The 241,189-nt window shown below is 44.1% G+C and overlaps 6 protein-coding genes across 18 annotated transcripts in view; 3 read left to right on the top strand and 3 right to left on the bottom strand.

Moving 5' to 3' along the window:
- Window positions 1–3,587: 3,587 nt before the first annotated feature.
- On the top strand, window positions 3,588–6,978 carry S100B (S100 calcium binding protein B). The gene is made up of 3 exons (XM_062603005.1): window positions 3,588–3,843; window positions 5,055–5,207; window positions 6,077–6,978. Exons 2-3 carry the CDS (start codon window positions 5,070–5,072, stop codon window positions 6,215–6,217), a joined length of 279 nt encoding a protein of 92 aa, XP_062458989.1. The 5' UTR covers window positions 3,588–3,843; window positions 5,055–5,069; the 3' UTR covers window positions 6,218–6,978.
- Window positions 6,979–13,386: 6,408 nt separating this feature from the next.
- On the bottom strand, window positions 13,387–113,040 carry DIP2A (disco interacting protein 2 homolog A). 6 transcript variants are annotated; one of them, XM_062602938.1, is made up of 39 exons: window positions 112,883–113,040; window positions 82,306–82,377; window positions 75,966–76,085; window positions 64,429–64,548; window positions 58,526–58,771; window positions 53,436–53,564; window positions 52,526–52,645; window positions 50,403–50,600; window positions 48,596–48,687; window positions 48,246–48,356; window positions 47,360–47,483; window positions 46,993–47,102; window positions 46,480–46,582; window positions 45,960–46,024; window positions 45,586–45,679; window positions 45,021–45,140; window positions 43,506–43,620; window positions 42,303–42,442; window positions 34,913–35,049; window positions 33,283–33,363; window positions 32,958–33,085; window positions 30,801–30,915; window positions 29,493–29,694; window positions 28,839–28,948; window positions 28,626–28,706; window positions 26,661–26,784; window positions 25,840–25,961; window positions 25,408–25,519; window positions 25,085–25,194; window positions 24,461–24,591; window positions 23,475–23,643; window positions 22,340–22,510; window positions 20,832–20,954; window positions 19,699–19,760; window positions 17,772–17,829; window positions 17,246–17,320; window positions 16,654–16,828; window positions 15,351–15,474; window positions 13,387–14,369 (listed from the first exon to the last, which is right to left on the bottom strand). In XM_062602938.1, the coding sequence occupies exons 1-39, from the start codon at window positions 112,977–112,979 to the stop codon at window positions 14,117–14,119; spliced, it is 4,839 nt and encodes a 1,612-aa protein (XP_062458922.1). In that variant the 5' UTR covers window positions 112,980–113,040; the 3' UTR covers window positions 13,387–14,116. The 6 variants fall into 6 exon arrangements, 5 of the variants coding, with proteins under 5 accessions (XP_062458922.1, XP_062458923.1, XP_062458949.1 ...); XM_062602939.1 differs by having other exon boundaries at window positions 20,832–20,861; XM_062602965.1 differs by lacking the exon at window positions 112,883–113,040 and adding an exon at window positions 112,477–112,727.
- Window positions 113,041–114,262: 1,222 nt separating this feature from the next.
- Window positions 114,263–203,269, bottom strand: PCNT (pericentrin). 6 transcript variants are annotated; one of them, XM_062602861.1, is made up of 52 exons: window positions 203,142–203,269; window positions 194,641–195,138; window positions 190,612–190,776; window positions 187,023–189,473; window positions 186,851–186,943; window positions 186,484–186,660; window positions 185,095–185,350; window positions 184,106–184,164; window positions 183,760–183,934; window positions 181,896–182,032; window positions 181,277–181,388; window positions 179,947–179,979; window positions 179,051–179,315; window positions 178,702–178,789; window positions 177,469–177,685; window positions 175,912–176,150; window positions 172,739–173,214; window positions 170,901–171,477; window positions 169,394–169,627; window positions 167,301–167,465; window positions 164,649–164,795; window positions 162,408–162,559; window positions 161,404–161,618; window positions 160,729–160,955; window positions 158,859–159,021; window positions 157,585–157,728; window positions 154,596–154,634; window positions 150,411–150,640; window positions 149,858–149,977; window positions 149,362–149,382; window positions 147,650–147,877; window positions 145,141–145,311; window positions 143,668–143,820; window positions 142,986–143,162; window positions 141,657–142,778; window positions 139,775–140,296; window positions 138,837–138,939; window positions 138,250–138,404; window positions 135,126–135,323; window positions 133,836–134,009; window positions 133,255–133,450; window positions 132,141–132,354; window positions 131,429–131,579; window positions 128,837–129,553; window positions 127,857–128,131; window positions 127,035–127,137; window positions 123,911–124,075; window positions 121,810–122,048; window positions 119,815–119,903; window positions 118,614–118,761; window positions 116,512–116,639; window positions 114,263–114,669 (listed from the first exon to the last, which is right to left on the bottom strand). In XM_062602861.1, exons 1-52 carry the CDS (start codon window positions 203,193–203,195, stop codon window positions 114,629–114,631), a joined length of 13,398 nt encoding a protein of 4,465 aa, XP_062458845.1. In that variant the 5' UTR covers window positions 203,196–203,269; the 3' UTR covers window positions 114,263–114,628. The 6 variants fall into 6 exon arrangements, with proteins under 6 accessions (XP_062458845.1, XP_062458862.1, XP_062458870.1 ...); XM_062602878.1 differs by lacking the exon at window positions 154,596–154,634 and having other exon boundaries at window positions 138,837–138,942; XM_062602886.1 differs by lacking the exon at window positions 154,596–154,634 and having other exon boundaries at window positions 138,837–138,942; window positions 160,729–160,940.
- A 674-nt stretch (window positions 203,270–203,943) lies between these two features.
- Window positions 203,944–217,097, top strand: CUNH21orf58 (chromosome unknown C21orf58 homolog). Of its 3 annotated transcripts, none has more exons than XM_062602844.1 (9): window positions 203,944–204,049; window positions 208,194–208,265; window positions 208,805–208,862; window positions 210,317–210,384; window positions 210,910–211,050; window positions 212,042–212,159; window positions 213,590–213,729; window positions 214,955–215,124; window positions 216,680–217,096. In XM_062602844.1, exons 2-9 carry the CDS (start codon window positions 208,206–208,208, stop codon window positions 216,693–216,695), a joined length of 771 nt encoding a protein of 256 aa, XP_062458828.1. In that variant the 5' UTR covers window positions 203,944–204,049; window positions 208,194–208,205; the 3' UTR covers window positions 216,696–217,096. The 3 variants fall into 3 exon arrangements, with proteins under 3 accessions (XP_062458828.1, XP_062458821.1, XP_062458833.1); XM_062602837.1 differs by having other exon boundaries at window positions 204,005–204,049; window positions 208,109–208,265; XM_062602849.1 differs by lacking the exons at window positions 203,944–204,049; window positions 214,955–215,124 and having other exon boundaries at window positions 207,707–208,265; window positions 216,680–217,097.
- Window positions 217,098–218,675: 1,578 nt separating this feature from the next.
- KMO (kynurenine 3-monooxygenase) lies at window positions 218,676–227,518 on the top strand. The gene is made up of 15 exons (XM_062602929.1): window positions 218,676–218,844; window positions 220,006–220,075; window positions 221,071–221,168; window positions 221,538–221,627; window positions 221,854–221,902; window positions 222,465–222,552; window positions 223,824–223,989; window positions 224,416–224,487; window positions 224,937–225,058; window positions 225,868–226,015; window positions 226,472–226,529; window positions 226,611–226,693; window positions 226,914–227,015; window positions 227,100–227,159; window positions 227,308–227,518. The coding sequence occupies exons 1-15, from the start codon at window positions 218,791–218,793 to the stop codon at window positions 227,473–227,475; spliced, it is 1,428 nt and encodes a 475-aa protein (XP_062458913.1). The 5' UTR covers window positions 218,676–218,790; the 3' UTR covers window positions 227,476–227,518.
- A 1,319-nt stretch (window positions 227,519–228,837) lies between these two features.
- Window positions 228,838–241,189, bottom strand: part of ITGB2 (integrin subunit beta 2) — a 12,642-nt gene continuing 290 nt past the window's right edge. Inside the window, exons 2-16 of the mRNA XM_062602917.1 lie at window positions 236,625–236,691; window positions 235,945–236,033; window positions 235,502–235,685; window positions 234,620–234,790; window positions 234,189–234,430; window positions 233,785–233,940; window positions 233,494–233,589; window positions 233,266–233,355; window positions 232,803–232,940; window positions 232,418–232,602; window positions 231,435–231,679; window positions 230,822–231,041; window positions 230,466–230,671; window positions 230,216–230,382; window positions 228,838–229,955 (exon numbers count right to left, since the gene is read on the bottom strand). Coding sequence (XP_062458901.1) covers window positions 229,890–229,955; window positions 230,216–230,382; window positions 230,466–230,671; window positions 230,822–231,041; window positions 231,435–231,679; window positions 232,418–232,602; window positions 232,803–232,940; window positions 233,266–233,355; window positions 233,494–233,589; window positions 233,785–233,940; window positions 234,189–234,430; window positions 234,620–234,790; window positions 235,502–235,685; window positions 235,945–236,033; window positions 236,625–236,688 — 2,319 coding nt within the window. The 5' untranslated portion in view covers window positions 236,689–236,691 and the 3' untranslated portion in view covers window positions 228,838–229,889. The remainder of the gene's footprint in view (window positions 229,956–230,215; window positions 230,383–230,465; window positions 230,672–230,821; window positions 231,042–231,434; window positions 231,680–232,417; window positions 232,603–232,802; window positions 232,941–233,265; window positions 233,356–233,493; window positions 233,590–233,784; window positions 233,941–234,188; window positions 234,431–234,619; window positions 234,791–235,501; window positions 235,686–235,944; window positions 236,034–236,624; window positions 236,692–241,189) is intronic.

The following is a 241,189-nucleotide window of genomic DNA, read 5'->3' as shown; positions in this document are numbered from 1 at the left end:
GTCCCTCTGGGGCAGGGCACTAAATTGGGCCTATCACCTCCCTCCAATACCTGCAACAAGCACCAGCCCAATTCCCAGAGAGAATCTGGGAATAGAGACCCACTAGAGCAGGTTGCTCCAAGCCCCTATGTCCAACCTGGCCTTGAACACTGCCAGGGATGGGGCAGCCACAGCTTCTCTGGGCACCCTGTGCCAGCACCTCAGCACCCTCACAGGGAAGAGCTTCTGCCTTATCCCCAACCTGAACTTCCCCTGTTTCAGTTTGAACCCATCACCCCTTGTCCTGTCACTGCAGTCCCTGATGAAGAGTCCCTCTCCACCATCTCTGTAGGCCCCCTTCAGACACTGGAAGCTGCTCTGAGGTCTCCACACAGCTTCCCTTCTCCAGGTACTCCAGCCCCGTACATGTGTGCTGGTGTTTCTGCTTCTGTGCTTCATTCGATGAAGCCCATAGCTCCTGTCTGGCTGATGTGTTTGGGGGTTCAGAAACAGACACAGTGCCCATGGCACAGAGCTGGGGAACCCGCTCTCTGCAAGGCTGCTCTGTGTGCTGGGACTGCAAGCACAGCCCTGCGGAGGCACAAGCACTTTTCCCCCCTCCCACCCAAATTCCTCTGCTTTTCTCCCAGTTCAATGACTGCCAGCCTTTGTCTCGTGGTCTGGCAGAGCCTGGTGCCACACACACCAGAGAGACAAAGAAATAAGTGGCTTTTCTCCCTGAGCCTGCCATGAAGAGCCCACATTGTGTCTTACTGGGGAGAGGGAGGCAGGCAGAGAGCTGGAGTGTTTTGCTCAGCCTTGGACTCTAAAACCCTCTGTTTCTTTAAACACATCGTCCCAAAGCTCTGGCAAGGAAGCAGTGACCCTGAGGGAAGGAGCCCCAGGGTTACACTGTCCTAGTCAAAGATCAGGACCATGAATTCTAAAACAGAATCATAGAATCCCAGCCTGGTTTGGGTTGGAAGGGACCTTAAAGCTCATCCAGTTCCAACCCCTGCCACAGGCAGGGACACCTTCCGCTAGAGCAGGGTGCTCCAAGCCCCTGTGTCCAACCTGGCCTTGAACACTTATGAATAATAGAAGCAGCTGTCTGGGAAGCACTAAAAGCAAAACCATCTCTTAGCCCCACACCTGTGCCCAGACTTCCTGGACTTTCACAGGCTGGATCTGGAACAATCCAGGCCAAGAGATCAGTGTTTGCTAGGATGTGAGCCTGGAGAAAGGTCAGGGAAGTTGCCCAGAGCTGGTCATTACCAGAGGCAGGAAAGGACCAAGGTTTCTGGTGTTCACACCAGATCTTGCTGCTCCTTCCCACCCTATCAGCCAGTGCAGCAGCTCATTCCAGATCATTCCGTGTAAAATATACAAGTCAGAATTGGGATGCAATGGACAGGAAGAATAAGAAGGAAAGAGAATTTCAAGACTGTTCAGGCTTTGATCTGCCAAATGCTAAATTTTCTGTTCCCTTCTGGGAAAAGGTCAGTTTCAAGAATGAAATCAGGAAATGGTTTAACAAGGCTGAGCCAGGACCTTGTCTCTGAGCAGAAATGGTGTGTTTGAATGCATTCCATGGCTAATAACTGAGAGAAGAGATCTGCAAATCAAACTGCTATCATCAGAGAGAAATACCGTTTCATAGAGTCATAAAATAGTTTGGGTTGGCTTTCCCCAAACCAGTGTTTAAAGCTGTTACAAAAGCTTCCAAGAGCCAATGTAAGGAAACGATCAATGTGGACAGGTCTCTTGCACATTGGTACGTGGACATGGGTTAGTGGTGGACTTGGCAGTCCTGAGGTAAAGGTTGGACTTGAGGATCTTAAAGGTCTTTTCCAACCTGACTGATTCTATGAGTCTAACCTGTCTTCTTGGTAATAGTGGTGACCTGTTCCAAGTCACCCTGAGTCTGAAATTCATCACAGACATAGAATCACAGAATCATAGAATCGTTATGGTTGGAAAGGACCTTAAGATCATCAAGTTCCAACCCCCCTGCTGTGGGCAGGGACACCTCACACTAAACCATCTCACCCAAGGCTCTGTCCAACCTGGCCTTGAACACCACCAGGGATGGAGCATTCACAACTTCCTTGGGCAACCCATTCCAGTGCCTCAACATCCTTACAGTAAAGAACTTCTTCCTTATATCCAATTTAAACTTCCCCTGTTTAAGTTTGGACCCATTATCCCATGTCCCGTCACTACAATCCCTCCCCAGCATCCCTTATAGTCCCCCTTCAGATACTGTAAGGCTGCTATGAGGTCTCCACACAGCCTTCTCTTCTCCAGGCTGAACAGCCCCAACTCTTTCAGCCTATCTTCATATGGGAGGTGCTCCAGTCCCCTGATCATCCTCGTGGCCCTTCTCTGGACTTGTTCCAACAGTTCCATGTCCTTTTTATGTTGAGGACACCAGAACTGCACACAATACTCCAGGTGAGGTCTCACGAGAGCAGAGCAGAGGGGCAGGATCATCTCATTCAACCTGCAAAAACAGTTACTGATCCCGCACTGCAGTGAGAAAGGCTTAAATGGAAGCACACCACATCAGTAACAGCAAACAGTTCAGCTGTGGCTCAGCTTGGGAAACAGCTCGGCTAGGCAATGAAACACAGTGAAAACCTGCTTTCCTCAGCGAGTTCTCTGTGTTTATCAACCACTCCATTGTACTGTGCCACCAGGAGCAGCCTGGCTGAAAGGCTCTTTCTGCTGCTCTTGCTGCTTGTCTCCTGCTCCCCTCCAGATCCCAATTCCCTGCTGGGCTGCCCACTGGCTCCCACAGAGCATCACAGAATCAACCAGGCTGGAAAAGCCCTTTAAGCTCATCCAGTCCAACCATTCCCCACCACTGCCAAGGCCACCACTAACCCATGGCACTGAGGGTCTCCTCTGCATGGTGTGTGAACCTGCCATCCAGTCTGTGCACCAGCCTGCAGGGGAGTCTGTGGTGGAAATGGACACTCACAGCTCTTGGGTTTCAATACAAGGGCATTTAATGCCTGCGGTGGCTGCCTGGACTGGCAGAGGACTTCTCAGCAACCCCACATTTGTGGCTGTGACATGGACAACATGGTGCATGCAAGGAGGAGGTTCCTGGTTCCCTCCATGCCCCAGCATGTGTCTCAGCCACTGGCCAGGTGACAGCCCCATAACCCAAACCCACTTGATGTGGCTTTTTGTGAGGGCATGGACAGGGACACCCCAGAACCTGGCACTTTCCTCACATCAGGGAGGAGGTGTGGCTGCTGCCAGCTCTGTCCTTGCAGCCTAGTACAATCACAATTCCCCCCCAAAGCATCCCACTGAACCCAGATGCCGGGTGGCAGAGAAGACACAGTCAGACCCATCTCAGAGCTGCACAGCAAAGCTACAAGAGGCTGCAGGCACAAGCTGCCCTGATGGATGTTGCCATCACAAGCAAAGGAAAACCTCTGCCCCAGAGGACACCACAGCCCTGGGACCCTATCCACAGGGACAGGGTGCTCCATCCTTTGCATGCTCCTGTCCTTGGCTGTGGGGCACTGAGGGGAAGGTGCTGGTGCCCCCAGCACAGCCGTGGCTCTCAGTTCACTGCCTTCACTGTGGCGGGAACAGCAGCACAAGCTGCTCTCCTGCTGACTGCCCAGTTATTTTGGCTCCTCACAACGGTGGCTTTCTCCTGAGCAGCTCCCACACTGGCAGCCGTGGGCTGGCAGCGAGTCAATGCATCCCTGTGTGCATCCTTGTGCCGGGCTGGCTCCGGATGCCCCCGCCCTCCGCTGCCATTGGCACTGCAGGCAATAAGAAGGCAGCGAGTCCCCTGGACGTGCTGCATTGCTGTGTCACAGCCCCGGCGCCAGCAAGGAGGTGAGAGGGGCTGCGGGGGGCCGGGGCACCGGGATCTGGGGGTCTTGCTGCCACGGGAGGGGTGGTGTGGGGGCACCACTGCAGCTCTGCCACTGCAGCAAGGAGCTGAAACCCTCCTCAGCCTTGCCGAGAGGAAGCAGCAGGGCATGAGCATGCAAAGGGCCGTTAGGATGCATGCCTGAAGGGCTTTAGGAGTATTTCCTACCTGACTGGGGACTGTCTGAATGATTGGGCACTGCCTGTGACACAGAGAACGTGTCAGCTTGGGACACATGCCACAGGATGACAAGTGCTTTCAGCATCCAGCCTTGTCAAGGTGAAATGGGAGCCGGGCTGCAGGGCAGGAGACTTTTATCCGTGGGGTATGAATTAGCTGACTGCCAGACTAAGACTTGCTCCCCTCCCAGCATCAGTGCATTCTACAGCTTTTGGGAAGCTGGTTTTGTATCTCTCCCTTTTAGATGAGAGTCTGTTTGTGAAACCTGCAGGAAACGCTGCAATCCCAATGGTTAACATTCCCAAGAGTCTCCACATCAAGGGAGGAGGGGAGTTGGAGGAGATGTGCTTAGTTTGACCTGCTGGCACTCATCAAAACCAGCTCCTGGCTGGGTTCCCCTGACTGCTCTGCAGGCATGAGAGGCAGAGGTGAACATGCCTGTGACAGAGGGGACAGCAGAGCCTTTCTGAAGCTCCATGTGCAGACATGAAACCCCTGCCTGCCCCTCTCCCAGGCAAGGAGAACAAAGCAATGGGTTAAACAGCAGGAGCCAAAGAAGACATGAAGTGACACATGCCATCTGCTATATAAAGAAAATGCAGGTCTGCACATAAAGAAAATGCAGGAGCATCTTGCTGGAAGGCACCAGGGCTTTGCAGCCTCTCCTCGTTTGCTCTCCTTCACTCTGACCATGCAGACACCCAAGGTGTCAAACTCACACCAGTCCCAGGGGATATGTCCATTCCTGGTGTCCTATACTGGGCACTCCTCCTGTTGTGGCTCCCCATCCCTCCTGGAGGCAGAGACAAGGTTTCTCAGGATCTTGCTCCCTGAAGTGAGTGCTGCCAGTGGAGTTTTTCCGCAGCGTGGTTTGAGTTTGGGGTCCAGTGCTGACCATGCATGGGGGAAGCCCTGGGGCAGTCACACTTGCAATGGGAAGGACATTTCTGGGGCTGTCCCAGGCTAACGGACTCATTGCTCCCTCTGACCCCAGAGCCACACTGCCACCATGTCTGAGCTGGAGAAGGCCATGATCGCCATCATCGATGCCTTCCACCAGTACTCGGGGAAGGAGGGAGACAAACACAAGCTGAAGAAGTCAGAACTGAAGGAGCTCATTAACAATGAGTTGAGCCATTTCCTTGGTGTAAGTATTGCACCCCATTCAACTGAGCAGCTCCCAGGCTCTGCTAACCCCATCTCCCATGGGAAACAAGTGCAGGGGAAGGGGAAGCTGGCGCAGCAGTGCACTGAACACTTTGCTCCTCTCACAGGAGCAGTAAGTGGCAGAACAAGGGCAACAGCCTGCACTGGGGGCTCCGGTTTGGGTTGGATAATAGGGAAATCAGGCTGAGAGAGCTGGGCTGGTTCAGCCTGGACAAGAGAAGGCTCCTCAAGGGGAGACCTTAGAGCAGCTCCAGCGCCTAAAGGGGCTGCAGGAAACCTGGAGAGGGGCTTTGGACAAGGGCCTGTAGGGACAGGACAAGGGGAATGGCTTTAACCTGCCAGAACAGGGGAGACTGAGATGAGCTCTTAGGCAGAAGCTCTTCCCTGTGAGGGTGCTGAGGTGCTGGCACAGGGTGCCCAGAGAAGCTGTGGCTGCCCCATCCCTGGCAGTGTTCAAGGCCAGGTTGGACACAGGGGCTTGGAGCAACCTGCTCTAGTGGAAGGTGTCCCTGCCTGTGGCAGGGGCTGGAAACAGATGAGCGTTAAGGCCCCTCCCAACACAAACCAGTCTGGGATTCTATTGTTCTGTGAAATTTCCTTCCCTGGGAAGGGCGGACAGCCCTGAGGGGCTCAAGATGTCCTTTCCCAGTGGAAGCTGTGGCTGTGATTCCTGCTCCAGATGATGGTGCAGCACAGGGTGGTACCCAGCACAGGTGGGGAACCATCAGCTATTAGGGGTGTTTCTGAGCAGAGATGCAGCCATGAGAGCATTTGAGAAACTGGGACATGGCACTTTCTGGGCCTCGCTCTGATCCCCCCAGCTTTGGCTGCCTCTTTCTATCCCTTCAGGAGATCAAAGACCAGGAGACTGTGGACAAAGTCATGGAAGCACTGGACAGTGATGGGGATGCAGAATGCGACTTCCAGGAGTTTGTAGCCTTCATTGCGATGGTCACTGCCGCTTGCCACGAGTTCTTTGAGCATGAATGAACTGGTGGGAGACAGGTGAGCGACTCCCGCTCATGCCGCAGAGGAGCAGAGCAGCATCGTTCCGCTGGGAAAATGACTGGGGCTCCTTGGAGTCAAGCTTGTGCTAGACTTAAGCAGCTTATTAAGTTCTATGGCTCTGTGAAAAAGAACCCCCTACATGGCTCAGGAGAGTGCCCACCTGGCTGGATGTGGTGTGAGAATGCCTTGTCTCCAGCTCCTTCCATGCTGCTGTATGCCAGGGATGTGCACGGGGCTGGACGATGCTGTGATCCAAGCTTGCTTGCAAAGGGAAAAGGGGAATTCAGGGGCTGAAGCAGGAGGTGATGCAGAGGGGCTGGTTACAGAAGCCTCGTTCTGGCCTGAGTAGAAAGGCTCCTGTTGATTCTCATGGGCTCTGACTGCCCTGTGCATGGTACTAACACAAACAGCACAGCCCATCCCTGTCATGGGGCTCAGCAGAGCCCACACACTTCTTGGTAAACTGAGACACCCTTGGCTTGAAAGGCAAAGCATAACTACCTAACAGCCCAGGCTCTTCTCTTGCCAATGAATCCTCCTGCTTTTAGCAGCCTGCAGTCTGAAAGTGAAAGTGTACGAGGCTCCTGCCTTAGGGACAGCTGCTGGTCTTGGAAGTGCCTTGGTAAGGTCTCCAGGCTCAGTCAGAAGGCATGAGGGGATCTACCCAATATGACCACAGCGCTTTAACACAGACCAGAGCCTCCAGTGTGTGGAAATGGTGAGAATAAATTGTTGGTTTGGTCGCTGGTGAAAAGCGTGTCTTTTTGTCCCATGCAGCTCCTCAGTTGCCTGCACTGTCACAGGAGCAGGCTGGAGTATGCAGCCTCAAGCACTGCTGCAGCTCATGCCCCTGGGTTGCTTGTTGGGCATGGACCCTTCAACTCTTCCCTGGCATCACTCTGGCTGTCCAGACTGGCAGATGTACGTGCAAGGCCAAAAGAGCACAATGCACCTCCATGGGGCTGCTGCTGTTGAGGATGTGTACACTGCTGACAAAGGTCATGCAGGGGCTTGCACTGGTGAACCTTTGCAAGGCCAAAACTAAAGACAATTCCCCTGAAGCCTTGTCCAGTGCACTTGCTGTGCAGTTTAGCAATTGCTCTGAGTTAGGCATTCATGGCTAGCAGCATCTATAGTGACAAATCCACAACAAAGATGCCCAGAGATGTTTTTTCTACCTCATTACACATTTCATTACGATTTCATGCACAAAGTGACATGTCTTTGCACAGGGACCATCTTGCTATTCTCATCTGCCTCCCCCAAGCTGTGAAAGTAGACACTTGGGCAGACATGTACACAAGAAAGACAACATCTTGTACTGCATCTGCAATTAAAACCCAGCTATGCCATCCCAGGGAATTGTCCATTTGCTGAGAACTTGTTTAGCATCCGAGTTACTTCCACCACATTTTTAACATCCTCATCTTGATCAGCTGTTTCCAACATTTCCAAAGACCTGAAGCAGTGTGGGAGGACAATGAATGGGGAGGCTGCCTGTCCCAGTGTCCCCAGGGTTAGGCAGGGTTCATGGGACCCTCTCTTAAGCCTGAACCTGAGTTCAGCAGAGGGGTCAGATGCTTCTACACAAGGTTCTGCTGGTGAGGCTGCCTGGAAGGTCTCCAAGTCCCACTTGCCTTCTGTCTCACCTCACCAGCAGTGCTCCCACGGTGAGGAATCCTTCCCCAAGACTGAGCCTTTTCAGCAGCTCTGCACAGCTGTGCAGCAGCATGGCTTGAAGCCTGCAGAGCCAGGGAGACACGGAGCAGGCTGTCCTTCCCTTGTGAGCAATGACACGTAGGAGCAGGGAATGACACAGCACAGGTATGCATGTTTCTGGTACCCCCACTTCTGGGAACTCACAGAGTCTTTACCTGGCACAGGAGAATCACAGAATCGACCAGGTTGGAAAACACCTTTAAGATCATCAAGTCCAACCTGTACCCCAGCACTGCCAAGGCCACCACAAAACCATGTCCCTAAGGCCCTTGTCTACACAGTTGGGAACACTTCCAGGGACAGTTAAAATGCCTGACCACCCTTTGGGAAAGGAATTGCTCCTAATATTCAATCTAAACACCCAGAACTTGTGCCTCTTGTCAGGTGTGGGAGGAACACCCGCCCTGACAAGGACTGGACAAAGACAGGACAAAAGCCCACAGAAACTTCCCACCACAGACAGAATCCCAGGAAAACACCCCATGCAGCTCTTGTCATACCCACATGGTGGTAGTCAGCTGTTCAGACCCCTCAAAAACCCACACTGTGTCCTGACTGTACTGGGAGTGCTGATCATTGCTGTGAGCACACCTGAAAAGCATTCTTCATCCTGTTACCTGTCAACAGAAGCGCATCCAGGATGAATCATTCATGGAATGACAGTGAGACAGATAACGGATCTCCAGTACAAAACATGCCTTTTCCACAAATCATCTGCAAAGTAACGGTGGATTTTTACAGACCCCAGGAAGGAACATTCCCAACCTTGCTGGATGGAGTAAAACAATGGCACAAACAAAGCACTTCACGTTTCCCACACCTTGAGAGCTTCACGCTGTTACGGCACCGAGACATGATCCTGCATCCCAGCACTGCAGTGACATGGAAGCACCTTCCTGCTCCCTCTGTATGTTACACTGAAAAACGTGCTTCCTAAGGAAGTGGCAGTGAATGATCCACAGACTGAAGTTGTTCCCCCAACAGATATTAAATCAGAAGGATGTATTGCACTGTACTGCAACATTCGGGGCATTAGAACGCATTTGCAGGTTTTCCATTGTGAAGTACTCTCAACACTGGATTTTATGGTACAAAGTCCAAAATCATCTGCACCCCCAACAGTGTGGACTGCAAGGGGAAGGCAGCTGACAGAGCAAGGAAGTAGAAGAGCAAAATGGGAAGTTTTTTAACCAAACCAAACCACCTCCAAAATGATTCAGCAGCAACCTGATATAAACCTGATCTTTAAAAACTATACACCTTGATAAACTATAAACCTGATCTTTAAAAGGCCACTTTTATATTTGCTTGCCACTGAAATCTTGATTCTGCATGTGGGCACACCACATTCCAAGTACAGACAGAACCACCACGGCACTGTTACCTGGGTTTGGCAGAGAAAAATGCCAGAAGTAAAGACAAATCACTACTGTGCAAGCATATTTTAAGGAATGCTAGAAAATTAGCAAGTGTTTTTCATTTTCATAAGCAAACTTTTATGTTTAGGTGAGAACAGGATTAAAAAGGGACTGAAGGAAAAGACAGTGGTGTATATTATTTTAATAACATGTATTGAAATAAAAAGATAGAACTCTGCTTATATATGGCACTGGCATAACTGAATTGGAAGTGAGCCCCAGTGTGCCTAGTCCCTCCTAAACAACACAACTGGTCACCAAACAGGATTTAAAGACTACAACAAAACTTTACATTAGAATTTGTCATGAAAAGAAACTGCCTTAGAAACATCTGAAATACCTGACCATGGAAATATCTAGAGCATATTCACCAGCTGAATAGAAACACCAGTTCAACAAAAAGAGTTAAACCTTAGTATACCCAGCATCAAGTAAATCTTGAAGTGCAAAAGGTTAAGAGCATTATCTAATGCAGTTGTGTTAGCTGTAAATCAGTTCTTAGATGTAACCTAGTTCTGTCACCTAGTGACATGGTTTCTGGTAATACTTTGTACGTGCAAGCGTTCAGAAAATTCAGTTTCTGGCCTTAAAATGGAGTTGTAAATATGCTCTAGAAACCAAAACCAGAAGCCTCTCAAACAGATCCTTAAAGCGCATACAACATGTTTTCACACAGTGGCAGGGAAACAGCATTAAAATAATCAGGGACTTGATACAGAGAACTGGGGAGATGGAACAGAAAATTAGGAATGTGCACTTCAAATGAACTCACTGCTTCCTTTTTTCCTGCTGCTTCCTAGGTAACAACAAGCAATACATAAAGGCGTAAAGTAGCCTCACAGTAGTGCTGATGCTGTACGGAGCTTATAAATGTCAGTACGAAGTGCTGGCTCACAAGAACACTGGCTGCAGTAACAGCAGTTCTAGTAATGTCTGCAAAGTCACTTAGCACTCGATGGAGTCCAATCTCACACCCCAGAGTATATCTGAAGCGTGATGCTTGGACAGCAACCCTTTTGTGGCATCTTGCCTCATTCCTTCAGCATGGTGACAGTGAAGGCCTCAGAATTCCCTTGTTGCTACATTTTACGCTCCTGAAAGATCAGGTATAAATAAGTAAATAAACAAATTCTTGCACCTTTGTTACACGCTGACATTTCAGATGTCAAACTCATTCAATCTAAGATGAATGACAGATTTTTGGCACCTTTCTTCATTAGTTTTGAGAAAGGTGAGTGAAGTTACTCTGGCAGTAAAACCTAGAACGCTTTAAAAGCACTTCACAGACAGCATTATCTTTATGCTAGAGTACAATGCCTTGTTGTAATTAAGAGTGAGAAACCTGAAAAGGCTCAAAGATGCCATCTTCTCACCATGTACAGTGCTTTTAAAAACAAAACACATTCTGCAAGACAAATTCACGTTTGTTTCCTAACCCCACTGTTGGTACAAATCTGTTTTCTGTGCCACTTCCCTTGCCTCTTCCAAAACCTTTGCCTTCATTTAATAGATTACAACTTTATTTATTTCTGCACGCAGAGCAGCATTCCCCATTCAATCTGAGTTAAAGCAGGTGCTTTGGTCAGGAACCCCTGGAAGTCTGTGTCAGAAAATGCTGCTGACACCAAAGAAAACCACTGGGGCCTGTGAGCAGGGGGTAACCACAGAGGGCTCTGTACAGCACAGTGACTGCAGGGACCCTCAGCAGATTCCCATGCATGTGCTGCGCCCCACAGATGCTGAACCTCACATCACATTTGGAAACACGGTCTCATGCAGCACATCCTTCTCTTTCGGTAAGAACTAAACCAGACGCTACTTCCTGTGAACCATGTTGTGGAGGACCAAGAACAGTTCTTGTTTCAGTGACTTTTACACCCTTTCCACCTCCTGCTGCTGCTTCGGGTCAGCCTGGTGAGCCTGCTCAGCACCGTCACCTTGCTGCTGCTGTTTCTGCTCCTGCTCTTCATTACCACCCAGTGCTTTTGCCTTGGTGGCTACGGCCCTGGGTCTACCAGGCCCCTCCTCATCCTGCTGCCGCTTTTCACAGCGCCTTTCAAAGGCAGAAACCCCGGCAGACGCGCGGCTGCAAAGCGAGCATTGGTACGGCCGCTCCCCGCTGTGCGCCCTCATGTGGAGCCGCAGGTACGCGGCCCCGCAAAGGCCCTGCCGCAGAGCGAGCAGCGCTGAGGCTCCCGCGCCCCGCGCGTCTTCCCGTGCCGCTTGAAAGCCTTCCCGCAGGCGGAGCGCACGGAGCTCCTCTCGCCCGACTCCGGGAGCGGAGGGAGGTGCAGGGCGAGGTGCGATGAGGCGATGAACGCCTTGCCGCAGAGCGCGCAGCAGTGCGCGCGCTTGTGGAGAACCAGTCCCGAGGGGAGGGCGAACGCTGTGGCGCACCGCGGGCAGCGGTACGGCTTCTCCTCGCTGTGCACACGGCGGTGCTTGGCCAGCGCGCCCGCCTGCGCGAATTCCTCCCCGCACTGCTCGCACCCGTGGGGCCGCTCCGCGAGAGCCCAAGCCCGGCCCCATACGGAAGCGGCGGCGCACGGTGGTGACGGCAGGAAGCGGGGTGGAGCGGCCGTCATTTTGTGGTGCGCCTCCTGTCCCTCCGGAGGTGCGTGACAGCGGAGGCGAGGCGGAGCCGTGTCCCTGCCGGCTCCTCCGGTGCCGTCTTCCCTTTGTGCTGCCCGGCTCAGCGCTGGCTTTGCTGTGTGAAGTAAGTGCGGCCTTGCTGAGGGGAGGGATGTTTCCCCCCCTTCGGTGTGTGGCAGTTGCCAGTTGAGGGGAGGACCCCCCCACAGGGCAGTGCCGTGCCCCAACGCATGGCGATATATACTCAGAACAGAGTAAACTCGGGAACATCCAGGCTTTGAGGATGTGCAATTGCTTTAATTGTAATGAAATTCTGCAGCAAAAAAGGCTCTTCAGGCATTAAACCTCTCCAAAACACTGGTGAAAACTGCACTACGGAGGAGCTGCGGTTTTGATCTAACAGCATTTCGGCACTCAGCAAGCCAGACTGTTTTGAACTGTTTAATGTGCTTTCTGCGTTAGGTTTAGTTTACAAGGCAACTCGTCTCACTGCCAGCTATAGCTCAATACAAAAATCTCACAATGCTTTATGTGCTAAAAAACCACACTATTAAAATGGGGTTAGGTAGTTCTTTCCTTTCACCAGCTGTTCTGTCACAAGCAGTGTCCCACAGCCCACTGTTAGAGGTTGCTGTTATTTAATAAGTTACTCAAGTTCTGTACATAATTACAGTCAGAGTATGCAGCTGTATGATACACCACAGCCAGACACCACAAGGGCAAAGGACTACTGTAGATGGAAGCTTTTTGTTGAAGATTTTACAGTTTACATTTGACAAAGAGTCAATTTGATACCCTCGTACTGGGAGAGTGACATCCATCTTCCTTAGGCACTGATCCAGGCAGAACTGCCTTGCAGAATAACCTGGCTCTTCTGCCAAACTCATGCATTATATATATATATGTATATATATATAAAAGAAATTATGTAGCTCTTCAACAACTCTATAAAAATAATTATTTGTTAGTCTTGTCTTACCTTCAAATACAGGAAGTATTTGAATCACTTCACATTCTCTTTCTGAATTAGGTGCGCTGCAATATTAGATCAGGCAGAAACTTCATAACTCTCATCAGCTGAGTGTGAGCCAACCAACTGGATACTGCAGCTTGAACAAGACAGTCTGAAAACCAAGGCATTTTGTACCACAGCAGATCAAGCTAACTAACACTGAGTATAGTTTCCATGGTGGGGAAAAAACCCCAGTAAAAGCACTATAATAAATTTTAACATAGGATATTCAGGGAAAACATATAAGACCATGCTTCATAAACATTTCTATGAAACATTCAGAGATTGTTGGCTTTGGAATGAGTTTTCAAATACTTGTTTTTATGCAGGGCAGAACACAGCTAATGCTATGAAAACAAGCAACTTGAAGTTACAACAGTAAGAGCAGTGAAGGCTCCTGCATCGAGTGGTTAAAAGTGGATATTAATTTATATTTTATTACAAAGTTTATAGCATTACAGAGTCCAGCATGGCACAATAAGTAACGTTTTTACAGCTGCAGTATTTGTTTTCGCTTGGTACAAAAAAAGCTGAACAGCAGCATAATTGCTGTTATACTGAATCTGGGATTGGACTGAATTTCTTCTGAATGGGGGCAACTCAGTGATTTCAAATAAAAAGGCTGCATTTTTAAAATTGCAAATATGTGCAAAATTCCTTTCATTACAGTAGAGAATATGGCAGAGATGTGTGCAGTCTTGAAAGTGACGCCTGAACCCAGATACTGCCAATATATTGCAAACAATCACATGGAGGGTGAACTCCAAACGGGTACTCACGACTCAGTACTGTTTCCAGGAGTTGTCCTCACAGCTGGTGTTTTCTCCCCACCCTGCTTTATGTCCTTTTATGCAGTGCATCAAGTACTGACATTCAGAATTAGTGTAGAAAAACCACTGGTCCATCACAGTTCTCACAAGCTTCCTTCAGGAATTCAGTAAACTCTCCATCCTAAGTCAGCTGCAACTGTTACAATGGATTTATGAAAGCAAATGCAATCTGAGAGATGAACGTCTGTGAAGAGGAGCATCTCCATTTCCCTTTCAACAGCTTTTAAAACCACAGAAAATGGGTTCCAATGTTACTATTTGGAAAGTCCCTTTATTTTGGTGTGTTAGCCTTGCTGTGATTTTTCTCTTTTCACATGTTGTAGGCAACATAAATAGGATCCAACTGGTCAGCTAAAAACCCGTCTCTCAAGTGCATCCGTTGTTTCTCACCACGGGAATTGATAGGAATAACACCGGGGTCCACAATGACTACAACACCTACTATAAGATAATGCTCTTCCAGAACCACGTTTGTTACCAGAGCAACCAGGTCCAACGCTTCTTGTTCTGAGCCTTCCAACTCCACAACCACCACAAGCAAGTTGGTCCATGTAAACACAGCACTGTTGGCATGATACAGATAGAAGTGGTGAGAAAAAAACAACACTCAAATGAAGCTAGTTATCAGAGAGGGACTCACTGGAAAGACATTTTGTAAGTACTTGAACAATATAAGAAATGAGAACACGTGATAGAATATTAATGTGAAAATATTAATAAGTCAGGAAGTATGAAAACTGTAAGTTCTTGGAATATTCTGCCACCGTTTGTTTTAATTGTCCATGTACAAAATATAAGTAGGTCCTTTTCTCTTACATGTCCACAGTCGTGTATTTAAAAGTCCTTTGCACTTGCTTGAAGGGACCTTAAAGCCCATCCAGGTCCAACCCCCTGCCATGGGCAGGGACACCTTCCACTAGAGCAGGGTGCTCCAAGCCACTTTGTCCAACCTGGCCTTGAACACTGCCAGGGATGGGGCAGCCACAGCTTCTCTGGGCACCCTGTGCCAGCACCCCAGCACCCTCACAGTAAAGAGCTTCTGCCTAAGAACTCATCTCGGTCTCCCCTCTGGCAGGTTAAAGCCATTCCCCTTGTCCTGTCCCTAAAGACCCTTGTCCAAAGCCCCTCTCCAGGTTTCTTGTAGCTCCTTTAGGCACTGGGAGCTGCTCTAAGGTCTCCCCTTAAGGAGCCTTCTCTTGTCCAGGCTGAAATCCTGAAGATGTGTTTACCACATCCAAGCATGTACATTCTGACAGAGTCAGGGAAGTCAAGGCTGTCCTGCCCTGTTCCCATCCTGCCATTCCTGTCTTTCAGACTATGAAGATCAAACTCTCATAAAGGTGTGGGTTTTATTTTGTTTTTAGCATTGGAGGCAGGGTCAAGAGGGACATAATATTTCAGTTACTCTCACTGCAGTAGTTTCTATGCAAACTTTTAATGAGTTCACTCTACAGCAAGCTCTCAGTCTAAGCTCTGTTCCATGAAGCTTAGTTTCTGCTGCTTTAGAATAAAAGAATACAGAAAAGTAATACTGAGGCTCTTACCATTCTGCAATGCTTTTATGTGCTCTTATTACAGAGGTCTCTATATCAATGGGATGGTACCTCATTCCTCTGAGCTCCAGTGTTTCATCCAAAGAGCCTACCACATAGAGGGCATCGTGCCTCTCTGCAACATAGCACAGACATTAGAAACACCATCAGATCTACAGAACAAACACGGTCATTTGTATGTACTTATTCCTGATGTTCTAAGGTGCTTCCTAGAAGAAAGAGTCTGTAATACACAGCAAGCTCTACCATTTGGAGAGAAGAGAATTAAGAGGGCACGTAGGACTTCTGCCTATTGACTCCAAGCAAGTGAATTCAGGCTAAAAAGAATTTCTGGGTAATCTAATTCTGTCCCTTTTCTCATGTAATCTCAAGTCATAAATCCATTCAAGATACACTGTTAAAGCATCTTTTTGTCCCACTCTTCTTCCCAGAGAACTTCTCTCCTCTAATCAACAAGAACACTTTCCAATTTCCAGAGGTAACTTTTATTTTTCTTTTCGAAACCAGTTTACACCCACTGTTCTCATACCAGCAACAGTCAGCTTCTGAAGTTCCCCACAGTTAATTCAGTGAGAACAGCCTATCTCCTCAGACTTAGCTTTGCTAGGTTAAATAAGCAAAGCTCTCCTAAGGCCATGCTCTCCTCATTGCCATGTCCATCCAGTAACTCTGCTCAGTTCAACTTTGGGTTTTCTGGCACCTGTTTTATAATTCTGTCCAAGCATGTAACTTGAGACAAAAAGCAGACTTGTGTTTCCTGCATACTTGGCTGTGATATTTCACCATATATAGTCTCTCAAATGCTGACAAACTCAAGGACAACTGGGATTGTTCCACAGGGATAAACATCTCTGTATGAGTTTTCAGAAAGCTCCAAGGCACAAAACCTTGCTATAGTAATATGCTGCCTTCTCACCTCTCTTCCTTTGTGAATGCCTGCTCACAGATTCCAATTTCTCAACTACCAGCTTTCTCAAGAACAGGGGGCCCTTTCACTTTGAACAGTGGCAGAAACACAATTCCACCAAAGCATCCTGTGCAGAGCTGTGCCCTGCAGGTTAAGTCGTTACCCTAGAAAATGAGAGGGGAGGAAAGCTCAGAACCCCTTGGTCGAGTGTTTTATCATGCTCTACCAGCTCTGACAGGTAGCGAGTAATGAACGATTCCTGTTACATCCAGCACAGGATCTGGTGGAAGTCAGGATAAACTTGCAGGACAGCTTTCTCTTTGCTAGCTCAGCTACCCCAAGTAGTTTCCAACACATGCCTCTACAAGCATATTGGGTTTCTCTCACCTCCACTAGCATCAGTAAGTTCTGTTCTGCGCAGAAAGCCAAGGTACCCAGTCCGAGCCCATATGGTCTGAGTGTCTCCAAAACTCAAGCGAGCAGTAAAGTGATCAGCGTGCAGTGCCTCTTCTCCATACACTGTGTAGTAACCAGTAGCATTGTGTGGGCTACTCACCCATATCTAGGAGATAAAAACCGAAACAAGCAACAAACCAAAAGGGAATAATTCCCATAGAAACACTGGTTATTTTGCCAGACCCAGGCAGCAGCATTTCTAGATTTACAAGATCTGTTCCACTGACAATTTTGTTTCTCCTAAAATGCCAGGAGTAGTTTTATTAAAATAAGTCATTAACTTCTGCCTCACAGAAAATGACCAGGAAAAAGGACTAAAAAAGAGTTTTATATACATATATATGCATAGTTTGGCAGGGGAGGGAGGAAACCACGCAGACGTACATATAAGCATGTAAACTGTTCCAGCTCTCTGCGGAGTTCATTCACTTGCCACATTAAGGTGATTAAGAGGTAGGCATTCATCTGATATGATTTATCTATATATTAAATCACTACAAGTACAGCAGCATCAAAGCTTTACCTCTCCTAAATGCGAGTCTCCCAGAGGTCCCTTGGTTTCCGTGTGTGCTATGATGACCTTGACCCCTGGAAGAATCTGGAATAAGAAGCAAATGGAAGTTAACAGAACTTGAATTCATCAAAAGAAAAGTTAATGCAGAGCCACAGAAGTCAAAAATCTGTGCAGTCTTCTCTTTCTGCTCTTCTCTGTACCATAGCTATCAATCGTATCTTCCTACCAAGTTGCTCAATTTTTTCAAGTCCAAGAACTATTTTGCAGCTTTAGACTTGAAGTTTGTTTCACACCTGAAAAATGTCTTCCACATGAAGGCCTCTGATATTTTCAGTTTTAGCAACATATCCTATTGCTTCACTTCCTGCACCCGGCTTCATTTTAATAGCTGTTCATTTTGCACTCTCTCTAATGACTCTCCTAGACATACTGTGATTAACGAAGCTTGTTGCACAGATTTTGTACTGAGGTCCAGCTGAAGCAGCTCACTATCCAGGTACTGGTCATGAGGAGGAAGGATGCTCCAAAGTCTCACCTTCCCAGACTCCATAAGTGGCAGACTGTGTGGAGAACCTCTCTCTACCAAACGCACCCTGAAAAAATAAGAGAATACATTTGTACAAGGATTTAGGAACTTAAATAGATGTGTTCAAGTATTATCCTATCCTTAGCTGCACTGACCAAACCAAAATTTGCTCAGTTATTCACAATGCAGTAACTTAAAAGAGTTCTAGCTGTCTTCAAGATTTCTCTGTTAGCATTCCCACAGACCACGTTTCTTTAACGAAGCAGAAAGAGCTCTTTGGAGAGATGAGTAACTGTTTCCAACAGAGCTTGATGGTTGCAGTTCCACCAGCATTTTACATTCACCTTCTTTGTTGGACTTTGTGGCACCTCTGCTTGCCACACTGACCCATGGCAGAGAGGCAGCAGGAATTACAGTAAGTGAAGAGCAAGCAGCCTAAACAGAATTAAGTGACACCATGCAGCACATCAGCAGCATAACTTACGAAGACAGCACATTTGCAGAAGGAACAAGAATTGAGTGCAGTAGGAGAGGCATACAAGAGAGGCAGCTCCTATACATCATGTCATATTAGACTATTCCTACACCTATAGGCTTGAGCTAACACAGTGGCAGCTTTGAGGCTACAGCTGAACTTGGTGTGAAAAGGAATATATACCATGCAAGTCATAGTGATACATTCAAGAAGGAGAAAATGACTGTAGTTTACATTGATCTGTTCAGATGCCAAGCAGGGTCATGCTAAACGTGGTGAAGAGCTTGTCTTCGAAAAGCTAAGATTTAAGCTTGCAAAAATTAGAGATGAGTTAGTCACAAAAGCTCCCAGTTAACAAAAGCCCCTAATTTAACATTATCAATTTAAAAGAAAATAAAGCAAATGCTTTATTTAATTTATCAAGACACAAGTCTTGATATTGTGCTTCCTAAGTACAGAAACAAATACATATGTACATGCACCCTGCTAAACTTACAGTCTTACTCTAACCTTGGTGCTGCCAGCACTTGTGTTAACTGAGAGACGAGTTAATATGAAAATTATGACTACAGAATTACAACTGATAGAATGATGTATCCGTGGCAAGTTTCCAAGTGACATGTGTGTACACATGTGCGTGTGTGTGTGTTTTGATATGCTGTAATACAGGCCTGACATCAATTTATTGGGTCTGGGAAGGCTGAGGGGATTGAGTTGCTTTTGTCTGAAGGGAAGAGTCAAAAAACCACCAACCCACAAATGAAACCAAACAACTAAGGGAGATTCTAATTTACTTTTACCACTACCTTAAGGACCATTAGAGAGAACATGGAGCCAGACTTCTTGGACTTGCTCACTATAAGGAGAAGAGGCCAGTGACATAATATGCAGAATAGGAAGTGCCACCAAGGAAGACTTCCCCCGAGTGGGGTGTCAGTCTCATAACACACACACACACACACACACACACACACACACCCCCACACAGAAGGAGCATCTCTATTCTTGGAGATGTTCTGAACTGCTTCTGGACCTCAGTAACCTCATAAAGTCTTGAAGATGGTCCTGCTCTGAGCAGGAGGTTGCTTGAGGGGTATCAGAGATTCTGCCTACTCCAGATGTTACTCTGTTTCTGTGACTAACCACCTGGCTGGCAAAGTCACCTTTTGCTAAGCATATGACCAGGTAAGAAACAGCTAATGGGTCTAGATTATATGGGACTGATGAACAGGCAGCAAGTTAAGAGAGGTTCTAGAGAGGAACAGCAGAACAAGTGATGGAGGAGTAGATGCTGGACCAATTCCAGCACAGAGCTGTCATCCTCTAGAATGAGGTTCCTTGTATATGGTGATGAGAGATTAGCTGCTGCTGAGAGCATTTCAGCAAACCAAGGCAATGAGGCTGAACTTTCTGCTCTACAGGAGGAGCATTAAATAGTTAATGCTTTAACATAATCGGTACCTGTCATGTCGAAGTGCTCTCATATCTACGTAGACTGTTGTTGGGTCTGGTCCTGCTGTTCCCTAAGAATAAGAAGGAAGAAACAAATTCAGGAGAAGCCAGAAAAATCCTGTTCTCGTTCTCACAGCCACATAAATTCACAAATTCCTCTTCCTTTTTTACTGACACTTAAAGTGCTGCCCTAATCTATCAGTAGTGTAGTAAAACAGCCCCCCTTACTAGAGGGACTGCCATAAAGCTTTGATGTTTGATGGAATCAGTAAATGAATGCACCAGGTGAAGTACATATTTATACTGTTAAGTCTTAATTTGGTAAGCACTTCCTGTAGAAACAGCAAGTGCAAAGCATGTAAGCATAAACCTATGAGGGCCTTAATCCCTGTCCCAAAGCTCAACCGTTAGGCTTTGTAACAGCTTTATTAACTTGTAAGAAAATGTTTACTTAACATTTAACAACATTTATCTAAAACGTAACTCCAACCAACCCGTATTTTGACAGGGCTCCTGTCAGTAACAGCCTGGGCACAGGCAAAGCTTTATTGCAGTCCCAGAAGAAACCTTCTGACTAGCTCTGGTGAGAAGTTTCCAATTTCCCACCATGAGAATGGGGGACTTTATTTACTCCCCAGCAGAACTGAATCTCAAGAGAGCCAGCAACTACTGTGAAATGCATATTAAAGCTACAAAAATAGGCAAAGCTTTGGTGACTGTCCCCCCCTTCCCCCCAGTGCATTTCTCATTACAGAAATACTTCAAATGAGGCCACTTTGCCATCAGCTCAAGACTGTGCTGCTGGAGAATGTCTTTATGATATTCCCTTGTACGTTCACAGCACTGCTGAGGCTCAGTGACACTGATGGCCACACAAATTAACAGTATGAGCTTTATCTCTAGGAATATACCATTCAGTAACTTTAATCATTGCTATAGCTCCCTTTCCGGCTCATTTGAGAAACAGGTTTTGTACTTTAGCTACAAGTGCTCTTTGTGAGTAAAACTGAACTTCTTTAGAAGAAAAAAATCTCACTATCTATTCCAGATGACAACTCTCAAATGACATACATTCATTACAGAGTAATACTGCTGAACCAGACTGACTTTAGGACATTACAAGCACACATGCATCACTATACCTGTTCAGCCAGCTTGCCCAGCCTGTTTGGCTGACAGCAGGACCACAAACAGAAGTAACAGAGGCCATCAAAGTGTGTGAAACAGAGAGAAAGGGGAAAAAAGAAAATACAAACAAAGAGGCACTGGAAACGTAAGATACACACAGTCAGACAGAAAACAAAACTCATACTGTTATAGAGTGAACAGAAAGTTTCTATTTCACATTATTTTTAAGTGTTTCACTGGGAAATATGGAAGTCCCAATTAATAAACAAGAAGAGTTTTAAGGCAGATAATGAGATGCCTATCGCCTTATCCATACTGCATTTGTATCTAAAGGCTGCTTGCAGCTTCTGAAACGCCTTCTCAGTAAAACAGTCCAGTAAGGCTGGAAAACATTATGCATTTATTTGCATGCTAACTTGTATCAAACACCCATCCAGTTTGGCTGTTCATCTATAGCCATCTAAGTTCTGTGATTTAAAAAGTCAAATACGGGTATCACTTTGGAAGAATGGGGAAAAGAGGTTTAAAAATCCCCCAAGACACTAAGAAAGGGCTAAGGAATGGAGAACAGAGATGAAAAAGGTATAAAATGAAGGGGAAGCTTCAGTCTTCACAGTTTTCTTGCAGTACTTTTCACATTGCCATTTAACATCCTGCAGAAAAACTGTTGGGGTTTCCCCCCAGTCTGTGCAGTCTGAACAGCAACTATGCAAACCTGGCTTTTAGAATCCCCATTTAGGCAGCCAATTCAGAAAGCTGTTCTTTTGCACTTGGCATCTGAAATGCCTTATTGAATGAATTTAATGAATTTTATCTATATCCTTCCTATTTTTCCATCTATCGATTCATAAAATTGCTCTGGCCACATTTCTTTATAACCATCTCTCTAGGGGTTGTTAAAAACCTTTTCTCCTTTAATATGTGTGACAGAAACCACAGAAACTATGATCTCCAGTCTGTGAAGTGGGACTGTTTATACTTTATGGGCATATTCTCCCCCTCAAAGCTTCCAATTTATACCTTTAATTGTAAAAAGAAGTCTAACTCTCACGAGGTGAGACAAATGTATTTGCATGTTGCTGATACTACTGTTGAGATCTTTAGAAGTAAAAAACCTGCCATCCTTATCAATTTTCATGGGATTTATTTAAGGAACTCTTCCTTCCATTTAATTCAACATATACATAAGCTGTTTTTCAAACAGACAAAATCCGAATGACACAAAAGCTGAAATAGCATTGCTTGAAATATTTCATGTATTTGTGAACAGGAAGCTCCTGCAGAGTAGGAAGGAAACAAGTTTCTTAATACTGGTCCTCTTTATTAGAAAGGGAAATCAATTGGTCCATTAGTACAGAACAGTGAAATTATCATAATACGCATCTCCAAAGCTTATTTACTTGGTGATGAAGCAAGCAAGCAATGGAACTCTAGCTCATTACAAAAGGACTTACATGAATGAACATGATTTCCTATAAAGTTCCCAGAGATTCTGTATAAGGAATAAAGAGTTTAATCTCACCTGTAAGCAAATTGCCACGTTGACCCTGCACCCAAACGTAGTGCTCACTGCACGAGCAGAGAGGCCCAGGTCTTTGAATAACTTGGAGAAAGACTGTGTTAATGTAATCCTCGGTCTCTCCTCTGCAACCACCATGCACGTTCGCACACAGGACAGGTTAACTCCTTTCATCTGAGAGGTTGGGTGAAGAAAACAACCTCTTAAGTTTGAAGTCAACAATTCTAGAACTAAGCCATTTCAATTCACAGAACAGAGGGACTTCCAAAACACTGGAATAAGTGACATGAACTGGTTAAACACTATACACACAGCCCGCGCTCAGTTTGGCTCCATCGACCCAGGACAACCTTCTAAAACTGTCCCAAGCAGCTTTGTGGCAGGGTTTTTTTTCTGCACAAAAACTAGTTGCATGGTGTAGCTGCAACCCAGCCACTCATCATTCTGGGCTGAAAACCCCACAAAGTGTCATTGTTTCACAGGGCTGGGCCCACAGGGGACCTGCTCACCCCAGTTCAGATGCAAGCAGTGTCTGAGACATTAGAAGCTCTCATCAGCATGAATGTGAACCTGTAGCAACTGGTTGCGGGCCAAGATTCCCTTCAATGAGAACAGAGGGACAGAGTTTGCTGTCTATACTGAGAATAAGTACAATGAAGCCACTTTCTTGTGCACAACAAGCTGCCAGACATTCCCAGTGGAAGTCCTGAGCAGCTTAGTTACTACAGCCGTGGGAACACTCCTGCCACTGAGACAGAGGCAGCTCCTCAAGGAAATACAGTTTCAGTTAAGAGATATCCCTCAAAAATAAATGGATCAACTATCAATTACTGCTACTATCAATTACTGTGTAATTGTTGCCGCTAGGAAGATAACAGCCATTTCACAACTCAATACCCAGCAAGCAGCACAGAGGTGGCACAAATAAGTATAGTTGAAAACAGAAGAACTTCTCTTCTTCCCCACCAGAAACCTGAGAGCTGAAAATTCCAGCAGTCTCAGTGTTTTCCAAAAAGCAAGTCATAATTAAAGGCTTCATAAAACACTTATGGTCCCATCTTCTGCAGGCTAAAATGAAAGATTTCAGAAAGATACATGTATTTAGATGTCATTATGTTGAAAAATGAAGTCCACTCACCCGGAGTATATCAGTCTGTGTTCCAAGCCCTTTGGTGCACATCTCCATCACAGAGTAAGAGCAGAACGTGACGCGCACTTTATACTGACTGACAGCAGACAACCAGACGGACACGTTGCTCTCCAGTTCCAGAGGAGGGACTAGAATAGACTGATGACCCGAATAGACACTAGGAAGAGGAAGAAATAGAAAGATGAAAACTTCAAGCCAGCATACAAAAAGCCAAAAGTTACATAAAGTCATAATGAAGCAAATACAGGAAAACTGAGAACATGGAATCTATCTGAACTTCACAGAGTGGTTTGGGTTGGAAGGGACCTTAAAGCCCATCCAGTTCCAGCCCCTGCCACGGGCAGGGACACCTTCCACTAGAGCAGCTTGCTCCAAGCCCCTGTGTCCAACCTGGCCTTGAACACTGCCACGGATGAGGCAGCCACAGCGTCTCTGAGCACCCTGTGCCAGCGCCTCAGCACCCTCACAGGGAAAGCTTCGGCCTAAGAGCTCATCTCCATCTCCCCTGTTCTGGCAGGTTAAAGCCATTCCCCTTGTCCTGTCCCTACAGGCCCTTGTCCAAAGCCCCTCTCCAGGTTTCCTGCAGCCCCTTTAGGCACTGGAGCTGCTCTAAGGTCTCCGCTTAGATTCCCTTGGATAAGAATTTGAAATAAATCTGCAACAGTCAGCACCTTGGGGGTATTGTACAAAGATACAGTTTACTCTCAAAAGACTTTAAAAGGATTTATTTAATCAATGTGAAAAAGACAGTGAAGTCCTTTTTTTTCTTGGATTTGGTATCTGCTTAATTCCACTTGCAAACCCCAAGTTACTCAAGTAACTTACATGAATTTTGTTACCCCAAAATGTACTTTATGAAGTACCTACAAAAAGGTTAATTTGGGTTTCTCTGACAGTTTCAGCCATTGACTGTTCCCTGGGATTCTAGAGAAGGCTTGGAATGCATGGGAGAGCCTATGATCCAAAGGACGTACCTGCACAAACACCACAGAGCAAATCCCAAGCCACAGTAAGGGTCAAGACAGATGGCAATCTGACGTGAAGGGTACAGCTCACATTGTAGCTTTATAGAGCGACATAAGGCACTTGTAGCTGCATGTGACATCTGCAGGACAAAAAGAGGTGCTCTCAGGGGCTTTAAACCAAAAGGGTATCACATGAAATACAGAAATGTTTGCTGTTAGAAGACATGGCAACATGTAGTGGTTTGTTTTTTTTTTTTAAGCACCTTTAAAACACAAGAAAGGGATATAAGCCCAAAAGTTCACAGGTACTTTTCATGCTAGTGACCAATGACATCTATCATGACACTGAATGATGCTAAACAACATCTCACATCTCTACTATAAATTGCAAATGAAAACATTCATGAACTTAATGACAAACACACTCCATCAGTCCCCTTGGTGATTCTTCACACGAGCCAGTAAAGGCTGAATGTCTCCAAGAAGTGCATCAGTAAGTGTTGATGTCATGCCTCTGAACACTAGGATGCTGCGCTTACGTTTCTGTATTTCTTCTCTGGCAGGAGGAATGAATGCAGAATATACCTGCATATAAGGAAATGAAGTAGAATAATCTCTCTCTTGTTACTCTACCTTTACTCCTGCTAATATACCAGTAGTAGACACGCTGAAGTCCAAGTACGCCAACATATCTGGAGACGCAGGTCTGAAAATACCAGCCAGCTTCTTTTTAGGCATATCATCTATTTAAAACACAGAAAAAGAAGAGTACCCTAGTATTATTTTGCAAAATACAGGACAAAAATTTATCTTGACAGCATTACCACCAGATGCTTGCTATGGTTTCTGGACAGATATTTTGATGCAATGTTAGATACATCCATTCAGTTAGGAAGTTATGGTGTAACAAAAGAAAGAAATCAGTCTTCTGACTGATTTTGGCAAACATTCTGTACCTGTATCCAAAATAGTGGGCCACGTCTTAATATCTACAGCTGCTGCAGCTTCCTTGGACTTCAGCAGTTTCATTATCGCTTGTGTGGTCAGTATACAGGCAGACTTACTGACCTGTAAAAGACACAGCATCAAAACCATGTATAAAACTAACGAATGAATGCTAATGTAATTTCATATCCATCCAGATGAGAGAACCAGTAAGGTGAATAGATGAAAAATCCCCATTGGAAATGAAGCAAAATCACAATCACAACAACAGACAGAACATTTTAAATGAGTTGTAAAAAAGGTATTCACTGAGTCAGTCATAGCATACTGATTATTTCTTTTCCTGCCTTATTTTATACGGACTATGGCAAAGCAATTTATCAGGCTGCATCAACCATCCTGCACCTACCAAAAGCACTAGAAGGGGGATGCCTTATACATACCTCTACAATCATTTTGACAGTGGGCAGAGTGGTAGCAAGGTTCTGTGGATGAGGTGGGCGAACGGTGATAGGTATACAGCCAGCATATAAGCAGCCATAGAAAGTTGCTATTAAGTCTACTCCTGTAAAGGATATTTGTAACATTAAAGCCATTCTTATGAGAACAAAAGGCCAAACTCTTTCTCCAAAATCAAACACACCCAGTTTCTTTTACTAAGAGGTAAGGATTTGTCACAAAGGTCTCTTCAAATCAACAGGGTGTTCTTAGCCACCCCCCATTCTATAAGGTTAAAAGATTTTGCATTTGAGAGTTAGCAAAAATGATTCAAACCCTACAAACTTTAAATAGGGACATGTTTTCATGGACGGGTAGGATAAAATAACAAAGTACTGTGGGTTATGAAAATGACATTTGTTTTTCACAGTTATCACTCTGGAATATGCAGTCATCCTACTTTTATGAGGTAATACTCTTTTTTCCTGAGGTGCACTCCTAAATACATATCAGTAATACAAGTTTGAGGTCCAGATTCCACTTCTAGAGACAGCCACTCAGGAAAGATAGGTGTCCACACATCTAGATCTCTCATCTGTCTTTTAACGGATATATGCACAGTTTTATTCCATTCTCTGAGGTTGAAATGTTTGGTAAATGTAGAAGCAGCAACTTAATAATAAAATGACAAAGTCTCTTCCTCGAAACACTAAGTCACTGCCGTATAGCACTGTACTAAATGGGTGCCTGAATGCTCCACCTGGGCAAGACTTATTCCTTTCCTTGTGGTATCTGACTTTGACTTTTGCTGTCTGTATTCCCTTACCTGGAGGATAAACCAGGGCCACATGGTCACCTACATTCAGTCGTCCTTTCTCCAGCAGTGCGACTGCCACCCTTTCTGCTCTCTTGTGTAGCTGTATGCATGATGCACTGCTGGCTACAGTGCCCTGCACAGAAAAGGAGCAACATCAGGGAACTACTCACTTTCAAACTGTTCTCCACAAAGTACATGCTGCAGATGTAATGTTTCATTGTCCTTAGTTTAGCAGCACACTTTTGAAGACTCTGTCTAGGTGTTTTGGAAACCAAGCTGCTGGTAACAGGAACTTTAGAACACTACTGAATCTTACACATGCTGTTTTGAACATCAGACAGGAAACTGGATTCTGAATGTATTTGGTACCACAAAAAGAGTATCTTACAAATACTTGAAAAGCCACAGTCCAAGGGAAATAGTAGTAAAATATTAGCAGCATTAGTATTAGCAGCAGCAGAAGCACTGCATCAGCTCTGCCTCACCCTGCTCAGCCACACCTCCACACTGCTTTTGCGTCAGCAGTCTCAAAAGTGCAAAGGGAACTCTGCTGATGTCTTTGATATAGACACTGTTTTGAAGGCTCAGAGAGGCAACCTGAGCTGTGGTTGCTCTGCACGGGCACTTCTTAAAGTGTATTTCCCCCACCTGTGCATCTGGAAAGATGCACCTGAAGAATAAATATTCTGAAAGAAGGATAAACCAATTCTGGGTCTTTCAGCAATACTGAGGCAGTTTCTTCTGCTAAAGCAGCCCCATGAGAAAAAGTGAGAACTTTGAACCATGTCTTAAATCATTTTGCCTGTCTAAATGAGACTCCCAAGGCAAATCTTTTACTTCCTAAGGACCTTCTGAAAGCACATTCCCTATCTCACATGTCTGCAGTACAGCACAGCCCAAGGTAGACCCAATTTGTCACTGGGATGTTACTGTCACTGGAAGGGTAGCTACTGAGTAAAGGCTCAACCAAAACCAAATGTCCAGCTTTCCCCTTCTTTCTTTCCAGAAGGCAATAAAGAAAGTGCCAGAATAGCAGTAGAAGAATCTAAAAGATTTGGGTTTTCTCAATAACACAGCAGGAGTATTTCTCAAGCCCAGGGAGGCGTAAATACTGAGGCACGTACACAAGTGCAGGTTGTTTCATAGAATCATAGAATAGTTAGGGTTGGAAAGGACCTTAAGATCATCTAGTTCCACTCCCCTGCCATGGGCAGGGACACCTCACACTAAACCATCTCACCCAAGGCTTCGTCCAACCTGGCCTTGAACGCTGCCAGGGATGGAGCATTCACAACCTCCCTGGGCAACCCATTCCAGTGCCTCACTACCCTTACAGTAAAGAACTTCTTCCTTATATCCAATGTAAACTTCTCCTGTTTAAGTTTGAACCTGTTACCCCTTGTCCTGTCACTACAATCCCTAATGAAAAGTCCCTCCCCAGCATCCCTATAGCCCCCCTTCAGATACTGGAAGGATGCTAGGAGGTCTCCACGCATGTTTCAGACCCCTTTACAAAGTGCTGGATGCGCAAGACAAGTGAATTCTCCAGAACTACCAAAATTCACATGCAGAGCAGAGTGGCTATGAGTAAAAATGAGTATTTAGCTGAGAAACATGACTGTTGCCTTGTGATATGTCGTAAGGGTTCATATAGACCTTGAGTAAAGGTCCAGCTCTGACTTCCACTTACCCTTGTGCTCAGGGATGAAGGCAGAATTGTGGCTTCCATTAACAGGACAAAAGTTGTGTTGCAGCAGGAAATGCAATTAGTGTGATGTTTTAAGCTATGCAGAATCCATACTGAAATTCCAGAGGTGGAAAAATTCTGCTGCTTGCTAACTAGACATTTTTTGTCTGCTTCCTCAAAATAACTTGGGAGCATTTTAGAAAAAGAATTCTCACTGGAATTTCCTTAGAATCCAAACACTCTTTTGCTGATCTCCATCTCCAGGTATGACCTAAAGTGCATCTCACCTTGGAATTCAACAAAAGGAAGAGGGGATGATCTGGAGTCGTCTGAGCTCGCCACTGAAGAACATCTGCTAAATACAGGAACTGCAAGAGGAAGAAAGGAGACACTGATTCACTCACAATGCACCATGCTTAGTTTCAGTGGGATACCACAGCTGCTCTTGTTTCATTCTGAATAAGCCAATTCAAATACTTAGTAAGATCAGGACGTGTTACCTTTCTTGCCTGGTCATTATCCTCCAACTGGGTAACATCTCTCCCAGAGGCTTGCGCAATTCTCTTTCCAGCAACAAGGTTTCCTACTATCATTGAAGCAGGACCAACATCTGTATTTTTAAAACCAGTGCAAAATGAGGAAAAAGAAGTGTAAGGAACATGTAATAATCTATAACTCAGCCTGGAGAATACTGTATATGTAACATACAACTGAAAAGATGAAAACCTAAACCCAAGGATCATATTGCACAGCAAATGAAGAGGACAGTACGCTAAAAATGACTCCATTATCAGTATGGTACATTAAAAATCAGTCTATTACTGATTCAGCAAACTGAGGTCTGTCCGTACTTGAGTTTTATTACATGAGTTACTACCCTTTGCAAGATGGCCCATACAGGAGCAATTTATAACGTAGCTACAGAAGCATAAAATGGATTTGTGCTGGATGACCTTGCATTCACTGGGAATCAGGGCAGACTATAATGTAATGCCCACTCTGAGGTCTGGCATGCTCTGACAACACCCCAAGCTCTGCCAAGTCAGGCAGCTTAAAGCCATCCAACATGCACAGCACCGAGCGGCCTCTAGACCCCTCTCCATGCATCCCCCTAGAGACAGAAAGAGAACTAGGGAACAAGCTCCTTTCCTCACCTGGTTGTTTCTGCCGAGGCTTAGGCAGGTTAGTGACACAAGTGTGTGGACACATCAAGACATTACAAGGGTGCAGAGCACCCTCTAAAAAGCGTTGCTTGGTTTCTGAAATATGAATTCCTCCAAGTGGAGCCTTTGGCAAAGTGTTGGCTGGCACCAAGGCAAGACAGTAGACGCCCACTTGGTGAATGCTATCAACTGCCTTGATAGAAAGAAAGAAAGATGTTCCACGTTATGAACTGGATGTAGCTAGAGCAAGAATTTGAATTCAAGTCATTTAATAACATTAAGGTTTTTACTTGCACCACAATTTGCAAATAAAGGGTCCAATTCTGCACTCACTGAACTCATAGAAGTTGTGCCATGACTTCAATGGGAGCAGGAGCAGACCCAGGACTTTGCTTGTGCACTGTATCAAGGGGATGCCACCTGCACATCAGGGATTAGGAAAGTCTCTTAAAAGTGGGCAAAAAGTGCAGAGTTCTTAAAAAGCCAAAATGATATCACATCAAATTTAGCATGTATGGTACAACCACAGAAGCGCAGTAGAACATAAACCCACGAAAACAGGGAGGGAAAACATTTCGCTGCCTAAAACGTCAGTGTCTGGTTTAGCTGTGACACTTCTAAAAAGAGAAATAAAATACTTTTTCCCATGAAAAACAGCTTTTCTATTACCAGATATCCCCTCTGAAAAGACTGCAGAGACAAAATTAGAAACCATTATTACACAGCTGTCTTAGTCTTAAGAGAAATCCTCCCTTAAGATGTTCTCTCCTGCCTTCCTTTAGTTGTCCCTTTACCAGCATCTTCTTCCAGAACTGCCCTCTTGCTTTTTACTTAATGAGAACCAATGGATTAATTCTCAGTTCCTCAAATGCAATTCCCCTCTTAGCCTCCCCACAGAAACACAATAAAGTTACCACGGGAAGAGAATTTTTAATGCTTACTGTTGGAGATCTGGAATAAGGATATTAGTGACATAACAGGATTTCAGAGTCTGATACCTGGTGCTAAGTGTGTACTTAAACATTTTCAGGCTTAACTCTCCAGCCAGTATGAAATCAGCAGAGATATGGAGAATTTGAACAAAGAAAAACTATCATCCCAGTAGTATGAAGTTTAAAACCATGCTGAAATAAAGTCTGGTGACTGTTAACCCTTGAATACTAATCCGAAGTCAATTTATTACAGCTCTCTGTAGTTACACTGATAGGTTTTCCTTATGGAAAAAAAGGTGCTCTTAATATTCTCATTTCATACATCAGCCTTATTCACTTGTAAAGAGAGGAAGGACAGACTGACTACCTGTAGAACCCTGCTCATCCACTGAAAACTATCCTCCTCCGACGCGTCAGGGCGCTGCTCTGCCACAAGCACTATTCGATCATCATGCAAAACGGTGACAGAGAACACTGCTATCCTAAAATACAAAGGACAGAAGAATGATAGGATGCAACATCTGAGGAACACAGCAGGGTTTATTAGAATGTGGAAACGACTGCAACCTTTAATTGTCCTGCTTCACCACATACAGGCATTAGATATGCCAGATCATCACAAAATCACAGATAAACTGAGAGCAAATGTAGGTTCATTATTGTAATTTATTCCTATTGGGGGTCAAGAGAATTTGCAGTCACCAAATAGCACATGTTTAATACAGACAGGTTCCATATGCGCAGGGTCTCTACAAACCTTCCCTATGTAACTCCCATCATGGCTGCTGAACTTGCTGTACCTACATTTGATGTCCTTTCTGAAAGACAACTATGCCAAATTACTGACCAGCACGTCTAGTAATGCTTGCACTGAAAAAGACTTCCGCCCATCTGTGAATTACATTAGTTTTAGGCTTACATCTTCTAGGATAAAATATTAGTAATGCCTCAACCAGGTATGTGCCATTAGTTTTGTGAAAGTTGAATTGCAAAAGTGATGCAAAGATAAAGAAAGCTCAACTTTCACAGAATGGTTTGGGTTGGAAGGGATCTTTAAATCTCATGAAGTCCAACCCTACTCCTGCAATGAGCAGGGAGATCAGGTTGCTCAGAGCCCCATCCAACCTGACCATGACTGTTTCCAGGGCTACAGCATCAACCCCTATGTAACCTGCCCCAGTGTTTCACCACCCTTGTTGAAAAACTTTATTCATTGTATCTAGTCTAAACCTCCCCTCTCCTAGTTTAAAACCATGAACCCTTGTCCTGTTGCTACAGGCTGTATTAAAATGTCTGTCACTGTCTTTCTTGCAAGGCCCCTCTAGGTAAGGCCAAAATAATGTCTCCCCTTAAGGGGCCTTCTCTTCTCCAGGCTGAACCAGCCCAGCTCTCTCAGCCTGGCTCCAGAGCAGAGCTGCTCCGGCCCTCGCAGCATCTCCGTGGCCTCCTCTGGACTCACTCCAACAGCTCCATGTCCCTCTTGTGCTGTTGCCCCAGAGCTGGATCAGGAGTGCAGGGGGGGGTCTCCCCAAAGCACAGCAGAGGGGGAGAATCCCCTCCCTGAGCTGCTGCTCAAGCTCTGGGGGTGCAGCCCAGCACATGGCGGGGGGGTTCTGGGCTCAAGCTCTCATTGAAGCTGGACCATGGGGAGCTTCTCATCAGCGAACAACCCCAAGTCCTTTTCCTCAGGGCTGCTCTCAATCATTTCATCCCCCAGCCTGTATTAAATACTGGGGATTGCACAAATTCAGGTGCAGGACCTTGCCCTTGGCCTTGTTGAACATCATGAGATTCACACTGGCCCACTTCTTGAGCTTGTCCAGGTGCCCCTGGATGGTGCCCCATCCCACAGGTCAACCATTCAGCTTGATATCACCTGCAAACGTGTTGAGGGAGCACTTAACCCTACTGTCTGTGTTGTTGATGAAGATATTAAACAGTACTGGTCCCAGTATGGACCCCTGAGGGCACCACTCATCACTAACCTCCATGTGGACACTGAGCCCCTGAAGAGCAATAATGCTGGTGACACAACACATACTATCTTTGAGGTCCTGCAGCACCCTCAACACTTTAAGAGTTTATCCTTTAGAACACGCTGCGAAGCTCTTCCCTAGGCCAGTCTGTATGGAAGGCCCAAGTGGCCAAAGGGTAGTTGTGTTTTACATTTGGCATACAACCATCATTTGACTATCTTAAAAGAAGCTTTGAAAGAAGTTTTAAACAGACACTTAATGATCTATGTTTAATACTAAGTGAAATTAATTTCAAATCTATTATACATGAAGCATTGTATATATTGTATGTATACACTGAGGCTGTCAATATTTATCTTACACATTAGGAGGGACAGCCAAATTCTTACCTGGCATGTCACAACCTAGGGCCATCTTTCCTAAAAATACCCATGTAAAAATGCACAAGCAGAGCTCCTGCGTACACTATGCTACTTATTGATCATTTGCAGGTGAAAAAAGCAACAACAAAGTCCAATGAGCAGTGGTGAAGGTTTTAACCCACTTACCTTCCCCGATATACAAACTTCATGGGTTCGACAGCCAGTGCTGTGGCTACCACATCATCTGCGTTGTGCCTGCGGCCACTAACTGTCATTAGGCCGTCCAATTTTCCTACCACAAACACCAGATAGTCCTGAAAAGAAGACAGGGTTAGAAATAGAGGGGGAAAATCTCCAGACTCTGGGTGATACATGCTTGACTATAGCCAAAAATCATTCTCAAGATCCCAAGGTCACTGCCCTGACACAGAATGCTGATGAATTCAGGGGCATCGCTTAAGAGCTGGGAGTCGGGACAAAGCAGAGGCCCAGATGGCTCAGTCACACTTACAGGACCCACAAAGCCAAGCAATCCTGTCCTTGTGAAGGGTTGGTCTGAAACAGGCACTCCGGCTGCCGTCACTGGGATGGCCTGAAAGGACATGGAAGTATTGAGACACTCAGTCCTGGCAAGAAAAGTGAAGCTAAAATGCTTTCTGCTTCCGTTTCACTGCAGCTCTACATTCAGCTGAGAAATTACCCGATGACAACAGTTACTATCATGTCAAGTACCAACACCACACAGGGTTTTGGATAATGAAGAGCACACCTCTTCCAAACTCTGTGGTAGAATTCTTTATCTCTCAGCCATTTCGCCTTTGTAACAAGAGCTCACACTGCTTTTGAACTGGGATTTATAGTATACACTCAGACAGCACTTTATCAGGAAGTCCTTCTGTTGCTTGAGGTATGTACCCATGCACATCACCCCAACTGTGACGAACACTTTGCTATCAGAACCTTGAGAAAGTTCATTTAGCTGCAGTGATGGGGCTGCCTACAGCAGAGAACCAGAGCAAAGCATTAATCTCATCAGGTGGTTTCTTTGCCTTCCTCCCACCCCCCAGCTCTTCCATTCCATTAGGTTTCTTGCTGTCTCTCACTAGCACAGTGATGAAAGCTAAAGCTGTTTGAAGTGTTGAGGCTTGGCAAGCTGACAGAGCGAGCTTTTTTGTAGGAGAGGATGATGGTGAGGATTACTTTCATCTCTCTGGTAGAACTCCATATGTCAGCTGAGTCTTCCAACTGCTGTCCACTGTAACACTGTGTGTGTGTGTGCGACTCTTAAAGGACTTTCACTCCTTTCTTGCCAGAGAAGGGAAAACATGAAATTGGGATACCAGTGTGAGGAAAATCTGGGCAGAAAGATTGCTTTTGCTGTGATGAACTACAAGACTCAGGACTGATAGGCTACCATCCTTACTGTATCTTCATCCATGTATCTAGGAACGTAATTTCATATATCCAACAGCAAACCGCTTGGTGTCCTAAGCATTACAGCAAACCAACACTAAAGTTCATTTTGAAAAGCACACACAATTTGCAATACACAAAGGAAGCTTTTCTAGATGCACTTTGATTGCATGAAGCAGCTTGCATTTGCAACTTCTGACTTTATGTCCCAAGCTGTGCACCAACAGCTTTGAAATGTCTTCAGGTAACTTTACACAAGGCTGATGTGTTAATCCAGAACTAAGATGAATTAAAATGATAACACAGGCACAACACTGGACTGCAGAATACAGAGGCAGCTCACTGACTGCTCATTCTACTTTGTAGTTTTGGTTGTAATCACAGAATCCCAGTCTGGATCCCCAGGGCTGGAAGGCACATTAAGGCTTGCCCAGTCCCAATGCCCTGTCACGGACACCTTCCACTGGAGCAGGGTGCTCCAAGCCCCTGTGTCCAACCTGGCCTTGAACACTGCCAGGGATGGGGCAGCCACAGCTTCTCTGGGCACCCTGTGCCAGAGCCTCAGCACCCTCACAGGGAAGAGCTTCTGCCTAAGAGCTCATCTCAGTCTCCCCTGTTCTGGCAGGTTAAAGCCATTCCCCTTGGCCTGTCCCTACAGGCCCTTGTCCAAATTCCCTAAGAGACAGAATATAACAATAAAACTTGACATTACAAAGAGAAATACCAACCTCAAAAACATTCTTGGTGATTCCGAGGAGGCCGAAATACGCCATCCCAGTTGCACCTGAATTCACACATATTTCTCCAACCTCGTCAGCTTTGCACAGGTAAGGAGTCCCATCTACCTTCACAACACACACGTTTGCTAAAGGGAGAGAAAGAACACAGTCACAGCATCGGTATGCTTCAGCAGCTGACACAGACATTGCTTTGCCACTGACGGGCAGCTCAAGATTGTAATATCATTTATCTATCAGCTACAGCAAACACATGGCATGCAAGAGAGTTCCATCTTTTTGAGAGCCTGTGTAATGTGCTCTCCAAGATTACAGATCCAAGTTTGCCAATGCAATTTGTTTTTGCTACAGTGCTTCACAGTGTACCCATCACTGCAACCAAATCCAAAACCATAGCAATTTCTTTTCAAAAAGGTTTGATCAAGTACAAGCATACATGGGAGTAAAGATGAAAAATAAGAAGATACCTATCCTCAGTTTGATGCCCTTCTTTAATGCATTAAAAGAACTGCATTTCATAAAGGTGCTATTATCATTACCAATTTTCTCTTCCTACACTGAAATACTCTTGTTTCTGATCAAGGATATACACACTTGTAAAACAAACATCACACTGAGCTTTGGTCTGTCCACTGCTTATATCTGACTTCTGAAATCACTGTTTCCTCAGATGTTTCTCTGGCTAAGTAGAGCCCTTGCTTAAGCAGTCTGGATTTATCCTGTTGTAGTCCGAAAGGGAAGAAGAAGGAGGTGGAGGGATAAGGCACAAGGGACTCTGTAATTCTGTAACGCTTAAGCAGTGATGCAGAGAGAAGGGAAAGCACAATTTGTAGACATACACAAATGCTACATCCTGAACTCATTCACAAACATGGGAAACCTAACCTACAGTCCCCAGATGCTGCTCCATCCATGAAGCCCAAGGACTATCCTATCACCCTGATCAAGTCAAATAACCCAAAACAAACCAAGAAACTTACCAGTAACCAATGTATGGTACAGGCAGTGTACACGTACAATCTAACAGAAGGCAGAGTTCTGCCCTGCCATGTGATACTGCAAAGTGGAACCTGTACTCTTGCTTCTCCTTCTTTTCCTGCTTCATGTGTGACATACAAGAGAGTGCATCTACCACCATTTCAGTCTCTCTCAACAGCATTGCATCTGAAAAAGAATTAGAAAGAAGGGAAAAGCAGATGGGACGGGAATGTACATGTGGACTACACGTCACAAAGAACACTGATTACTGGTAAGTAAAGCTTGCTTTCTTCAAATGAGTCCACATGTACATTCTTATAGATGATGGCTCTCAGCAGTTAGCCCTGCCATGAGATTTCTGGCAGAGGATGAGAACCCTACTGTGCAAACAAATGACTGCACTGATGCCCTACTGAAGACTGGATTCAGCTTTGGAATGTTTCAGGACCAGCACAGCAGGAAGGCAAGAAGAATGCCAGAAGCCTGCACCAGCAGAAGGTGCCTGATGAGTGTTAGAAAGTGCTCTCTTGTTCCTCTCTCACATTTTCCTAGTGGATCCGTATGCAACTGATATCCATTTGGATTGTTACTGTGTGCTAACAGCGGAACTGCACGATCTTCTTGAGGTCAGCAAGTCTTCCTAAAAAGCCTGGGTCCATGAGCATAAAAACAAGAGGGACTTCTCTGCACTCCAGCCTTGAGTTTTCACTTCTGTTCTAGAAGCATGAAGCCTTAAGAAAAATACTAAAAGACCAGGATAAAATGCCTCTATCCCACCACTGCTGAAGGGTTTCTGGAGAAACCTCATCTCTGAAGAAAACAGCATATGGGGGTGTCCAATGCGAGGACCTGAATCCTTCCTGGGAAGGGCAACAGGCATAGAGCAAGCCAAATTCCTAGATTAGGATGAACAAGAATATAGACCCTAAAAGTGGTCACACAAGCATCCAAAGCACAACATTTAAATTGGAAGAAAATGTCCCATCACAAGTGAACTCATTGCCACAGATCTCCAAGAGAAGAAGGTAAGCAGTGGCAAGATGTTGTGCCATCACGTGAAGACAGAAACACACTGATGATGACTGTGATAAATTCTAATGACTGAGTGGGAACAAGGTACTGCTACCTCACATTCACAATCTCGGGAAAAAGACTGAAAGCTTCACACAGTTGTTCTGTAACAGCACCTTTCATAAATCAGGTACTTGAGATGAAGGAACCAGATTCCTCTGCAGGGAAAATGCGTTGTGGTAACTACCAGAATCTGGGCAGATATTTTCTGAGACACAGACAGAGGAAACAGTAACACCCAAGAGACCCACAGATGGAAGACACAGTAAGGATCCTGCCACTTGAGAAATGCCAACCATTCTCCTTGAACTTCTGGGAAAGGTACTGAGTACAGTCACAGTCCAGAACTTGAAACTGTAGATGCAGAAGTTCATTGGCAGAAGCCCAAGATCTGGCACTAACCCAGAGTTTTTGCTTGAGTGTAAGAAAGCGGCTGCCTCAGCACTCTTCCTATGAGGCAGGCTTTGTATGATTGGGAGCTATAGGGATACAGATCTTCTGGATTAGAGAGGGTAACTCTTTTGCCAAAGAAAGAATTTGAGAAGGATCCCTCTAAAACAACGGAAACACTTTGTTGGGAAGTTTCAGGGAGGTAAACTTAACTGAATACCCATAGCATCCATATTCAGGTCCAAGCATAAGGTATAATAAGCTTTCAAGATGACACAACAGTTGCATCCCAGGTGATGTGAAAGTTGGAGGCACACAGCAGGCAGAAGAGAGGCTTGGTACTCTCCCTTCCATCTTTACCAGTGCAATATGAAAACTATGAACAAATGATTGTTTTGAGCCAAATACTGCTTCTTAGCAACATCAGTCCTAGACAGAAACAATGCAAAACAGTCCAAGGTAGTCAACAGGAGAGGCAAAACATCAACACTTCAGGAGCTGCAGAGAAGGTTCCACAGGAATGCATACTAGCTTCTCTCTTAAGAATTCCCATGCTATCTCTGATGGGAAGGTTTCTTCATGGATGCTTGCATGTCCTTGTGATTGGCATTCATGGTAGATGATGAAAGTGAACAGCCAAGGCAACTGAAGAGAATCTGGCATCAAGAGCAGCTTATGGGTTAAACACCAGTGACACAGGACATGACCCTGGTGCTGAGGGGTCTGTTGAACAAGATCCCCTAAGCAGGTGGGCTCAGTGTCTCAGAACAAATAGCAAGATGTGAAGAAAAGGAGGGCAGAAGTGGACACTTTATTCATGACCTTTTCATCAGCTGGCACCTCAAGGTATCTTCTGGTATGCCAGGGATCTTCAAGGGTAAGGAGATCAACCCATTCGGCTTGACTGAGCGAACCTCAGCATGACAACTACTTCTTGGCTAGGAGACTTCTTTCACAGCAAAGAAGGCTCCAAATGAACCAAACTGTTTGATCAATGTTTGACCAAATGAACACAAGCTTACGTGTCGTAAGACGATTGAGAGACTGGGGTACGCAGTCACTTCAGTGTATTCAGTGAGGATAAGAAGATGCAACAAAGCCTTCAGGAATGGCATCTGACTCAAATTAGGCTTTTGGTGAAAGCACAGCAATGTAAGGAAAGGAAAAAATACAAACCCAAAACCAGATAAAGAGCACGACTCATTAGTCAGCAGAGTAATTCAAGAGGGCAACTAACAGGAAAGGAAATGGTGGTATGTTCTCTCCTGTATGCCAAACACCAAGTGAGAATGGACAGAGCACATCCTCCATAATACTACACAGGAAAAACCACAAATCTTACTAGGTAAGGCACAAGTATAGCCACTGTTAGAATGTACATGCAGACTCATTTGGAAATAAGTCAGTAGTTTCCTTAAGTCATTCATTTCATTTGGCACACATCTCCAAATGACTGCTGGCCTTTTTACTTTCTTCCTACTCTGGAAACTTGGAACAATTTTCTTTTAAGAGACACTCAGGATAAAGGATCATCCTCTAGAAAGAATTCTACTGCATTGCCTTCTGACTTAAGGAACATACAGAGAAATTTCTGCTAAAAATATATCTTCAGACCTGGAATTTGCATCATTTGGTCAAATTGAAGCTAATTTGCCCCAGACATTGATAGCCCAATGCTGATTAGAGCTTTAAAAGAGTTAATTCGTTAAATTGCCCAACTATGCTTAACCTACAAGAAGTTTTGCCACTTGCTACTGTATTTTAAAATAGCCATAGTGATCATTTATAAGTCTTATCACTCTGAGGCACTAAATGGATATTCATTTAACTGTTCTCCCCTCACACAATCAGACAAGTCACTTGATGTTTCTTACTGATGTAGAAAGTCACGCTGTGTTGCAAATTGTCTGTCAATGGCATCCTAAACCTGAAGGAGAGATTAGATTTGCCAGACAATGCTCCAAGGCATTTCACAAGGACAGGGATATGGTTTTCATTAACAACTTACATAGAAGAGGAAGGTAAATTACTTATCCACAAACATACAGGTAGTCTTCCGACATCATAAGCAGACTTGAACCCATCACTGAGCAAATGCACTACAGACGATTAACCAAGTGGCTTTACAGTTCTAATGGTTGAATATGAAGAGCAACTTAAGCTGCAACACAAGCATAAGCTGCTTTGTACCTTAGTGCAGTCAAGCACCCTCTGCCCAGAGCACAAGCCTACCGCAAAGCCAGGAGGATCTCCATGTGATAAACTGATCCAGAGAAAGATTTCCTTTGATCCTGCATCAGATATCACTTTTCTGAACTCTGGAAAACTGGACCAAAATCAAGGTCAACCTCAGTCAGTTCACCAAAGGATCCACGACTAACTGAAGGGCATGCAAGCTTTTTCTCTCCACGTCCCTGTGATTAACCCATAATCTAAGTAGAAGAGTCCAGCTGAATTTCAGTGGGTTTTAAAGGACACCAGTAGTGAGAACAGGCAAACCAGACAGCAGTAGCAGTAGAATACCGTCTGTATTCTAGTCCAAGTGGAAAAACAATCATTTTGTTGAGACACAGAAGCCACTTGCAGCTTCTCGGACTTTGCAGACAAGCTTAACAACCTGAATTTGACCATTCAGATGAACCATTAAGTGAGATTAGCTCACCAGACTCTTCCCCCCCCCCCCCCCCCCGGCATTTGCTCATGTTTTCACATTAAGACCATACAACAACACACAGACACTAACCTCAGTGCCTGTATTGACACTGGCCTGCCTTTACAGCCTTACTTCCTCAAGTGTTAAGCTGGAGTTATTTACTGAATGTGAATATAAGTTCGTTAAGAAACTGAACCACCAACCTTGCTGGCTGCAAAGTACTTCTGGGAGCAAGGAGGAAAACGAAACAAGACCAGTGCCACTTGCTACATGATGGCTCAGATTTTTATCAGCAGATGGAGAAGTGTCTGCCTCCTCTTACTCAAAATGAGGCCCTTGCTGTACAGCGAAGAGGCGGTTGCTGAAATAGCACCAAATGGAATCCCAGACTGGTTTGTGTTGGAAGAGACATTAAAGCTCATCCGGTTCCAACCCCCTGCCACGGGCAGGGACACCTTCCACTAGAGCAGGTTGCTCCAAGCCCCTGTGTCCAACCTGGCCTTGAACACTGCCACGGATGGGGCAGCCACAGCTTCTCTGGGCACCCTGTGCCAGCGCCTCAGCGCCCTCACAGTAAAGAACTTTTCCTTACATCTAACCTGAACTTCCTGTTTCAGTTTGAACCCATCATCCCTTGCCCCTTCACTACAGTCCCTGAAGAAGAGGTGGCTCTCCTCTTCTCTGTACCTTGAGTAAATGCTCTGCAAAGAGGAAGGCTTTGGAACCACAGCTCAGCAAGAAATTAAATTCATAATGGGACCACTAACAGCAGAGCCACAGGTGCCAAGGAACTAGAATGAATCAGGTTCTTTGGTCACTACACAGTAAACCTGAAAGAGTAAGGAGAATTCAAATAAACCTCATCCTCTCCAAGCACACCCAGACCAGGTCAGGACAGGGCCTGAAGCCAATGGTACCCTCAGACAGATAGTGCCAAGGCACATTACACTACCGACCTAAATGCTGCCATCTTCACTTCTGGAGTAGACGGCACTAAGTGGTCTTTCAGGACACACAGCCGAGTCCTTGTCCACAGTGTTAGGTCTGGCTTGGCACCCTAACTGTATTCATCTTCCTTAGAGTGCTTTCCTCTCCTCTCCAAGTAATTCATGACTCAGGAGCATAGCCTCAAAAGAGAACAACAGGGAAGAGACAAAGCCTCTCCTTAAATCCACTCAATGGGCTGGGGAACAATACCCGTATCTACCTACTTTAAGAAGCACAGCGTTGCAAACAGATGTCATTAAGAAACTGAGGTTAATCCAGGACTGACCAGTTTGCTGGGATATGCAGACTAGGGTCCTCAGAATGGCTGAGGTTGGAAGGGACCTCCCGAAGTCATCTGGTCCAACCCCTCAACTCAAGCAAGGCTACCTAGAGCCAGTTGCCTAGGACCATGTCCAGACAGCTTTTTAATAGCTCCAAGAATGAAGGCTCCACAAGCTCCCATCAGGGCCCATGTACATGTGCACTTTGCCTAAGTATTCCTCAGCGTCATCTCTTCTACCAAGAGTACGTCTTCCTTGCTGAGGGTTTGTCTGGTTTGAAGAAAAGGAAGCTGAAGGAGGACTTTCTTTGCTCTCTGCAGCTTCCTGAGGAGTGGAAGTGAAGAGGGAGGTGCTGATCTCCCTGTTATCCAGTGATAAGACATGTGGGAAGGGTTCAAAGCTGTGTCAGGGGAGGTTTAAATTGGACATTAGGCAGCATTTCTTTACTGAGAGGGTGGTCAAATGCCCCAGGTCACTCCGGAGACCAAGAGAGGTGGTCAATGCCCCAAGCCTGTCAGTATTTAAGAGGCATTTGGACAATAACATGCTTTAACTTTTGGTCAGCCCTGAACTGGTCAGGAAGGTGGGCTAGATGATCTTTGTACGTCCCTTCCAACTGGGATATTCTGTTCTGTTGCCTTCTAACATGTGGACTATCACTCCTGGATGAAAGACAGAATATTTCTTAATACAGTTTGTGTTTTGTTTTATTCTGTTGTATCTGTTATTCAGTCAGCACTAATGCTAACAAGTGAATACTAAACCAGTTCTGCACACCAGCCAAAAGCATCTGCCTGTACCAAAACCTACAGTCATTCAAATTTACTGTGGATTAATCTCTACTGAAAACACTGAATAATCTAATTGAGACAGTATTTACTTGCCATGTGTTTAGGTAATGTGTCAAAATGTTAAGTCATACCACCTTAAAGGTATTTATCATTTGACATTCTGCTTTATTTCATAAGAGTAAAATAACTGATGTGGAATATGCTTAAACCTACATGAAATACTCTCCTACCTCCAGGCATAATCTGACCAACATCCTGTACAGTTAACACTGACAACTTCTCTTCTGTATCCACTCTTATCACGCCAAAACTCAGACAATTCATAGATAACACTGCTTTTCCTGGAGGAGGCCCACCCAGTTCTGGAGGTCTGCAAAGCAGAAAGTCAAATCAGATATGAAGCAACAGACCGATGGCAATATGGTCATCACAAACATTGTGCGGAGGTTAAGAGAAGTAATAGTTTCTCATTTTAAACAAATAAGTGTTCAAGATTGGTAATACATTTTAATTAGATGAAAAAAGACCTAGAACAAACACCATGTAGCTTCCTCTCACTCAAAAATGTTACAGAGAGGATTTAGTTCTACTATGGGCAAAGAAGTGCCAAGAATAAGCATTCAAAGGATAAATTTTCTAAACCCCATGGAAAATGAGGAAGTGTTTGGAGGACTCGGCACTTCTTACACTGAGCAGAATTGATCGAACACCAACACCTCCATTCTGTGTAACTGTTCAACTTTCAGGATGTAGCAGAGCAAAAGATTCCAGATGCTAATGCAAAAACCAGTTCTTGAAGTGCACTTATTAATACTTGGGAAATGTCACTTCTCCCACCAGAGAAAGAACTCTCCAAAATCTCAAAGTTTTCTTGAAATTGATTTTCCAAAAAAGTACATTTTGATCAAACCCACTTTCAATAAATGCCAGTATATTCCATCCACACAGCTGCTAATAATCAGAGTACTGCCTTTTTTCAGAGCATCTCTTGCTACCTCCAGAATTCTAATGGTATTTTTCAGACCACTTATAAGTATTTCCTTCTTTCTTTAGCCCTCTGTTTAAAAGCCATTGTATATAAGCAATTACTTGAAGATTCAGCATCTTCTTCCTGCCAATAAATAACAGTCTGGTTTTTGGGGGCATTTTGTAAAGGTCCTCCAGCAACAACGAGCACGAGACCTCACTTTCTTACGCTGTTAAAAACCCCAACCTTATGGCTGACTACCTTTAGAAAATCTTAGACTTTTTAAAGAAAACAAACAAAAATCCCCCATCCTTCAATGCAGGAGATACCTGTGAGCCTCAAACTTCTCTCTGAGCCTTTGGGCATCGCTGTGTGGGTGATGATCTTTACTGACTCTCCTTTTAAAACCAGATATATTTCAGTAGTCAAGAAATGCTTAAGTTTCCTTCTCAGAAAAGAGAATTACCTGCGAATAGCAACAGTCAGTGCCTCTGAAGAACTAGCACAGGGACAGATAACTTCTGGTCTCAAACCTCGGGACTGAAATACATTCAGGAATGCATCACATGAAGATATTGACCCTAAAAAGAACAATCACACAGTTGGAAACATTTTGCAAGGCCCGGAAAGGGTGAGCTGCAGAACTTCAAAGCTTGTGCTCAGCCAAACAAATATGGTTGCATCCATCCACAAAACCAACATACTTGCCTAAAAGACATTCCAGCCTATTACTAGATGTTAGATTTGGAGGAAAACCACCCAGTGGTTAACAACTAATTCACTGCATGACATTCAAAACTGCCTCCTCTCTTTCTCTGGCAGCACTTTGGGACACTTAACATCATGGGAAGTTCTTCAGTGATCAGAATATTTTGTCACTAACAGCAACTGTATCTGTTGGCTTCCTATATAGCTCCTCTAGAAGCAACCAGTGTTTCTTATAGATGTCACAGAGCCAAAGCATTTAGAAGTTAACATCAGATACTTATGACGTATCTTCAGTTCAGTTCAGAACTTTACTTGGCCTTTAGGACTCAGCCCAAAATGCAAGAGAACACGGCATCACCTACAGCTTTTTATTTTACAGTTGTGGAATTGCAGCACATAATGCAAAGCAGCAAACTTCACCGATTATTCTACATCCTAGGTGTAATTTCAGGTCAATTTATCTAAGAGTACAGCACTAATAAAAAGATGAAGTTAAAAAAAAATGAATCTACACAGCTGAATATAGCTAAGAAGTGCAAGCAACAAGGAAATAGCAGTGGTATCATAAGCATATATATAGCATTTTACTATAGACTGAACTGCCTAACTTTAAGCATCAGCTCTGAAACAGTGTTTACAACAAATAACATCTTAGTTTCAGGTTTTCATCTTCTGCCAGCAGGATTTGTAGACCTCTCATTATGCAACTGCAAGGAATCTGAAACACTTGGTTTTCTGGTGTATGAGAACAGCAAAATCAAGCAACTAAGGTATATTCTTACCACCTCCTGGTTGCTTCCTCTCGTTACTGTAAACCACCACCATATGAGTGACAGAGAAAGGCAAGAACCTACCACATACTCTAGTTAATATTGTCTTGGTTTTGAGTTAAGGCTGTGACTGCTTCCATTTTTATGTCCTTGCACATGGCTGAGACAAGCCCTAGGGGCATGTACAGAATCACACACTGCAACTCAAAAGATTTTATGTCTACATGCAATACATAAGCAACTACTACTGAAAATGCCATTATGATTTACTTGAAAATTGAAAAGCTTCTTTCAAAATCATGTTGCCAACTATTCATTATGGAAAGAATAATCCTTCAGAATATTTTCTATGGAAGTTCTGTTCCAGTGTCCTTTGCAAAGAAATACTGCTACTGAAGATGAACTACAGCCAGTGCTGCCGAGCTCCTAGAGTGCAGACGCAGAGCTGTGTGATTTACAGTGTGCTTCAGCTCACCTTGAACTGAAAAAGCACCCATACTCACATGGATTAGCTCCATCTGCCACTAGTAACATTCGCAAAGAGCTCAGACTGACATCTCTCTGATCCCTCTGAGCCAAAAGTGACCAGTGCATATCACGAGATTTGACTACTGCTACACGGGCTGAAAGTAAAAACACAATTATGGTGCATGTGCAGAACAAAATAAACACCAGTTAGATACTTTTGTGTATATAAATTTATGAAACAGATTCCAAACCTAAAGAACAAACACAAATGCCAAATATTTAACTGCTATGACACATTCATACTCAATGCCTCCAGATGGACTTGATTGTAAAGAATTTAAATATTTACTATAAATTTCAATATTGAGGTGAGAAAAAGAGGCTCTTTAAAGGTCTATCAGAGGAAGCCATCAACATCACTCAGCAATGAATCTCTCAGTCCACATGTAACTGAAATGGGAGTACCTTAAAGCTGTGGCAAACAAAGTCAGCTGGATAATGCAGCATTGGCCTCAGCTAGAGCAGGTATTTTATACAATTATTTTCATTTCCTTAAATCATCCATAAAGAGATGGGTTAAGTAAAATATTTTAGGGTTACCTTTGTACAAGCAGACCTTCTGTATCCAGGAAAGTGGATTAACCTTCATTAATGCATAGGGAATACTGATGACATGCATCCTGTTCATAACACTCTGTGAGAAAAGTATTGACAAATTAGACCTTCAAGTGGCTCAAAGAATACACAGCATGTACTTAAAAAACAAACTACCACAGCTACAGGGTAACTCTTACATTTAGCTGTGAGAACTATGCGTAAAAACATCAGCTATGCCTGTGCAGCCTGTTACTGAAACATATAAATACTGAAATGCAAATAGTTTGAGAAAGTTCATTCCTTCATTCCCATACCAATACTCTACCCCTGAAAGAAGCAACTCGCTGCAGGGTTTTTTCATTCATTCCAATACTCACTGTTAATACTCCATGCCAAAGGCCAGCATCTCTTTTGAAATCCAAGACATTTGTTAGTGTTTCAGCTGAAAGCAATGGAAAAAATATAAAGTCTTTAGAAGCGTATTTATGAGGCTATTCAAGAACTCAAAATATTTGCTAAGGCAACTATGAAACTCCCAAAACTACTAAGAAATCAAAGCTATGCTCCCCTTCCTTATTGCCTATAACAGACTGCTTAAGCTGGAAGTGTGTGACTTTACTTCCAACAACCATCTTTAAATTATGAAGTCTGAAAAATCCAGACTCTTGAATAAAATTGATAAGGATCCTAGGTTAAAACCATTTAACAAACATTGATTATCATTTCACAAGTGGCTTCATATCACACCAGTTATGAAAGAGGAAGTTTGTCTTTCCCTTTGCAGTTAAAGCTACTGCTTATCTAAAGTTCTTTTAAGACAATAAATATGATTTTGCAACATAAATGGTCTGACTATTCAAAGCTGTGAGTAGCATTTTGAAGTTGTACCTAACTTACCTTCTGAATAACCACATGCCTGAGTCAATGCGTGACAGTGTGCCAGCATGGAAGCATGAGATACAGTAATGCCCACTGTGCTGCCCTCTTTACTTGTTTTGTACTGAGAAGAGGAAGTTTACAAAAGCATTAGATTAACACCAAGATCTACAAGATTTACAGCAATGAACTGAAAGGATATTTGACTATAAAACTGAAGTGAGCTTTTTAACGAAATCAAAAAGCTAGCATAAGACATTAATGTTTGGAGAATACACCAATACCGTATAAAATCTCACTGTTTGTCTATCCCAACTGAACATATTGTCCCAGGGATCCAAAAATGCCAATTACCCCGAATCTTCAGGCAACTACTCAATTGAGTTTGCCTGGCAACCCCGGGGTAACATCCTTGCTCCACAGTTAAAAATACTATAGCAATTTCCTTTATTGCATCAAGAGAAGAGAAGAAAATGTGCTGGGATATAAACTACAACAGAGTAACTGTAAATTAGGTATATTATACTGGATCACCTCAATATAAGCAATCTCAGCACTGGCATCCCGTACTTGTGGATGCCAGTCCTTAGCTGGTTTTGCCAGATGCTTCCCATCGATCACAAACCACATGAGATGAGGCCAGCCTTCAAAGAAAAAGAGAAGTTACTGTCCTTACTGTCCCAAAAATCAGATTTCCCCCCTTCCAGTATTCAGGCATAACAACAGGAGGCAAGCAAAAGCTGCAGCATCACCCCCCTGACAGGAAGAAGCAGCACTAAGTAATGACGTGACAATCAAGGCAGTTCTTTGTATGTGTGCCTCAGAAATTGTTGTTTAATAGCAACAGTGGATATACCTGCTCTTTATCCTATAAAGAAATAGGAGTAGCTTCAAAACATACCTTTGAATGTCACCACCTCACCAGTCTGAGCTTTAGGAAGGCCTTTTTGACAGGCATCAGTGGTTAAAGCTAGTGTTACTCCACAACTGCCCAAAAGAAATCCAATTTGCTGACTGCCAGCATCCTACAGAGAAACCACATTATAGGAAACTTACAAATAACGAAGCTTTTGTACAGTTTAATGTAACCTTTCCATGTTTAGAAAGTATTGAGGCAATCTGTAACACAGGAAAGAACTTCAAAGCCATATGACTTTTCATAGAAGACACAAGCATGAAGTCTATGCTCAAAAGGCTTAGTTTTGCTTAGTACCAACCAAGTTAGATTTCGCAATAGATCTGGCAAGCAACAGTAGCAAAGTAGTGTCAAAAGCAGTGATTGTGCATCCCTCGCCAATCCAACAGGGATTTTACTGAAGTCTGGTGAAAGAGAGCTAGTTTGATGCTGTTTCTGAGTCCTGAAGCACTAAAGAGCAGAGCTGGAACCTTTTTAACTCTCAAAATGTAGGCGGGATTATACTGGTATTTCCAGTAACTGAGGTGTCTCTGCCCGCCTGTGCTCCCACTACTCAGCATGAGAGCTGAAAAGAGCTTTTCTATGTTACATGTTGAGAAATACTTTCATGCCTTTGCAAAAATACCGAATTAAAACAATTGCTACAGTTACATATCCTAAACTAGTTGATTACTAGCTTCATACCATTTCCCCGCAACTAAATACTAAACACTTTCCAAGCATGTAATGTACATTGAGCAGCTCAGCTGATGCACCAGACTGCTTTCAGAGTGCAGGCTCTGAGGGGTACCACATAAAGACTATGGGATTTAGATACCTCCCCTGCTTGCTTTATTTACAAAACCATAGTATGTGGAATGTATTTGCCTACCTTTCTTGTTAGTGGAACTTCTATTGGGACAGGAATAAGTTCTGCGAGGAGACATCCATAAAATGCCACCATAAACATAACTGGATCACTATTAGGAAACACGAGAGCTACCTACAAAAATACATCAGAATATGAAGAAATGGGTTTTGTTGTCATTTAGAGGGAGGGAACAGCTTTGTCATTTGTGGGGAAAAAAGAATCTTTGCAACAATATTCAGGTTCATATTCAAACTAGGAACAGAAATAGCAAATGGTGTGATAATCCACTATTACAGCTCCCAGTATTACAAGGTTTTCTTTGGTTCCTCACTCTCTGTTTTCCCCAGAGACCATTTTAAACAGAAGCCTACCCGGTCCCCAGGCTTCAGCAATGGTTCATTCTTAGTGGTTAGCCTGTTTAGCAAGGTATACGCCAACTTCAAGCTTCTACTCCACAGCTTGCCTAAGGAAAAAAAAGACATTCCAGAAATTAAACCCCACGAGCCTAAAACGTTAACATTTAATTAGCAAATCTCAGTGCTTTACATATGCACTAGGCAACAGCTTGAATTAGAAAAGGGTCAACAGTCATATGAGCAAGTAATAAGGGAAAAGTGAACATTTGTGTTGTGAAAGCAATCCCACCTCACAAACCTACTGAATTCTTCTAATGTTTAGTGCATGTGAGCACACACACACAAGGCCTAGCTGATACAACCTAACTGCATTTCTAGAAGACACTTCATAAGACTCCTTCTTAAAGACTTCTAGGGAAAGCAAAGTACTTGGGATAAAAAAGTAATCCTAAACTGGATAAAATATTAACCGAAATTTAAGAAACAAAGGGTAGGAATAAATGCCACATTACTGGGTTCTGTGAAATGCCAGTTCTAGAGACCTTGTAGTTCAGAACAAAGCATTATTCCAAGCTACTGAATACAAAGTCAACACTCTTAACTGCTTACTTGACACAGTATAAAAATCAACTTTTTAACTTGCAGCCTCCAAACCCAGCAGAGCTTTGCTAAGAAAACCAAACCACTCTGTTTATAAAAAATGGAGCAGTAGCAACCCCCTTCCCCTGAAAATGGTAAATCAAAGCAAGAACCCCCCAACACAAAGAAGCATGCCATGGCAAAGAGCATTCATCTGGAACTTGGCTCTCTAGTAGAGGGTCTTTATCATAGATCAACATCCACATTCAATCCTTTCAGACCATGTAGCAAGCATCAGTTAACTTGTGCTTGTCAGTCTCAAACTTCTTCAATTCTACTTTTCTTTTCCCCCTAATTTCCAGTTCTATAAAAAAGGGTTCCACAGGACTCAGATACATCAAATGGGCAGTCCTCTACAGAACTGGCCGTTCAGTGCAGTTGGCAGAGTCCAAATACAATTTAGAGCTTGGCTTCTTTACAGTTTGGCTTTTCCTTTCTTTTATTTCTAAATGCAAAACTAAACACAATGTTCTAAGGAATTCTCACAGCACCACTGCAACGTAATGGAACTCATGCAGCTGCTCAGTTCCTGTAGGCACACTTCAGCTGTAAGAATGCAAACAAGAAACTTAGATTCTAACACAGCACAGAAAGAAATGCTGCAGTTAGGGACAAAATGATCTTACAAATAATGCAATGACTACAATACTTCTAGTTCATTGATTCAGGCAAGTTTTACTTCCCACAATAACATCCGTAAAATGCTCCTGAATGCAAGTGTTCTCTTTAAGAATTGCATTCAGAATGCAAAACCATGCTGAAATTTTGTGTCTACTCTGGGACTCTAAAGAGTGTATTATTAGTCATCTGTTTTGTCCCTTCTAGGTTATTTTCAGTGTTCTTTAAAGAAAATAAACCCCAATTGTCTGAAATTTATAAACAGCCATTTGTAAAGAACCAATACCATAAACAATTTCCCTTCATTAACTTCCTTTAGAATCTCTTTCACATACAATGGATCAGTATCACAGTATCACAGTATGCTAGAGATTGGAAGGGACCTCGAAAGATCATCTAGTCCAATCCCCCTGCCGGAGCAGGAACACCTAGATAGTGTTTGCCTAAATTTGCATTCAAATCTCAAAGCATGTCATGAGCACAGCCAGTCCCTCCTAAAGTAAAGCAAATTGTTCATTCCACAAGGAATGTCTGATTCTTCCTTACAGTTATCACCAATACCTACCATAGGTAAGGGTATAAATAGCTTTCCCAGTTGTATCCAATGCTGTCAGACAAGGGGCTTTTGGCTGGGTGGTTCCCCAGCGCTGCAGGGCAGCCAGCAGAGAAGGTGGCCAGTTGGTTACCATGCCTAAGGGTTCACCTTTAAGTACATTCATTTGATTTCCTTCAGGCTTTGGTTGATTTGGGTCAGGCTGTTGCACTAAAATCAGAGTACAGGAAAAGGGCAAATGTCAATCCTTACAAAAGCACAGTATGGTTTAGGGTGGAAGAGACCTTAAAACTTATCCAGTTCCAACCTCTGCCATGGGCACGGACACTTTCCACTAGAGGAGGCTGCTCCAAGCCCCATCCAACCCGGCCTCGAATACACAAGCTGCAGCTAAAAGATGATTCTATGAACCATTCCTACTTTCCTCTTCCTCACAGCTATCATTGCTTCTCCTCTGCTAATCATTTGTTGGCTGCACAAAAAGTAATTACCATCACTTTAGTGTTCTGATTCAATATTATTCAAAGGATCTAGACACAGAATTTGAATCCCTAGTTCACTCCTCTGCTCTGGAAAGATGTATTTTCTGTTGTTTGTTCTGCACATGTATTTAAACAACAGCCTACACCAAGTCAAGAGGCATTATCAGAGAGAATGGCTTCAGTGACAACTGGATCTTGATTTTTGCTGTGCCAAATTCGAAACAGGCAATGAAGAATGACACTAAGCCTTTATAATAATACGTTTTTTTAAACAAATCAAAAAAGCCTGATGAAATGCTCTGGATATAGATTATCTACAACTAAAACTGTACCTCTCACAGCATGTTTTGTTTGATTTCTGGATCGTCTCTCTCAGCTGTGGAACACTGCAGGGTTTGTAAGCCATTTGCTCTCTGAGCAGCCTGCTGTTAAAACCTTGCTCCAAGCTGCTCAAGTAGGTGAAGTATCTTGATCTTGGCAAAACAAAGTCATAGCTGGATTTAGCGAAGACTCAATCTATGCAATAACTACAATTAACAGTTCAAAGTGATGCTCTTTGTTCTCCACAGTGATATACGTGGACCTCAATGACAGTTTGCCTGAAAAAAGTTCAGTGAAAGACCAGAACCACGATAACTTCATATCCTGGAGTATCAAACAAATTGATACTAGAGAACCTAGCAATGGCCTCTCAAGAATGTCACATTGAGAGATGCTTTTCTTTCTGCTTAGACACATGCATACAGAGAAGAAGACAGTGGCTTTTAGCCAATACCTGCAGAATGTGTACAAGGACTATCCTTTCACATAGAGCACAGACAAGACATATGCACAATGCACTCAATGCATTTAATTCCTCTGAACATCTAAAATAAGGAAAGTTTCTGGATCTCAAGAAGAGGATATTAACATGCAGGCAAACAGTATTATCATAATAAATTCCATGTACTAGCAAAGTAAATTTGTTCATCTAACTGTATTTGGGCACTGACCAGCTACAAAGCAGCTTCTCAGAGCAGGATGTGGGAGTGCTTGTAGACACCAGCTGAATGCAAGTGGCCAGGGAGGCTGTGGAATCTCCACATCTGGAGATGCTCAGAACTTGACTAGACATGGCCCTGAGCAGCCTGATCTAGTTGAACCTGGTTTGGGCAAGAGGTCTGTTATAGACTTCCAGGGGTCCACTACACCACCAGTTATACTCAAGCTATGCCCTGACTTACTCCAAAAAGTACCCTCTATAGATTTGCTGATGACCACAGGGCAGAGTTTAGAATCTCTGAGGCAAAAAAGTGATGGTGGGACTATCACCAAGCATGACAATCTCTGGATGCACCAATGAATTCCTTCAAGGATCACAGTCTTTAGTGTGCACCAGCTCATCACACTGGCCTAAATTAGGCTGAATCAGAAGAATTTCCAAAGTCGGGGAGGAAGGGAGACCAAGTACACTGAGTAGAAGGGTTGAGTTGAAGGCTCTGTCTTACTGGTGACAGCATCTGACCTCTCTGTCTCCAATAAAACAACTTTACCATGAACTCTACCATGATTTGTTTTCTACTGGGAAAAGAAAACAGCATTTGCTAAGAAGTACCAGGTCTTCTGTGACCTGCTTACAAAAGGAGTGAAAAATGTATCTGAAAGGAAATTAACCTTCTAGGAGTTCTTCAAAATCATCAACAAAAAACTCTTTCAAAGGCGGGCGCTTTGGTCTTTTCAAGGTATTTAGAAGCTGCTGGATTTTAGAAGACACTCTGCTATTCACTGGAACACCTGCCAAAGAGAAAAGATTTATTACTTACCATATATAAATAAGCATACACTAAAGCACATGCTGCCACACTGCTTACAACATCACACTAAGCTCAGCAGTCATTCAAGATGAGCAGCTTCTTTGGGAAAAAAAACAGCTTTAATCAGTAACGGTTTCAACCATGGAGTTATTTGTTTTAATATAATGCTGCTCCCTAGCTACCTGGATGAAGAATATACCTTCTCACACTCTAGTTTAGCTTTTCAAACTGCTGACTCCTTCATGAGAGTCCAATACAAACCTGAAGAACGTTCTTTTCATTCCAGAGTCTAGGTATTTGCTATGTCTTAACATTCATTCAGTTCTGAAAGTGTGACAATGCTTGGAAAAAACAAATGAATCTTGCAGCATTTTACAGGGCTAGCAAGAAACAATCAGAACACACACCCACACTGCTTTTGTTTGTGTATGTGATATATTTATTTTAAATTAAATAGAAATGTGTATGTCTGTTTGCAGTTACTGAAATTTCAAGCTCTCAGGCAATATAAAATTAAAATATGAGACAAAACGGCTTATGTTGCCTTTTACTGTAGAAATATACAGAAGTGGGCACTTGGCTCCCACCAGCAGAGCATGGGAAATGCAGTAGTTTCCTCTCCCATGGTAGACTGACAGATAGACCATACTACTGCAAAGCTTTGGAGGGGCAGGGACATAGCACAGAATGGGTGTCAAGCTCTGTGATGGATTCACTTATTCAGGAAAGGCGACACAGACTGAAAAGCAGGAGGTTTATAATAGAATCACCATCTGCAGTTTCCAAAATGCTGCTGTTGTAGCCTCTGGGAACTCCTCGTACTGATGCAACCTGTGGGCGCTCATGATGTAAATGTTCCACCAGACCAGTGGTGACATCTGGAGGTGCAGGGTGATTATCTATAGAAATGGAAGACAGATGTAGGAGCTCATTAGTCATCTTAAGAATCAATATATCCAAAGTTGCTTCTTACGTCATTCTTCTTATGTTTTTAACTGAACTCTGATTTCTCTAATCAAACTGTAACTGAAATCCTAAATACAGAGGAAATCCTGAAAGGAACCACGGTACCTCTCCACAGTAGAGAGGAGCTGTTCCGATGTTCAAAGGGATCCAAACAAATTCTGACAGAGAGTGGTTGCTCACTTCATCACTTCAAGGTGAAAGCAAGGAGATGCATTATGAGTAAACAGCACAAGTCTACAAAGAACATCTATCTCGCATCTCTAAGAAGAAATACAGGCAGCCAAAGCCTCTCTACAAGACTGGAATGAGTACTCTTAAGTCCTATAGGAAGAGAAAGAGACAGAAGCACGAGGTTTAAAAGAACAGAACTTCTGGCCAAGGACAATGTGAAGCACTTATCTACATTCTGCAGGCTGTAAGAGGAAGTCTTCTGCCGAGAAACACAGATTAAGATTTTAAGTGGCATGGACAATGCACTTAGGTCTGAACACATGTTGAGGATGGACACGGAGAGATGAGAGATGCCTCAGAGGAAAGGAAATGATGACTTAAAAACCTGTCACCTGCAGTTCGTAAGAGCAGCCATAGCTTCCCTTCCACAGCTGTTCTTACCACCTGTTTTTAATAGTCTCACAATACTGGAGGTAGAAGCTTCCTCTTTATGTTGCAGTACAGACACCGTTCACTCTTCACTGGGGCATCTATCAGTGAGAACAGCTGGAATGCCTGTAACACTTAAACCCACCCTTGGTCTAGAGGTCAAAATGATATACACACACTGCTCACAACAGGTAATTTAGCACAGGGTTTCTTGAGGCAGTCATAAGGTGGTCATTTGTGGCCAGACATAGCACACTTTCCTTTTAATGGTGTGTGCTACAAGCAATAAACACTTATATTTTTTATTGCACCACAGTTCTGCAGAGCTGTGCTTAGGGAATATCATCATTCCAAACTGGTGACCCAGGTTAGGGAACAGTTTTGAATGGAACCACAGGTTAGCAAATGGCAGTACCTGGGAGAAGTGTTCCAACAAGGAAAAAAACAGAACTGGAGGCCTGAAATACTCAGAATCCTAAAGAGCAAAAGGAAATGCTGAAGGACACGGTGCTGGAGGAACTGCTTGTGGTCACGCAGCTCTGCAGTGATACCCCCTGAAGGGCCTCAACACACCACAGATCCTGCAAAAAGGATGAAGCACAGGGAGATGGAGGCAGAGCTGTGAAATACACACCCCACCCACCTTTCTGACCCGGCTTTTTGAGGAAGGGATTAGCACTAAGATAACAAGTGCTCATAGCTCTGTTCACAGGTTTCTGGGGCTGACACACAAACCACCAATGCAGCTCTTTGCAGTTTCAGAGGAATCACTGAAAGAAGAATTAAATCCATTCCCATATTTTCCAATTTTTGTATTGCAGAGACCTGCCTTTCTGGGTACCAAGGAAGGACAAATTCTTTTAATGCGGGTAAGGTACTTGAAGGACAAAGTATCACTTTGTCTGACAAATGTCCAGGATAAAACCAGTAAAAGGAAAAGGTAACCACTACGTGTAAGGCTGATCTGTACAACCACTTTAGAGAGCATACAGAAAGCTGATGTATTCAGAGTAAACTGAAACACTCCTGCTGTGTTCTGTATACTTGTTGAGTTGCTTTTTAGTTGGTTTTATTCTCTTAGCTTTATCAAAATCCCAAAACCATGGACTTCATACAGCACAGAAATCAGAGTCAAATGTACCTGGTTCACATAGTGCAGTAATAGCTCAGGGGTCCACACTTCCCAACTGAGAAACCCTGCAGTGATTATATCAATGTCTAAAGCTTCCACTCCTTGAATACACCAGCAAGAACTACAATTAGGGATGCACCTGCAGGGTGGCTTCATCACTGGAAGGCCCCAGAATGGCATTCCTATAGAGGAAAGCTGTGACCGCTAAACATGAAGGTGACTCAAGCTATACTCTCAAAGTGATGTACACATATAACCATCAACAATATAACCATCAAGTGAGAGGGCAAGAGAGACCGACACATACTATGAGGCTTGGAGCAAAGGGGAGAAGCCCTGCATGAAGCACGTAAGTTGAAATGCTGAATGGATGCAGGTTTTATCATGCATACTGCTGCTGGGAAAAAGCAAATCTTCCACTCACATGCCTGAGGCAGATATCTGAAATACAAAGGCTCTGCAATTAGATGCTTGGAAAATAACATAAGGAAGAAGCTATTTGGAAACATCTGCAGAAGAGCTGTGTACTTGGGAACAGCTCAAAGACATCACACAAAAAATGAGAATGCTCAGAAAAGACACAAAACCCCATTAGAAGTCATTCCCAACAGGAAACAAGCACAAAAAATTGGCTACATATAGAGGTGCTCACCTACAGCATTCATGGACCTTACAAACACCTCGGAGCCAAATTTCATGCAAATAAATGTCCCTTACCAACAAAGGAAATATCGGGGTCCTTATGAACAACTCTGCTGTCCATAGCTATTTGTTCTTACATACAGCAGAGAATTGACTCTTCCTCCCCATCCTGCCTTGAGAAGGCAAAAAATCTATGCATAGAATAAGTTCAATTTTCCAGAATTTACGCTTGGATAAGAATCGCATTAGCTTCATTGATTATTTGGGTATTTTGTTAATACATGTGCTTGAGAATCCATGAAATGAGTCTGCATCATCTAGAGATACTGTGGCAAAGCAGAGAAAGAGAAGTGGTGAGTAGCCAGAAAAAGAATTGTCTGGACAGACTTGTGACTGCAGGAAAGAGTTAACTGGGTTTAGCCTGAAGCTCCTTTCCATTATTGATCAGAAGAGAGATAAATGCAAGAGAGAGCAGTGGTCCAAGAAAGAATGTATGGGGTAGGAGACAAAATTAGAAGCTAGGCATCAGGAAGAAAGTCTCGAAGGAGAAGTCTCAGGGTGAAGATTCAAACACATTAGAAAAACCCCTGCCTAGCAGGACCTAGGGTTAGACCTGCAGATTGCTGTATGATAGTTTTGTCTGTAGGAAGCTAATCAACCACTGTGATACACAAGACACTACCTTTTGACACTTCCTCTCGAATAAACTCTTTGAAACTGTTCCTAACCTGCTTCACTCTTACAACCCCGGTAAAACTGCTTATAGAGCCCCAGCAGTTCAGAACACAATTCGTAACTCTGCTTCCCCTTAGGGAAAGGAATTGTACTTTCCAGTTTTTCAATAAATACTGGGTCGAATACCATGATAATCCATTTTTCCAGTTACTCTAACAAAAGCTGAGAAATACCCCACAGTTGAGATGGTAACCTTGAAAAAAACACCCAGACACACTGCTGGCCTTATTCATTTGAAGGAAGTATGAAACTAAAAGAAAACAAAAGCCCCCAAACCAATATGTGGATGTTGCACTTGCTTTTATAGGTGAAAGATTAACAGCTTAAAAATAATGTGTATACCTGTCCAACTGTCTTAAATACGGTAACCCTGCAATTTCAATACTGCTGTATTCCACTGCTTGGGAGTGTCACAGAATCATCATCATAGAATGGTTTGTGTTGGGAGGAACCTTTAAAACTCACCCAGTTCCAACCCCCTGCCACAGGCAGGGACACCTTCCACTGCTTCAAGCCCTGTCCAACCTGGCCTTGAACACTGCCAGGGATGGGGCAGCCACAGCTTGCGAACCCAACAGCCAGTCAAGCTAAAAGAACAGGTATATGCAAAATGCATTTGTGCTTTAAATGCTCCTGTTAACTGACATCTCCAAGTATACAGAAGCCTATATACTCAGTTTAAATCTGAATCTGAAGCTTTCCCACCTGACCTAACCTGTTCTCGGTCACAACTGAGACAAAACTGTCTCTATGGAGTATACAGGCATAGAGCCATAGCTTAACAAACAGTCAGCTAAGTAGAGCACTAAAACTGCCAAAACCCGAAACGTCCAGGAATAAGATACGTGAGGCCTACTGCATATAACTAGAAGCACAAGAACTTCACACTGTAACCCATAGTGAAATGCAAACAGAATTTTTCATTTCGTTTTTCTAAATTACTTCAGGGAGAGAATTTATTTGAAATACAAAGTTCCTGTTTCTCCTCTAGGTCCTTTCCCATCACTTAATATTAGTGCAGACCTGCTGCACACACATAAATCCACTATCAGTCATCACTACAGCGTATAAAACCATTGTAAAAGTTACTCCCATGGTGGAAGAGACTGCCTTCCGCCCTCCTTCCCTCCCAACCCTTCCAAAAGCACAAGACTTTTGGAAGATTTGGGTAAAGTGCTCTGCGATTTATGACAAAGAAAGTAAATTCCAGTGTTACAGAGACTGAGATCAAACTCACATTCACATTTTGGCTTACTGTCAGTTCTCCATTTTCATTCTAAGTTTCACAATAAAGGACTATTCATGACTTATATTTTACACTTCATTTATTATTGACGGAAAAACAATAAAATCACATCTGAGCTTGAAATCTTGCCTAGTCAGGAGTTCTCATTTCATAACCTTCCAAATCATTCTGGATGTTTTTCTAGTCTTCTGGCTGTTTACCAATTCACCTCTGCAATCCACAACCTGATATGGTCCGGGGTAAATACATGCAGATTGGAAAGCATGCACCAGAAATAGAATCCCTTTGAAATTCTGCTGTTGAATGCAGTAAAACTGAACCCTAGTTTCTTGATAAATCAAGCATTTTACCAAGAAGAACGCATGTTCAGATCTCATGAACATGTTTTAAATCAAACACATACATATCATACATACCTGGTCTGTAGATTGTACATTTTAAGGCTATTTACAGGTATTTTCTGGTGAAGAATTTTTGTGTTTAGCCCTGCTTTGGGATTTTTGAATCTGGTATTATTCCAACGACACTTCTTTACTGACCTAGCTGGGTGTGTGCCATGAGATCTGCAAGCACAGTGGCAGCAGCGGTGACAGTAGCAGTATTGGAAGCAGCAGCAGGTTTCCCTCCTGGATGAGATGAGGTGGAAGATGCAGAGGATGAGGTGGAGGAGCCCTGAATAACCCGGTTAAGCCAGGGCTCTACGTTGGAATGGCTCTGGAACGGAGTGGAGGTGATCCGCCCTTGCCGACGTAAGGAGCCCTCATCTTCTGATGCTGACGATGTGTCTGTGATTAAAATAATGATGACAGGCATGTAACGTGGGAATGACCCAACAGACGGAACATGAAGCTTCTCCATGTTCTTCACGTTGCGTTCTCATGTGCTACACATGAGGTGTGTGTCTTAAGCAAATGGTATATTCACATACACAAATTTGGCTCAACACCATTTTAGGTTAATGCAACAACTTCCACACAGTATAGCCAGAACACATTTGAAGCAAAGCTTCAGTTGCCACCTGTATTTTGAATGACCTAAGGCTCAAAAAAGGCTTCTACCTAAGGTACCCAGTACATTCCCTAGGCATTATCAGTGAGTATTCCATACCTATTTCACTGAAAGAACATTTTGCCTTGGAACAGGTAAACTGGATCTCACCTCACCTGATTAAATTCCATTTGTTTTATTTTTGGGGGGGAGGGGGGGGGGGGGAAGTCTTCATTTTTTTATTCTTTTGACAAATTCTTGGACAAGAAGTGACTGAAAAAAGCACTGTGCTAGAAGTTAAATCAACGAGTAATTGCATTAAGCTAAGAATAAAAGGAGCTTATTCTTATAGGAATAAAAGCATGGAATTTAAAACCATGTATTTTACCCACATCACCTGATACTAATAAGCACTAGAGAGAAATGCTTAGTAAAGCAGGTTTTGCTCTAGACATGTATTTGTTGCTGTTAGAAGTCTAACAAAGACCTCCTATTTTTACTACAATTCAGTTATTTACAACTTTCCAGAAGTTTCCCTTTTGGCACTCAATTTTCCACATTTGTTATCCACTCAATAACAAATAAAAAGATGTCTCTACATAGCAAGAAAACACATTCCAGTTGGTTCTGAGTGAAAAACAGGCAGCTTTATTACAGAAAAATAAAAATAACCTTGTCCTCCTAACTTGATGTCTGAATTTTAAGAACTTGATCCTTCATAGGCCTCTCCCCCTCCACTTTCTGCCTGGATAATTGAGGGGAAGCTCCTAAAACAATACACTGACTGGATAGTTTAGACTGGAGCTGAGGAACAATTCCTTCCCCAGAGGGTGCTCAGGCATTGGAACAGGCTGCCCAGGGCAGTGCTGGAGTCACCAGCCCTGCAAGTGTTCACACACCGTGGAGAGGAGGCCTCAGTGCCATGGGTTAGTGGTGGCCTTGGCAGTGCTGGGGAATGGTTGGACTGGAGGAGCTTAAAGGTCTTTTCCAGCCTGGTTGATTCTGTGATTCTATGATATAGTGATAAAAGTTCACATCCAAGTCAGTTTGTGAAGAGCAGTTCTGAGTCATAGATAATGGCCAAACCAATTAAGAAGTCACCAAAGGCTGGAAAAGAGCTTCTGAAATAGAGAAGTTTCCATTCCTGTACTCCAGACATGGAAATCCTGGTGGTGGACTACATCAGAAATCCTGCAACCTTACTGTTGGCATTTAATTTTCAATCATCAACCATATACAATTTCATATACATTTTGCTGAAGCCACATTAAAAACATCTTCCTCCCCTTTGGCAGCAAATTTCAGTTACCAGGTGTTGCATTTTTTGGTGCATTTCCAACAGCTTCTGAATAATTGCTCTTAAACAGGTCTAAACCCACAACTCCTAGGAAGCCCATTTAACTCAATTTTTCACAAGCAAAATCCCAGATCTCTCCTTACGTGACCATCCCATATCAAACATGACAATTTGGCATGAAAACACCCCAACAATTGATCTTTGAGAAGATACAGCTGTGGTGCATCACCATTCCCAAGGCCATGCCTTGGGTCACAGTTCTGGGCTACTGCCACAGCTGGAGTTTCTGGCTGCTGCCTCCATGTGTTCCTGGAGAATAGCCAAACCTGCCCTTTGTCTTTTAGGCAGAAAGCAAAATAAACAATTCCAGGAATACGGAACAAGATTAAAAACAGTCAGGTTTTGGGAAAAAAATCAAAGCAACCAAGCACCACATTTGCAATCTATTATCACTTCAGAGTGAGAAACGAAACTATAGAAAAAACAAGTTTTGCAAAGAATACACACTCTGAGAGTACCTCCTTATCCAGACACAAGTTTAATGAAGCCTAACATTCCTAAGCTTTCAGATGTCTTCCATAAGTAGGGCAGGAAGGAAAAACCCACTTGAAATGCGAAATATCAAATGTTTATAAAAATGAAGGATACTTAATACAACAGAAAAGTAGGAAGGTGACATCCACCAGTAACCAGCTTGTGGCAGTCCCAAGAGTTAATTACTGGGAGCAGAATGTTATGTACTTGGCTTGCAGCTCTTCCTTGCTGGGAGCTGACCCAGAAGAGCTGCAGAACCACCACCCTTTGGATGCAGCCTGCATCAACACTCAAGTCCTGATCATGGGAAATCCATATGGGAAAGAGGAAAGACTCCATGGGACAAAAACAAAGGGACATTAACAATTTTGGAAGGGTGACTCCTGAAAGCAGTTCCATTCCTGTGGTCAGGAGTTGGTTTTGAATTTAATGTTGTGACTAGAATCTGACGCTTCCTTCTCCTGGTGACTGATGGTAACAGATTCCAGTTATTAAGAAGGCCTGGTTTTAACTGCACGAACTTCTGCCAATACATGGATTTTAATGCAGTGTTTTAATGGCTCAAGACAACAAAACTAGATGCTTCAGCACTACTCACGTTCTTTGCAATTTCAGATCTTTCCTGCTGAGCTAACTTTGCAAATAATGGCAGGCCCATAAAAAGAACATTATTTTTGTGAACTGATACAGCTGAACCAAGTCCTTGGGATAGTTTTGAACGGCCTGATCTCCCATGATACAGAATTTATTCAGTGGCCCATTCTCTCATAAAGGTATCTGCTAAGAAGTCACTTTCTCTTAGAAACAGCATGACAGATCCCAGAAACACTTAACTCTTCTTTCAGAATATAATAGTTAGAGCGCTTCTGTAACCTTCAAAAGCCCAGCACAAGTATACTTGTCTTCTCTGCTAACCACATGGGCAGGCATGTTAGGAGATTCTCTTCAGCAGCACAAAGACACAAAAGCAATCACACAAGCAGGATGGAAGCCATATAAGCACAAACAGGTATGACAGGGACCCCTCAAGCAGCTAGCTGGACTTAAGACAGCCTGCCAAGTGGCTCTTCCTGGATCCTCATCATCCCAGTGCTGGCACCCAGATGTAGGAGCCCAAGGCTGCAGTCCCACTTCATTTAATGGCTTTAACCTGCCAGAACAGGGGAGACTGAGATGAGCTCTTAGGCAGAAGCTCTTCCCTGTGAGGGTGCTGAGGCGCTGGCACAGGGTGCCCAGAGAAGCTGTGGCTGCCCCATCCCTGGCAGTGTTCAAGGGCAGGTTGGACACAGGGGCTTGGAGCACCCTGCTCTAGTGGAAGGTGTCCCTGCCCGTAGCAGGGGTTAGGACTGGATGAGCTTTAAGGTCCCTTCCAACTCAAACCAGGCTGGGATTCTGTGATTTGCTCATGTAGTCTCACTGACTCAGCCAATCCACACACAGAGAATGTACAGCCCATCACCCAGAAGAAGTACTGGAAATGAAGTGTAACAGCAAGAGGTGACAGACTGCAGGGTCACATGCAGGGCATAGCCAGGCAAGTCTACCATTTATAACCTTTTTATCTTCTTACCCCACACTTGTTCCTCCCCAAACCACCCAAATTTATCTCCCTCCCCATCTGTGGTTCCTCACTTAGACATCCCGTAACAAGTCTCACACAGTCCCAAAGTACTTCTGCCCTGCAGAATGTGCCCCGTACTCCCCTGCAGCATCACCGCCTCAGTTCAGAAGGTGCTCTAGTGTTGACTAATTTGGATGGGTTTCATGCCTGGACAGGGGTGCTGAGGCTCTGCAGGGACAGCCCTGGAGAGAGTGACTCCAAGTAGATTTCATGTTCTGTTATTCCCAGGGCTCTCCTGGGCTTGTGGAAATGGATCTGCAACAGGCTGATGCCTCCTGGGATTAGCTTGGGCAGCATATTGTGTTCCCCTACCTGCCACTCTCTGTGCTCCTGCAAAGGTGTGCAGCCCAGCTTTTATCACATAACCTAACGTTTCACCATAGCATCTCCATTTGCTTTTAGAGAGACTCTCAACTTCCTCAAGATTTTGCTTCTTTGGAGCAGCACAGAGCCCTGAGCTCAGGCAGAGCGGGTTCAGCAGGAACTGTACTAACCCTTCAAATGCTGAAGGGATTCAAAAGAGAATGATATTTTGTTTCTCTCAAAAACAAGCGCAAGGAGATTCCTTCTGGCTTTAAATGTTAAGGAAGATAGGAAGGACTTGCTGTCCTTTGCTCTCAGCAGAATTCTGGATGCCAGCTCTTTTCTGGGCACTAAATCCTAGGCAGAACAGTGGTGTGTTCTTTTTTTGTCGTGCTAAACCTCATGCCAAGCACACAGCAATTTGTCACACCAAGAGAATGAGAGAAACAGAGTGATGCTACCTAAAATGCACTGATGCTTGTTCCTGAGAAGGAATACTGATTTGAAGAGCTATAAACAGAAACCTCAGGGCCTCTCTCTCAAAGCCTTGGTATACAGATGGTCACCGTAAGCTCATTTTCTCCAGGATTTCACTTTATGGAATTCATGACAACTTTCACATACAAAACTAACATGGATGTGAGAAAACTCGAGTGCACGATAACCACCCTGCTACAAGTACTGCACTCATGGGCTTCTGAGTATACAAGTACTAGAAGAATAAGCTAATCCTTAGCACAACACCTTAACATATCTTGTCAGTAAAATGTAAGGGTGAAGAAAGACCATATATAAGACTACAAAAGCAGCTTATTACTAACTAATGAAATAACCATCGAACCCACAAAAATAATATGTAAAAGTGCCACTAGCAAAGAAAAGTGAAATTTCCTTTAAATGGGAAGAACAGAAAGAAGAAGCAAGAGAGCAGCATACCAGACCTGCTCTTTTACAGAAAGGGGATAAGAAATAGATCAGATGGGGAAGGGCACTAGAGGTCAGTGTGCTTCTACTCATCAGGAAAGACAAGAGCACATCATTCAAAACTTCAGAGCTTAGGGCAATTCCTCCTCTTTCTATACAAGACACTGCCCTGAAAACACTTGGCGTGCTAGCACATGTCATCTGGAGAAAGATTTTCCTAATCTCTAGAGAATTCATTGTGAGACAACAGGAAGATTACTTTTTTCCCCCTTAATAAAGAATTCTGACCTAACCAATCTGATGCTGAATTAGAGCATCTGATTTTTGGGAAGTTTTAAGTTCCTCACCGCTGAAACCACCTAATGGATGTTCTTCAAGTCAATGCAGCAACTTCATGCTCTGGCATTTTCTTCAACTCTTAAAAAAAGAAGCTTATGCAACGTGGAATATGGTATTTACAGCTCTGACGTTCTTGCCAAGATGATCTCCTTCCAAGCAAGGCACTACCTCGGAGAGCATACCTAATGCGTGATGGGCAACTGCTCACTCTGGGATTGCTTTCAAGTGTACTTTCCGCAGCTACAGTATCTCTAGATGAGACACTAAAAATCTTGAGGAAAGCCATCAAAGGACAAATCCAACCAACACCTGCTGATCAGGAAATGCAGCCATGAATATAGAAGAGGTTTACTGCAACATACTTACAAAGCATTTTCTCTTTATATTTGCTAGTACGTTCACCTGGCAAGATTTACGTAGGTTAACTCAATAGATACCTGGAGGTGTGTACGTTTCTACTGAAGAGTGTACAAGAACAGACCGTCTTTTTGAAGGCATGGGCATCTTCCTCTCTTTGTATTTTGCCAGTGCTGCTTGTACTGCTTCCGTGTGGACATCTACATAGGAGAGAAAAAAGAAAAAAAGGTTAAGAGATTAAGTTTAACCATTATTCCTTTCTAAAACCACAGAAAGCATCAATGCTCAAATCCAAAGGCTGAATTGCACATGATGGCCCTTATGGCTGTAGTCCTGTGTAGCCCAACCAGTCAGCTTGAAGAAAGGATTAGGCTCCCAGATGCAGTGGAAGCAGCACTTCTTGGGCAGCAGGAAGGTCCAAAGCTAAGCCAGAGTAACACAGTTTGCAATTCTGAAGCTGTGACAACTCATACCAACTGTTTCTCCTTCAAGGGTGTGTAGTAGGATTGAATAAACATGCCTGTCCCCCACTCAAATTAAGCTCAGAGGCAACAGTTTCTAAAGTTAAGGGTCAAGTTGACATATTTTCTCATGAAATCAGCCCAAAGAGGCTTTCAAAGTATCACTTAGGAAGAACACCCTGAAAACTCTGGTACTCAAGTTACAGAATACCAAGTATATTTATCCTGGGCTTTGATTTAGTTTCATTTTATGGGGAAATCTAAATGGAGATGAACTGGCAACAGCACTGGACTCTTCATCCTGAAATGGGAAAATGGGAAAATAAGTGGAAAATGCACACTTGAAGCTTTCACAGAAGAATGTAAGTAACCCAAAATAGAAAGCAGGGGCAAAATGTGCAAGAAGAATTAGGGAAGAGACACAAAGTGTTTCTACTTTCCTGAAAACAAAAATTACCCTAATATGCTTATTGGGTATATTTTCTTACTTTTAAGCCAAAACTGAGATTAAAGAGGAATTTAGTGTTCAATCAAGACCACACTGCAGATAAAGTTTAATGTATTCAAGTAGCTTTAAATTGCCTTCAGCAGATTTTTCTCTTTCACACAGACACATTCCAATGCTGTCAAAAGGGAAGCCTTAAGTAGAAAGCAAATTCATGAGAACAGATATCAAGGAGATATGAGGCAGACCAAAAATACACTTTAACTTATGGCCTAAAGAGTCAAACTCTTGAAAAACAAATACAAAATGGCTACGCTTACACATAGCTACAAGGGGCCCAGAAGCAAGCGTTGTGATTATGCATTTGTCTTATCACACTGCTTTTATGTGGAAGCTGTTACAGAACAATTAGAGAACAAAACCGTTCAATTTGAAAAACCAAGATGTATTATTTCATTAAGTATCCACCTAAGGCTGCAACCACGGGCTGTGAAACTCGGGCACATGGCAAACATTCACATCTGACATGTGGATACATAGATACAGATATATCTAGAAGTAATTTCTCTGCCCCATACCTACAGGGGTTAACCTTGATGATGACTACACGCAAAGCTCCATATTTTACGGTACCAGCTCTGTACCTGCTTGGGTCATGCTCAGCACGAGGCTCTGGAGCACTGATTTATTTTAAATAGGCTGATCAATTTTAGTCAAGAGATAGCTCTGGGGAAGTTCCTATTTTAACAAGAAACAGAAGTGATTTTTGAGCATTCCAGGGAATGAACATCTATGAAACAGCAAAGCACAGCACATCAATGTGAACCTTCAGGAAGCCTTGGCATGGAACACTTTCCAAAGGCAGCTGTGTCCCAATACACTGAATAAACATCCAACACTTGGGGGACAACTACTCAATTCCCCATTTCAAAACCAGATTACAAATACTGCACATAAACTCAGAAGCATGACTCTCCAGAGAATGCAATATATTCAGTCTTATTCTTTGTTCATTAGTTCTTTGCAGTAACCATGTCACTTTTCAAGCCTGCAACTCTCCCCAGATCATCTGTTCAGCTGAATTTAAAATACGCATATATACAAATATAACGTATCACCTGTGTGTTCTTACAAGACCTATCATAGAATCCCAGCCTGGTTTGGGCTGGAAGGGACCTTAAAGCCCATCCAGTTCCAACCCCTGCCACGGGCAGGGACACCTTCCACTAGAGCAGGTTGCTCCAAGCCCCTGTGTCCAAACTGGCCTTGAACACTGCCAGGGATGGGGCAGCCACAGCTTCTCTGGGCACCCTGCGCCAGCACCTCAGCACCCTCACAGGGAAGAGCTTCTGCCTAAGAGCTCATCTCAGTCTCCCCTGTTCTGGCAGGTTAAAGCCATTCCCCTTGTCCTGTCCTTACAGGCCCTTGTCCAAAGCCCCTCTCCAGGTTTCCTGCAGCCCCTTTAGGCACTGGAGCTGCTCTGAGGTCTCCCCTTAAGGAGCCTTCTCTTGTCCAGCTGAACCAGCCCAGCTCTCTCAGCCTGGCTCCCGAGCAGAGCTGCTCCAGCCCTCGCAGCATCTCCGTGGCCTCCTCTGGCCTTGCTCCAACAGCTCATCCAACACTCCCAAGTCCTTCTCCCGGGGGCTACTCTCCATCCATTCTCCACCCAGCCTGTGTTTGTGCTTGGGATTGTCATGACCCAAGGGCAGGCTGAATCTACTAGGTAGGAATTTACTAGGTAAATGCTTGTCTCAAATAAGAACTTTCTGTGCAACCAACTTGTGAGGTTCAAGGACGATGATATTATGAGGTGAAATAAAAATACAACCCCAGCCCCCTACTCCCCCGTTTTTAAACCTCTGTCTTTTGAGACACGATTTTCCTTGTAATATTTGGCACCATGCTAGATTTTTGCCACTGACCTTCACACCAAGGAGTTGTCAATACGTGTGTCATGAATTAAGCATTCTCTCTCCCTGCCTCCTTTTCCCCACATCTGAGCTACTGCTTTTGGACAAGTCTTGGCTACTCCTGACCTTTGGTTTTGCTCACTTCTTCCTCCTCTCCTTGTAGATACCCACCACTGAAGTTCACTATTATGGATACCCAGACGCAAACCTCTGATTTCCACGTAAGTCTAGAAAGCTTAATGAGAACTCAACACACGTCTTGTTTTCCTGTCTTACTTTACGCACTTACTGCTATCCACAGAGTTGAGAATATTACAGAAAGTTTATGTTTTCAGCCTTTAAAAGTTAGGGACAAAATGCCAATTGTGCAAGCCACATTTCCGTGGCAGAACTTTCAGTCAAAACCAAGCTTTTACATACAGACGGTAAGTACGAGATGCATTCACTTCAACCATGCATATATATCTATGCTTAATTTAGAAGACATTTTTCTTGCATCTGGCAGAACATAAATGTTTTTCACTCCAGAAAAGGTCTTCCAAAAGAGAAGAATAACATGCAATATTTATACTCTTTATATATATTCATCAAGTCCTTAAATAACATCACAGATTAAAACCTGACAGCAGTCTTAGCTAGCTGTGCATGTAGGGAATGGAAAGGCCTGTCTCCAGGCAAGGGTGCGTTGAGGAATCTTAAGAAAGGATAGTGGGACAGGTCATAACATAACACAGATTTGTGGTAGCAAGCATGGGAACTAGTTTCTATTCCATTTCCAGAGGGCAAAATCAGCTCCACCTCCTCCTCTCGCCCTCCCAACTCCCACCTCAAAGCTGGAAAATACCAGATTGAATGATAAAACCGGAACCAGTCAGGATACTATTTCATTCTGTTTCATGTGAGTCAGTAGGCAAGCTTTGTGCTAAGGTACAGAAATAAGAGAGACCGAGAAAGGCAGAAGCAAGCATGTAGGGTTTTCATGTGGCACAAAAAGCGCAGAAGAAGCCTGATTCAACATTTAAGTAACTGCTCACCCAAGGTCTGTTTATGAAGTCTGATAGAATGATTTGTGGTCCTCAGTTCCCTCAGATTTGGCTGTGAATGACTGCAATGTTGTTACTTTACTTGGTGCATGTTGTGCCTGGTCTCCTGGTAGGCAGCAGGCTTGTCTTTAAAGCTCTAGTTTTCTGCTTTTTTGTTTTAAAATGGTGTGTTAGCTGTGTTTCTGCGCATGGATATTGTTCATAACAAATCATGCTGATGTGGGGAATGTGGCTTCCTGGATTGATTTCATGGTCATTCCATGCCCATTGCTAATTAAGTACAACCTGCTTGTTGGAAACAGTCCTTTTGTATAATCACACTCTCACCTTGGAGTGTTAATAAGCAGGCTTTCTCATTCTTACCTAATACTGCCATATGTCTAGGTACTTCATGCTGATAGCTCAAGTCAGTATTTGAAGAATATGTGTGTGAATACAAATAGAGATTTAACTTCTCAAGATTTCTTTTTTTTCACACTTTAGCTTTAAGCATTTTCTCTTAGGTTCAGGGAATTGAATACAAATAATTAATTTTAGAAAAGTAGAATAGTTTGTGTTGGAAGGGACCTTCAAAGGTCATCTAATCCAGCAATGTTTCAAATTTTCATAGCGGACACTTGTGGATTTGGCGTCTACTCAACCACTTTATCCTTTTGATTTAAATGTTCTGTGGGGCAGGGCTTTGAGCAGAATACATGGAAGAATAAATCTTGTCATGCAGTCATCTAGCTCGCTTCAGTGGGGCAGTATTTTGCACATGCAATGTCTGGCAGGGACTCATTTGATACTTTCATAGTATCTCTCTTATTTTGGCATCTTTGGGATGTTCTTTATTGAAGGGTAGTAAAAAAGAATGCTGATCAGGTGCTCTTTCTTCTGTATGTCATTTTTTCTATTTATTTTCTTCAGAAGAAGTAAAGAACAGCCCCTAGTCAGAAAACTGAAACTTTCCAATTGAAACAGTAAAGTAATAATGTGGTAGTGCTCCAGTCATTGAAACTGTTCTAAAAAAAACCAACCCAGCCATGGTTGAAGTCTATGGAAAACATCCAAGATAAAGCTTATTTTCTTGTGCAAAGTCCAATGCAGTGACGTTCTACTCATTCCTATTAGGAAAGGTCACAAAGTCCCATTGAAAGGTAGAAAGTGAAACTCTTACCTGATCCTTCAGTTTGTTTTAGCCAATGTTTCTTCCCATATAGAAGTCAAATTCATTTTCTTTCATTTGCAATGGGTGTATAATACAGTAATATCAGCAAGAAAAAGAAAATCCTATTTTAGCCTAGAGATAGTGGACTAAAAATCTGCTCTTCAAAATATCAGTTATATGCCCTCCTCTCACCTTGGTGCCTTGTTCAAATACTTAATTATCTGTTAGTCATAGCAGACAGTGCTGTTTCTCACACACATACACACGACTGTTCTGATATCCCAAAGCCTTTCTGTGCAGAGCTTGTGGTACTTGTATTTATGCCCTCCATCAGCACCCCATTTCAGCAAAAGCTCAGCAGTAACAACTTGGGTGATCTCCTAGAGGTCAGTAGAATTGTTCTGTGTGTGGGCACATGATTCAGTGTTGAACTAAATATACTCAGTGGTTTGATCTGGGTGTTACTGTGCTAGAATGATCTTACTGTAAATTGTCATGAAGATAAATTAGGCCTTGATGTGGGTTTTGTTTATGTTACAGGTACTCTGTTTCTAAAGGATGGGTTAGAAGTCTTCAAACCTGAATGTCAACAAATATAAAATCATCTCCTTCTTGCTGGTTTCCTTTCCCTGTGTAGACTTGAGGTAGATGCTGGCAAAATATCTCTGGTCTAGGATAACACACAAATGACTTCACATATCCAGCTGCAAGCAACTTCTTAGAGAAATAACTGTAGCAAGGTGGGGTAGAATCCAAAGATAGAGCTGGACAGGCATTTTTCTTTTGTTGAACTGGTTTGCATTGGAAGATGCTGATTCCTCAAAACGAAAGAAAAAAAAAAGAATCTGGATTGTAGCACGTAATGCTGAAGAGTCACCCGAATCTCCAAGAAACCTGTTATGCTGGGGCAGGGGGATATGTCATTCTCCTGTTGAACCTACTCTGCGTGTAAGTGGCAAAACATAACAAGCCAGTGAAAATGAAGCTGGTGCAGGGCCTGGGGCACAAGTGTGATGAGGAATGGCTGAGGGATGTGGGGGCCTTTAGTCTGGAGAAGAGAAGGCTCAGGGGGGACCTTGTTGCTCTCTACAACCGCCTGACAGGAGGATGGAGCCAGGAGGGGGCTGATCTCTGCTCCCAAGGAACAAGTGATGAGCCAATAGGAAATGGCCTCAAGTTGTGACAGGAGGTTTAGACTGGATATTAGGAACAACTTCTTCAGTGAGAGGGCAGTTAGGCATTGCAACAGGCTGCCCAGGGCAGTGGTGGAATCACTGTCCCTGGAAGCATTCAAGAAAAACGTGTAGATGAAGCTCTTAGTGGCATGGTTTAGTGGTGGACTTGGCAGTGCTGGGGAATGGTTGGACTTTACAATCTTGCAGGTCTTTTCCAACCTAAACAATTCTATGATTCTATGATTTATTTTTACAGCATTGCTTAAACTCAACAGCTCCTTCTGCACTCATTAAGATCTACCTCCAGCTTCGAATTTTGCTGTTAATATCTTGTCCTTGGATAACAACTGAGTAGGACCATTCTCTCGGTCAAATAATTTCAAGGGTTCCCTGGAATGCTTTGTTCCTATCCCACATTTCCTTTAAGAGCTTTTCCACATTAGGTACCCAATGAAAGAGACTTCGCTAAAGTAAAAGGAATGAAATCGTTTTAAAGCCGCAGAACATTCAAGGTACAAAAATTCAGACAGTAATAAATTAAAGCCTAGCTGGATAGCAGGATTACAAACAGCAGCTCTCTGCCATTGTGTACTACTACAGGGTTAAAAATGGACTGTGAAACTGATTTAACATGTAAGAACTGTGGACTTCATTCTTCCCCAGTGAACTAGTCATTAAACCCAGATCAAATGTGATCGGAATTGCACCATATTTGAGAGCAGAGAACACAACTGTTCAGCAGTCAGCAGTGGAGAGCTGAACAGCAAGCCCACCATCTGACTGACATCAGCAAGCCCACCATCTGATTAACATGAAGACTACACATACCAAAGTGAGAAAAAAATATATCCAAATGCAGAAGAAAAAGCCTTGAACAACTTGTTTCTGCTCTTGAGCAAGCTGCAAACAGCCATCAACAATTCATTATTGATTCTAAACATTTTCCCCTTCCTCTGCTGCAGTAAACCCCATAATCTTCTCTTCCATTTTAAGTACCTATTCTCATTTCCTTTCTTCCCACGTGTCCTTGAAAAAAGATGGGAGAGGAACACTAAGAAATACTTTGTGGACTATAAATCACCTGAAGTACTAGACCCTAAACCCTCCAGCTATTAGAAGAGCATTTTTCTTCCCTGTTTGTAGCCTCTGCTTGTTTTATCAGCCCCTGACTCTTGTTCCTGTCTTAGGGACAGGAGGAAGAATTTCTACTGCTGTTTGAACTAAAAATGGCATTCACAGGTTGACCAGTTTTCCTACTTTTCACAGGTCTCCAAATGCCACCAGCTAAAGCAAACAGCCCTGTCAGCCTCTACAAATGGTACTCTAAAGTGTCCCATATGATCGCATCCCTGTGACAAGGATTGCCAGGGGGGTGTTGAGCCAGGGAGAAGTAAAAACAACTTTAAAAGGCAGTATGACTTCAGGAAGGCTGTTACAGCAGAGTATTGGTGTGGGAACAAGCTTTATCACAGGAAATGAAAGGGAGCTGCTGTATACTGTCCACTGCTCTACAGGGATCACCCTGCACCTGCACAGGTGAGAAGGCCTGCTCCTCATCAGGAACAGCTCCCCAGATACATCCCTGTATCTGTTCAGAGAATCGTAGAATTATTTGGGTTGGAAGGGACCATGCTGCCGCAGGCAGGGACACCTTCCACTAGACCATGTCACCCAAGGCTCTGTCCAACCTGGCCTTGAACACTGCCAGGGATGGGGCAGCCACAGCTTCTCTGGGCAACCTGTGAAGGTCAGGGCCTCAGCACCCTCACAGGGAAGAGCTTCTGCCTAAGAGCTCATCTCAGTCTCCCCTGTTCTGGCAGGTCAAAGCCATTCCCCTTGTCCTGTCCTTACAGGCCCTTGTCCAAAGCCCCTCTCCAGGTTTCCTGCAGCCCCTTTAGGCACTGGAGCTGCTCTGAGGTCTCCCCTTGAGGAGCCTTCTCTTATCCAGGTTGAACCAGCCCAGCTCTCTCAGCCTGGCTCCAGAGCAGAGCTGCTCCAGCCCTCACAGGATCTCTGTGGCCTCCTCTGCACTCGCTCCAACAGCTCCATGTCCCTCTTGTGCTGTTGCCCTAGAGCTGGATCAGGACTGCAGGGGGGTCTCCCCAGAGCACAGCAGAGGAGGAGAATCCCTTCCATGACCTGCTGTTCACGCTCTGGGGTGCAGCCCAGCATATGGGGGGCTCTGTTCCAGGAGCACAGTCTGTATATTACAGCTGTATCTCCAATAAGCTTAAGAACAGTAACCAGAAAAAAATGCAAGGTGCCAGGAAAGCTTTTTCAGACATCCTTAAGGCTTACCAGCAAACTGATTTATATTCTGACCCCAAACAAGGCAGCAGTGGGATTGAACACAGGAGAAGGCACAGAACCTCCACCAGAAACCACGTACCCTCCCTGGAAGAAAAGCTAGCAGCAATAGCTGCTGCATCACCATCTGCATTGCAAGTACAAGAGTTTTAGTGCTTACGGTGGATGAATGCTTGCGAAGTCCCTGCATTTCTCCCTTCCTCTACCACACATCCTTTAACAGGATAAAAGCCTAGGTAAAGGACTGGAATGTTAACTGTCGTCCTAGGAACTATTAGGTAACTGAGTAGCCTACAATGTTTATTGAGGGTATTCACTGTTGGAATTTTTTGGTAATATTTACTGCCTAAAGACAAGTATCTGTGGATAATAAAAATTAGAGTTAATTTAAATGGACAACTGTGGGAATCTATTAAAAACTGTGCTTACAGCTAGTAAATGGCAGATTAATTACATAAAAAGGCAAAATTGTTCCACTTGTTTTAAGTCGTTTTGTTGATGATTCTAAAATAACTACAATTGCTCCAGAAAGAGATCCTGTTCTGTGAAAAGTGGCATTCCACCATCATCAGCTGCTCTTGGAAAGGACATAGCAGAAGTCATGAGAGGCAAAGAAACGGATAAAAGAAGCAACAGTATCCAGAATTATAGCCTAAGGCTGTTTACCCTTCAAATGTATGCCAAAGCATGGGGAAATTTAAAAAGCTAACAACATTTCAAGCCAGTGGTGATGGATATCTTTTCTTTAGGTAGAAAATGCTTTTAGCATAGACAGAATTTCTCAGCTAAATTGGGACTGCTTTGCGAAGTAATACTGTGACTCTGACAAAGCACTGGAAGGAACCAACTGAAGCCACTTCGCAGTAACTGGTGTTTTCTGAGACATCAACATAGATTCTACTCATGCTGTATGTAGACATCAATCTCACAGCATGAGTACCTTTGAAAAAGAGCATCATAGAATCCCAGACTGGTTTGTGTTGGGAGGGACCTTAAAGCTCATCCAGTTCCAACCCCTGCCACAGGCATGGACACCTTTCACTAGAGCAGGTTGCTCCAAGCCCCTGTGTCCAGCCTGGCCTTGAACACTGCCAGGGGTGGGGCAGCCACAGCTTCTCTGGGCACCCTGTGCCAGCGCCTCAGCACCCTCACAGGGAAGAACTTCTGCCTCAGATCTAACCTGAACTTCTCCTGTTTGAACCCATCACCCCTTGTCCTATCGCTACAGTCCCTGATGAAGAGTCCCTCTCCAGCATCCTTGTAGCCCCCTTCAGGCACTGAAAGGCAACTCCATTGTGAAGCATTTTCAGACTCAAGTCAACTAGATGAGTCAACATCTATTAGAATCAGAGTAGTAATACTTTCAGCAAGTATGTGGCAGTCCATATGAAGTACTACCTACGATTTTGGCACTGGCCAGTTATAAGCACAAGAAATAACCTAAAATCCCTAAACATCAGGCTTAATCTTGAGTAACTGTCCATTGAACACTTCGGGTCATTCAGAAATGCTCATATTGAGATGTAACAGTATCGGCTAAGCTCTGGCCTGACAAGGCTGTGAGGAGTGCTTTAGAATCACTGAAATTCCACTTAAAGAATGTTAAAATCAACAAAGCCATAGAAGTATTAACTCTAGGAAAAGAGGAAGCACTGATCATTAGCACTGATAGTCAGGCTAACAATTACAGACGCTTCATCATCTAAAGACACTATACATCAGCAAGTCTGGGAACTGAACTTGTTAATATCCACCCATTTTCACGTGTCTTGCACTGTGGCATGAGCCCAATGCCAAACTTCCCCCAGACAGCACCAGTAGTATGTCAGGGTTCTTCACTTGCTTCTGTTTTATTGGTTTGCTTTTTTAAGTATCCTTGGTGCAAATTAGGACATCTGAGGCTTTGAGACAGGAAAAATGTCCGTGTAGACAGCGCAATGCTCATAGACAGCGCAGTGCTCATATATAGCATATTGCTCTAGACCCTTCCAGCTCTCTCAGCTGATAGTTCCCCATTGTAGTTCTGCTCTTTTTGCAGATTTTATCTGTTAGTTTAACACCACCACACGCTATTTTAAAGATCTAATTTCTATCAGATTCATGCTTGTAATTTATTTGGAATCCAACTGGTCATGAAGTAACTTGGAAAACATGGCTGTAATTCAACCACTAAATCTGTTGGGTTTTTCCCTAGTATCTCAACAGTGAAAGTCTATTGATGACACATTTGAAATGCAAGAATAAATATAAATAACCAAATTGTACATACTCTTGAATATGTCATTTAATTGGTTTTCATAACATATAAATATGATGCAATAACCACTATGCTAAAAAGCAAGGCAATACAAGACCAACAACACAGTAAGAATGTGCAGTGCATGCCATTACTTGCACTTCGCATCCCCAAACCCAAGACATATAATTACCCTAGAAAACAAACAGAAAAACTTCCAGTCCAAATGCATTTAGGAGAGAATGCACGTTCTAAACACCTGCCTGTTCTTACTATTGTGACAAGGAATTTTACAGGGAAACTGTACTTCAACCACCTGAGAAGTAACAATGGCAACAGGATGTGATAAGGATATTGGTGTTTTCACAGAAGTTTCCAAAACAGGTTTGTCACAGTGGTGTCCATTTAAGTAGAATATCCATTGTGACATTTCCCTTTTTTGTGCACTTGCTTTAAACCAGGAAATATCTGAAAGTGAGCTACAACAAATATACTAATCCTATAACCTTTCTTTAACAAAATAACCCACTGACAAGCAAAATAACCCACAACCCACACAATGCAATCTTCTAAATGTTTAAGTAACTGCTCCATAAACTGCAACCCAATCATTTTTCTCAGCAAACAAGAGAAAACTGGTAAGCACAGTGTAAAAATCACAGTAAGAAAAACATCAGAAGGCATGGCTACTATCTCTTCGCCTCCTGCCTTTTCCTCCATTCTGGATTCAAACAAACCCACTCATGTATAAGAAATACAAAAAGCTACTTGAAAAATATTCATCAGCTCTTCCATTCTCCCAAAGCACTTCCAACTTTTTATTTAGGTGTAGTAGGTACTACTTTCCCTCTTAAAACATCTGCTATTTTAGCTACATTTCATGCCCTTACCAGATCGGAAGCGCTCATCCCTTGAGTTGTTGGAACGGGATTTTTGCTGTTTCACACCAGTGGCAGTAGCTTGTGAAGAGCCTGACACTCTGTTCTCTGCTTGCAGGGATGGATCCACACCTGGAATACAGTTTGGTTTCAGTACAAATTGAGGTTCACGAATAAAACATCTACTTTCCGAGTAAGTAGGTGTCAAGAACATAGACAAGTTCAATTGGAGCCCTCAGTCTATACCTCTAAAAACCAAATCTCATCTACCAACTGCATTTGAAATTATTTAAACCCTAGCTTCATCAGATAAACATTTCACACAGAAGATAACAAACACTTCTGAGGATCAGAAAAAATTGCTCTGCTTTGTTTATAATCCTTTGTCATTAGGTGGTCTGCATGCCAGATCCATGCAGAGGGAGGAAAGTGAACCAACCCTCTCCCGTCTAACTGCTGGACATTGAGAGATATCATAGAATAAGAATGATGGAATGGTTTGTGTTGGAAGGGACCTTAATGCTCATCCAGATCCATCCCCCTGCCATGGGGTAGGGACACCTTCCACTAGAGCAGGTTGCTTCAAGCTCCGCCCAACCTGGCCTTGAACACTGCCAGGGATGGGGCAACCACAGCTTCTCTGGGCATCCAACTCTGGAGACATGCTCCTGTCTTTTACAGTCTGCTACACAGAAAGAACATCATTTCCTGTTTTCCAAAAGTAAAGCTTTTGAAGTACATAACAGGTGCTGATAGGGAAAATGAGACAGGCCAGTAAAGAAATTGAAGTGTCCTCAATGGAGGACACCTGAACTTGGAGCCGAGTAGTGCTGAAACATCATGTGCTTACCCTGTATAAAGAGGAACCATTCACTGAAAAACCTTTAGCAGAATTCTGTTTCTAAAAGAAAAGCAACTTTAGCCTGCCAATGGAATTGATTCAATGCATCTGACAACTGAAGAGTGCTGAAAACACTGGAGAACTGTACTGTGCATTTCATGTGAATGAATGTTTAACATAACCACAAGTCAAGAGTCCAGTGAGAGCTGTTGATCTGGATACAATATATAACGACTTTATATTCATTAAAAAGATTAAGACAAGTAATTCCTTCAAAGCCTGAGCCAAGAAAAGAGCAGATGCAACAGATAATGCAACAACTGAGTTGGGTTTTTTCCTCCAAAAGAGGGTAATAAGTTCTAGGTGGAAGAAGAGATTAATGCTCTCCTCTGAATTCCTTACTCTTATCTTTGCCAGTCCTACAGTTCAGTACCCAACTTTAGAAACCTGCTTCTATCCAGGCTCAGTATAGCCAATGAACCCGCATTCTGAACTCCTGCAGCTCGTATGTAAGCAAGTGACCACACAGCCTTGGAATCAGGTCTCATAAGACCACAACGAAGCCATGACAATGAAATATATATCACTGAACCTCAGAAGTACCCTTTAAATAAGGATGAGGCACAAAATCAGTGCTGCTGTTGGCAACCACAGGTGCATTTCTTCAGGTTAAATCTCCATTTTTACTTTCTCAGAGGTTTCACTTCATAATGCAGAAATACCAAGGATCAATGTGAAAAGCATCACTTTTTGGTAAAAACAGTAAGATATTGCATGTAACTCTTAGGCTGCACAAGTATGTGCCAGAAAAATCCTGTTCTACAAGCTTGGTGAACTTGGTAATTTATTCTGGTACTACGCAGAAGCCTTCAGCAGAAGCAGCTGGGTAATTTGCCAAATCCCCCATTCACACTGATGAGCTTTACAAAAATAACATTTTAAGCAGTACACACTGAAGACTTGATCCACTATCACTCAATTTTGTCCATTTTTAACTTAGCCAAAGCTAGCAAAAACTAAAAGTCATCTTAAAGAGGCTGCTTGTTCCAATTAACAGAACAATTCATTTCTACAGGAGTAAATTAAAGTTAATATTGGAATTATAGCTGTATTCTTCCATTCACTAACACTGCAGAGTCAAGACTAACACTGATACTTCAAGCAATTTTGATTTATAGAAACAAAACCAATTTATGATAAGAGCACTGACCAGTAAACAGGACAATGACCACAAGTGCAAGCACTGCTCGGGAGGATGCCTGGCTAAACACATCTGGCATCAGACACACAAAGATAAATGAATCACAGAATCCCAGCCTGGTTTGTGTTGGGAGGGACCTTAAAGCTCATCCAGCTCCAACCCCCTGCCATGGGCAGGGACACCTTCCACTAGAGCAGCTTGCTCCAAGCCCCTGTGTCCAACCTGGCCTTGAACACTGCCAGGGATGGGGCAGCCACAGCTTCTCTGGGCACCCTGTGCCAGTGACTCAGCACCCTCACAGGGAAGAGCTTCTGCCTAAGAGCTCATCTCAATCTCCCCTGTTCTGGCAGGTTAAAGCCATTCCCCGTGCCCTGTCCCTACAGGTCCTTGTCCAAAGCCCCTCTCCAGGTTTCTTGTAGTCCCAGGAGAAATGTCAAAAACACACTTAGCAAAAACACAAACTTTATTGCAAGATGACTCTTCTGAGAACCCACATGCAGAGCAGTTGCTCTGTTGCCCCTTCCATCTAATCAGTGTAAGATGTGATGTCTTAAGGTCAAACTCAACTGTTTTTAAAGACTTTCACCACCATCTCAGCAAACCCTTATTTGTAACAGCTATTAGGAATTCAAATCTAAATAGATTTGGTAGATTAGATAAATCTAATTTACCTTTGCAAAAAGACTGATCTGGAAATCTAATCTCCCAAAACAAAAATTCATAGTTTTGTTTCATACAGTTCTAAACTCAGTTAATTTATATAAGTTGAAGCAGTTTACTAGCTGAATCAAAAATATTCTATCTTTTAATGGTAAAAATGAAAGCCAAAGGAGCTAAAGTAGCATGGCAACAAATCCCTCTGCTCAGTTTCACTTGCATTGCTACCTAATTATGTATAATGCCTCCAAAAATACAGTTAGCAGAAGATGACATTATCCCATTAGACAGCTTTGCAGAAAGAGAGGGAAGAGGGAGGCCAACTTCAGGCTCTTTGTGCACCGTTAAACCTTTCTGCAGCTGTTGAGCTGTATCTAGAAATAAGAAAGGAACAAAAGACAAGCACCAGGTTCAGAGCACTAAAAGAAAGGAAAAGGGGCACAACAAGGAGGAAAATAACCCAAGTGTGGGAAATTCCCGGTCTGGCTCTAGGCCAGCCTTTTGCTCTACCCAGCTCTGCCCTAGTCCCTCTCTGCTGTCTCCTCCAAACCCAGCAACCTGCTCTCACCAAAGACCCATCACCCAAGGCTCTTTAGCACATCTTCTTCAACCCTGCCCCTGGTTTCCACCCCTTCTCCATGGATCCAAGCCCTGCAGACCTCCTGTTCATCCCTCTCCACTGTGGTCTGTTTTCCACCCACACTCACAGAGGGTCCCTACCAAATCCAGGGAGGTTTTGGCCGAGGAATGCAGCATTTCTTAGTTGGCTCTGTCTCTGCCTGCCCTAAAGGAGAGGGAGCTTCAGGACATTCCTAGTTAGAGACAGGCAGTCTACAAGAATAGGCAAGATCTTTCCTCGAAGGTTTTTCATCTGTTTACTAATGTATGCAAGGCACAGGATCAGGTGTGATGAAAATAGCTTCTCCTTCCCTGTTAGTACTGCCTCATGCATCATGGCAGAAGAGGTGCATCATTGTGTAGCACCTTCAAACAAGGTATCTGGGTATAACCCTTTGATTTCACCATCACTTGTGTACCTCGCACTACTCAGTCTTCTCAGCAAAGCTGATGCTGTGCTGATGCATACCTAGGTTAAGTACAGCTCCATAGTAACAGACATTAACTCCACATTGCTTTAAACAGAATTTTGGATAGTTATTTCCAGTTAGTTCCTACTGAACTGTAAAGGAAAAAAGACAGCCAAACTCTTCTCACAAAAATGACCCGAGATGCTGAAGTTCTACATGAAACATGCTGAGTTTTGGATCCTTTCATAGCAAACATAAGGCAGGAGAGTAAATGAAAATTATCCCCCAAGAGACTGAAATCTGAGGACCTCTCTTCACTTTTTGGTCTGAGAAATCTTACCTTAGTTATTAAGCATCCAGCCCTTACACAGGTCATAGTTCAATTTGACCATTCTTTGCTGTCATATCACTTCCCAGAACATATTACCTGATCCACACATTTTTCTCTCCAAGATCTGAAGTGATCTAAGTGTTCACACATGCTGGATCAGTGAAACTACACAAGGGTCTACCCAATATAATTTATTATCCAGCATAACATATCAGAAAATGATGAGTTTAAAGAAATGGTAATAGACACTGTATAAATGATCGTGCATGACAATCTTCCACTGTTCTATAGTGTTTTCCTCTACTCAAGGAAGTAAACTTCAGCGCATAAGCTTGGAGAAAATGAATCCATCTTAAGGGTGTTACTATTTGCCATTAAAGGAAGCAGCAGCAAATACAAAAGCATTTGCTAAAAATCCAATGAATCCAAATACTAGCCAGGAAACTAAACTGTCTCAATGAAAATGCCAACAGCAAGAGACATACTCATTTAGACATTATGACAAGACTGGTAAGCAGAACACCTACGTGTCATGAGCTACAACTTTTATTTCTCAGAATAACAGTCTATTCTAAGCAGGGTGTAAAACTCATCCCACTCTAATGAATGCTGGGCTGAAGCACCCAAAACAGCAGTTCAGGAGATATTTCACAAGGGGCCCGGCTCTCCTAACATAGGGGATACTGCCTGTCAGGGACAACCCAAATTCATATAAATTACCTAAGTGCCATGCAGCCCAGTTCTAATCAAAGCAGGCAGCAAAAGAAGCAGAAGACAGACAATGAAAAGCCTCTGTGGCAGAGAGTCGGCAAAACCAGCCCTAGGAGCAGGGAAGAGCACGAAGCACAGCAACCAGGGGAAGATGGCTGGCTGACTGAGGCCGTGGACTTTGGAAGATCCCTGTTAAAACCCTCTTTGTTTGGCTATTAACTTTCAAGGTGATGTTGGCCACATCACTTACATAAATGTGGTTATATTAGCTGAGTCAGCAGAGGCAATGTCTATTTAAGCACATTAATTAGAAAAGAAGCAAGCAAGCTACCAAGAAGGATGGATATAAACACATGTTGGGCTCCTGACAGGAACAAAAGAGGTCTTACATGGTTTGTTTGAGAAAAGTACAAGGCATTGTCTATCAAAGGTAGGTTCAAGTTAGACCTAAGGAAGAAGCTCTTCCCTGTGAGGGTGCTGAGGCCCTGGCACAGGGTGCCCAGAGAAGTAAATGCTCCATCCATGGCAGCATTAAAGGCCAGGTTGGACAGAGCCTTGGGTGACATGGTCTGGTGTGAGGTGTCCCCACTCAAGGCAGGTCCTGGTCTCAAAATCTTGAGCTGGAGCACACAGTATTATGAACAGAAAAGTGAAACAGCTCCTCCTGGCAGGTGAAACTAAAGCTTTCTGCTGACTACAGCATTTATCATAGAAATCCAAACTGCTTCTATTCAAGGAATGAGCCCTTTTATAAAGCCAGGTTAGGTCCTGCATGTTCCACAGAGTATTATACATTTGCTAAGGGAAAAGCTACAGCTGTTGGTAAAACAGCAAATCCACAACAAACCCATGCTAAGAAACCCCACGATGAAACTCCAGATCATGTTCTGACTGCTCAACGTCAAATACACACTGTAAAACACCACAGCTGAGCAGAACTCAAGGGAATAGAACTTTTGTCTCTCCTGCTACAAAGAGCCAAAGGCATCACTACGTCGAGATTTCAAAAGCAAAAGAGACTATCATCTAGTTCCACAATTTGCACAAAACTGGATGGAGCTGCCCATTTCTCCTTCAAATCAGTAACTTCTGTAAATATCTGAACTAAGCCAGGACCAAAATCACAGCATTAGTCCCTCTCTTCTCTGAGCATAACACTAACATTGTACTCTCTTTCTCTCATCTATCTACAGTGTCTCATGATCAGGTCCACTCACCTCAGTTCTGCTCTCATTTTCCCTTTTCTCAACCAGAATCTCTCAAGCTATGGAAGCATCTACCTAGCAAATACAAGCCTAAAGCTCAGAGGCAGCAGAATGGCTTCAAACCCAGAGTGATTTAAGTGTCCTAGTATAAAAATAAACCAAAAAGTTGGGCATTTAGCTTTCAGCCATTAAAGATAAAGTCTGACAATAGACACCTTAAGAAGTAACAGTTTATATTAAACAGCATTTTGAAGAAACTGGTTAGATGCCATGTCAATCAAACACTATTAATTCGTCTATTCGATTTAATGAGAACTTTTCCATTACATATTTGCCCAGATTTAGCACAAAAGGTGTAACTTACACGCAGTCTCTTACCTTGAATTAATGGTATGTACCGTGCTAACAGCTTTGCTCTTTTCTTTTCATATCCTTTCTGAGTGATGTCTCCTAAAGAAACAAAAAACAAACTCATATTGGTTTGAATTACTGAACTGGTTTTAAATAAGCCTTCTCATTTTCATGATCCCTAGGATTAAACTGGATAATTCTGAATGAGTTAACAGCAATCAGGAGGTGGAGATGTCAGAGAAATTCATGGCCATACCCATAATACCCATGCAGATATGATCATTAGTGTCTTGGAGGTATACCACAGAGGGATAGTGGTTTTTTTCTGCAGCATTGTGCTAAACCTGGTTCTGAAGTTATTTACCATTTACACAGCACAAAACAGATGCACTGTTAAGACAAGGAAGCTTTCAAATTCTAGGAGGTGATAATCTCCTTCCAGCACTAGCTTTTATTCACAGTTATCATCCAATATCCCATTTTAAACCTGTTTTGCAGACTCCACTGGTAAAACATGGTAAAGCTCCACTGGTAAAACATGATGTCTTTTCACAGAGTAGAATAAAAGCTAAACTACAGAGACCCAGAAGAGGTTTTGAAACATTTTAGAATTTGCACTGCCATGGTTCTACCAACAGAACTTCACGTAAAACCAGCAGGAAACTTTGTATTAAAACACCCCAAATCCCACCAAGATTTTACAAGTTTTGTCCCTTTTCTAGACCTCAGCACAGACATGAAAACAGGGATCTAAAACCACTGCCAGCTCTCACAACTCACACCTGCTTAAAGAGGGTGAGGTACTCTGCAGTTTCATTTAACAAACTGGACTTCTATCCCTCCTTACTTGTGGCAAATGACTCAAACCAGCATGAAATATGGCCAAGATTAAAGATATTAAAGATACCTGGTTATATTTTTTGAAACACGCTCAAACAGAAGGTGAATTTTAGAAACGTATGCAGGTAATGACCTTGACATGAAACAGGACACAAAAGTAAAATTTAACAGTTTGATCTTTGCTTCAAGAACATTCTTCCAGCAACATAGACATGAAAAGGGCATATAAGAGGGGAAAAAAAACCCAAGTAAATCAGCCAACCTCTGGCCGCTTCCTGCCAAACCTAAAACTTCTTCCCCATGCTATTCACACAAGAAATCTAAACTTAATGTCTGGAAACCCTGCAATTGACAGAACTCCAAGAACACAACCCCACTCCTAGGGCCTCTCTGACCTCAGTCATAGGCATGCAAACAGTCCCAAACTGGGTGGTGTTGGAAGGGACCTTAGAGCTCATCCAGTTCCAACCCCTGCCACAGGCAGGGACACCTTCCACTAGAGCAGGGTGCTCCAAGCCCCTGTGTCCAACCTGGCCTTGAACCCTGCCAGGGATGGAGCAGCCACAGCTTCCCTGGGTAAGATCTGACATGTCCTATAATATGCTGGGTATTTGTCTGTATCTTTACCAATCCTATCTGCAGGCAAACAGCAGAATCAAGTTACGAAGGTAATCCAGAGAAAGACAGGGTATGATTTACATGGGATTCCCTTGGAAATGAGGCTATTAACTATATATATAGTAGTATAGTCTACTAGTAACAGTAATTTTTAATTCATCTGGACAAGTGGTTTGGATATGCAGAAGCAAGAATCTCTTTTCCTCAGACAGATTTTACACAGAAAAATTCCTACTCTGTATTTTAAAATGTTTCTTGGGTATTTGTCTTAATACATAAGTGGTGGGTTAGATTAATATTGTATGTGCTGCTATTTTCTCATCTATCCACCCCTCTCCTACAACAGAGGACCGTGCTAACAGAAACAAAGTCATTTCATTCAACCACCCCACAAATAAGTGAATTTGCATCATTTAAAATCAGACAGAATGCCAAAACAAGCAATGACAGCTTGAAGATACTGTTCAAAACAGGTAAGGGAATAGAAAATGCAAATCCCGGAGTGCTTCAATCACTGCAAACTACAACCAAACAGAATTTGTCAGGTTCTACTCATAAACCTGTGTAAATATTTCATATAAAACATAGACCAAAGACAGAAATGCTTTGGTTATCATTTTCCTCGCGCAGAGGAAATTTCAGAGAAAATACACAGAAATGTAATTTGTACACATATGTTAAATAATTCTATTGAAACAAGAATGAAACCAAACCAAAACACAAATACCCAAGCAGATTTGCATGCTTGAGTGTAAATTGTCATTGTGATCACTGTGATCAGCTCTCCTAAGTCAGTCAGTTCTACAAAGAAAGGAAACGGATACCAAAAAGAGGTGCAGCATTTTCAGCTATGGAAGGGAAAACAAGCAACCAAACAAAACCCAGACAAGAAGTTTATCATAAAACTTAAGTTATTTGGAAGACAAAAGCAATCTCAGCAAACTCTGGAAGTAACAAATGCTGCACGTAACAGAAACTTGCCATACCGCAGCTCCAGGGAGGACAGTCGTTTCCACAGCTTCCTAAAGTAATCCTTACATTACATCCCTGTGCAGGTCAGGCATCACCAAACGGAAGCAGTACAGCATGGAAGCAGCAGATCAGCAGAGAGGGTTGAAAAGAGAGTCTCATTTAAACCAGCTCCTCTCCAGCTTTGGCACCTCCCTGCACTCTTCGATTCTGCTACAATGCTGACTTGAAGAATTTTCCTTGAATGGGTTAAGAAAAGTTGTAAGTCAGAAGCATCTCTGTCTACTTTCAAGCCCCACTGGCAATTCCCACTTTGCTGCCAAGCAAAGCTTTCCTTTGTTCCTCAATCTAAAGCTGGGGGGGTGGGGGGGTGGCTTCCCCCTGACAATCACTACCCAGCCGTTCACCCTCAGAGCCTCAGTGGGATTAACCCATCATTTGGAGTTCTTTGTGAGCCTTCACCTCTTCCCAAAAGAGCTGCTTAGCCACATCTGGTGTGTGGTGGCCACAGCTGCTGTCATTTAGCCTCACTTTCTCCCCAGTTATTAGATTACACAAAAGCAAGATGAGGTTCCTCAGTCTCAGCAAACCAGTTGGGAAGCCTGGGATAAAGCGGGGCACCAAGTCAAGCCGTTAGTGCTCTGCCTGGAATAGCTGGAATACTGCAAAGTATGTCAAAGGCTGCGAGAAAATTAAGCTAGTCATAAAGGGAAGTGTTAGCATTTCTTAAAATGATCTGAAAAAGCCATTTTCTTGATGAGTGCACAAAGAATCTGTCCAATCTACCCAGGCATGGTTTTATTTCAGTGTGACCACTATAGTTAACAGAATCTTAATGCCAAATTAACCAGTTCAGTATTAGCTGTATGTAATTAGGGTTTCCTCACTTATTTTTCATTGGCTATACACTTGCTGGGTTCCAAAATTTCAACTAGTTTATTCTCAATGCTGAAAAGTATGTGCTGAACAGCACATTTATGGAGTAAATGCTTCAATGCTCTTCAAAACCACAGGAATAGCAAACAAGCACAGGCTTCACTGCCTAGATACTGCTGTCATGCCTCTTCACATTCCTGAAGTCCTGACTCTGTAATCACAAGTATTTTATGGTAGTTCTGCCCACTGGATAATGCTTAGAAAGAGCTTCTCTTGAACTACGAACTGGGCATAGGTGAGAGATGCAGCTCACAAACACAGTGTGCCTAACAGAGAGTGCAGCAGCCTCACCTCTTCAGTGCATGATACAGGGCAAAACACATTCAGTGCTGCTCTACCTCCTTTGTACACCTGCACTGAAGAGGCCTTGAAGGATTCTGACGGAGAAGGAAAGATGAGTAAGATGCTGACAGACACAGAACAGCTCATGGGAAGGAGCTTGCTATGAAGTGAGCAACTTCTCCAGTCCTTCATCAGTAGTTTGCACTTCAGTTCTCATGGGGAGCAGCTGTAAGAAACCATGCACCACACTGTGCTGGCAAGAGGTCTCAAGAGTCCCTTGTGTAAGCACAAGATGACTGTGGGTACCAGACAGCTGAGGATGGCTCCACCTGCTAAAGGTAAGGAAATGCCTTCTGGTCAATAATGAGACTTCTAAATGAGATGACTGTGCATTAAATGCGGATGAAAAGAATAAGATGTATTACATCTGGATGACAAAACCTTTAAGGATTCAACTGTTCAGACACCGGTGAGCACAGTCACATTCTCACGTATATCAACTACATCAGGTATATCACACTCTCAGGTGTATCAACTACTGACAAATCACTGCAAAAACTTTTTCAGTATAAAGCAGGGGTCAAGGGAGTGCTGCCTGAAGAGCTGGCTCCTGAATGGTTTGAAAAGGCAGCAGCAAGCTGGCAGTTTAAAACATAACTCAACGTCACCTGTGGAAAAAATCTGATCTCCAGTATGTCAGAGGACCGGTTGTAACTGCATCTGAAGGCTTGGTGGAGTTGGAAGAATCAGTGTAGCAGGCACTGATTTCTAATTCTACCTCTTAGACTTGGCAAGTATCTTTATTAAGCGAAACAACTCACCAAGCTGTATTTTGCATCATTCTAGAAGTACCCTAGCAGGACCACTGCATTGCTGCATGATTTTGACTTACGTCAAAGTCAGAAACAACAAAAAAATTGTGAAAGAAATAATTACCCTGACATCTGTGATTTTTGTCCACTGCAAAAGCAAAAATGATCAAGGTATTTCTAAGAACTATCATGAGGACAACAGTAAGGAAAAGCAGTAACACTTAGTGTAACAGCTGGAGAATCAAAAGATGGTGCTGAGGAACACTGACCCATGCAGCCAGCACAAGAAATGCTTCAGTTTGTCATGGTACCCATCCTTCAGAGTAAATCATGTGCCAACCAGTCCTGAGGAAAACAATGGAAGCACACAGGAAAAGAGACCTCACCAACACAGATGACAGCAGAACAAGGAAGAGATGGTTCATCTCCTGTGCAAGCTCTGAAACTACAGCTATTAAGAGAATGAAGAGATCGTGAGCTTGAGTCCTATCATGCATGTGCATTGCAAGCTTTCCTGATACAGCTTCAGAGAGTGCCAACATCATTATAGCCAACATCAACAGAGAGGGAGTTTCTTAAGGATGCTTACCACTCCAAGGCTTGAAACTAATGCACACAAGTAATACCTAGTAAATGGTACATCTTACCTACAGTAAGCACCACAAAAACCACCTAAAAAACAATCTCTATCTGGAAGTGGTGCACTTATTAAACAATCTGGTTCCAAACAGGATCCACATCAACACAGCTCTTCTCTAAACCACGGCTGTGGGGTTTTTTAATCCTTTTTCTGCCAGCTGAGGAACCACCATTTTTCCTGGCAAAACAGATGTTTACCACTGGATTCCTTCCCTAGTACCTAAACTATTACTAGCATGTTGATAAACCAGCAGGACATCTCACAAGTGTCTGGAAATAACTAGCCCATTAAGTAGTTTTGGTTCCACATTTTTAGCTACTCCTATTTTTCCTGTTTCAATCTTAACCATAGTTTCTGTTCCTCAAATTGCATTACAAGCTGTACTTCCATCATTACTGAACTTTATACTGAAGTAAGTGGCTGTATACAGATGTTACACTGCTAAACTCAGTGGTTTGAGGAGGTATTTTCTGGTTAAGAGTGGTAAGTACATCAGTTTCCAGTTGTTTGCTCTTCTATTAAAACTCATGCCATCATAGCTATAAAGAAGCACTTCTAATTTGTCATATAGCTGAAGTCCATTCCGGCATGCAATTTCTTGTGAAAAGTCCCATTTGTTTTCTATATAGTATACCTTCATTCCAGGACTCATTCTACAGCACAGTATTTCAGCCACAGCTAAGCTTATGTCCATGTTGTCATTAAAAAGCATAGAAATCTGGAGCTGCATGAGGAGCAGGTGAAGCTTTATCTTTAAGATCCAGAAAAGAACACTTCCTTCCATCTCCAAGTCTGCAAAGCATTCAAACAGCAGTCCTTCATCCTGATTCACTGCTGTTTTCTGAAGTAAGGGCTATCAATTGATGCCTTAATTTTGTATGTATATGATGAGCTAAGTGAAGTGTGAAGATATCTTGATTATAATCTTTCATATTATAGAAATCCATTTAAGATGGAAATAAGTGACATCTGATCATTCCATATGGTGATGCATTTGACTAACCTATAATTCTATTTTGAAGATCCTATTTTAAACATCCTGAGAGCATTGAGATGTTTTTTAAGCAGTACCAGAAGTTTAGCACAACTTCACTGAAAATAAGTTATTGGTGATTCCTATTTTGCAGTAGGACTTTCACCCCTGTGACAGAATTTAAGTTGTAAAGTACAGAACTTGTCTGCACGCAATAGTAGCAAGATGGAGATGCCCATCTCCTTCAACTACTACACATTACTACTTCGATGCTGTGAGGGCTGGAGCAGCTCTGCTTGGGAGCCAGGCTGAGAGAGCTGGGCTGAGTCAGCCTGGAGAAGAGAAGGCTCCTTAAGGGGTCAAGACCTCAGAGCAGCTCCAGTGCCTGAAGGGGCTGCAGGAAACCTGGAGGGGGGTTTTGGACAAGGGCCTGTAGGGACAGAACAAGTGGAATGGCTTTAACCTGCCAGAAAAGGGGAGACTGAGATGAGCTCTTAGGCAGAAGCTCTTCCCTGAGAGGGTGCTGAGGCGCTGGCACAGGGTGCCCAGAGAAGCTGTGGCTGCCCCATCCCTGGCAGTGTTCAAGGCCAGGTTGGACACAGGGGCTTGGAGCAACCTGCTCTAGTGGAAGGTGTCCTTGCCTGTGGCAGGGGTTGGAGCTGGAGGAGCTTTAAGGTCCCTTCCAGCCCAAACCAGTCTGGTTTGGGTCCCTTCCAACCAAACCAACAATGTACACAGCTCCATTAAACTTCTGCACACAATGAAATCACTGAAACGCCAAGCTCCAGGAACTGGACAAATATTGACTAACTAATTACAGGTATCTTAATGACAGAAAAGGAAGCAAATCTAACAATATGTTAGTAGCAGAAGGCTACGTTTTCCACTTCATGCACAATTACACAACGGGACTACCTGTTTTAAATACCATTAATTGCCTATTGTGCTTCTTCTTGGCCTAAATTTAGCTTGATCAAGCAATTGGGAGTTTTGCTATTGGCAAAGAAATGTTAGAATTAGAAAATTCTACCCTGACACATATCCCACCTTTTCACATCAATGTTTCAAAGCAGTTGCTAGACAAAGGAACCACAAACTACAAAAAAAGCCAGAGTGAATGAAGTGTGCAGTGCAGCAAGGATGGGATCAGTCCATGCATGCCATGTTACTCCACTCTGTGCAAACCCACGCTTCTGAAGTGTGTGGATGCTGAACGATGCTGAACTGCCTGGTTTGAAGCCATTTTCTGCTTCATCTGCCAGGAGGTGGCATTTGACAGGGTAAAAGAAGATAAAATAATTGGATCACAAAAGCAACTTGGCAAATTTCCAGGCTCAGCCCCATTAATGAGTTGCTCTTCTGCTGCTTAAGAAAATCTTTAAGCTCCCTCCATGGGGACATAGGAAAAGCTCAAACTTGACCACGTCCCATCTATCCCATTAGGATTCTTTGCAGGATATAGGAACAGACTGACAGATGCCAGCTATACATACATCTGTAATTGTGCCAGTCTGACCATGGTTCTGCACTTACAATTATTGATATGAAATAGGACTAGTTTTTAACTTGAGATGTTTCCTTTCAATGAAACATACTCTCATCTCCTACTGCATAAGAAGGACAAATGAAGAACCATCTTCTTTAAGCTCATGTTAGATTATGGTTTGTATTTCCCTCAGCAGATACAAGCTTCTAAACATGATCCCTCCTGCAGCTTCACGGGTATGAGAAGCGCGTTTGAAACACTGGATGTTCTAAAGTTGATTAGAGTCTTCACCCAGAGGTTATGAACAGAATTCATCAAACCAGATACAGCTTTCTCAACTCATTATGATGTAGATCAGGAATGCTGCCATCCCTTTTTAACAAGCTGAGGAAAGCTGTATGTATGGGGGGGGAGTGGTGGAAATCAGCTGGTAAATAGGGAATGTACTGTCTGCTTCCCACAAAAGCCAGCAAAAGAAGATGAAAAACACCAGACCAGGAGTAGCTGGGGAGATCAGGGAAAGCTGCTTTTAAAATCCAAGCTAAAAATGAATTTTTTTGATACAGTTGAAGATTATTTAAGTAAAATACAGAACTAAAAGCTTCTGAAAGGATGCTGTGTGCATGCACTGGGTCCCCCTTTCAAACATTCACTCTGAAGAAAATGGTATTTCAAAATAACCCAAATCTCAGTGCACTGAATAGATGAAAATAGTCAAGAATTTTTGCTTGTCACTTCCCAGATGCATCAGGGATACAATATCAAGGTAAAATAATCATGTCTGGCATGCAGTAATCAACCAATTATAATGAATTAGGCCAGAAAGAACTGTCTGAACCAAGTCATTTTACCCAAAAGCATGCAGTCAGGAAGGAGGGGGAAGATACTTTGCTAGTAGGTACAAAACCATGTCCCTTACCTTGGTTGCATCAACAGTTTCTACTGCCATAATGTCTGGGAGCAGTCTCGGACCAACCTATTTTACGGCTACCACAAAAGATTCCCCGAAAGCTGCCCTCAAAGATGCAAATCTACAATCAACCAGACATAGAAATGGGGGACAATAAGGAAAAAACTCCATTTCTACTGTGCTTTTTGCAACATCTTTAACACACATTCCTCTCCAATAACACTGTGAAGAGAATCATTGGCTATATAGGATGTAATTTTTTCTGTTTAATTCAGTTAAAAGAAGCAATCACAAACCAAATAATAAATGCCTTATATTATGCAATCACCCTTGCCTTGAGGAATGAATGTGCAAAAATAAATGAGGATGTATGCACCATTTCATGCTGTTCGAAGCTGTTCAGTTGTTGTAACTCCTTTCTGATCACATCCTCCACACACTCATTACCTAAAGCACAGTGATTAATGAGTACGATGGAGATGCTTCTGACTATTAAACTTCCAAATCTTGTATGAAGCTTTATTTTTATGGTATGCTTTTTGGATGGCAGTGACATTGATTTTGTTGTTGTTCTCTGCACCAATACCCCAGAAGTTATGCCATCTACTACAGATATTAAATGCTCCATGGTGTGTGAAATATGTACTAGCTGCACAAACCTCACATTCATACTTCAGGAGCAACCACAAAGCCCAACACATCACAGCAAAGATGCTGTTCAGGCACACTGCACAATGCTAAAGGCTGAAACAGCCTCATTCAGAAATCCATGACTACGGGAAGACCCAACTCATTAATTAGACCGCAAAAATCTTTCAAAAACCCTCCAGAAAACCCCAAGACACAAATCACAGCACAATGCTCCAGACACACATTCCAAACATACAAAGAGAAGTCACATAACTTACAATATCTAAACCACGCACAACTCATTGCTTCAATACATAAACTACAGAACTTTGCCAGTGGATTTCCAGGTCCCGGTTTCATCAGGTATGATCACAAAGAAACAGATTAAGTGATCCAGTGGTTCAGCGGCTGAACTACAAAATGATAAACTACACTGGAGAGAAGAAACCAGCTGAATTATTCATGGCAGCATGCAGAAGAGCAAGCCAGCTGGTGCACACAGCCACGGCACGAGAGAAAAACCATCAATCCCCATTATGAACGGATCACCTCAGTGCTTACAAGCTTGGGAAGGCCTAGCATGGGGCCCAATGATGGCTGAACTTATTTACATTGATTTGTAGTTGCAACACTCCTTATTAAGTGTCTAGCTGAGGTTAGAAGCCTGTAAATGATCAGCAAATGCAGTTTTCCTGAATCCAGGCCCTGGGAAAGTGCAAGAGCATGGCTTGTAAAGGCCTTTCTCAATTACTCACACACGTGGGAGCAGCGCTTTACCAGCCAAGCTTAGCACACAGCACACACCAGATCTGTTTAAAGACAACAACTGTGAGCACTCACAAACATTAACCCCATCATCTCACACCAGAGAAGGCCATTATCAAGGACCAAGCCATCCTACCCCCACCTGATCAAGCAAACCAGCCTCCCATCAGTGCTGGTTATAGAATATGGATCGCTTGACTCCTGCACGCCTCCCATCTGCTCAGTTCTGCCATTCCTACTTAACAAGAAGACAGGAGCCATCAGTTTGCTAGTGGCAGTAGCTAAATCAGTTTCTCAAAGGGATCTAGGGAAAATGTGGCCTCCTCTGGAAAGAAATGGGAGACCTCATCACCCAAGATATGGAGAAGGCCAAGGTACTCAATGACTTCGGCTCTGTCTTCACTAACAAAATGCTCCAGCTGTAATCTTGTGTTTGCTATTCAAGACTTACCAAATCACACAAATACAGCATATTTCAGTGCTGGAGTTTAATAAGAACTTCCCCAAAATGAGGGATTTGATCATGAAGACAAAAACACACTCCTAAGCTTACAAGCTTCTCCCCATCCCTAAGCAAGGCCAGATATGTAACTTTTTATTATGAATACATGGGCTAGGTTCTCAGTATTGGTCAACGCCATACGCAAGGTTTATCTACTTACATACTCTCCCTAACACAGATCTTTTAAGTTGCACTGGGTTTCAACTGCAAGTTCAACAGCTGTAGTAGAACAGCAGCATCTTTATAAATACACCTCACCCTGACTTCAAAATAATCCAATAGCAAAAATATTGTTCCAGCATTTTCTTCCACTAAAAAATATGTTTATTTTCCATCTAAGGTTATGTTTCCAGCAATTGCATCTTACTGTTTCCCTCCATGATACCTTTGAGAGCCCTCATCACCTTGTTTTTCCCGTAAGCAGTAACTAGCCTTCTGAATATACCCAGATGATGCAGAACTACCAATTCCTAACTTATTCTCCCATTTCTTTCTCCATCTTTCCCAGCTTGCAGGCAGCAGAAGCAAAGAGATTCCCAGTAGTGGACGAGCATGATACTTCAGAAAGCTGCTATAATCAGTTCAAGAGCTGCACCAACACATACTGTGCCTTGGCTAACAGTTCCCAAACTTACTGTAGCTGTATACTGTACATTCAGCTTCTTGTACCTCCTACCCCTGCTCTCTCATAATTATTTCATCCTCTTGTGCCAATTATTTTAATAGCACTCCCATTGACATCAAACTATAGATATTAAGAGGCACCCACTTGATTGCATCTAAGCCACTCAGACATTTAACTTGTTCAAAGCTCTCCATCTTGAGAACACAGTTTGGCAGTACCTAAATTTACCGAGGTAGTAGTACCAACCACTCCGGCATGCCTCAGGTTGGAGAACCACTATTACATCTGCCACAAGACTGCACAGAGGCTGCTTTCAACACTATAATATCTGACACAAGACTGCTTCAACTGCCTGGCCACTCTTTCTTCCTATTCTTTGCAATTGCTACTTCCCAGAACACAGCATACGAATTCTGACCTACATCCTTTGATCCTGTGTCCACAGACTTGACAGCATTGCCTCTAAATCTCCCTAGCAAGCTACTTAGCTATTTAACTTTACTATTCCAACTGGAATCTAAAAAGTATTGCATTGGCAATTGCTTGAGAAAAAGAAAGTGTCTAAAATTGGGCCAATCCCACAGTAAACTGTGAAATCTATTAAAAATGCTGTTATTCAGGAGGTGGTCATGTTTATAACTCCATTCCATTTTTAAGGTCATATCATTAAGCTGCTTTTCAAATCATTCACAGTGGCTTCTAATCTTCTCTGCTTCTTAATATCACACGGCTACTCCAACACCTCTATTTCTATCATGGATTCCCCCATGATAGCTACTTGCTATTAGGTCCATACAAATAAGCTTGATTCTCATGTGTTCCCTATTCACACACTCCTCATCCTCTCCTAAGATATGCTCATCTACTGTCTGCTAGATGTCACTGTTACCAGATACATCTAATTCCTTCCAAATCACCCATTTATCCACTCCCTAAAAGCTGTGCAGGGCTCTTTGTAAGCCCCCTAAGTCTTTTTCCTTCATCTCTCCAGCTAAGCCTTCATTAAATAATTCCTCTCTTCCCACTCTTTCTAGCACTACTGAAAAATTAACCTGGAATTGGAGAGTAATTCAGGCTGGGAGGGACCTCAGGAGATCTCTAGTCTAACCTCCTGAAAGCAGGAAAATGAAGAGGTCAGACAGAGTTTGCTCAACAGGGAATTCCTTTATGTAGTTCTGCCTTTCCCAAATTATTTGAGAAACATAGGATGTTGATACTATTATGCTCCAGTATTTCTTAGGATTCCTTTGTCCTTGATACAGTAATTCAGTGGGTCACATTATGATTACTTTTTCATGGTTTTGTGCTCTGAACCTGGAATAACACCTCTAACTACAGAGAAAACCTCCTCATTCATTCTTCTAGTGTTTGTAGCATTATCTCACCTGCCTCCAGTCATGCAAAATCCAATTGCTCTAGCTATTACAACCAGCCAAATTAAGACTCTGGTTTCTTGGTAGCCAGATTCTTACTTTCATGAGCGAGAAACAATTCTTTCTAAATCAGGTTGGAGAGAATGACTACTGAGACAATTCTCTGCACTGTCAAATGTTGGTTTTCCAAACCAGAGCGCTTTCTTCCTGCCGAGCCACAAATACAAACCTCATCCAAAGAAAGTCTGGCTCCAGGTCAGAAAGTGGAAAGCATTCACCTGCTGCTGATCTGCAAAAGGAGACCAACACAGTGTCTACGTTACAAACTCATGTCTCTAAAGACTGCAGACCTTCACTCAGGATACACTTGCAGCTTCAACAGCAGCAACAGGCAAGTGAAGATCCTCAAAGTCACCAGGTACAGTAACAGGACAGGTTAGTAGGTAAGATCCCAAGACAAGCCCAAAGAACACTAAGAGAAATCAGATTAAAATATAGTATTAAAGGAAACACATTAATTTCTCCAAGTGTGTGAGATCCCTTTAGCTCTTACTCGGTAACTGGGTCCTCGTTTTCACTTTGGACATATCTGTACAAGGAAATATCAATAAACTACACACAAAAAAATGTAACTGTACTAGAACAGCCATGAGGGTCAAATCCAGGGAAATCATTCAAGAGGTTTTCCTTTTTCTTTTCTCATATGCACGCTCTGTTCATCTTATACAACCCCAAACTGGTTTGTGTCAGAAAGGACCTTAAAGCTCACCCAGTTCCACCCCCTGCCACCTTCCACTAGAGCAGGTTGCTCCAAGCCCCGTCCAACCTGGCCTTGAACACTGCCAGGGATGGGGCAGCCACAGCTTCTCTGGGCACCCTGCGCCAGCGCCTCAGCACCCTCACAGGGAAGAGCTTCTGCATATATCTTCCCCTGTTTCAGTCTGAACCCATCACCCCTTGTCCTATCACTACAGTCCTTGATGGAGAGTCCCTCTCTGCAACCCTTGTAGGCCCTCCTTCAAACACTGGAAGCTGCTCTGAGGTCTCCACACAGCTTCTCTTCTCCAGGCTGAGCAGCCCCAACTTTCTCTGCCTTTCTTCATAGAGGAGGTGCTCCAGCCCCTGATCATCTTCTTTTGCACCTTGCCCATGTCCATACCATGATCTAGAGCTCACATCACACACGGTGTGCAGGTTTGGTGCTGTTACTAATGCAAGTGGTTTTGAAAGGCCATTTAAATGTGCTGGAAGCGTTTCCAGTTCATTAAGAGGGTGCCGAGGAGGGGTGCGGCAGCACAACTATTTTACACCCTGGCAGGCAGGCAAAGGGTGTGGCTGCACAGGGCAGGATTGCAGTGGGGAAAGACGGACCTGCTCCCTGTGAGCAACTGCTGCTGATACACCTCTGCTGCTCAGAGCCCCCCAGACAGCACTGAGATAGAACCAGGAAACAAAACGTGTGAGGAAACAACATGGGATGGGTGTGGAGAATTAGTCTTAAGTGAATGCTCTGCACTGGCCTGTTGGGGCAGCACATGGGATGGCATCCCACAGCCTGGAGAACAAGAGGAAATACGGAGTAGCAAGGCACAATGCTGTCCTCAGCTACTGGTGAAACAGCAAAGTTCTTCAAACAGTTGTGTTTTCTTCATGTTCTTCCATTACTACCAGCCTTCCCCCACAGCTCCTTAAAATTGATCACTAGTAAGCAATTACTAACCACTTCATCATTTGGAATCACTCTGTCAAAACAGTTTGCAAGCACTTCCTTTTAAAGCTCATCTACGAATTTCAGGAAGTTCACATATTTGATGCTATACCAGTGAAGCCTGGTACAAAAAACCACCATCTGCAATGCTACCAAGGACTAACAAAGTCTGACTGCTCAAAATGCACATTTAGACAAACATTCAAGTTACAGAAACATGGAAGTTCAAAAATGTCAGCCTTAAGCTTGTTCAGTGCATTCCCTTGTGTCCAAGTAGAGGGAAGCTCTATAGGACCACATTTACTTTTCAACAAGACCTCTGATTCACCCACTACACTGAGGAGACATTGTTCAATGAATAGAATACATAATAGATGGGTGTTTTGTTTCCTAATTCTTTTGCCAAGATAGAACAGGCTTCAGAATGCAAGAGCACACGAAGAGGAAGATCATGGTTGGGGGTACCAATGGGAGTACTTGGAAGGAGTTATGAGGCTGGCACCACATATTCCAAGCTTTTCATCCTAAAATAGAGAACCTGCAATAGTTTTATCCTCAAAATGGTCTCATTCAGATACATTACGGCAGGAAAAGCCACCCTAAAATCAGATTTAGTTATTTCAAAAGTCCCACCAAGCTCCCCAGCAGTGCCTCTTGTTGGTGCTCAGAACCTGACGAACCTGTTGAATGCTTGTGACTGGATGCAGGGCAGGGAGGAGGGCACTGCTTGCACAAGCCAGTATCTTCCAAGATAACACCTGAATCTTGTTTCACCTTGTATAACCTGTATTAAAATAGTTTCAGATCTGCGTAGAATACAGCTTGGAAAGCTTTAGAGAGATTGGAACATAGAAGCTTCCACACAGGAAACTCATTAGCAGTGAAATTGTCCTAGTTCAAAGCAACAGATTTTGACATTTGTCTCCAAAAGCCTTGGCAAAGCTAAGGCAGCGCTGCTGCTACCCTTCCAAATGCTGTGTTATAGGAGCACTTTTTAAGCCAACTGCAAGGCTGTGTTTAACAGGAGCACATTAAACTATTTCACGTCTAGAGCACTTCAGCAAAGCTGCCAAAGTTTCAGAACAAAGCTGTCAGAGGCTCATGTTAAAGGGCCACTTTCTTTTTCCTCTAACCTTAAAGCAAATGGGGTTCCAGGCAAGGTAAGAACTTACTGATGGGGATCCCAGAAGATAACAGCAGCACAAGGGAGAGGGAATGCAGGTGACATCTACTCCATTCCATGTCGCAGTACTTGGTCCATCTGAGGTTACTCAGCAGGCTGGCTGAGCTCCATTTCCAGCGCAGAAGTTTATTATTATTATTATTACTACTATTATTACATTTTTTAGATTAATAATGTTTTGCAGAAGTGCTTATTAATTTTTTTTTTTTAATATTCTTTATTTCTTAAATAACCAATGAAGTCTGAACACTGCATTTTCAGGACAGCACTATAAAGCTATGCAATTCAGATTTACTGTCACCAGAAAGGACTGGGACACAGCCATATATCCATACAAATGCTAAAAATATGGACTGTTCTGCCTGAAAGTTGGGAACGTGTACTTATTTTTCCCCCAGTATAGCAATCATTCCATAACACTCAGTTACCATGCAACACCACCTCTTATGACAGCTTCTTCAATTACCACCAAGACTTTAAAGGCTTTTTGAGACAGATGAAATGCACTCACAGTTTTAAACTGACCCCCCAAATTACGCTGAAATTGTTTGAATAATTGCTTTAAACATTCATGGGACAAAGCCATTCCTGTTCACAACAGAGAATTCCTTTAGGGCTTTTCTGGAATAAAGAAGTCCCTGCACTGCTAATACAAAGCACACAGATACTCTCTACGAGTGGGGGTTAGTCCCTTCATTTTGACTGATGATCAGAAGACACTTTAATGGCCATAATGCAATTTATAAGCAGCTGTGGAATTTTAAGTTGATTAAATTCCAGTTAAATTAATCTGCAGAAGCTGCTGACATGACTTGTACAGATGCAAAGTTTCACTTGCCCTGCCCATTCATCTAACCTGATCTCATTTCTCATATTCCCCACTCTTCTCTCTCCAGTCTTGAGTAAGACAAGGAAGAAAATTCCATTAGAGCTAATATACAGTTATCTACTAATTCATAACAGCATTTTCTTCTTATTTCTGGAAAAAATCAAAGGTCTGGGAAGAAAGCTGTAAAAACCTATGTCCTGTGTTCCCATCTGCTTCTCCATTATCCATTAGTTGGACACATTTAAATGAATCTGGGAAGCAGTCCAACAGTTTTCTTGTAGAGAAGGTTGGGCAGTATTTTCACCGCCTGTTTTAATCCTAAGCATTATTTCACCTAGCTCCTAGGTTACTATATTCTCCAAGCCAGGATCTGGAAATATTAGTTAAAAAGCTTCTATTAGGAAGTGACAGGTAGCTCTTGAGTCCTCAAAAACCTGCACATCATTTTCTATGGGAACAACCCTGGGAATATCCTCCAAAGCTCTCTAATAGCATTCTCCTTAAATTTTTAAGCGACAGAAAGGTGACAATAAATGGCTAATATGCCATATCTGAATACGTTCATTACTGAATATGACATTACTGTAAGTAATACAGCCAAGACTGCAAGGACTCAGCTCTTCTATTAGAGCTCCAGCCCCTCAGAACCTGAGCTGCTCCTGAAAAATGCATTTAGTGTGATTATTATACTATTATATACATGTATTGATACAAGACTTCTCTTTTGGAAATGCAGCTCCTTTCCCCAGGAAGCTGCCTTGGACTATTATTATGAACAGTTCCACCTTTCAGCCAAAATTCCTCAATTCTAAACCTTCCAATACCCCCAAACCGCAAAGCTTTTCTCATTTTTGCATGTTTTGTTAGTACGTGGCTTGGAATTCAGTTGCTTTCATACAGACCAATGGTCCCATGTTCTCTACAGTTTTGTGGCTAAATCCTTCTGAGGAGCTTCACAAATTAGATGTTCCCATTTTACTTTTCAGGAACAAAAGCACCATAGCTTTCCAGAATTATTTTACTTGTCAGCTTTTCCAGTGTACATGACCTAACCCATAAGCCATTGGTTGAAAACACTCAAAACCTGACACAAATGGATAATTATTTCAAGCCCTCATATATGTCTATCAGATACTCAAGTGTTCTTTGAACAGCTTCACAAATTTATTCATCAATTTGGGAAGTCATTTTAGTTCTCAAATTATCAGAGATACTTAAGAAGTTTAAAATTCAAAAGCTTTTACAGTTGCTAAGGTTTCTTCATCCTGATAGTAATTACAGATTGGTTTGGGTTGAAAAGGACCTTAATATCATCCAGTTCCAACCCCCTGCCATGGGCAGGGACGCCTCACACTAAACTATGCCACCCAAGGCTCTGTCCAACCTGGCCTAGAAAAGCAACATTATTTTAACCTTCCTTCCAGAAGACTGACTGAAATCAAGAAGCTGATTACTTGTGTCAGCCCTCAGCAACACCCCTCGGAAACTCTAAGTCCTCAGCTATGAAAGGAGAGAAAAACCCCCAAACACAACAAAACTCACACCAAAAAAATCACTTCAAAGTCAATATTCTGCAGGCAGATTTTCCTTAAGGTCATGTTGTTACTTTCTTTGCTGTAAGTAAGAACAGAATTCACTAAATAAGCTAGCAGTTAAGTCCCTTCCTGCAAAAGCTGGAAATCAGTGATGCTAGTAACATGGCATCAAGACCTAGTCACATCTACTGAAAGTCCTAAAAAAAGAAGAGACATCAGTGTGACATTCTTCTGCAAGAGACAGATTTTACGGTTACATCTATTTTTAGGCTTCACTTCCGACACCCTTCAGTCTCTAAAGGACCTGCTGCTCAAAACCTCCTCTAATAAATCACGTGTATTCATGACTCTCACAGAAGCATCAAAACATCCTTATCTAATATGTTTGCTTGAGTTAATGCAGAGGCTTGAGCGTTACTTCCATCCCTGGCAGTGTTCAAGGCCAGGCTGGATGGAGCTTGGAGCAACCTGCTCTAGCGGAAGGTGTCCCTGCCCATGGCAGGGGGTTGGAGCTGGATGAGCTTTAAGGTCTTTTCCAACTCAAATCAGTCTGGGATTCTATGATTCTTTGAAACTTCCTAAAAGAACTGAGGGGAGCCAACATTTGTTAATAAGCACCTAAAAAAGGTTAGGAACTAATAAGGGCTTGCTTCAGCATCCTTCCCGAATGTAGGTGGATGTTGTGCTAGAAGTGCTGCTGGTTCTCCGTAGGAATGTGTTAATAGCAGCATCCTGCAGTCTTCATGGCTGCTTGTAAAGCAGTAACCATCCAGTGCGAAGGGTCTCCTTGTGCCCCAAGCTCCCATTTTTCTTGGCCAGCAGAGGACTGCACTGGCAAAAGACATCACTGAGATTCTATCTGGTAACATACCCCTGCACACTCCTGAAGTCCTTTCCTGTCTAAGATTCTGAAAGCATTTAGTGTAAGAAAGACAGCAGGCATTTTTCAGAAAGACTACTGAGACCTGAAGCCAAGAGAAAGGGGTAGAATAAAAAACACATGGCTAGCACTGGCAAAGAAAACTTCTCTGTACTTGTCATCTGTTTTAAGTTGATCTCCAGCTGTCCCATTATCTTGAGTCAGAAAGGAACAGTATACTGTTAGGTTTTCCTGCATACAGTAGGAAAGAAGGTAGTAGACAAGACTTAGAGCACTGGGCAGAACAACTTATGCTGAGCATGTACTGAGACACCGAAGAAAAGAGAATTACTATTTGGAAAGTAACCAGGAAGAACTTTTTTATGCTGAGGATGGTAAAACGCTGGCACAGGTTGGCCAGAGAGGTGGTGGATGCCCCATCCCTTGAAAATTCAAGGTCAGGTTTGCTGGGGCTCTGAGCAACCTGATGTAGTTGGTTCTATGTCGCTCCTCATTGCAGGAGGGTTAGACTAGCAGACCTTTCAAGGTCCATCTCAACCCAAACCATTTTGTGATGGTACTCTATGACTGAATTAAAGAAATAACTGGAATAACAGTGTTCTCTGGTTTAAATACCAAACAAACCCCAAAACACTTCAATTTCCTCAAACATTTTCTCCAGCAAAAGTACCAACAGACTTTTTTATGCGCATGGCAGTTAGGCGGAGTCTTAACTACTTAGCACAAATTAGAAACTCAATAAACAATTTGAAAGTACTCAGATAGCTTGGAATCAAATAAATCACACAGAAAAACCAGTCCAAAACCTCAAGATGAGTCTCAAAGGAGTAACACCAATTCCTATAACGTTGCCAATTAGATTTCTTCTAAACGTAACTTTCCTTAGTCTTAAATTACTTAAATACACTGGTATTTACCCTTAAACACCCAATGGCTTCATCCCATTAAATGCATATTACTTCACCCTTATTAAAAATGTCTACAAATCCATAAACCTACCTAAGTTACTATTTTATGACCTGGTAGTACATCAACATGTTCAGGTCTTCTCGATTTCTCCCTCTCTGGTCACAATGTACAATTGTGCTTACAGAAATATCCCTATTTAACATGATCTGAACCCCATTTGCTGAAGTTACTTCCACCCACTATGCACAAGAGCATTATTTTCCGGTGAACAGTCATCTTGTCCTCCTGGAACAAAACAAGGCAGTGGTCTTTATCCAGCACCAGTTCAGGATTTTACTGCACTCGTTCTCCCAAATACAATATCCAGCAATGACTGCAAAAGACATTCTCAAGTTTTTAAGTTAAGAATTTCCCTTATAAAAGGCCATTGAGAACCTATTTCATGTGATGAACACGATTTTGATAACATCATGAGTCATCAGTCTACCCAACAGTACCCTTCAGTCACCACAGGGAATTATCTCATACCAATTTATAATCTCTCTTTATTTTGCACTGTCAAAACATCATTTGTTTTAACACAGCAAAGTTACCTCTTGCTGTGATTTAGTCAAGGTCATTTCGATTTTATCACTAGTTATGGACTCAGTGAGTGCAAACACCACCGGGGACAGCAAGGAGAGAGAGAACAAATGGCTCACAGTTATGTCTCTTCTTAAAGGAAGTGTCTGTCCAAAGTTACAAGACTGCCGTTAATTCCCCCCCTTATCCAGAAGAACTTATCCTGCTACTTCTCACTTCAGTGCCAACGTGACAGAGAAATGGTGACTGAGCTGCATGCATTCAGTCATTCTACAAGAGATGGCACCCACCTCATTTATCATGTTTGATCTTTACTATTTAAAAAATATCCATGTGCATTTCACCTAAAATAAGATCAAACACATGTGTGAATGCCCATGATTCAGTGTATTGGGCTTTCAAGTGCATCAACACAGCAACCAGGACTGAAGCACTACAGAGAATGGCTCCAAGTTGAGCATAAAGTACTTCTTAGTTCACCCTGCCGCTTACAAATATCCACTAAAGAAAGGTATAGCCACGAAAACCCATGTGGGTTGTCACTAGGGCTGAAGACTTTCGACAGAGTTGATAAAGCCAACCAAAAACCTGTTTGTAGCACAACAGTGCCCAAAACAGCCTAACCACTACCAGGAACAACCCAAATAAACAGTAAAAGCAGCCCTTCTGCAAGATGCAGTGAAGTGCAGTTTAGTGCAGAAGATACAAGTTCTCAGATATTAGCTATACATATGGGTTTTTGTATCTATAACTTTTAAAGTATTTTTTCTCCTCTGGATGCACGCCAGATAATACTGGTTCTGCCAGGGAAAAGACATCAGCAATACAGCAGTTGTATGTGTAAGTACCTACTCAGCCACCGAATCTGTCAAATATTCTTTATATAGCTTCCATTTAAAAAGTGAAAGACTTCATTTGTGTCTTACTACTGTCTACATTTTCCTGGTTTTTCACTCCATCGTCTCAAACCAACCCATAAGCTATCTTCATCATCACAACCATCACAGGTTAGTTTGGGTTGGAAGGGACCTTAAAGCTCACCCAGTTCCAACCCTCTGCCATGGGCAGGGACACCTTCCACTAGAGCAGGTTGCCCTAAGCCCCATCCAATCGTGCAGTGATTTTGCAACACAGACTTACCTTGAGTTTAAGATCCATATACCTTGCTGGGGCAAAAGTAGCAGATACCAGGATTTACGCACAACCACTGATATTTAAAATATTATTGAACCTTATGCTACTGTAAAGATTATAGAATATTGAGCCATAGATACAAGTGATTCTGTGATTCTATGATTCCAGGCTGGATCCAGGACAGCTCTGAAGGAAAACCATATGGCTACAGGCAAGACACCGAAAATGGATTCATGGGTACTGATTCATGTTGCAGCTGAGCTGAAGTACTGGCACCCTTCTTCATCCTTCTCCCCTCAACCCAACCCAGCTCTGAGCCCATCTGGCTGAGGCAATCCAGCCCACTGAACTGCTTAAGAAAAAAAAACAAATTCCTCTCCTATGAACTTGCTGCCATTGTTACCTTGATCATAACAGTTTGGTCACAGGAATTCACCTTTTGGGCAATGGCTGCTTCTTTAGTTCAGGTGCCTGGTCAAACAGCCCCCTGCTCAGAGCCCAGGGGCAGATGGAGACCCCTTCCAGCTCCATCATGTCAGGAACAGAAAAGCAGAGAAGCCAGGCAAGCACAAGATCCCCATTGCAAAAACTGAGAGGCCCCTGTGTGCAACACTGAAGATGGAAAAAAATGAGATCCTGCAGCAGCAGAGGGTGCCCCAAACTTCATCAGAAAACCACTACACAAAGGACAACAGGGCACAAAGGGAAGTAGAAAGATCACAGTGTTATATTCTTTCCCAGCTTGAAGGCTGGAAAAGCTTTTCCAGGCTGTGGGAGACTGAATGGAGAAGCCCTGAGAAGGAGTTGGGAGTGTTGGGTGATGAAAAGCTCCCCATGACCAATCTTCAGTGCGTGCTTGAGCCCAGAACCCCCCCATGTGTTGGGCTGCACCCCCAGAGCATGAGCAGCAGCTCAGGGAGGGGATTCTGTCCCTCTGCTGCGCTCTGAGGAGACCCCTCCTGCAGTCCTGATCCAGCTCTGGGGCAACAGCACAAGAGGGATGTGGAGCTGTTGGAGCGAGTGCAGAGGAGGCCACGGAGATGCTGTGAGGGCTGGAGCAGCTCTGCTCTGGAGCCAGGCTGAGAGAGCTGGGCTGGTTCAGCCTGGACAAGAGAAGGCTCCTGAAGGGGAGACGTTAGAGCAGCTCCAGTGCCTAAAGGGGCTACAGGAAAGCTGTATTTCCTTTAATTTTCTTCCAGTACAGGTTGCCATCATACTCCTGTCCCGCAGTAGGATTTAACCTTCCTTGCCAAAACAACATACAAAAGAATAACAAGGTTTAAAGGCCAAGGCTCTGCCACAGAACAGCTGAAGCTGGAAAGAATGTCTCAAGTTGGAGCTACTTGAAGCCCCTGCAGGGTCAGCTACAGCAGGCTGCCCAGGATGACAGCTGAAGAATCATAGAATCCCAAATCAGAAGAGACCTCAAGGATCGTCTGGTCCAACCTCTGCAGGCACAGCATGACCTAGACTAGATGTCCCAGCACCCTGTGCAGCCTAACCCTAACAGTGTCCAGTGTTGGGGAATCCACCACTGCACTAGGGAGATTTTTTCTTGTTCTCCTTGTGAAAAATTTTCCACTTGTGTTCAACTGGAATTCCCTCAGGAGTAACCTGTGCCCATCACCCTCTTCTTTTCCATGTGCCTCCTTGTCAAAAGGGAGGCTCCCTCTTCTTTGTAGACACTCTTTGAACTGAAATCCTGAAGGAATTTCTGACAGACTTTGCCCATGGCTTGGCTAGACATTTTATCACTTCTGTTGCCATTCAGACCAGCAAGGACTTAAGGTATCTCCCAGAAGCATATTGAGCTGTCACTTGAGTCTTTAATCACAATCTTAGTCTACAACTACAGTTGACCACTCGATGCAGAATTAGTCCTGAAAGAGACAGAGATTGTTTTACGTTGTTCTAACACAAACACAGGGAAGAGAATAATCTAAATGCTGATTAACTACAGCAGAAACCTGAAAGCCAAAAAAAGAAATCCCAACCACCTAACTGGTTGAGTTTGGAATTGCACTATCATTGAAAAGAAAGCTGATGACCCAGTTCTCCTGGTTGGGCATTTTCTGTTTCCTCAAAGCAATAAAATTAACACCACAGTAGATTTAGTCCTTTTTCTGCAAGGCCTTAAGTGCATCACTCCAAAGTTGGAAGCCACAGACATCAAAATAAGACTGGATGTCCTTACGTCTTCTGCAGATCCTCACTGCTCACAAAACTGTTCTCATGGGAAAGAGCTAAAGACAGAAAGTGTAAGAAAGCTGTCAGCTAAGCAAGACACCTTCCTCACCCTGCCATGTTCCAGAAGGCAGGGAAAAAAGGGAGAGCAGGGGGAAGAAAAACACTGATGAAAAATTAATATGATGGGAGAGTGGGAACCAGAGCCAAAGGGAAGGTGCATTCCAGATGAAAACCACGGTCAATCACATTAGTCCACCACTATGACAGAACTTTCCAGTATGGTTGCTAAACTTGAAGGGCAACCCAACAAGAGCCTGTAACCCAGCTTCTCATTCATTCCTTTCCAAAACAGAGGGGAGGAAAGAAAAAAAAGTGTCTACTCTGATCATCCAGCACATGGGATGTGTGAAGAAAATGGGTCAGTTTGCTTTTCTGTCACAACACAGAAGCGCACACAGAACTTTGAACTCTTCACACTATGTTAACTGCCCTCTCTCTTAAATCCCTAGTTTATGAGGTAATTCCACTGAGGACACAGCAAGGTTTGGGTAATAAACTCAGCTCTAAAGCACTCCTACAGGTCAGTAAGAAGTGACAGTCTGCCCCCATTTTGAGGGATGTCTTTTCATTTGAAGCAAAAAAATGAAGGGAGGATGTGTGTAAAAAACTATGACAGCAGTAAAAATGTGTTCAATTGTTTTTCACGGTAGTTATGCAACAAACACAGCTACAAGAGTCTCAGTTGTCACTGTTACAATTCTACTAATATGATGGGATAACTTTCAGCCTTTCAGTGCCTAAAGGGGATACAAGAAACCTGTAGGGACAGGACACAGGGAATGGCTTTAACCTGACAGAACAGGGGAGATGGAGATGAGCTTTTAGGCAGAAGCTCTTCCCTGTGAGGGTGCTGAGGCACAGGGTGCCCGGAGAAGCTGTGGCTGCCCCATCCCTGGCAGTGTTCAAGGCCAGGCTGGACACAGGGGCTTGGAGCAAGCTGCTCTAGTGGAAGGTGTCCCTGCCTGTGGCAGGGGTTGGAACTGCATGAGCTTTAAGGTCCCTTTCAAGACAAACCACTCTGGGATTCTATGCTTGCACCCATGTAAAGCAAAACTGAGTTGGCTACTTCTTGTTGATTCATATTCAATATAGCATTAAAACAGCGAGTATTTTTTAAGACTACAATAAGACATGACTTCCAGACAGGGTTGGCAGGAAAGAGCTAGCCTTGTTTCATCAACTGACAGTCACCAACAACGAGCCCTCAAACCCCTCTTCAGGTACATAACCAGAATTAAAGAATCCCTATGTATGGGAATCATAAAGCTTGCAATGACAACCACTCCTTGCCACAAGACAAGATGTAGTAAATTAAATAAAAAGAAAGAAAACAAGTAAAAGATCAGAAACTTGCTTCTGTTTGAGCACTTTGTGACTATTTCAGTCCCAAACGCAAGTGAGCATGAAGGACAGCAACCAGTTGCCAATACCTGCACCAGGAGTAACACGTGAGAACAAGCTTTGTAGACATCCTCGGTCCCCATGGGCATTTGGCAAGCCCCAGGTCCAACCACAATATTAACATTTTCTGTTGGAAGGACCCAGAAATGAAGCAACAAAAATGCTGCCGGCCAAGTTTCACAGACCATCACCCTCTTACCAAGCACCTGTCTCCCCAGCTCCAACAGTTCTTCCCACTGACAGCCTCAGATTATATGTATTTCCATGTATTAAACTGGGAGGAGAAGTGGTAAACAACCACAATTGGCAGACATACTTTTTGAAGACTTCTCTAACACAAAACTACTATTTTAAGAGCAGAAAAAACCCTGAACACCCAAGTTCCATGCTTTCTCATAGCAAAGTTGTGTGCATATGCGTCTTCCTCACCTGATATCACATACAGTATTCTAATAGCACATCAATACTCCTAGTGGAACAAAAGCAATTAAGTTAAAACTCTTCAGCTCTGACCACCACCTTTAGTTTTATACAAGGTGTTCTGCCCCAAAAAAACCATCCTGTTATCAATTTAGTATTTAAACCCCCCAACCAGACTGTTAGTATGAGCTAACAGTAGCTAGTAGTTACAACAAAGTATTTGGTGGGATATTTGCTGCAGCCAAAAAATGTCAGACACTAAATACCTTGACCTTCTTTCAGTAAACACTTCTTAGCTGACACTTTCTTCCACTCACATAAAAACCCCCAAGCCCCCCCAAACCAACACCAAAAGAAAACCCCATCCACCGGACAAAGCTCCTTTGTCACACAAGTACTAATTCTTCCTTTCTGAAAGGGGAAATAAATAATTGGGAACAAAATGCCATGAGAGTGAGCTTTCTGTTGAGGCAGATGCGAACATCTCGTTGGGAACCAGAGCAACCCACACCTTGAACGCTCCATCTAAACCATCATGCTTCCCACTAAAACTTAACTAGGCTCAGAAGAAACTTTGGAGCAATGTGTTAAGAGAGGGAAAACTCAACACCCCAAACTAACAGCGAAATCAAGTTCTAATTAAGATGAGAAACTACGTGATGATACATTTCTATCTCAGGACTCATTCCGAAGCCATCAAGAGCAGCATTTCCCATCTGGGGTGGGTGGCAGAATAGATGTGAACTACAAAAAAGCATCTTCAGCCTCTTCACAGAAGGTAAGTCTGTTGAGAGTTTCAGCTCAGTTCCAAAATAAGCCCAACCTACAAAACTCCCAGGAAACAGAAGACGAAACAAATCCATATTCTGGATGTTTAAAGCTGATCACAAATTCAGGCCACAGAAAGAAGTGCTGTAACATTCACACACTGGTCCACCAGCCACCTGGAAGCCTGTAAACCCACGTTCTTCCTTCCTCAGCTTTTAGGTAACATTTCCTAGATGTAGATCATGTTATGCATCCAAATGGCCCAGGCTCACCAGAACCACACAGCAACAAGTACAAGAAACCTCTGAGGAAAGGAAACAAGTGTAGTCATATGTTATTTTAAGACCCTGAACAGAGCTGAGGGGACTACCACCATAAACAATTCCAGAAGACAAAGCCACGCAAGCTAACACCAGCGGGATGCTCCTCAGACACATAATGCAGTTTAATCTTTGACTCCTTCTACTCTTAAGTATATTGTCCTTGGATTAGAAAGGAATAGCGAGGCATCTTCCTGCAGAGATGACCTGGAAGAAGTAAAAAATGACCCAATTCCACATCTCCAGGGCTTAGGAGACTAAAAGTGAAGGTGCTCAAATGGGAACACAACGAAAGCACCATGCCTTGTGCTCTGCAGAAAGAGGTTTTTGAATGTCAAGATTTATTTCTGCTGGAGGAAGGGTTTCTTTTACCCAAAACATGTATCTGGTTGCATAAGCCAGCAAATTATAGCTATGTGCCATGGGAAAAACACTGCAGCAGAAAAACTGGGAAAGCTCTGAAAAGGATAAAAATGAGATGTCTTCTGCACAAGAGAACAGTCAGAAGTCTTGAGGCACAGCTTTCAAATCCAATGCGGTTCTCATCAATGGACAAATTATACAAGTAGCATATGTGTCTAAATGAGACCTGTTCTTCACAATTATCATGCCTTAATGAAAAGCAGTGTACATTTAGATACCTAAAAATACAGAAAATATATACAATGCACTATCATAAAAAAGGTACAGACTTTAAAAAAGCACATGGATGTTTTTTTCCTTCAAAATCTCCACTGCAGGTTGGATTATGATTTTTAAAGAGGGGTTTATAACCTTCGATCTCCTTCAGAACACAGAAGGAAAATCCATTTTAGAGTGACTAGAAGAATCACTATATTTTGCAGCAAGAAAGAAATGCCAGGGTTAAAGCAACAACCCAGCAAGCACTGTTTAGGGATTCTTTTTTACTCTCAACTATTATTTTTCTAGTACATGAAGAATATGAACAATTGTCAATCAAGAGATTAAGATCTTGTACAAGCAGAAGGATACATAAGAGCACACATGACCAGAACTATGGCAGGAGTTGAGTTCTCTCCCCATCCAAAACACTTCAAAGCTAAACACTTTATTTGGGATTCGGAGTCTTTAGAAAGCAGCAATGTACTCTGTGTTCATTGTTCTCTACATCTAAAAGCAAACACTCTCCCCAGCTTTCACTACGACAACCTGGGATAAAACCAAAGAAAGTTTTTGATCATATTCTTGATTTATTTATAGACGACAAGAATGCAATCAACAAGAACAGACATTACCCCTGCCCCAGCACAGCTTACATGGCATTTCTATTAACAAAGTGCACATACAAAGTAGAAAGGAACTTGCTCTCGAGTTGCTTCTTTTCCTCCCTTCACACTTCCTCTGGGATTATGGCAACATCCTCCCAAGTACAACTGTCTCTAACTCACAGCACACTTAGCAAAAGAAATACCCTGTTATATCTCTGCAATCTAACTATTCTCACACACACACACATGACCCTTCTTTCAGGCAAAGGTCAGGTACAATCTCCGTGCACCAAGAGCAGAAGAGAGCTGTACACCCCATAAAAAGGCTACTGGAAGCTTGAGGAAGCTGCTGTCAGCAACAGCCTTCCACCAAGGGCTGGATTGTGCTCTGATAAATAGAGGGAAATAACTGTCAATCTCCACCAGTATCAGACCGCTGTTCCTTCCTCTGCAAGTAAGGAAGTTTGGAATATTAATGACAGAGGGTTCCATTAAAGCAGCATACACAGATGTCAAGTGATCACAGAACACTAGCACATATAATCATAGAATCAACTAGGCTGGAAAAGACCTTCAAGACCATAAATTCCAACTTTTACCCAAGGACTGCCAAGGCCATCACAAAACAGTATTACTAGATGCTGAAGAACTGCCTGCAAATGCTTTCAAGTCATTCAGGCAAAGTAGAAAAGGAATCGCAGCTGATATCACAAACTAAGTCTTCAGAGGGGCCAAGAAGTTTGAGCTAACATTATCACTTTATGCAATCACTTAATCCTGCCGCTATACATCAATACAAATTTCAGCATGAAGGGAGACCTTAGAGCAGCTCCAGTGCCTAAAGGGGCTACAGGAAACCTGGAGAGGGGCTTTGGACAAGGGCCTGTAGGGACAGGACAAGGGGCATCGCTTTAACCTGCCAGAACAGGGGAGATTGAGATGGGCTCTTAGGCAGAAGCTCTTCCCTGTGAGGGTGCTGAGGCGCTGGCACAGGGTGCCCAGAGAAGCTGTGGCTGCCCCAGCCCTGGCAGTGTTCAAGGCCAGGCTGGACACAGGGGCTTGGAGCACCCTGCGTTAGCGGAAGGTGTCACTGCTTGTGGCAGGGGTTAGAACTGGATGAGCCTTAAGGTCCTTTCCAACACAAACCGGGCTGGGATTCTATGACCTATGATGCACTGCACTAAGGCAGTGCACAATCACTTCAGATATTTCAGAGGTTTAACATCCTGCAGACCCGTAAAGAAAGATTCCGGTGGTTAAACAAACACATAGCCAGGACCTAACAAAAGAGAAGCCCACCACAGGATATCTCAGCTGACCCACAAACACTAGCGGGCACAACACGGAGCTGTGGCTACCACACGAGAGCACACAAGTGCCAGCAGCTCACTAGCACAGCTCACACATCGCAGGAACTCCTCTTGCACAAGCATCAGCACGTGTCAGGTACTGCTTCCTACCGCTTGGGCAGGCATGCAGCAACAGGTTAAACCTCGCCAACAAAGTTACTAACCCTGCGCTTTTCCCCTGCCTCTGCGCCAAAGGTTCCACACTGAACGCAAGGACAACCAACCTGTGAATCATTTCCTAAACCACAGCAGAAGTCAGCCAGAGTATTAAGGTAAAACAATGTCAATTTGCTCACCTAAACATACTGAAAAGTGCAACATCTGAGGAGCAGACTGAACACTCCCACCCCAGGACCACGGCGCTTACAGGCTTTTAACTCTTCTGTTAAAGGCACAGCTTGACAACATAGCAAGGGACAATGAAATAATGAACTGCATGCAGGAAATGCTGCCTCGGTCTCTTTACCCCCTGCGTGCCTTCCTGCCTGTCTGCAGGGTGGGCCACAGCACAGAACCAATACGCAAAAAACCTCACCCCAATCCTATAAAGGAAACAAGTATAATTGCCAGCGGTCACAGAAAGACCCCTATTAGCACCAAACACAAGCACGGAGGTGGAATGGAAGGAACTGTACCTTTTGATGGCAGCAGACCAACAGATCACAGCATCACAGAGTGGTTTGGGTTGGAAGGGACCTTAAACCTCATCCAGCTCCAACCCCCTGCCATGGGCAGGGACACCTTCCACTAGAGCAGGGTGCTCCAAGCCCCTGTGTCCAACCTGGCCTTGAACACTGCCAGGGATGGGGCAGCCACAGCTTCTCTGGGCACCCTGTGCCAGCGCCTCAGCACCCTCACAGGGAACAACTTTTGCCAACGAGCTCATATCAATCTCCCCTGTTCTGGCAGGTTAAAGCCATTCCCCTTGTCCTGTCCCTACAGGCCCTTGTTCAAAGCCCCTCTCCAGGTTTCCTGCAGCCCCTTTAGGCACTGGAGCTGCTCTGAGGTCTCCCCTTAAGGAGCCTTCTCTTGTCCGGGCTAAACCAGCCCAGCTCTCTCAGCCTGGCTCCATACAGATGCCTTCATTCCTCACACGGGCTTGAGTACATTGTCAAGCTGAACCCTCAGTCTGCACTGCAACTTTGCCACCTCTGCTCAGGGGCTCATTAACTACCGAAGCAGAGAGAATTTCACCACGATCCTGCCTGGAAACTTGATACAGGGAAGCTTAAAAACGTTTGGAATTATGAAGAGATCTAAAGCGAGGGGTTTAAGATCGCAGCTGTAATTAAAGACACTTTAAAAGCGGTACTTTCAGACCGTCCAGCCGCACACTAACTGACCGTTCCGTCGCCAGCTCCGCCTGAACACAAAACCAACTCACGGCCATCCCCAAACGCCTCTGAAGGAGCCTCTTCCACCCGGGGCCGGCGGTGCAGCCGTCTCCCTCAGCGCGGCTGCTCCGCCACCGGGCGGCCCCCCGTCCGTGCCTGCGACCGAACGAAGGGCGCAGGCCCTGACCGCCCCGAGCCCCGCTCAGCACTGAGGGCGGGTGCGGAGCCCCGGGCCCACCGCTGCGCCTCAGCGGGAAGGGGAGGACGAGACTCCGGCCGCCTCGCAGGCCCCTCAGCGGGGCCAGGCCCCTGCTCCGAGCGGGCAGCGGAAACCACCGCGCCGGCAGAGCCGAGCCGGGCCGCACCCTGCCCGTACGCCGTTCCCGCCCGCGGTGCCCGCTCCGGGCTCACTCACCCTCCGAGAGCTCCAGCTCCAACTCCGCCAGGCTCTCCCGCACCTCGGGCGGCAGCGGCACCGCCTCCAGGGAGCAGCCGCCGCGCTCCGCCGCCATGGCGCGGCCGAGCAGCGAGCGGGACCCGCCACAGCCGCCGCCCAGCGCTGCCGCAGGTGGGGCCGGGGGCGGGCCGCGGAAGGCGGTGCCGCGGAGGGGAGCGGAGCGCCCGGCCCCGCCCCGCCGCCCGGGCCTGGTGCGGCCTGGGCCGCCTCAGCGGGGGGTGCGGGGGCTGCGGGCGGGTTGAGGACAGGCAGCGCCGGGCATGCGGGCGGTCCCAGCGCTTAGAAAGGGGTTCCCTGTCCTGCCGCTGCCCTGCCTGCTGGAGCTGTGGCCCCATCTGAGACACCGAAAATACACTTTGGGGTAAAAAAAACCAAAACTAACCTTTTCTAAAGACAACCACCGTTGAAGGGCGCTGCGGAGGGGAGCAGGAAACGGTTGTTTCGGAGCCGGGGTTGAGGCTTTTCACAGTTCAACCACGGGCTGGTTGGAGGGTGAACACGCGGCAGGACACCAAGATGTGATCTTCCTGCCGCATTCCTCCAGCCCCCCAGAGACTCAGGCAAAGGCAAATCCATGCATCTTGGGCTCAGTCCTGACTACAAGGACAGCTCCACCAGTAGCAATAACTCTCCTGCAGCTAGAGTGTAGGGAAGAAGCTTTCTACTAACAGCTCTTGTGGGAAACAGCTCTCTTTGGGGGTAAGCAGGTTCGTGTTGGTGGCAGCAGTGGGGCAGGAGCACTGTGTGCCCTCCCTGGCCTCCGCACCTTCCCCTCCATAGTGCAGTAGTGCAGTACTGCAGTCCCTGGCTCCGAGATGGCAGAACAACAACAAAGGCACCTCTCTGCTGGCCTTCATTGTGGATGCCGGAGACGGACTGTATTGATAGGACGAGGGGTGGTGGTTTCAAACTGAAACAGGGCAAGTTCGGCTTGGATATAAGGAAGAAGCTCTTCCCTGTGAGGGTGCTGAGGCGCTGGCACAGGGTGCCCAGGGAAGCTGTGGCTGCCCCATCCCTGGCAGTGTTCAAGGCCAGGCTGGACACAGGGGCTTGGAGCACCCTGCTCTAGTGGAAGGTGTCCCTGCCCATGGCAGGGGTTGGAACTGAATGAGCTTTAAGGTCCCTTTCAACCTAAACCAGGCTGGGATTCTATATAGAAAGACCAAGGGGAGGGAGGACTTACTGTAAAGCCAGAAGAGCAACTCCCAAACTCACAGAAGCTCATGTGTAGTATGTTAGCTGTTCTGTTAGTCCAAATGATCCTACTGAAATACTAAAACCCAATGTTAGGAACAGCAAGAAAAGTAAGTAAGCAAGGTAACAAGTAACCACACAATGTAAGCATTCACTAATAAAATGGCATTTTAATAACATTTTTTTTTTACAAGGAGTCCACCTATACACTATAGAAAAATAAACACCAAAGAGACTCTTTGCAACTTACAGTACAGCAAGGCAGGCACACTTCAGCTGTTAATGTAGTCATCTCACATGAGAATGTAAAACACTGTTCTTAGTGAAAAGTAATTTCCTCTTAAAGTACTAAAATATAATAAAAAGTCATATAAAAAAAAGGATGCAAAAGCACTGCCGTTTATTCAGTTGCACAAGAGGTCGCAAGTGCCTCTGTTATGTATGGACCGACTCAGAAGGAAGCAGTAACCGAGGGAAGGTGTTGCAGTAGGGATCTCAGGAGCATCCTCATCACTTCATGTTCCTCTGGTGAGGAGGGCCTGGAACTTGTCCTAAATGTAAACGAGTATTAGAAACCCATTTGTGTCACAAAGCAACAGGGTGCACTTTGCAGCATGTAATTTCCTCCATGTGCTTCATATGAGCTACCCTGAAAGCAATTCCCATTTTCATGAGCCACTTAGGAACAATACAAACCAAGATTTGGAAACTTCCCCATCTGCCATAGCAAACTTTCCCCATCAAACCAATGCTCCATCACCCACTTCACACACCACAAACAGGGTTGTGCAGTTCAATTGTACTGCTCTGGTGATGATTTAACACACGTTCTGTTGCTGGAGAAAGTGTTGTCATTGAGTAGATGTTTTAAAGTCCATTAGTTCTGCTCACAGCATTGTTATAAAGGCTGCAGCATTGCTCTGTAGTTCCTGACATTCCGTAATTACTGACATCATTCTGGAGACATGGAAATACCTGACGTGATAGGCACTTTCCACACAGAATTGCTATTAATAGTGTGCCAGTCGTGGAATACTTATTCCATGCTTACCATAAAGCAAAACACCTTATTTCTATAAATGCTGTCAGGTTTCAATTCCAACATTTGTTTCCCTATCTGCCATAAATAACTGCCGTATCTGGGGGAGGGGGAAGAGACAAACAAAAAACCCCAAACCCACAAAGTCATGGAATTAAGGTTTCTAGGCAAAATCCTGCTAAGAACAATGTCAGAAGTTCCCTTATGGAAGTGCCACTGTAGCTGCTGAGTTTAGTGATGTAAGCAAGACCAGGATATTTATTAGCTCAACTCAGCCAGAAACACAGGCGGTTTTTCAGCCCTTCCCCAGAGCTGTTGTCCAGCCATACCAGGCTCCTGGGTTCAATGCTGACAGCCAAGCTCCTCTCTTCCTAGAGAAACACATCATTTTAACATTTAATCTCTTAACACTAAAGGATGTGTTAGGAATGCAATGTGTGATCATTCAAAATTTGCCTTGGAAGGTAATTTAATCAGCATTATTTTTCTAAAAGCAGTTAAGTCTGATTGCTTGCCTGGAGATCAAGGACCATAGTGATCCAAAAGTAGCCTCATGAAGTAAAAGCTGACTGTGGGGATGAGCAGCCAGAAGTAATGTGGAGAAGGAACCAGCAATAGCAAAGGGATAAAGGTTGGATCAAAACACTGATGGCATTACCTGACCTGGTGGCCCACATTAGCTCAGACCAGGGAACAACATAAACCTGGATGAGTGAAGCAAGCTTTGGGATAGATGCACCAAAGTCCCTGGAGGAGCAGCTGTCAGCAGGCTCCCCAGGAGCCTCCACACCTTACTTCTGTGATACAAGACTAGAACATTAAATAATTCAGTCTAGAATTTAGGTGGGAGGTTTCTAAGTAGCAAAGTTAAGTGCCACTACAATCCTGTGTGTGCTCTTCAATCAATTTTAGGATTAGATACCTGTTTTTACTAGCCAATTTTTGTTTAATCTGCTATGGAATACAAGGAAGTGATAAATGAGGAAAGTATTATAGTGTGTACTGCAGGGAAGGCCCTGTTCAGCTACTGCAGTGATTCTCTTTGACTTTAAAGTCGTGTAGAGAGCTAATTTGCTTTATTTAAATTGCAACACTTGCTTATTTAGACTTGATAACAGGAGGGAAATGGAAATCACATGAAATTATTCAGCCTCATCTCTGGAGAATTCCCCTAAGAACTCCTTTTGAGACATGCTATGGTTTTAGATACGAGTCACAAAATGTTTTCATTTCAGAGATTAATCCCTCTCCCACTCAATAATTATTCCTTAAAATGATGCTCTTCACATGCTACCAGTGTCATAGGCAATACAGGAAGAACACTGCAAAAAGCAGGGGAAGAGGTTGTTCTCACCTGGGTGCATACCCCCCAGTCTTTGCTGGATAACCTCCAGGCGATGGATGTATTCCGTTAGTGATCGTTCAGGATCCTCAGTAGGCACAAGTGACTTTTCTGAACCCGAACTTTTGGATGGATGCAGTCTTAAAAGGAAAACAAATTACTTTCTTCGCATGCTATACGCTCAAATATAATAGTTACGTTCATAAGGGCAGCAACTCAGTGCAAAGCAAACTCGAACAACAGTAAAAGCCGCCACCACCACCAAAGATTTACATTTAAAACTGGGCAGCTTTGTATACAGGGGAGTCAAAAGAAAGGACGTTTTGATAAGAGCTGGTGTATCTATGAATATCTCTCTAGGTTTATGCAACACAAAGTACCTCAGGTAAGAAAGCTGCAGTCAGAGGCAAGCCCAAATGGCCAAGTGAGAAGACCCACTTCTGCAGAGAGAGAAGGACTGAAGAGGAGCGTGCTGCATCCAGGCATGTATGCTCTGTTCAGCAGGTAAAATGCTATCTTGAATAACAAGGTGGAAAAGGGGGACCCTGCAGATGCTAACACTGTGTTTCCTTTCTGGACATTAACAAACTGCAAAAATTAGCAAAACTACATACTGGAGGGGATACTGTGCAAACACACTGCTATTTGGAGTTAGGATTTATTCCTTCACCCTGCACCTTTGGATTAGTGGAAGTTGGCTCTTATCCATCCCTTCCTTCCATACAGCTTTGCCAGGAATAAAAGGGAGCAACAGGTAACATTTAACCCATCTCAAATCCACGTCAGCCTTGAGTTGACACTAACCCAGTCACAGTGGGTAATCAGTCAGGGCCTGCTGTTATTAGTATCCTTGTTCCATACAATACACGACTTTTCATGATAGGTCAGCTGCCAGCTTCTGTTTGTGGCTGTCAGACCCAGACACATGCCATGACAGAAGAAGAGGATGGGGTAGATGGAGTCCTCTGGGAAATGCTGGCAGGTCTCATGATTGTCCAGAATGTTTTGCTAAACTCTGCAAAGCAGAACAGTACCTGTCCTTCGTGACAAGCACCATCCAGCCCCCAAATCAGTCAGCAGTGTTAAAAGCTAGAAATAATTTGGAGCATCTTCTGTCTTTGGTACCTCTGTATCACCACAGCTACTTCCTTGCTATTCTTTTTGTCTTCGCGAAGGAAATTCTTGCCTACTGATTGAAGTTTCTAATTTATCAAGGAGGTGAGGAGGCAAACAACACAACCCAAGCTGACAGGACTGAGAGCACCTACCTGCCTTCCACATCAACTCCTGCAAATCCTGACTTCAAGGAGGAAGACAGGTATGAGGAGGAGTGCTCTGGGAGATCCTACACCCAGTAATGGGCTATGCAGTGGCCAAGGTTACCCTGGGTTCCAGGAGAGCCTGGGACTGGGAAGGTCAGTGATGAGTGAAGGGCACCTTGCAGCTCAGGCATTCTCTCAGTGGCACTGTGCAGAATGTCACCTGTGAATCCAGCCCAGTGACAAGCAGCTGGGGTTGGATTTCTGTGCAGAACTGGCCATAATTCATGAAAAACTGCAACTGCAAACACCCCACAAGAGCTCCAGCTCTCATTCTGCGCATCCCAGGGGTTGACAGCGGCTAACACTAATGCAGTGCTGTCATAAGGTAGGGGAGCCACTTCCACAGGGTGCTCAAAAATGAATCTCCAACTTGGACAGCAAAGGCAATAAGAATTACCCCTCACAGAATGCTGACAAACACAGAATCCCAGACTGGTTTGGGTTGGAAGGGATCTTAAACTCATCCAGTTCCAGTGCCCTACCACAGGCAGGGACACCTTCCACTAGAGCAGGGTGCTCCAAGCTCCATCCAACCTGGCCATTGTAAATACTGTAGCCTGTCCACATTAACCTGGGGAACACCACTAGGAATGGTCTCAGTCCAGGAATGTCGGTGTGCTTAAGGCACATGAGAAGTTTTCTCCTGTAAACATCTTGAAAGAAATAAACTGTTTCCCAGATGTAAGAAAACAAATCCCTCTTCTAGTTCCAGTGCCTCCTCCAGGCAGTGGTTATGTTTTGGAAAGCCTGTCCGTTGGTGTGGTGCAGCAGAGGCAGTGACCATGGACTGACCTGCGGGGTAGGCGGTGGGATGCTCTGGGGCAGGGGGTCCCCGACCTTGTGGAGCTGGTTCTGGGGCGCAGCCCGGTGTCCCGGGTAGGGGGGGAGCTCACGGCTGGGGGCTGCAGCTCATCCAGGACCTCAGTTCTAGCTCCAGGGGCTGTGTTAAATAGGAAACAGTTCAAAACACACATGCTGGGAATCATCATAAACGTTAGGCTATCATAACCATAACCACTAAACCCCATGGGAATTACTACACAATTAAACTGTATTTAAGCTGCATTTAAAACCAAACACACTTTCTACAGCTAACTGCTTTTTTGGTTTGGTTTCTGTTTGTTTTAACCAGATTTCGCAGAAGTTTTGCATTTCACTCTCAAACAACTGCTTCCTGCAGATGGAGAACTAGCCCTTTGTTCTTACTCCAGACTTGGTTTCTCACTAGCCGTTGCTACATCCACACAGAAGATGTCCCAATGGCTGAGATCAGCAAAATACTCTATTTTCGTTAAACTTAGTTCTTCTTGTTTGCTCTAAGCACATGTTACAGTTGAATTACACTGCCCGACTCTAGAGACAGCACAGAAACGAGATAGGGTTTGTTGGGTTTGGTGAAGGTTTGGGAAGGGCAGGGGGTGTTTTGTTTTCATTAAAACAGAAAAACCCCTTCAGAGAAGTCCTTTAACTCACAAAAAACCTCAAAACCAAACCCAAATATTATTTTTATGAAGCTGCCAGGATGCTGTTTTGCAGTGAGGCAGAAGTTCAGCAGGGGTTTCAGGACTCAAGTGTCATAACGAACCACACCACAGTGGTTCAAAGAATTCCAGACTGGTTTGTGTTGGAGGGGACCTTAAACCTCATCCAGTTCCCACCCCCTGCCATGGTCAGGGACACCTTCCACTAGAGCAGGTTGCTCCAAGCCCCTGTGTCCAACCTGGCCTTGAACACTGCCAGGGATGGGGCAGCCACAGCTTCTCTGGGCACCCTGTGCCAGCGCCTCAGCACCCTCACAGGGAAGAACTTCTGCCTAAGAGCTCATCTCAATCTCCCCTGTTCTGTCAGGTTAAAGCCATTCCCCTTGGCCTGTCCCAGTGTTAACAGGTGAACAGATTTTGCCACTTCTATGGGTGTGTTTTGGGGTTTGTTTTTAAATGGAATGCATCACTAAAGAGAAATTACGACTAAAACAAAGTACCGAAAGGCTTACCTGTGTAACCTTCTGTACTGTGAGCAATGGTTTCAGCCTGTGTGCTCTTCCTGCCAACTTTGTTCCACTTCTTCACCAAAAACTTTAACCTTGGTAACAAAAGAAATTTGGGCGATCATTAAAAATAAGTCAAAATACACTGAATTTTAATGTTAAACTTTGCTGGCATCAAAATAAGAATCCTTGCAGGAATGGAGGAAACATTCTTCAACTTTGGTCATTAGAGTGAAGGGTCATCCCATTTTACTCTGCAATGCTCCTCTACCTTTTGGAAAGGTTTGCTTGTTGTGGCACTGCTCCTGCACTGTCCCTCATTTCCAGAGTTCTGTGGCAGCTCTTCCTGACTAGGAGAAGTAATTTGGAGGTCACTGTTTCTACATCCTTTGATATCACAATCACAGCATCCATGTAAAAGACAAGAGCTGAAAGACACTCTGTGACATCTGAAAGTCTTAAACTTGGTAGTAATCATTTTTACTGGACAAGGAAATTGCACAGAAGTAACCCACTTACATTTCATAGAATCCCAGCCTGGTTTGAGTTGGAAGGGACCTTAAAGCTCATCCAGTTCCAACGCCCTCTGCCACAGGCAGGGACACCTTCCACTAGAGCAGGTTGCTCCAAGCCCCTGTGTCCAACCTGGCCTTGAACACTGCCAGGGATGGGGCAGCCACAGCTTCTCTGGGCACCCTGTGCCAGCGCCTCAGCACCCTCACAGGGAAGAGCTTCTGCCTAAGAGCTCATCTCAATCTCCCCTGTTCTGGCAGGTCAAAGCCATTCCCCCTTGGCCTGTCCCTACAGGCCCTTGTCCAAAGCCCCTCTCCAGGTTTCCTGTAGCCCCTTTAGGCACTGGAGCTGCTCTAACGTCTCCCCTTGAGGAGCCTTCTCTTGTTCAGGCTGAACCAGCCCAGCTCTCTCAGCCTGGCTCCAGAGCAGAGCTGCTCCAGCCCTCACAGCACCTCCATGGCCTCCTCTGGACTCTCTCCACATCCCTCTTGTGCTGTTTCCCCAGAGCTGGATCAGAACTGCAGGGGGGGTCTCCCCAGAGCACAGCAGAGGGGGAGAATCCCCTCCCTGAGCTGCTGCTCAAGCTCTGGGGGTGCAGCCCAACGCATGGGGGGGTTCTGGGCTCAAGGACACACTGAAGCCGGGTCATGGGAAGCTTCTCATTGACCAACACCCCCAAGTTCATCTCCTTTGGGATGCTCCATCCAGTCTCTCTCAGCCTGTGTTTCACTTGGGATTGCCCCAACTCCAGGGCAGGACCTTGCATTTGGCCTTGTTGAACTTCATGAGGTTCACGTAGTCCCACCTCTCCAGCCTGTCCAGGTCCCTCTGGATGGCATAAAGATGATGGCATTTAAAACTGTTCTTTTCATTAAATGGTCTCAAAACCCATTACGAGATGGCATATTGTCCCAAGTACAGTTAACAAAACCCATCTGATAGTAAGTGACAGAATACGATAGACTCAAACCCAGTGAAACACAGGCTACCAGATTCAAGATGGGAAAAACCATCACTGTTGAGACGATCACATTCTGAAACAAGACAGACTATTCAGTGAGTCCAAATAGATAAGGATCAGACCTGAAAGGAAAACAGTTTGTAATGGATGTGCACTGATTCTCAACTGGACTGCTGCTGGGTATCCCTTAGGACAGAAACAGCTTTGTATCAGTCTATAGTTTAGTACACATCCAAGTTAGCACTGACTTTGCAATAGCAGTTTAGCCAAAGTTATAGCTAACAAGTCATAGAATCATGGAATGTTTTGGCTGGAAGGAACCTTAAAGATATCTAGTTTCAGCCCCCTGCCACAAGTGGGGACCCAGGTCACAAGAATGGGAGTCTTGCATGATATCCCTCCACCAGTTTAAACTAGTTTTGGAGGTAACTTTTGCTTAATAGTAATCTAGGATAAGCCACAGGAACTCTACTTTTTTGAAATTCCCATGAAAATATCACATAAGAGAGACAGTGTTTTGGCTTTACCTTGATATGGCAATGATTGCCCTGGCCGCACATCTGAACTTGGTAAAAGGACGGGAACGTGATCCAGAAAGCTGCAGGTCTGCAGGCGAGGGGTAGATTCCCATGCGTGCTATTAGGGAGAGGGTGGCTTGTTCACAGTCCTGAAAACCACCGAGAAGCAGCAAAAGGTATTTCTTCTGATAAACCAAAGCCTTTCTAAAGCTCTCTGCTCTGAGGTACTTCCTATATAATCTCTGCAACTGGAGAAAAAGCAAAAACAGGAAACAAAAATAAATCCAATCTGTTAAGATTTAGCTACAGAAAGCTCAGAAAAGTTAGTAGCTTTTCCCAGCAGCATCTCCCACAATACGGGTATCTAAAACCCGTGGCTTTACCAAAATATAGAAAGATAATTTATAATTATCAAGCATGGAAGCAGTGCAAGTTTCTCTCTACTCTGCTTTCATGAGACCTCACTTGGAGTATTGTGTACAGTTCTGGTATCCTCAATATAAAAAGGACATGGAACTGTTGGAACAAGTCTGGAGGAGGCCACAAGGATGATGAGGGGACTGGAGCACCTCCTGTATGAAGACAGGCTGAGAAAGTTGGGGCTGTTCAGCCTGGAGAAGAGAAGGCTGGGTGGAGACCTCATAGCAGCCTTCCAGTATCTGAAAGGGGCCTATAAGGATGCTGGAGAGGGACTCTTCATTAGCGACTGTAGTGACAGGACAAGGGGTAATGGGTTCAAACTTAAACAGGGAAAGTTTAGATAGGATATAAGGAGGAAGTTCTTTACTGTTAGGGTGGTGAGGCACTGTAATGAGCTGCCCAAGGAAGCTGTGAATGCTCCATCCCTGGTGGTGTTCAAGACCAGGTTGGACAGAGCCTTGGGTGGCATGGTTTAGTGTGAGGTGTCCCTGCCCATGGCAGGGGGGTTGCAACTAGATGATCTTAAGGTCCTTTCCAACCCCAGCTATTCTATGATTTTCAGTGTAATTCTGAGCAAGTATTTGTGTCACAGCCACCATGGCTCAGCCAGTTTTGGTGCAATGCCATGTTATGACACTCCTGCAGTGGACACCACACATAGAGGCTTGTACCAAGTCTAATGAATTTGTGTATATCTGTGTAGTCTTGGCTAGGCTAGAAAGTTTTGGCCTGGTTACTGCTTGGTGTGCAAAACACCAACCACAACCAAGCTGTCTTCACATAGAACGCTGATATCATGGGCACAAGGGCAGCAGGAAGGATTCTGTATGTAGATAAAAAGCCCCCACGTTTGGAGTGCCAGACTGCCTTAGCTCTCCTGAAGGTTTCGAAGCAACACGGTCATATCTGAAACTCTAAACCAGTGTAACTCTTAACAAAAAAATTAACATCTGCTTTAAATATTAAGCAGAAAACACACTGGGATAAGTGCCCATCAGGCTTGATGATTATCAAATGTGTCACAGGAATAAAAAGTATTTAAGATTGGTGAGGGCAGATTAATAATAACAGATGTTGGATATTTTCATGCTTGGACATTAAGTCTGACTCTCCCTCTCCTTTAAGAGTAGCAATTAGTTCCACAGACCTTGGTTACTTTGGGTGCACGTTCCTGTCTAACACCAAGGAAGTTACAAAGGAGCTTCTCTGATGAGGTATATAGGGGAAGGTGTTCCTAATTTAATATGCAGTGTGTAAAACTGTTCATCTATAAAGACACCTTTTCAGACAGCAACTGAAGCCTACAGCAAATAAGTGAAACCTAAATGCCATAATCTGACACATATATCTCCAGAAATCCAAGCTGTCCACTCCCTGGCTCCTCTGCAACAGGAAGTTTTATTATCATCTTTATCAAAAGAAATAAAATAGAATTACTAAATTACCTGTCCTACATGTGACATTAATGCCTTAGGCAATGCCTAAAGAACAGTACTACCAAGAACTAAACTCCCCAGAGGTTTTTATGATCCTGAGCTGGTAACAGTTCTCACACAGCAAAGCTGTACAATAGGCAAGATGGTGAGAGCAAACCATGTGTCAAAGGTTGAAATGACATGCCAAAGCCTGTGGCACTGCTCACTCCCCAAGCTCCAGACAGCCCCTTTGCTGGCCATCATGAGAATTTTACCTTAGGACTGGAAGTTTCTACCAGTGGTTTATTTGCAATTCCAGCACTGGCTTTAGCCAGTTCTGATTCAGCCTGTTTCAGAGCTTTCTGCAAAATGTTCCTCTCTTGCTGCCAGGATTCTCTTTCCAGTTCTTGAACAGAGTTGGTATCACACGTAGATCTGATCTAAAAAAAGAAACCCAAAGGAAGTGAGCTGTGATGGGGTTTGCATATTACTCCCACAGCAAACCTCTCAAAGAGAGTAATAAGCTAACTTGATGGACAAAAACTGTGAAGATAACTAGGCTGAAAACCAGCAGTGGCATTCAGGTGTTAAATGATAGGTTGGGCAGCTGAAGCACACAAGTAGCCTTTCTTAAGAAGGATCAAAGCAATTGTTAATCAAGCTACCTCTTCACTACCGATCTCTCTGAGTGGCTGTACAGGAATCCTATTCCCTTTAGTAGCAGTCTTCTCAACACTTGGAAACTGAGAGAGCTGGGCTTGTTCAGCCCGAAGAAGAGAAGGCTCCTTATGCGGAGACGTTAGAGCAGCTCCAGTGCCTAAAGAGGCTGCAGAAAACCTGGAGAGGGGCTTTGGACAAGGGCCTGTAGGGACAGGACAAGGGGAATGGCTTTAACCTGCCAGAACAGGGGAGATGGAGATGAGCTTTTAGGCAGAAGCTCTTCCCTGTGAGGGTGCTGAGGCGCTGGCACAGGGTGCCCAGAGAAGCTGTGGCTGCCCCATCCCTGGCAGTGTTCAAGGCCAGGTTGGACACAGGGGCTTGGAGCAAGCTGCTCTAGTGGAAGGTGCCCCTGCCCGTGGCAGGGGTTGGAACTGGATGAGCTTTAAGGCCCTTTCCAACCCAACCCGTTTCATGATTGTATGAAATGCTCTCTACTTCTCAGCATATTTGAGTTGAATGATGCTTTAAGAATCTATCACTACCCTCAGTACCATTTTGAAATTAGGCATTGATTTCTGTCCAAGTTAAACTTTTGTCCTGTACTTATCATCTAATTCACAGATGTTCTATACAATCTCATTTTTTCCACTGAACCTTTTTTATCCTGAAGGATGCATTTCCCTTTGTATGTCCTTCACCGGCACAGCGGCTGTGCCACAGCACACATTGAGATGAGACTGAAGAGCGCTTTGAGAATGAGGGCAGAGATAAGGACTTCAGGTACAAAATACACTTCAGATAGATAAGTATTATTAAAAATAGTTCAAACATGGGAAAAAAAAATGTGTATCATACTCAAAGGGAGGTAAGCTGCTCTATATTGGACTCCTCAGCAAGCATCCCAGTGAGGATCATGGTCCCACCATCCTAGGGACCTACAGACCCACAAAAGCTCAGTTTGAAGGTGGTAACATACTTGTAATATCTGAAGGAATTCCACATGATTCATCTATGCAGTTGATTCTACTGCACCAGTTGGCTTTTGACTGACCAGTTGACTCCATATTCACCTTGGCAAGGGTTTTCCCTTTTGGCATTTGACACTTTCCCTGTCTAATAGTCCCACACTATCACAACTCAAGGAGGTAACAGCAGTATATTCCTTTGGTCCCCAGAGCATGTAGTTCAGTATCTTAAAGGAAAGAGAAATTCAGGGAGGAAATTGAAGCAAAAGGTGATTCTGGAAAAGAAATCAAAGAAGAGGGCAGAGGGAAGGGAACATTTGTGCCCACAGAAGCAACGATACCAAGATGGGTTTTGCTGCCTAAGCTATACATCTTTAGAGTGCTCCACTAAACTTCTTCTGTGAAACGAAACAAAAGAAATTGCAAAACTTGAGTCCCTTTATTTTAGTGTGGCCATAGTCCCTAGAGGAGCCAATTGCAAAGAGTGGTCCAACAAGAGAAGGAACTGCTATTCTGAATGGCATTCCTGGGCGTAATGTGATGAGAGCCTGGAAAACCTAAATGTTGTGAAAAGCATTTGGAACAGAGTTGGTAATGCAGAAGACCTAACAGTATCAGAGGAAAAACAAACAACCCAAACTATTTTTCTTTACCAGTAGAGTAATAACTTAGAGGGAGCAGAGCCAGAAAAACAGCTCAGGTCTGGAGGGAGTTTTGCTAAGTCCAAATTATACAGAGCCATAAGGTTGTCTCGTCCCCCCCTACAGGCTCTCTGAGCATTTTGTCCACAGCAGAGAGCTCTAAAGCTTTTTGAGAGGAAGGCTTAACCAAAATAACTCCATGGACACTCCCCAGGGAAGAGGTCACATCCCTCTCCTCAAGGCTGGAGATGATCCACTTGGCAACCACCTAAATGGCTGCACAGGTGACATAACAGAAGTATTTATTGTGTTTTGTAAGCAGTTAAGACACAGGCAGAGCTTGCACCCTGCCAAAGCAGCCTGTCATACATCTTGTGTTACAGAGTACGTGACAACCACATGAGTTACAAAAGCCTCTTCCTGTACCAGAGACAGACAGAACTATTTCCCAATGGTGTGATTTCTGGGGATCTGCTATCCAGCAGGTGAATGAATAGAGAGAGGCAGAACCAAACAGGAGCCAGGACCGTTAGGTAGCCCTAAATTCCCAAATTTTGGCTGAAATGTGGTTGGAGATCTCTATTATGAGGGAAAGACATAAATCATAGGGCAAAGTCATCTGGTGAACAAGATGGAATCTAAAATACTGAAGTTTTTATAATGTATTTCGTATCAGTAGACCGGGCCTCACTCTTTGACAACCCCTAGACTTGCATAAAGCATTTGCAATACTGCAGACATCAGTCAGAATAGGCCTCTTGAGATGACAAACCACTCCTGGACTTCCTGAAAAGGAGTTGACAGTTCACTGAAAACCAACTGTCTCTGGATGCATCCAGAAGCAGCAGCCACACATTCCAGGGATTGATACCCTTGGATGTATTATTGTGTATCTGGGAAGAAAGACACCATTAGAAGCAGGCTTTGCAGTATAACAAAAAGCAACTGTATGTTCATATAGTGACAATGTGAGGACATCTTTTTTTCCACCCCCAAGGCAAAAAATTATTTTCCTCAGGATGTTTTACTGAAAAAGAAAGGGAAGGAAGTCAATCAATCAACTGATATGTATGCTGCAATCCAAAGAATACAGAACTTACTGATGATCAACATAGAGATGCTGTTTTCCTTACCTGAGATGCAGGAGGAGACAATAAATCTGATTTTAGTTCCTTTAATGTCTGCAGTAAAGAGGCTACAGCTTCATCACTTGATATAGGCCAATCATTGATTGTTCTGTCAAACAGAAATACTTTTTCAGTATCAGGGTGATCTGTAGTAATGTGAAAGTATATTTGTTTCCTCCTCCCTACTGGATACCCTTGAAGTTTTGAGGCTGTATTTATGTACTCTTCATCACACAAACTACTATGAATGCACACAGAAATGAGCAAGTTTTGTTAATTTTTAAGAGTAGCATTTCTAATTACTGCTGCACAGGATTTATTCAGAAGGCTGTACTTTACACCAGTCTGAAATTCTACCATGCAAATTCAGGCTGCGGCAAAACACCACCAGTATCTTACTCTGCTCCCTAAGAAATAAGAAATTAAATGCTACTTGGCCATTCATTCCTGACCCTTTGTTTTTCCCTGCCATGCTCAATGGAGTTTCCCATTCTACCCATGCAGATGTGTTGATGAGCCTGCTGTCTTGATTGCTCTCTAATCACACTGCTGCAGCTGCCAAACTACCAACCAACTCTTTCCAGTAGGTGTTAAGCAGGGTTGCTTCAAAGATCTAGTTCAGGCACAGGCACACAAGATTCTAAGGGGAATGGCTGCAGTGGATGGCAATAACCAGTCTGCTACCACCACAAAAGCATGGTCTCACACAAGGCTGAGTCTTGGAAGCAAAAACACTGCTCGCTCTCTTCAGCACAGGGCTCTCAGCCATGACCCACACAAGTTCATAGGCAAAGTGGAAAGCAAATGCCTATTTTATTAACTACTCACTTATCAACAGTTTTATCTATGAACTCGTTCAGGTGCACAGCTACAGAAAGCAGCTGCTGCCTTATCTTCTCTAGCTGTTGCTGCTGCTGTTGCAAATGTGGTTTCTCAGTTTCTTTTGTCATGGCCTGTTTCACGTTTCGATCTTTCTTTGAGGTACACGACAGTTCTTGCTGATGGCTGAGTGACAGAAGACTGTGTTCTTCTAATATTGCCACTGCTCCCTGCAGTTCCTTAATTCTTTGTTCATCCCTCTGATGTTGCTGTTCCAAGTTCTGCTGTTAGAACAGAATAAGGAGTAGGCAATTGCACCATATGCATACACACACATATGCAAATATATATATGTATATGAGTGGGTTTTGGTTTTGTTTTGATATACACACACACAGACGGCAAGTAAAAGCATCCCACCTAACTATCTGTATCCAGCATATCCATCCCAGTGCTCCTTAACTCACAGACCACTCTTAGGGGAAGGGCCACCAGGAAGCCATTCAATGACTCTGGAATAGGCATTTTTCTCCATCCATTTTCAGACGTGGTGACTGAGAAGCCTCCAGAGAGCCTGCAAAGCCCCCCTCCTTCCCTAACGAAAGCCAAGGAGTTGAGAAACAAGAAGGGCAAAACCCAGACTGCTGCAAACCATAATTAGGAGCCTAGCTGAAAATAAGGGTAATGACATGAAATCTAATTCAGTGCCATTCTGTGTTTAAGCCATATCCTTCTTCATCTGTTAACAACTGTCAATTCCAAGCATAGGCTAAGATGTAAAGATCAGCTTCTGTCAACAGCAAACCCAGATACAACTCCCTGAAAACAGCTGTATTTGAGCTCTTTTCCTGCATTTCTCATCTAATGTGTTTTTCAGAAAGCTTTGTTCCAAGGGAAGGAAACATTTCCATTAAAAAACACCACCCACAGCGTTAAATCCCAGTTTGTGGCTATTTCAGTGTAAGGCAAAGCTTGCAGAGCTTTCTCACCAGTCTCTCTTGATCTCTTTGCCAGCTCTTCTGCTTCTCTACCTCTGTGTGTTGCTGCTGTCTCCTCTCTCTGTCTCTCTCCTCTTTCTTGTTTTTATCTTGCTCTTTCATGGCCTTGTAGAGCAACTGCAGTTGTTCCCAGTCAGCTTTCAGCTTTGCCTCCCTCTCCTTCTGGGCCTCTAAGGACCGGATTACCTCTTGCTTTTGAGCCTGGAGAGATTCCAGCATAGCTCGTAACTTGTCATTGACTTCTCTCTCCTTCTGGGTTTCTTCACAGCACATCTGTACCTCAGCCTCCAGCTGCCTTTTGGAACGAATGGCCTTCTGGTGCATCTTCTCAATAATAGCAGCTAGCTCCATGCTTCGGGACCTTTCTTCTTCCAGCTGGGCTTGGAGCTCTCGAACAAAGGCTTGCTCCAGCAGTGACTCCCTGTACTGACAAGAAGCACCTTCTTTCACTCTCACACTCAACTGTTCTGTCAAAACACGTTCGTGATTCAAGGAATTCAGGAGCTCCAAAGAGCGGTTTTTCTCAGCATCCAGATTTTTCTGGAGCTCTGACAGCTTGGCCTGTTCCTGGGCCAGCAAAGCTTCACAGCGGGAGTGCTCAATCTGAAGTTCCTTGCGGAGATTATCACTGACTGCTTGCTCGTGCTCCAAGGAAACCGCCAGCTGGCTCTTCTGCATCAACTGCAGCTCCAAGGCAGCCTGCAGCTCCTGTTCAAAGGGGGAAGCACAGACAGTGTGGGGCTGGCTGGCATTCGGCAATTTCCAGCTTCCTGTTTTATCCAGGAAGACTGAACTAAAGTAGTTCAGGTATAAAACCCCAATTAATTTAAAATGGCAAGTTTAAGTTTCTAATTACAAGTGCCAGAAGCATGGGGAGACCTTAGAGCAGCTCCCAGTGCCTAAAGGAACCGACATGCAACCTGGAGAGGGACTTTGGGCAAGGGCCTGTAGGGACAGGCCAAGGGGAATGGCTTTAACCTGCCAGAACAGGGGAGACTGAGATGAGCTCTTAGGCAGAAGCTCTTCCCTGTGAGGGTGCTGAGGTGCTGGCACAGGGTGCCCAGAGAAGCTGTGGCTGCCCCATCCCTGGCAGTGTTCAAGGCCAGGCTGGACACAGGGGCTTGGAGCAACCTGCTCTAGTGGAAGGTGTCCTTGCCTGTGGCAGGAGGTGGGAACTGGATGAGCTTTAAGGTCCCTTCCAGCCTTAACCAGGCTGGGATTCAATGACACCAAGTAACAAAACCAAATATGTAATGTTAAAATATCATCTTCAACTAGCAAGACCTTCAATTAGTGAGGAATCACTCAATCCCCTTAAGTTACATCTGAAGCAGAAATAACCCATGTTGATTTAAAAAGACTGAAAAATCTAAGCAGTAAGAGCAGCTGTAAAACCTCTGGATTTTACAGCCCATCTGCTTAAAGCACACAGTACAGACAGATAAAAATAATCCATCCCCAGACCCATTTTGGGAACCAGCCTTTCTTCAGAAGGAAAAGCAGCAATGAAGGGGCAGTCCCAGGGTGTTTGCAGACAGTCAGAGGTGACCTGTCCTCTCATCTGGTAGAAAGCCAGGTCAGATTCTAAGTGGCATTAGCTTTTTATAGGCATGCTAGAAGGGATGATTTGGGAATGCAAGACTGCAGAGATGTGAACTGGGAATCTGTTGCACAGCTATACCTAGGGCAATGCACTTTCTCTTTGCCTTGACTAAAATGGGCCCCGCCTCCCCTGCATAAGCTTCACTTTTAAAAGCTGGAGGACGTTAGTGCCATGCGCTACCATGTAAGTAGTAACAAAAATCCCAACAAAACCCACCCACAAACCTAAACACCTATAAGAAAGATGATGTGAGAGGCCAAACTACAAGGAATAGAGTCAGAATTGTGTTTCCTCACCTAAGGCATCGAACTAGGATTGTTTTGGAGTTGGGGTTTGGTGTTTAAGTTTTAAAAAAGGCTTATGTTAAAACTTTTTCCTTTTCCAGTCACTGTAGGCCTTTTACAAGCACCAAGTCACTGTTATCACAGTATCAGAGAGAAAGCTCTTTATCTATTTTCTGTTCTGTTTAGAAGAAAGGGAACAAAAAGACTTTGGTTAACCTCCAAAAATACATGTTATATTGGAAAGGCTCCAGTTCTCTCTGCCAAGCACATGTACCACTGGATGGTTTCCTTTATAATCTCAGTTGATCATACACATCCCATCCTCATAGCACATTTGCTCTGCAATCAAGGGTGCAGTAACACAGTTGGAGAATCTGGCTCTCCCTACACAGCAAGGGGCAGTACTGGTGAAATGTGAAAGCATTAAGGCTCTGGAAATACTAAGATACAAAGAGAGGAAAGAAAAGGCACAACACTTCTTATTTCTGTATGTGCAGTTAGGAGGGGCAACTGAAAGCGTTAATTCTGTGAAAAGAAAATAAACCTATGCATATTCACTAGAATGTTTTTTATAATACTTACTAAACAAAAACCATCTGATGCGAAAAGACTGCAAAATAACCTGTTAGTTATGTGAGATAGTTAACTTCATGCACCAAGGGAGGTGACGTGAGGCACTGAGATGTAGGGCATTACCTCCAAGGCCTTTGTCTTTTCATATTCTGTTTTCTTACGCTGAAGCTGCTGTTCCTCAAATAGATCTTGTAGCTCAGATTGCTTCAGATGCTCAGCCTTCAAGTCTTCAAGTGCAGTTGTCAAAGCCTTTTCTTTTTTATCCAACTCAGACCTGCAAAGTTCAAAACGTCACTTCTGTGTTTAGAACAGGACATCCTCTTCCAACAACGCCAGCAAGGTATTCTGGGTTACTTTTTGTGAGCTGGTCTACTAATTTATTCCCTAAAGCATCTGCTCTTTCTACAGAGAGCAGGTTTTCAAGTCACAGCTATTTAGCAACTGAAAACATTTACCTTCCTGCAAGCAAAGCTGGGATTTCACTATTTAGTAACAATAAAGAGAAGTTACCTAGACTGGCAGAGCAAAACTTGTCCCGTGAAAGAAAAACACCGGGAGTGTGCTAGGTGGGGAAGCATACGCAAGATGACAGACAAACAGAAGTACCAACCAAAAGACTCAGACAAAAGCAGCAGGAGTAGGGTACATCAGGGAGGCAGGGGTCTAGGCCATTACCGAAGAAAAATTAACACAGCCATGAGAAGTGAGAGGTTCGTTTTCCTCCTCGTGTTTCCAAGTGCTACACCAGTTGTGGATCCTCATTGAATACATACAGTATATAAAGTTCTTTCAGACCTGCTGATGAGTAGAATAAGTGACTAAATTTACTTCTCACCGTAACTGGCTCAATTCCCTCTGAAGCTCTTCTAGGGATTTCTGCAGCCTTTCATTCTCTTGTTTACTTTCAGAAAGCTCTGATTTCAGGGCTGCTTTTTCTTGATTCAACAGATCACACGTTTCAGAGGCTTTCTTCTGCTCCTCAGACAGGGTGCTGTGCAAGTCACTTACAATGGATTTTTCCTCCTGAAGCTTATATTCTAATAATTCAACTAGGATAAGGAAATGTTATTTGTATTACAGAGAACTTGACAATATGTTATCATTTACCCTGAGCTACTGGGATATATTGTAAGTAACTTGTTGCTAATGGACTCTAACCCTCATTAAGCAAACGCATCCATTTACTGGCAAACATATATATATTCATATAAAAGAGAATTATTTTACTGTTCTTGTTTGCGTTTCTACATGTATACACTATTTAAGAGTCACCCTCCAGTTCTGTTGCTTTATTTTAAAGCTTCTCTTTGCTTCATCTGCTAAAATCATAGCAACCTGAGTGCATTAGTAAAACTGAAGAACTCTACAGCATAAGAAAGACATGGAGCTGTTGGAGCAAGTCCAGAGAACGCCACAAGGATGAGCAGGGGCTGGAGCAGCTCCCATATGAAGACAGGCTGGGAAAGTCGGGGCTGTTCAGCCTGGAGAAGAGAAGGCTGCGTGGAGACCTCAGAGCAGCTTCCAGTGTCTGAAGGGGGCTGCAAGGATGCTGGAGAGGGACTCTTCATCAGGGACTGCTGTAGCAATAGGACAAGGGGTGATGGGTTCAAACTGAAATAGGGGAAGTTTAGGTTGGATATAAGGAAGCTCTTTACTGTGAGGGTGCTGAGGCCCTGGCACAGGGTGCCCAGAGAAGCTGTGGCTTCCCCATCCCTGGCAGTGTTCAAGGCCAGGTTGGACAGGGCTTTGAACAACCTGCTCTAGTAGAAGGTGTCCCTGCCCATGGCAGGGGGTTGGAGCTAGATGAGCTTTAAAATCCTTTCCAACCCAAACCATTCTATGATATGCTTTCTTTGCAGAACAATCTTTTTTTGCCTTTCATCTTCCAGGCAAAAAAAGGAAAGAGCTGGCATGGAAGACCAGATAACAAGGACTTGGGGGATGATTACCTTTCCTCCGAAGGTGATGTTCTCGTTTGCTCCCAATTTCTTCTGCATTGGTAAGGGTTTCCTGTAACTGCTGTAGCTTCTCTTGGTTCTGAAGATGCGTCATACGTAGCTGTGCTCGGAGATCCTGTATTTCAGACAGCAAGCTATTCCGGTCTGAGGAGAAAAGGTGCTCTACGACCATCTGCCTCTGTTCCTCCTGAAAACAAACCAAATCCCATTAAATCCACAAGGCTATTACCATATTTCCTAAAAATATGAACCCTACAGACACCCTTGCAGTATAAGGCACTTCAAATGACTAAGTTCAGGGTTCATATTAATGCAAAATGTTAACAGTAACAAAGAAAAAACCCACTTCACTAGCTTCCAAACAGAATGATAGTTATTAATAATGGTTGATACATAATTATTACTACAGACCATTTGGTCATCACCTAAAACCTAAGTATTAATTACTGCATCAAAAATTTCCTGATTCAGAGTTAGCTTAATATCTACTACTATTCAAGAGAGGTCTGTGGAGCTCCAGATAGAATTCTAGATAGAATTTAGAAGCATAACACTTGAAGAGGTTTTCTTACCTGCTGTTTCATGATGTACTCCAGTTTTTCTACTAATGAACCATTCCCATCAGCCCCAGGATTGGAGAAGTGAGACTTCAAGTCAATTTGCAACACATTTCTCTCCTTCTCAAACACACTCTGTACTGCTTGCAGAAGTTCTCCTCTCCAGTCAGCAGCAATACCTGAAAATTCCTGTTAAAAATATATATATTTTAAATGGCATCTTTCTCAATGTGTAACCTACTGTCTTTCGTCTCATTCCTGTGTAAGAGTATATCAACCTGTTAATTTAAGCAGGTGCTTAAAAAAGACTGTTCCAACCTCAGAAAGAGTCCCTTGCTCCTCATACAACACACACACACTAACTACATAACAACGTGTATTTCTATAGATGTAAAAGACTGGTTACCTTCACAGAATCACAGAATGGTTGAGGTTGGAAGGGACCACTGGAGGTCATCTAGTCCTCTCTGCTCATGCAGCATTGCTCAAAGCACATCACTCAGGCTTGTCTCCTGATTGCTCCTGAGTAGCTCCCAGGATGGAGACTCCACAATCTCTCTGGGGAACCCACTCAGATGCTCAGTCACCCTCAGAGTAAAGAAGTTCTTTCTCATGTTTTGGTTGAACAGCCTGTGTTTTAGTTTTATGCCACTTGTCCTATTGCCTGGCACCACCAAGAAGAGTCTGGCCTCATGCTCTGGACACCCTCCCTTCGCATACTTACCATAGGATGGTTTGTGTTGGAAGGGACCTTAAAGCTCATCCAGTTCCAACGCCCCTGCCATGGGCAGGGACACCTTCCACTAGAGCAGGTTGCTCCAAGCCCCTGTGTCCAACCTGGCCTTGAACACTGCCAGGGATGGGGCAGCCACAGCTTCGCTGGGCACCCTGTGCCAGCACCTCAGCACCCTCACAGGGAAGAGCTTCTGCCTAAGAGCTCATCTCAGTCTCCCCTGTTCTGTCAGGTTAAAGCCATTCCCCTTGTCCTGTCCCCACAGGCCCTTGTCCAAAGCCCCTCTCCAGGTTTCCTGCAGCCTCTTTAGGCAGTGGAGCTGTTCTAACGTCTCCCTTTAAGGAGCCTTCTCTTCTCCAGGCTGAATCAGCCCAGCTCTCTCAGTCTGGCTCCAGAGCAGAGCTGCTCCAGCCCTCCCAGCATCTGTGTGGCCTCCTCTGGAGCCGCTCCAACAGCTCCACTTATACATCTACCAGGCACCCCCTGAGCCTGCCCTTCTCTGTGCTGAACAGGCCCAGCTCCTCCAGCCTTTCGTCATATGCTTGCTTTAAAGGATATTTTTAGTGTCATACCTTGTCTCCTCTATCTGCCACCTTGCCAAGGTAATCTTTCAGCGACTGTATAGCATCCAGCAGGGCTAAGCCCTCCTTCTGACATCCCTCCATTGCCGCTCGGGTCTGATGGACATTTTTCAGCTCCCTTAAATCAAAGGGACATTCTGACAAAGCCAGGATTTTGCGGCTCTCCTCATACACCATCTTCAGCACAGTCTGAGAAGAGAAAAAGGCATAATGTTAGGAGAAAGGCATCAGCATCCTGGTAGTGTAAGAGCAAGATGGGAGAGCACTAGACAAGAAAAATAAGGTTGCTGTCTGATATCTGTGATACAGATATAAGCAGACAGGTCTGCTCTTCTACTTGGTATGCTGAATAAAATCAATATCCATACCCAAACACACATGCAGTGAGCCAAATTACCAGAGAATTTTTATCTCCCCACAACTAAGGACAATATTCAAGAGTACAGTGGCCTGTTAAATAGTATATTCACAACGTTAAAGCACAAATGGAAGCCTCAGCCAGAGTATCTTATTGCCGTGCACATCCACACACTTACGTGTAATTAAGGCAAAGGACTGTGCTTTACCTCTGTTGTTTCTGAACTCTTTACCTAACTTTCCTAGGAATAAATCAAATTCTATGAAGTCTGAAGCCAGGTTACTAAACCCCAGCTATGCCAGAAAAATGAATTATGTATTCAGACAACTTTGGCTTAATTTAGCAGCTTACGTACAAATAACATCTCCCAAAATAAGCAGTCTTAATAAGTTACACAGTGGAAATTGTTTCCTCTGCCACTGTCAGGAAAAATAATCTCTTAAATAAATTCCCTGTTCACAAACTATTACATCATGCACAGATGTTTCCTGGTTTCTTTTCAAGGAAGGTCATCGGAGATTTAAGTCCTTTTCTACACACAGCTCATCAGAAATATCCCAGCTTGATGTGGAGCTGTTCCTTGTTGCCACTCACTTTAACAGCAGCAACAACACAGAGTACTTCTCTTAAACTCTTGATATTCTTTCTTTGCACTTTTTGAATAACTTAACTCTTGAACCAACTTGAGTTGCTTTCCTGTCACTTGAGTCAAAACAGTGATCACTTCAAGAACTAAAGCTAAACGATGAAAAGCTTAGCAAACATGAACAACAGAAGCACAGTAAATTGTTCAAACTAAACATTCACTAGTGGAATTTGCATTCAGATCTTACAGCCAGTAAAGATTAGATTGACAATTCACAGAAGAAACTGCTTCCTAAGATAGAATAAAATTCGCCTCTTCTACAAAATCTATGAAACTATGCGCTTGAGAATTATTACTTTTTACATACAGGGTCTAGATACAGAATGGTTTGAGTTGGAAGTGACCTTTAAAGATCACCTAGTCCGACCCCTGCCACATGGGGTTATCTTTTATCAGACCAGGTTGCTTAAAGCCTCATCCACAGCTTCACTGGGCAACCTGTTCCAGCCTCCTTTGAGGCATTTCATAGGTGTTTCCCTGTTGTTCCTAATACATCAGCTGCTCCTGGCTTTTCTTTGTTGCCCAAAACCCTACCCCTATCTTTTGCTTAGTCTAATTTAAAGCTCTCCTTACAGGTTTGGCCAGCTTATTGGTGAAGACACTCTTGTCCTACTTGGTCAGGTGAATCCCATCTGCTCCCAGCAGACCTCTCCATGATCACAGAAATCAAAACCCTAAGTATAGGTTACACTAGCTACACAGCTAGGTATTTTCCTGTTTGTGTCCTCCATCCTGGACACCTTCCTCTGACTGGGAGGATAGAGGAGAATACCATTTGTGCTCCCAATCCTTTTAACATTCATCTGAGGGACAGAGAGTCTCTTTTGATGGTTCCAAATTGCCTTGTTACAGTATTGTTATTGTAAATAGTTATGGTATTACTGCTCCTACATGGAACAGTAAGAGCAGATGGTTATCTGCAAGGTTCACTAGGCTTGGCAGTCTTGAAGTGATGCCACAAATTCAAGCTCGCACAGGCAGCAAACATCTCAAGAGGAATTGTCTGGATGGCAAATGCTGATGCTTCAGTGCCCCTCAGTAAGGAATCTTTGATTACTAATACTTTACAAGCTTATCTGGTAGCACCACTTCTAAAGGTGGTTGCACCACCTTTGCATGGTTGGCTTCCTTCATCATGTCAGTTACTCAATGTGCTTTTCATTCTCCAGTGACAGAGCATCATGCCTGTTTTGAAGAGACACTTCAGGGGATGCGGGAAAGCTCTTCCTTCTGCCTCAAGCCAAGATAAAGGTGCAGTCTCCTTCATCTTGAGTTAATTGTGCCAGCCAGTGTAAGTCTGAATTCAGACTTCACATCCCCTTTTACAGCTTTACTTCATTGCACAGATCTTCCTCCATTTTGCTGAATAAACTGAAGGAATCTGCTAAACATTTGAGGAGGCAGCATTCACTTGCTAGGAAGTGTATTTCTTCTGGTTTCTTTTTATTTAAGAGCTCCCTTTAGCCTGCTGTACTTACCCACATACTTCTCACCAGCTTCACAGATGACGTGATTTGGAGCACTGAATTTCTCCCCTTCACAAGCTGGGATTCCTCTAATGGGCGAGAGCTTGTTCAGCTACAGCATCAAACCAAAGAGGCCCAGGCATATACTTTCTTTAACTTGTCTTATTAAACTAGAGTAAGTAAGCACTGCTTAGTCTTCTGTATATTCATCATACTCCTTGAACTGACTTTGAAAGATTCCTCCACACCTTGTAGTGGTGTTCCCACAGCTCTCCATCATATCAGAATTACAAGAATAGGCAGGGGAGCATGATGGCAGCTAGCTACGCTTGCTTGGGAAACAGCTTTCTGTAAAGCTTCCAAGACAAAGCCATAAATCATATCAATTAGTCCTTGTACTGTCACATTCTGGAACACCACTAGTGCTGTCCTAGCAAAATCTTCAATTCTAGCAAGTACAAGCAAGACAAATTTCAGGAAATTTGTCACATGAGCGATGAAATAATTACTCAAGAACCATCATCAGCTTGAATTTCAAACCATTACAGAACAGTTTCCAGTGTAAAGGTCACAGCTAACTACTTGATACTAACATTTCACTTCTGCTGTTTCAGTTTTAAATTGCTTCTATTAACCATGTATTACCTTCAGCTGTGGTGAAAGTATTTCCTTTTCTCTCACTGATTCCATAAAATCTGGAAACATTCCACGGTACTGCAGATAAGCCATGAAACTAGCATCCAGGTGCTCTGATGTCTGTAGCTCCTGCTTTAGTTTAGCTGCAAAATTCGAGCTGGTATCTGAAGAAAGAGACAGCCCCCCCAACAGTGTTACAAAGATTAAAGCACTTGAAATCAGCATAACCATTTGCAAAATAACCATGATTTCTCCTGTTACTTTGAATGCAGGGTCAGTTGAAGTTATTGGGTGAGATCTCTATTAACTACAAGTAAAAAGGTTGCAAGTTGCCTTTAGCATCAGAGAAAGTATCGTAGTTAAGTCAGGTCTCACCAAAACCCCCATGCCTCCTTTTCAGTATGTAAAGTTGAAAAGGTAAAAGCAGACTTCCACTAGCACAAATATAGCACAAGTCTCCCTAAACAAAGATCCACCTGACAAAGGCACAGCTTTCAAATAAAAAGACCTACAGTAAAAGAAAATGGGAGAAAAAGGAAACGTAACATCTTTATAATGAAGTTGAAGGTGAAAGGAATCTCCAAAGTTAAACTTACTGCTGCCATATCCATCACTCATCTCATCTACAGCAGATGCTCTTGATCTTACATCATCTTGTAAATCCGAAGGGGTTAAAGTTAGATTATCAGCTTCTCTCGCCTGCTTGGAAAGAAATTTTTCAGATGAGTTTAGTTTTCAGAATCCAGCTGTAGAGTTTTCTGCATTTTATAACAGCTTTGTTACTAGTGCAGAGTTTAGCAAATGCCTACATCTCTAGTGCTGGAGATGGCAAATCCCACAGTGAATGCAACACTGGAAGGCATTCCATCACATTTTTATCTCCCTTTCAATAGTCTGTTAAGAAAGGGACATGTATTTATCATTAACTGCCTTCAAAAGCAAGGCACAATAGTATACAACTGAAGATTCATTTTCTGAAGTACAGACTTCATCTTCCTGTGAAATGATACAGACCCAATATATAAAATACTGCCACTAAAAAGAAAAACCTATATTCTTCAATTTTGACTCAGTCTCTACTAACACTCAATGACAGATAGCTGCGAGCAGAGAGCTTTGATGGTAAATTAAGTACTGTGGAAGTAAAACATTTTTGCATGTTTTAAGTCAATTACTTGCACATGAAGCATTATCGCTAAATTTATCACTCCCTTCCTGCTTGTGTCACTGCAAAAGTACCTGGATTTGAAGAGTCTTTTGAGAGCATGAGAGTAATTCCCAGATTTTTATTGACGCCACATCAGCAGTGTGAAGACACACAGGACACAAAGCCAGCTGTAAACAGCTTATTGTTCAATTTTAGGATTATCAGAAGCAGTGGTAAATAGGGTTTTAATACAGGCCAGAACCTTACACACCTCTCTTCCTGTGTAAGGCTCTACTACTTGAGCCAATGGCCCAACAATGATCCGAGGGGACTGAGCTGAGCAGCCTTATTTAATTAGAATTAAATCAGACATGAAACATCACTTACCAAGATCTTCTTCTCCATTTCTTGGTCGTCATCAACAGAGTAGGTACTTTCAGAGAAAGCAGGAGATTTTCTATCTACTCCCACTGCTGCTTCGTCACTGCTGTTTTCATATGGGTTAGGATATCCCAGCAATCCAGAATTATCTTCCTGTATGGACGACCTGGTGTGCATCATCTCAAGATCTGTGCTTTCTACTTCCGAAAAGGGTGTCAGCACTGGTTGAACTTCCATGCTCATGTCTTGCTTTCTCATAATCTCTGGTGACCCCCATGAAGCCATACCTGCACTGAAATCCTGGAAATCCGTCAAATTGACTTTGCCTATGTTGAAGTTGTGCTTTGGAGCATCAGGAGTTTGATGACTTTCCAACATTTGCTGGCTATGCTTTTTCAAATCTTGCTTCTCTTCAGAGTTGTTGATTGCATTCGATTCCTGAATCAAGGTCTTTTCTTGTGATTGCTTTATTGGAGTTTTTGGATTTAGATTGTGAGTCTTCGAGTCAAACACAACTTCATCTTTGTCCTACAATGAAATAACACATTAATTGTGTAAGAGAATTTAAATACTACTTCAAAAACTGAAAAACATTAACTTCAAAAGTTCTTTTCTAATTTAGTAGTTGTATCTATTATTATGTAAAAATTATCAGATGCTTTAGTATATTTTATATGCCAGCTAACCAGGCTTTTTAACAAACGTATCATCAATAGCAGAGAAAAAACACCCACAACTGTACAATAAGCCAATGTCTTTCTGCAGAGCTGAGTTTTGAATCAAGCAGGAAAGAAAGGGTATTATTCCTTACCAGTGTAGATAATCTTCTTATGTTCAAACAGACGTCAAAAACCATTGCTTTACTAACTGGACAAATCTACCTAACTATCCTAAGGCTTAATTCCTGACCCAGGGCACCAGTAAAAAATGGTTAAGAAGTCTACAGATGATTCCTATGCCTGCCATTTCAGTGCAGGAGAAACTGTCAACCATCTACTTCTAGTCATTGCAAGGAAGAAAAACATAGAATCACAGACTGGTTTGGGTTTGAAGGGACCTTAAGATCACCCAGTTCCACCCTCCCTGCCACAGGCAGGGACACCTCACACTAGACCATGTCACCCAAGGCTCTGTCCAACCTGGCCTTGAACACTTCCCTATTTGATGTGATCCTTGCACATAACTGGCTATTTTCCAGCCTGAAGGCTTGAGTACCTGAATGGGCACAGAACCTTTCAATCCTCTTTCCTATAGTGTGAGACATAGTTTCCGACCAGGCCAAGGCTAGACTTCCACCTTCAAACTACAGAGACATCCCTGCCTACCTTCCTACAAGGACTCTCGTTCCAAACTCCCTTACCTCCTCCCCTGCAGCATGGCTACCTGCCCTAGCATGGTCTCTTCAACAGGCTGTTTCTCATGCTTCTTTTCCTCACTCCTCACTGACTGTGCAGCATTTTACCCATGATTTCCTAAATACGTTTTTGCAGCAGTGCCACACACATGGCTGATGGGCTCAGCTATGGCCTGTGGTGGAACCAGCTCTGCCCAGCATGGAGCAACTCTGGCCTTTTCTCAGGGAGGCCACCCTGCAGCTCTTGCACTGCCAACACCCAACACATACCTTAGGATCCATGCCCCAAACCATACCCAGCTCAGAAAAACCGACTGGATTAGGTTTCCATGTATGCTTAGCCTGTTCTTAGCTCTTCCAGGCATCTACCTCTAGCCACTGCTGGAGAAACTATGAACAGACCCTCAACTGAGTCACCACAGCCACTTTTATGCCACAGTTTTCATCTTCACCCTTTCTTACAGCACTGAAAAGGATAAACTAAAGGGCTTTATGTTTTTAAAAAAATAATACTATTAAAACCAAATCACATACCTGTTTATCACCGGGGGAAGCCAGTACTGCAAGTGGCTGATCAACATTTGCCTCTAGTTCTTCAAGTTCCTCCGTTCCTCTTTTAAGGGCTATGCCTTTTCTTTCTCTCTCACAGAGGGTCTTGGGAAGGCGAGTCTCCTCATGATCATGTTGCTCCCTTGGCTTGTACAACTCCAACCGTGAAATCAGCTCACCTCTTTCCAGTTGTAAGGCTTCAAGCTCCTTCACATACGCCTTGATTTGATCTTTCAGTTTTGCAGTGCTACCTTGCAGGTCATTGATTTCTCTCTGATAAACTATTTCTTTCTGATTCAGTGCTTGCACCTGGGAATCAAGTCTAGAAACTTCTAATTGAAGACTATAAACATCTTGAGCCTGACTTGCATCTCTCTTTTCCAGCTCGGTTTGAAGCTCTGCTGCCTTTTCGGTTAAGTATTGCAACTCAGTTGTGTCAGCTTCTCGTTCATCTGCCATTCTCTTCATCTGCCTATTCTTCTCTAGAATATTTGCTTCCCTTTCTCTCACAATATCTTCAAGTTCTTGAAGGCGAGAAGAAGTTGCCCTGGCTTCAGCCTCTCTCTGAGAAAAATGGGTTTGGAAAAGGCTATGCTCTTCCTGAAGCGCATTGTACTGTGCTCTCAGAGAGGTCAGCTCTGCAACATGCTGCTCTGCTGACTCCTGTAATTTCTGGCATTTTTTCTCCAGAATTTTCACTTCCAGTTTGAACTGTGATTCCTTCTCTTCCAGTTGGTGCTGCAGAGCGTCTCTAGCAGCTGAGATAAGCTCTGCCTCCTCCTGAAGTTCTCTCACTTTGGAGAGTAGCAATATGTTTCTTCTGCTTGGATCAATATCACCCTGCCAGTCCAATAGCCCCTTCTCCAACTCATTCTGAAGGTTTTCCACTGGCTTTCCCAATGCAAGTTGATAGAGATCATATTGGTTGTCACTGACTTCATGACATACTGGTCCAATTTGTGCCAGCTCTTTCTGAAGCTTCTCAATTACTCCATGGAGTTGCTCTACCTCTTCTTCTTTGTCCTTACGCAGCCTTTCCTGGTCACTGCGAAGGTGCTCGACAAGTGATCTGAGTTCTTCAATTTCACCTTTTTGGTCTTCCACAACCTGAGCAAAAGGATAAAGTCTGAATATTACTGTATGTAGGCAGAATGACTACTGCACATAGACTTTAAATGACATTTTCCTCCTGAATCAGACATTTAACAGCAGGAAGAACTGCACACTTCAGCTGATAGCTACTCAGAACAGATTTAATTTACAGTAAGATTCTTTCTTCCCCAAAAATCAAGCAACGAACATAAGAGTAAGTACTTTCACTTTATCCTCCAGAGTATTCTCTAGCTCGTGCTGCAGCCTCCTCATTTGTTCATTCAAGTGATCGATTTCTTGATTCTTTTCTTCAAGTAGTGCTTGTGGGAATGACAAAGTTGAGGACTCACTAATACCCAGATCCTGATTTTGCTTCACATGAAGTTTTGTTAAATCCTCCTGATCAGAAAAACACAGCAATCTCATTAGAAAGGACTTACTTTCTCTGCCAACCTAACAGCAGAATAGAACTAATGGCTTTATTTAAACAATCCCTTACTATAAGGTTAAAGAAGTCAAGAACACAACTACAGCTACTTTGGTTGAATTTGTACTACTGGATTAGATTGCCACAATATTTCTCAACTGCTAAGGTAAGAGAGGAACACTCTAGTTGCCAGACTGACAACCACCCAATTTTCTAACTTGTCAGGGTCAGAAAAATGCTAAGTGTTTTTAATTACATCAAATGACTGTAGAACATAATGCCATAAGCATGAATCTAGAGCACTGTGGGGGTGTTCTACAATATCCAACATTAGCCTTGTAACAGTAATGCTTCTCTTGTCAAGGGAATATTGCAAACTAAGTATCTGTTTATAACACCAGAAGATGAAGCCCACAGCACTCAAGAAAGCAGGCTCTGAAGTTTGAGCTGATGGACACTACAGCTAAGGAAACCTACCTTCAAGTGTGCATTCTCTGACTGAAGCTGGCTGATGCTGGAAGTGCTAAGCTTTTCTTGCATCTCTAACTGCAAGTTCAGCTGCAGTATCTCCTCGTTTTTACTGATCAAATTCTCTTTATATTGTTCTAGTTGGTCTAACAAGCTTGCAATCTGAAAGAAAGAAGAAAATACATAGTTGTTTCAATGAAGTTCTGATCTAAGCAGAAAAGAGAAAACTTCATTCACCACCTTATTTACTGCGAACAAGTATCTTCAGCAAATTCTAAGATTTAAACTCTTTCTAATCAATGTGCATGAATAGAATACTTGAGACATAAAAAGAAAGTGAGAAGCTGATGTTCCAGCTCCTCAGCTGCAAAATCAAAGTGCTGCAAAGGTGGGTTTCCATTTCCTTTTGAAAAAAAACTAACTGCTCATACAAGATTTGTTACTCTGTGTTCTGAACAATCAAAGCTTGACTGATGTTAGCATTTGATGTCTAATGTAATCATAACCAGTTAACATAAACACCATTCTCCTCCTTCTAGAGGACAGAAATTAACACTGTAGTGCTAATCCCAGTAACACAACAATCAAAACAATTCTGAGCATTGACTCCTTCAACCTGTAAAAGGAGTCAGTAACTATACATTTCACTCCTTGCAGCTGTTTGAAAGCTTGAGAGCTATTTGGAAACACTGTGATCTTGCCAACCACAGGTTTCATCATCTCTTGCCTTCATGGGTAAGAGTTCTATTCCTTTGAGAATGGAAAAGGCTTAGTGGCTCTTGAAGTCAGACTTCATAAGAGACATAGAACTTTCACTCATAAGAAATTAGTTCTCATTATCTTACTGCCCTTGAAACACTGGTATACAAATAACTAGAGGATGAGCCATGTTTTTGTTCTTTGCACATTCTAAACTGGACTGTACACACACACAAACTGTACACAGTGTATTACAGATACAATAATAATTACAAAATATCACAAACACAGTGGTGGGTGTATGTATCTGTGCATGTAAAACCGATAGAATTTCTGAAGAATGTGACCAGTTACACTGTGTTTCAGCTTAGAACAAGAGCATCACTAACTTTTTCTGGCTCACAAAACAGACAAGGTCAGATGACACTATTATGGGCACTTGCCCCTTCTATTCTTAAAGGAATTATCACTCAGTATCAAAGTCAACCCAAATTTATCTACCTTCTCTTCCACCTCAACTTTGAAAGGACAGGAAAATGAGTTTACAACAAATATTGATCAATCAGTCTCAAAGTTGATGTAAATCATCACAAGACAGTTTCCAGTGGGACGGAAGACAGATGGATGGGGGGTGACAAAACAGAACAAAGCAAGAAAAAGTAAGGTTAGTTCAGGCCAAAGAAGAACGGAGAATACTGGGTAAGAGGCACATTGACTACAATATCAGACACTGGGTTTTTGAATGGCTTAAATATCCAAATGCAAGTTTGCACGAACTCTTACTTCTCTCTCTTTCGACTGAAGTGCTTCTTGCTCTGCTTCTAACTGCTCCTTCAGCACTGGAGCAGCACTGCTGTCTGCTGGCAGTCTGTGCCTTGCTTCATCCAGTTTGGACTGGAGGGCAGAGATCTGAATCAGGTTATTGTACTGTTGCTGTTGCAATGCCTCTTTATCCTGCAAAACACACTTTTTATTGTATGCTAGAATTAATTGTTGTCAATATACATACCCACCTAAGAGAACAACCCTGCCAAAACAATCATCCCTGAGAAACCCCAGCACAAGAAGTACATAATCCCAATGGCTTACAAAGAAACAGGTATTCAAAACAACTGGACGTTTTTGGCTCACTCACATGAAACACACGGTATTAAACCAGCCCCTCAGGCATCCAGCTGCCATACATGAAAGGATCCACATAACATCAAAATCCAAGCAACAACAGAGCCTTTGTTTTATATCAAGTAAAATAAGACATTACCCACACCATCTTGATCACGCACAAAACCCCTCCAGGAACCATGTGACAACCCGTGTTCCTGAAGAACCGAGCTGCCTTACCTCAGATTTTCCCACATTTACTCAACAGCAGAGCTGCAAGTGTGCCATAGCTCTGGACACAAGAGTTAAGATTCTCCTGGCATCCCACAGCTGCTACGATCTGAGCTTGCTGTGGTGATCCAATAAAAACAAGTGGCAACCCAGGCAAAAGTCAGAGCTTGTATACCCTCACTACTCTTCTGCAGGCCCAAACAGATGTAGTCAAATGTGGGATCTTCTTCCACCGACACCAGAATCCATAGGACGGCAGATTCCCATAATGAATAATCCTTTCAAGACCTCAAGCAAAAGGATGAGCAATCCTCCCACCACAGCCCTAACTAGAAGAGTCAAAGAGAAGCTGCATGGAGACCTCATAGCAGCCTTCCAGTATCTGAAGGAGGCCTACAGAGATTCTAGAGAGAGACTCTTCATCAGGGTCTGTAGCGATAGGACAAGGGGTGATGGGTTCAAACTGAAACAGGGGAAGCTCAGGTTAGATATAAGGAAGAAGCTTTCCCCTGGGAGGGTGCTGAAGTGCTGCTCAGAGAAGCTGTGGCTGCCCCATCTCTGGCAGTGTTGAAGGCCAGGTTGGAGGGTGCTTGGAGCAAACTCCTCTAGAGGAAGGTGTCCCTGCCCATAGCAGGGTGTTCGAACTGGATGATCTTAAGGTCCTTTCCAACCCAAACCATTCTATGATTCTATGTATGTATCAATCTAAACAACTGAAACAAATTGGAGCAGAAAAAGACAAAGACCTGCTCCATGCACATATGAGCAGGAAAAAGGGATCTGCTAGCTGAGAGCTTAGTTATTATTCTTCACAAAGATACCATTCTGTATTCAAAGTTACTCTTTCCAGACCTATTTCTTATTGGCACTAATCTCGATACGACAGTTTTCCTTTACCATTTAATTGGAATTCCCCCTGCAGCAGTTTGTGCTTGTATCTTTTTATCCTTACACTATGCACCTCAAGTCTGCCTCCTTCTTTATAACCTCATATTACGTGGTTGTGACCAACAATAAGATCTCTGCAAAGCTAAAGAAATCCTGCTCTTCTAGCCTCCCCTCAACACTCCTTTCCTCAAGCCCTCTGACCATTTTGATGTTCCTTTGCTAGACTTGCTCAGGTATGCCAATGTCCTTCATGCACATGGGAACATAAACCCAGGCACTTCTCCAGACACAAGTGCCAATTAAATGGGAATAATAGTACCTAATAAACTGCAACTGACCAGTCTGACATTAGCTGAAGCTAAAGCATAAAAAAAAATTGTTCAATATTTTAAAAATTAAAATAATGGAAGCAAATATTTACAGAATAAGCAATTAAACTAATCTATTTAGTTTAGATCATGCCAATCTTACACCTTCAGACTCAACAGGCACACCAGCAGTACTCAACCAAAGGAAACTGCTGGGAGGACATGGAAACACTTAGTTTAAGGTAGAAAAGGTTACTTAGATACTTGGTACAAGACAAATACTTTTGCTAAATGAAATGTTATTCTTAACTCTAAGCTATGATTAAATCTGCAGTAGTAAGAAAGCACAAAATTTAAGAGTATGGCAAACAGATCTGGCTGCAAAGACACATAGTAAGAAGAACTACCAATTAAAATAGAATTTTAAATACAGTTACTTATTGAAACCCCACAATGTTTCATATTCAGTAACACTATCTCCTTGGGAACTGCCAGAGAAGCAAAAGAGCAACTCTGATCTATGGGAACGTGACAACTACCAGAAAGCAATCTCTACAGTAAGTAGGCTTACAGTTCTATATAATATAGTAAAACCAAAGCACAATTAAAACTGTGGCTGCGATACCTGCCATTGACACAACAGTTTTAACTCGCCACTAACAGTCTCAGGGCCAGTCTCAAACAACACTATAACACGCTGATAACCCCATGAACGCCCTGTCTCCATAATGCCACTCCCATTTAAATTAGTAGTTTAAAATTACTTGTTTTAATTCAGTTTCGACTTTCTTCATTTTCTGCAGTTGTTGCTCCAAGCAGAGTACAGTCTTTGATACTTCGGTACCGCTGTGCTTCAGTTCTCCAATCTGTGCCACCAGTTTTTCTATCTCTTTGTCACGAGCTGTAATTTCTTGGTGGTTTTGCTCCTTTTCTAACAACAGCTTATTGTAGTCATCCATTTTCTGTTTTATTTCTGCTTGTAAAGATTCTACCTACACGGAAATCACATTGTACAGCCATTCAGTCAATATAGGAAGCTTCCAATTGGATAAGAGCAATTTCATGGCAGAGCAGGTAGAGTTCTACTATGGACTAAAGTAGTGGTAAATCCCAGATGAAAGTAAAACTAAATGTGGACAGAAAGGATGAAAAAGTAACTTTCTGAACTCTTGTCTTCCAAATCCAGGAGCTCTTAAATACACATTTGAGTATTCTTAATATTGGCAGTATTGTTGCAAAGTACTCAAGGCCCAGTGGTTATCAAAAGGGGCCGTGTGGTTTGGGAGTGGGTTTTGATTTGGTTTAAGATGAATCCCAAGATTACATGAATTACTACTAATAGCATTAGATGCATTTCTGTAACCACAGACCCCTCTTTCATTACTTTATGGAATTCCAATTTAAAGGAAAATATCAAGAATTGAAAGCTAAATATTCACTGTAACATACTCAATTCCTGCAAACTGGAAAGATTCACAGTAGTCAATGCAGAACAGGCAGTTTTCCCCAAATCACTTAAGCATGAAGAGGGTATCAATTTGGAGATCCAATTATGCATAGAGCTTCAGGAAAATGGTCACTCATTCATCCCAGTATCAACGTGAAGGCAAGGCTAGGAGCTTGGCTAACAAGCAGGAGAGAACCAAGTGTGAGACACTACATTGGAAGTGACAAAGTCATCAAGCACATTGAAAGCAAGCTCAGATAGGAAAGCAATGGGAAACCTAAAGGAAAAATAATTTGGTCAATACCAAGGAATAAGGAAGATGAGATTTTTACAGACTAAAAAATGCTTTGTTTATCACTGTCTGAATTTCTGCAAAGTCCACTTTAAATATCATGAAGAATTCTTTATATTAATATAGAATTTCACATCTTCTAGTATTTTACAGATATTACTAAAGAAGAAAAACACCCTGTAGCAAAATAGAGAAGAACAGAGTTAATTTAGTCAAATTAATAAGCATGGAGAGCATCACAGACCAGTTGAGAATACTAAAAGTATTGCTTTTCTAATACCAAGGTGCAGTTTCATAAACTGCACATAAATTAATAGCTGAATATGAAATTAAGTAGCATATACACTGAAGTTTTGTTAAGAGCCCTGCCATAAAGAAGAGCTGAAGACTAAGGCACAGTGGATCACTGAAATTCCATTATCCTTGTTTCACAATCTGACCCTCAACTTCTCCTTTCATGCCACAAAGCTCTTTTACAGTAAGTAACTGCCTGTAATACACCTGAGCAATAAGACAGAAGAAAGAAGCACTTAGGTACAGGAAATTGAACCGAAAACAGTTCCGCACTCCCTGCAAGAATTCTGCCACCCTAAAACATGTATGCTTATCTCCAAGTCAAGCTAAAGCCTTGACACATCAAGAATAGGAGGAAAAAGCCAAAGCAGATCTAATTAATAGAAGAGACTAAAAGAAAAAGGAAAGAAAAGTTAAAGAGATATTCATGCTGTTTTCCATACCTGCAGAATCAATTCATCGTTCTGTATAATGTTCATTTATGTGAAAAAAACCAAAACAACAAACAAAAAAGCAAAAGTTAATCTCTGAAATCAAACGCAAACACATGAAAGAAAGGACTCATTTATAAACTGAAATAGGACAAGACATGCAGACAACTTTTTACAACTGTTATTTTAGAACCCAGAAGTCATCCCTCACGTGTGCTCTGTAGAGTCAAGTGTCTGTATTGTGTTCTCATTTAATTTAAACCAGACTTACAGGCTGTGAAACTTTACTGTCATGCATATACAACATTTCTTTCCATCTCCAGAAGAAATAATGTAAGTATACTCTCACTGCATAAATGTAGCCCAGTCAGATGGGGGAAAACCTGCTCTCTGGGTGACAACAGACAAAAAACATCTCTCAAGAGCCGGTACCCAAAGACAAACACATGTTGTGGTATTTAATGGTAATAAACAAGCTCTTTTTGCCACCAAGTGTGATTTTACTCACCCTGTACTCTCTGGGTTTTCCTGAAGTCTGCAATTTTGCTGACAGTTTTAACCGTTCTTCCAGTTTCTGAATTTCCTGCTGAAAATCATCACGTTCGTGTTCCCTTTCTATAGCTTGTTCCTGTAAACCCAGCCAGAGAGAACGAAAAGCTTTTTATAGAAACTTTGCATCTCATCAAAATATCGAGTACAAGAAAAACGTGGGGGTTGGTTTTGTGGTGAAGAAACTGCTCACTTAAAAATTAATACCTTTTAGCAGTCTTGAAAGTACACCTAAAGTTACAGGAAAATAAATCAAAAGGACAGCAAACTTTTTGCCTCCTGTGTACATTCAAGTTACAATTAGCGAGTAATAAAAAGGAAAAAAAAATCCTGTAATACTACAGAAAGGGAATTTTAAAACTACCTTTACATGACTACAATACCAAGGTCTTAATTTCAAACAAAATGGAAAGTATCCCATTTTAGGGACAATCTTCCCAGTCTCAGTCACAAGCTAGAAGGAGTATTTATCACCTCCAAAGCCATGGAAGGGTGGTACCAAGCTTGCTTACATCCATGAATTGTCGCTGGTTTTTAAGCTGTCTCTCAAGCACTTGAATTTGCTGTTTTAATTCAGCAACCTCCAATAACTGAGTAGCCAGGTCCTGATTACTATGCAGTTGTTCTTCCAGTTCCACCTCCAACACTTTCATTTGAGAGCGTAAGTTGGAATGGTCCTTTTCTGCCTGACACTGAAGATCTAATTTCTCCTTTGCTAAAAATTCTACTTCCTTCAGTAGACCTGAATAAGGACACAAAAATAACAAAGTTATCAGCACAGGGTACAAAAATTGAGTTGGAGGTGAGGTTAAATTCAGCATCAACACCAAAGGCAAAATCTCCTGAAATGCAAGAGACATAAAGGGAAGTCTGATACCTGACTGCCCACTGTCTCTGAAAGGCATTTCCAATAAGACTACTGTATGTTGTAGTGAAGGAACACATGGGCATCTGTTCTCAATCCCAAAGCGAGTCCCATCTGGAGATATTCTGGGCACATAAAAAGCTTTCACCTTCACCGCTGAAGACCTCACAGTTCCAGAGAGTCCCTCTCACCTGACCAGGTGCTTGCCCTCTCAGCCGCAGTTCCACACTCTTCCTGCCCCTTAGGCTCTTTCCAAACCAATTCCTCAATCCTCCAAATTCATTCCATTCCTGATGTCCTCCATCCCTAAATTTAACCTCCACACCCCACTGTCAGCCACCTAGTCTCTCATACCCATCCTTTATTATTCTATCCTAAATCCTCCCCACTGCTTTCATCCCATCCTACTTCAAGTCTCTTCCTAATCAAGCCATCCAATAAGGAACTCTCAATTCCTCCAAACTCCTGTGCAGAGATACTCCTTAGATCTCCAATATCTAGAGACAGGTCAGCCTCTCAATTACTCCTCTGCCCCATGCAATGCTGGATACTGCTGCTGCTGTCTACACTGCTGAGCTAGCATCCAGTCCACCTTTTCAGCGCCAAGCCCTCTCCTGATACTAACTGCTATGAGAAAACAAAGTCAATCTTGTTCTCTGAACCTGAGTGGGGATTAAAACCCAAAGAAAAATCACACTTATAGAAACTTAGCCTAGTGCCAAGGGAAGAAAACTCCTGGGAAAAAGATAGCACTTATTTGCCCTACACAGGCTGCAAAAGAAATACGTTATTTAAGTTATTAAGAACTAATTTATAGCTACAAACTGCATTTTCAATCAGCTGGATGTACTGAATCCACTCTTTAGGAGACCCAAACTGAAACTGTATTGAGACTGCACTCAGAACAAAACAATTTTAATGTGAATATCACTAAGTAACCTGAATATGAAAATAGAAGTCTGCCTATTTCGTATTCAAAGCAGGGTCCTACAAGAGCTCTTTACTTTAAAGTGTTCCATTATTCATCTTAAATGTTTTCAGGCATAGAGAACAAGGTAAGTCTATGATTCCAATAAGGTCATCCAGCCCACTTCCCAAAACGAGACAATTCCCTTTCCTAAGCATGAACAGCTCAATCCACATAATTTCTGATTGAACATCAACTAAAGCTGTTGTCCAAACCTTCAAAACCCTAAGTGATTCCACAGCCTCCTCTCAACATCTTTTCTAGTGCTTCACTATCCACAAGCATTTAATGAAATTTATAGACACTTTAAAATAAGCCAAGAAACACAAACATTTCCATGTGCATGCTTAAGAGGAAAAGCATCACAAGCTTAGAATGATGCAACAGCATTTTCATTAAACATTGGGGAACATGTCAGAGGAGTAATGATAACAACAGAATGCATAGGGACCGGGAAGACTGTCTCTGGAAATTAAAGAGACTGGACAAAGAGAAAAAGTAAAGTAGATTCTGTCTGGGGACAAAAATATAGACTAAATGTTTACTATTTTATATATAAATATAGACTAAATATAGAATAATAGCTCTGGGGCCCCAGCACAAGAGGGATGTGGAGCTATTGGAGCGAGTCCAGAGGAGGCCATGGAGATGCTGCGAGGGCTGGAGCAGCTCTGCTCTGGAATCAGGCTGAGAGCTGGGCTGGTTCAGCCTGGACAAGAGAAGGCTCCTCAAGGGGAGACCTCAGAGCAGCTCCAGTGCCTAAAGGGGCTACAGGAAACCTGGAGAGGGGCTTTGGACAAGGGCCTGTAGGGACAGGACAGGGGGAATGGCTTTAACCTGCCAGAACAAGGGAGATTGAGATGAGCTCTTAGGCAGAAGCTCTTCCCTGTGAGGGTGGTGAGGTGCTGGCACCTCCTCAGACAGAAATGCACCTTAATAGAATACAAGTCATTAGCTAACAGATTTTATGTGAAATTGAAAATGTTACATAGAAAGCAGGTATCACATTTTGGCAGTCTCAGTAAGCGTAATCTGTTTGGGTTTTGTTTTAAGCACATGTTCCACAAGTGTATCAGTATATTTTTCAAGCCATATGAACCGTCAGATCACAGATTTGTTTCTTTGCATGGACAAACCTGCTATTTTATGAATGCTAATTCAGATCATGCAATGCCACTGTGGTAATACCCCAGCACACTCCTCGCCACTCCCAAGATTGCCATTAGCAAATGCCAAGCTTCAGCCAAAGTGCATTTGATTAGCAAGGCCATTCTATCCACATTAGTACTACGTATCAGAAAAGGGATGAGGTGTCAACTTTTCAAGGCGTAGGACATGTCAATCAACCCCAAACAAGATGATTTTCATCATATTTTCCACATTCTATAAGCAATTCCAAACCAGAGGAAGAGTACTATTGATGGCTGGGGTGGGAGCTATGTTAGCTCTGACACCCTTACCAGCTAAGGTTAGATGTTCCCTCTCTTTGAGCCACAGCAGCACATTTCAGGACAATGAGTGAGGTGCTTACCAAAACTAAGTTAAATAAAAATATGTTTGAGGGAGACTTGAATGGGACAGAAGGAATAAAGACACAGTAATGGGTAAGAGCCCTGTGCAGCCTTTTAATTCTAATGGGAATTTACCTACAACACCGCTTTTTATTCACCTAAGGGACGTGCTTTACTCAGCTCACATCTTTTGGGGGAAAAGTCTGGAAAAAAGATAATACATCTAAGAATATATACATGTATGTGTATGAATGAAATTCATCTAAAACCGTAAGATTCTTCTATTTTGAGTAGACCTCAAAACATAATCATGACAGCAATGAATTTATCAGACCTAAATGTTTGCTGATCAGGAGTTCAGTGTGCACATGTAAGATCAGGAGGGGAAAAAAAATATTAAAAAATGTCTCTTTCAATTTGGCACCTACAAATTTTACTTCAGCATCAGACCTCCAACACAGTGTACAACTTCATGCATCTGGAAGGCGGCTACAAGGATGCCAGAGAGGGACTCTTCATCAGGGACTGCAGTGATAGGACAAGGGGTGATGGGTTCAAACAGGGGAAGTTCAGGTTAAGTATAAGGCAGAAGCTCTTCCCTGTGAGGGTGCTGAGGTGCTGGCACAGGGTGCCCAGAGAAGCTGTGGCTGCCCCGTCCCTGGCAGCATTCAAGGCCAGGTTGGACACAGGGGCTTGGAGCACCCTGCTCTAGTGAAAGGTGTCCCTGCCCATGGCAGGGGTTGGAACTCTGTGAGCTTTAAGGTCCTTTCCAACCCAAACCATTCTATCATCCTTCTTGCTTGTTTTTGGTTCCACTGTTGCTCCCCTAAGCCTTCCTTCCTATTCTTCCCCCCCTTTTTCTGATCTACCTCCCCATTCAATTCCATTTCTCTAGTCTCCCTTAGACTTCCTTCAATTCTGTCTTTTTGAGCTCACTATTTCACATCACCTCAAATATTTTCCTTCCCCCCCCGCCCCAATCATTCTGACAGATAACTATGTAGCATTAGAAGCTCCCAGCAAATTACAACCACTTCATCCCCTCAAAAGAAAAACGAAGCTGCTAAACATGAAGATAATAGTACCAGGCATTTTAAGCCTAATGGCAGCAAAACTAGGTTTGTTTTTTTTTCCTTTAAATACTGGTCAGCTAAATTATTTTTAGTTTTAGTTGTTTTCTGATGTATCACAGAAGTCATAACTTTCTTTTTGCCAAGATATTTATAATGTCAGTAATTTGTTGGGATTATCCATGAAGTACTATTCCTCTTTGTTAAAATCAAAACTAGCAATTCATTCACTCGGGTGTTACAGAAACTCAAACCAGAAAAAAACCACACTCATCATTACAAACCTGAACCTTCTTTTTGTGCTACATTAGCAATACGTGTTCCTAGAAATCAAAACAGACAGACACATACAAGACAAGAACAGGACACTGTGATATATTCCAGCTTCTAAATTACTAGAAATTCATATGCAAACAGATAGCTCCTACCTCTTATTTAGCAAATATGCACTTCACCTTTATTATGACACAAAGCTCCTGATGATACACGTTGATCCATGTCTGGAATTAGACTAGAGCTACTATAGAAATGTGTTTTCATTATAACCATGCAAGTGGGTTGCAACATTCTTGGCTTTTTAATTCCTTCCAGGGGATTCAAAGCAGGATTCAGCCCAGCAGGACTCACTGACACAGCCTTACAGACTCTGTAATCTGTCATACATTTCCATGAGACACAGATGTACTTGTGTTCGACACCACCATGGAATGATTTGGCATTTCCTGTAGGATGTATTACTCGATGCCATAACCACTGTTGTAAAGCAAGCACAACATGCATTTAGTTTCAGTTACAGCTCCTGAACCTGTTTCTGTTCAACTGCTTTTCCCTTGAGGAAGAGGGCTCTTTGTCGACCTCTTCCTTTGCTTACTGGGACAAATGAGGGCAGGGTCTGTAAGCCAGAGCAATCTGCACAAGACCACTTATTCCTTTTTCTCTTAAGGTAATAGTAGGATATTATTCAGATGCCATATGAAAGCTCAAAGATGGGCACAACTTTTAACCCCAATACATGTTCTCTACTTTTTAATAGGACCTGTAGCAACAGGACAAGGGCTGATGGTCTTAAACTAAAGAGGGGACATTCTGCCTAGCTATAAGGAAGAAATTCTTTACACTGATAGCAGTGAAACACTGGCACTACTTGCCCAGAGAAGTAGTAGGTGCCCCATCCCTGAAAACATTCAAGGTCAGGTTGGATGGGGCTTTGAGCAACCTGGTCTAGTTGCTGGTGACAGCGTTGGCAGGAATGTCCTCTGAGAAGTGGCCGAGCGCTCTGGCTTTGTCTAGTTTGGAGATAAGGAAGCTGAGGGGTGACTTCATTGCTCTCTGCAGCTTCCTGAGGAAGGGACATGGAGAGGGAAGTGTTGATCTCTTTTCCCTGTTACCCAGTGATAGGATGTGTGGGAACAGTTCAAAGCTGCACCAGGGGAAGTTTAAACTGGACAGAAAGAAGCATTTCTTTACATTCAAACACCGGAACAGCATTTCCAGAAAGGTGGTCCATGTCCCAAGCCTGTCAGTGTTTAAGAGGCATTTGGACATGTCTTTAATAACATGCTGTCACTTCAGGGATGACCAAGAGTTGTCAAGATGATTGTTATAGGTCCCTTCCAACTGAAAATAATCTACTCCATTTCAGTTGAAGATGTCCCTGCTCATTGCAGGTGGGTTGGACTAGAAGGTTCCTTCCAACCCAAACCTATCTATGATTCTATGTAGAACATGAGTATTTTTATTGTACTACATTTGAAAAGTCAAGTACAAAGCCAAAAGGAAAAATACAGAAGGATGTTTGCCCGTGACAGCAGGGCAATGGTGGAGTCAAGAGTTGGAAGAGTAGGTGAAAAGCAGCAAAATTAAGAGAAGAAGAGAAGATGAGGTGGGGGAGAGGCAAGAGGCAGATGAGTTGCAGAGAAACGATACAGCAGGACTGAAAGTCAGGCAGGAGTCTACACAGGGGAGTGGCCAGATTAACTGCAACATATAGACTGTGTCCAGTCAAACGCAGAAATGGAAAGGTGGTGATCCCAAATGATAAAATATCTGGTGGAAGGCGATACAGAGAAATTCACTTATAGACGTATTAGAATGACATTGAGGCTGCAAATTCAAGAAGTCAAAACTACAGAAGGCTATTCAAATGGTTCAGAAATTAAGAACCAGCATATCCTAGTCTTGAGTTCCCGCACAGTGCAAGCCACATAACATCCCTGAATATTCTTCCATGAATCAGAAAAACATCTTACATGTCAGCCTGCTATGTTACACTGAGATTCTTCAGGGGTTTTATTAAATGGCTGCTGTCACTGTTCAAATGTATGCTCTTTCATTTGCAGTGTGAATTACCACAGCACCAACTTCCACTCATGAAGTGTTATAAGACTCTATAAAGTATGTTGAAAATTTGCCCTCTATCCTACTCCACTTCCTTACACGCTTCCTGTAGTTAGCTTACATCATATAACATATCTGTGAGTCTGAAGGAGTCATGAAGTGAGAGAATGAATTATGAAGATTGCTTATTTATATCTACTTACATGAGTTTGATTTCGTATTTCAGTGTCTGGCTATGGCTTGCAGTGAGCCACCCTTTGTTTAAGGGTGGCTTAAGGGTGACCTTGAAGTTTAAGTTCAAAGTTTAAATACTTGCCTCACCCTATCCTCTCCAACAACACCACCTCATCCAGCTTTTTCAACCTATATACTTTCTCCTTTAAAAACCTCAGCACACTTTGAGCTTGATCATTAAAATCTTTCCACAGTCATCCTTACTGAAGTTTTGACCAGACAAGGCTGGGGAGGAGGGGAAAACCTTGTGTATGAAACTAAGTACACAACATCACCAGAATTTTTTCATAATTCAAATGACCTCCAAGGAGGATTTTATTTCTTCTGTCATTATTAAGCTATCTCCTTAGGTGTGGAAGCAGTCAAAAGCCTTGAATCTCCAGCTCTTCTCTTCGTAGTGTCAACCAGCATTTCAGTTACTAACTAGATGCTAATTATCTGTTGCAACTAACTACCTGTAGGTAATACACTCCTCTCATTTTCTCACTTTCCATTTCTAACTAAGCATAAGACTATAGCAACACTCTTCACTTACAGTACTATCACCTTAGAAGCAAAACATCAGTTGCTCTACTTTCTTTCCCCTGCCAACCTCCGTACCAGACTGAGCTGCTCCGTAGGGTCATCAAACCAAAGACTGATACATTACAGAAACACATGGCAGCTTGCCCTGACTGGAGATATAAAACACGCACTCCTCACCAAGGATTGCTTGCTCCTGGGTTAGCTCCTGGAAGCGTTCACGCATATCCTCCAGCTCCACAATAAGGCGACGTTCAGATTCCTCTTTCAGATTCAAGGCCTCCTCCAAGGCAGCCTTTTCTGCAACATAGCCTTCGATAATGCCTAAAATCCCAAGTTGGAATGCAAATAAAGCAATGGACAAACTCATCTGTTGGAACAAAGCAGCTTGAAAACACAAGTAAAATTTTTTTGCCAACAATGGAAGTTGACATAGAAAGGAAGAAGTACAAGATGACTTAAATTTAACTGTAGTTAGGTTTTTGAACGATCTTGAGGAATAACATGTATGAATTAATGTAATTAATGAGGCTGTCATAGCACAAAATGTGCCCAGACATGTAGAATGTATATGGGGATGGTTAAACCTGGATGGCCTGGGACCACCTCACAACATAGGATAGTCTGACACATCTTCTGCTGGGGGCTGAGGTTTGTAGAAACAGATTCTCCAGGAAGTAAGATCAAATGTTAGATTCAGAGCCCAAGAAATTCAGGAATTATTCACAGAAAGGAAGGAAACAGGATTTTGGAAAGACTAAATAAGCCTGAAGGAGTATGAGTGAGAAGAGGACTGGAAAGCAAATGCCACGATTAGGAAGAGAAGCTCAACTTGAGGGACACAAAAACCCTCAAAGATTCTGCTACATAAAAGCAAAGACCTCAAGTCATCATCTTCACAAGGGGGGGATTAGATTGATATGTACAGTCTGTGGTAGCATCAAGATCAACAGCCTCAGCCTTTTTCTCTCCCTTACAGAATCTCTTTATGGCTTGTGCTACTATCAAACATTGCTCTAGTTTATGCGAACCCTTCCAAGGACAGACAAGTGGGCTGATTTACACTGGGAGTGTATCTTGTCAATAATCCAAGCTCCCATATCCAGACATGCAGGAATGCAAACTGCTGTTTTAAAAATGATGGTATGTTTCACAGTGGTATAAGAATGGGACTAAGCACTATCACACTTGCCCCAGGGAAATTAATAAGGGAACTAAGCAGTAGATTTGCAAGAGAAGACCCCAAGCTTCAAGTAACATAGCAATCCAAAATGCAGAAAATGGATTAAAAGACTGGACTTGATCTGAAAGCTGTTTTCCAACCTAGTTGATTCTATGATTCTAAACAGGCAAATCAACAGGAGAAGTCGAAAAAAGCATATCATAAATATTTGGAGGCATGAGCTATGAGCAAATGACACTGAAACCTCCTTCTGTTGGTTTCATTTTCTTACCCTCTGCTTTATGAAGCTCTAAAGCCAGCTGATTCTTGGCCTTACTCTCCTCGCCGAGGCACTCCAGGATCTCCTTGTGCTGACTTACCACTTGGGCCGTTTCCCGGTTCTGGCGGCTGAATTCTTCTTCAAACTGCGCTTGGCTTTCATGCATTTTCTCCAGCTACAAATAAATCATCAGATCCTGAATGTACATGCAATCTAATAATAGTAACTAATAGGTATTTAAACATAAACCTTATTTTTGTAATAACATTTATGCATTAAGGTCCAGGTTTTCAAATTTTATTTTGGTACTAGGTTGACTTGGCCCAAAACCCCTGGACACTTTGGTGACTTCCTGTACTCACATACCTGTATTTTTACCACAAATCTTCCCTAGGGATGGAAGTTTCTTTACTTGTGCATAAAAAGAGACATCTTTTAGTTGGCTAAACTGTTCAATAATTCCTGAACCACTTGAAATTCAAAGCAACCCCCCATATTCTTCAAGAGATTCAGGCATGTCTAATAGAAAGTGAAGTCAATACATCATCAGGTTCCCAAGGTATGGATGGCACCAGTTCTCAGAGACAGGGCAACTTGCATTCCTATTATCATTAGGGACTGTAGTGATAGAACAAGGGGTAACTGGTTCAAACTTAAACAGGGGGAGTTTACACTGGATATAAGGAAGAAGTTCTTTACTGTAAGGTTGGTGAGGCACTGGAATGGGTTGCCCAAGGAAGCTGTCAATGCTCCATCCCTAGGGGTGCTCATGTCCAGGTTGGACAGAGCATTGGGTGAGATGGTTTAGTGTGAGGTGTCCCTGCCCATGGCAGGGGGGCTGGAATTAGATGATATTAAGGACCTTTCCAACCCTAACTATTCTGTGATTCTATGTGCAATGTCTCAAGTTCAACTAGAGCAGCCCTGTTCCCATTTAGTTTGTATTTAGCTTATCCTGGTGGAGAGAAGTTTGAGATAACCAGGATTTCACAAATGTCAGCACAGTATGCTTGAATGCAGCTGGTGAGGTGACCTAAAATCTGTATCTTCCACGGCTTGGGCAAGAGCTTTAACCACAAGTTAGTTCCATACTAGTGGAACTAGTACCAGCACCAGTACCCAAGAGTACAAGTTGAATCACCTCATTCTAGGAGGGATTTTTTAAGATGGTGAGTATGCATCTCACATAGATGCTTATCTCTAGGTTGCACAAAATACCTGAGAAGAAAATGAATTTCCCTTCACTTTTTTTCTTAAGTTAGGGGCTTCCTTACTCAACACATTAATTACTGTTGCACTACGTTTGGTGCTCTAAATGTACACAGTACTCTGGCATCTACCTCAGATTTACAATTTCTCTTCCCAAAGCTGAATGCCTAGACACGGCAAAACTCAGTATGGAAATACTCAAATCCTTTCACGAGAGAGTCCAGTTCCTTTTAGCACAGTATATAATTACAAGGATGTTTGCTTGCTGCATATTTCCTAAACACTTTCACATGGACTAAGCTTTCTTGAACCTACTTAGCAATGTTGAGGAAGTATTGATGTGAAATGCAATGAAACCCCCTCAAAACCACTTGACTCTTGGTCTCCTGAAGTTACCAAATGCATCTAAAATCCTAGTTTAAATCTACTTAAGCAACTAACTTACAGCCTTCCTTAGGATCTGCTAGAAGAGAAAAAGAAGTTGAAGTCTCATTTATATAGATAATAAGAGCAAAACCTTCACTGTAAGAAGCAGGGAACGTACACACCTCCCTATATTCATAACTTGTCATGTATTCAGACAAACTCTACTTCTTTTTAGTAGCCAGTTCTACAGATAGAGAATTCACATTTTTGGTGTAATTATACATCTATGTAGATTCAAAAGTTTTACTTGTTTAGTTGATTCTGTAACCAGTTCCAGAAGTCTCTCCACTGCGGTGTGCAAACGGCGGCAAGTTTTCAGTATCATCTCTTCATTTTCACATGCCAATTCTGGCTTTGCAAAAACACTTTCACATAAGTATTGGCTCAATTCAGACCCCTCATCAGTCACTGCAGACAGCTGGTTGTCTTCTGTGAGAGTTTCATCAAGCAGCTCATCGACTGGAGACACGCAAGCTATTTTAAACCACAAAATAATGACACAGAACTGGCCACTCAGATAACAACTGTCAGACAGTGACATTGTAATACAGCCTCAGGACTAAACAAGGTGAAAACTTGTACACATCAGTCACTCAGGGCTGAAAAACCAACATTTGGAATTATTGTGCTATACATCAGGGCTTGAACCTCTGTGTTCATTAAGTTCCTCTTTCCTGCTCCATCATCTATTCAGCCTTTTCCAGCAACATAAACTAAAATAGTACAACTACTAAGTTGCACTATGAAAAGAATTAAAATGAAAGAATACTGACAGACACAGTGTGGAGCAACTTTGACAGAGACACAGAAAACTGCAACAAGAGATATCCCCTTTCTAAACCTCAGCAATATAAAAGGAAATGAAAAGGCATTTTTCAACGAAGTGAACTGATTACATTCAGTTATGCAGATTTGTACTCACCTTTCTCTAGGTGATGCCTTTCTTTGGCTTTGAAATACTGCATGAATCCCATTTCTTCCATAATACTGTGACTTTCTCTAGAATCTCCAAAAGACACACTATCATCAAGGCAAAGACCAATCTTGCTACTGATAAGGTCCTCAACGGCTACTGTGGCCTTCACCAACTCCATAAGCAATTTCAAAACATGCTGGTAAGATTCCTGCAGTTTTTTCCTAGAACAAAAGATACTGAACACTTCAAAAACTGCACGCACATGATTTAAGACACTGAACTTACTGAAAAACTGACAGTCTAAAATGGCCACAAGTTGGGACTTATCAGTGAAGACGATTTAGGTGACTCAAAAACCAAGGCCACTTCCACAGAGCAAAACCCCTTTGTCTTCTCCACAGGTAGATGGAGAGATCATACTGCAATCACAAGCATCTCAGGCTTCCATTATCTGTGGAAGCACCAGTAGGGAGAACACATCTACTACTATAGTTTCTGTGACATCCCAGTAACTAGGGGTGTTCTGGCAGAGTAGACAACGAAAATCACAGTTAGGAACACATTTTAGTGTTAAGAAGCTTATTCAGCACGATAGCTTCTCTAACCCACACATTCCAATGCCATATCAAACCAATCCCCACTGCACTGAAAGGTTTCAGTGACCAAGAGGCCTTTTCCATTTCCTAGCTTTTTCCAAGAAAACGGACAGTGGAAACCCCAAAACATCAAGGTCTCCATCAGACCACAAGGAAACAAGGAAAACAAATTATAAATCTGACTTTCCATATCAAGATAGCTTGGTAACTTAAAGCAACACAATCAAACAAAAAAACGACCCCAAAACCACACATACCAAAAAGCTTGCAACTGAAACCAATATATCAGCATCCTGCGCTATTCATTTGAGCTGGCTTAATTTTGCATAGTTACTGATTTCTTTATGAAAAGTGAGAAAACAAGCAAACAGAACAACCAATCACTAAGCATTAGGTAACCCAAGATGAACAAACCTTTCCTCTTTGGATTGCTGAATATCAGATCTCAACATGGCTACCAAATTCCCTCCTTCTAGGTTTTCTCTATCCCGCCGCTCAAGGAGTGTCTCCAGTTCAGAGTTGGTCTCCTCCATTCCATGGTTTAAAAGCTCCACTTTCCTTTCCAGCTGTGGAAACACAGCAACAATGCAACAAAGCTGATCATTTTGCCTAAACTTCACCCAATGATCTTACCCTTCATCACCTTGGATATATCCACAGAGTCGTCGTCCCTTAAGTTATTTGAAATGAAGGATAGCAGAAAGAGTAAAAAAGAATGGTCTGGTTTTCAGTTCTCCATTTCTGACATTAATTTTTCCTCAGGGAGCTGCCTCCCTTGTATTCAGACCCAGACAATGCAAAAAGCTTGTAAAAACTTTGTGTTAAACTTCAGTTTGCTCTTGTTTTCATTGCTATGCCTCAAAGACACTAAGCAATGTCCTAGCATAAATTTTGACACTGTAGCACACAAACCCAAGCAGTAACTTGATCCAGTATCATCAGTGCCAGCTTTCTTTGCTCTGAGCTCTGCCTGAAACAAGTTTCTATAAATATGTTTTCTCTCCTCATATTTATTCCTGATGACACCCACCTTTAACCAATTAGAAATATATATTAAAATACATATATGTATTGTACATACCCACCTCTGACTACCAGATTCAGATGCCAAAGAATCCGTACTATTTTGTTAGAAACTGTGTCTCATAAGTACGCCAATAAATCAGTCCAAATATCTGTCTGGGAGAAAACTGCATGCAAAGAATAGCATTCTACTCCCATACCAACCTTCTTACCCCTCACCAAATCCTGCAGAAACAGCAGCAAACAATAATGCACTTTTTCCCAGTTTTTATCATTAAACATATAGGCCTAACAGAAGTTTAATATATCAAACTTACATTTTGGTCAGAACTTCCTGAACTGTGAGTGAAGACATGAATGTTTTCTTTACCTTCCGTTTTGAAAACTTAAAGCTATAATTTTAATCTTGGAGAAAAACATTAACATTTCTAAACTTCCTGAGTAAAGCAGAACCCTTTTCAAGCTGTTCTTCTCTTTTAGGTATCCGAGATTCATTTGCTTTACAGGAGACATAAAATTTCCGCTTGTTTGGCAAACAATATTCTCTTTGTCATTTGTGGATCCAAACTTCCCATTTGCCTGTCTTACTTACTCCAAACTATAGCTCAGTTGGTCTAACAAAAGCTGCTAGAGCACTATTTTCTTAACAAAAAACTGATAGATACAGTGGCATCAATACATTGACAACAAAAAGGCAAACATCCAACCTTCTGCAGGTAGTGTTAATCCCCCTGAGAAATGGGGGTGTTGGGTGAGAAGAAGCTCCCCATAACCTGGCTTCAGTGAGCACCTGAGCCCAGAACCCCCCATGTGCTGGGCTGCAGCCCCAAAGCATAAGCAGCAGCTCAGGGAGGGTATTCTCTCCCTCTGATGTGCTCTGGGGAGACCCTTCCTGCAGTCCTGATCCAGCTCTGGGGCAACAGCACAAGAGGGATGTGGAGCTGTTGGAGTGAGTCCAGAGGAGGCCATGGAGATGCTGAGAGGGCTGGAGCAGCTCTGCTCTGGAGCCAGACTGAGAGAGCTGGGCTGGTTCAGCCTGGACAAGAGAAGGCTCCTCAAGGGGAGACCTCAGAGCAGCTCCAGTGCCTAAAGGGGATACAGGAAACCTGGAGCGGGGCTTTGGACAGGGGCCTGTAGGGACAGGACAAGGGGAACGGCTTTAACCTGCCAGAACAGGGGAGACCGAGATGAGCTCTTAGGCAGAAGCTCTTCCCTGTGAGGGTGCTGAGGCGCTGGCACAGGGTGCCCAGAGAAGCTGTGGCTGCCCCAGCCCTGGCAGTGTTCAAGGCCAGGTTGAACACAGGGGCTAGGAGTAACCTGCTCTAGTGGAAGGTGTCCTTGCCCGGGGGGGGGGGCAGAACTGGGTGAGTTTTAAGGGTCCTTTAAAGCCAAACCAGTATGTGATTCTACGAAATAGCTGGACCAGTTTTCAAGCCAATACCCAAGTTAAATTTCTATGTTTACTGCTCTAGCACTACAACTAAGAGACAGCGTCCATCATACCTGACAACTAGCAATCACAAGAAGACAAACAGTCCTTCTACATACATATTGACAAACATGAGAGCACTGTGTTAAAACACAGCCACAAAAGCACATTTAAAGTCTAGGTTTAAAATCCTTTCCACGCACCTGGATAATTATTGCTGCATTTTCCTGCAGCTGGGCTGATAGCATCTCCTGCTCCTTCTTGTGAGCAGCCTGGGCCTTCTCCCTCTCCTGAATCAACATCTGCTCCTTGTCATGCAGTGATGCCTTTTTTTCAGCTTCAAATTCTTCCTACATAAGTCACATAATATACTTTGGTTTACAGAGAGAAAAATACCAAACAAACCAAAAAACCCACCTCCAAAATCCACAACCAAACCCTCACAATCCCCCTCTTACTTTTTCTTTACCCACGTGCATGCCTTACCTCTCATATTAACTAGCAGTAATTTACGTGGTTAAGACCTCCAATCAACAAAATTATGCTGAAATGATGATTTAGAAGTAATTAGGTAGATAAACGAACTATTTGAACGTGGTCAGGTCATTTCACACTGCTGAGATAGCAATGAGGATCAGACAACAGATAGGTAAGTCAATACAGAGATGGACAGAAGCCACTGGAAGCAATTTCAAGTAGTACAACACTCATAGTACTGAGTTCCACATAGGAACAATGATTTACCAGAACAAACTGAAAATCTACAAGGTAGATTTACACAGCTAAATGCTCTGGAAGCTCTTCAATTGTATCTCACCTCAGAGTGCTCCAAAGCACTCTAAAGGAAGGATTATCAGATATCCCCCACTCCTGCTCCAGTAAATACAGGAGGTGAAACAAGGTCCTGGGAACCCGTCCCAGGGAAGAGGCTAAAAATTACCCCAATTAGTAATTGTTTTTGCAATGCCAGAATGGGAAATGAGCCTTCTTGTTCATGGTATAAAAACCCTCAAGCCATTTGCTCTATGAACATTAATACACCCCAAGGAGATGGCTGCTATTTTCATTTATAAGTCAAGAAAGCAGTTTTTCTGCAGGGCATGAAGTAAGACTTCAGAACATTTGTAGTCACCCGAGCTGTCCTGGATCCTTTGTGGAAGACTCAGCCAGTCCTCACATTAGGTCAAACAGCAGAGTATTTAGCAGTTAGCAAGATACAAATGAACAGACACAGAGGAGGACAAGGACCTTCCTCAACCAGTACAATAAACTCATGGACTCTGAAACTGCCTGCCTCGTCTTCTCAGCAGCAGTGCATCCAGTAAAAGAGAATGTTGGGCTGTAAAAATGAACTCTGAATATCTAAAATCTACAAGGGGAGGCAAAGAAAGCAAGAAAGCATGGCTGGCATGAAGACAATGGAAGAAATGAGATGAGGGAAATAGGCAGGGGAAGGCTCATTGCAAAAACCTGTATCAGACCATGATTCAGTTCAGCCTGCCATTGCAAAGAGATCCAGTCAGTCTCTTCTGGGACTAAACACACATCACCAAGTTAACAAAGGCAAAAAAAGCCACAAGAGACAGCTGTACTAGCAGTAGCATTACCCCTGGCCAAATGTCAAGAAGAAGAGAGGTTTCTGGTGTCTCAAATGCTAATTTAGGTGCCTAGACAGCACAAGAGTGAGAAGACCAGGAATGACTTTGGGGGTATATGTGTAGCAGTCAGTCTAGTCCTGGCTTCTGTGGACTGAAGGCTGGGGTTCAGCTGAGGACAGAAAAGTCAAATATATCTCCAGAAGCTTTTTAGGATATACTTGTGTTCTCTGTTTCAAAAGACAGCTGCACCAGACAGAGAGAGGTCAAAGAATGACCACGAATACAGAGAGGAGCAGAGGCAGGAAACAGGAGAGACTTTCTGCCCATCTGCAGCACCCAGTTGTAGAGGTTTGTGGAACTGTTAGGAAAAGTCCCACCTCAAGTTGGAGCACTGACAGGAACAGTAAGGATCTGCTGAAATCTCTCAAGGAGCAGCAAATAAGGAGATGGTACTTCATCTAAGTTATGTGTGCTCAACAAGTTGCTTTCACCACATGCTCAGTACAGTGATAACACCGAGATGAATGTAAGCACTGACCTTAGTGTGCTGGCAAGTTTCTCTGTCTCTTCTGACACAGGTTGTGCCTTCTGCATAAATTTAATAATGTAACATGGTCTTGTCACCTAACCAATTGAAGGAAATTTGCACAAGGCTCAGATGATAGGCAATTACCGCATCACACACAAAGCCAAAGACAGAATCTTAAAAATGCTTATCAAGATGCATGTTTGGAACTCAAATGATGACCCCAAGAACGCAGAAATGAAGAATAACCACAAACAAAAATCTCCTGCACAAAGTGCTCACTGTCATCACACTCTTGGTAAAAGTTTAGATAACACTGAACGTGGCTTTATATACACAAGTGCAGTATACAAGGGATGATAGGCCAAGGGCATAGTTTATGCAGACAATAAGAAGAAAAAGTTTCAAATGACAAACTGAACAAATGTACGCAAGGAATGCTGGTTAGAGCAAAGACTGTTTAGTTTGTTTGAAGGACACCACTTCACATCCAATTCAGGATTTTAAGACAACGCCATAATAAATGCCATTAGTGTTGTAGTAACCCTGTAGTAAATACCATAACTGCTTACAAAACACTGCAGTGTTTCCAGTGCTGCTTTTCTAGTTCTAACATTGTGAGGCAAGACAATCTAACTCAGGTTGCTAATGTAGAGTCATACAGCTGAAGAACAAAAACGTTCACCAGTTTAGCAGCGCCTACTCTGAAGTTCAGTTCCACCAGCCCCTACCTTGAGCTGTGCAATCTGCTGCTCCAGCAGTACCTCCGACTGACACTTCAGCAGCTCAATCTCCTCCTGGAACTGGAGCTGCTGCTTCAATTTTACCTCCTCAAATTGAGCCAGAAGAGCTGTTCGTGCAGTTTCTACTTCAGATGCTGATGCAGAAGCATACATCTGCAGACAAATAAGTAACAGAAAAGATTTTAGCCACAGTGTTATAATTAAGCTAAAACCAAAACCATCCAGCTCAACCAGAGTATTTTCACAATAGCTCTCTCCAATCCTCAAGGTCACACACAGTTGCTATCTATCACCATGCTGACTATAGAAAAAAGCACGTCGATATGTACAATTAAGAAGCAACAAGGCATTAGATACCAAGTATCTCCTGTATCCATAGACCATTTAGGTCAGACTAACAAAGTATTCCCTACTTGTTCTTTCCAACAGATACTTCCCTAAGAGAAATTCAAAGAAACAAGGAAGAAAAAGGCAGAGAAAAAATACAGGGAGAATGTATTTTGTTGAGATGTGATTTCTCTTGCTCAAATGAGATTAAACATTACATAGCTATATTTAATGCAGTTATCCTATGAGATACAAAGTTAATCAAAAATACCAGAGAAAGATTTAAGGGTTTTCTGTTACTTTGTTTTGTTTTTTTTTGCTACTATCCTCTCTAAGAAAAGTCACTGTAGCCACCAGAATAGAGAGTATATATATAATATAGAAAAGTGAAGTCTTTATCACTTGTGGCTGCTTGCACCAACACAAGTCAGACAGTATAAAAGACTTCTTCCATTTCATTGTTTAAAGATAACTTAGTGTAGATGATCCAGTTTTTAGCCTTCAAGATGAAAGAAAACAATCAAGCTTACACATTTCCAACAAGAAGAAATGGTAAAGCTTTAAGGACAACTAGAAAGATTTCCAGCCCTCACTGAGAAAACATACATGGGAAAGTATTACCTACTATAATTTTATCTCTAACAAAAGAAGAAATCAATGTTAGCAAAGGTTATTTACAAAGGCCTGAAGTGAGCAGTTACTTTCCACAAATGGTTGATGAGCTAAATTGTTACCTATTAGTTTTCTATCAAAATGGCAGCTTTCAAATGTTGAATTAAATACACAGCAGGAACTCAAAAGAAAGCAGCCCCCACTCCAATAAAGAGAGCACTGCAAACAGGGACCTACATGTAAAAACTTAAATTGTCTTAAATTCTTTTAGATAAAGTAAGGCTTAAAAATGCTAACTTTGACTTATCTATTGGCACTGTTAGAATCATAGAATCATAGAATCGTTAGGGTTGGAAAGGACCTTAAGATCATCTAGTTCCAACCCCCTGCCGTGGGCAGGGACACCCTACGCTAAATTATTATCACCCAAGGCCTCGTCCAACCTGGCCTTGAACACTGCCAGGGATGGAGCATTCACAACCTCCCTGGGCAACTCATTCCAGTGCCTCACCACCCTAACAGGAAAGAATTTCCTTCTTATATCCAACCTAAACTTCCTCTGTGTAAGTTTTAACCCGTTACCCCTTGTCATGTTACTACAGTCTCTAATGAAGAGTCCCTCTCCAGCATCCCTACAGCCCCCCTTCAGATACTGGAAGGCTGCTATGAGGTCTCCACGCAGCCTTCTCTTCTCCAGGCTGAACAGCCCCAACTTCCTCAGCCTCTCTTCATACAGGAAGTGCTCCAGTCCCCTGATCATCCTCGTGGCCCTTCTCTGGACTTGTTCCAACAGTTCCATGTCCTTTTTATGTTGAGGACACCAGAACTGCACACAATACTCCAGGTGAGGTCTCACGAGAGCAGAGTAGAGGAGCAGGATCACCTCCTTCGACCTGCTGGTCACGCTCCTTTTAATGCGGCCCAGGATACGGTTGGCTTTCTGGGCTGCAAGCGCACACTGCCGGCTCATGTTCATTTTCTCATCAGCCAGCACCCCCAAGTCCTTCTCCCCTTTTGTTAAAGCAAAACCATCCAAAAAAGCATCTGGATATACCACCTTACTTCTAAGGTTAATAAAAATGCTTTTACTTTATGATAAACATTGGATTATTTTTGGGTTTAGGTACTAGCAACACTCTGACCTTTTCCTCATGCTCATGCTGTGCTTTTAGTTTCCCCAATTCTTTTTCCAGCTCTCTGGAGTATTCTTCCTTATGCTTCTTCATTTCTGTCTCATGAAGATCCTGAAGCTCTTGGAGGGCTTTTCTGTGCTTGTCCTCCATATTCAACACTTCTTCACGTAATATATCCAGGGCCAGACGTTTCTCCTCTTCCAGCAACCTTCTTTGATTTTGAAGAGCTGTGTTCAATTCATCCTGTGCAAGCATTAATTTTAAAAGGGGAGAAAAAGAATGAAGTACAAATATTTTTATAACCCGCACATGTCATGCTGTATCAAAGCTTAAGCAAACAGGAAAAATACTGCCTCATGAATGATGAGCAGGCATATACATAGAATCACAGAATGGTGTGGGTTGGAAAGGACCTTAAAGCTCATCTGGTTCCAACTCCCTGCCACAGGCAGGGACACCTTCCACTAGAGCAGGGTGCTCCAAGCCCCTGTGTCCATCCTGGCCTTGAACACTGCCAGGGATAGGGCAGCCACAGCTTCTCTGGGCACCCTCTGCCAGCACCTCAGCACCCTCCCAGGGAAAAGCTTCTTCCTTGTATCTAACCTGAACTTCCCTGTATCATTGAAATTACTTTATTTTTCCTATCTAGCAGAAATTTTAGACTCCCCTACTTACTCCTCTATCCATGGCATCACTCCCCCTCAGCACAATCTTCAATTTTATCTTTTTGAAGTTCTTTACACTCAAGAAGAATTAAAAAGCAGATTTAAGATTAGTTAGCATAGATAGGACAGAAGAAAAATGCACACCTTTCCCCACAAAGGACATCCTCTTAGCCTTTGTGGCGACAGAAACAAACGTAGAATCAGAAGTTTGAGAAGTGGGCATAGTGACAGTGCTTGAAAAACAGAACACTTCTCTCTGGAAGGCTCTGAAGTTTTAGCAGTGAGCTAAGCCTTCTTACCTCTTTGACTTGGAAAAGTCTTGGCATCATCTCTCACCCATCTGAACTCTCAAAAGAGCTGAAACCTCCACCCAAGATCTACTCACCAACAACCTGCTCCCAAAACCCTAACTGGAACCTTTAGAGATACCCTTCTTCTAGTCTTCCCTTTGATACTGTGCCACTGGGGAGGATCTTTAGAGTCCTAGAGATGAAGCTTAACCTACAGAATTGCATTTACTTTGTCCTAATCACTTCTGAAGAATTACTCTATCAGGCAGAGAAGCTCTGAAACACCAAATAGAGAGACCCTCCAATCTGAACTATGTTAAAAATATTTACCTAATTTGTACCTTTTCCACACAGAAAACTCATTAGTCTGGGCATTCAGGGAGGGGAGCAACAGACGGACTTAATTTTCAGCTTCAGTTTCCTATTTCAGCTCACAATAAGGCCACACATGAGTGTTAGCAGGAGATTGTCAAAATACACCCCAAGAACAAGGGAAAAGGGCATCCCACACCATGTACCATGAAATTTTACCTTCTATGCCAAGTTTTCTTCCTGACTCACCTTATGAGCTGCTTCTGTTTCAACAGCCACGGCTTTAAGTTTTTCCATATGAAGGGTAGCTAACTCAATTTTCAACTTATTTTGGGAAAGCTCAAGTTCTTCAGCATGCTTTAATTTCAACATCTGTACCTCCTGATCCAAGCGTGCTTGACCCATTTTATCCTTTTCATGGAGCTGTTCTGTGTGCTGCAGCTGTAGCTTCTCAAGGGCCTGACTGTGCTCATCTCTAATATTCTGAATTTCAGACAGGTAGGATGACTCTAAGGAATCCAGGTTTGATAAGTGTTTCACCTCCAGCTCATCAATTTGTGCCTGGTGCTTTGCCTGTAGTTCAGCAATACAAGCTTCAAGCTGGATCTGCTGTTTACTTTCTAGTGTAGATTTAAGTGCCTCAATTTCAGCTTGGTGCTTTGTGTGAAACTCAGCTGTAAGAGACAAAATTTGCTGCTTATGCTTCTCCTGTAACTGCTCATTTTGGAGTTCCAGTTCATCGACGTGTTTCTTTTTCAGCTCTTGCAGAAGAATCTCTTGCTCAGTTGTGAATTTCTGAGTCATGGCTTTGTGTTCCTCCATAAACCTAGATTATTTCCAAGAAAGTTAAGAGAATAGTGTCAAAAAGGCATTGCTTGCTTTGGTTTTAAGACGAACTAAAAATAAAACCCAAAGAAAAATAAGAAGACCTTGCTTAGCCTCCACAAATTTGACTTTGTGTTTCAAACACAACAAATTCAAAGCAAGCCACAATGATTTCATAGCCACATAATTGAAGGTTTATGCAGTATCACTTGCTAGTATCTGTTTACTACTAGGTAGAATGGCACCTCTATTAAATTACTAATAGAGAGCAACATACAAACATTGTTCACTCTCCCTGAGAGAATACTGCCATATGAGAGCATCTGGTATATAGCATACACATTGTCTACACCACAAATGTGTTATCTGTAAGTAAACCAACTGTGATAAGAATCATACCCAAAAACATGTGGTTAAGACTGAGACATAAAACCACTCTGGAAGAGGAGGTGGGATACCTGGGGGCTCCTCCAAACTCATTTCAGCTCTCTGAGGTCTGCCTAAAGCTTGATGCAGAAGATTTAGTACCAGAGATGCTGCAATTTACTGTAATCATCAAGTGTAGTATTTTTTGGATAGAGGCACCAATAATCGAAAAGAGATGGGCTATTTAAAGGCTGAATTTCTACTTTTAGTGTTTCCTTACTGTAATTATTTCCCTAATCTCATTCTGTGAGCATCTGTTTAGGGAGGAAAGAAGGGATAAATTTGAAGCAATGCATGCAAATACAAACATGCAGTTATTTGAGTATTTCCTTTAACACACTTAAAACAACGGGTACAGGAAGGGGAAGAAAAAGAGCAGTTACAGCTTTCCTGTTTAACCAGAGCTGCAGTATATCATATTCAGCCCATCAACCTCAGCATTCAGTGGTTAACACAAGCTTCATTCACCAGCTTGCTTAAATACATTTGAATTGACTGAAAACACTTAAAAAAACTGAGAATGTTTCCACTTCCATGTCCTGTAACACTTCCTCTAAAGCTGGTTTTCAGCTGTATGTTGTATTCTTAACTGCAACAAACATAACTTGACCACACTTTATTTGATTTGTTAGAATAGATTCAATGCATTTACATGAAGCAAAGCTGTAAACTGCAATGGACGGCATTACTGTTACTTTGGAGTGAGCTCTACATACATGAAGTTAGCTGATGCCATCAAGTGACCAACTTACATCACTACCTTACATCTAAAATAAGAGCAGCAATAACAATGACTGAACTGGCAAGTGAAGAGTGCTCAAACACTTGGGACTTACTTGGTTTGTGCTTCCATAAGTTTCAGCGCACATTCTTCCTGCAGACAAAGTGTGGCCTTTTCCATTTCTTTTGCCATAAGTGTTTTGGCTGCCTGCAGGTCAGCATCATACTGCTCCTGAGCTTTCTGCACAGCCTGTGCACTTGCAAGGCTGTCCTCTAGCTGCTGCAAGTTGTTTTGCTGCTCTTTTACCAGTTTCTCCAATTCCAGAATTCTGGCAGCTTGGTGATCTTGAAGTTGATTCATTTCAGCTTCACGAAGTTCAAACTCCTTTTGTAACTTCTGCTTCTCACATTCGCCTCTGTTCTGCAGTTCTATACGCAACAGTGATAATTTCTCCTCTGCTTGGATCCTCTGGTCCTCACTTTCACATTTCCATTTGTTCTCCTTTTCTTTGTACATAGTCTCTATCTTCTGGACTTCTTCTCTGGCTTCTCTTAATTTATTCTTGTGATCCTCAGCCATTTCATGTTTTATCTGTGAACACAGTTTTGCATAAAATACCAAAACCAAACTGACAAGTGCAAAATGAACATTCTCAGGCATTTAAGGTCTTGGAGAGATTCAATTCTTGCAGTGAAATAAAATACTGTTTACTTCCAGATAAAAGTAAGGCTGAAATGTCAATTCATAGCTATTTTAATTCAATGCATTATTAAGAATTAACTGGGGTAAGGAAGAAAAAATTAAGGCAAAATCCTAGAATTAATAAGATACTCCGTGTTCTTTTCCCCTGGGGCCACTTACCTTCATTTCAGGAGTTCAACTTAAAAAAACCACAGAATCACAGACTTGTTTGGTTTGGAAAGGACCTTAAAGCTCATCCAGCTCCAACCCCTGCCACAGGCAAGGACACCTTCCACTAGAGCAAGTAGTGGAAGCCCCTGTGTCCAACCTGGCCTTGAACACTGCCATGGACGGGGCAGCCACAGCTTCTCTGGGCACCCTGTGCCAGCGCCTCAGCATCCTCACAGGGAAGAGCTTCTGCCTAAGAGCTCATCTCAATCTCCCCTCTGGCAGGTTAAAGCCATTCCCCTTGTCCTGTCCCTATGGGCCTTTGTCCAAAGCCCCTCTCCAGGTTTCTTGTTGGCCCCCTTTGGGCTTGATTAAAAACCTCTTTTAAACCTCTCATCTCCCTTCGTGTTCCAGCTCCAGATACTTTATATGCAGTATCCAAGTCCATCACCAGGACAGTTCTCTCATGTAGCATTAAAAGCAGTATAAAAAATTCATAGCATAAAAACAGAAGCCAAAGCACCGAAAGACTGTTCAAGTGACAAAAGGCAGAAAAAGTCTCTAAAAATACACTGAGCTGGTAAACAAACAAATAGTAAGCTAAGAAAACAACAAAATCATCTCTTAAGAAAAAATTAAAGGCTAGTAATATCACACAGGACTGTAAAAGCAGTAACAGATCACATCGGTGTGAAGTCCACTCTTCTGTTTTCACTTGGAAAGTTCATTTTGAACAAATAAGCATTCATTTATACTACAACCTAAATGATGAGGCAGAAAAGGCAAAAACCCCAAGGATTTTGATTAACACACAATCCATGATGATTTTGCTGGGTTTCACTGGAGAAACAATAGAGGAAACTGGTTCACCCTGCTTCTGAGAGATAGACATCAGACGGCAAGCAAAACATGGATTTCCAGACAGAGGATCAGCATGTGGGCCAGGCTCATTTCAGACACCACATTCTGCATACACCTATCTTTTATCCAGCCAGCAGTGCCACAAACAAGAGGCGGTAGAAGTAACTATTAATACTGAAGGCTTCACTACTGGAAGCTTCAGGTGAGTCTCCATGTCCTCTCCAGTCTGTAACTGTTTTCTCTGGCCTTCTCCACCAGATTTTAAGTCTACAAAAGGATGCTCATTCTCTCTCGTTAAAAAGGAAGGAAAAGAGGACTTGAGAAATAAGAGCTTCACCCATCTAATTCTCTCAAGTATTCAAATACTAGAACAAATTAAGCAAAGAATTAACATCTGAGCTAAGGTTATCCTCAGATGGGACAGCTGACTTAACAGGTAAAAGAGAAGGTTTGTAAGGACGCAAGGGTTGGTCTCTTCTCCCAAGTAACAAGAGGGAATGGCCTCAGGCTGTGCTGGGGAGGTTTAGACTGGATATTAGGAGCAATTCCTACCCCCAGAGAGTGTCAAGTACTGGAATAGGCTGCCCAGGGCAGTGGTGGAGACATCATCCCTGCAGGTATTTAAAAGATGTCTCTAAGTGCCATGTCTACACATGTTTTAGCAGTAGTGCTGGCAGTGAACAGTTGGGTTTGATGAACTCAAAGGTCTTTTCCAACCTGAAGAAGTCTATGATTCTGAGGTGCCAGACAGGATTCTCTTTACCTACAAATTCTAACAGCTACACCTAAGCAAAGCCAAAGCAGAAGTCTCTTGTCCAGTTCTCAATTCTTCCCTCCAAAAATGCCATGAAAAGTTACTTCTGGTTATTTGCTTCAAAGACAGAAATTTCTCAGAGAGGACCTGTTCAGCAGAGAATATTTTCCATCTGCCTCTGTGCTTTCTGCTGAATTCTCCATTACCACATGACATAGAATCATAGAATAGTTAGGGTTGGAAAGGACCTTAAGATCATCTAGTTCCAACCCCCCTGCCATGGGCAGGGGCACCTCACACTAAACCACTTCACCCAAAGCTTCGTCCAACCTGGCCTTGAACAATGCCAGGGATGGAGCATTCACAACCTCCCTGGGCAACCTATTCCAGTGCCTCCCCACCTTACAGTAAAGAATTTCTTCCTTATATCCAATGTAAACTGCCCCTGTTTAAGTTTTAACCCGTTACCCCTTGTCCTGTCACATTAAAGAGTCCCTCCCCAGCATCCCTAGAGCCCCCATTCAGATACTGGAAGGCTGCTATGAGGTCTCCACATAGCCTTCTCCAAGGCTGAACAGCTCCGTAACGCAACTGTACCATATTACTTTTGCACCAGGACAGGGATGCGCTGCAGGGAGACGTTCAGGATGAGGACCTTTTGTATTCCAATATTTGTGTGTACCCATGCAAGTCCATTTAAAGCTGAAGCTATGATCACTAACTATGCACTTTTAAAGATAAGTACTGCTTCTATCTCCCTTGGTCTTCCCAACAGATCTGAGCTTGCCCAACTCTCTGCTAAACATTACTGTAATACATGTTACCTTTTCCATTTCCTCTTTCAGGTGCTTTTCATTCTGCACAGAGGAATGTTTTTGTTTAGCGATCTCCTCCTTTAAGTGCTCTATTTCTTCCAGAAGCTCTGCAATACGCTGTTTCTCAGAGTTGAGAAGGGAGAGCTTAGCTTTGTGCTCTTCCTCCAGCACAGATACTCGCTCAGCCACCTCCATTTCAACCTGACGTGCTGCATCTTGAGCACTCCGTAGGTGCAGTTTGGTGATTTCTGAAAAGCAAAAAGAAAACAAAACAATAAAATGATGTTCTGGAACTCCTTTTATTTTAATAGGTTTTATTAATGCACAGAAATAAAGCTGATGTTGTCAGCTGCGCAGTTTATCAGCAGCCATATTAACTTGAGATCAACAAGAGCCCCTTATCAAGATGATTTTGTACCTTGTTGCACTTTATCGTCACCTTTGAAATGTATCAGTATCCACCTCCCTCCTCCAGCAACAGCCACAGGACCTGACTTTCTTTTGGGAAATGCAATGGCAGATTCATACAAGCTTTATCTCCTCTTCTGCACATGCTTTTTACATAAGGCATTTCCCAAGAAAGGCAGATGGGAGAAATCTCTAAACATTTTAAGCACTTTTTATATACCTGTCTAGTATTAAAAATAAAAGAAAAATAAGAAAGAAATATAACTGCAGATGTTAAGTCATATTGATCCTTCTAACCAATATACGGTGGAATATAGCTATAGCTGCATGTTATATAGCTAACTGTAAAGTATGGATTATAAAGTCATACTATGCTCCAACATTGCAGATACAACAACTGCCATGATAGCTTAACCTGCACCTCAATATATGCATTTCACACTGACTCAATACAAGGTGGTATATTTCTATAAATTATAATTCCAAGAAAAGCAGCAATGGTTAGGCAATGATATTAACCTATGATCACATAAGGAAGTCTCATTAAATTTAGTCTTAAAAGGAACTTTAACCTGAACTCCACAGTAAACAAAACCTATTACAAATTTTGCTCCTTCGAAATACTTTCCTCTGTGTTCAAAAACTTCATCCTAATACATCTGCCAACTAGTGGAAAACACAGGAGAAAAAGGAAATATTAACATTAAATGAGCAGAGCACTGTCAAACCCTCGAAACACAGGCAAAAGAGGTATGGAACATAGAAGTGGGTGTACTCTATGGAACTGGCCTATTTCACACAAACAGAGGAGGCATTTAACGTAACTGACAGACAAGACTAAGAAATTCTCAAATACATATCAATTCAGGAATTGACAGTGCCCTCCCAGGCATCAAGAAGGAAAACCTGATCAGCTCCGCAGCTGCAGTACATTTTACTACACAATAACCAGTTTCAGGTAACCATATCTTTTATGGGCATGTTGAGTTGTGCTTCCAAAGTCAAAAAGCAAAGTGCTGGATGCCAGGGCTTAACACACGTTCCCTATAGTTTATGGAAGATAATAACAAATCAAAAACTGAAAAGCCTATTTAAAGGAAAATATAAGTGCCGCAAGCAGCTTACTATTTTGCTTCCCAGTCTGTCAGATCATCTTACCTTTTAAATGTTCTTCTGAAAGCTGGGCACGGAGCTGCTCAAGTTCTAAGCAATGCTTTCTTTTCATTTCCTCAATTTCTGTTCTATATTTGTCTGACAGATCCATTTTCATTTTCATTAGGTCCTCTTTATATTGAAGTGCAAGGGAAGATCTTAAGGAATCTAATTCACACCTGTGTTGTTCTTTAAGTTGTACTTGCAAACAGGCAAGTTCTTCCTACACAAGAAATGGGTTAGAGAAAGACATCTTCAGCTTTGAAGAAACCATGCCAAGTATCTTTCAGTGACAGCAGCAATATAAAGCACCTGCTCAACAGGCATGTATCTGGTTTCCAAAAAACCTGCTGGCTTTGCTCTGTTCCTGCTGCTCCATCTGCTGCTAGAGCAGCAGAGCCCCTCAAGATAGATATGCTTTGGAACCATGCCACAAGGCAGTTCTGAGTTTCAGGAGCTGTTTGAGTGTATAATAGAGGGGGAAGTCCCACATACATCTGGGTAGAAAAACTATTGACTTTCAGCAATTAAGAGAGCCCTTTGTGTACACCACAGAACTTAAAATAACCATCTATTATGAATGCAGCTTCATACTCAGCTAGGTAATCAAATATCAGCAAGAAAACAGGTATGATGTGTACATTCCTCATAACTCATGTATTTTTTTGTGTGATTTACTAATAAAATGGAGCTCATGTTGTCCTGGGGATGCCTTTTCTCCTTGTCATTCCCTTACTAAAAATAAAATACATTAACTGTATAATTAATTTTGAAAAGAAAAATCTAAAACTAAAACCAAAAGGAAAAATCCTTTTTGAAACACTCAGTTCACTTCAAGTAAGTTGAGCAAAGAAGTTCTTAAATTACAATGAGGTACATAAAAATAGGTGTGTAAATAGAAGAGGGACCAAATTAGCAACTGCATTTGAAGGGAACAGGCAGCAATAGAAGGCACAACTACCACAGAAGCTATAGAGAAGAGAAACACCATAAGCTCTGCACTTGTGTAGAAAAGCCTTGATAAGCTCCTTACTAGGCTTACAGGATAACCCAAACAAAGGGCATAAAATCACAGAACACTGTTTCATCTGTTCTGCTAGGCTGAGAACTGATAATTTACAATATAATTGTCAAAAATAATTAAGCCTGTCTCAAAAATGTCTCAAATTAACATCTGACATCAATTTTCATATAGGTCATGTAATGAACAGTAGAACTTTATTATACCAAAAATCCTACCTGATGTCGTTCCAGCTGTTGATTTAGTTGAACAAGCGTATCCTTTCTCTCTTTCTCAGCAGCCTCTTCAAAAACTGTGACAGAAGAACTGAGAAAAGAGGTTTCAAGTTTAAGACTGGAATGTGTCACAAATTAAGTGAATTTGCTGATTTACGATGCACTGGAAGTAGGCACAAAGCAACTAACTGCTCAGGAATGAACACTCGTGACTTCCATCACTGGGTTTCTAACTACAGATTGCTTAATGCTCAATCCCAATATATTTAGAAGCTAACATCATCTTTAGTATTAAAAATATAATGTAAGCAATGCTGTCACAACATGAGATAAAGGGAAAAGGAATAGTCACCTGATGTCCCCTGCTTGATCTTGACTCATTTCCAACTCTGACAGTGAATAGTCCTTCAGCTCTTGCAGTCTCTGATGCAGCAAAGTCAATTCTTCTCTGTAGTTTTCTTCAGCAACCTTTAGCTTCTTTTCAAAGTAAAGTCTCAGTTGCTCCAATTCAGCTTCATGCTCACTTTTTCTCTGCTGACACTGTTGTTCAAATTCTTGTTTTAAACGCTCTATTTCTTCCACCTGTGATGCACGAGCCAGAAGCTGCTCTTTTAGCTCTGGAATGGAGGCAAAACCAACTAAAGCACTCAGAAGCACATATCTTTAGGCTAAATCATAATGTGAAGTTCAGCCGTATTTTAATTGTTGAGACAGGGGTAAAATGTTATACCAGAAGCTACATAATAAAATAAACTTCTAAAGACAAAATGTTACCTCCTCAGAAGACAGTAAACCTATGTTCTTCATTTACACTGCATTCAGAGAAACCATCCTCATGACAAGAATCAAAACTACCAGAAAACTGTTAGACCTCCTCATTTCCTTGTGTTTCAGGTCTGGGCTAGTAACATGCAGAGTCCTGCAATACTGCTTAATCATCACATAGGCTCACTGTAGCAGTTACTGATAACACCACCAATGGGATAGGCAAGGGGAGTCCAATCTGGCATGGGTAGGTTTTGCCTAACCAGTAAAGTCTGCCAGCACAATAGTAACCCTGAGAAGTGTTTAACAGTTTTGAACTGGCATATCATTTGTACATCAGAGCAGTGATCCTATGATCCAGCTGCCACCACCACAAGTCCCCAAATCAATCTAAATGCATTGCCAAAGGATCACTCAAGTGAAGAAAAGCAGAGGAAAACAAACCACTTTTAAGATCTCACACGCCAAAAGAGATATCCTCACCTGGACCATGGACTTGCATTCTGGCTTCACCATCTCAAGCAAGATGAAGAAGAAACAGAAAGGGTCCAAAGAATGGGAATGTGGGCAGTTAGAAACATGGAGAGACATTTGAAAGGTTAATAAAGATCAGGGCTACAGAGAGGAAATATAAGAATTCCAGCAAATACTATAAAGTGGTATCTGCTATAATTTTGTAATATCAAAACAGATCTGAAAAAGTCAAGGTAAAGTCTGTTCAATAAAGTTTTGTTTAATACATTTAAATCTTGAAGCAAAAATCTTAAGATATATAATGCATATGGTCAGATTTCAGCCAGCCATTATTTTCTCTCACGTTTTAAAACTTTTTCATAAGCTTAATACAGATACACATAAGACTAATTCTAGTGTGAGGCAGGGGGCTGGAACTAGATGAATCTTAAGGTCCTTTCCAACCCAAATCATTCTATGACTCTATAAAACCTATTACCTTTAACTGCTGTGCACAATGTTTTTCCTTTTGTTGCTTTTAGAGTATATGTTTATTTTTTAAACAGAAGCATCATCATGGAAAAAGGAGGGTATTTTTAGCCTTATAGGAAAACAACACTGTCATGCATTCTGATTTCAGAAGTATCACGTGAATGTTTTTGGTTTAAATTAGACAACTCTTTATTCCAGGGCTTTTCTGTATTGAAGAATTAGTAGCCTTTCAAAAGATGACAAATCTCCATTTTGAGTGTCAATGAAAAATGCATTTTACTTGCCTCAAAACCAAAAGGGGGAAAAAAAGCCACTTCTACCTCAAGATACAACCTAATCACATTTTAAAATATTTCTGCCTTTCTGCCTTTTTTTAAGCAGATTCATCTCTTATCTCCAAATAAAACAGTCACAATAAACTACTCGAAGCTATAAATTAAGCAGTGAGCTTTACTGCCTACCTACAATTGTTTGCTCAATTTAATTCATACCTGCTCCCATACTGAATACAAATAGGAGCATATGATTGCACTGACCAGCATTTTCCTCCTTTTTTAACTACATCATACTTAATTTGACATTGCAATGAAAAATGTTTGGTTTCCACTAACAATTTTGACAGTGTGCATGAAAGAGGGGCAAGGGAAAGGAAAACCACAGGAGGGAGCTTTTCTCCATAGCAACACCATACTTTTTGACACTGCAGAATCAACTACACATCTGACACTGACTCACCGCTCACTTCAGAAACAGAACACTGTGACCTACCTGTGTGTTCTGGTACATGAGCACAAGTATTTTGTGTCTATAATGTGTACTTCTATATGAAGAAGAGGGAAAAAAGAAAGTGCATCAGTTCTGAACCTACCACTTAGCTCTTGTCGATTTGCTCGGGTACTGTCAAGTTGAGACCAAAGGTGCCTGACTTCTTCTTGCGAACGAGTCTTGAGTTCTTCATGCATGACCTGAAGTTTCTCCAGCTATGGAAGACATGTTAAATACCCAAAACTCCTCAACTTCTTAAACCAATTTCATTCTAATTACTTATTTGATAAGCAACAGACAGTTCTTACAGTGATAGGTAGAAATGCTTAGTGGTAATCTCAGCAACTCATCCAGGCAATCAGAGATATGGAGTAGCACTTGACTGTTAGACCCACTCCTCTGAGAGAGACAAATTTATTCTTAATGCTATGTTTATCAGCAGTGGCAAAAATAAAGCAGTAGTTATATAAAAACGAAACACAAGAATCAGAAAATTAAGCACATAAATAAAGATGAAGAAACAGCACCAAATGGCACAAAGGCAACTGCATTCAAAAGATTCTGAATTACTGGAAAATCCCAGAGTATTTGCCTGCTTCATGAGTTGAGTATTAGTTCGTCAATACAATCCCTAAATAACAAGCAAGTCACCAAAACTGCATGTATATTGTCTAGGTTTTGCTATAAAGAATCACCCTAAATGAGTGTTTATTATTTTTTACCTCTTTCTGAAGATTCTCTTCTTTTTCTTGGCTTTTCATCTTCATATTTTCTAGGAGTTGGTTATGTTCAGCCTGCAGCTGCTGTTGTAATTCTGTAATGGCTAACTGGTGCTGCTCCTCCAGTTCTATACATTTTACTGAAATTAAAAGCGAGTTCTGTTACACCATCATTCCAGGTACTGAATAACCTGTACAGCTTTTATGCAACTGAAATAGAAATGCACGTCTCTAGACTAAAATGGTAGCTCAGAGGGAATCACAAAATACTTGAAGAGTAAAGCATTTGAAAGTCAAACATCTCCACACAGTACTTCCAAGTCTCTGCATCTCTGCTGTTAGCCAAGAAATAACCAACAGTAGTGCTAGAGGGATGAGCATCTGCTCTCTGCTCACACAAACAAACATCCTGAACTAGAAACCCATGTCAAGGGAAACAAGCATTTCTTCCAGATCCAACAAACAAAGAATTTCTCCTAAGACCAAGAGATGAACAGGAAGGACTAGGAAAGTTCACACCAAGTATGCTCTGCCTCAGCACTGAGCATTCTCTGAATCTTCTAAATGTGCTACTACCTCATCTGGTCAACAAATCTTGACCTGCACAGAAAGAATCTGCAATCAAGTGACCACATGTCAGCCCCAGTGAGCTGCAAGGGATGCCATGTTATCCTCACAGAACAGATTTTAATGATAGAGGTTCAGGGAAATCCAGTAAAGCTAGTGCAGGCTGGGAAGAACTAGCATGTTCTCACAGCAGCCAAAGGTGAGCCAAACACTGAAAGCATCCAGTCCTTGGCAGGCCAAAAAGGCTATGCTTCACTTCTGAAACCTGGTCCTGCTGCCTCCTGCCAGCATCATCCAACACCCTTAATACTGCATTTGCATTTACCCAGACAGAGTATTACAGAATCACAGAATAGCTGAGGTTGGAAGGGACCACCAGGGGTCATCTAGTCCAACCTCCATGCTCAAGCAAGGTTCCCTAGAGCACATTCCTCATTTCCCATGTCTCTCACCTGAATAGCGCCTCAGAAGCTAGGCAACCTGAGTAACTATCACTCTTCACTTCTTGGCATTCTGCACCTAGTATCTCCTTTTCATGCCATCACTGATAGCAGATCTGACACTGTTGCGGCAGTCAGCCACTATCTTAACATGTCAGATTCTGAGACCTACACAAACTGTTCCTAGTTCTATCTGTACCTCAGCAAAAGGCATAAACAGATGTACCTGTTAATGAAAACCTCAGTTACAGTATAAAAAAGTTACTTCCAGAACAGTGTCTAAAAAAGCTACTGTTCCATTAAGCTGTAACTAGTCCCAGAGCAAACCTAGTGGGTTTTTTGTTAGAAGCAGCTGCTATTGATAATAACCAATAGAATTTTGGTTAATTCACTAACTGCCAAAGCTGGTTTTCAGCTGGAAGCAAAACAGTACCTCCCTTTAATACACTTGAAGGAAAACATAGTCTATCTCATACCATATAGAAATCAAAGCACAAGACAGCTAACGATGCTCTAAACAATTTTTCATTTACTTAGAACCACAGACTGTTTGTGTTGGAAGGGAGCTTAAAGCTCATCCAGTTCCAACCCCTGCCATGGGCAGGGACACCTTCCACTAGAGCAGGTTGCTCTAAGCCCCATCCAACCTGGCCTCGAACACTGCCAGGGATGGGGCAGCCACAGCTTCTCTGGGCACCCTGTTCATGTGTCATCCAGTTTTCAAGAGTCTTATGCCATTGACTCAGTTTTTGAGTACACAGATATAGCTTGCATTTGTTTTTTATGCAGGTTCTAAAAACACTTAGCTAGCTTTGCCATTGTTCAATAAATACAACTGCTTCCTACACCATGGCACTTACTTTTAGACTGTTCATTCTCCAGAGAAAGATGACCCAGCTCTGCTTTGACTTTTTCTAATTCCACCTCCAGAGTTTTCTGTAGTTCCACCATTTCTGTCTGATGTTTTCCAGATAGCTCTTCAACCATGTTTTTTAAATGCATATCAGACTCCAAATCCCAATCTCTTTTGAGAGTCTAAGAGAGGAAGATTTGCATTATTAAAGCAAACACACTCAGTAAATGAGTACTTTTCTCCTCCATTTATTTGTCCTCTACAATAAATATGTAGCAAACACAGGACTTCTACCACCTCTAGTTTACTGAAAGGAGTTTAACTTTTTCTTGTATGAAGAACAGAATTTGTACCTCTAATGCCTGGGTATGTTTCTCTTCCATTTCCAATTCTATTTTCTTTCTCTGATCAACTGTGAAATAAAATACTAATTAATAAATTTACATTAAATGTTATGATTAAATGATAAGTAGAAATATGGGTGAGATTACCATTTCCTGCATCAAACCCAGGTGCAGGCATGCAACAGGGTAAGGTAGCAGGTTCTATCCAAACCCATACCTCTAATCCTAAAGATATACAATCAAATGCCTATCAGTGTCATTTTAGATGCTAGCATTTCAGTGTACATCACTCCGAAGTGTTTGAATCATCTCTATCTCCAGAGACACAGCAAAAGAGTCCCAGGCAGCAGCAAGAAGGAAACTCTTCATATTTCTTCTAAGAATGCCTAAGAAACAGACTGCAAGACAGATGCTATTATCTGATCACTGCTATTATCACTGACACCAATGGCTTCTTCCTTCCCAGCTCCTCCCCGTATTGATTCCAGCTTCTTGTTCAGCACCCATCTTGGTCTGCAGGAACCCTGAAAGGGCCCGTCAGTCACCTTCTCACAGCTTTTAAGTATCATTGCCTTAGCATGCAACCTTATTTCAAGTGTTCCAGTGGGAATTGAAAATTCAAGAGTTGATGCCAGCTACCCAGCTAATGGTCCAGAAGAGAAAGAAGTATCATCTAAGCGACAAGACAGTGTCCCAGCACCCAGGTTAGTTGGGACATGGCCTCATAGCCTCCTTGAGGAGAAATTTCTTTCCTCTAGTCCCCCAGCTAACAATATCCACAACTCCCCACCCAACAATATCCACAACTCCCCACCCAGACTCTTCCACCATGTGATTCAGAGTTCTCCTTCTCAGCCTCTACATTCAAGAACTCTTAAGTGGTTACATTCATATTAATGTATTAATGTGCCAGCTCTACACCAAGACAGGAACCTGTGGAGGAAGACAAATACTGATGGGGTTTCAATGTCTGGTCCATTATTCCCAAATTCTAATACCTAGTTCTTGCTGATGCTTTGTCATTAGGTCTTCTTTTTCCTTCAGACACTGTTCTCTAATCTTCTCCCACTCCAGCTGATGGCGGCTCTGCAGAATTGCTACCTCTTGAGCACGCTTATCATTGAGCATCTCCCGGAGTTCCACCAGGGCAGTTTCCTTTTCTTTTCTAAAGTTAGACTGTGTAAGCTCAAGCTGAGAGGTATGCATGTTATTTAAGCTTAGACGTAAAGCTTCCAGTTCAAGGCTGTGCAGTGTCTGTAGTGGAGAAAAAAGGAAAGAAGATGATTTTTTCCCCTCCCCTCTAAGAAAATAGTTTCACTTTTTTCACATCCAGCTTAACACATCTGTTTTGTCATTCTGTACTTGGAAAGTGTTTCTTCATGGCAGAAGAAAGAGTGGTTTTTAAAGGCAGAACCCTGAAAATAAGCAGCTTTTTATAACAATAAGATTTGCATAACATTCTCAGTGCTTTCCTTATCTGCCTCTTAACTTCATCTCCTACCAAATACCTTGTGTCTGTCCACTTCTCCACAACGTCAGATCAGAACACAAGCTTGCCCCAACCTTTCGCTGTCTATTAGGGAAAATTCCTCCTATTTGCTAGTGGTTGTAATTTAAAAAGCAAAATTCTGAAGTCGTATTGGAAAAGTAAAGTAAAATTCACCATACTTCATCAAAAAAGGTGTTAAATATTCAACAGTTAGAAATGGCAGTGAAAATAGACCTAGCAAACTTTTCAATTCTTAAATTGATTCAACACTACAGCAACACCTTGTAATTAGACCCGACATTGGATGCATTTCTTCCCATTTCCAGTTTGCATTTAGTGGAAGTGTTCAAGAAACCCAGTAAGTAGTGAGAGGAAAAGGTCAGGTTCATACACTTCAGTTTAGCGGGAAGAATGCCTAATTACATTAGTGGGATAAGTAAAAAGTGGGAGGGGGTTGGTATTTTCTTTAAATTCATCTGTTAAACTTATCAAGACATGAAAGATGACAAAGTTGGGCTTTTGGGGTTTGTGTTTTTTGGTTGGTTGATTTTGGTGTTTGTGTTTTTTGGTTGTTTTATTTTGGTTTTCTAACCAAATTTCTAATTTTTCAATTTCAGCATCCAGTTTTCTTCAAAATAAACATTAAAATATAATTGCAGTGAGGATCCTGGAGAACTCCCATAGAAAATATCTACTACCACCCACCACTCCTAACTCTTCAATGGCAGCATTACATAAAATCAGCCAGGTTAGAAAAGACCTTTAAGATCATCAAATCCAACTGTTACCCAGGACTACCAATATAAAAGAGTTCACACTGTATGCACAAAAATCAAGGAGCCTTCTTTTGTAACATCCAGGTAACCACTGCAGTAATTCCTGTGCTCCTCTATTTCACCTGGGATTGGAGCTGAGCCTGCTCAATCTCTGCTTTGTGTGTGGCTGCCATTTGCTGCCGAAGTTCATCCAACAGGAGCTGCTGTTCTTTATTTAGCTTAGCACGGAGCTTCTCCATTTCATCTTCATGTCTAGCGATCAGCTCAGAGATCTCACGATCATGCTCTCGTTCATGTACCTGCAGAGAATACTCAGCTGAAGAACTTGATTCAACAAAATAACCAGAATTCTCCCCTCCTCCCCAAATCAAAGACACCATGGAAGAAAAGACACAATTATTAGATATTTGCATCTCTAAAACATTTATACTGTTTAAACAACACAAACTGAGTTTGCTTTTCTGAAATCAACCCAAGGACAGCATTTACCTTTTTTATTAAGGCAATCTGTTCCTTTCTTTCTTCTTCCAACTTTTGCTGGTTTTCTACTTTATCTTTTATTTCAGCCTTTAATTCTTCTATCTGCAAACAGGCATACAAACATTTACAATGTCTACCTTAAGCATTCCAAAATCCCAAGCCTCCTGCTTGGGTTTCCTACCACTTTCTCTTGTGTCAAACTCACTTTAGCTAATTCAGCACGGTGCTGAGTCTCCATTTTATCCATTTCCTCTCTGTGATGTTTCACCATCTTGGCTTGTGCCTCCTGTGCAGCTTGTGCAGACTGAAAGGACTCCTGCAAGCGAGCCTCAAGCTCCAAATGAGCCTTCTTCAAATGGGCAATTTCTTCAGTCAACTGGCCTTTTTCCTCACTGTATTCAGTACTTTTGGCCTTTACTTCAGCATTAAGTTTATGGATTTCTAGGTGGCTGAAGTTCAACCTCTCTTCATATTCCAGTCTTTCACATTCGTGTATTTCTTTGAGGTTCTTCACTTCAGCATTAAGTTCCTGTATGTTTCTCTCAAGATCCTCAATGATGCTAGCATTGTCTGCTAGTGTTTTTCCTGCTTTTATTAGATCCACCTCCACATCAGATAATCTCTCTCCTAAGGTGGCTTTTTCCTCTAATAAGAGTGCTAAATTTTGTTCTTTATTATGGATTTCAGCTTTGAGTAGCTCCTGTTCTTTTAGCAATGTCTCTTCAGATACAGTTTTCTGACCAAGCAGCTCTGCTATTGTCTGGTTTTTATTCTTCTGAGCATCAAGCTGGCTTTGCATCTGATCCCTCTGACTTTGCAAAGCAGCTAACTGACGTCCAAAAAGAGACTGTACTTCACTTGTTACAGAATCAGAAGCTGTTTTCTGCTCTTGAACATCTTTTACTAATTGCTCCTGTGTTCGCAGCTGCACCATCAGCATTTCTCTTTCCTCCTGGAGGTCTTTTATCATGTCTTGCCAGGTAGAGGATTTTGACACTTGTGTTGAAGTTTCTCCATCCTCGCCCTGCTGCCTCATTAGAAACATTATTTTGTTTTCAAGTTCTTTCTCCTTCTCTGCTTTCTGAAGAAGTTGTTTCTCACAAGAGATCCGTGCTTCACGTTCCTCATCCAGTTCCACACGCATTTGGGAGAGCTCAGCCATTACTTTTTCCCATTTTCCAACAGCTTCTTGGGTCTCCTGAGATGATTTCTTCAAGGCTGACTCCTTCTCATGGAGCTGCTCATTTAGCTTTAAACATCTCTCTACTAAACTGGTTGTCTCATCATCCTTTACAGCACCACCGTGGTCACTTATTTTGCTTTGGTGCAGGGAGCTATCTGACAGAAATGCAACAAAGGCCTTTGCACTCACCCCAGTCTCTTCAAAAGTCTCTTGAGCCAAATCACTAGGATTTATTTCCTCATCAAGGCCAAAGCTTAATGCAGATAAAAAATCCCTGCTGCGTTCTAGAAGCATACTGTCTAACCCATACCTACTGCACCTACCTTCTTCAATGGCGTAACCTTCAGAAGCGCTACATGCGTAAGACTCTTCTGGTCTCTCAGTGGAGATGAGATATTTAGCCAACATATCTTCATCACCACTAAAAAGCCCCACTTCTGGCAAGTGTTCTTGAGACACTTCACTGTTTTCATTATTCTCTATGATCTTTGAATTCTTGATTTCTACTAATTGATCCCTTGAGGAGCCTACTCTCAAGCCATGCTGGAACTCTAGTTCTTCATGAACTAGCTCATCTTCACCTGTTAACTGGTGTGGCGTATTCCACATCTCATCAAGTTCTGCTCCCATCTCTGGTAAAATCTGGTTTTCCCTCAATTTCATTACCTTTTTATTGGAGACAATCTCTTCATCATACTTTTGCCTTACGTCTATAGTGGTTTTAGCCTCATAAAGTTGCTTCTCATTTAATTCCTTGATGAAAGAATTCAGTTTCTGAATCTCTCCATTTGAGGACTGTTTTACTTGTTTATATTGCTCAGCTTCCTTGAGCTGCTCTTCTGCACCAGAAAGTTGCAACTTAAGCCCATCAATCAAATCCTTGTATTTAGTCTCAATTTCAGATTTTTCTCTCTCGAAGTCTTCCTGTTGGTTCTCAAGTCTCTTTCTCAAAGATTCTTTATTAACTTCAGACTCATAAAGACTCTTATTTAAGTCAATTATTATGCCATTCAAAGTCTGAACATGCTCTTCAGAATTCAGAGCACAGAGTTCTCTTTTTAATTCTTCAAGTTCATTTTTGTATTTTAAAATCATTTCTTCTTCATATACCTGTTTGGCTTCTGCAATTTCTCTTCTGTGGCACTTCTCCAGCTCAGCCCTCAAGTTCTCCAACTGTCTGCAAATATCCTTCTCATGACTGATTGTCAGCTCTTCAATATGTTGTTGTTCTTTCATTTTGGATAAAGCTATTTCATTTTTCAATTCTGTTATCTCTGAGTCACGGAGAGAAAGGGTATGTTGTAGTACAGACAATCTTTCTGATGCCACTAGATCTTGGAGACTTTTAACATCTTGTTCTTTTTCTTCTGTGTTTTGGCATAGCTGTTGAATTGTATCTTCCATATTTTCTTCCAGTTGGGCAAATGTATTTTCTTTATCTTTGGTATTCTGAAAAAAAAAATATCCTGCATATGAAATATGCCATTGAAATATGTTTTGATTTCCCTAAGCCTCATGCTTTCAATTTATCTTCCTAAATAATACTTACTATTAAGTGCAGGGTGTATCGTTGGCCTAGGCAACAGGATTTTTAACCACATTCTTGAGAGTTGAAAGGATTACTGCAAGTCTCTGGTAACAAATATGGTAACAAGTAGCAATTTATCTAAGCAATAACAAATGCTGCGTCACTGAGTCCAAAAACAAATAAAATAGTGGCTGTCTCAGACTTCAGGTATTTTACTTAAAGACTATCAGAGCTACAGATGCCTCTCCACCTCACATCCATGTACTCCTGCAGGCAGGAGTAAGCTAACTTAAGAGTCATCTCACATTTTGGCTCATCTGACTCACTTAAAAGCTTAAGGCTTCTACCCATGGCATTGCTGGTTATGTGCTTAAAGGAAATCAGATCTTTTAGGCTGTTCCTTTAATGTATGCTTACACAGCAGATCCAGGAACCTTCACCCCACTGCAAGCCTCTGTCAGTTATGTTCCTGCATGCCTCAAAGAATCCTACAATGTTTTGTGTTGGAAGGGAGCTTAAGTTCCAAGCCTCCTGCCAAAGGCAGGGACACTTTCCACTAGAGCAGGTTGCTCCAAGCCCCATCCAACCTGGCCATGAGCACTGCCAGGAATAGAGCAACCACAGCTTCCCTGGGCACCCTGTGCCAAAGGCTCAAAACCAGATGGACCTGCTTCTGATAGAAATTTCTTCATGTTATACAACAGTTGAGTAACAGAGTTAAAAAGCAACCCTTCTGCAACATAAACCACTGGAGTAATTTCAACAGAAAGAGCCAGAACTAAATCCCTTGTTTCATTAAAAAAAGAAAAAAAAACCACCAAACTTAAATTGTAAGCAGCTGGTTTGCTTTAGCTGAATATCATTACCTTCAAAAGAATAAACTTTCAATTCCATGCTAAAGTGTAGTTTCACTCCTGAAGCATTAGTGTTACCTCACAGACAAATTTAAAGTTCATTACAGGATCTTCCTCCAAAAAAGTACCACCCTGGCGTGCATGACCACACCGAAACCCTACCTACCTACAACTTCTAATTATAAAGGCACTTTCCAGTTTTTACCTTTTGAGAAGACTCAAGCTGTACTTCCAGGTCATGTGCTTTCTCACGCATCATCTCCAAATGTGCATTTTGCTCTCTGATACGGTTCTGAAACAAGGACATCTGCTGCTGGGCTTCTAATACTTCATTTTTCTCAGTGCTTGTACTCCTCAGCACCTCATTATCCTGAACACAGAAAGACAGAGTCATAAGAAAGTTGATGACAGAACTCCTACACAAGTCTCACTGTATGCATAAAATATACTGTATTCATTTACTTCAGATGTACCCTGTGTCTTTCAATGAGTAAGAATCTCCCTAAAAAGTCAGACAATGCTTATCCTGTCTTAGATACTATCACTCACCATAAAGACATAAATGGACTAACCAATCTCTAGAGGTCCCTTCCAACCCTAACAATTCTGTGATTCTGCTAGATGATTCATCTCTGTGAAAGCTCCAAAATGAAACAGTACTTCCAAAGGACTGACATACTCATATGAGGACAGTGAACTAAACCAGTCTTCTCTGCAAAGGATTTACAGCTCAATACTAAAGGGTTTTCTTTCCACCTCCCTCCAAATGAAAAGAGGACATTCACCCCTACGTGGGTAAATTAAAATACATTAATTATTAAAACCTTTTTCTAAAGACTTTGCTAACACCAAGCAGATAACATTTAAGACAGTTCTATTAGTATTTTCATCTATTATCAAAGTTGACATGCTTTCACAAACAAATATAACTAGCCTTATTTAGAATATGCCTGAAGTGCTATTTAGAGGCTTTATCATTGTCTTTTAATGGTTTATTGAGCAAATCCCAACAATCATCTGCAGAGTAATTTTCACTATTACCATGTACTTAATCAAGAGTACTAAGAACTGTTCATAGAAAGCAGGATTTTTGTTCTTTTTCAAAATTTCATTTAGCAGAGGATTTCTCTTCTCTGCTCCATCCCTGGCAGTGTTCAAGGCCAGGTTGGACAGAGCCTTGGGTGACATGGTTTAGTGTGAGGTGTCCCTGCCCATGGCAGGGGGTTGGAACTAGATGATCTTAAGGTCCTCTCCATCCCTAACTATTCTATGATTCTATGATTCCAGGACATGAGCAATCCCTTCAAGCCAAGCCCTGAACTTCAGGAAGTCCCAGGTTTTATTTGTAATTCTTTTTACCTCCCCTTCCTATTCAGCGATTTCAACTATGTAATCCATCCTAGCACCACTGCTACCGATACGGTGAGTAAACAGAGATATACCTCTCTGGCATATACTTCAAGGCTCCTGAGACAGCAAAAATACATGTGTGCAGAGAGAACAGCCACTGGAACACTGAGCAATGCCAAAAACAGATAAAGGGGTTTTGTTGGGTCTTTTGTTTGGTTTTCAATTTAAAGTAGATGAAAGGCTGCAGTATACCTCATTATCCAGGGATTAGACCCATGATCAACTTGTGGCACTGAAACATGTTCCTGTGTGTCACAGGGGCTGCATCAACTGTCTTCATGTTATTTAAATGCCCTTCTTTGAGGCAAGTCACATTACCACTTTATCTTAGTGACTGCAGACAAATATTCAACATGCTCTGAATTTCTATGGCCTTTAACAGCAAAACAAGAAACAGGTACAAAGACAGAAGCTGCTCCAGTCAGTCCTGTGGTTTCTTGGGAGCAATACTGTCACAATTCTCACAGAGAAGACAGAATCTTGTATTTTATTTTAAATATTTTTTTGTTTTTAATGTAGGAAACAACTAAGAAATGAACCTACTTTTCAGTTAAAAACAGCATTCAAATTTCTTTGGACAAGGTCCATGATTCCAACTAAAACTAATTCTGTTAGCAAGCAATTTTGCAGCCAGTACATGTATGTACAGGTAAGTACCTGTTTTACACTGTAAAATAGTGAAAAAGCATCATTTTATCACATTTGCAAACAATACTCAGTAACTAATCTTTTTAGTAACTCATTGTCATAATCTTCTTTGACATATATATCAGCATCTTTTACTGAATACGTGATCTTTCACTCTTACTTCAGCTGTACTATCATTCAGTACATCCCAGTTGGACAAGTCAGCACTCCCCTGGTGAGTAAACAAATGGAACAAACACTAGATCATTTTAAATAGCCGTTTTAAAGATACATAAGGAAAAACAATTATTTTAGAAACACTCTAAGCACATGAGCCAGAAAGGCCCACGTTGTGACACAACATGGCAGTGAAAGACCTCAATGCTAAACTCAGCTGGTTATCCATGTTCACATGAATGAAATAAATGTAAATAAAATTAAAGTTACTATGAATGTCTACTGAAAAATTTAGGGCTAAGTCTCCCCATTGAGATTCAATGTTTCATCTTCTGCTTCTGTGGCTTGCTAACATAGTTAAGCACTCCTGCATTGACTAAGAAATCTTAGTTTACTAACTGAGAGGAAATTAATGGTGGTAAATGCTTCATCCCTGGCAGTGTTCAAGGCTAGGCTGGACAGAGCCTTGGTCAACATAGTCCAGTGTGAGGTGCCCCTGCCCATGGCAAGTGGCTGGAACTAAGTGAGCTTAAGGTCCTTTCCAACCCTAACCATTCTATGATTATTTAACAAACATGCTAAAATCACTCAGATAATGACAAAAGCAGTACTATTTTCTGAGACATATACTTAGCTTGATATCTTGAAAGATATTTAACTCTCACTGGTTTCACGAGACAAGGATGACTGCACCACTCTCTAAAAACATAGCCCAGAGCCCTCCCTGTATTTTGAACCTTCACAAAGTAGTTTCCAAATGATTCCTGTCTCCCTAGAGGTGCCCTCTCCACATAACCTAGAAAGCAATCCCATTTGCTGTGCAAACCAGCTATTTGAACAGAAGCTGTTGAGAAGCAGTATGTGCTTTTGTATCTTTAATTTAAGTTCACGTGAACGTAACAAGGGCACTGCCATGGTCAAGTGACAAAACACTGTATGCTTTCCTCTTAGTGCAGACAGCTTGGCATGAAGCTTCATAAAAGCTTCATTTGCAATGCTAACAATGTGTTCAGGATACCCTGAATGTAGGGACACCCGCACAAGAGAAAGTGGGATAACACATGCAAATGTCATACTCTGTTACTACTGTATGCAAATACACCAGTTTGATGCTCTGATTGTATGTTGTGAAGGCAAACCATGTTCGGAAGGCACTGCATCCCCAAAACTCGCCAGTCTTTGCATAGACAACATGCTCAAATGCACTGGGTAATTACTGTTTAAACAAGCTCCCACACCAGGACAGGTACAGTTTGTTGTAGTCAAAGAGTTGCCTTGTAGCTTCTGAGCTTGTGAAACTATCATTAGCTAATCACTTCTGAAGCAAGCTATAAAAAAATCCCAAAACATATTCAAAAATCCCAAACATATTCAAAACTACATTTTGCTCATTTTTATTACAAGACAGAAAGTATGACATGACTGTTTAATCCACAGCTGGTATAAAACTAAAACTGAAACACATCGTGCACAAGCGGAGTCCCATTTTAAACCGGTTTGTCAGATAACATAAGGTCTATACTGGCTTTACAATGGCTGGAACATGCTGGGACAAATTCTATTATTTCAGAAAACATTAAGCACATTTGAGCCAGCAAAGTGATGCAACACCAAACTAACTGTGTGCATTATAAGGTCCTGGGAGTTTTGCTAGTCTACTATGCCTCTCAGTCTGGAGTTGCCATTGCGCAGTCACAACCACATAACTAGAGAAGTTCTTCTGCCCAAAGAGAAGTTCCTGGCAGTGAGAGGTGAAAGACCTGAATTTACCAGGCTAACAGCAGACAGCTCCTTGACTGTCCAGTCCACACAATGGAGATGTTTCAGTAACTGACATCACTTTTTAAGAGAGTTAATTATTACAAGTGAAATACATCAGTTTACTTACTTCTCAGTGACAGCTAGTTGACAGTCCCAGAGAGATAATACCCAGTTAAGTAAAACTGGGTTTTACTGAAAAATCACCTGGAATACTTGTTATTTGCAAATGAAGTGAAACACAAAAAATACTAAGATTTACCTCTGTCTCTGTTGCTGTCTGTAGTAGGTTGGCATCTTCAGCCTTACTCTCCAGTGGGTTGGTGTCTTCAGCACAACTCTGTAGTAGGTTGGCACCTTCAGCCTTAAGCTTGAGCAGGTTGGCATCTTCAGCCTTAAGCTCTAGTTGGTTGGCATCTCCAGCCTTAAGCTCCAGTAGGTTGGTGTCTTCAGCATAACTCTCTAGAAGGTTGGTGTCTCTGCCCTTACTCTCTAGTAGATTGGTGTCTTCAGCATAACTCTCAAGTAGACTGGTGTCTTCAGACTTACTCTTTGGTAGGTTGGTGTCTCCAGCCTTAAGCTCCAGTAGGTTGGCATCTCCAGCCTTACCCTCTCTACCCTTACCGGCGCCTTGGGCCACTACTGCATGCTCTTCCTGCGGAAGGTCATGCGGGTGGACAGACGAACCCTTCCTCTTCGCCGTCTTTTTCTGCGACTGCGCGTTGTCACCTTTTGCTTTTCGTTGTCTGAAGTAAGCAAACTGTGCAGAAAAGATTGGAAGAGGTAGAGGGAGAGGTAAGTAAGGAAAAGGAAGCAGGACCCCAAGATTAACACACTCATGGGTGATGAAGATCCTATCTTGATAAAATATATACATCTGCAGAAAAACTGCTTTATCTTCCTACTTTCTAAACATTCAGCACATACTGGATAACTGTGCAATTAAGCAAGAACCTCACACCAGTACTAAAAACCCAATTCAATACGAGAATCCAATTTTACTCAGTGAAACTGTGTGTCAATGACAATCCCGAATTACAGCAAGACAGATTAGTAAAAGCACAAGTAGTTAATATACTAGAATCATTAGGAAAAAAAATCATCATTGAGCAGCCTTTCTGCATGAACAGCAAAAACAATAACCCCCCTCCAAATGCATCTAAACAGATCTTTGCCAGTGTAAGCTTCAAGATTAAAATTAATGGAAGTGAATCCTCATACTCCTTCCCTGCCACCCCCTTAAGAGAATCCAGCAAAACTTCCTAGCCAGAAAGCAGCCGACAGGACATAAATAGAAAATCAATTAAGCCAGGTCATCTTAATATCTTCTGTTGAAAAATCAGATGCTCTACTTTATCAGACTATCGCAGCTCGCAGAAGCACGAGGGACTTGCAAAGAATGTCACTGCCAGAATTTATTACCCAACTTTCCTTAGCACCTTAAACAGCTTAAAAAGGATTATCAGATTTTCAGCACTAGCATTGTGTTTAGGCAGCACTACTGAGTAGCATCTTGCTCACAGCATAAACCCAGATATCCTTCTCAGGATAAAACCTTCTCCAAGGTTACAACCACAAGTTATCAAGTGTTACTATATCCCTGTGATGAGATAAAACACAGCCAAATGACGATGGGATGCAAACATAATCACCAAGTTCTACCTGCAAGACATACAAAAATCCACTGCTTGACAACTTGCCTTTCCTTCAAAACAGCCACCTTGCAGGAAAATCTTGTCTGTTTCTTTCCTTCAACTTATGCAGTGGATTTAGTTCAGTCCTTTCTCCTTACACCCATGCCATTATAGCAACATTTACCCGCCAGCTCAGGTACTCAGCAAATACAGTTACATACCTGCTACACTGAGCAGTCTGTTGAGAGGATACGTTTGCCGAAAGTCATCAGTTTCTTACCAGCGGTTCAGATGCTTACGTACAAATAGCTTATTTTTAAGATTCTGTTCTCTCATTTCCATAGCTATTAATACTGAATGCAGATTAAACACAGATTGTGTTGACTTTCATAATAAGCAAAATGAACAGAGCAGTAAATAAAACTGCAGTGACACACAAATACTACTCTCTGAAATTAAGTGTTAACTCGAGCACTTACTGATGGCAGCATCTGTCAAAAATAGCTATTGCACCAATTAACCTGAGAACGTGTGGAAAAGGGACAGCAGGAAACCTGCACAAAAATGGAGAGGAGAGGAAGCTGCTTTAATCAGAAAATATAAGAAAGGAGGGGCAGAGAGAGGCCATCATAGAGAGCAGTTCATTTAATGAAGGGAGACCAACTATATGACATGAAAAACCCAAAACTTGCCATGACTAAACATCTAAATGACTATGAATTTTTAAATGCACAACTAAAACCAAAACTTATTTTGTCCTACTCATATGGGTTAAGCATATAAAATCATAATATAGATGATACATAAGCAGTAGGTCATGGAGAGGATTCTCCCCTCTGCGATGCTCTGGGGAGAACCCCCCTGCAGTCCTGATCCAGCTCTGGGGAAACAGCACAAGACAGACATGGAGCTGTTGGAGTCAGTCCAGAGGAGGCCACAGAGATGCTGAGAGGGCTGGAGCAGCTCTGCTCTGGAGCCAGGCTGAGAGAGCTGGGCTGGTTCAGCTGGACAAGAGAAGGCTCCTTAAGGAGAGACCTTAGAGCAGCTCCAGTGCCTAAAGGGGCTGCAGGAAACCTGGAGAGGGGCTTTGGACAAGGGCCTGTAGGGCCAGGACAAGGGGAATGGCTTTAATCTGCCAGAACAGGGGAGACTGAGATGAGCTCTTAGGCAGAAGCTCTTCCCTGTGAGGGTGCTGAGGCGCTGGCACAGGGTGCCCAGAGAAGCTGTGGCTGCCCCATCCCTGGCAGTGTTCAAGGCCAGGTGGGACACAGGGGCTTGGAGCAACCTGCTCTAGTGGAAGGTGTCCCTGCCTGTGGCAGGGGTTGGAACTGGATGAGCTTTAAGGTCCCTTCCAACACAAACCAGCCTGGGATTCTATGATAACTAAAATATCCAAGTACCCCAAAATTTAATGGAACTACCAGACTTTTTGGTCCATAAAAGTATGGAGTCAAAAACATTCCAGATTATGGAATCACTGGATGGGGAAAAGCTCTATTCAGGGCAGTATCAGGTTTTCAAAGCTTTTAATCGGTAACATAAATTGAACTGTCATTATAAGGGTATCATCAGATACACAGTCATCCAACACGAAGTAATGCATGTAAATATGAAGCAAGCACCTAACACTGACTCTCCCCATCCCACTGAGATCCCGTCATTCCTCTTTTGAATACTTCATTTTCAGTTTGCTTTCCAGCTCCACGTGCAAAGACAAAAGCCTCATTTTTAGCCAAGATGTAGCATGCCACAGGAACACCAACAGTATTGTCCACTGTAGAACCCAAAGCAGCTCTCTGCAACAACCAGCCTTTCTGCAGGTACCAATGTCATTTCACCATGTGTAGGCAGTTAAAAGTGGCAACCACTGATCTGGTACAGCCAGCACCACACCAGCATCCCAGAACGCAAAGAACAAGCCTGACAGGTTTTGTGTCGTGTGGCCCATGTCATTCCCATCCTGATTAAATGCAGGAGCCAGCAGACAGGAAAACTACAGCAGATGCAGCACTGTTCAGCTTTCCCCAGCCTACCTAAACATAATTTACTCCTCAATTCATTGCTTTACATGCTTTAAAAATTAGGACCAAAAGAGTACTCACAGAAAAGGAAACACAGCAGAAAACTACATCTGCACCAAATCGAAATAGGTTGTTCAAATAAACCTGAGCCTGCCTCTTAGATACAGTAAACATGAGCAGCAAGTGCTCTTAGACAAAAGCCAGGAATGTTTTCTACAGCTTCCTCAAACTGATGAAGTGGGAGAACTTCCTAGAAACATCCCAGGCTTGGGGAAGAGCACCTGGAAAGCTGCTCATGGAAAAGGACCTGGGGGTGCTGACTGACAGAGCTGAATATGAGTAGCTTGTGCCCAGGCAGCCAAGGCCACCAGCATCCTGGCCTGTATCAGCACCAGCATGGCAGCAGGGCCAGGGCAGCGACTGTCCCCCTGTACTCAGCACTGCTGAGGCTGCACCTCGAATCCTGTGTTCAGCTCTGAACCTCTCACTACAAGAGACACACTGAGGTGCTGGAGCAGGTCCAGAGAGGGGCAACGGATCTGGTGCAGGGCCTGGAGCACAAGTGTGATGGGGAACAGCTGAGGGACCTGGGGGGGGTTAGTCCAGAGAAGAGAAGGCTCAGGGGGGACCTTATCGCTCCCTACAACTGCCTGACAGGAGGATGGAGCCAGGAGGGGCTGGGCTCTGCTGCCAAGGAACAAAACAAGAGAAAACAGCCCCAAGCTGCACCAGGGGAGGTTTAGATTGAATATTAGGAACAGTTCCTCCCCCACAGGGTGCTCAGGCATTGGAACAGGCTGCCCAGGTCACCGTCCCTGCAAGTGTTCACACACCGTGGAGACGAGGCCTCAGTGCCATGGGCTAGTGGTGGCCTTGGCAGTGCTCAGGAGCGGTTGGACTGGATGAGCTTAACAGTCTTTTCCAGCCTGGTTGACCCCATGAAAACATGTAAAATAAAGGAACAGCAAAGGCTTCTCACACACGAGGTATGGCACTTACTGGTCTGGAATGAGAGGCACAGTTGGCCAACATGCACACTACCAAATTGAAGTGGAAAAAAAGATAAAAGCACAGCACTGAATCCTGGAGTTTGTTCTGTTCCTCAATCACTACCCTGGCCATCAGTATTGCATTTATTAAGCAGGTTTAATAAAAGTTTAATAAGGTACCTGATACAGTCAGTTTTTAGCTGCTAAATCATGACAATTTCCAATTAGTCACAGTATCTTAGAATCAGCCAGGTTGGAAAAGACCTTTAAGATCATCATATTCAACATTTACCCCAGATGATAATTTAAATACATCTGAGTAATGGAGATTTTATTCCTATATGAAAGAGAATAACATGAGCACTGTTTTAAAGAAGAAAGCATTCATATTATGTTCCTTCCCCAAGTCGTTATTTAATACACTAAAATCTAAGGATGACAAAGACAAAAAATTACTTGGGGGGAAATAAGAGGAGGGCAGAACCCCCTTCAGCAGTTCACAATTCCAGATTCAAGCACTATCAGCCCGCAGTTAGCATGACTGCATAAGTTGCTACACGTACATTGCTACAACAGAGGCTCACAGCACACAACTGATGAGAGCACCCACAAAGTGATGCAGGGCCATGATTCAGGATGCTGATCTGAATGAACACTGAGCACTTGCGTATCAGCGCAGAGATGGGATCACATTAAGCTGCTCTTGGCCTGCCCCACAGGAAGGAAATACTGTATTTGCTCAGGGACATTTCTCCCTTTCAAAACTGCTTTTCTATTCATGAAGAGGGCAGCGGCAAGAAAACAGGAAAAAAGAAAAGAACTGAAAGGAGAAACATTTCCCCACTGCTCTATTATAAAGAGCCTTCAAAAACATGAGCTATCCAATGAGGTTTTTTAAGGAAGTTACAGTCCTGCAGCCCACTTATTCAGCAGCATGACCACATCCTGCTATGGGCTTAAGAATAGAACCATGGAATGGTTTGTGTTGGAAGGGACCTTAAAGCTCATCCTGCTCCAACCCCTGCCACAGGCAGGGACACCTTCCACTAGAGCAGGTTGCTCCAAACCCGGTCCAACCTGGCCTTGAACACTGCCAGGGATGGGGCAGCCACAGCTGGGCACCCTGTGCCAGCGCCTCAGCACCCTCACAGGGAAGAGCTTCTGCCTAAGAGCTCATCTCAGTCTCCCCTGTTCTGGCAGGTTAAAGCCATTCCCCTTGTCCTGGCCCTACAGGCCCTTGTCCAAAGCCCCTCTCCAGGTTTCCTGCAGCCCCTTTAGGCACTGGGGCTGCTCTAAATTCTCCCCTTAAGGAGCCTTCTCCAGGTTGAACAAGCCCAGCTCTCTCAGCCTGTCAATGTTAAGAACATGAAAAGGACTACACCAAGGAAGACCAAAGGTGCATTTATTCCAGTAATTTGCCCGATATGAATCTGTTCCATAAGTTAGCTCTACAACTTCAGGTATATAAGTAAAAATACAAAAGCTATACATGTCAGAAGTTGGGTGGAAGCATAGCAAGGAGTGTGTAGCTCATACACTTGCTTTCGATACCTAACATACCATTTTTGTGTCTCATAAGCTCCCACAGATATTGCTCCCATTCATTTGGCCGGGTTTTTTTGAAGATGGTCTGTTGCAACCAACCTGCCAGCCAAGTAATAGATCTCTGTGACATTTTAATAAGCAGAGGGAGCACTACATCTATCTTTACCCTTCCTCTCCTCTCAGTGTACCACGTATGTGATACCAGGGAACAGCAACATTGATAGAGCTGCTAAAAATTTACCTGTCTTAAATAGTCTGATAAGAGATATTTAGCACATAGTTAAGAAAGAAATAATACATGCAACATTGGCTCTGCACACATAATGTGAAACATAATGCAAGACCCTACTTTTCCCCAATGGCAAACAACAGCTGTACAACAGGTGGAAACTAATAACTTATTCAAGGAAAGTCCATCCCATTTTTCTAACTATAGACAGTTACAGCACTTTGAGAAGGGTTACAAACGTTAACACAAGTCTTGCACACCTAATGTAACTTTTCGACCCAAAAATCTCCCGTTTTCAAAGTCTTCTCTCTTGCTATTAATCCAAACACTAATCTTGAAATGGATCTCCAACAAGAGACTGTATCCACACAGTGTGTAACAAGGCTGTGAGGGCAAGCGGATGAGGAGCTGCTGAGTGGGAATGGGGAGTGTGGCAACCATAGATGCATCTCGGTGGGATACATCAGGGACAGGCCCCCCATGAAGCTGTGACAGTGCATCGACAGCCACAACCCAACTTCCTTCATAGCAACTCTCTTTTTCCTTGCCTTCGGTGCAACATGGGGAGAAGGGAGCTGAAAAGATCTGAGGCAGACAGCACAGCACCAAGGCACCTCTGACAACACCAGCTCGATTTCCAGACAGGTCCCCTGCAGAAAGGACCATGTTCCTGTACCTGTAGAAGAATCACTAGGAAAGATATCAGGAGCGAAGGGGCTGCAGTATATCATGAGAAAATCTAATCTGTCCAAAACCCCCAAAGCCGTGTGCAGTCTCAATTATCACCTTCTACCTACAGTTCCCCATTCCAGTCCTGCTGGGGTGTCAAGAACAGGGAAAAGCTGTAGCTGCAGACAAGGCAGTCTTATTCAGCAGTAGATTCCCAGAAAGGGAACATGAATAACAGCTCAAATCCTGCACCTTGGGTCGGGGCAATACCCAGCACAAACCCAGCCCTGAGGAGAAGGACTTGGGGTTGTTCGCTGATGAGAAGCTCCCCATGACCCAGCTTCAGTGTGAGCTTGACCCCAGACACCCCCCCCCCCCCCCCATGTGCTGAGCCGCATCCCCAGAGCATGAGCAGCAGCTCAGGGAGGAGATTCTCCTCCTCTGATGTGCTCTGTGGAGATTCACCCCTGCAGCTCTGGGGCAACAGCACAAGAGGGACATGGAGCTGTTGGAGTCAGTCCAGAGGAGGTCACAGAGATACTGCAAGGGCTGGAGCAGCTCTGCTCTGGAGCCAGGCTGAGACAGCTGGGCTGGTTCAGCCTCGACAAGAGAAGGCTCCTCAAGGGGAGACCTCAGAGCAGCCCCAGTGCCTAAAGGGGCTACAGGAAACCTGGAGAGGGGCTTTGGACAAGGGCCTGTAGGGACAGGACAAGGGGAATGGCTTTAACCTGCCAAAACAGGGGAGACTGAGATGAGCTCTTAGGCAGAAGCTCTTCCCTGTGAGGGTGCTGAGGCGCTGGCACAGGGTGCCCAGAGAAGCTGTGGCTGCCCCATCCCTGGCAGTGTTCAAGGCCAGGTTGGACACAGGGGCTTGGAGCAACCTGCTCTAGTGGAAGGTGTCCCTGCCCATGGCAGGGGGTTGGAACTGGATGAGCTTTGAGATCCCTTCCAGCACAAACCAGTCTGTGGCTAGTAACTGGGCATTTCTGAACGGTTTCTTCAAGAAAGCAGTTTTTATTTAAGAGGGTTAACCTATATCAGGTGTTAATCATATAGTTATGAACAATAATTACTATGAGGTCTCTCAACAATCCTACCAAACCACCTAACTGCAGACACAGAACAACTGAAAGCTTGTTAAGTGTTCCCTAAGGGCACAACTGGAAACAGCCCAGCTCAGTCCTCCAGTAACCCACCTGCAGACGCAAGGACTAGCCACTAAGGTAATAAAACACAGAATACCTAATTCTGGGTGAGAGTATCACCTGGAAATATAGTATTTCCACAAGTAACTGAGTGGAATCCTAGATAAAAATAGGAGAAATAATAATATAATAAATATTAAACAATTATAATATATATAATATATATACTATAATATTAAATAATTATAATATAAAAATAATTATGATAAAATCCAACCAACCTGAACCACAACCAAACAACTCCCCCAAAAATAACCCAACAGGCAGAAACAGGGGGAAGACATAAGAACTACTTTAAGCAGCTCCTTGCTCACTAAAGCTAATGCTTATAGACTGTCTGTACCCGGGGCAGGCAGAGGCGATGCAGGGGGCAGCTTTAGAACACCCCTGTCGAGGGCACCGGAGGGCGCTGGGAGCCAGGCCGGGACCTGCGCGGACCCCACATGACAGGGACCCCCCCTCCATTCTCACCTTGGCCCTGCCAGCTTCCAGCTTCCGTCTCCACGCCTCCTCCTCCGCTTCCATGGGGCAGGCGAGCGGGTCACGCTGCGGCGAAGCCGAACCCACCCACGCTCCTCACAAACCCCCTATCACACCGGAGCGGACACACAAGTTTCGGTCATGGCCGCCCCAGAGCCTTGTCCCCGCCCATCTGGGCGCCTGAGCCAACCGAGAGGCGGCTCTCACCCTCAGTGGCCAATCAGAGTGCAGGGGCTGGCCTACGCTCCCGGAGCAGGGAGGAAGCTGTGAGGGAATTGGCGAAGCCCTCCAGCCAATACCGAGAACAGCCGTTAGGCTAGCCCAGCCCACCCTGCTTGGTTCCCGGGATGGACAGCGCGCCCTCCGCCGCCGCTCCCGCTGCAGCCGCTTGTTCCCGCCCCCTCAGCAGCCACCAATAGAAAAGGGGCAGTCAGCAGCTCCCCCTGCGCTGAGTGGACAGTTTCAAACGTGCCGCCAGCCACGGCCCCGCCCAGGGACGGGAGGCAGCCAATGGGGAGAAGGGGCGGTTGCCGCGGGAAAGCTCACGCGGGTGTTGCCGAGCAACGCTCAGAGGCTGTTTGGGCGGGTTCCGGGACGGCTGAGGTACAGTTCCGTTTGTCTGCTCTGCCGCTGCTGTGAGCGGCGGGTCCCGGCGTTGACGGCCTAGTCCTTCGCCTTGTTGGAGGCAGAGACGTGTTGTTGCGGGATTAACGGTCCATCTTAGTCTTAGGGCTATTACTCTTTGCAGCACACCCGGTCTGTCCCCCTGTGTGTGTTCTGCAACTGGGTTTTAGCATCTCCCTGCTTTATTTTTACTGCGGCTGTAAGTTCACCTGTCAAATCCCTTCATCAAGGAAGAACTAGTGCAGGGAGAGTGAACGGCCGGAAGTAACTGTCAGGTAATAAGGGAGAAGTAAGGTGTTCCTGTCTTAATACTGAGAATAATTAACCCTAACAGGTTAATTATATATTATGTATCTTATACTCTTAACATAGTATAATTAACCACTTAACACAAGTGGTGGTTTCTTTGTGTCTTGGAGTCATTAAATCCTACTGAAAAACACATGCTTTAATCCAGTTTGTCACTTGACAGTTCGGAGATGCTCTCTTGCTATCTAGCTTATTCTTTCCACAGAATACTGAAATGCAAACATCTTCATGATGTATTAACTCCTTTTCTATCCCTGGACCTTTCTATGGATTTAGCCATTAGGTTGGGCTCTTCTCTGTGTAGGTTTTTGCCCTGAATTCAGATACTGCGTCATCCAGGCCATGAGCTGGAGCTCTCTGCTCCTGTGAACCGCATCTGTGCCATCTGGGTTGCCTATGCCTATATCATCCACCATCCAAAAACATTGTAGGAAGAAACATGTTCTCATTCTCAGAATAAACTATTCTGTATCCATCTCCTGGCCTCCCACATATAAATAGGTAAATATTTCAGCATAGACAACAAAAAAACTGGAGCAGTGTGTGCTCAATGCTCCAAAGAGAAAGGTGAGGACACTAGGGGCAAGGCAGGGCTGGCACCCCTGTCTGCATCCAGAGCTAAGGTAAAGGTTAAGTTTTAAACCACTGCAAAGATTGCATGGGGGCGTATGTGTTGACTTTCCTTCACGACCAATTTTGTTCTTCTAAGAATGAAAGTTTCAGTGGCTAAACCATTCAGGGTCATTAAATGTGACTAGGGTGGACGTTCTCCTGAGACTAATCCTGGTCATCTCTTCCTTTGTCAGTGCTGGTTTATGTGTTTTTCCCGGTAGTGCTGCCATGCCCTCCAACACCACAGCCAGGATGCTGAGTTTACTCCCAGCCAGTGCTAGGAGACTAAGTCTGAGTTATGAAGTTCCTTAGTACAAAAGCTTGTGTAATTGGTACCATCTGAGAAGCAAAAGGAAACAAGTAAGCTCGGAGCAAAGAAGTTCCTTAAAAAAGACAATGTGGCATTTATAATGGCAATTTTGTCCAATCAAATATGTCACTTGGAGAAAAATAAATGGTTTAAAATAATACTGCTTGACTTCTTGCTCCAGCTAAAAAAGGTGAAATTAATAAGCCATGTTTGTTTGGGTTTTGGTTTATTGTTGTTTGAGGTTTTAATAAGCAATACATGCATTGTATCTTCTTATATCCCTGTCTATTAAAATGTCGGGATTTCGAGTGCTAGTCTAATTGAATTGACTCAAGTAGAAGTATGTGAAAAGGGACCTAAGATCAGGCTGGCAACAAAACCATAACAGAACTCTGGGAGCTGCTGCAATCTATCTGCAAATAAACGGGCAGTGCTTGCAGACTAGTGGTTTGCCATGGTCATATAAGAAGACAGTAATAATGTAGTGAAGTATCATGTACATATCATATATGATTAGTGTTGTGCACTTAATCATAATTAAGGTAAATAAGGAGACTTACTTGCACAGTTGCATGACAGAGCATGAAATAACTCTTAATTGTAATGTTTTATTCACATGCTTAGCTTCAGATGTACATAGCGCATTATTGCAACACATGAGGGTGCTGAGGCGCTGGCACAGGGTGCCCAGAGAAGCTGTGGCTGCCCCATCCCTGCCAGTGTTCAAGACCAGGTTGGACAGGGCTTGGAGCACCCTGCTCTAGCGGAACGTGTCCCTGCCCATGGCAGGGGGTTGGAACCGGATGAGCTTTAAGGTCCCTTCCAATGCAAACCAGTCTGGGATTCTGTAAGATCCTCTTGTACCATTTGACACATTCCTGACAAGTCATACATTAGCAGTTTGTAAGGTGTCCCTACAGTAGCGATTCCATTGTGGCAAGGCCATCCGTAAGTGCGGGAAAAGCTAGGTTCTTTAGCAGATGTGCTGGAAAGTGTGATTTTTATCTAGTATTGGATTGTTAAATGAAGCAGAAGTTTTTTTCTCCTCCTTTTAGTCGGCTCAGTTGCTTAACACTGGCACTGTATTTTTAATTGAATACTTGTTTCTCTTTGTCAACCTTTCTTGTAACCCTCTATTTGTATTGCAAGGAAGGCTCTAGAAATTTAAATTCTTGGGAACACTGTATGACAGCAGTTGATGGTAAAACATCAGCTCAATATTCAACAGCAGTCTAAAAGTCTATTTAAAGGGTCAGCAAACTTGTACCTGTTGTGGTCATCTGGAGACACCAACATAGCTTCCTTTGCTACCTCACTGCCCAAATGCTGCCCACAACCCTGCTCTCCCCTTCACAAAAGGGTTTATGAGTTAGGAAGGTAAAGAGAGAAGCAACTAGAATAAATATGAGACTGTGGAGACAGTATAGCCAAGGTATGGTCATAGGTGTAGCTGAAGCAGCACCTTCTGATAGTCACTGATAGCAGAGGCCAATAGGTGGGTATGGGAGTAGTCTGTGTGGGCTCTTGCATTATACCTTCCCAGCTGAGTTATGAGATCAATAGGTAAAGGAAATCTGCTATTTGAGGACAAAATAAACTGATTATTTTGCTTAGAAAAGAGGCATCTGAATGGGGACATGGTACCTAAATGATTCTATGATTCCAAGTCGCAAGGGATGTGGAAAAATGCCCGGAGAGCACTTGTATAAATTTCACATAAAAAATGAGAAGCTTTCCAATAAACTTTTCAGGGATCTAGGATTAAAACAATCTAAATGTAATCCTTTTTTGGCCTAACACTTCAATAAATAATACTTACACAGTTTACTTCTATAACCACTTTTATGCTTAAGTTTAAGATAAATGGGAAACTTCTTGTTGCCCAAAGAATGAGGGATCAAAGATATTGGAGAGAAAAGAAGGAAAATCTATGAGGCTTTTGAAGCACAAAAGTGTACACAGAGTGGTTTCTCAGGACAACTGCTGGCACGTGAGAGGGTCTTCTGCTCTGCCTTATCCCTTAGAGCATTTGCAACCATGCTCTGCCAAAGCAAGCTGAGCCCCAGCTCTGACATAGCACAGCTATTTTTGGGATCCCCATGTCTCGGTTTCGATGACCTATCCAGAGATACCAGCCTGTGTATTTTCAAGGGCAGATTGTACACACATGCTGTGTGGGTCACAGCTGGAGGAGGTGATCCTACAGCATCTATCAGTTGCTCCAGCCACCAGCAAGTTGCTTAGCTGCAGTTTTGCTGTGGCCTTCAAATAAGGAGGAAGTTATAACTTTGCTCTCCAGGCTTAAAATATGATACTGAGAATGAATGACTGTTACTTGACTTCTTTCTCATGCTTTGATGTTGTTTTGATGGATGTCACTGTAAAGTGTTGCTGTTTCTTATGCTGGGAGGGCTTTGCTGGGAGACGGAGACACCCTACAGTTCGTTTGGGAGATGGTAAGGAAACGGATGTTATACCATAGCCTCTCTACTCTTTTACTCATCCAGGGATGGGTTCCAGCTATGCTCCTTAATTTTTTAAGTTTTTAGTTAGTACCTGGGGATGAAAACTTGTATGAAGAACTATGTCAAAAGTCCCTCTACAGTGAGATAAATGTTGTTATCGTGTATCAATCAGCAAGATCATAATCTGGTGCCTATCAATGGTTTTATGTTGAAGAACCACTGGCTTTTCTTTCTTTTCTTCCTACCCACTAATGTGCTGGGCATTTGCTTTACAAACGGTAAGTAAACTTCTACACCTGGAGATTATCTTGTTTATGTTGTGGATTGACACTACACACTTAGCAGCCAGGTTACAGGCACAATACTCTGAGCTACTTAGAGGACAATAGCAACAGAGAGGGCCGGGCTTAGTGACAGTTAAGACAAGCAAATATTCACCCTTAGTTACCTTTCTGTGATGTTGCAATTTGCAGCACAAAAATGCATTGAGAGAAAGGGCAGAAAAAGCTGTGCCTGTGATCCTGTGATGATCATCTGTACTTTTACCTGGGAGGGAAACTAAAGCTTTTCTCTTCTTCCTTCATTTGCTCACAATCTGATTTTGTTTCTTTTTTTTCTAATGGAATTATTCTGTGAAGATCATGGAGGGGAAGAAATGAGGATTGAAAACCTCTCTGCCTTTGCTTAGCTTTTTAACCTGTTCTTGCCTGCCTGCTCTTCCAGGAGACTACTGCAATGGCAGATCCTTCAGTGGTGGACCACTTGACACGACTGAGACTCAAACTCCTAGAAAAGGTAAGGGAAAATCTCTGCAGTGGTCACTTTTGTTCTTTGTTTTATTCTTGCATGTTTAAGCATTAACACTGTATTTTAAATAATTGTATTTCTGCTGAGATTCAAAGACGATCTGCAGCCAATTGAGAGCCTCTTTCTTCATGCAAGCAGAGGCAGACCAATGTGCAGTGGTGCTACAGTCACTGTCACTTAAATAACATTGTACAAGTTTGCAATTTCTTCATATGATCCAGCTCTCTGCCCTATAGAAGAAGTGATGCGTAAGTCTCCTGATTCACCATGCTGTCAATTTCCAGGTCTGGGATAGTCTGGCCAGTTGCAAGCACGACTATTCTTTTACCATAACTAGATTTGTAGTGAGACATTTCATATTTCTATGAATGCTTCTTGTAGCTGTCACTAGCTGTGATTTAGCAGCTAGAAAGCATTGCTTGTCTCTACTTCTGCTTTATTTCCTCCGTCCCAAACCTATGCCTGTAAGGTAGGGTTGTGAGCTTTGCTGCCTGACTCATAACCAGGTCTTGTGGTTTTACCAACAGAGACTAGAAAATGAACAGGAGAACCTAGAGAAGATGGAGTCGCCTCTTCCAGCTGCAAGTAAGAGACTCATTTGTTCTCATTATGAACGTAATATAGGAAGGGCTTAGTGATGTTCTCAGACCACACCAGATTATCAAATCTCCTCCCTAAAAGCTGCCTACATTTATCTTTTGAATTTCTTCATCTGTTTATTTCTGACAAAAGGAAGTGATCAACCAGCTGAACACTGACATAAGAATGACCTCCTGCCTGGGTGTGCTCTGCAGGAGATCCTACTTATGTTAGCTCTTCTACCTAGGAGTGAGCCCCTGCTGCAGTCCAGCTGCATGCTTGGCTTTGGTGACCCTGAAAAGGAGTTGTTAGGATGGCTGTGTGTCTTCAAGGGATCTAGGCAGGAGGAATGGTCCACTGCTAATGCTGCTTTGCACCTTTGAATGTGACCAGTGAAGCCTTGTGCAGACCAGAAATGGTTGCCAGTATAAAATAATGTGACTCAGCTTATGAAATAAGTTGTTATAGTGAAAGAGTTGGTCTTGAGGGCTGTGCTGATAAGAGCTGGGAACCATTTTACCAGAAAGCCATGCACGTATAGTGACATCCTGACTTTGGTTTGGGCAGAGAGGTCAGGAATCCCAGCTTTCTTATAAAAATTGGAAAGCTTAGAGAAATCACTACATAAGTTAGTGAATGGCTCAAAGGTGATGGATAAGTGTCTTTACGAAACCCTTCCAAAGACTATTGTGATGTTTCATGTACAAGTAATATGTTCCCTACAACAATATTCCCTGGAAGCTACACATGCCATGTGTAGTACATTCATTTCTTTGCATGACATACGCACTAGTTGTATTATCTATGGATTAAGGGCTACCAGTAGACAATCAGTAATATTTCTAGTTTGGCCTCCAGGCTCATATCCATTGAGCTGATACACAAATAGTTGGAAACTTTCAATGCTGAGGCCAGAAATGAAAGATTTATTTACCAGCTTAGTTTCAAAACACAAAGTGATGCTTTTCAGAGCAGATGCTCCCAATGGATGTGAAAATGTCCTTGCTTATTTTCGCTTCAAACAAGTTCCAGATCAGCTGTAGGTGGGAAGAACTGAACAGAAAGTTGGTTCAGAACAAAAAAGAAACAGCAAAGGTGACATTCAAAGCTGGGTTTGTTTGGATGTGTCACAACAAACTTTCTTTTACACTTTCCACAATCATCCTGTGCAAGTAGAGTATTTGTAGAACATTTACAGCTGAAATGAGTTTGTAAGCCAGGAGGTTAAAAAGGGGCTTTAGAGAGTTTATTTTATGTTGCCTGCTGGACAGGTATGGTATATTTTATGTGGTATAAAATCATTATCCCTTCATAATTTGACAAGAAAAGTAGCCTAAAGCCTTTTGTGGAAGAAGTCAAGCTCTCTTATAACACCTTTGTCCAAAATCTCATAATGTAAGTGCTATAATAGCTCTGTCTTTGTGATCCTTTGAGAAGATAATGGCCTTTTCATCCTCCAGGAAACAGATGTGAGGATATGCTACAAAGTGCCTTAAAGCGAAGGAAGGATCTCTTGCAGGAGCTAAGGGTAAGAGCAGAAACAACAGAAAGGGTCAAGTTATCTGCACATCCATTGCTGAAGTGGATTCAGTTTTTTCCTGTCCTTTAGTTCTTGAGCTGGGGCTTCGAGCAACCTGCTCTAGCAGAAGGTGTCCTTGCCCATGGCAGGGGGTTGGAACTCGATGAGCTTTAATGTCCCTTCCAACACAAACTGCTCTATGATTCTATGATTTCTAGTTTTTGGAGGGTACTTACCATTAATGAAACACTTTTCCAGGCTTTTGTCAGGTTGTTCCTCACTTTTTTACCCCATTGCTTTTTGCTTGTGCTGAAAACCGTATGGCTTCAAGACATGTGGGGTCATGCTCTTTGTGCAGTGGTCAATTGTGGTCTGCCCATCAGACACAGGATGTATCTGCAGCAGTGATTCAGTGAGCAAGGCTGTGCTCTGCTGCAGGCTCCAGGGGCTAATCCCATTTATTCCAGAGAGTGTAACAATCCTGCCTGCCTTTCTCTGACCAGGTTTTCTTTAGGTAGATACTTGATTTTTCAGGAGCAACGCTTTCTGGAAGAGCTTTCGCAGCCCCCTGCACCAGCTGGAGGACTCTGTCACAACCACAGAGCTGCTACCCCACACATCTACCAGATACCTTTTCCAGCTCCAGAGGAGCCACCAAGGATTATCCAGCAGATGGTAAGGATCCTCTCTCCTATGAAACACTGCTATAGTGCTGTGCCAGTCTGAAACAACAGCTGCTTGGGAGCTGTATGGAAAAGTTAATTTCAAGGGAATGCTACACCTCTTGCTGTTATGTGGGACCCTTACTGCCCTAGGCAAAACCTACAAAGAAAGCACAAAATTCACAGTGGGAATGATTTATCACAAGAAGGAGGTAGCAGGAGGAGAGTGGGAGAATTGCCCACACTCTGCTGTGGTAGGCACAGCATGACCTAAACTAGATGTCCCAGCACCCTGTCTAGCCCAACCATAACAATGTCCAGTGTTGGGGAATCCACCACTTCCCTGGGGGGATTATTCCTTGTGCTCCTTGTGAAAAAATTTCCTCTTGTGTCCAACCAGAATCAACCCAGGAGTAACCTGTGCCCATCACCCCGTTTTTTTTCCATATGACTCCTAGTAAAAAAGGAGTCTCCATCTTCTTTGTAGCCACCCTTTAAATACTGGAACATGGTGATAAGGTCTCACCTGATCCTTCTTTTCTCCAGGCTGAGCAGTCTCAGCTCTCTTAGCTGTTCCTCATAGAGCTTCCCAGCCCTTTGTGACCCTTCTCTGGACCCTCTCTAGCCTGTCCATATCTTTCATGTAGAGCAGGGACCTAAACTGAACGCAGTATTCCAGGTGTAGCCTGACAAGCACTGAGTGGAGTGGGATAATGACATCTTTATCTCTGCTGGTGATGCCCTTGTCGATGTTTTCCAGCACCGTGTGGCTTGCTTTGCTGCAGCAGAATACTGTTCACTCATGTTGAGCTTGTGTCCACCAGGCCCACCAGGTCCCTTTCCATAGAGCTGCTTCCCAGCCAAGTAGATCCCAGCTTGTGCTGGGATATCACAGGAGACAATGTCCAAAGTCCAGGCAGACGATACCCACTGCTCTTCCTTCCCAGAGATGAGGAAGTCAGACAAATCCAGTAGCAACTTCTTCCTTTTCCTTTCTTTTCCAGATGCCACCTCAGCCTGCCACCATCATCCAGCAGCTACCTCAGCAGCAGTCTCCTCTGATCACACAGATCCCCCCTGCCCAACCTTTTGCAGCCCCCCGCTCTGGAAGCATTAAAGAAGGTAAAGTATCCACCTGGCTCCCACTATCCAGGCTGGAGAGGATGGGGAGGTGCCACAGCAAGTGGGAAGGGACACAGGACAGCATCCAAGCTAGTCAGTGACATGCTGTTTTGTGACCAGGCTGCTGCTGGAGCTGTGGGAATTGCACCGGGATGTATGTATTAGATATCATTTCTGAGAAGCTTTCAGATAAATTCTTATCACTAAAACAAGAAACAGGGACTACAAACATGGCAAAGCCAGATGAAGCTACCAGGGAAGCTTGGGAAAGCAAACCAGCTCAAGACATGGCACTGAGTAATATGAACAAAGTCAAACTCATGTGTATGGATGATTCCAAAACTACCAGTCAGGTTTCTAAAACCTAGTTTTATTCCTTTCTTTTTTTCCTCCCTTAACCCGCTGCTCAATCTCCTCAAACAATACAGGCTTTTGTTAAGCTCCGTGCTTGGAAACAAGACAGAACAGCTAAAAGCACCGTTCCAAATATAGTGCAATGCCAATAAAAAGTTTGTTTCTAAACATAGCTGGATGCTACTGGGAAATAAGATATGAACAAAACCCTGGGATGATTTCCCTGGCTCAACCTTCAGCCAAAGGTTTCTTCATCCCACAGAGAAACCCTCATTCACAAAACTGCAATTTTTCTTACCTCTTTCTGCCTGGAGTTTTAAATCAGAGTTTATTTTCATAAAGAAAACAGTCCCAATTCATGCATGACTCTGCTGAAGCTGATAGATGTGAACTACTTCTGGTATGACCACAAAAAAGGACAGTTGCCTTGATTTTGTTTTCCCTCTTTCTTAATTCCCCCTCCCTTCTCCCCCCACTGCACAGGTCATAGAATAATAGAAGGGTTTGGATTGGAAAGGACCTTAAGATCATCCAGTTCCAATCCTCTGCCATGGGCAGGGACCCAGAGACCATAGTTAATGGATTTGACATGCATGCAGTGGACTCTCAAGGTGGCACTGCGATATCATATAAGTTTGAGGAAACCTCTAAGTGACTGTGGGCTGAAGCAATGGATAGCACTGCAAGGAGCTGGTCCATGCTGGAGGAACCAAGAGGGCTCTGGTGCTCAGCCCATCTCCAGCATAGCCAGTAGAGTGGGCTTGCAGGGAAACTAACAGACAGAAGATGCTCAACAGCAGCTTTCTTGTAGAAGGGAGGAGAAACAGGGAAGCTAGTATGAACAGTCTTATTCACAGACGTGAATTTTGCACTGCTTGGGTAAAGAATGCTAATATTCATGTTGATCGTAAAGGTCTTTTCCAATCTAGTTGATTCTGTGTGTCCGTTTCAGCTGATATGTCTTGGTTGCAGTGACTAGTATATATAGCGGAAGGCACTTCTTATCGAGGTGCCTTTGCTGCTTGTCAGCTGCTGCTAAAGTTCTTATTTTTTTCCTTGGGGTGACCTCTTCCCAGATATGGTAGAGATGATGCTCATGCAGAATGCTCAGATGCACCAGATCATCATGCAGAACATGATGCTGAAGGCTCTGCCACCAATGCCATTCACACAGCCTGCTGGAGCCAGCCCTCCCCTGCTTCATTGTGCACAGCAGGTAACAACAGTGGGGTCTGAAGGGCATCCTTGCTCCCACAAATCAGTGGCTGATCTCCTTGAGACGCTTAATAGGTGTGCTACTGAGCTCTGAAAGGACAGATATTTTGGGGTGTAGAATCCCTATAGGCTTATTTCCAAAACATGTCCAGTGCCTGATAAGAGGTAGATGATTTTGAACACATCCTTTGGTGCCCAATTCCTAAGCTGTTTATGAAAAGGTGATCTAGCTCCTTAGCACCCTTAAGTGCTTTGGAAAAATGTATTTCTAGACTCATCTCTGTGGCATTTATTACCAGAGAAACAAGGACAGATGATTGCTGGGGAGGAGGGGATGTCCCAGTGTCGCAGAAAGTTAGGTATATTCCCTACCCTTCTTTTTCCAGGCTAACTATGTATTTCTCTGTGCTGTAAGTCACATTCGTTTTCTTTTTTCTCAGATATTAAGGTTGTTGGGTTCTGAGAAATAACTCCAAAAGTCCTACAGCCTTTGCCCAGCTCATTTGCATCTTCGCCACATGCTGTTTGTAAACGCCCCTGAGCCCTGAGTTTAACAGAGGGGTAGGAAACACAATCCTCCTCCATAACCCATCCCGTGGCCTGGAGGGAGCTGACCGGTTTGTGCATCTGCTGGGACAGAAAGCCTCTGACAGCAGCTGCCAGCTCTCACATTTCAGGGCACTGATGTCCCAGGAGGCCATCTGAGGAGCAGAGCTGGCCTCATCAGCTGTGGTGCAGGGTGGACTTGCTGTGGGAATGGCAGAGCTGCACCAAGCATTGCCTCGCATGGAAGTCCTTTTCTATTTCCCTTATGCTGTGCAGTTTCTGGGTTTGAATAGCCTGTCCCTCCATGCTACTGGGGAGATGTCTGGGCAGATGGTGGTGCTGAGAGAGACAGTGGACACATCTGCAGCTTTCTGTGTCTAAAGGAAGGTGACAGGGGAAAAGCATGCATCCCTCTGGTTCCCACCTTCCTCCCCAGCCCATCCTGTCACTGTGTGTTTCCCTGGTGTAGACCAGTGAGCTCAGTGCGGATGCCTGTAAAGGACAAGTGGAATCTGAAATCACCAAGTGTTTTGCTGGACCTTCTGTGTTAGAGCCTGCAAGACTCATCTCCAGACACATCCTTTACCAAGAGCTGGCCAAATGGGAACCCAGCCCAGCAGCCAGGGACACTTCCCACAGGGGCACAGCTTTCACGTGTCACCCTTTGTCTCTCTGCTGAGGACCTGCAGGTTCCTGCTCCCCTGGCTGTGAAAGCAGACGGGCCCAGGCCATCCGTGGTGCACCACCACCACTATCCTGCTGCAGGGATTCTCCCAGTGCCCCATGAGCAATTCCCATCCACATCCATGGCACATCACTGGACCAGCAGCACGATCCCTGCCCTGCCCACGTAAGTAAACAGGGAACCGTAATGTAAACTTTTAGCCCTTCTGTCCTGGTTTTGCCTGGGATAGTTAATTCTCTCCCAGTAGCTGGTGCAGTGCTGTGGTTTGGCTTTAGTCTGAGAACAATGCTGATAACACACTGATGTTCTAGTTGTTGCTGAGTAGTGCTTACTCTGACCAAGGACTTCTCAGTTTAAACCACACCACCTTCCTTCCTGCACAGATGGGGGTAGCAAGGTAGACCATGTAGTCCTTTGTGGTTCTTCACTAAATCCAGCCCTGAATATTGTCTTTAATGCAACAGTGGCATTGAGGCAGATTAAATAATGATTTGATGTGATTAATATTACGACTTGAGTAATTAACCCTTGCTTACTGCGGAATAAATGTGAGGATCAGACAAGGTCTACAGATGATACTAATCTGTGTTCCTGCCACAGAGCCACAGCCCACCCAGCAATTACCATGGCTATTTGGGATTTGGTTCTCCTTGTGAAGCCAGCAGGGACCTGCTAAATAAGGCCTGCATGTATTTTCTGTTCAGGCTAATGTAAATCCAGTAGGATTTACGTTCTTACAACACTGCTGAGGCCTTTGCTAATCAGAAATCCCTGGGAAAAAACCCTACCACCAAGAAAAATGGTACAAAATGAGGAAAATACTTGGAAATAAGGCTGAGCCTTCGGGGTAAGCATGGGGACTCACTGTTACATGAGTGAGAACAAAGCTTCTAGTTCTGTGCTATGGCTCTTTGTGAAGGACAGGATGGAGCAGCTGCATCCTCAGGCATAAGTGCCCTGCTGACAGGGGTATCTGTATAACCCCCTTCGGATGGGATTTGAATTCCTGAACAGATTATTTACCCAATGGGATTATAAGGGATAAACATTCAACCATTTCACTTTTGCATGGGTTTGTAATCTGTACCACTAAAGATCTCTTGGTTCCATCAAGAATAGTACCATTAGCTGTTAGCAGAAATCAGCAAAGGAAGATGTTTTTGAGCAGCTCTGGACTGAAGCTCGGCTGGTTCAACCTGGAGAAGAGAAGGCTCCTTAAGGGGAGACCTCAGAGCAGCTCCAGTGCCTAAAGGGGCTACAGGAAACCTGGAGAGGGGCTTTGGATAAGGGCCTGTAGGGACAGGACAAGAGGAATGGCTTTAACCTGCCAGAACAGAGACAATTGAGATGAGCTCTTAGGCAGAAGCTCTTCCCTGTGAGGGTGCTGAGGCGCTGGCACAGGGTGCCCAGAGAAGCTGTGGCTGCCCCATCCCTGGCAGTGTTCAAGGCCAGGTTGGACACAGGGGCTTGGAGCACCCTGCTCTAGTGGAAGGTGTCCCTGCCTGTGGCAGGGATTGGAGCAGGATGAGCTTTAAGATCCCTTCTAACCCAAGCAAGTCTGGAATTCTGTGATTCTTCATTCTTCCTGTTCTTCAGCTACCTTCCACCATGAATTATAAGATCTGATACATCTACACTGTGCTTTTGCAGCTGCAGGAAGCATGCACTGGTGCACTGTTGGGTATTACCAAACACAGTAAAGCCATTTTTCTTTTTGCAGGTGGCCCACATACTGACAGAACATGTTCCTCTCAACTGGACCATAGCATTGCTGAAGTAAACCTGTATTTGAACAGTTCTATCTGATTGACAGCCTAGTGTCAGTAAGACTGCGCATTGTTGGTATAGGAAGTAGCAGAACTCTGCCCTGCCTGTGTGAACTGGCTTCACACACTGCTTGGATAAATAATTCTCAGTGATGAAGAACAGAAGGAAATCTGCTCCTGCAGAGTTTGAACACTGAGGTGCAATAAGTGCGGTCCACGTTTTCAGCCCCAGGAGGGCTCTGATTCCCCATCTTTCCCAAATCTCATAGTTACAAAGCTGGCCAAGGCTTTCTTCCCAAAGAGCTATTGGAAGCTAACTTAAGCAGCTTAGAATTGCATATATTTGTTTCATTTCTTTCCCTCATATAATCAGGGTATAGACTTGACTTAAGCACACAAAATAAAATCTTGTGGTTCATGAGTGTTGGCATGTCTTTTGCTTCAGCAACATAAATCAACTTCTCCCTTCTTTACTCATGTGGTTCGTGAATGTTGGCATGTTTTTCGCTTCAGCAACATAAATCAACTTCTCCCTTCTTTACTTTTCTCATTGATTTTTCATAGGACAGCCTTTAAGCTGAGTTCATGTTCTCCTGGTATTTTTGTTTTCACCTAGGACTCCTTGGAAGGCTCACTGAGAGTCTGAATCAAGCAATGCTTTTTTCATGCTCTCAGAAGTCTGGTGGTGTTTTAACACAGAGAGATAACTCATGCATTAATAGCACTTTCTCCATGTCTTCCCACCGTCTCCTGTGTGTAAAGTGCAGAACATCTTGACATTGGTTTTACCTGGTGCAGTCTGTGAGTGAATCTAATGTGACGATCACCCCAAAGGAATAAACTATTTACTATGTCAAACCTACCTTGCCCTTTGCCCTCTGCTCTGTTTTCTTTGCTGGGGGGTGTGTGAGTCAAACAGATAATGTGGATCAATTCACTGCTGTGTAGATCAGAGAAACCCAATGGAAGGTCTTCAGTGGAGACTCATCTGGATGCAGTGCCAGGGCCCATGGGCATTAGCAGCCTCTAACAACCCCAGCCAGCCCCATGGGGGACTCCCGCCCCCTCAAAGGCCAGCAGTCCCTTTTAAGCTTGGGCCTGGGGCTGCTGTTGACACTGTCCTTTCTATGCATGGTACCACACGTTAGCACTATGGTGTGGTGCTGGTGTGCTTCAGGAGCAGCCATCCCTTGCTGCACTGGGAACCAAGATGCGCAGTGGAGAGTGATGTTATGCTTGTGCATGGATTTGGCCTTGCTCCTTTGAGACAAACTTGGTGTTTCAGGCTGTGCATTGCACAGTTAGCAGCGAATAGTACTTAGTGTATTTAATGTGTGTGTTTTCATTGCTGCAGTTTTAACTGTTGTGTGTAGGCTGTAATTGGCTCCTCCCTTTTAAAAGCTTACTGCGTGCAGTGTTGGCTCCGCAGAGCAGCCCCTCCCAAGGACAAGCATGTGGAATGGTGCACAGAGAGGTGTCTCCTCATAGCCTCATCCAAGTCCTTCTGCAGGTTAGGCCTGGACCCTCTGCACACCATCACACCCCGATGTGCTCAAGCCACACACAGCTTCCTTGTGCGACATCCTGGCAGATGGTGTCAGCCCCCGTCAAGCAGTGTGTTCCATACCTCACCCTCAGGCAGTGCCCCTGGGGCTCCAGGAGTTATTCCACATCATCCTCTGCACTTACAGCCCAGCAAAGCACCAGCAGAAGCCCGGCAGATGTGGGTTCTCCTCGTGCTTTGTGTGTGTTTCAGTAGGAAGCCCTTGAAGACTGCAGAATTGCTTCACTTTTCAAGAGAAAACTGCTTTAAAGCTTTCGCAATGTGGCTGAATAACTCCACATTCACATCTCACCACCTGAGCAACCACACGCCTGTCCCCATGGCCAGGCTGACCCACCAACAGCCTCTGTGCTGCAAGTTAAACTTTAATAGGTGCAAGAGCTCAGATGTGACTCCACTGCCCATATCCTTCCCCTTCTTCTCCCTGCTGGTGAGTTCAGCGCAGCAGGACAGGGAGCAGGGACACAGCACTAAGAACCTGCAACTGGGGGTGCCTCAGAGATGGAGACCAGTGACCCACGGGGGAAAAGAGTCGCTGTTGTCGGTGGTGGTCTGGTAGGAAACTTATCTAGCTGCTGTGTGATTGCACAAAGCCAGAGCTGTGAAAGCATTGTGTGGACGGGGGGGGGAATGTCTGATGATGGGGTCTTATGGAGGGGTTGGTTGGGAGGCAGTGAGGCTCATTCAGACAGCTTTGTGGGACTCTGTAAGAGGAGAACATCTCTTCCACTCAAGAGAAAGGTTTGCTGCTGAGATATCTCAGGGATGCAACGCATGGCTATGGTTGGCACTTGGCTTGAATGGTGCGTGCAAATGCATCACAGAATTGAGGGGGGAAATCCTGCCATCAAGAGTCCTTCTCTCAGAGGATGGTAGTGCCCAAGTAGATTAAATCACAGTCCTCTCTTGGCCTGCCAGATCCTCTGCCCCTCATCTGCTTCTGGCTTTAACCAAGTCCCTAAGGTGAAATGGTCTGTGAGGACTATTGGTAAACACTAAGCTAAGAGGAAGTGCCTCCTCCTGCCCATTTTGGCTTGGGAATGGTTTGCCTACTTTGCTACTTGCAGAGTGGTCTTACTTTAAAGGACAGCATAGCAGCATTAACTGTCTTTTGACCTTTTGGTTGTTACATTCTCAGTCCCCGTGCTGCTGGTAAGGAGCAATGACACAAGAATCTGTAGTTCTGCCAGTGATTAATGGTGGAAACTAAACCCTAAAAAGACAACCATCCATTTAAATAACAAGCAGGACACAAGTGTGAGGACCTTTTAAAGGTGACATCTTGCTTTTGCGCAGGTCTAGCTTCCCCTGCTGTGTTCCCAAGGGAATGCTGCAGCACCCTGAATTCTATCCAGGAAGATAAATCTAGTCCATAGAGGAGTAGGGAGTTTGCCTATCCAGTCCTGTTGTGTCTGGATGAAGGGCTTAGCTCTGCTGCAATTCATCACTGTATATGAGCAAGCTCTGAACTTGGTGTGACTTTGTGCGATGAGTTGTGATGGATGACTCTTGTCTTGGAGGCTCTGTGGGTACAGCAGGGGTGCCAGAGAACTTCTCCCCTGGAAGAAGTCCTTTAAGGCTCTTGATCAAAGGGTTTTCCTGTATATACTGAGCTGTATCCCCTGCCTGCTGCTTTCCCTTTATGATCCAGTAGTGATCTGTGATGTATCTAATAGTGAAACACTTCATCTGCTATTCCTGATCCTTCTCTTGTAGGTGGGTGCATTAAATGCCTGTTTCTTTGCGAGACGAGGTTTCCATGTTGATGTTTATGAAGCCAGAGAAGGTAAGTTCAGCCTGACCACTACTGCTTTATCAATGTTTTCCTGTCCCTTTGCTGATAACAGCTTTGGGAGAAGCAAAAGAGGAACGGTGTGAGCTCACTGAAACTGCAGGAAGAAAATGAAACCCAAGTGTGGCACCTGAAGGATATTCTTTTCACTCTTTAGCTTCTGCGGTGGGGAGGAGCATTTGTTTGAAATATGTTGGTTTGTGTGGAGGAAACCCACCCTTAAGCTACTCAGATGATGCCTTCTCATGTTCTTGGCTTAAATATTGATTCAAATCCTCATCTTTGGAAGTTGTTCTCTGCATGCAGAATATTAGTGCAATGCTGTTGAGCCTGGGCAGAGATGGAAGGTCAGAATGACACTGGAAAGTGATACTCACCATGGTTTACCTGTTAAACTCTTTGCTGGTTGTTGTGCATGCCACCAGTGTCACACGCTGAAAAAGCTTCTGGTTGCTCTTAGCTGCTTCCTGGATCAGATGGATTTTACCACCCTGCTCCAGTGTTTGGCCCATGGCTTTGCTGAGATGCAACCCTGAAAGCTCTTGGGGTATCCAGTGCATGATCTGCTGCATGCACTGGGTAGACAACACTTAGTGAGGCCATTCAGAGGAGGAACAGGCCAATGTTGAGACATCTCCATCCGACCAGAGATGGGTCTGGGCACAAGCTGCCAGGTGTTCACTGCTTGTCTCCCTTCACTGAGAGGGGAAGCAGCTCTTAGTGATGATGACCTCCAGCATTATAGGGAGCTGTTGAGATGCAATGTTCCCTTTGCAGCACTTGGTTGCAGCTGCTTCTTACAGGCTGGAGGTGGCATGGAAGAATCAGCCCTTGAAGCTGCTCAGCTGCCTTCCCAACAGCTGAATGTGCTCTCTGTGCACACAGCGTGGGGGCACAGGGACTCCCCCTGCCCTGCTGCTGTTGCCATAGGGATTATGGGAGATGCTGTAGTATCAGTGTCTCCATAACCAGCTGCTTTTCCCATGTAGATATCCGGGTGGCCAGCTTTACCCGTGGCAGAAGCATTAACTTGGCCCTGTCCCATCGAGGACGCCAAGCCCTGCGAGCTGTGGGCATGGAGGAGCAGGTACCTGGGCAGCCCAGCCTGGGGGCAGCACCCAACCCTGGGCTCTACTTAAGGCAGAGGGCTGACAAGAAACCTGGAGAAGAGCTTTGGAGAAGGGTCTGTAGGGACAGGACAAGGGGAATGGCTTTGACCTGCCAGAACAGGGGAGACTGAGATGAGCTCTTAGGCAGAAGCTCTTCCCTGTGAGGGTGCTGAGGCCCTGACCTTCACAGGGTGCCCAGAGAAGCTGTGGCTGCCCCATCCCTGGCAGTGTTCAAGGCCAGGTTGAAGTGTGGTGTGAGGAGGGGGAATGGCCCTTGGTGATTTGCGCCCTTCCCTTGGCAGCTCCAGTTTGGCCAGAGGGCTGGGTTATGTTCCCTTCCATTTCAGATTGTGTCCAAAGGCATTCCCATGCGGGCAAGAAGGATACACACACCTTCAGGGAAGAAGTATTCTATTCCATATGGGAAGAAGAACCAGGTACCAGTCTCACGCTGTCACTCTGGCGATGTCTTAGATGGTGTTTGTACTGCTGTGTGATGGACAGCAGGGCTCACACTCCTTGGAAGGATGCTGTGCACAGGAAAAGTGTTTCATGATCCCCTGGTTTTGGTGGGACTGTTTAGAATGGGTGGCGTTCCTCATCTGGCCATGCAGAGCAGCCTTCAGCAATGCCTCCTGAACGTAGTGTTTGCTTGCCTTGCAGTACATCCTGTCCGTGGACAGAGCAAACCTGAACAGAGAGCTGCTGACAGGTAGGCTGCCAGCTCTGTTTGCAGGTATTTCGCCCTGTTCACCCAGGATTTAAGCTTTGCCCCGTGAACAGGAGACTTTGGGCCTCAGGCTGTCTATGAGTTCTGTGTAACCTGGTGCTCAGAAAGCACAATTGGGATGTAGCTGTGTTTGTGAGGAGAAAATCTGCTTGTCTGACACAAAACGATATTCAAGCAGGTTCCCCCGAGGCCTTTCTGCACATGCACCTCTCCTGCATTCACCCTTGAGCAGGAGTTGTCTCCACTTCATGGCTCCTGGCATGGGATTCTGCTCCAGGGCTTCGCCAGCCAAAGCAGGAGATACCTCCTGAGCCTCGCCACGCTTCCTGCAACCCCAATTGTACAGAGACAGATAGGAATTGGAGCAGTGTGGCAAAGTATACCACCAGGACAGGCCAAAGTTCCCATATACGCACCTCACCCCATCCTGAAATACAACTGTTGGAAACCTGCTGTAATAGCAGAGTCCCTATAATTTAGGGATCCCTTGGAAATTGTTTGGAGGGATCACATTTAGCCTCTACATTTACTTGTTTTTCCACAGCTGCTGAGAAGTACTCCAACACCAAACTGTACTTTGGACACAAGCTCCTGGGGTGCAATGCAGAGCAGGGGACATTAACCATCAAAAGGTAATCCCTGCACAGCCTGGGATGCAGTGCTGTGGTCAATGAATTCCTGCTTAATCATTCCTAAAACCTCAAACAATTGAGCAATCTTGGTTTGAAACTGGTGTGTGATTACCGAGGGGCAAGACCGTGTCAGCTCTGGAAAGGGTACATATGACAGCAGGGTTTCTGGGGAGGCTGACAAGAACTGAAGCAACCCTCTAACCCCCAGCAGCCTGGCATCAGGATGGGGATATAATGCTGAGCTGTGCAGGGGATGATGTGCCAGTCTCCATAGTGCTTATTTACAGGGACAGGTCACTCGTCAGGGCTGGCAGCTAATCGTATAGAATCATGGAATGGTTTGTGTTGGAAGGGACCTCAAAGCTCATCCAGTCCCAACCCCCTGCCACGGGCAGGGACACCTTCCACTAGAGCAGGTTGCTCCAAGCCCCTGTGTCCAACCTGGCCTTGAACACTGCCAGGGATGGGGCAGCCACAGCTTCTCTGGGCACCCTGTGCCAGCGCCTCAGCACCCTCACAGGGAAGAGCTTCTGCCTAAGAGCTCATCTCAACTTCCCCTGTTCTGGCAGGTTAAAGCCATTCCCCTTGTCCTGTCCCTACAGGCCCTTGTCCAAAGCCCCTCTCCAGGTTTCCTGCAGCCCCTTTAGGCACTGGAGCTGCTCTAAGGTCTCCCCTTAAGGAGCCTTCTCTTGTCCAGGCTGAACCAGCCCAGCTCTCTCAGCCTGGCTCCAGAGCAGAGCTGCTCCAGCCCTTGCAGCATCTCTGTGGCCTCCTCTGGACTGACTCCAACAGCTCCACGTCCCTCTTGTGCTGTTGCCCCAGAGCTGGATCAGGACTGCAGGGGGAGATCTCTCCAGAGCGCAGCAGAGGGGGAGAACCCCTCCCTCAATCTGCTGCTCATGTGCTGGGGGTGCAGCCCAGCGGGGTTCTGGGCTCAAGCACTCAGTGAAGCCAGGTCATGGAGAGCTTCTCCTCACTGACCTGGTTTCATTGCTGTGTTCATGCTCTATGAATAGCAGCACTGAGCCAGCGGTGCCTGTTGCATTCTTGGGTAGATGTGGCAGAGTTGTGCCTTTTGGTAACTTGCAGGATACTTTTTTATCCTAATGCTGAGGTATTCCCAGTCAGTGAAGCCAATCCCCCCTTAACAAAGTTTATCACACTGGGGGTTACCTTGACATTTTGCAGAAGACAGAAGCACTGTGCCCAGCAGTGCTGAGCTGGCCTTGGAATCACAGCAGCATGGATCCAAGGGGCTTTCTTGCTTTCAGATCTGACCAGCAACCCTTGGAAGTAGCATACGACCTCATTGTGGGATGTGATGGAGCCTTCTCAACAGTCAGAAAGCAATTCATGAGGCAGACACGTTTTAACTACAGTCATGAGTACATTCCTCATGGATACATGGAGCTGAGCATCCCTCCCAAGGATGGAGATGTAAGTGTACCTGTCCTGGAGGCTGCTCCCATCTCATGGTGCTCTGCTACAGAAGCTCTAGAGAAACTGATTTCTCACCTGGGGCTCAGCCAACGGATTAACACTTCCCTAGGAGAAGGCAGACAACTCCTCCTATCTTAATGGTGGGGCCCATGTCTTGGTTAACTCTGAGAGGTCCTGGGGATACAGGAATGTGTCTGTGAGGACCTCAGTAACTGCAAACCATGAGCTTTTTGCCCATCTTTCCTGCCTTTTCCTCTTATTCTTGTTCTGTCTCCCAGAAGCATCAGGTTCCAGAAAGGGGCCCTATGAATATTGGTATGAAGGATGGCAACTGGTGTGCTGGTGTGGAGGGGAAGCAGAGCCTGGGCTGGGGAAACTGATCAGGGCAGGGACACACACAAGGTGATTTTCCTTCTCTTTCAGTTTGCCATGGAACCAAACTACCTCCATATCTGGCCAAGAAACACCTTCATGATGATTGCACTGCCCAACATGGTGATAACCTGTGGCCATGCTCCCGTGGAGCATGGGATGGAGCTTGTGGGGATAAACTGGTTGTGGTGGCAGGGGCTGGGAGGGATGATGCAGTGCCAGGAGAGACCCCCAGATGCCTTGGGTCTTGGGAGGGGTGCAGGACAGGACCCACAGAGCTGCCTCTGCCTCACTGCACCAAGCAGGTACCTATGCACTTCTCTGCCATGCACCCGAGTCCACTCAAACCCCCCAAAACCAGCTCTCTGAATGTTATGAACTGGATATGGGAGCACCAGGGCAGTGTGCCAGACCCATGCTGGCCACCACATACTGCCTGTTCCCCAGGGGATGCAAGCCCACTGTGGGGCATGGGGTGTGATTGTTGTGTGAGAGGCTGGGCACTGAGCTGCTGCTCCAGGTGCTCTCTATGGCCTCTGGGATTCTTTCTGACCTTCCTCCCTGGCTAACAGGACAAGTCATTCACCTGCACGCTCTTCATGCCCTTTGAGGAATTTGAGAAGCTCACAACGGGCGAGGAAGTGCTTGGCTTCTTCCAGACCTACTTCCCAGATGCCATACCACTCATCGGAGAGTAAGTGTTCCCATCTCCCCTTCCTGCTCATCAGCACAGTGCTGTGAAGGCAGGGGACCCATACCCACCCAACCTCAGGGCCCTGGTGATGTGGTGGTGAACGCTGTTGGGGTGGATCCCCATGGCCTGTAGGTCCACATTGTGTCTGCGCTGCATCAGGACAGACATCTATCCCATTTTGTTGGCTTTAACCTGCCAGAGGGAAGATTGAGATGAGCTCTTAGGCAGATGTTCTTCCTTGTGAGGGTGCTGAGGCGCTGTCATAGGGTGCCCAGAGAAGCTGGTGCTTACTGACTGTGGTTAAACAAGCATGCAGGCAGTGAGACACAAGAGTGCCCAGCAGCAGTGGAGACCCTCTCACTGGTGGGCCAATGGCATCAGGGCAGCAGCACAGAGCCAGAGCATCCCACTCCTCTGGGGGCGGGGCTGGTGGCACTGGGGACCAAACCCTTTCCACCCACATTCAAGTTAAGTGAAGAGCTTAAAACCTGCAGACAGAATATTTGGTCTACAGGGAGAAATTAATGAAATAGGTTTTCTGGCTTCCACATTTTTCCCAGCACAAATAGCCGAGTGAATAGGCTTGGGTTTTGCATCCCAATGCTGACATTGCCATGGCTCCCTGCGCTTTGCTGTTGCATAACATCTGTATCCATGGCAGGACAGAGCCTTGGGTTATGTGATCTAGTGGAAGGCAGCCCTGCCATGATCTTAAGGTCCTTTCCAACCCAAACTCTTCTATGATTCTATGACTTGCTCTTTTTGTCTCTTTGGTCCTCCAAGTGAAGTATCTGTTGTTTTGCCTGAAGGCGAGAGCTGAAGCAGGATTACTTTTTGCTGCCAGCCCAGGCCATGATATCTGTGAAGTGCTCTTCCTACCACCTTGGTTCCCGGTGTGTGCTGATGGGAGATGCTGCCCATGCCATTGTGCCCTTCTATGGACAGGGCATGAATGCAGTAAGTTCACTTACATCATTTGGGTCCCCAGTCTTTTCACCCAGAAATGCCTGGGTTTAGGGGGTAGGTCCATAGAGTTCAAGGGCTGGCCTGTCCCACAGTCTGATGTCCTCTGTATTGGCAGGTATTGAGCTCCCCTCATGCACTTGGCTGCTTGCTAGGACCTGGTTGTACTCTGGGGAGGAGAAGGGATGGGGTGGTTGTGCTGCCTTGCCATGGAGCAGAGGACTGCATGGAAGTGGGGTTCAGCAGGACAGTCCCAGGCTGCTGGGAAAGGCAACTCCCTGGATTTCTCTGCAAGACCCCTGGCAGGGTGGCCTGGAGTAAGGCTCCTGCTCTGAAGCCGTGGTCAGTGAGACCCTGCACATGCAAACACCTACACTAGCTGAGCACCCATGAGGGCACTTGTGAACGCATGGTTCCTTCTGCCTATTCACCCTCTAATCTTCCTCCCAGGGCTTTGAGGATTGTCTGGTCTTTGATGAATTAATGGACCGCTTCCATAATGACCTTGGTGAGTGAGGAGACCAAGAGCAGAGGAGGATCCCTGCCGGATATCCTGCTGACGAGCTGCCCATGAGCTTTCTTTTCCCAGGTGCCTGCCTCCCCGAGTTCTCCAGGCTGAGGGTGCCAGATGACCACGCCATCTCAGATTTAGCCATGTACAACTACATAGAGGTAGGCAAGCTACACATTGACTTGTGGCTCTGGTGGCACTCTTGTCCTAACAGAATGCACACAGCTGGCAGGGTCTATGGTAAGACTCTGGTTGTGTCCTCACGTGGGAGACTTGAGCCTGAGAGCTCCTTGGGAATGCCGCTGGGGCTGGGGAGGCTCAGCTCTCTCCAGGCAGCACAATAGCAAAGATGCCCTGCAAAGGGATGACTTGGTGTTGCAGATGCGCGAGCACGTGAATTCAACATGGTTCATCTTCCGGAAGCACGTAGACAACTTCCTCCACGCCCTCATGCCTTCCACCATCGTCCCGCTGTACACCATGGTAAGGCTAGTGCCAACTGAGCTGCCACCACCTCCTCCTGTGGCTGGCTTTGAGGTGGTGACGGGCTCCTGCTAACCCTCACAGGTGACCTTCACCAGAATTCGCTACCACGAGGCGTTTCAGCGCTGGAAATGGCAGAAGAAGGTGGGTCAGTGAGGGTGCCTGTCCTTCTTCCCCATGCAGTGACCCTCCTGAGCATCCTGCTTTGGTGGTGGGATAGGTGTGAAGACTTTGGTGCCACAGGTAGGAGCAAACCTCTGGGTGATGCTGGGGTTTCTCTTTGCACTTGCAGATAATAAATCGAGGGCTCTTTGTCATCGGAGCAGCAGGACTGGGGGGCACCTTCCTCCTCATAAGGTGGCTGGCTCAGGACTTGGGCTTCTGCATGGAAAACTTGTGGGGCTGGTCCCGTTATCTGAAGAATATCGGAAATCTTCCCTTTGGCATACAAGCGGCTTAAATGTAAGGGGAGGTCCTGGCTGTAATAAAAGTGAAGGCATGGATGTGTTTCTTTTGGGGATGTGGCCTTGAAGGTCCTGCATGCCCTCTGCCTCTTGCTCCCTTGGGAGAGGTGGTGGTTCCTTGGGTGAAAGGAGCCCATAAGGGCACAGAGTGGCCAAAGAGCAGGGTCTCAGGTGTACCTGCCTCATCTCAGCCTTGTCTCAAGGGATGTGGCGTGGCATGGGCTGAGTACAGGTTTTGTGTGCAGTAACAGGGGAACTCTTCATCAGGGACTGTAGCGATAGGACAAGGGGTGATGGTTTCAAACTGAAGCAGGGGAAGTTTGGGCTGGAGATAAGGCAGGAGTTCTTCCCTGTGAGGGTGCTGAGGCGCTGGCACAGGGTGCCCAGAGAAGCTGTGGCTGCTCCATCCCTGGCAGTGTTCAAGGCCAGGCTGGATCCAGGGGCTTGGAGCAACCTGCTCTAGTGGAAGGTGTCCCTGCCCATGGCAGGGGCTGGAACTGGATGAGCTTTAAGGACCCTTCCAACACAAACCATTCTAGGATTCAGTGATTCTATGACTCTGTGCCCTTCCAGCCAGCAGAATGGCCACTTGAAATGCTCAGGGTGTCCCACACCATACTGCTGACTCCTGCTCTTACCAGAATCAACATCTTGACTTCAGCTGGCTCCCTCCTCACCCCAAGTCAAAGGAAATGTGGTCCAATTATTCCTGATGGAAAGGAAAAACCTTTAACAAAAGATGGGGCAGTGTTTGGAGCCTGGAGGAAAAGCTGTTCCACACCTGGCTGAGAAATACTTCTGACTTTTGCCATCAGTTCTCCACAGAGAAACCACTGAGCCTTTGGGCTAAAGCAAGACCAGGGGCCTGAAGAACCCTCCTAGCTCCCTGTTTTCCCTCTGGGATTTTGCATGTGCTCTAGCATATACTTCTGTCTAATGCAGTGACCAATCATAGTTCTTTCGGAAAAAGCCTGGATCTAATTTTCTCCAATTGTTCCCCAAAGCATGTGCGTGGCTGTGCTTGTTCTGCACGCGCTACACCAGCACCAAAACCTGTGGCTGCTGGCAGGGTGGACAGTCTTTTCACATAACAACCTCTGCCTGGGCCCCCAGCAACGGGCATTGCATCCAAGCCCTGGTCTGCATCACTAGTGAGTCAGTTTTGGTTTGCAGGGGATGTAGATGGCAAATGAGTGTAGAAGACAGTTTTTGTCTCTGGCCAGCATCTTTCCCAGGCACAGTATCTATGGATGGGAGCTGCTGGCAGCAATGGGAGGGTTTTGCTGTAGTTTCTGCAATGAACACTTCAGCTGTTGCCCTTGCACTTGATTCTTAGCAGGACAGATATATTTACTTTATATATATTAGTTTTTATTAATGTTAAACCTCTTCAGATGGCAAATGAAGATGGGACACAACACAGATGTATGCAAATTATTCCCAAACTCAAAGCAAATATGGAATTGTACTGCTATTTCACAGGAATGACCCCCCAGTGTAAGAGCAATTAGCTGCTGTGGAAGTGCTGAGCTGCAAATGCTCTGGGTCTTGCACACGACTGGCCCTCAGTGTGTCTGATGCACTCATAGAGCAGGGAAAAGATCTCGCCCTGTGGCCAAACTCAGTTTCATGTGCTCAGTGCCCAAGTTTCATAGTTCAGTTGCTCCTTTGTGTCCTTGTGATGCAGAGAGCTCAAGGCCTGGCAGAGGCAAGCCAAGCCTGCAGGAGCCCAAGTAGAACCATGCCCAAGGTAGGACTGAGAGGGGAGCAACACAAGATTCGGTGCACGTTGCCCAGCTGTTCTTTGTGTCTGGGTACAGGTGCTTGCTGGCCCTTAGGCCCCATCACCTCACTGAAAGCTTCAGAGCAGACCACCAGCGTGGAGGACCCTCCATGTCCAGCTGAGCTGTGAGTGGTTCAGACACCAGTGCAAACACAGTGGTGGGGATCAGTGCAGCAGGCGAAGGCATGGAGCAGCATGGGAACAGATCCTGCTAGAGCTCAAGGGAAAGGGCAGGTTTGCAATTCCAGCTCCAAGTCAATGTTGGAAGCATTCTCTGCACTCGGCTGGTTTTCGAGTGTGAAAAGTCCTGCCAGAAGGTGAAGGTCATCAAGAGCTGAGAGAGGCAGTAACCAGGTACAGGAGCTGTTGCGTGTGCCTGCTGGTGGGACCAGATCCGCAGTCCCATCCATGGCAAAGTTGTGTCTGTTCCTTTCTCCCAGCTCCACTAGCCCAGAGGCACCAGGACACAGGCATGGTGAAGCCCCTCAGCCAGTGCCTGGTGTGCCGGTGGCCTCTTGGAAGAAGGGAACAAACTGACAGGATGAAGAAGAGGAGGTCTGAGATTTCCTTAGCGTGGCATTTCCTTATTTCACAGTGGGTCCCAGTCCTGCCGGGTGTTGCTCAGCTTCACTGATCATTGAACCTGGGGTTCACAACTGTGGTTGTGGCACTCTTGAAGAGGGGATTATCAGCCTGGAGGGAGAAAGGTGAGGAGCCCATGTTGTCGGTGGAGCATTGCCCATCCCACCCACATCCCAACCTCAACAGTGTTGGCAGAAGAGCCTACAGGCTGCTTTAGCACCCTGCAAACCCATCCACTCTGTGAAACTGGCCAGTGGGGAGGGCGCAGGTCTGCTATGGCTACCACTGGGGAGGACGTCCCTCCCAGATGTCCCCACCACATGAACACAAGCATCCCAGCACACCCCACCAGTACAGATGGGCTCTCTTACATCGTTCCACTTGGCCTTGGACTTCTCCTTTTCGAACCGGCGGTATTCCCTGCGGTCAAACAGTTCCATCAGGAGCCGCCAGGTCAGCAGGAGCACCAGGCCAATGAGGGCCACGCCGGCAACGGTGCTGCCCACAATCAGTGCAATGTTGGGAGGCTTTGGGCACTCTGTGGGGCAGACAAATGGTGTCTGGCTGCAGCCCCTACTGAGGCTGCCATGCAGAGGGGTAGGAGCAGCAGGGCTGGGGTACCTTTCTCAGGATCCACGGTGACGGTGTATATCTCCTTGCCATCCTCCTGGACCATGCGGAAGGAGATCCAGCAGTTTTGGGAGTCCTTCTCCCTGCACTGCCTGCTCTCCCCTGTTATATTCTGCACCACACGGATGTTGGGGCAGGCCTGGGAGCAGTTCTTCTCGAAGGGGCCGCTCTCGGAGGCTCTGCACTCCACGCAGGAGCTGCAAAACAGGTCACAACAGCTCACCTCTGCAGGGACAACACTCTCACCCTGGGTTTGGCCACCACTGGTCTCTGCCCAAGCACAGCCAGGGACCTCCTGTGCCTGCCTCCCCACCACCCTTTGTGCCATCTCCATGTGCATCACTCACACATATCGGGCACAGGGCGAGGGGCAGCTGGGGCACTCCTGGCAGAAGGGGGGCTGGTATCCCCCCCAGCACTGGCAGCGGTTGCAGTGGCAGGTCCCGCGGTGGCTGCACTCGTTGCCGTGCTGGTTCAAGCAGCCTTCTGTTGACTTCTTGCACTGGCAGGCGCTGCCCTGGTACTCAGGATTGCACTTGCACTCCCCACAGTCACAGTTGCCCCGCTCTGCATGGGAAGACCTTTCAGATGTGACAAAGATGCTGCAGAGAACCAGGTCTCCCTCCCTCTGCACATGTTTGGAAAGCATCACCCACCCTGCACTGTGGTGTGGTGGGACCCAGGACCCTCAAACCCACCCATCTGGGGTTTGGCAGAGAAATCAGCACCTCCTGGAACAGGTTGCCCAAAACAGTGGTGAATGCTCCATCCCTGACAGTGCTCAAGGCCAGGTTGGAGGGGCTTGGAGCAACCTGTTCTAGTGGAAAGCACCCCTGCCCATGGCAGGGGGTTGGGACTGGATGAGCTTTAAGGACCCTTCCAATCCAACCCATTCCATGGTTCTATGGTTTAGTCTTTCTAAGCAGCACCACAGTGGAGAACCCATCACAGCCACATCACCTCTGCCACCGCAGGGAAGGCCATTGTGGAACTCGCAGTTGACGTTGTCGCACTCGCAGAAGGTGCCGTAGATCTGCTTGTTGGGTTCGTTGCTGGTGTGGCAGAGGCACTGCCCACACACGCAGTCCCCCAGCCCTGAGCAGATGACTGAGCTGTTGTCCTGCCGGCAGCTGCCCTCCAGCTCCTTGCTGCTCTTGCCTTTCGTGTCACACTCGCAGTTCTTTCCTATGTAGCCTGGATTGCAGCTGCCAACAAAGGAGAGGAGTGAGCCCAGGTCCGTGGCTACAAGAAGTGCTGTTGCGCATATGCAGGGCCCACACCTCAGCCAAAGGGGAGCAAATCTGGGATAGCCACACCAAAACCCAATCATGACATGTTGGTGCTGCTCCATGCTGGAGCAGGGCGGCTGATTGGGAAGAAACCTCAGAAACACTGCTTTTTCCCCAGGTCCTATTTACAACACCCAACAGTTGTCTGGAAATTATTGTTAGAGTTATAATTTCCAAACCCTTGCCAAGGTTTACTTCCTGAGGAAATCTAGTCTTTTTTCCCCTCCCTGTTACCAAGGGGCCAGGAAGTGCCCTTAATGAGCTGCACAAACTGCACCCAGGAGTGGGATTTTGAGTGATTTCTAGAGAGACCTGTTTCTGTTCAGTGGATGGTTTGGTGGATGAATGGATAGCTGGACAGATGGATAGCTGGAGAGATGGTTAGATGGACGGGTGGAATGTTGGATAGATTGGTAGGTGGGTGGATGGATGGGTGGATAGCTGGATGGTGGCTGAGTGCCCTTAGGAAAGCAGCAGAGGCTTCACCAACACGAGAGACATTGTGTCCCCCATATCCATGAACGTAATCCACCTCTGAACAAGAAAACTGGTGCAAAGCTGCAGAGGTAAGCCCTGGGCTGGACCTGGCAGACTCCTCCAGCAGCTCCCCAGCTCTGGCAGCGTTTGGAACAGTGTTGTGTGGATAGCACATACCTGCAGATCCCACAGACAGTGTTGCCCTGCCCGCTGCAGGCGGCTGGGTCCGGCTGCTCCTTGCAGTTGCAGTTGCACTTGCTCTCCACGTGGACCGTGAGGGTGTCTGTGAAGCCCAGGGGGCGGATGGTGAAGGACTGGCTTTTGATGCACTCTTTGGCTGTAACCTTCACTCTGAAGGTGACCTAGAAAGTGCACAGCGAGATAGGGAAGGGCCAAAGGCCATCAAGGCAGCTTCAGCAACCAGAGATTGCTGAATCCCACGGCATTTTGGACATTAATGTGACCAGGAAGCCTGAAACAAGAGGCTGGGCTCCTGTTGTCAAACAGGATGGGCATCAGGGACCTGCTGGTTGCAGGATGTTCCCTGTACAGGGGGATGTACCTCTTCATTGATCTTGATGTTGTCGCACTGCCCTCTTGCTTTGTCTGTGACTGTGCTTTTAGTACATAAGGAGTCATATTTGACATCAAGTGCATCTGGAAGGGTAGAGTGGTCCAGGATGATCAGTGAGGAGAGGTTCTGTGGGGAAATGGTGGTGCAAGTGCCATCAGTCCGAAAGGAGATCAAAGCAAGGGAGTGTGGAGTTGCAGGGCAGGGTTTCCCTCCAGCCTAGGAGATAGGGGCAGGAAGCACCCCAGCCTGGGCTGTCAGCTGCCTTGGGTGGTTCTCAAAGGCAGGTACCAGCATTGAAGAGTTGGGAACCTCTTGCTTGCTGTGGGCAGAGGGACTCAGCAAGTCTTGTACTCAAAGCCCCGGTCACAGTTGGTCTCTCACAGTGAGGACACACAGTGGAAGCCTTTCCCTGCTCCGGAATGGGTGAAACACGGTCTCCTCTAGCACTTACATTGTAGGCCACCTGAATGAGCTCAATGATGTTGCTGGAGTCCTCATTGAGCTCTCCCACTGCCGACTTCGGGATCATCTCACTGAGTTTCTGCCAACAGAGAGCAAAGAAGTGAGTGGTCCCCCTGTGCTGATGGTGGAGCATGGGGGGACCACAGCAGCAGAAGGACATGCAGAGCTGCTTTTTGTCCTCCTGGGGAGGCACCTGGACCATCTGAAGTCTCCTTACCTTGTAAACATCCACCACCTTACTGGTGACAGCAAAAATGGGCTGAATGTTGTTTTCAGCAAGTTTCTGGACCAGCTGCCCAACAGAAGGGTAGTCCTAGGTAGGGAGAGGGATGCCACATTCAGCATGATCTCCCCCACCAGCTGAAGTGTGGAAAGATTGGGTTTTGTAGCCCAAATGGTGGTGGTTATGGTGACACTGTGGTCTCAGCTTTTTGTGTGACAATATTTATCCTACCTGTGGGAGCACAGCTGAGGGTGCAGAGCTGCTGAGTAGCCGCTTGGTACTTACAAACTCGTTGCTTTTCTTGTACATGTTGTCCTCCAAGTGGCACTGGCCATCGTTGGGGGTCAGGATGGCTGCAAGCTTGCCATCACCAGCAAAGTGGAAGCCATCATCAGTGGCATACACCAGCAAGCGGGTCACGTTGCGCCAGCCGATCAAGTCCTGCAAGTGGCATGAAGACCTGTCCCTGAGCAGAGCTGGGAGGACATGGTATGGCCCTGGCCAAGTCCCATCAGCCACACTGTGGGCACGAAGGAGGTAGGTTACACGAGATCTGGGCTAAGATGCTCTCTTGTAACCCCCAAAGTAACCAACCCCACTGCTGAATTAAGACTTAGACATGATGGGCTTCCAGAGCCTACCTGGAAAGGGGAAGAGCCACCCTCTATGAGCACAGGTCACAGACTCACCCCACACACTGCTGCCTGCATCATGGCATCCAGCCCCCCCTCGGGTGCATCCAGGTTTCCCGAGATGTACTGCTTCCCTACTTCACTCTCGAACTTCTCTGCATTGTCAGTCAGCGAGAGGATGTGCTTGAAGGCGAAGGGAGGTTGGCACTGCTTGTCTTTGGAGGGGCAGGGGTTCTTTAGCTTCTCAGGGTGTGTGTTCACAAAGGGCAGCACAGTCTTGTCCACAAAGGAGCCAAACCCTAGGGCATCCAAGACTGCAATGTCAGGGGCAGCAGGGACCAGCAGGCATGGACAGTCTGCTGGCCCCCATGTCCACATCCCTTGCCCTGGCATGCTCTCCAGCCTTGCAGAGGATGGGTCATGCTGCCTGCTGCCTGCATCCCACTCCATGGCTCTTTCCGGCTTTCAATGATTGGAGATAGGCTCACCTATGCGGCGAGAAGGGGTGGTGCTCTCCAGTGCCCTAAGCAGCTCCCCTCCCAGCTTCTTCACCTTCTCCAGGTCATCCAGCATGGAGTAGGAAAGGTCCATGAGGTAGTAGAGATCAATGGGGTACCCCATGGCACGGCGGAATTTCACCTCAAATACAGCGGGCTGTCCTGCAGAACAGGGATGCAGGATCATCTGCTGTGCTGGGGCTCACATCCTACCCCGGCACACCCCTCCCACTGGGATCCTCCTCGTTTGCTGAAGCGAAGGGGAGGAAATGCAGACTGTGAGGAGTGGAAAAGAAATACAAGAGAGGAAGAGGGAAAGAAAATAAAAGAAGGAAAGGAGAATGAAAAAAAAAGGGAAAAGGAAAGGGAAAAGAGAAATTAAAGGAAGGGAAAAGAAGGGGAAAGGAGAAAGAAAGGGAAGGGAAAATGGAAAGGAAAGGAAAGGAAAGGAAAGGAAAGGAAAGGAAAGGAAGGGAAGGGAAGGGAAAGGGGAAAGGGGAAAGGGGAAAGGGGAAAGGGGAAAGGGGAAAGGGGAAAGGAAAGGAAAGGAAGGGAAGGGAAGGGAAGGGAAAGGAAAGGAAAGGAAAGGAAAGGAAAGGAAAGGAAAGGAAAGGAAAGGAAAGGAAAGGAAAGGAAAGGAAAGGAAAGGAAAGGAAAGGAAAGGAAAGGAAAGGAAAGGAAAGGAAAGGAAAGGAAAGGAAAAAGGAAAGGAAAGGAAAAAGGAAAGGAAAGGAAAAAGGAAAGGAAAGGAAAAAGGAAAGGAAAAAGGAAAGAGAAAGGAGGGGAAAGCGAAAGAGAAAGGAGGAGGAAATGTGGTCCCAGCTGAGGCTGGGAGTGAGCAGGAGGGCACTGGGAGTGCCAGGGAGCCTGTACCTGTCCTCAGTTTCAGGTGCACCTCCTGGGGAGCGAGCTGTACGTCACTGCTCAAGGAGCTGTTCTGTGTGGTTGCAATGTCGTTCACTGGGAACTCTATGTCGCCGTGTGGGCATCCCCGCTGCAGCAGCTGCTCCACAGTGTCGCAGCGGATGGAGTCTGGCTCGCCAGCCTTGGTGAAACTCTGTGTGTTGCAGCATCAGCAGGGAACAAAAGCAGAGGAGCAGGTCAGTGGGCTCCTTACCAGATGACCCACCTCCCAAACCACAGCTGCATGGAGAAAGGAAGGTCCAAGGGTCCTGCCTGCCAGATCCCCAACCACAAAGGAGGACATGAGGCTCTCCCACCATGCAACCCACCCCTCCACTGCAGGCAGAGCTGGGCAGGCAGGGTGACATCCCACTGACTCAGAACTGACCACATCAAAGCCTACATGGACCTACCAGCTTCTTGCACCAGGCACAGCCGGGACCAGACTGAATGCAGTCCTTGCACGTGCCCACCTTGATCTTGGGGCATTCCATGGCAAAGGCTGAAACAGAGAGAAGATAGGGTTGGTGTGGGGGGCATCTGGGGGAAGCTGGTCTGTAGCAGTGCAGTCATGGGGTGCTCTGACACCCAGCACAAGGCACCCATGTTGTCTTCAGCAAACCCTGCCTATAAAACTCACACTGGAGGCCCTGGCAGGGTCCCCGCCTGCCTTGCTGTCCCTCAGCTGGACTGACACGGGGGAGACTGAGATGAGCTCTTAGGCAGAAGCTCTTCCCTGTGAGGGTGCTGAGGCGCTGGCACAGGGTGCCCAGAGAAGCTGTGGCTGCCCCATCCCTGGCAGTGTTCAAGGCCAGGTTGGACGGGGCATGGAGCAACCTGCTCTAGTGGAAAGTGTCCCCGCCCATGGCAGGGGTTGGAGCCAGACAATCTTTAACTTCTCTTCCAACCCAAACTATTCTATGATTCTAGGTAGAGTTAACTCCACATCCTGGGAAATACAGGATCTGATGCTTATGTGCCTCTCAATTCCATGTTCGCACTGCTGCTGGGCAGCATTTGGGTTCTTTCTCTATTTTACTACCCACATAAGCTGCTGGGAGGAAGGCAGCGAGGAAGGGCAGGTTGGGCTCACCTGTGGTCAGCAGCAGCAGCACCCAGGTCACCATCCGTAGCTGAAGGCAGCGGTCACAAAACATCTTCTGTAAGACATGCAGAGCATCCCTGTGACCACCTTGTGCACAGCAGCCACAGGGAAGGGAACCCCCAACCCTACAGAAAGTGGCTGCAGAGGGTGGTGGCCCGAGGGGGACATCCCACCAGTGTGCTGGAACATGACAAAGACCCTGTTCTTCACAAGCACGTTCTCACTATGCTTGTTCCAGCTGCTTGCTTCTTGCCCCAGAGCACAGCTCCTGATCCCAGAAACTTTATGCTACTCATGAAGTTGGCTAGGTCACTCGTGGGAAGCAATATCCCAGTGTTCTTCCTGTGGTGTCAATGAGATCATGCCCGCTAACACTGTCATTTCCTGCAACACCTTCTCCCCCATGCAACCCTGGAGCAAAACCCAGCCTTGCAACATGGATGTACAAGGGGAAGTGACAAAAGAGGAATCTGTTAAAAGAAGAAAAAGGAATAAGAAAGCCTAAATAAACAACAAACATTGTCCTTATTTAGCAATATTAGATACAACATCCCCAAACCAGGTCGTTGGGTTTGAAATAGCCCTGAGTGAGTAAACAACCACTCTGGCTCTCATCAACTTCTCCAAGTGCCATCCCCTATCCTGTGGACCCGCTGGATTAACAGCACAGTGAAATGGGAATGAGAAAACAGGGAAACTCCAATAGACGCTGAGACGTCTGGATGCCCCTTCTTAGCTCATGAGTCTCTGTAAGATACCACACAACCAAAGGATCACAGAATCAACCAGGTTGGAAAAGACCTTCAAGATCATCCAGTCCAACCATTACCCCAGCACTGCCAAGACCACCACTAACCCATGGCACTAAGGGCCTCATCTAGAATCATGGAATCATAGATCAGTCTTGAAGGAAGGTCTGGTCTCCTCCCAAGGACAGAAAGGCCTAGGTAGGATGGGAGTCATTTCAGTGAGGTTTGGTGCCCAGCTATGGTATGGATTTGGAACTGTGCAGGACCACTAAGGCTGGTTGCCACCATTGCTTATGGCTGGGGCCACATGGATGTGAAGATTTGCAGCCTTGGGGAACTCACCATGCCCTGGAGCCAGCCTCCCTAGCATTGCTCCAGCAGCCTTGCCCCCTCTCACAGCTCCACAGGCAGCAAGAGGTGCCCCTGTGGCCGCCTCATCAAGCTCTCACAGCGGTGTGGCCCAGAGGCTCACTCTGCAGTGGCTGTCCCAGTACCTTCCTGTGATGGGTGGGCAGAGTCCTTCCTCACAAAGACACCTCCACAAACACCTCTCCTCTACCACAGTCCATCTTGGCAAGAGTTTTAAGGGCATCATTTACCGTGCCAGTTGCACCACCCCTGTCTGTGTTATACACTCTTGATGTGCTTAGCTGGGCCCACATTTGTGTCACCTTCGAATCGTGCCAGCACCATGTGAGCTTGCAGACAACGGGTAAAACCTCATAAGGTAAAAAAAAAACAAACAAGAAAAAGGTCTTGACTTAAGAGTAAAAGTTCTCATCAAGGCAGGGTGGACAACAGGGCCTAGTTGGACCCTCTTGGATGCACCCTGCTGGACAATGACCTTTCTCAGATGTGCCTAATTGGGCTCCAGCCCTTCTCCTCATCCTCACTGGAGTTAGAGGCTCCTGCTTACAGGCTCATCTTATAAAATAGAATCCTAGCATAGAAAGGTTTGGGTTGGAAGGGCCCTTAAAGCTCACAGAGTTCCAACCCCTGCCACGGGCAGGGACACCTTCCACTAGAGCAGGTTGCTCCAAGCCCCTGTGTCCAACCTGGCCTTGAACACTGCCAGGGATGGGGTAAGTTTCCAATTAAAACTGGATTTTAGAAAGCTCTCAAACCCCAGAAGTAAAGTGGAAAGCTCCACGTAAGCCAGCTCTGGATACTGTTGAGTTTTGTAATGCAGGGTACATTTTGTGGGCTGGATTTGGTTGCCTTTCTAATCCCGAAAGTCATTTCTGTCCCTTGTTGCAAGAAGGTAAACCACACACGCTGGTTGTAGGGAGAGCAGCAGAAGAAACCTCACCACTTTTTTCCTTTTGCTGTGGAGGGAAATTGCTCACTGGTATGTGGGTGGCCCATGACGTAGGGTGACCTTCAAAGAGAGCAAGTAGGGCTTCTGCTTTTGTCTGCCTCCTTACAGTGCTCAGGCTGGAGAAAGCAGGTTTTTAATCTGACTCTGCATTAGCAGGGCCCACATATAGGCCTCAGCAGCATTTTCTGCAGCTCCTTTGATGGGGGCTCTTCTGGATGTGCTCTTCATCATCTGGGATGTTGGGTTTTCTTCCTCTTTTTCATATATTAAGGCACATAGTCCATCCTCCTGCCCTGGTGTGAAGGAGCAGAACTGCAGAGCTCTACAACCTACTTCATCCCAGGCTAGGGAGAAAGGTGCTGAGACTGAGCACCCCTGCTAGGGGCAGGGCATGGTGCTACCAGGCCCTGGTATCTGTCCTGGTACCTGCATGGGTCATGGTGTCTTCCTTGGCCCTGAGCTCTGATCTTTGCACCACATGCCTTGGGCAGCTTGGGACTGGGCCTCTGCTTCACCAGGAGTCCTCTGCGGAAGCCACCAGGGCTCTCCATCTGTGGAGCATCTCTCACTTGCTGCATGTTACATACTTGGCACGGCTCAGGCAGGGCAAGAGTCTCCTGAAGGGTCTGTGAGCCAGAAAATGCGAAGGCAGCCTCAGAGAAGGTACTGAACACTCCAGTGGGTGTCAGTGGGATGGGGCATGCTGCTGGGCATCATGAAGGAGTGAGTATAGAGAGGGCTGAAGGGGAAGCGTGAATGGTAGTGCCAATCCTGTTGCTATAAATAAGATGAGTGTTCAACAGCAGAGACAGGTCTTGCAGTCTGTTAGCCACAACACCCCTGCAGTGCTTTGCTAAACATCTGTTTTCTTGCACAATGGGAGAATGCATTCTCATGCCCGGTGTCGCAGGACTTCTGGGGCATTTAGAGCTGTTGGAGTGAGGCCAGAGGAGGCCACGGAGATGCTGCAAGGGCTGGAGCAGCTCTGCTCTGGAGCCAGGCTGAGAGAGCTGGGCTGGTTCAGCCTGGACAAGAGAAAGCTCCTTAAGGGGAGACCTCAGAGCAGCTCCAGTGCCTAAAGGGGCTGCAGGAAACCTGGAGAGGCAACCTACAAGAAACCTTGGATCAATCTGCTCTAGTAGAAGGTGTCCCTGCCTGTGGCAGGTGTTGGAACTGGATGAGCTTTAAGGTCTCTTTCAACACAAACCAGTCTGGGATTTTTAAGAGCAGAGAAGCCATTTCTTGTTTCTCATCTCCTGTGGGCATCACCCCTTGAATGATCCCAGTGGGCACGCTGTGATGGTTTGCAGAGATGGAGGACAGAGTCCTGGGCCTGAGCAGGGACCCAGAGACCTGCCTAAGGGCACAGCCTGTCCCCTGGAGCTGGCAAAGCTCATGCTTCCTGGGAGTAAAGGAGGGATCCTCTGTCACCAGTCCCGTGGTGACCTGATTATGTCTGTCTCTGAGAAAACACATCACCCTGCGCCACACTCTCCAGCACTGAGATCGCCTGTGACAGAACAGCAGCAGGATGAGGACACAAAAAGTGCAAAACCAATCTGTAAAGCAGGATGTGAGAACCGTGACAGCAAAATGCACTGCTTAAAGCCTTCCCACACCTTGCAGGAGCCACATAGCAGCACCCACACTGCCTGCAGGGTGCAAAGCCTCTTCTCGTGTTCACACATTTGCCTGCGAGGACATGACCTGGGGCTGTGGTGTTGGGAAAAGCATCCAATGTAGATGCTAGGCTGCTTTCCCCAGCCCTGGGCTGTGCCCCGCATTTTGTCTGCATCCAAGAGCCATGGAGACTTAGGGAAGGACCGGCTGTCCTGGGGTTAGCTTGCCTGCAGCCTCTGCTGCCTTTCCCACCGCTGCTTTCAATGGTGTCAGCAAGGTATGTGTACAGCACACAGAGAGATGGAGGAGAGGAGAGAGGGTCTCATCCCTTCTCCCAGCTCTTCTTGCAAGCCCCCAGGGGTGCAGGGACCTTCCGTGCTGGTGGTGGCACCACACCAAGCCCTGCTCGCGCCATGTCACCACGCCGCTTCCCTCTTCCCCTCTGAGCCGTCACATCCTGCAGCTGATGGTGAGTGCCTGTATGGGATCCCACAAGGAAGAGGGATGTCCTGGGAGGGGAGCCAGTGCAGCCCCCAGCCCTGGTGCTTGCCTGGTGCTGCTGGTGGGCACGCAGGCAACGCTGCTCTCCCCAGGGCCATGCGTGAGGGTGACGGGGTAGCATGCTGCACCCTCTCTGCTCTGCTTTCCACTCCTGTGGGGTGGTGATGAAGGAGTTGTTTGGGGTCTGACACCCTCTCCTCGATAACTACCTGCAGTTCTATGCTTAATCCTACCTCCAAAACTATTACAGCACAGAGAAGCTGCTTTTGCAAAGGCTGCTCACAGCAACAGCCACACCATGCCACATGTGGGAGAGACACCATGCTGTGCTCCCAAAGCCCATCTAAGCAGCCAGAGGTTAGATC

This window comes from Pezoporus occidentalis, unplaced genomic scaffold (genome assembly GCF_034315485.1).
Source record: "Pezoporus occidentalis ecotype Australia unplaced genomic scaffold, CSIRO_AGI_Poc_V1 ctg118, whole genome shotgun sequence".
Lineage (NCBI taxonomy): Eukaryota > Metazoa > Chordata > Aves > Psittaciformes > Psittacidae > Pezoporus > Pezoporus occidentalis.
Note: the sequence above shows the minus strand (reverse complement) of the source record. Positions and strands in the feature narration are given on the sequence as shown.

Coding starts and splice junctions, on each gene's coding strand:
- PCNT (XM_062602861.1), bottom strand. CDS start 203,195: ATGGAAGCGGAGGAGGAGGCGTGGAGACGGAAGCTGGAAGCTGGCAGG. Junction 185,351..186,483: donor AGGCTCAGCTCCAATCCCAG/GTGAAATAGAGG, acceptor TCTCCACTACAG/ACACTGCACAGCCTTGAACT. Junction 167,466..169,393: donor AGCATGAGCATGAGGAAAAG/GTCAGAGTGTTG, acceptor ATTTGTCTGCAG/ATGTATGCTTCTGCATCAGC.
- CUNH21orf58 (XM_062602844.1), top strand. CDS start 208,206: ATGGCAGATCCTTCAGTGGTGGACCACTTGACACGACTGAGACTCAAA. Junction 208,266..208,804: donor GACTCAAACTCCTAGAAAAG/GTAAGGGAAAAT, acceptor TTTTACCAACAG/AGACTAGAAAATGAACAGGA. Junction 211,051..212,041: donor CAAGGATTATCCAGCAGATG/GTAAGGATCCTC, acceptor TTTCTTTTCCAG/ATGCCACCTCAGCCTGCCAC.
- DIP2A (XM_062602938.1), bottom strand. CDS start 112,979: ATGGCGGCGGAGCGCGGCGGCTGCTCCCTGGAGGCGGTGCCGCTGCCG. Junction 35,050..42,302: donor TGGTCAGATTATGCCTGGAG/GTAGGAGAGTAT, acceptor CTCTCCCTTTAG/CAAACGTGTGTGTTGTGAAG. Junction 33,364..34,912: donor TCACCAAGAATGTTTTTGAG/GTTGGTATTTCT, acceptor ATGTCCTTTCAG/GCCATCCCAGTGACGGCAGC.
- KMO (XM_062602929.1), top strand. CDS start 218,791: ATGGAGACCAGTGACCCACGGGGGAAAAGAGTCGCTGTTGTCGGTGGT. Junction 222,553..223,823: donor GGGACATTAACCATCAAAAG/GTAATCCCTGCA, acceptor TCTTGCTTTCAG/ATCTGACCAGCAACCCTTGG. Junction 227,016..227,099: donor TCGTCCCGCTGTACACCATG/GTAAGGCTAGTG, acceptor TAACCCTCACAG/GTGACCTTCACCAGAATTCG.
- S100B (XM_062603005.1), top strand. CDS start 5,070: ATGTCTGAGCTGGAGAAGGCCATGATCGCCATCATCGATGCCTTCCAC. Junction 5,208..6,076: donor AGTTGAGCCATTTCCTTGGT/GTAAGTATTGCA, acceptor CTATCCCTTCAG/GAGATCAAAGACCAGGAGAC.